This window comes from Rousettus aegyptiacus, unplaced genomic scaffold (genome assembly GCF_014176215.1).
Source record: "Rousettus aegyptiacus isolate mRouAeg1 unplaced genomic scaffold, mRouAeg1.p scaffold_m13_p_5, whole genome shotgun sequence".
NCBI classification, from domain to species: Eukaryota; Metazoa; Chordata; class Mammalia; order Chiroptera; family Pteropodidae; genus Rousettus; species Rousettus aegyptiacus.
In genome coordinates this window covers 65,919,508-66,123,396 of record NW_023416308.1, presented here as the reverse complement: position 1 = coordinate 66,123,396, position 203,889 = coordinate 65,919,508, and the positions used below count along the sequence as shown (strand labels likewise).

The 203,889-nt window shown below is 32.9% G+C and overlaps 1 protein-coding gene and 1 pseudogene across 2 annotated transcripts; both read left to right on the top strand.

The window, feature by feature from the left end:
* The first annotated feature begins 10,820 nt into the window (after positions 1-10,820).
* On the top strand, positions 10,821-201,629 carry TMEM135 (transmembrane protein 135). 2 transcript variants are annotated; one of them, XM_016160292.2, is made up of 15 exons: positions 10,822-11,141; positions 30,260-30,387; positions 32,049-32,141; positions 39,094-39,127; positions 73,810-73,875; positions 123,581-123,627; positions 175,294-175,335; positions 183,664-183,807; positions 186,344-186,413; positions 189,566-189,733; positions 192,972-193,035; positions 194,033-194,109; positions 196,207-196,305; positions 197,117-197,184; positions 198,964-201,629. In XM_016160292.2, exons 1-15 carry the CDS (start codon positions 11,001-11,003, stop codon positions 199,094-199,096), a joined length of 1,374 nt encoding a protein of 457 aa, XP_016015778.1. In that variant the 5' UTR covers positions 10,822-11,000; the 3' UTR covers positions 199,097-201,629. The 2 variants fall into 2 exon arrangements, with proteins under 2 accessions (XP_016015779.1, XP_016015778.1); XM_016160293.2 differs by lacking the exon at positions 73,810-73,875 and having other exon boundaries at positions 10,821-11,141.
* LOC118603707 lies at positions 29,302-29,417 on the top strand (annotated as a pseudogene).
* Positions 201,630-203,889: the final 2,260 nt, after the last annotated feature.

Sequence of the window (203,889 nt, the reverse complement as noted above, 5' to 3'; positions counted from 1 at the left end):
TTTATAATTTAAAACAGCTGGCCAGTGCTCGCATTTATTTCCATTTTTATATTGGCTACTAGCCCAAACAATAAAAATGGGTTTTTGCAAATCATAAAGTTAAAAATCATCAATGGAGAATGGCATTTTTTAATTTATAAAACACAAATGGATATACAGTATGCTGAAAGGCGCTGTAGAGAACTTTCCATGTTTTTCTTTCGACTTCAGCTCCAGTCATTCAAGTATTTCTTGCCTACTACGTGCCAGGCACGATACTAGGTCTCAAAGTTTCCCTCCTGATTGGGGGATGGAGGTGAGCGGGGTGGCAGGAAACACTGTTAACTAAAATATTAAAATGAAAAGCCTGTTCTCAGATGATAATGGAGGTGTGAATCGTACAATGTGGAAGCACAGAGAAGAGCAACAGACTATCTGGAAGGCTTCACAGAGAAGGTACATTTGAGTCATATCTTGAAAGGTGAGTAGAAAAGTTCACCAAAAGGAGAGACGAGGAATCCAATAACTTATATCAGAGTATGAGTATACAAAATGCAGTATTTTGAGAGGAGATCTTCAATCAGGAGAATAGACACAAAATGGAGAAAATTTGGTTGTGAATTTTTTTTAAAAAAGAGACAGAAAATAAGCATTACTTTGGGTGCATATGACAGATACCTTTGTCCTTCAAACCATGTGGAAAATGCTTTTCCAAAACTGATCACAAAAAGATTTAGTAAGGACAAAATTCTTCAACTATTCAGTTAGGTCTTATTAAGAGCAGACCATCAAACACGTTCTTGCAAATAATTTTATCTTTCATAAATTAATCTTAATGAGGAAAACCTCTGCCTTTGATTTGTACTGTGAAAGTGAAAAGATCCTTGATAGAAAGTATCTGTGTCATCTTAGAATTTTTAATATTTATAATATGTTAAGAATGTAATTGCCGGACAGGTTTAGACATGTACTTAAGACTCTGAGAAAACAAATATTGAAACGTTTAGAGAGGAAAAGAAATAAATGGCCTATTACTTGAATCTTCAAATTAAAATGTAACTATAGACTACCAATAATAGAAGTTTAACTAAAAAGGTATACTTTAAATTGTATTTTACTAATTCAGCAAATAGTTGAGTGTGCTTATGTAGTAGATCCTCGGTTAGGCACTAAAGATACTGCATCTATTTTGGAGGAAATTGCAGTTTTGAAGAACTTAATGCATTTGACGTATATTGATTCTCTAAATTACTTTAAGCAAAAGTGAATCTCCATTTTTCAGATGGATGTTATCAATTGCAGAGAGAAAAGCAATAGCATTTTTTTTTCAAGATTATACTGACAACCTTCTAGAGCATCATTTGACACATAAAGAAATACAAGAGATGGTGTCTGCCTTGTAAGCACTTATAGTTGTTTTAAGAACAAGAATTTCAAAAAGTATTGTTAAAAAGCATAGTAGAACCTTCACAAAGAGAAATAAAATGCTGGTACCTCATATCATGTATAGATTTTCAAAGGACTTGTGAAAAGAATGATAAAAGGGCACCTCATCAAGGAAGGACACATAAGAAATAGCAACACAAATTCTGTGGATGTAGCTACATCCCTGAATGAACAATTGTTCGAGTCTCAATATGGTCTACAAATAGGACATTGTAGCTATGTTTGGCTCAGATAAGGGATGGAGTAGGCCTTATGCTTGGGGACAAATAATGTACTCTAAATGGATGATAAGAAGAATACAAAGTGATGAACTCTCTTGCTTTTATATTTTCTATTAAAAATAATGACCATTTATTAGAAAAAAATAAAATTAAGGATAATCAAAGCCCAAGGTGTGAGAATACAATAAGGATTTGGCTATTTTTCATGAATTCAAGTGTCTATCCTCAAGTAAATTATATAAATGGCATATCATAGAACTATAATAAGTTGTATATATTACAGAATTGTGGAGCTTATGAATAGTTTTGCATACTTACAAATAGTTTGAGATGATAAGAAGCTTGAGCTCAGGCTAATATATATAAATATATATTAATATGTATATATTAGTGTAAAAGGCCATTTCTAAAAACCATAGACTGGGGTGATAAACCAAAAATTCTATACGAGAGTCAATTATTTGTCCCTTCAAAACATTGTGGTTTCACCCTAGTGTTCTAGGTGCTGAGGGAAAATATAAAAATGACCAATAGAGTATATTCTCCTTCTAAGAAACTGAGAGTTTAATAGGGAGTTAGGGAAGTAAATCAAAAACAGGCAAATAAATAAGAAAGAAGTTCTAAATATTTTTGTCTTGCTTTCTTCTTAAAGGAGAAGATACAATGCTTTAAAATTTCTCTCCCACCAAGTTTTTCATTTCTTTATTTATTTACTATTTTATTAAAATTGTTCTATGTGTAAGGCACTGTGTTATGTGGTATAGAAAATAACAGAACAATCGGCAATAGATTTTGCCTTCAAGGAGCTTACAATGAGATGGAGTTTTACTAAACATTTAAATGTGTCTTAGTCTGTTTGGGCTGTTACAAAAAAAAATGCCATAGACTGGGGTGGCTTAAACAAGAATTTATTTTTCACAGTTCTGGAGGCTGGGAAGTCCAAGATGAAGGCACCAGCTGATTCCACATCTGGTGAGGCCTCGCTTCCTGGCTTCCTGGTTCATAGCCTGTCACTTTTGGCTGTATTCTCACGAGGGGGAGGGGTCAAGAGAGCTCTTTGGAGTCTCTTTTATAAAGGCACTAATCTCTTTCATGGGGACTCCATGTCTGATCTAATCGCCTTCTAAAGGCCCCACCTCCAAATATCATCACATTAGAAGTTAGAATTTCGACATATGAATTTTGAGGGGGACACAAACTTTCAGTCCATTACAGTAAGTGATGTTGACCAGCTTGCGCTAATTCATTTAAAACAGGATGTACAGTTGCACATATATTCAGTTGAAAAGGAAGGGTCATGAAGTTTCAGAAGGATGAAAAACGGAGATTAGTCAGTCGTCTCCCAGGTGGCCTGACCCTTGGGTTGGTCTTTTTGGCAGAGACAGTGATAGCTATGTAACAAATCTCATTGAATCTTTTTTTTTTTTTTTTCCTTCTGGTCTCATATGAAGACTACGTTGTCCATTTTCCCTTGAAGTTAGGTGGGCACATATAACTACGGTTCTGGACATAGGATATAAGCAGAAGTAATGTAAACCACTTCAAGTCCTGACCCTTAAAAATAAGAATAACTAATCAGCATCTACTAAGCTAAACATAAGCTTTCCCTATGACCTAGCAACTCCACTCTTGTGTATGTCTAAGAGAAATGAAAACATATACCTACAAAAAGACAAGTGAAAGAATGGTCAGAGTAGCTTTAGTCATAATAGCCCCAAACTTAGAACAACCCAAATGTCCTGCAATGGAAAAATTGTGCTGTATTTATACAATAGAATATTACACAATGATAAAAATGAATGAACTATAGTTATACATACTAACATGCACAAACTCTTGAGTGAGAGAAGCCAGACACCAAAATATATTAATGTATGCCTCCATCAATGTCAATTTGAGACAAAGGCAAGTGAAGCTATTGTGATAGGAATCAGAATAGTGGCTGTCTCTGTTCACAGGTGTATTAACTGGGAAGGGGCACAAGAGAGCCTTCTGGTAGGATGGAAAACCTCTTTTTCTGGATAGTTGTCTCAGGAGTGTGAAGGCAAATGTAAAAATCCATCAAGCTGTATACTTAAAATTCTTGTGCATTACTATGCACAAAAACTAAAAATTATGCACAAAAAATCAAATAAGAAAAGCAACTATTGAAGACCCAATAAAAATGGAGAAACCTTATTTAACCTTGAATCACTGCTTGAAGGAAAGTTGCCCTGAAGAGATGATCAACTTGGTTTGGACTTTGTGTGAGCACAAAATAAACTTTTCTTATTTTAAGCCCCTGAGATTTAGGGGTGTATGTGGTATGACAGCACAGCTAACTTTCTTGGCTAATACTCACAAACTGTCAAGGTCAAAAACTGGTTTTGTCAGCACACCAAGGGAGACTCTGTCTCTCATAGGCTAAGTGACACAAAATGAGCTTATAAATGAATGTATAAGTCAAAATTCCAATTTGTTAAGTGATAAGGGGGGGGGATGGGAAATCCTCTCATACAAACTAGGATATCCGTGTTACCACAATCAAGCCCTATTTCTCACTTAAGACAGGCCTGGATGGGAAACCATAATAATAAAAAGTTTGTTTGGTGTACCCGTTCTCAAAAAAAGGGCATTAGATATATCATATGTTTAATGACATCATTCCGATAGAGCTTGTGAATCCATGCCATGGTATAGTTTTGTCAGTGCCTCCAGAATACCCACAATTCCAATCTGCACTGCAGTTTCCACTCCCCTAAGCATATGACCGAATTGCCTCAGTGGCTCTCTCTTTTACAGCTTCCATTCCTATCACCTTTTCTTTTTAGGCATGTTATTACATTTAGTCTAAATTTTTAGACAGATGTGACTGGCCTTGGAGGTATACTTTTTATGTATTTACTCCTATTGATTACATGTAGATTTTGTATTTTTTTCTCTCTCAAATCTTTTACTTTCAAACTCTGTGGTGGGAGCAGTTTGAGTTTGAAGTGGAGGAGGTTGGTGTCCTTAGCTGTAGTCTACAAGTACTGATAACATCATCGAAAAAATATAGACACTGGAAATTCCGAGGACGGTGTACTTGAATATTTTGTAAGGTTATTCAAGAGAATTTTGTGGAATTCTTGAAGGCTTGAAGGACAATGAGAAAATTCTTACCAGAGGGTGGAGAAAAAGAAATCCTTGTTATGTAAGAGGAAATTTTGGCAACAGTGTTGCCAAAAAATTATGGAAAATAGAAAGTATCTCTAATAAGCTGATGCATTTGATTAAGGAAAATTTCAGACAGAATGTTGAAACTATCAATCGATTTAAAAAAGCTATGTGTGGTAAGACAAAGATGAGATGAAAAGAACTATTTAATTTTAAAGCAGAATTTAGAGGAAATGTAAAGAACCTAGGAACTTTGGTTAAAAAATAAAGTTGTTTTTCATTTCCAGCCTCTCTAGATGGCAAAAAAAAAATTCTGAAAGTAAGGTATTGCTTTAAGGTAAAGGTTAGATCGAGGGAGCAGCTTTAAGACTCTTCTCCTTACACCCTCTCAGCTTGATAAGAGGGCTTCTAAACATTTTAAGGGAATTTTCCAACAGGTTCCTCACTCTCAGCTTGAGATGGAAAGTGTGCCTCAAAGAGATTGTGAGTGTGGCTTTTAAAAAATGGAGTGGTTATTATTTGATATATAAGAATCTCCCCCAATTTTAAAGAGAATTATATTGGCAGAAGCACTACCTTCTTGGACTGAGAGTATAAATGTTTGTTTATATGGCAAAAATTTATATTTACACTTTAAAAATGCAATATAATATCTTAAAATAATGTAAAGAAAAATGTGAAGTCACGTTGCAACCAAAATTGGTAGAAAATCAGAATCATACGTAGCTATTTTGAAAAAGCTTGCCTAGTATCAACAAAGGGAATATGTATCTGAATGCTGCTGGAATTAAGAGGCACCACATTGTCATACTTAGTCTGAGCCATGCTTTGTCATTGTGCTTATGCCTGATATACATTTCTACAGTGACTATATGTAAAGCTAAACAATTTAGTGTTGTTAAATCCTCTGCATGAGATCTTAAGAGTTCTTCCTTTCTTTTCCATTGACATCTTCAAAGCCAGAATCTTGTAAGAGCAACAATTTTCAGCTTGGCATGTCTTCAAAGCCTTTGAATTCAGCCACAAATTGCCAGATTATTTTCCTTCATTCACTATGTATCTTCTTTGAAGAAGCTCTTTGCTGCACCTTGTTGATGAACCCCAAAGCCATTTTTTTTTTTCTTTATGGAAAAGAAGTAACAATGAAGGCCCAAGAGAGTATCCAGTCAAGCTACGGGTCACTGGCAGACTAAAAGAATAAATGGCCCATGCAGATACAGTGTGTAACATTACGCTTAAACTTAACAGAAGCATGATGAGAAGCCTTTCTTTCAAAGAACAGCACAATATGTCTTATAATATCATATAAAGGAATTTACAAATGTAAACTACTGGTTAACTACAAACTGCTTCATTTTGCAATTTTTTATTTTTTCAATCCTAAAGCACAGATCATCCTCTGAGAATTTATCAATGCCTTCCTGTTCTGGAGCCTCTACAGCAGCACCAGGAAAAACAGAGATTACCCTTTCCATTCTTTTGTATCTGAGAGTTTGCTTGAAATTGACCCTTTGCTATCTAACACATAAGCACTGTTATCTTTGGCACCTGTGACAACAACAATTGTTCTTCCCTTCTCACATATCTTTAAATTTCACGTCTTCATTTAACAGTAAAAAGAAACTGACTGCTTTTAATCGTAACTTTAAAATTTCCTTAGTTATTGGTGTGTATTTGCTGCACCACATGGTAAATATGCTCATCATTATGCATGCAAACTACAAGAGCTATTACTTTCAAGAGCGACCGATAGCAACTGTATTGTTTGGTGATTAAAATGCTAATCTTTTTTAAAAAAAATTAATTAATCAATTTTTTTATGGTGACATTGGTTAACGAAATTCAGTAAGTTTCATCTGCAGGCTTTAACAGTAAGGCATATATATATATATATATATATATATATATATATTTACACTGTGTTCCCCTCCCATTGTTAGATTTCTTTCTGTCACCACATACTTGATCCCCTTTACTCCATCTACCTCTTCCTCCTCCCCACCCCCTACCCTCTGGTAACCACTAGTCTATAGTCCATGTCCATGAGTCTCTGTCTGTTTGTCCTGTTTATTTATTGCTTTTAGGTTTATATCTCACATATAAGTGGTATCATGTGATTTTCAACCTTTTCTGTCTGGCTTATTTCACTTAGCATGATTATCTCTAGGTCCATCCATGCTGTCGCAAATGGCAGTATTTCATCTCTTCTTATGGCTGAGTAATATTGCATTGTATATATGTACCACAGCTTCTTTATCCAATCACCTATTGTAGGACACTTTGGTTGCTTCCATGTCCTGGCCACCGTGAATAATGCTGCTATGAACATTGGGGTGCAAATATCTACTTGGATATGAGTTTCTAAGTCTTTGGGGTAAATACCCAGTAGAGGGATTGACGGATCATATGGTAGTTCAATTCTTAGTTTTTTGAGGAGCCTCCATACTGTTTTCCATAGTGGCTGTACCAATTTGTAGTCCCACCAGCAGTGTATGACAGTTCTTTTTTCTCTGCATCCTCTCTAACATTCATTATTACTTGTCCTGTTGATTATAGCTATTCTAACAGGTGTGAGATGGTATCTCATTGTGGTTTTGATGTGCATTTCCCTAACAGCTAGCGATGTTGAGCATCTTTTCAAATATTTGTTGGACATTTGTATGTCCTCTAGGGAGAAGTGTCTGTTAAGATCCTCTGCCCATTTTTTTATAAAATGCTATTCTTGAAGTATTGTACACTTTAACATGATAGTCTGTTACTTCTACATGGCATTCTACTTTATTTTAAATACATGATAGAAATTTGGGTGTTGATATGTAACACATTTTATTTTTCCCTATTTAAAAATAGGCTCCTACATAGCATTATCTTGCAGAACATCAGATTTTCAGGTGTGAGTTATTGAAATTAAAGGATAAACCTACTTATTAAAGGATAAGCCTAACTCTGCTATTTCTGTAATTTCTGTGGGGAAGTTTATGCTGTTTCTTATTCTCTAATTGATTTAAAAAAATATTATCTGTTCCTATCCTACCATTGTATATTGGGTATGTTAAGAGAGGAAATAATTTGAACATAAGACTTGCATTTGGTCATGAAGAAGATGCTGGAATTTGAGCAAGATGGGTTATCTGCTTAGGGCTTTAGGTTGTCTCCCTTGGGAAAGGGAGGGTATATTTATCTTTATCTGGAAGAGAGATTTGCCCAGATATTTGAGTAGCCAGAGGCATAGAAATATGGCAGATGTTGCAGGTTGCCCTCAGTATCTGTCCTTTTTATTTTGCTCAGTAATAAAACCCAAAAAGTTAGCTAGGCATTTGTCAACCAATAAAAAAAGATTACATTTCCCAGTCTCTCCTGGAACTAAGTGTGACCATGTGACTAACCTCAAACCAATGGGATATAAGGAGAAGTAGTTTGCATAGATGTTCTGGAAAGTTTTCTTAAAGAGAGGAAGTATATCCTCTCTTCCTCTTTCACTGGTTTTCCTGGCTAGCATGTGGTTGTCATGGCTCAAGGTGAAGCAACCATCTTATAAGTCAGGGTAGAAATCTCAGGTAATAGTTTGCAGAGTAGCCTGTCAGAAGGAATCTGGATCCCTGAAGGTTATGGAGCCACTATTTTAGCCGAAGACTGTTTATGTTTACCTGGGAGAGAGAAACTTTTATCTCTTTGCTACTGTTATTTTGGACTTTTCATCAGTGAGTACTCTTATTTTCTTCAAACAACTGTCTTATATTATCTCCATTAATACTATCTTATATTATTATTTTATCTATCTTATTATCTTGTTTAGTATTTTATTTATTTATTTTCCATCTTCCCTCTCTAGAATGTAGTTTAAGGGCATTCAATTAGCTTACCCTTTGCAGTACTGTAAGCTATTCACATTGACAATCACATTCATTGTAATGTTTGTTGCAAGGGAGGCATATAATCAGTTGTTTCAACTAAAATGCAACAGTTAAGTTCTACATAAAGGTAACAGTGTTAAACATCTAATGCTAATCACTGATAGGCTGCTTAAATGAATATTTCATTCATTCACTATTTTGGATGGGCCCATTGGGAAGGGGGAAAAACAAAATAAAACCTAATGTAATGCCAACTGACTGAGCTGAAGAAGTAGAATTCCATTTGACTGTCATTTTATAAGGGTTTTCCTTCAAGTAAAACTACTACACAGCTTCCCCAAGTTACAAGCCTCCTTAATATTATCCAAGCCATATATTTTTCTCCTGTTTAAATGGCATCTTTAGAGCTAGCATAAATCATCATGCTTTTTAAAAACGTACTTTCAGGAGCCCAGAATATAAATACTAGGTCTTCTTTCTTAGACTCTTTTGATTTGTATGGCGTATCATACAAAGCAAATTGGCAGTCATTAAGAGCAGTGACTTCATAAAAGATTGTGTAAGGTTATTCTACAGTGTCACCAGCGTCATCCACCAAGATCTGCTTTGCTTCCTCTACAATTCTTTGTCTTTTGTCAGCATTTAAACAGAACTTCTTTCTTTCTGTTTTTGATCTCTTGTGTAGTTTTCCTTACTTTTATATCATTAAAAACTTGGTGACTTCATCACTCACTGTAAATCCAGAAGCCACAGTATAGAGCCTGTGGCTGTAGCAACAGCTCAGGCTCTGGTCTGTAGAACTGATGGCAGAAACCATGACTCTTTTATTCACATCTGAATCTACAGAACTTAGAACAGTGCCTGGAAAATAGTATGTGTTTAGTAAATATTTGTAGAATGAATGAATGAACACTAGATTAGAATATGGTTCCTCTAAAGATAATAGGCTCCTGCTTTGAGAAACTGTAGGATTTTGAATCCCAAAGTACTTAGAAGGATTTTATAGGTGAGGAAAGTGACATTTAGAGCAGTTATATGACTCATAGATCACACAGGTCCCTTGTCATGCCAACTGTTGGCCAACCTCTCTAATACAGGAAAGAGGCATAAAAACCACACAAACTGACTAAATATTAAACCAGGTTGTATTCAGAACCTGCTACGTGCTACTAGACACAGGGACTTGGCTGATTAGCATATGGCCAGACCACAGGGACCTACAGGAAGATTCCTGCTGAGATTACTAACAACTACTTCTTCATGCCTTATATGTTGCATATTCATATCTGGAAAGGAAAATAATATAAACCAAATTCCTTGAACATTCAGGGGTCTCATTCTCTGGCTTTGAGAGGAGACAACATCTCTGCCGGTGGAGTGTAACTCCTCTAATAAACTTTCTTTTTGTCTCTAATTGGGGCTCTAGCTTGAATTCTTTCCTGTGTAGAGTCAAGGACAGTTTCCTGGCAGGTATGGGGCTTGAGAACCCATTCCGAGGCCCTGTCCTGTATCATCTCTAGTCAGGCATGAGTTCCATGACCACTGCTGCCTTTACCTCGTTTACTATTTGGCCGATGAACACTTGCCATGGATACTGTAGGGTGGACTGCTCAGTGTCCCTAGGTTTTGTACAGAATGATCTAGTGCCCTTTCTCCAGAATATCTGAACACAGCTAACAGATTTTTCAAGCCTTCTCAAAGCTAAGAAAGCCCAGCATTTGGTAGCAGTACATTTGCAACCGGCAGGTTCCCTTAGCTATTTATTTATTACCCGGCACTCCAGAGAAGGGAAGCTGGCAGTTCTGAGGATAGTTATCCATCTTCCTCCACCAGCTCCCAGTAAAGACATTTAATCCTTTTTTGACACTGTCCTCAGTTCTACATAGCCGAGCTTGCAGAGGACAGAAACTGGAGTACAGCGGGACACAGGTCTCCTGTCATTGCACCCTCGCCCAAGCGCTCGCGCTACAAGGCCGGCCCAGCGTGCTGAGTGAGCAAGCAGGCGCGTCGCTGAGCACTGCTCTCACGCCTTGCGCTCTGCGCGCCGCTCTGCGCTCGCAGCAGGGCGGGGGGTGGTGCGCGCCCCCGCCGGAGACCGGCTTGGGGAGCGCGCACGCTCCGCCTCTCCACGCCTCCCGGTGCGCGCCCCGCCCCTTCAAGCTGCGATACGTCGAGCGTTCAACATCCGAGGACGTCGGCCCAGAGTAACCCCGCTCGCGTGACCCTTTCCCTCTGCTGCGCACCCCGCCCCGTGTCCCGCCCCGCGAGCTCGTGTCGCTTGGACGTGAGCACCGGCCCCTCCTTCCTACCTCCCTTCCGAACTTCGGCTCGACCCGCTGGCGTCTCCTCCGCTCAACTCCTCGTCATGGCGGCTTTCAGCAAGTCCATCCCTCATAACTGCTACGAGATCGGCCACACTTGGCACCCTTCCTGCGGGGTCTCCTTCTTGCATATCACCGGGTGCGCCCTGGAGGAGTCCCTGAAGATCTATGTCCCCCTGTACTTGGTGAGACTCGTCAGGGGCGAGTTTAGTGAGGAGAGTGGAGCGGGGGTACAGTCTTGCTCCAGAGAGGCCTGGGGACGCGCCCTATGTCTGTTTCTCATTTGGAGAGGTCAGGATGTTTTTTTGGGGGTGGGGCGGGGGAGTAGGGGACGAGAGTAGCTGGGATGGAGGAGGTTGCAAGGGGCGGATATCCCAAATCCCACACGGGACGGGAGAAGGGGAGGGGAGTTAGAGGTTGAGCTGTCATCTCAATGCCTGTTGGGAAGAGAATTGACTCCTAACTCTGGGATTACGTTCAGGGCACTTAAAATTATAACTACAGGGACCTGCGTTGTTTTGCCTTTCTCTTGCCTTGAGATGAAGAGGTCAGAGAGGCGATAAGAAATATCCTTTTCTCATATAAATTCTCTTGTCCCCTCAAAGCCATTTTTTTTTTATAGGACATATTTGATAGCATGCCTCAGATTTGATCTGTTTGGAATGACAGGATTGTGGTTTGAGGGCTTTTTAAGTGTTTTTGAAAGTTCACAAAGTAGACACCTTGTTGAGATTTTGCGGTGATTTAAAGGGTGATTGATTCCAGTCAGAGTCAGCGAAGGTGATTAGGAAATCTGACTTTATGTCACATAGATATACATATAGGGCTATCTTAGTTTGGAATTTTTAATAGAGAATATTTGGAAATATGTGTTCGTATCACTGAGGAAGTTAAGGAAGTTAAGGAAGTTTGTTCTTAAATACTGTCACCAGCATCTTTTTTTTTTCCTGATAGCCTTGTCCTTGGTGTGAAAGATTACTTTGGTTATTGAAGTTCAGTCTCTCATTTTCTTGCCCAATAGAACTTTGTCTTAAGAAGGCAGAGGTCATGTTTTTTGTATGTTTCTTGAAAGTTTCACTCAGTATTCAGTAGATGGTCTTCTCACTGAGTAATACTTTGGGTTATGTATACCCTATTATGCCTGGAAGCAGGCCATAGCCATATCTGTAGTATTTCTCGAAAAGTTTATTTGTTGCAGAGATAACAAAGGAGAAAATGGTAACTTTCTTTGAGCTTGCAGAAGCCAGTTTTATTTTTATTATATAGACGGATGTTTTTCAAACTTAAATGTATGTTAGGAATCCCCTTAGGGCGATGGTCCCAACCTTTTTGGTACCAGGGACTGGTGGTCCTATGAAAATCTAATGCCTGATGATCTGAGATGGAGCTGAGGTGGTGATGCTAGTTCTGGGGAGTGGCTCCAAATACAGATGAAGATTCTTTGCTCACCTGCTGCTCACCTCCTGCTGTGTGGCATCATTCCTAACAAGCCACACACCAGTACAGGTCCATGGCTGGGGGAACTAGGGACTCCTGCCTTAAGGGATCATGTTAAAATTGAGGTTCCAATTCAGTAGGTCTGGGTGTGACCTGACGTTCTGCATTTCTCACTAACTCCCACGTAATATCGATGCAGCTGAACTCAGAGCCATACCTTGAGTACTAAGGATTGAAAGTGAAGGCTGATTATAAACTTATTATTAGAGCTGAAAATTTTTCCCTTGATTTTCTTTGGCAAAGATCCCTGTTTATCTGCTTTTCCACATGAATTGTGGCCAGTTTGTAGCTCTTTTTTTTTTTTTTTTTTAAATAGAACATCTACGAACATTACTGAACTCTTGATACAAAGTGATTGTCCCTGCCCTCATAGGATTATGACATGGGTGGGGAGAGAGTGTATGTAATTTCTCCTTTGAAAATCCATAGCACTTTTATGGTGTCTCATTCATTTAACAGCTGTTTGTTGAGTGTCTGACAGTTGTCATCTCTACAAACTAGACAGTTTGTTGGTATGTTTTATGATTGTCAAGTTCAGGAGAGCAACAGGTACATTAGTTTTTCTATTCCAGCAGTTGAGAAGGGGGCAGGGTGTCAAAGGTTTGTGTTTTGCTGTTATGTCTCCAATAGAGTAAATACTTTTTGAGGATAAATTCTCCATCTTATTTGTCCTGTATCCCTTAGAACTGTGTATTTCAAACTTTGGATTGGTACTTATAAGTAGTTGTGAAATAAAATTAGTGGGAACTAAGCAGTATTTTATTTTAACTGACAAGGAAGAGAATAGAAAAAATTAGAGACCATTGCAGATACCAAGGATAAGTATTAATTCATGATAGTTTTGTTTCAATTATATTTGTGTGTGTGGCTGGGGCTACTTAGGGCTCATAGCAACACAGCTCTTTGTCAGTGTTGGCAATTATTGTTTAAATGCGTAACCCCAGGTGCCGAGATACAAGGTGGTATGGGAAGAGGTGGGCTTTTAAAAGGGGTTAGGGACATGTGAATTTAAATCTTGGCTTCATCAGTTAATAGATATTTTACTTTTTGCGTGTTACTTTGTCTTTCTCTGTGAGAGTTGAGTGAAATAATTAATTGGAAACGTATCGCATATCTTCTAGTTCATAACACGTCTTGAATAATTGGGCATTTTTTTCTCATCTTTTAGGGCTTTTGTAAGGACTTAAATGGGATTATAGTATGTAGGAATAGCAGCTATTACATAGTAGGGACCTAATACAATGTTGCAATTATTAAAATTGTACATTCATTATAGTTGATGTTTCTATCTTCTGTTAGAATGGTGGTATGTATTTAGCACTAGCACAAAACTTCAGTAAGTGCTTACTAAGTCTGAATGAGTGCAAGTATAAATGAATGAACTCATTAATAGTTCAGGAATAAGAAGATTTTGGGAGGTCTAAGGTAGTGCCAGAAAGAATGAAAGGACAGTTTTAGAAGCATTTGACAAGAGGCATTTCACAGAAAGAATAAGTAAGACTTAGAGACGGACAGTATTGGGGACAGTGTGAGGATTTGTTTACGCTTCTAGGATTTCAAGCCATATTGATGCTGTTGCCACCATTGATAGAAAAGGAGAAGTTTCGAGGGGAAGCTGATATGGGGGAAAATTTTAATCAAATGTTTTCAGGATCCTATTAAATGAGTCTTTTTAATTGAAGTATTACCATGTGTAATACTTTTGTACTAAACCAATTGCTTTTGTCCTTTCATGTTTCCTCTCTTGTTCACCATATCTGCTGTCATGGTTCCTTTTCATTTTGGTGTCTACAACTGTTCTTGGTCAGTATTTACCTTACAATACTTAAACCCCGTTGAAATGTAGATGGACTAATCCTTTTAATAGTGAATCTTTGTGTTTTCACAATTTGTAAAAAACATCATCAGTTCTCCTTATCAATTCACTTCCTGTAGTTTTTTTGAAGAATCCTACATATGTTATAATATATGCTAACAATTTATGCATGTACCAAAAATGTATTTCAGGAACTTATATTTTGTTTCTTGAATGTTAGTTATTGCCTACCCCTCACCACACACATACACATGAAATAGTTGTTAAACTGTTTAAATCCTAGACTACCATTAAAATTAATGAAAACATGGTGCCCTCAATAATTTCTGGCAAATTTAGGATACCCAATAGTCCACTTAGGGAGATGGATTCCATGCTGTTCAAGTTTACTTCTCACAAATGGTTCTAAGATCTAGGTGACGTTCTTCAGGACCTCCTGACTAGGTATGGTGGCATTTACCCTTAGCTGACTCCAAAGTAGAACCTTTCTCACTTATGGGAAGGAATTATTTAAAAACCTACGTTTTCATTGACCTTTAGTTGTTTATATCCTTCTTCAGAGTATGAACATGTTTACTTAATATATACTCCCTTTGAACCTTTTAATCTAACAGATTTCTTAGATTATAAAGGGTCAATTAATCTCCTTTAAACTCTAAACAAACACTTAAGCAAGAGTTAGAATTCTTAGGAATAAAAAAAAAGTTGTGGACAGTCTTTAGTTAATGACTAAAGACTCAAAAACCATTGACTGTGAAGAAATTAGTTCAGTGATATGAACTGAGTTGTTTTTTTAAAATGTTCTTACCTAGTTTTATTTTATGGAAAAAATGGTAATTCCACAAAGCTCCCAAAGCTTAATTGTACTTACATGACGCTGTTCAGATTTCTGTATTACAGCACAGCTTAGGTGGTGGGATCTTGGATTCTGGGATCAAATTGCCTATGTTAGAATTCTAGCTTACTACTTAGTACTAGCAGGGTGACCACAGACAAATTTCATAACCACTCTAAGCCTCAAGTTCCATGTCTGTAGTATTGGAGAAATGGTAAATTTCACTTCATAGGTACTTGCGAAGGTTCAATGAGGCATAGCATAATATGTCAAGTACTTCTGGCACATACTGCAAACTGTGTTTTTAAAGGCAGTGGTTAGCAGATTTTCTAGAGAATGTGAGACTACCAATGAGACTTTTCTAAGTTTCTGGTAATAGGCCATTTGCTTTTGCTTTTTACTGGGAGAGCGAGAGAGAATTTTTTTTTAATGAGCAATTAAACAATAAATTTTCCTATTCCTTAATATGATACTTGAGTTAGTTGAACTTATTTTTATATGTGTCTTCTCGTTATTCTTTGCCTGATCTCTGCTGAGTACAGATTACAGTTCTAGCACATCACTCATAGTTGTTAGTCGAAGATTTACTAATGCACTAAATACTCTCTCAACTCACGCTTTTCTGTAGCAACTGTTTCTGAATATAGCTGGCCAAATCTGGTTTACTTTTGTTTGACCATTTAGTTATCATAGATCATAGAAAAAAGATAATAAATATTGGAATATAGTATTTAAATAATTATGATCCATTACCGTTCATGTTTCTGAGTCAGTAGATTCTTATTAAAACATATTTGGTTGATAAAAAAAAATTTAAAAAGCCTTCAAATTCTGGATAGGTAATTTTTCAATGCCAGCATTTTTACCTCTTGCTTGGTCACTAGAAAATTTTCTTCAAATCAAAATGAATTGAAAAATCTCTTCTATCTGGGAAAGTTTATTTTCTTCAATAAAATAGTACATTTTGGTACAGAGAGAAACCCACCTGGAGGAGTGAGGGAGTCACGTCCACACCGGTATTCCCTGTCGTAACAGACTTTCCATAAGATTGTCTTTGTACCCAACTCTCTAGTTGATTCCTTGTGATACAGATTATTTTGGGTAACCAGATCTCTTATTTACTATTTAGAAAAATATTTTTTTTTTATGAATTTTTGACTCTTTGAAACATATTTTTGATTATTTGCTCACAAATATTGGTGCAAAAATATACAATAATGGAAGGGGACTGAGATTTGATGATTAGGTTTAGTAATATCTGAAGTAATATTAGCATTGGAATATTTGTTCCCTATTCACTGTATCAGTAATTCATTATGTTTCCATGGTGCTGTGTATAGTATAGCTGCTATGTGCTGTGTGATATAGTGGAGAATAAGAAAATGAATGGGATAGACTTCTTATATTGAGACTTTATTGTCCAGGAGGGAAGATTAGGCATGTATCGTCCTATAACAAAAATTCATTGAGATAGAGACTGGGCAAAATGGCACAGAAGATAGACGCTTCATTCATCCCCTCTTTGAGATCACATCAAAGTTGTGACAGAAACACGTAGGAAACAGCAAGCAGAGTCACCTAGGATCTAGATGAACAGAAGCACTACAACAAGAGAGAGAAATAATTAATCAGTCTACAATGGTAGATGGTAGGAGGGGGTGAAGACGCGAGACTGCCTGGTCCCCAGCAGTTGAGTGAGACAGGGGCTGCTGCAGCTGCAGCTGGCAGGTGTAGATGCCTCTTAAAGGGGCCTTGTCTGCAAGTGGACTTTCGTAGTGATGGACTTGCTCACTCTGAGCACCAACACTGGATGGGCTGCTTTGTGGGCACCAGGGACTTCCAGGGAGACACTGAGTTGTTGGAGCGAGGGCTGGAGGCAAGGCTTTGTCCTGGGCAGAAGAGCTGGTAGTATCCATTGTTCTTCTGTTAAGTCCCCCACCCTGCAGTGTGCAAATGTAGAACCACAATAGCTGAGCTATCATCAAATTAGTTAACAGAGGTCCTCCACTCAGAGGATTCCCTGAAACTCGGACTTCTTAAACTCATGGCCCCACCCAAGCCACATCCAGGTGTGTCCTCGGTTAGTTCTGTGCTACTTGCTGAGCAGCTCCAAGACTCACACTGGTGGCAGCTGACCTTGGTTTCGGGCATGGCTTTCTGAGGCCACTGTAAGCACAGCATCTGTGGATTGCTTGCTGAATCTTAACAAGGGGCCCCAGAGGGACACAGGCTGGGGGTAAAATTGTGCTGCAGCTGAACCCCTCTCAGGACTGTGCCACTGGACACCTACTACACAAAGCCACGCTAATAAGACTGGGAGACTTAGGAGATTTTCTTAGTATATAGAAACAGACAAAGAAAGGCAGCCAAATGGGAAGACAAGGAAGCAGAAACCATACGAGGAAATAGAACAGAGATCCAGGAATAATGGAGTAAAGCAATCTAACAGATGCAGAGTTCAAAACACTGGTTATAAAACTGCTCAATGAACTTAGAGAAAGTGTAGATGAACTCAGTGAGAACTTTAACAAAGATAAAAGACATAAAAAATGGAAATGGAAATTATAAAAGAGAACCAGTCAGAAATGAAGAATACATTATCTGAGATGAAGAGTATATTAAAGGGAATCCATAGAGTGGATGAAGAAGAGGATCAAACCACCGATAGGGAGGAAGCCAAGGACATCCAATCAGAATGGCAAGAAAAAAATAACCAAGAATATAATAATAATTTAAAGAGCCTAAAGGGCAAAATTAAGGGTAACAACATCCGTGTCATAAGGATACTGAAGAGGGAGAACAAGAAGTTGAAATATATTTGAAGAAATAATGATGGGAAAGTTTCCTAACTGGTAAAGGAAATAGACATACAGTTCCAGGAAACTCAGTCCCCCAAAAAGTGAACCCAAAGAGACCCACACCAAGACATATCATAATTGAAATGCCAAAGGTTAAATACAAAGAGAATCTTAAAAGCAGCAAGAGAAAAGTAATTAGTTTCCTACAAGGGAGCACATAAGACTGGCAGCTGATGTCTTAAGAGAAACTTGGCAGGCCAGAGGGCTTGGCACAAAATATTCAAAGTGATTAAAACCCAGGATCTACAACCAAGAATACTTTATCCAGTAAAGCTATCATTTAGAATTGAAGGACAGATAAAAACAAAAGTTAGCTAAAGGAATTCATCAACACCAAGCCAGTATTACAGGAATTGTTGGAGGGACTTCTTTAAGAAGAAAAAACATGTATAAAGAATTGTAATACTACATACCTATCAATAAGTACCTCAAATGGAAAAGAATTAAGTGTTCCAACCAAAAGAGAGGGAGGCTGAATGGATAAGAAAACGAGATCCCCACATATACTACCTGCAGGAGACTCATTTTAGATTAAAACACACAGACTAAAAGGAAGGGGATGGAAAATAATATTGCCTTAATGGACCTAGAGAGTATTGTGCTAAATGAAGTAAGTCAGATAGAGAAAGATAAATACCACATGATTTCAAAATAAAAAAATAACCACAACAAAAATGGAAATCAACTTATAGATACAGAGAATATTTTGAGGGCTACTAGATGGGAGGGGTTGTGAGGGAAGTTGAAAAAGTACAAGAATTAAGAAGTGCAAATGGATAGGTACAATATACAACATGGAGATATAAAATGTAACATAAGGAAGACAGTCAACAATGTTGTAAAAAATATGTAAGGGGTAAGAGGAGTACTAGATTTAGTTGACCACTTTGTGAGTTATATAGATCTCTGATCGCTGCTGTACAACTGAAACTAATATATTATTGTTTGCCAACTATAATTGAGAAAAATTGAATTGTACAATGTAAATGTGAGCAACTAATTTTATATTTTAGTAAAGCTGGGAAAAATTTCATTGAGATAAATATATGGTAGAGTTAAGATGGTTTGAAAGATAGAGGTAGATCACATGATTGAGAAATAAGGGGAAACTTAATGGGAGAGGTGGCAATTTAGTAGCCGTGAAGGAAAAGTAAGATTTGGAAAGCTAGAATTGGTGGTAGATAAGGGAGAAGAATGATATGAAAAAAGACATGCGGGTAGAATAGGATATGGTATGCTTTGAAAAATGACAGATGGAATTTGGACTTTATTTGATGTAGTAGACAATCAGTAAAGGTTGCCAACAGGGGTAGTATGCTTGAAGTTATTTCATAAAGCTTAATCTGGCAGTGATATATAGACCTGTTAGATTTAGTGGCCCAGATATAAAGTAGGGGAAGTAATCAAATGAAACTATATGATTTTAAGCCTTCTTGATTGGAATGCATGGAAGTGCTTTTGAAAAAAATATTTTCAGGGATATGTGCTGGATTGCTTGGGGCATATTAAGTTTGAACAACTAGTACAATATATGAATAGAGAGGGACCAGGAGGCATTGAGAAATGTAGAGCTGCTGTTCTAGAGAGATGGTGGGGCCAGAGATTTAGGTTTAGATTTCATAAGAATAGAAGTGAAAGTTGGAGCTATGGAAGGTCAACAATGAAGAGACGTCCTTAGTCAACAAGGGAGAATGTTTAGAAAGATGACAACCTGAGAAATGTTCATTTTAGGAGTAGAGAAAAAAGAAGCAGTAAGAAAGATAATAAGAGGTTGACAGGAGAGTGTTGCAGAGAAGTCTTGAGCAGAGAGTTTTGGGGGTTATTTTAAGAGTTGGAAAGAGCATGGGTTTGAATGTCTTAGTTCCCCCACTTATTAGCTTTGTGTCCTTGAACAGGGTTCTTAACATATGTGAACCTCAATGTTCTCATCTATAAAATGAATAAAATACCTATCACATAGCCTTAAAATATAAATCAGTATTTGTTCTTCTGCTCAGAACTCTGTGACTTTCCCTCTCAATAAAATGTGAAATCTTTACCATGGCCTACAGACCCTCATGTGATCTGATTGTTGCTTGTTTGATTGCATTTCATACCATTTTCCCCTTTGCTTATTCACCTCCAAGAGATATAATTACACTACTTATTTTATATTTTCGAGTCTAGTTTTGTTATTTAGAACAGAGAGCTCTTGATTCTGGGGAATATCTTAAATTGGACAACAAATTATTAAAAAATGAACATTTCTAAGGAGTGAATGACTATAAGGTAGCTTTTTTTTATGAGTTATGACTTTGAGGAGAAACTCTTGTCTCATATTTGTGCATAAGCAATATACATATAAGTAATTGCTTTTATTGATTATGATAGTTTATTGATTACAAAAGGCTGAAGCACAAACTTTATTTTCTATAAATCTCTGTATGAGCTTTGATTCCGATAAAAATAATAAGACTTTGCTTATAGATTTATAACTTATTTATCAACTATTTAATGAATATCTACCAGGCACTATGCTAGGTAATAATTAGGGAAGGGAAGTTAATTGAAATGATTACTTAACTAAGAGCTAAATAAAAGTTTTTGGAAAGTCTTCAAAATGTGTTGGTCACTAATCTTAGCTTGCTTTCTACTAACCGATTTCCTATAAAAGAGTGTTGTTATTTGAGATTTTTTTTTGTGTGTGTTTTTTTTCCCTTTGTGTTTAACATGAGATGAATCTGTTTCATCTTGGGAAACCAGGAGTATGGTTAATAAGTATTTGTTAATGAGCCTGATTTATTAGTTAATCAAATTAGTATTGTAAATTGATATTACAGATTGTGTATGAGGCTCTGTCTTCATACTTATACTTGAGGAGAATGACTAATTGAAGTAACTCGAATACAAATTTTAAGTTATTTTGTTTTCTGCAGCATTGAGACATATTCAGTAAAATGGATTTGTGTGAAAAAAGTATGAAAAGAAGAATACTAGATCAAGTATCATCAGATTGGAGTTGGTTCCTAATAAGAATGGTGAATTTTTACAGTTTTTTCAACTTACTACAATTTATTTGATATAGTCTTTTGACTCATTACATGTGTCAGGTCCTTTGGTTTCTAGATTACTACTAGATCTTTGGGGTTTAGATTGTGATTTGTCCAGTTTGGCAGTTATTTTGAAGAAATCTGTATCTACTGACAGTGATGAAGAGAGGGTTGTTTTGATCATTCTTGCTTTCTAAACCTTGAAAAAAGTAGACATGGAATCCTTATTTTCAGACCTCTATCTCAGGAATTCTGAAGCCCAGATGACACTGAATAAAATAGGATCAGACCGAATTACAGAGTGTGCTCACAGTTCCATTTGGAGCACATGTAGTGTTACTGTAACTGTATTTACTCTGAATCTTCATTTCCTCTCCCTACAGATTGCCTACAATGTGTCAGGAATACAGGGATAGGGAACAAAATGTATATGGACATTACAGCTAAGGGAGAAGGTAAACTTAAAATAATATAGAAGAAATTGTTTAAACTGTGATAAGTGTTACTAAGAAGTACAGGATGTTTACCACAGTGTTACAAGAGGACCCTTTCTAAGTGTGGTGGGTTTGGGAAGGCTTTCCCAACAAAGTAACAGTGACATAGTGTGTATATGAACATATATCAAGTGAATATGTTAGACTTAGCATTTGTGACATAAAACCCAAATTTTAATGTGAGGTAATTGAGAAAAATAAGAAAGAATTACTTTATAGAAAGAGATTATTTGATGATTTCTTAAATGTAATACCCAGGTCAAGAACTTGGTTTCTTTCATTTTGACTTTGACTTTTACTTAGGTTTGAAAGCCAAAGGTAGTAATAAAACATCTCAGACCATACAAATACCTTGATTAACAGGTTCTCTGAAATTGAAGCTCCCTTCTAATTAAAATCTATAATTAAAATTAAGATAGTCAGAAAGTTTCAAATATAAATGTTAGAAAACTTTTAACTTCTATTTGTCTTCATCTACTTAAAGGTAAATCACGATTGTTTTAGACAAAATTTTGAGGTCTGGGAGGGTAAGCATCTTTTTAAAGCTTTTTTTTTTTTTTTTTTTTTTCACTTAACAATGGTTAAATTTCTTTTCTGGTTCAGGTAGATGGTCAGGGTTATCCCCATCAGAAAATAGTGAATTTTATGTCTATCAAGTACTTGATAGACTAATTTTTAAACTTCAGTGTGAGTTTTAGCAAATGTTTGAGTACAAGTGCAGTTTAAACCTTTTGAGAATGGCTTTGTCTTCTGTTAATGGAACTTTATATACCAACAGATGGTGAGGCAGTTTTGTGTGTCTTAGTTAGCATAGTCCCCTGATATCTGTAATTTCTTCTTGTGATCAAATTATCCCTACTTCTCTGTTTTTAATTCTTAGTTTGCTTGAGTTCAGTTTTAAGGATTCAGTTCAGTATTCCCAATGTTTTTATTTGGAGAGACTGGAATATTTGTGCATACCTTTTATTTTTAATATGAATAAAGTTCTCCAAAAAGAATTATTATTAGTGTTATTAGAATTTTTCTTTATTAATTAAGGTATTTCTTATTAGCGCTCATGATATTTGTATTTAAGTATGTAGAAGATGATTTCATAAATGCGATATTGTTTTCTTAAGTATGGCCCTCAGTTTCCTATCTATACATAGATGATAATTCTCCTTTAAGATGATTTCTTAAATGAAAAAAATGTTTTAGTTTAAGGTTATAGTATTTCATAGTGAGTTATATCAGTTAGTTGAAGTAACAGTTGTGTGAATTCAAGACTGTCCCTACATTACCAAAAAATATTGGATCACGGTTATAATGTACACAGGGCTCAATCAGAGTTTTGTTCTTGATTATATTTTATCTGAATATTATATCTACAGTATATTTTCATTATAGGGCGGCTTTATAGTAAGTAGCTAAGGAATACTTTTTAAAGATTTGCTTATATTCTCTAGCATATATTATTAACAAAGTTGCCCTAGTTTTTTGTTTGTTTTGTTTAATAAGCTGTTTCTCTGTACATGATAAGGCAGCATAAAGTAGGTGCATTGGAAATAAGTTATAAGATCTGAGTTTTTGTTTTATTCTAAAGTTTGTGGTAGGACCCTCAGTTTCCTCATCTGTGTATAGATGATAATTCTGCTTTAACTACTTCATAATTTTCTGTGGGAATCATATGAGATAGTGCATATGTAAAAGCTTTGAAAACTATGAAAATATATGCAAATTTTAGCCACATTAGCTTGCGATACTTGGTTTCTTGTCTCCTTTTTTTTTTTTTAGGTGTTTAAATTTGGCCTCTAGTTTACAGTTTTAACCTTAAAAATGTTAGAAGCAATTTAAATGCAATGAATTAGGGTTCTCCAGGGACACAGAACCAAAAGGGGGTGTGTGTGTCATACCTACCATATATAGATATAAACCATATTTTTGTTTTTCATAGCTGAGGGTATGCTACTAGCATTTACAGAGTAGAAGCCAGAGATGCTGCTAAACATCCCTGCAGGCGATAGCCCTCCACAACAGTGAATTAATTACCTGGTCCAAAATGAGGTTGAGAAACTCTGCTTTAATGAAATAAATCATTTTTTGTTAGTGATTATGTTAAGAAAGATTAAATAAATAAAACATAAAATCAACTGTTTCTTATTGTGAACTGTTTTATACTCTGAAGTTAATAAGATTTGTCAGACTTTGTAGGAATAGTTTTCTGGGACAGTTAATGATCAAGTTCTGTGGATAACAAAGACTGCTGCCTTAAGTTTTGGTACTAATAAGGCTAAGATCATGAGGTCAATCCTTTCGAGGTCCAGTTAGCTTTGTTCTGTTCCATGGCCATACACTGCAATCCCAATACTAGTCAACCATCTCTGGGGCAAATGTGCTGCATTAATCACACGGGAAACAGACCAAAGGATATAAATGAATAAGATGAAATGTATGTGGGCCTGATAGATGTTTAATCATGATATTTTTGTAAAGAAACTCCTAAGTTGGGGGCCTGTTGTTATAGTTTTACGTCACTCTTCAGTCTTTATAGCCTTTGTATTAGATTGGTCTCCATATCTGCCCTGTGCTGAAATGCTTCTGTCTTGACTTATAACTGGAATGTTCATGAAAATATCTGCCTGTGTTTTTTTCTTTATTGTTTATACTTTTCAATTTTAAATCTATGATTTATCTCAAATTAATTTCTGTGTATAGCATGAGGCAGGGGTCAAAGTTAATTTTTGTTCTACATAGTTAACCTATCTTTCCAGTATTACTTATTTTTAAAAATTATGTAGTTTTAGAAGTGGAGAAAAATATCTTTTTTTTTTCAGTGTCGACTTTTTTATTTTTCAACATGATTTGAGCTATGTATTATTTTTCAACAAGATGATTTTCATATGCATATAGTGAAATAATTACTACAACCAAGCTAATTAACATATCATCTCCTCCTATAGTGACATTTTTTTTTAGGTGATGAGAGCACCTAAAATCTACTCTCCTTGCATATTTTTATCATTCAATATAGTGTTAACTGTAGTCATCATGCTGTACATTAGATCTGTAGACTTATTTCTTCTACATAACTGCAACTTTGTACTACCCTTTGACCGATATCTCTCTGTTTTCCCCACCACCACAGGCTCTGGTAACCATCAATCTCCTCTACTTTTATGGATTTGACATTCTTATATTCCATATTTATGTGAGATCATGCAATATTTGACTTTCTGTGTCTAGCTTATTTCACTTAGCGTAATGTCTTTTGGGTGCATTGATGTCGTAGCAAATGACAAGCTTTCCTTCTTTGTAAAAACGGAATAATATTCCATTGTATACATATACTGCATTTTCTTTATATTCATTCATCTGTCGGTGGACACTTAGGTTGATTCCATATTTTATATTTTTAAAAAAACAACTCTTAGGTTCATTGATCTTTTGTATTTTTTTTAGTCTCTATTTAATTTATTTCTGCTCTGATTTTATTTTCTTCTTTATATTAACTTTTGGTTTAGTTTATTCTTTTTCTTGAGATGGAAAGTTAAGTTATTTGAGAATTTTCTTTTTTCTAAATGTAGGCATTTATTGCTATAAACTTCCCTCTTAGAACTGCTTTTGCTACATCTCAAGAGTTTTGATATGTTTTATTCCCTTTTTCATTTGTCTCAAGATATTTTTTATTTTCCTTTTGATTTTTCTTTGACCCATTGTTTTTTTTCATGAATGTTTAATTTCCACATATTTATTAATTGGCCAGTTTTGCTCGTTATTGATTTCTAGTTTCATATCATTGTGGTTAGAAAAGATACTTGATATACTTGATATAATTTCAACCTTAAAAAAATTTTTAAGACTCATTTAGTGGCCTAATATATGATCTGTCTTTGAGAATGCCTTATGTGGCTTGAAAGGAATGTATTGATGGATGGAATGTTCTGTATATGTCTGTTAGGTCTATAGTGTTATTTGATTCCAAATCTTCTTTATTGATTTTCTGTCTGAATGATCTATACATTGTTGAAAGTGTAGTATTAAAGTCCCCTACTTTGATTGTATTGCTGTCCCCTTTCACCAGGCTGGTCTGTTGCTTGGAGGCAGGCCTAGAACCTGGATTCACTGGCGTTTGGGTCCTTGTGTTTGGGTCCATGGGGGCAGGTCTGGTATCTGGGACTTCAGTGTTTGTCGTGAAGCCTGAATTACTGGGGGAAGCCTAGAGCCTGGTTTCGTGGAGGTTGACCTGTTGCTAAGATGGGTCTGTAGCCTGAATCTTCTTGGACACTCCTGTATTCTGGGTTTGTGTGGTGCCTGGTTTCACTTGACAGGCTTGGTTCTGGGGTTTGTGATGAAGTTAGGTACTCACTTCACTCTTCTTCCTGCATTGGATGGGTATCTTTCTTCACACTGTGTTGCCTGGGGTTGGGGGCTGGGTAACATGGGAAATGTGAGATTGTCTTTGCTACACTCTTCAGTGCATCTTTTCTTATTTCTGTGCTTGACCAAGAAGCTGTACTCTCTCACCTGGAACCCTTAGCTCTTGTGAAGGTATTTTTGCACATGTATAGTTATTCTTTCTATGAGGGCATGAGTGCTGGAAACTTTTATTCTGCCATCTTGCTGATGTCACTCCTATGTCATTTAACTCAATCTCTTTTTTTAATAAATGAGGAAAATGAAATCTAAAGAGCGTCTAAACAAGGATCCTTCATAGAAATAACTAAGATTAAGTCATATCATTTATTTTTTATTCCATCATGCTATTTCTATTATTTAGATTTTTTCTATAATAACACTTTCTCATATGTGTTTTTTCCCTTCCAATTTTAAAAATGTAACATGTTTATTGTAGAATGTCTGGAAAGTTCCCCAGAACAAAAAAGGAGATTAAAATAATCTGTTATCATTCAGAGATAACTAGTGCATAATGTTCTAGCATTTGTTTCACATGTTCATTAGAAATTGTTTTGTTGCAATCTGTCTTCACTTTATATATTTTGATTCATTTTTCTCTGGTCATGAAATAGTCTTTTAAAAACTGGGTTATAAAAATATAAATAAATAAATACAGATATATATTTTAATTACAGTACTATTATATACTGGTGTTTAGCTGAATGTTTTCATGCATATTTGGAAAATTCATAAGGAATTAACGTGGAATTACTTGATCAAAGCATATGAACCTTGCAGCATTTTTGCTATAAAATATGATATTTGCGAAGGTGTCTGATGATGTCTGATAATAATTTTAGATGCATCTGGACAAGGTCTTAAAATTACTACATGGCTAATGCAATTGGTCTTACATTATTTGGGTAGGTCAGTGTTTCCTAACCTTTTTTCACACTGTAGCATGCTGTGGTGTACATATAAAATGACAATAATTGGGCGGTATGCCAGGGAAAACTGACATGGTTATTGCCCTACTGTTACCCTAGGCCTGGCCTAGTTACCCGGACTGTTGAGAGGATCAGTATTTCAGTCATTTATAAAACCCTGGTTGGAAGCTCTAGGTTAGAGCACAGTGATGATAAGTTCCCAGCTTATTTTCCATGTATTATGTCAGATTTTCCCTGCATCTTACAGTGTACCAATATTGGAAATATGTACAATTTATCCACTCTACCATTAATGGATATTTAGGTGTTTTACAGTATTTGTAATTATAGATAGTGCTATAAAAATATAACTTTTGCTGGAAATAAGCACTTATTTTTCTTGGGTATATGCCTAGGTGTGGAATTGCTGGGTCATAGATTAAGTATACATTTAATTTCATTAGATAATAACAGCTTTCCAAAATAATTGTGCAGGTTTATAGTCCCACCAGCAATGTGTGAAGTTCCAGTTACTTTATTTCAGGTAGTACTTTGCATTATCAGTTCTTTTATTTTAGTTATGCTGGTGTGCATATACTGGTATTTCATTGTGCAGTACTCTGATTAATGATGCTGAGCATGTTTCATATGACCACTAGCTATGTGGATGACTGCTTTTTTTTTAATTGAACATTTTATTTTGAGATAATTATACATTCTTATGCAATTGTAAGATATAATAGAGAAACAATAGAGATTGGGTTTCTCCCAATGGTATCATATTGCAAAGTGGTAGTAAGATATTGCAACCAAAATATTGCCATTGATATAGTCAGTTGGATATATTTGTGTGGGTCTGTTTCTATGTTCTTTATTCTATTTCATTAATCTACTTGGCTTTCTCCCAATATCACAAAGCTTGATTGCTGTAGCTATATAATAAATCTTGAAATCTGGTAGACTGAATCTTTCCACTTTTTTCTGTTTTTCAAAATTGTTTTAGCTCTTATAGTTCCTTTGCTTTTCTATGTAAAGTTCAGGATAATCTTGTCTATATTTACAAAATGCTTTCTCAGATTGTGATAGAAATTTTGTTAAACCTGTATATCACTTTGGGGAGAATTGACATCTTTACCATATTGAGTTTTCTAATCCATGAACATTTATTTACATAATCTTTGATTCTTTCATTAGACTTGTGTAGTTTTTAGCATATAAGAGCTATATAAGTGTTGTAGATATTTCTCTAAATATTTCGTTTTTTTTGAGGAGTTATAAATATTGTTGTATTTTTAATTTCAGTGTCCACGTGTTCATTGCTTTTATATAGAAATACAGATAATTTTTGTATTTTTGTCTTGTAACCTATGCTTTTGCCAAACTGCTTTATTAGTTCTAGGAGGGTTTTTTTTTTCTTTTTTTCTTTTTTATTGTTTTGGGATTTTCTGTGTACACAGACATTTATGTTATCTGCGAATAGGGACAGTTTTATTTCTTCCTTCTCAGGAACAGAGAGGATATTTTTCCCCCTTGTAACTGCTTGAATATTATAATAGATACCAGATTCTGCCCATTGTTAAGTCTGAAATGAAGGAGACACTACATTCCAAACCTGAAGATACTGGAGGAACAACCATTAGAACTGATGAGATAGTTGAAGATCAAAGAGTAATTGAAAATGACACCAACATTTTGTTTCTAAGTAATCAGGTGGGCTTAGGTAATTAGGATAGGAAACTCAGAAGTAAAAGCATTTTGGGGAAATAAAACGAGTTCTACTTTGGCCATGCTGGTTTTTTGAGGCCTGTGGCACATCCTTGTTGACATGTCCAATAGACATTTGAAGTATGGATTAAAAATTTAGGTGAGAGGTTAGAGTCGTAATAGGAATTTCTCCTTTGAGATAATAGGTGATACGTTGAGAGAGAGCATATGTAGAATGAGTAGAGATCTGAGGAAGAAATACTAACAAAGAAATAACATTTGGAGATTTAGTGGGAGAATGAAAAGGATGCACTGTAACAGAAACAGTAGAAACTAGTCTTGTCAAAATTCTACCTGTCAAGATCCATCTTAGAAAGTTTAGTGAAATTTTCCAGACATCACCACCCGCCCAGACCTGTCGTCTCCTTTTAGTCGTTCCCTAGCATGTGTTTTTATAGCAGTTTCTATTTTTTGTAGTGTACCATTACTACACTGCCATATTTTAGTGTATTTTTAATGTATTTCTTTTAATCTATTTCTTTATAAGATTTTATGTTCCTTGGAGACAAGGATTAGATCTTATTCATCACTTTTTGTGTGTATGTGTATATGGCATAATTCTTAATAACAATTTGTTTAATTGAATAAAGTTCTAGATGGTAAAGTTCTAGATGAATAAAATTCTAGAGGCTTCATGAGGATATCATTATTAAATTATCTCAGGGGGCATGGCTCCATAGTGTAGTGGTTAGCATGTCTGCTTTACATGCAGAAGGTCCTGGGTTCCCGCCCCAGTGGAGCCACAATCCATGGTCTACCGCCATGCCACCCTGAATAAACCCAATGTCTGATATTGGAAGCTAAGCAGGGTTGGGCCTGGTTAGTACTTGGATGGGAGACCACCTAGGAAGACCAGGTGCTGTAAGCATAAATAATAATAATAATAATAATAATAATAATAATAATAATAAAGTAAATTATCTCAGGGCTTTTTTGTTTTAATCTTGAAACCTATCTTTTAAAGTCAAAGTTCATACACAAAATACCTTAAAAACAAATATGTTTTTAACCTAAATTCAAAAGATAAGTCATGAAGACTCATAGGTAAATATTCCTTATAAAATATTTCTGGGATAAACTTCTGCAGTTCTATATACAGGAACTTGTTCCTGTTTCTGTGTTCTGGTAGCACATGGTACCTACCTACATTAAGCTAGATTCTTGATATTTGTTTTTCGGACCTTTATTTTTTTGGATCAGCTTCATTAGGCCATAAATCATTCATTTTATTTTTTACTTTTTTTATTCCCAGCATGAGTTTCATCACACAGTAGTCATGTTTGAGTAACTGAATGAATTTCTCTGATTTCTCTTATTGAGGTTCTCTAATATCCAGGCTGATAACATCCATAATGCAATTTTGTTTTAGCATTCAATTTCTGTTGAATTATGCTTCTTTTCCTCTATTTAAAAAATATATTTTACTTTTCAGTTTAAGACTTTAAAGGCATTATAAATATTTACCTGGACATTTGTTATTCATTATATGACCCATGACGTAATTTCTAGTGTATATTTTACCCATTATACCTTCAATAAACTAAAATATCTTCTGTCCTAGAAATTATATTTTTATAGAGGAACCTGAATAATACCAGAGTTTCTACTTTAATTTAAAAATATATGCTGTTATTCAGTAGCTTACAAGTAAGAGTTAATTTAAGTGGGTAAAGTTGGTTGGATTAAACAAAAAAGTCTTTCTCTTTTCAGATTGCAGCAATTCTCCGGAAACGAAAATTAGATTATTATTTATACAAACTACTCCCTGAGATCCTACAATCTGCTTCATTTTTGACTGCTAATGGGGCCTTGTATATGGCTTTCTTTTGCATTTTAAGGTTGGTACTTATAATCACCTTTGGAGGTCAATACAAATTCCTTTGTTGAAAAAGAAACAAACACATGTTTATATAAATGTTGTGTAGATCACTGCTTGTATATATTTTTTCTATCTGTGAAATAACATTTATTTGTCCCAAAGAAACCTTATAAAACCAGGAGTTGTAGGCTTCATCGCCTAAAGATATAATATAAACTTCAAGTTATTGCTGTGATTATATAGCAAAAATGCTTTAAAAGGGCTACTATATTTACCAACTTGTTGATGAAAATTTCTCAACTTTTCAATTTCGTAGATCAGGAATTCAAAGCAATTGTCCACGATATAGGTTAAGTCCACCTGCAGTGAACAGACTTCAAAGGGATTATAAAATGCTCGTGTTTGTATATAAAACAGTAAGTTAACTTCCAGCACATCCTACTGATGAAACTTTTGATTCTTATTTAGACCTATATACATTACCTGTGTGATGTGCTTCATTCAATATAGGCAGTTAGAATTCAGTTTCATTAAATATTTTACTTTTTATCTTTTTCCTCACTGATTGTTGAAAACCCAAACTAGTATTTTTTAAAATCTGTCAAGTTTAAAATAATAACTTCACCTTATCATCACATTAGTGTTATCCCATTAGTGTTGCCCAGAGTTCTGTAGGTATAGTTTAACCGCAATTAAAAATACAATTTCCAAATGTCTTTTACAGATTTTTTCCCCTAAAATATTGATATTTATGAACTTTTACATTGTGTAGAAAATAATTGATAAGGTTTATATTATTGAGTGAATCACGCCTTTAAGTTGACTTGAAAATCTAAGAAACTGATGATTCATGTGGTCTCTGGAAAGTTTCTAATGTATTAAAACTCTAGTCATGAGATAATTAGGTTTTAAAAAAACTATGTAGACATGTAATTTAAAACTGTCAAATACTTTATTAAGTACTGTAAGAAGTTATCAAGGGTTGTAGAAGCAAAGAGGGAGAGACTTTGTTGATTATTATGTGTTAAAAATAGTAATAACGGTAATAATTAAAATAACAGTTAACATTTTCTCAGTGTTTTCTATGTGCTGTGCATGCTGCTGAGAAATATCTCATGTAGTCCTCACAACAGCTATGTGAGATAGGTAATATTATTCCCATTTGATAGATAGGGAGACTGAGAACATAAAGTGCTTTTGTATAGTGAGCAATGTTGAATTCAGGGAATGTCTGAATGAATATAACTAACTAAATTATTGGGAGGAGAACTACCTATTAGTTTGCTGCTCTAGTAGCCTGAATGAGAGATGGGGAGGGACTAAACTAAGACTGGGGACAGTATGTTGGAGAGGAATTTGAGAGATTAATTACATATGGAAAAATTTAGGGGAGTGATTTAATACGTGGGGTAAGGGAGGAGAAGAAGCCAAGGATGTCTCCAAGTGTCACACATGGGTGGATAGGTAGTTGTTGATGCCACTAACCTAGGAAAATAGAGGGTAGAGGATAAGTTCATGAGGATAGGGGACAGAAATAATGAGTCTGGTTTTGGACATGTTTAATTGGGGTGCTGTGGGATATTTAGATAAGAAAGTGGTCTGAGAAAAGGAATTTCTATTCGTAATAACTGAAATGACCAACTAGAAGTTTCATACAAACATTCCAAATTTGAATTTCAGGAAGATACTTGGAAAATTCTACTTTTGGAGTCCTGGCTTTGGTGCCGCTCTGCCAGCATCTTATGTGGCCATTCTAGTTGAAAGAAAAAGCAGGTAAATTTTTACTTATCTGTATATTTAAAAGAACTAATTTACTGCCTGCCATGCCAACTAGGAAAAAATTGTTTTTAACTTACTGTTTATTGTCCAGATATGAGAAATATTTCAACACATGTTTTTAGTCTTACAGATATTTGATGGAAAATTTAATTTTGTACTAGTATTATTTTTACGCTTATGAAACTTAAAAATATAAAGATTGACATTATAGAGCAATAAAATTCGTTAGTCTTTGTTTACTAAAAAATTAGAGAGTTCTTTGATGTGCCTAACTAAAATATGACACATATAAACTCTAGTTAAAGATCTTCATAACCACAGTACCATTATCACACCTAAGGAAATTAACAATAGTTTTTTCTTTTAATCTTTTTAAGTTTACTAGGGTGACATTGGGTAATAAAATGATATAGGTTTCAAGTGTACAACTCTGTAATATATCATCTATAAATTGCATTATATGTTCACTGCCCAAAGTCAAACCTGACAGTAGTTTTTCTGTTATCATCTGGATCTATAATTTGCTTCAGGTTCATTGAGTGACCTTTGTTAAATCAATTATTATTTTTAAGGCATCCTCTTGTTCAAAAAAGTATTTTCATTTTTATTCAACCTGAAAATGTTCCATGTGAAATATGAAATAATAAGATTTCTATAAAATGCTACAAAATATTATGTAAAATTTTTAGTCAGGTAAATAGTTGAAGTTAAAGCTTCCATTTAAAATAATTTTTGCCATCTCATTAATAATAATTATTGCTGACAATTGCTTTGATTCCTTCTTTATCCCCGATAATCAAGATGGGGTCATGTATTGATCAAGTTAAGGTCATCTTTCAGTTTATAAAGATGTTTTTTATAATCAGTGATTCCTTTGTAAAACTATAGATCTTACCAGGTAACCAAATATTTACTTAAATCACTTGAAGCCACTTTTAATGTATTCTTATAAATGTAATTTAAATTTTCATGGTTCTATGATTATATCATAATTCTTTTGGATTATTAAAATTCTAAAATTGAAGGACTGGTAGATATGACCACAGCATAATCAAGTCAGCATTGCTAGAAACATAAGTTACCCCACTTGAGAGGACAGTACAGATTAGTGGTTAAGAGTATGGATTCTGGAGGTATACTACTGGCTTAGGACACTGGCTCTGCCACTTACTGTGTGGCTTATTCCTTACCTAAAAAATGGAGAGTGATAATCTATTCATATAGTCATTCAGAGGATTCAATGAGTCACTACATGTAAAATTACTTAGAACAGTGCCTGACGCATAGTGTTAAATGTTAGGTATTCTTATTATTCTTTGCCTGTAAGTCATGAAAAGTTCTTCTGGGGATTATAACTTACTGACTATTTTAAAAATATGAATATTGGTTTCAAATATGTGATTTCAAAATGTTACTCATGTGTGAAACTTTAAGAATGCTTTAAACCAAGTTTGCAATGATTTATTTATTTTTAGCACTTGAATAAGATAGTATTTTTGATGTTACTTGCTTTTTGAAGTTATATTCTTTTTGGTTGATGTATTAGTCTAGATCTTATTTTTAAAATGTCAGTTTTAAAAATATCAAACTTTTCTTTGAAGATCAACATTTGTTTAAACAGTATTATCGATGTTAAACACAATATTGTGTTATTGATGTTAACCACAATATTAATATTAAAATATACAGTATGGGTATACACACATATACACACATATGCAAAGATATGATGGAAATATATAAACACACACTTAAGTGAAGCTCTCTGTTCATAAATATGTCTTTATATTCGTTTAACTTTCTTTTCTATTTTTTCTCCCTCTCTTCAAGTTATCCATTTATTTAGCCTTCAATCCATCCATCCATCCATCCATCCATCCATCCATCCATCCATCCATCCATCCATCCATCCATATCCATCTATCTATCCATCTTTCTCAGTCTCCCTTCCTCCCCTTAGAGAATTAAGCAAGCTTTACCAGCTATCTCCTGACACCTTGTAAGACTACAGTTTACTTAAATCTTAATCTCATCACTGTGGGGTTCTGAGAAAGCTTTGAAGTTGTTTCCAAGGTTGCTTAAAAAAATTTGTGCCACAAAGAACCCTGATCACAGTAACTCAGCAGGAAGCATTGGTAACATCTAGTTGATCCCTAGGTGGGCTGTTAAGAACTAGTCTTCTCTTTCTTTTTTTAGGAAGTGCTTTGTTTGTGGTTCAGAAAGAAGTTGTTCTGATGGATTTTGTTTTGTAGAATTGCCATGGAATTTGCTTTGATTTTTAGTATTTAGATAAATTACAACCGCAGGGTGCTCAAACATGGACATGTATTAAAATATCAAAAATTGCACATGTATTCTAAACAAACTCATGGATTGAGTTGTTAAATGTAGTTTTAGTTATGAAACTCCTAAACAAATATGACTAAAATGAATGAACTATATATGAATAAAAGAATACCATGAATTTTGTTTATAAATTCTTGTCATCTTCAAGTTTAAGTGTCATGTTACTGCACAGGCAGAAAATTAAATTATCTTGCAGTCTTCTGTATTATCCACTATATATAATAGATTAGGATCTTGCTGTGGACTGCAAGTTTATCTTATCCATTCCTATACCTGAATGAAGTATTTTTATACTCCTGTAAAACATTCTGACAGATGAAAATATATTACACCTTGAAAAACTTTCTAAGATGATTAAATAATGCCTCTTAGTAAAACATTTAGGAATGTTTACTTTGTTTTTTTTTTTTTCAATCTCTAATTTCTCATCTGTAGAATACACACACACACACACACGTAATTAGAATTTAGGAGTCACACTATTCCTTCTGTATGTCTTAGTGACCTTAGTCATGATGTATGTTACATACAGTACCCTTCAAAAGTTTGAGGTTACCGAAAAGAATATATATACTAAAGTTTCCAGAAAAAAAGCATATTGCTCATCTAATTAGATATACTAATGACATAAAAGATAATAATACTTGGAATTTCATCAGAATATGAAGAAACTTTTTAATCTACTTAGATGTTAGGAAAATTTAATTATTTTAATATTTTTCCCATAGGAATGAGACTCTGAGTACCAGAATTAGTTCCTACAGCTGTGGTTCTTGATACTTTTTTTAGGTAGTACCCCTTGATGTGCATTAAATTTTTTATGCAAACTTAAGAGATTCACCTCCTTCCCCCACCAAAAAAACAAAAGAAAACCAAAAAAACGAAGGAATGTTATCTGTGGTTTAAAGACGTATTTGATCAACTTTAGAATGTTTATTCACTGAGCTTCACTAGTCTTTTTTAACCTAGTAATTTTCAGCAGTATGGGAGTATTTGTATCTCAGAATCTTTTGTGAAATTTAGAAAATTATTGTCCTTCTTGGCCCTAGACCTGCCTCCTCTTTACACCTAGGCTATCTTTTGTTCTAATTGGCATTTTCCCCTTCCCCATCACTATTGTAGTAATGTTTTAACATGTAATTTGGTTTCTAGAGCGAATTTACTTACTAGGAAGGAAGTGACCTGTTTGTCTTTAGACTGAGTCTAGATATAGTCAGTTGTTAAATAATAAGATAGCATTTAATTACCATATCAGTTTCTCATGATATTGAACATCTCAGGAGAAGTGATAAAACAAATCACTGTTTTGATATTCTACCCATACCAAATTGCCATTGGAATGAAGGTGAAGACACTGCACCAGGGAAATATACTTTAAAGTTTGTCTATGTAATCCAACATGTTGTGCCCTTCACAGATATTGTTCTCTCATTCTTGGGGCTATTAGTTCTGGGTTGGAATTCAGATAAAGCTAGGAAGGAAGTAACCTTTCTTGTTATTTGGGAATGATAAATTGAAACTTGAGATCAGAATAGGACATAGTTTAATAACAGTACATCCTCTAGTAGTAAGAGTATTTCAAGGCTTTATTCATCCTTAGCTCTTAAGCATAGAAGCCTATTAGAACACCATATTAAATTAGTCAGTGAATTGCAGAATTTAAAGGAAATTCAGTAAAGATTTTCTGCTGTAGAAGTAGTGCATTAGAAAGAACACGAAACTGGAGATGAACTGATTCCTAATTCCAATTCGTCTTTTTGCTACTTTTGTATTTTGAAGGAAACCACTCTCTGATTCTTGATTTTTCACAGAGTGAGGATATTATTGTCCGCGTTATACTTTATAGGACTATTGAGAGAATAAAATTTGATTTTACAGTGTAATTGAGTGAAAGCTTGAAATGCTTGCTACAGCATAGCCAGTAAGTTGAGTGACAAGGAGTTGGACAAGGAAAGCAGCTTTATTCTGAAAGCCAGTAAGCACAGAGGGTAGTGGACTATTGTCCTAAAGAATTCTGTTGAGAAAGTACAGAATTCAGGTTTCTTTTATTTCAGGGGAAAGAGGAAAATGGGAGGAGTTTGAGGTCAGGAGATGATTAATGTTGCAGACATCTGCAAGTCAGCAAGGGTCCGAGGGGGATGGTGAAACTTCTTTGTTTCTGGTCAAGAAACTCTGGTTGCTGTAGTCTCAATCACGAGGTTCCTATAAATCTTTTGATAAGCAAAAATAATCATTTTTGTACATACCTTACTTATCTCCTTGGGGAGGTAGTTTTGAGCACGGAAATTATTTCAGTAATTCCTAGACTCCGAGTTAGATTCCTTTAATAATTAGCGTATCTGCTTGCAGGACTAAGCAAAAGTTGCTAATTCTCATGCTATGGGAACTGGGCAGGTTCAGGCAAGATGGAGTCAGAAAGACTATTTTATTCTATTACAAAAGTATTGATTTTACCTTATAAATTGTTAAATTTTATGCAAATGTAAGAGAATCTCATCACATCTTTATTTCCTAATATATTGGTATCATTAATTGACCCTCCCTCCCTCTAGTTGCTCTCTTTTGTGGTTTGATTTCTATAATATATTCCTTTTTAAAAGGCTAGGCTCCTAGTAACACAATTCTGTGATTTGTTTAATGTCAATTAGATGCCAGGTACTATTGAAGGTTTGTGAAATGCAAAGATAAACAAGATAATATATACCCAGTAGTTAAAGATAAAATGTTATGTTATCAGACAGATGGAAGCTAGCGATGAAACTGTTGCTATTGAATACTAGAGATTGCCGTTGGATATTAGAGAAAGAGTTAGAGAAGTGGAACAAATATTTTTAAAGATAGCATCATATATTAGTTCACATCAGAATGAAATGTATTATCAGGCATTACCACCGAAATTACAGAAATATTTTGGTTTTATAATTAAGAATATTTTTTTTTCATTATATGTAATCAGCTTTTGGTAAGACTAGGTATCACTGGAGGAGGATTTAACTTTTTTCTGCAGTGTGACTCTTCGATGTTGATTTTACCCTAATTTTTTTTTTTACATAATTTATTTAAAATAAGTACTATTAGAACATCTTTGATTTAGAATTTGGTAGGAATTGATAAGATTGGTAAAGATTAGTAAGACCAATTTCAATTCACATGTACAAATCCTAGAAGAACTAAAAGGGACCTTGCAGATCATCTTATTAATGATTTTTAAATTCTTTTTTAGAGGAGCAATAGAATTCTTTTGTTCTGCGGAGGTGTATTAGGTCCTGCTGAGGAGGGACATTGCCTGGGTGGGAGAGGTGTGGCTCAGTTGCTTTGTCTAGACCTCCTTCTCCTTTGAACCAGAGTAGGTCCAATATTATGTTTTATATATTGGTGATAAATGGAAATTTTTTTTCTTTAAATAGTTTTTATATTTAAAAATGTAAGTTAGATAACTAGTCTTGTTCCTTATTTTAATGACATAATTATAGAGTACCAGAAAATTAACCGGAACCCTAGTTTTGTAACTTCACTTCAGTGTTATTCAGTTAAATCATACTGCCTTTGTGTGGTCTTAGTAATGTTAAAACCTTATTAAGCTGTTTTACATGATGAACAATCCAGACTGTGTATGACTCAATCTGACATCAAGAATTCATTGGCGATGTTAATTTCAAGACCTGGAAAATTAATATTTGTTTTATATACAAAGTACTTTTTTTAATGACTACTAAAAATGTTTATAATTGAAACTCACATAAGTTTTTATAATTTTCAGAGTTTGTTATTTGAACTCTGTCTGCCCTTAAACTCTTAAACCGTTAAAACAGTTCTTTCCTAGAGGATAGGATGTGCTTCATTCATAAGTTAAAGTATTTAAAGGCATAAAATCATCCTTATCTTGGAGTTTCTACCTGAATTCTCTTTAGATAAATCTGGTTAATTATGCAATTTTTATGTAAGGCGAGTGTTTATAGAACTTTTGTTTGTCCTTTGGCATTAGAAAGTTTACTTACTGCCTGATTTCTTAACAATGAAGGTAAAACCAGGGTGATTTAGTATGCTTTGTAACGACATCTAATTAACAGTTGCATTGTGTGTGAAACAAATAGAAGACCTGGTTTTGTAGTGAATAAATTTACATTTAGTTAGAATTGTTCTGTCCTTGACTTTTTGGCAAGATGAATTCATTAGGATTCTTTATTAAATTTACAATTCTTAAAATAAGCAGACTAATAGCAAATTTTACCACTCTTCCTATTAATAAATTATAATAAAACTAGTAATATTTAAAATTGTGATATAATTGACATGTAGTGTTAATTTCAGGAGTACAACATAATGATTTGATATTGCCATATATTGTGAAATGATCACCATAATCAGTCTAGTTAACAATTACTAGGCAATGGTAATTTTAAATGACCAGTAAACAGGGTAACTTATAGAATCTGTTTATATCCAACTATTAAGGTACTGAAAACTTAGTTTAGCATAATCTATCCCTTTTTCTCAACTCCTGATATTTATTTGGATAGATTTCTCAAAAATGATAAAGCAACTATTACGTCAAATTGATGCTTAATCTCACTCTATCTCTTTTAAAAATTATTTTCAGGAGAGGGCTTCTCACAATTTATATGGCTAACTTGGTAAGTAAATTTTTTTTTTAACTTTTGAGATTTTTTCATGTGTTTTTTAATCTTTTTTTTTTAAGTCAGATTTCCTTAAAAAGGAAAGGAAAGCTACTTAAATTTGATAGTAATTTGTGCCTGTGTTTTAAAGGATAGACTTTAATGTTTAGAAGAGCCTTGATATCATCTTGTTTGTTCCTGTCATGTATGACTGAATTTCACTTAGTTCGGGGGGAAGGTGATTCATTTCTCTGTGCCCTTTATGATTTTTTTTTTTTTTTAAAGCGTGGATGTTCATCTTTGGTAGAATCTGTTTCTATCTACAGTTTATTTAATAATGTAATTAGCTAGGATCCTAAATTTCTAAGTCTACATACAGAAGTGAAATTAATGTTCATTAGTCTGATATTCTTTATAGTAAATGTATAACTAACATAATTTTCATTGCTAAGTTCACATTTTAAGAACATTAAAATCTTTCAAAGTTATTTAGAATTGAAAAGCAACACTGAAAAATTCACTTAAAAGATAATTATTTATCTAAGGATAAGTTCTTGAGTTCTGTAACAAGGGAATATAGTGCAGAGTTATATTTACCAACTTATTTCAGTTGTAAACTATTTAATTTTGCTCCATACTTACCATGTATTGGTTACTGTGCAATATGCTGGTAGGTGGCATAGAGACAGTCCTTGTATTTATGGAGTTGCTGTCTAATGGAGAAGTCACAATAGATATAATATTTGAAAAGAATGGAAATATGTATTTTAGGTTCCTGTGGGAACCATAACAGTAGTACCAAACTGTTCTGGGTGCTGTTCTTCTTTCTTAATTTTTTAAAAAATTTAAATATATTGTACTTACATATTAGAATGGATTTGAGTTTTAATGTGTCTTTTATCTTTTAGCTATGCACATGCTTTTCTATACTACCATGTTATGTACTTTAATACCTAAATACTGTGTATCTCTCTACACATACCTTTACATTCTAAGTAAACTTTCACAGACTTTTTTTTGGTGTTGTCTGGTTTAGATTATAAATTCCTGGAGAGGAGATCTTTAACTTTGGTATAATCAATGGCCTTAAAATTCCATGTTTTTTTTAGATAAAACTTTTTATTTTGGAGTAATTATAGATTTATATGCAGTTGTAAGAAATAATCGACAGATCTCATGTTTTCTACACCCAGTTTTTCCCATTAGTCATATTTTCAAACTACAGTAGTATCAAAATTGGGATATTTATATTGCTATTTACTGTAGTCAAGGTAGAGAACATTTCCTTCACCACTGGGATCCCTTGTGCTGCCCTTTTCTAACTACATCCACTTCTCTCTTCCCCTTACCACCTCTCTCCCCACTTAACCTCTGGCAACCACTCTTCTATTCTTTATTCCTATAATTCTGTAATTTCTGTAGTCATTTTAAGAATGGTGTATAAGTAGAATCATATAGTATATATTTGTGGTTAGCTGTTTTTTACTCAGCATATTTCTAAAGCTGTTGCACATATCACTAGTTCTTTCCTTTTTATTACTGAGTAATGTTTATTTTTATCAACTTGTTTAGCTGTTTACCCATTGAAGGACATCTGGCTTGTTTCCAGTTTTTGGTTGTTACAAATAAAGCTGCTATAGGATAAATGCCCAAGAGTGCAATTGCTAGGTCATATGGTAGTTGCTGTTCAGTTTTTAAAGAAACTGTATAACTATTTTCCAGAGTGGCTGTACTATGCTGTTTTGATAGTGTTTCCAGTCTAGAATATTGCTTTGAATATCTAGTTCTTTCTAAGTGGGAAACATTTTTGGCGGGGGTGGGGGGGTGGGGGGGATGGGGGGGTGGGGATGTGGGGGGGGGTTGAGGTGGGGTGAGGCATGTCTATTAAGTAGATTTGTGCTTTCTGTCCAGATGACTAAATTTCAATATTAGAAAAGTTTTTCATAAAATGCAAAATATAATTTTTTAAAAATCCTTTGTAAGCCAGTTATAAAGGATCTGTAATTCAGAAATTTAATGAGATCAAAGGCTTTACAGATAGATTTTCTTTGTCTGAAGGAAAGTGAATCTGTTATTCTGGATACTAATGATAATCTAATAAGCTTCATCTTCCCTTTATCTAAATAAAGCCTTTTATTTATACTATTACTATATAACTATTACTGTAGTAACAGGGTGTTGGTTCAGACTAAGTATAAACTTAAATATTTTCGGAGAGACTGAATTTAGCCTTAATGAAGTAACTCGGTTCAATAACTTTATTATATTGCTTACTAGACTAAATTGAAATTGTTGGTTTATAGCAACAACAAAATTTCTAAATGTTGGGAGGTTTTATTTTTTTAAAAATATTTGTTTTTAGTGATGTGTTTCTGATTTGGAACGTATAGAAAAGCATAAAGAAGAAAGTGAAAATCTTCTGTAATTTTACCATGTAGTAATTACTAACATTTTAGTATTTATTTTTTTATTCCCTTCCTTCTCTTCCAGTGTACCCTACATAAATACACAAACATAAATGTACATTCACATTACACACTGTATACTCAGTTAAAAAAAATTGGGGCATGTTGTTTTGTGACATCTTTTGTTATATGCCATATAGTTTTTTATTGCTCACGATAATTATTTTCTGGAGGGTCTACTCCTTCCTTTTCTCTTACATCTTGGTTATGTCTTCATTACAAATTAGTTTTATACATATATACATTTATTTAGCTCCATTCAAAATGTTGGAGGGTAGTGAAATAATAACTGTTAGGTTAATAATAATATAGTTTTGTTAGCTTTGGCTGTGATAGTTACCCATTTATTACATTGCTTTGCTTTTGAATGAATACATGATAGAGGAATATACAGAACTGGCTCTATATTATTTTTATCATCTTTGTCTCTGTTTTTATCAGTAAACATTTATTGAGTACAAAACACTTTGCTAGGTATTGGGCACAAGTATAAACCATAATTTGTGCTTGAAATTAGTTGAGAAACAATATATTATCTAGATCTGGATTTAAAATGAAAAAGTAGTTAATAGTCCAAGAGAGTATATTTATGTCAAACATGTGGTTAAACAGTATAGTCACTAGAACTTTAGAAAAGAGTTAGCTTTTGAATGGGGCAGTTAGGGAAGGTTTTTTGAATTACATGGGACTTGAACCTTGAAGAAAGGAGAGGAATTGGAGACATCTTAGAGATGTGTTATTGGTGACTACAGGAAAAAATTATTGCCTTTCTAAGAACTGGCAAGCTGTGACGAAGGTTTAGAAACAAAAAAAGATAAATATTTATTGAGCACCTACTCAATAAACACTGTAGGTGAATTTTGAGTTATCAAAATAAACAAAGGATCGTCTGCTTCTGAGGACTACAGACTTTATTGGGGGAGAGAACTGTGTAAACCAATGGGAGTAAACCTCGTCTCTGTTTTTTTTTTTTTTTAGCATTGATACTGGTCTCAAAACAAAACAGTACAGTGTTTGTATTATATAATTGTGAATATAAATTTTGCTAGTTGAGTTTATGTTAGTGTTGTAGGAAGCAAGTGAAGAACTATATCCCCTAAATAACAGACATGTCTGTTAATGCTTTTGTTATTTTAAAAAGATCTTCCCTTAGGCTACCTTATAGTTACACTTATTTTTTATGACTGTCTTTCAGTAAGTCCTGTTTAAGTATCAGTTATTAGACCAATGGTTTATAGCCTTAATGATTAACTAGCAGCTTTAAAAATTACACACTAATGCAGTTGAATTTAATACTCATCTGAATTTTTTTTTTGTTACATGTTAGCATATTTTAGAAGGAAAAGTGTACAGTTTTGAAACTAGTATGGTTTTTCAGTTTTTTTTTGGATTGATAGAGAATAAATTGCTGAGGGGCAAAATATGTAAAAGGTATATAGAAATATATGAAATAAAGAATTAAATATTTTCTCTGTCTTCTGCCCAGGGTATGGCTATAAAATGATGGAAATGTTTTCCTGGGACTAATATGCCAGAAACAATGACTCACAAGAATACCAGCTGCTAGGATTCAACTTTGACACAGTATAATTTAAAAGAGAGCACATAAAAGTTTGTGTTGTGTGATTTCCCTTTATTATGTTGGTTATGACAATGACCGAGGATTCCAGTCTTTCAAAATTCATCATATGATGCTAACAGTTATTTAAATGTGATATGAGGTGTAGTTCATTTATGTTTAGTTTAATTATAATTTATGACATTTAAAAGTCTTTCTATGTAAGTCCTTTTGAAAACTTATTTCTACAGTTTCATTTATGCCATCAAGCGTTCAACAACGCGTGTGTTTTAAAATTTGTAAACATATCTAGTAGGTTTGTCTCTAGCTTTCGTTTTGTCATTGTAAACACACACTGTCTTTGATTAAAACATCTGTATTTAATTTTTCAAACATAAAGTTTGAAAATGTTGATTCATATGTGTTCTTGTAGGGCTACTTCATTTTAATTAGATTCAGCAGGCATTTATTAAATCAGTGCGGTGCTAGGCACATGAAGTTACAGAAGAACTACAAAACGGGTTGTAAACTAGTTGGAGAAATTTGACAGAAATTCAAAACAATTATAAACACTCTCTCAAGTTGCTCCTCTCTGCCTTCCCTGCGCAGCAAATGGCATCAACAATTTATCCAGTTGCTCAGGCCAGGAACTTAGGAGTTTTAACTCTTTTCTTCTCTTTATACTCCTACTCCAATTTATTGGGAAATCATATTTTACTTCTAAAATATAGTCTGGGTCTTACAGTGACTGACCGTCTCCATGGTTATAACCAGAGTCTGAATTCTTAACATCTCTTGTCTGAGCTATCTTAGTAACCTAACTCATTTATATCTTCCCAGTCTTGTCTTCCTATAGTCTGTCTTCTGCATAGTAGTCAGTCATTGGAAATAGAAATGAGAGCATGTCAATCTTCTGTTTAAAACTCAGAAAAACCTTCCCTTCCCACTGCATCCCAAATAAAATTTAAATGCCTCACCGTATGATAGCTGCTACTTCTGTGTGATAGCTGCTACCTCTCTGATTTATTTACCTTCTCATTTTTTACTCTGACTTTCTATCTGTTGAACCCTTGAAACTTGTTACTACAGCCTTAGTGCTTACTTTTATTTTATGCTTGGAAATTTATTTTCCTAGATTTTTCGTGGTTAGCATCTTATCTTTATATAGTTTTCAACCCAGTGTCACCTCCTGAGAGCTTTTTACTATCATAGTTAAGGCAGCTTCCCTCCACCTCTCTACTCTCTAACTCATAATCTTGTCTTTTTCACAGCACTTATTTCATGGCACTGAAATTTTCTTTGTTTTTTAAATTGTCTTTCTTTCCTCACTATGTATAAACTGCTTAAAGGCAAGGGCTCTTGCTTATTCACTGACATATCACTAGAACCTGCGAACAGTGCTTAGCATATAACATAGGCTTTATAAATAATTTTCAAATAAAGATAGATTGGGAGCAAATACTCCTGAAAATGACAAAAATGAGAGTGAACGATCCTTCTAAGTTTGTGACCATAATATGGATTCTCCTCTTCCCCTTCCATTAGCTCCAAGACCCATGTTCTTTAAGCCAAATGACCTTGTTTTCCTGCATGAAGGTAGTAAACAAAGGAGGGAATCTGTCCTCAGCTGAATTCCTTTGTTGGAAGCTTTCTTAGAAGTATCAGAATTAGGGATGATGTTTCTCCTTCTGTTCTTACTCTGATTTTTTCAGTCACATTGAACAATGTGTTTCCTGTACCCATTATAACATTAGGCAATATTGAGTTCTCATCTTTGCTTAGTAGGAGGTGAAATATTTGCTCTCCAAGGAGAACAGGATTCTTAAAGTTGCCATCATTATCTTGATCAAAAAGGCAGATGTAGAGGTGGATTTTCCCAGAGATGACAGCCAAGCCTGTGAGCTTGAAAAGGGGAATTATTAGAGACTCCCTTTTATTTTATTTTATTGGATAATTTAATACTATGTTTTCAAGATATATCCCTATTTTATTTACTTTGAACTTGACACCATGTTTTCAAGACCTATGTGTGTTACTTTATGTGCTTCCAGTACATTACTTCTGATTGCCACATAGTGTGGCAGATTATCTACCTCCTATACATATGCTTTATAATATTTTTATTGAGGTATAAATCATAAACCATAAAATTTACCCCTTAAAGTTTATAATCCGGTGGTTTTTAGTATAGTATATTCACAAAGTTGTGTACCTGTTACCACTAATTTTAGACTCTTTCATCCACTAAAATTTACTGTTCATTCTTCCAGTGATAGGTATCCAAATTGTTTCCAACTCCTCAATATCACAATGTGGTGATTAACATCTTTATAGATGACCATTTTATGAATTTTTCTGGCTGTATATGGATAAAGACTAAGATGGATTTTTAGATCATGTACTTTCTGGTAAAAGGGCAGAGTGTCTTGGAATGTCTTGGAATGTGAGGAAATATCATTAGTAGTTTATTTGGAGGTATATTTGTTATTTTAGTAGAGTATTTTGTCTTCTTTGACTTGTATTTCTATTTGAATAATTTGATTATTCATTCTAGGGATTTTAGTGTTGGAGGTTGTACTTGGAAATTAATAGGGACTCTAATTTAAATTGCTTGAAGGACTGTTACAGGGTCAATGAGACCAAAGGGAAAAAAGGGTATAATTTTGGGGGGGGCATGGGTTATCATCATAACTAATGTTTGTGTACCTTTATTTTCTATTTGCTTTATAAAGCTAATATAAAATATATGTTAAAAAATTGAGAGATACAAATATAAAGGAAAATCATTAAAAATAAACATAAAAGAAGCAGATATGAATAAAGAGAATTTCACAAAGGAATATAAATAAAAGAGACATAGGAAAGCAGTATTTAAGAGAGGAAAATGCAAAATAGAAAACCAACCCATATAATAAGCATTTGGCTCTCAAATGCTAAAAGGCTGTGTGTGGCTTCTCTTTACTGCTGTGTAGGAGTGGTCTTTACTGATAACCCCTGGTTGAGGAGTAAGAGAGCAGAGCCCTAGTTATTAGCTGGTGGGTATGAAATTCTCAGCTCTCACCTTGGTCTTCTCTGAATCCTTTTTATACGGGGTGTTAAGGTGTCTTGTTACAGCCTTGTGAAGGCGGAAGTCTAACCTCTCTACTTGGTCATTGCTGGTGGGGGTTGGGCCACACTTTTTTTTCCCTGTGGTGTTTGGTTGGAGTATAGTAGTTATTGTCAGAAAGTTTTTGTTTTGACAGGTTGCCTTTTTCCTGGTCCTTTAGCAAGACAGAGCAGGTTTTTGTCTGTGCTGGTTATCATTTTTGGTTTGCAGGTTTCTTCGGCTCCAAGTCTGGGATATATAAAGTAAAAAGAAAACTTAGGTACTCACCACCATGTCATTTTTTGGATCTCAAAATTTCTAGGTGGTCTGCCTTCTTCTACTTTTCTGTCTTTTAATGTTTGTTTTATATATAATGTCTAGGATTTTTAGTTCTTATCAGTGGGAGGAATAGGGAAAATATGTATAACTGATCTTCCTAGAAGCAGAAGATCTTCTTCATATATAATTTTTATATCAGAAATAAACCTATAAAGAAACAAGACACTAATCAAGATCTGGTAGTAAAAACAACGTATAAGAGAAACAGACCTGCTGAGACTACATGTATTAGAATTATCTGAAAATGTATTAAAACAAGGGTGTTTATTAGGTTTAAAATAAAAGATGACTTCTGATTCAGGCCAAAATGGAGTAATGGGGAACAACAAAAAAACTTGAGAAAATGAAACAGCAGTTTTCAAGACATTGTACACTAAGCAACAAGAGACTGTGATTTTTGGAAGATTTGAAACTAGTGAGATTAGCCCTGTGATTGCTTTGGCTTACTACCTGGACAACATTTCTAGGCTATGCAGCAGGTATGTAGAACTGAGGCAGAGCCTGGCTATATCCCATGGTGATGAGACATAGCTAGGAGTCCGAGGAGACAAGGTGGCTACAGTTTGCAGGCAGGAGAGGAGAGAGGTAGAGAGTTCCAGATATGTGCAGAGGTCTCCAATGAATACTCAGCTGAATTATGGTCAGTGCATGCATATGAGGAAAATACCTGAGGCTGGGGAAAGAACCAGCCAAATGCATTGCAGGGAAAAGCCCTCTGAGCTCACGCAGGGCTAGGAATAGTTGTTGTTTCCATCGCTGAGAATAGAAAATCTCATAATTCATGGGGCATTTGGAAGAGAATACTTAGAAGGATTTTAACTCACTGTGGGACAAAACTAGCTATAGACTAAACACTACTTTGGCCCCAACTTAAAAAAAAAAAAGAAAGAAAAACCCTAAAAGGCTTTGTTTCCAAATAAGTTCATCCAAAACCAAATCTAAAGAAAATTTTTGGGAATACAGAAATATACAACACTCATCAGTTAAAATTCACAATGTCTGGCATGCAGTAAAAAATTACCAGACATGAAAAGAATAAAGAAAAAATGACCCATAATGACAAGAAATATCGAACATTTGTAGCCAACTCTAAAATGATACTTATGATAGAATTAGTAGACAAGAACATCAAAAGAATAGTTTTATTGTATTCCATATATTCAAGAAGCTAGTGGAAATATATACTGTGATAGCAGAGATATGGAAGATATAAAAAAAGGACATAAACTTCTAGAGATGGAAGCTATAATCTGAGTTGAAAGGTACACAGGATAGGATTAATTGCATATCAAACCCTGCAGAAGATAGGATTAGTGAACCTTAAACCATAGCAATAGAAACTATCCACAAAGAAACACCAAGAGAAAATAAAAAATATATGAACAGAATATTAGCACTATAACAAGGTGACTTGATTGATATGCTCAATATGCATACAACTGTAGTCTCTAAAAGAAAGAGAGAGGGAGGGTTTGAAATAATGGCTGAAAATGTCTGAAACTTGATAAAAAAAACTCTCTCATATCCAAGAAGCTTAATGAACCTCAAGCCCAAGGAAAATGGAAGAATTCTGTTATGTCATAGTCAGTTTTACTACTGACAGAGAAAATCTTAAAAGCAGCCAGGGAAAAGAGAAACATTTTATAAAAAGGAACAAAGACTAAGATGACAGCACATTCTTTGTTGGGAATAGTACAAAACAGAAGACAGGTAAGCAGTATTTTAAAGTACTTGAGAAAAAGAACTGTCAACCTAGAATTGTATACTCAGCAAATATCTATAAGAAACAAGGCAAAATGAAAACTTTTTCATCAATGTCCTCCAAGAATACTTTACCCAGCAAAATTATTCTTCAGAAATGAAGGAGATACAGAATGTCCCAAAACAAAGAAAGCTTTGGGAGTTCATTACCACTAGACTTGCCTTACAAAAAATGTGAAAGGAATTCTTCATGCTGAAAAGAAAGGACACTAATTAGTAATGTAAAAACATATGAAAATATACAGCATAATGGTAAAGGTAAGTAGTCAAATTCAGAATACTGTAATATAATATGGTGTGTCAACAGCTTTAGCATAAAGGTTAAATGACAAAGATATTAAAAATACCTAGGGCTACAAATAGTTGTTAATGGATATACAAAATAAAAAGCTGTAAATTGTGACATCAAGAACAATATGTGTGGGAGGAGTAAAAGGGTAGAGTTTTTGTATGCAATAGAAGTTATTATTAGTGTAAAACAGACTGTTATACATACAAAATCTTTTATGTATGTGTCATGGTAACCACAAAGCAAAAACCTGCAGTTGATACACAAAAGATAAACAGAAGGAAATCAAAGCAAAACAGTGTAGAAAATCATTAATTCAGAAAGGAAGACAGTAAGAGAGGAAGAAAGGAACTAGGAAACTGCAAAAAGCCAGAGAACGACTAATAAGATGGCATTAGTAAGTTTTTAACCTATCAATAATTCTATTAAATGTAAATGTGTTAAGTTCTTCAATAAAAAGACATGGGTTGGTTGAACAGATTAAAAATCAAGACCTAACTGTATGCTGCCTAAAAGAGACTCACTTTAACTTTAAAGACACATTTGCTCAAAGTGAATGGATAGAAAAAGATATGTCATCCTAATGGGAATCAAAGAAAGCAAGTGTAGCTATACTTATATTGGACAAAATAAAATAAACTTTAGTCAAAAGCTATAATAAGAGACAAAGAAGGTCCTTAGATAATGATAAAGAGATCAATTCATTGAGATATAATAATCATAAATATTTATGTACTCTAACATTGAGCATATAAATAATATTAAGCAAATACTAACAGACTAAAATGAGAAATAGACAACAATACAATAATAGTATGAGACTTCAGTATCTTCTGCAATGGATAGATCATCCAGACAGAAAATCAATAAGGATTTGTTGGACCGTAGGCAAAATGGATGTACCACAGTAGACAAAATGGACTTGACAGACATCTTTAGAACATTCCATCCAACAGCAGCAGAATACACATTCTTCTCAAGCATTGCTTGGAACATTTTCCAAGAAAATGTTATGTCACAAAACAAGTCTTAGCAAATTTAAAAAAATTGAAATCACATGAAATATATTTAATGACTGCAATGGTCTGAAACTTGTAATCAATAATAGGAAAAATGAAAAATTTATAAATATAAATATATGGAAAAATTAAACAATGTACTCCTGAAAAACCAGTGGATCAAAGAACAAATGAAGAGGGAAATTAAAAAATATCTTATGACAGATAAAAATAGAAACATGACATGCTACAGCATATGTAGCAGAAAGTGTTCTAAGATGGAAGTTTATAGAAATAAACACCTACATTAAGAAAAAAGAGCTCAAACAACTTACCTTTGCAACTCAAGAAACTAGATAACAAAGTAAGGCCAGACTTAGCAGAGTGAAGGAAGTAGAATGGAAATAGAGACAGAAGAACAATAGAAATGATCAATGAAAGGAAGAGCTGGTTTTTGGAAAGATAAACAAAACCAACAAACCTTGAGCTAGAATAAGAAAACATACAGAGGACTCGAACGAATAAAATCAGTAAAAAATTGGATAACCTAGAAGAAATGGATAAATTCCTGGAAATATACAACTTACCAAGACTAAATCATGAAGAAATAGAAAATCTGAAGGCACCAAAAACAAGTAAGGAGGTTGAATCAGTAATCAAAAACCTCCCAACAAAGAGAAACCCAGGAACAGATGATGTCACAGATTGGTGAATTCTGCCAAACATGTAAAGAAATATTAATATCAGTCCTTTTCATACTCTTTCAAAATATTGAAGAGAACACTCCCAAACTTATTTTATAAGGCTGGCATTACCCTAATACCCAAGCCAGGTAAGGGACACTACAAGAAAAGAAAACCACAGTCCACTATCTCTGATAAATACAGATGCAAAAATTCTCAACAAGATACTAGCAAACCAAATTCAACAGCACAGGAAAAGAATTATACATTGTAATCGAGTGAGATTTATCCCTGGGTTGCAAGGATAATTCATTACATGCAAATAAATAAATATGATACATCACATTTATAGAATGAAAGATAAAAATCATATGATCATCTCAATAGACACAAAAATTATTTGTTAAAATTTAACATTCTTTCATGATAAAAACTGTTAACAAACTAGATGTCAGAGGAACGTACCTCACCATAATAGGGGGCATATATGAGAAGCACATAGGTAGCGTCATAGTCAATGGTGAAAAGCTGAAAGCTTTTACTCTAAGATCAGGAATAAGACAAGGTCACCCACTCTCACCACTTCTATTCAACATAGTATTGCTTGTCCTACCTAGAGTAATTAGGCAAGATAAAAGACATCTATATTGGAAAAGAGATGTAAGATGGTCTCTGTTTGCAGGTGATATGGTCTTATTTATAGAAAATCCTAAAGACTGCACCAAAAAACTGTTAGAATAAATGAATTCAATAAAGTTGCAGAATCCAAAATCCGTATACAAAGGTCAGTTGCATTTCTATACACTAACAATGAAATATTTGAAAAAAGAAACAATCTCATTTACAGTAGAATCAGAACAATAAAAACTTAGGAACAAATTTAATCAAGGTAGTGTACAAAGGTTTGTACAGTAAAAACTCTAAGACTTTGATGAAAGAATTGGAAGGAGACGCAAATAAATAGAAACATAACCTCATGTTCATACATTGGAAGACTTAATATTGTAAAATATTTATAAATGCAATGCCATCTGTGGATTCATTGCAATCCTTATCAAAATTTCAATGGCATTTTTCACAGAAATAGAAAAACAACTCTAAAATTAGTATGGAACCGCAAAAGATTTCCTATGGTATAGCAATCCTGAGAAGTAATAACAAAGCTGGAAGCATCATATTTCCTGATTTACAACTGTATTACAAAGCCTTAGTAATCAAAACAGTGTAGTACTGGGATAAAAATAGAGAAATGGACCAAAGGAACACATCGAGAGCCCCGAAATAATAATATTGGACAAATGAGTCAACACTACCCAATAAGGGAAAGGAGTCTCTTCAATAAATGGTGTTGGAAAAAGTGGATAATCACATTCAGAAGAATGAAACTGGGCCCCTATTTTATACCATTCCAAATGGATCAGTCTTAAATATAAAACCTGAAACTATAAAACTCCCAGAAGAAAACATAGGGGAAAAGCTCCTTGACATTGGTCTTGGCAGTGATTTTAGATATGACACCCAAACTACAAGCAACAAAAGCAAAATCTAACTAGTGACTACATTAAACTAAAAAGGCTTCACACAGCAAAAGAAACAATAAAATGAAAAAGCAACCAAAGAGTGGGAGGAAATATCTGCAAAGCATACATCTGATAACATTGGGTTTATATCCAAAATATATAAGGAACTCATAAATCAATAGCGAAAAAATATTGTGATTCAAAATGGGCAGAGGATTTTTCCAAGGAAGGCATACAACTGGCCAACAAGTACATGAAACAATGCTCAACATCTCTAATCAGAGAAATGCAAATGAAAACCACAATTAGATATCGCCTTACACCTGTTAGAATGGCTGTTATCAAGAGAACAAGAGATAGTAAGTGTTGAGGATGATAAGGAGAAAAGGGAAGCCTTTTGTACTGTCAGTGAAAATGCAAATTAGAACAGCCAGTACAAAAAATGATATGAATGTTCCTCAAAAAATTAAAATAGTATTGGTTGGAACCACGATGTTATCCAGTAATCACACTTCTGAGTATATATCTGAAAAAAATTATATCACTATCTCAAAGAGATAGCTGTACTCCCATGCTCAATACAGCATTATTCACAGTAGTCAAGACAGTTAAGAACCTGTTTCTCTTGATGGAAGGATGAATAAAGAAAATGTGAGACACACACATAGTGGAGTGTAATTGTACAGATTAGTCAGCCAACAATGTAGTATTTGTAATGGCGTGTTACTTTTACAACAGAGGCTTTGGCAAACTAGCTAGTCCTGCAAATAGCTAGAAGCAGGTCTGTAACAGACTACAGACACATTCCAGTATATTCACACAGTTACCTTTGTTATCTTTGAACCCAAACAACAGTAGCATATGTGAAGAATTTTGGAGTAATCTTAGATGTTGAGCTCTGTAAGAGAAGCCCTGGTAATTAATAGTCAAAGATAGGGACTGATTAAGCACTTAACGGTGTAATTTATACTATAGTTTAAAAACGTATTAAAGACATTTGTTTTGTTTTAAGAAATTTTTGGAAGCCAAATCTTAAGGAATATTTGTGTAGTGACTATATTCTCTTTTAAAAAAGCCTAAAACTGATCAAGGCCTAATGACATTTTAATACCTTCTTAATAATTAAACTTAAATTCTAAATCATTTTGGTTTATAATTATTTTTCTCTACATTGGAAATGACTTCAGTTAACTTTATTCTTTAAAGATTCTGTCTCCGTATTTCAAGTGGAACCTTTTCAAAGGTAGAATAAAGGTATTTTATTTGTCTTGAGAGCTATGGTTTTATCCCTACCCTCCTCAGCACAGTTCTTCTTTATTTCAGTAAACACTCTAATAGTCACATTCACTTTTATACTTCCACAATTGAACTGTATTTATATTAATTGACTACCTTTGAGGGCCACAAATTATGTAATTTAGTGGTTTAGATGGCATGACTTTTCTGTTATTTTTTTTACATCTAGCTGATATTATTAGGTAGATTGTTAAATTTAGAAATATTTACTCTTGAGTAGAATATTCATGAATCAGCTTTTTTTGGGAATACTGTTTATAAGAGAAGTTTTCTTATAACTTCAAAATTTCCCTTTTTAAAACAAAAAGTTTTATATGTATAGAAATTTGAGTTTAATGTCACAAATGAAAAAGAAAGAGTGGGGCTCCTAATATTTAAATTCATTACTGGTCTGGTCATTTTTGAAATTTGTCTAAGAAGATGTTTGGGAAACTTGTAACATAGTCTTAGAAATTTATTAAACATTAAATTGATTTATGTAGAATTTGGTTTATTTAATATATCAGCAAAATTAAAAAAATCAATATTTACTTTTTATTATCTAAGAATAGAAATTAAAGATCATTTTAGTTTAGCAAATCTAAAGATTAAAAATAGTTTTGCAAAATCACTTTTCAATCTTTACTCTTGAAGAAAATTAATTAAGAATAATTAATTAATTCTGTTATTGTTTTATAGTTTTTACCCCCCTTTGGCCATTGATATATATATATATGTGTGTGTGTATGTCTACATCTATATATATACTGATAGTAGCTATTACTTGATGTGCCACAACTGAATGTATTGCATAGTTTACAATAAAAAATTCCACATTTTCTAGATTTAGAATTGACAGAATTCATCTGGGTAGCCATTAGTCTTTATAAACATACTTTTATTGTGCTTAAAGTCCGAAAACAGTGACATTTGAAAACCTATGTTTTTCTAACATATGGTTTCAATTTGCATTTTAATCAGAATATGGAAGTCATTACTCTGACATCTGAAACTGAGGTGGCAATAAAAAGTTATCACTAACAGGACAGCAGACACAATTTATTTTGTGTTTATTACTGGGTGGCCTTCTTGATACTTTCCTGAACTTAATTGATTCCAGATATTAGAAAATTACAGTTAAATTATGACATTTCTTTTGGATGCATTTAAGTTGAACTGTCTTAATAGGATTTATATAAATGATTAATATCTATTAAGACATAGAACATTTGTGTATAAATACATACATAGGCACATACATTCGTATGTGTATATATGACTGTATACATGAAGGACCAAAAAGATTCATTTGAAAATGCTAAATGGCTTAATTATAGTTAATATCTCTGAAACGGGAATGTTGGCGAAAAGAGAATTTTAGGTTTTATTCTAAATATTATTTCGAGTGGTATAGTAGTATATATTCCATAATAAAATAATTTATAAAATGGAATGAAATGTTATCTCAAAATTTTACTTGAACTAAAATACATAATTACAATTGTTTAAAGTACTGCTCAATAAAATTTATTAAAACAAATTAACTTCTAATGAAAATAAATGTATATCATTCTACAATCTATAATTTTGTTGTCTTAAGTTTCCAAAATAATGTTAATTTATGCACTCAGCAAATATATTTTGACTCCTCACGTGTTCTATACATTTTGCTAAGTGTTGGGTAAAACAATGATGAATAAAATGTTCTAGTCCTTGAGAAATTCAAGTTTAATGAAATGTAGTTACCAGCGAATATAGATGCATTACAATGTGATATGGTAAATATTATTTTAGTGATGTGGAAGGACAGAACAATTTGCCAGGTAATGTAAGGAGGCCACATTTGAAGGATAAGAATTTTCCAGGTAAATTAACACAGCAAAGGGAATTCTCAGCAGAGAGACCATTATATGCAAAAAAAAAAAAAAAAAAAAAACCCACACAAAGCAAAAACAAACAAAAAAAACTGGGTCTTATGTTGCCCTGGCATATTTAGTCATTTGTTGTCCATTTCTTCATTCTTTATTCACTGACATTTATTGTGCACCTATGGACCAGACACTGTGTTGAGTGCTGTGAATGTCTTCATGAACCTCAACAGACATTTTCCCATCATGAATTCAGTTTAGCGTGGAAGAATAAACAAGTAATTAATCATGATGGGTGTTACAAAGAGGAAGTATAGGGTATTTTAGGTGTTTGTTTAAATATAAATACAGGAAAAGCTCCTGGAATATTGCAGAGTGATACGAAATGTGACTGGTTAGGGGCTTGGGGCCTGATTGTGAAGGGTATTATATACTGAGTATAGGAGTTTAATATCTTACTAAAAAATTAACTATGGAAATTCCATTGTGTAATCAAACTTTCTATTTTAGAACAATCATTCTGAAATTACTAGACGGTATGTTATAGTAGAGATAGGTTTATAATATACCAATTGGGAAGCTTTTGTAATGTTTAGTCAATAAAAAGTTTTAATTGCTTAGAATTGGCATTTAGACTACAAAGAAAAGATTAGGGAGTGTCACTCTATGTCTGAATTTTTAAATCATGTTTTCAATTCCATTTGGTACTATTTTCAGGAGACCTCTACTGGACATATTCTGCCTATCTTAAGCAATACATAAAAAAGGAAATTAATAGTCTTATTCCACATCCTTCCTTTGCACCCGGCTTCTCCATAGTGAGTAATGTGATCCAACTTATTTCACAAAATATGACATGTCAGACTATTTTTGATTAGCACTTTTGTGTTTGCTAGGCTTTTGCCAAATCCTGATTTATTTTAAAACTTTAAACTATTTTCCCATAATAAAAATCTGTAGGTTTTTTGTTTGTTTATTTAGGTTTTCATCTATCTATCCATTTTAGAACTCAGCTATTTGTTTCTCAGGCATTAATGTTTAAGGTCAAGGATTGGCAAACTTTTTCTGTATAGAGCCAGATAGTAAATATTTATAGCTTGGTGGGTCATGTCGTCTTTGTGGTAACTATCTAACTTTGCCAGTATGGGACAAAATGGCCATACACAATATGTAAACAAATGAATGTGGCTGTTCTTCAATAAAACTTATGGACACCGAAATTTGAATTTTATATGATTTTTACTTGTTAGGAAAGACTATTTTTTTGACTAAAAAAGAAAAAACAAAACTATTTGTATTAGTTGCCTAGGGCTGCCGCAGCAAATTACCACAAACTGGGTAACTTAAGAAAATAAATATATTTTCACACAGTTCTGGAGACTAGAAATGTGAAATTAAGGTATTAACAGGGCCATGCTCCCTCTGAAGTCTCTAGAAAAGCATCCTTTTTCACTTCTTTCAACTTCAGGTGGTTCTTGGCAGTCCTTCTTTCCTTGGTTTTAAGCTTCATTGTTCCAGTTTCTGCCTCCATTGTCACATGGCCTTCTTCTCCTTTATCCGAATCTCCCTTTCCTTTCTCTTCAAGACTACCAGTCATTGAAGTTAGGGCTCTCCCTAATCCAATATGACTTTACCTTGCTTCTATATGCAAAGGCCCTCTTTCAAAATAAGGTCATGTTTACAGATTCTGGGGATTATTATTTCAGCACATCTTTATGGGGACAGTATTCACCATACAACTCTATTTAAAAGTGTAAAAACCATTCTTAGCTGGCAGCCATACAAAACAGGAAGTGGGATGGATTTGAGCCTTGGCTGTGTTTGCTAACTCCTGCTTTATGCAGAGTTGGTTTTTCATTTATTCTCTGGTTAAACATCTTATCCTTATTGAGAAACAATGTGAGAATTAACATTTATTGAACCCCTACTATCTTCTAGGCATTTTGGTGAGTGTTTTGACCTTTTTTATTACATCTTAAAACAACCCTATAAGGCAGATTTTGTCATCAACAGCTTAGGAAACAGACTGAGAACATTGTTAAATACTTGTTCAGGCTCATATCGCATAGATAGCAAGTAGTGAATCTAGGATTTGAATCTGCACCTGAAAGTGAGTGAGTGTTTTTCTCTCCCTACAATGTTACTGTATGTATGTAGTGACTTCACACTGCTCCTCAGAATAGATCCTTAATCTTTGCTTTAGCTCTTCACTACCATGATTGCACAGTGTTTCATGTATCTATCACAGTTGCTTTGGTTTTATGTAAGGGACATCAATTCGATTAGCTTAAGACAAAAATAGAGATGAAGGGAAGGACATTGAAATGATTCATAGAATTGAAGGAAGTGCTAAACAATGAAGTCTCCGGAAAGACTGGAATCAGGGCAGCTATAGGGAATTTAGCAATAGGTCCTTTTAAATGATTTAATATTTTTTATGATACTACCATTAAATTGACTTGGCTCTGGCATTCCTACTCCACCTACCATCCCCTTGCCTTTACCCTCACATTTCAAATCCTTTGGAGGGAGAATCTCATTGGTCTAGTTTGGGTATAGTGTATCTGATCCTGGATCAGACAGACATATCAGGACCAGGAAAGCAAGGGAAGAGGGCAAAGCCCAAATTTACCGCCAGAGTCTTCTTCACGAATTAAAGAGCATCTTGAATTTTGTCAATGGCACCTTTTGTATCATAGACATTCATGGGGCTCCTGTGTGATATAGAGGACCAAATGGAATAATCCCCATTTAATATATGGTATATGTCTTTGTTATTTTCTAGTCATGTACCTAATAAAATGACAAATCTGAATTTATAAATCTTTCCTTTAGAATAGGTTTTCTGTTCTCTGTTCTTTCATGGCACTTAGTTTGTGAATTGATCTAATTAAATTTTATAGTTTAAGTGCAGATAAATTTTGGTTAGCTTCTAAAATTTGTACTAATTTGTTTTACTCTTTGATTAAAGAAAAATTTGCAGTTAGTGTATGGAACATAAATCTCACTCGGTGCCACTCCTTGCCCCCGTCTCTTGTATCAGTTTTTTTCAACAATAGTTTGAGTAATCAGTATTGTATTGAGATCTGCTATGAGGCATGCTCCAGTACATTTTTACTTGTATTAGTGAAAATATAGGTATCTCTTTAATAATATACCATTCTTTTCCTGAATTGTATCCTGATATTTCTTGAGTGGGAGACAAGAGGTGAATTATAGCTAGCATAATATTAATTACCGATAATCTTAGGAATACCATGGGAGTGTTAAGTCAGTCATTTTAGGGGTCATGATGCAAAAGAGGTTGAAACTCCTATTCCAGATGAAAGATAAGCATTTATTTATTTATTAACCATTTTATTTTTATTATAGTTAGTATTTATCTTTGAAATTAGAACATTTATATAAAAGGAATTTGTTAATTTTAAATTGCTTTACAAATATAGAGTATTTTAATTCATAGGATCAATATAAATATTGATCACTTTGAAAAATAATTATATTTTATATCTTTATCAGTAGGTTTTTAAAACAATTTTTGTGGCCCTGTCTTTTATAAGTCTGGATTGTTGTGCCGATGTATATAAATGTATATTTTTACATATATAGTAGCATCAGTAATTTTTATCTTAATTTTATTTCACTTTTGTCAAATATTTTAAAATATTTTACTTAACAATTATTGATAATTAATAATCCTTTGGATAAGTGACCATAATAAAACAATTACATTATTTAACTTTCTAGCAAAAAGCTTAGTATACTATATTTTTTTGTTGTTTTTTTCCAGAAGGAAATTTAGTCCGTGCTAACAGTGTATAGACTTAGAAGTACTCTGGGTCTGTCTTTCTCTTTCTCTCTCTTAATCTCTCTCTCTCCCTTCCTTCCTTCCTTCCTTCCTTCCTTCCTTCCTTCCTTCCTTCCTTCCTTCCTTCCTTCCTTCCTTCCTTTTCTCTCTCTCTCTCTTTCTTTCTTTCTTTTCTCTCTCTCTCTTTTTCTTTCTTTCTTTCTTTCTTTCTTTCTTTCTTTCTTTCTTTCTTTCTTTCTTTCTTTCTTTCTTTCTTTCTTTTGTCATGTAACACACTGTATACACACACTTGTAAGAGAAAGGGATTCATTGATTGTACCATTAAGAACTTAATGTTTTTTAAAAGACATGTTTTCCATTTTTGGTGTTAAAAATTGCTAATAAAATAAAGTTCTTCTGAAGTACAAACTGCATATTTGGAAGTATAAGAAAGGAAGCATTACATTTAAAGAAAGCTGGTTTTTGTTACCGAATAGGCATATATACTGTATATGTTTATAAAATTTATGTTTGGATTCTGAATTCTTATTAGAGTAATTTATGATGGAAATAAAAGTCAACAGCAGAGGCAAACTAGTACAGAAAATGGTGAGAAATTGTGGAATTAAGAGAAATGATTAAGAATTGGGATCTGTTACATTCTTTTTAAGAACACACATTCAAATGTAGATAAGAAAAAGCTTAAGTTTATTTATAATATATTTATTAACAACTTGAGCCCGGTAGAAAGTAACATTGAGCAGTTTTGGATTTTTTCCAATTCTTGTTTACTTTGTTAAAACCATAACAAGGTAATCTGGTTCCTTTTGACTTAAATAAAACAAAGAATTCAATACTGAAGCTCTGTTTATAGGTTGTTAAATATTTTAGTTTGGTGTCTGAGGATAATGTTTAGCATTGTGTTTAATTAGTGTGAACTAACTACTTGAAGTGTCAGATTCTTAAAAGTCTTACTTCAATTAATATGAAATACTAAGGGGTCCATTCATTCCAAGTTACTTGCTCCATGGGTGCCAGCCACACAGTCTCCATAAGCTGATTTTTCTGGGGAATAATCAAGACTCTTGACCTCCAGGTTTGTGGCACTGGCATTTTAGTATTTGACACGTCACTTTTTATTTTTATGATCCTCTCTGTTTTCATCCCTAATTCTTTTTTTTTTTAAAGTTACATATGGAATTGAATGTGTATCATATGCCAATGTAGTTAGAAATGAATGTAATTTCATAAAGCATTTTGGAAAGGTCTAACAATAAATAAATAAACACAAAACTATGCTATTAGGATATTGGTCTTTAGATGAAATATAACAGGCGGTGAGCACACAATGGAGTTTACAGATGTCATATTATAAAGTTGTACACCTGAAATTTATATAATGTTATTAACCAATATTACCCCAATAAGCTGAATTTAAAAATTAAAGAAAAGGAACAGAAGAGAAAAGACAGACAGACAGACAGACAGACAAATAGCCCTATATCTATTAAAAAAAAATAAAAAGAGTAGTTAAGCATCTTTCCACGAAGAAAATTCCCAGTTTTTGTTATCAGGAATAGATGATGTCATATGTGTTTTCCATATCTATAGAGATGATCCTGTGGTTTCCTTTTCTGGTTTGGTAGGGAGAATCACATTGTTTGATGCTTGAATGTTAAATTAATCTTATATCCTGGACTAAACCCCACTTGATGTATTATTCTTTTTATATGTTGTTGGATTTAACCTGCTCAGATTTTAAGCATATTCGTATCCATGTTCATGGAAGATATTGGCCTGTAGTTTTCTTGTAATGTTTTTTGTCTGGTTTTGCTTTTAGGGTAACACTGCCCTCGTAGAATAAGTCAAGAAACATTCCCTTCTCAAATTTCTTGAAGAGTATATTTAGAATTAGAATTATTTCTTCCTTAAATATTTGTAAGAATTCACCAGTGAAGCCATCTGGACTGGGAATTTTCTTTGTGGAAAGATGCTTAACTACTCTATTTTTTTTAATAGACATAGGGCTATTTAGTCTGTCTGTCTGTCTGTCTGTCTTTTCTCTTCTGTTCCTTTTCTTTAATTTTTAAATTCAGCTTATTGGGGTAATATTGGTTAATAACATTATATAAATTTCAGGTGTACAACTTTATAATATGACATCTGTATACTACATTGTGTGCTCACCGCCTGTTATATTTCTTTTTGTGTAAGCTTTGATAGTTTATGTCTTCCCAAAAATTTGTTCATTTCATTTAAGTTATCAAATTAATTGGCATCAAATTGTTCATATATTTCCTGATTATCCTTTTATTTTCTGAAGAATTTTTAGTGAGATTACCTCATTCCTCATAACGGTAATTTGTGCCTTCTCTTTCTCTCTCTTTTTTTTTTTTTCCAGATTATAGTCTCTCTTGAGAAATGTTTTATATGCAACTGAAAACAGTGTTTATTCTGCTTTTGTTTAATGTAGTGCTCTAAAACATCAGTTAGGTTAGGTTAAGTTGATTGATAGTGTTCTTCCAGGCTTATGTCTTTATTGGTTTTCTCTGTACTTTTCCATCAGTTATTGTAGAGAGGTAGTGAAGTCTCTGACTATAGTTGTGGATTTGTCTTATTTGTCCATGTAGTTGTATCAATTTTTGACTCATGTGATTTGAATCTCTGTTTTTAGATTCATAAACATTTAAGTTTGTTATGTCCTCCTGATGAATTAACCCTTTTATTGTTATGAAATGGCCTCCTTTATTTCTGGTATCATCATCCAATATCTAAAAAAGTCACTGGCAAAAGGAATGGGATTAACATTATTTAGATAAACTGATAGATAACCTTATAAAAGAAGGTGGATTACCTAAACAAAATCAGCATTTTGTTAGAATATTTTATATACTAATTAAATAAAAGGTTAAATTTAGGTATAATTGTTTATTCATCTTTCAAATTCGAAGTTAAACAGACTCTCAATTATTATAATATTTGATATTTTACCACTTAATGGTTGAGAAAACTCAGCTGAAAGGTAGAGTGAGTCAACTGTTATTTTGAAACAGAATTGAAGCATAACTCTAAATTTCAACTTTTGTGTTTCTTAAGTTTTTACATTCAAGGAGGAAAAGCAGAACATAGCAGTACGTTATTTCATCCTGTCACGTTGGATAGAACATCACAGAACATATATTTACAAAAGTTCTCTTCTTTAGAGCCAGATGACTGCCTTCAATTCGGAAATAAGCCATCTGCTTATTGTTTAAACTGCTTGATAACTTACCAACCCACATCTGTAAACAGAATTAACATTCTTCATAGCCTTAAAACCACTCTAAGGTCCATTGTTTCCATATATAATGTATTTTCCTGTGTACTTAATGAAAACAGATTTTGACATTTATGATGTTTAAAAGAATCAAGTTGATTTCATTAACATGAATTATACTTTCAGCATTAGAAAATGTTATAATACATTTGGGACATTTTTGTTCACACCTTGGAAAAGCATATACCCCAAAACTATCAATAAATAAGCATTTAGTTGACATATTCCAAATAACTACTTATTCATTAGCTCTTAATTCTTACATTCAATCAACATTTATTATTTCTCAGGTGTTAAAAGCTAGGAGTATGATGGTGAGTGAAATACAACCTACAATCTAGTGAGAATTTTAGATGAATAAGTAATTACTATAATAAGTATTATAATAAGTATAATACTATAATAAGTTATTACTTATAGTAAGTATTATATATTGTTGAGAGGAAAGATGACTGATTTCTGATTGGGCAGATGGGTGGATGGAAACACAGGTATAAGAACTGTGTACAAGATAATTGATTAGTTTTTATATATAGTACTTCTTTTTCTTAATTATCAAGTTACGTGTATATGAAAGCAATGGTTTTTAAATGGTGACATCTGTAGAATTTTGTATGGAATGCAGAGTTTTCATCACAGTTTACTCTTCCTGGATCCCTGAGTCTTCCTATGAGTATGATATACAGACTCTATTTGTCTATCTGTCCTAGATTATCTCTTGGATTTATTATTGGCTTTAGTATTCTTCTGCTTTGGTCAACCTCTACTTCTGCCCCCAGTTAATATGAATTTAAGATGAAATATAAATATGAATGTCTTTTCTAAAAAAATTTTCATTAGGGTAGTACCCAGGTTTTGCCCTAATGATTGGTGGGAATTAAATTACCAGTTAGTTGAGAACTACTTTGGGGGAGAGGGACAGGTGTACATTCTTTTTCAAAAACAGCTTTATTTATATTTAATGAATATCACCTGTTTTAAGTACAGTTTGATAAGTTTTGACAGTTGTTTATAGTCATGTGACTGTAACCTCAATCAAAATATAGAATATTTTTCTCTTTCCTAAAATAGTCTCTGTTTTCCTCCTTTGCAGTTAGTTTTTTCCCCCCATATTACAGGCCCCAATTACTAATCTACTGTCTGTCACTATAATTTTGGCTTTTCTACAATTTATGTAAATGAACATATGTTTTCATTTCCTTTGGATAGATAGATACCTAGGGATAGAATTGCTTGGTCTTATGGTAAGTGTATGTTTAACTTTGTAGGAAACTACCCAATTCTTTTCCAGAGTGACTATACGATTTTATATTCTCACCAGAAATATGAGAGTTCCAGTAGTTCTATATTCCCATTTTCACTTGGTATTGTCATTTTTTTTTTTTTTTTTTTTTAGCCATTCTGGTACATGTGTAATGGTATCTCATTATGGTTTAAATTTGCATTTTCCTAAAGATTAATTATGTTGAACATTTTTTCCTTGACTTTTTCCCATTTATATATGTGTATATATGTGTATATATGTATATATATCTATATGTATATATCTTTTTCTTTTTGATGAAATGTCTGTTGAAATCTTTTGCTCATTTTTTAGTTGTATGTCTTATTTTTGAGTTGTAAGAGTTATTAACATATTCTCATTACAAGTGCTTTGTTAGATATTTGCAGATATTGTCTGTGAGTCTGGTTTGCTTTTGGATTTTCTCAGAGAATGCAAAGAGCAAAAGCCTTTTAATTTTGATGAAGCACTTTTTATCTATGTATAGTTATCTGATGCTGCATAAGAAAACACTCAAATTGGTGGCTCAAAATATCAATATGAATCTAAAGTCTGGGAAGGGCTTGCCCAAAATAGACCATGGTTGCTTTACTTGATATTGGCTGGTACAGCTTGGAAACTAAGGGCTGGAATCATTTGAAGACTCACTCAAATGAATGGCATCTGGGTTTGGAGTACTTGAATAGATGTATGTTGGAATAGCTGGGGTACCTCTCTCTATTTCTATGTAGTTTCTCTAGCATGTTGGTTTCAAGATAGTTGTACTTACTACGTGGTGGCTCAGGGTTCCAAAGGCACGTATTTATAGAAAGAGAAAAGCAGACAGAAGCCATTTTGCCTTTTATGATTTAGCCTTAAAATCAGCATAACTTCGGCCTTATTAGGTTTTAAGTTATAGTTACAAAGGATGTTTCAAATGTTCCAGGTTCAAGAGGGAACATATGACATTTGAAGGAGAGTCAGTGTTACATTTTAAGAAGGACATGTGCAATAGGATATATATTGGTGTGGCCATCTTTGGTTTGCTGTAGTTTTTTTCTTGTGTTGTTTTTTTCTTAAGTGTTTTGTTTTGTTTTCTCCCTATATAAAATATCTTTGCCTAAATAAATTTTATAAAGTATTTCTAGTGTTTTCTTCTAGCAGTTTTGTGGTTTGAGCTTCAACATTTAATTCTGAGTTCCATTTTGAGTTAGTTTTTCTGTAAGGAGTAGGGATGGGTTGAGGTTTATATGTTTCTGTTTGAAAATTCAGTTGTTTCAGCTCCATTAGTTGAAAAGACCGTTCTTTCCCCAGTATCTTGGTACTTTGTAGAAAATCAGTTGAACAGACAGTGTGGATCTATTTCTGGATTGTTACTTTATGCTAATATCACAGTATATTGATTGCTGAAGGCTTATAGTCTTCAAATTACATAGGATAGGTCTGCCAACATTGTTCTTTTTTTAACATTGCTTTGGCTATGGTGTGTGTATGTGTGTGTCTGCATTTCTATATCAATTTTATAATCAGATTCTCAATCTCTAAATAATGCCAGGATTTGGCCTACAGGCCATATTTTGACGATGTCTGGTCTAAAGAAATTCATTCCTTTTATGATGAATGTTTGGCAATGTAAATTGCTATTTCTTAGCATGTAGGATTAATCCGAGTGTCAATTTTTCTTTTGTAATTAGGAAAGTGTTACCTTCAACCTCTAGTTTGAAATAAACAATGGAATTCAGTCTATCTAACCCTAGTATTTTTTCTGTCCAAAAAACTGTCTTTAAATCACACATTCTACCAGGCGTCATGTAGTGTCTCTATAATAGATGATATCATAGTTTGAAAACTAATGTATAAGCATAACATAGATGGAGATGCATTAAATTTATTATGTATTTTTGAGTTTTATACTAGATTATAAATATATGTTGAGGACAGTGGGACTTTATTTTTTTTAGAAAGTAGATCACTAATGTGCTGATCCACTATATAATGCACTACATATCTTATTTGCTATGAGAAAAAGGTATGTTATTAGAAAGCAAAAAAATTTAAACGCATTTTAATAACTATTATTTCAAGGGTCTTTTTTGGAGAGTTTATATGAGTCCCCCCCCCCCTTTAATTTAATTTTCACCTCGAACGATTAGTCTACTGAAGAAATGTATGCCCATGTCATCTAACAGGCAAAGTATTTATTGAGATCACTGGAATATGAATGCAAATAAAACTTTTTCTCTGTTTCAAAAAATAAATGTGGTACAGAAAAAAGTACACTTATAATGTATACTGCTGTAAAAATGTTTATATTTAGGAGAGACATTTATTCTTTACCTTGAAGGGACAATAAAGGGATTCTGAATTCAATCCTGAAGTTATATTTTTTAATATAATGTAACAGTCTTTGGCTTTTAATTGATATGTTTATATCAGGAATCAGCAAATAGCTTGCTGTCTGTTTTTTGTAAGTAAAGTTTTATTGGAGTCATGTCCATTCATTGATGTATTGTCTATGGTTGCTTTCATGCTACATTGGCAAAGCTGAGTAGTTGTAACAGACACTGTATAGCTTGAAAAGCTTATTTAATTTGACCCCTTGCTGTAAAGTATGCTGACAGGTGGTTTAGATAATTTATATTTAATGTAATTACTTATATTGTTTGAAATAGGTGTACTACCTTATTTGTTTTCTGTTTGTCATCTTTTTTGCTTCTTTGTTCCTCTTTTGCTTTCTTGGATTATGAATTTTTTTTTTTTTGCCATCCCATTTAAATTTATCTGCTAGCTTTTTAGCTATATCTGTATGCATTTTTTTTAGCAGTTGCTTTAGCGATTATAATATACATTCTTAATCTTTCACAGTCTACTTAGAATTGATATTTTACCACTTCTAGTGAAATGTAAAAGAGTTATAACCATAAAGACCTCTTTAATTTCTTCTTTTATAGTTCTCATATATCTACCTATGTTGAAAACTTCATTAGACAATGTTATAATTGTCTAATCACACATATTTTAAAGATCTTAAAAGAAGAGATATAATCTTGGTCGTTTACTCAAATCTTTACCATTTTTTTTTTTGCTTTTCTTTCATTCCTGAAGTTTCACATTTCCCTTTAGGATTATTTCTTTTAAGTCTATAGAAGTGTCTTTATCATTTCCTTTAGAGCAGTTCTGCTGCTGGTGATAGATTCTCTTATTCTCTTTCACATGAGAATGTCTTTGTTTTGCCTTCATTCGTGAAGGATATTTTTGTTGGATATAGAATTCTGGGTTTATAATTTTTTGCTTCAAAACTTTAAAAGATGTTCTCGTTTTCATGATTTCTGATGGTAAATCCATAATCGTTCTAATAGTTGTTATACTATATGTAATATTTATTTTTTTGGCTACTTTCAGTATTTTTTCCTTTATACTTGGTTAGCATTTTGTTCTTGATGTATCTAGGCATGGTTTTCTTTTAGCATGTCTTACTTGAGCTTTACTAAACTTCTTGAATCTGAAAAATATATGTCTTTCACCAGATTTTGGAAGTCTTCAGTTATTATTTCTTCAAATATTTTCTCTATATCAATCTTTTTTCTTCTCTTTCCAGATATCTGGTAATACAAATGCTAGATCATTTGCTGTGTGTTCCCACACTAGTCTGTGGGGCTCTGTTCATTTTTTTTTTCAACCTTTTTTCTATCTGTTCTGTAGAATTGATAATTTCTATTGACTTGCCTTCAAGTTCACTGATTCTTGCCTCTTTTATCACCATTTTGATGTTGAGCCCCAATCCACTGAATTTCTTATATTGGATTTTGTATTTTCAATTCCAAAATTTCCATTTTTTTTATGGTTTTTATTTCTCTACTGAGAACTTCTCTTTTCATTAATGGTAGTGTTTAACTTTATCCTGGAACACAGTTATAATAACCGCTATACAGATTTTGTCTGGTAATTTTAACATCTGAAAGCATTTGTTTTGAGAAATGGTCACAATTTTTTTGTTCTTTGCAAGCAGAATAATTTTGGAATGATCTGGGATGTTTTGAATATCATGTTGTGAAACTTTGGATCCTGATAAAGTCCTCTGGAGTGTGTTGATTTTTTTCCCCACAAAGAGTAGTAGTAAGCAGTCACCCTGTTAGATTCAGGCCGTAATATCCATCTCATCTTCAGTGGGCAGTATTTGCAGTGTCAGTTCTGTGGTCCGTACCTTCCCTGTGCTACTTTGGGTCTGTCCCATCTGTATGCCACTCATGGGCTGTTTTAGGATTGAGTGGTAGTTTTACCTGTAGTTTTGCTCTAAATACCTTTGCTTTGCTGCTGGGGTCTGTTCTGCGTCTATGCTGATTAGGGACGAGCCCTGTACTTGCGCCAGTTCAAACTCAGATTTGGTTAGGATATCTCCTTTTCTAGCTCATCTTTTTTGGAGTTACACCTACACTCTCTGGTTCACTGGGCATCCTTTTCCTGGTCCTCTGGCCTGAAAGATTGGGTTTCTCTTGGAGTTTTAGTTGCCTGTACTGCTGTCATAATTGCAGACACTGAAAAGAGCCTTCCATTGGGACAAAGCAGCTTGAGAAGAGAGACTGAAAAAAATAATGGGGATTCTTCCTTTCTTCTTTGGGCTATTGAGTTTTCCTTTCCATATATCTTTGGGCCAGAAATAACAGAATTTTTTCCCCAGTTTTAACTGCCTACCTGCACTGCTGCTACTTCATTTTATAACTGGGGCCTATCCTTGAGGCAGAGTCAAGAGAGAAAAAAAGAAAGCCTTCCCAACAACCTGGGATTAATTCCCTGTATATGCTCTGGCCTACTTGGTCCCCTTTTCTCTGTTTTCTGGCTAGAAAGAGTTTTCTCTCAGAGGTTTGCTCCTTGTGCTTCAGCTGCTGCAGTTCATGGACTCCAAAGTTATGAGTTAAATTAGTGAGTTAGAAAGGGGTTGGGCTACAGGCAGCTGTTTAGAGAAAAGGGAGTGATAATGACTTGGAGATAACACAAAGGTCTTGGTTGCTCTGCTAATGCATTTGAGTATTTCGAAGGTATATTATTAGATTTGGATTATGCACTGATTCTTTTGTGAGAAGCAGATAGCTAATGCTCAGTTTCCTAGTTTTTATTTTTTATTTTTATCATCATAAGGAAGGAAAACAGCTGGTGCTTAAAAGCCTCACTATTTAAATTTTTCTGCTATGGCCAGGATAAACAGCTGGGGAATGAATTTTGCAATGATTTCTGAAGACATTTGTTAAATTAATCTTGAAATAATGTAAGTTTTTAATTTTTCTGATCGACTTGTCAAGAATTTTAGCATAACTAAATGGCCATATAGCACAATGTGCTAATTGTAGTTAACTTCTGTATAGTATATTTTAATTGCCACCTATTACAATTTAATTTGCATTTTTAATTGTAAACTGATGACTAATTTTAAAGTAGAATTAGAATTCTGCATTTTCTTTGAGATAACAATAGTTATAAAATTATCATTTTTTTTTAGTACTTACAGTTTCCCTTAAGTTATATACTGTTATGCTTATTTTGCTAATGATGAAGCTGAACTCAAAGAAGTGAAGTTGCTTGGCTGAGATCACACATCTTGCAAATGGCAAAGCTAGAATTTGGACTTAGTAGTCTGTTTCTAAAACCTGTTCTCTTAATCTTTATGCTATATTGTTGTACATTATGCAAGGTCTGGGAATACACAAAGAAAAGATTCAGTTCATTCCCTCCAGGACCTTACTGTTTAGCCAGTGAACCAGAAGAGAGTTATAGAACAGTGGTAAAGTGCTGTGACTCCTTGACATAGATTTTTGTTTTTCATATTCACAACTGTGATTAAGGCTCATTCATTTTTGGTCTTTCATTAGTCCATTCCTTACTTTTACATTTGAAAAATCAAAATTAATATTTCTCAAACATTTTTCATCTCAAGAAGTTCTGCCCTAAACTAAACTTTGGATTCATTATTTTACATTTATCTAGCTCTTTACAGAGGTTTCCACATATTTTAACACCTCTATTCACTATCACAAGAAGGCAGGTTATTAGCTGTCACCTTTTTAAGAGGAGATCAGAACTTAGAGAGTTTAAATAACCTGACTAAGATTGTAGTAGTGGAAATAAGATAACTAGAAATCTATTACTTGACTAATTGGAAACAAATATATGCTAAATACAAATAACAACTTTTGTATTTATATTTATAAACTGCATGTCTTTCTATAATATGCTTTAAAGTTGTTATAATCATACTGCTTTTCAAGGTAAAAGGATATTAAGTATACATTTCTTGTTAATTTTACTTATTTTGTGTTGGTTTAATTTAAAAAGCATTAGACTATAAGAATATGAGTCTCTTGAATTTGGATTATTTTCACTCAGGGAGCTTACTCAGTATAGAACTGCTTGTACTATAACATTTTACATTGTTGCAAAATTCTGTTTTAAACCTGTTTTACCTTTCAGTATAACAAAAATTATTACTTTTATTTTTTACTTTTTATTTTTATTATTACCACATAGTACATGTGAATGGTAGAACATTAGAAAATAAAAAGAAAAACACCCAGAGATTACTATTGTTATTAACTTGTATTTAATTCTGGATCTTTTTTGATTCACACACATACACAGACACAAGGATCTAGTCCAGAACTTTGCATTTGTTACAGCTAGATTTCATGTCTCCTGTCTCTTTTATATAACATTCTTTTTAAAATAGCCTCTTTTGAGAACTTCTTTTTAAACAAAAACCTGTAGGTGCCCCCACATCCCCCACCATCCTGCCACTGACAGAAAATGTTTAATGAATGTTTTTAGTATTAATCATTTTTAATTGTTACCAAAACTCAAGGAGAGGGAAATTTCAATTGAGAATTTGCTGGTGGTAAGTTTACAAATGCTGAGAATTAGCCCTGTATCTCATTGTTTTGACACTTGTTAGTCGTTGTTTGGGTACAAGTAAATTAAAAGCATTCCCTGTAGCAGAGGTCAAAAGAATGTTGTACACTCCAGTGCTTCCCTATAGAATCAAAGGAATCTGAGTTGAATTGACTGAGTGCTATTAGAATGAGATATCCTTAAACATGTTGATGGGAATAGCTGAAGAAATAAATCAATTTAGTTGGAAACTAAGGATTGAATTCGGTATTCTACTGAAGAGAGTGCAGGGAAAGAATTAGATTTTCAAACTGGGAGTTTGAGACACAAAAAAAGTAAGATCTGGTTAAATTGTTGCATACTTTATCCCAAGTGCTGCTGCCTCTGCTTTTACCCTTTTGCCCCTCATATATATAGTAACTAACCTGACTTAGATGAGTATTGTTAACAGTCACATCACTAGATCAAATAAGATTTAAAAAGAACCAGGAAGATGGAAGATGAAATTTAATATATCATTAAGAATAGAAAAAAAAAAAAGTACATCATTGGTGAGATATCATTTTCCTTTAATAAAAATTTCTATAACTTTCAACACCTAGTTTTACATGCCTTAGTAAAAATATGTCATAGCAAAGCCATTCATTTATGATTTGATTTTTGTTTAGGTATGCGAATGACCCTTCCCATCCCCAGTAAGGGCCTGCTTTAACGCTTTCTGAATAAATTATGGATTGGAATTATATTCATATTGTGCTACAGTCACAAAATTTAGCAAAAGTTTTTTTTTTAGTTTTCTAACTTGTCATTTAGACATTAGTTCCCCACCACCTGTGTGTAAGAATGTTGTAAAGATTGCCATCTCTCCTTTAAAAATGTTAGAAAAATTTTATGTTGTAATTTCTAAACCACGGATATCTCTAGCTTTCTGATCCTATAACTGTATGGATTGGCAAAAACAAAAGTTTATGATTTTCAACCTTAGCTGGCCTTTTAGTATTGCTTAGCAATTCTGTATTCCATTCTCTTATGTTTTCCTTTTACATGTATTACTTGCTCTCACCCTATCCTTAAGTTAGTAACTTTGTCATTCTCAGAACATTATGCTGTCTCCTAATTCAGAGAGGGAGAGGGAGAAAAGAGAGGGATAAGAGGAGAAGGAGGGGTAGAGAGAGAGAGAAGGACAAGGAGAACATTTACTTATATTTGCCCCTTCTCCCTTTTAACATAGCTAACAGATTGCTGTGTGTACTCATGTTCCTATCTTTTACAGGAATCTTCCTCAGTCAGTATCCATTTTCCTTCTTGTGTCTGTAACTTTGGCCACCTTACTGAAAACTTCTACTTAGCCATTAAAAACTTGTTTAAATCTCTTCTATCCTAAAAATATCTTGTTATCAATTGTCTCTGAACTCTACTCTTTCTAGCAACAATTCCATCACATTCCTTACTTTCATTATAAAACTTTTTGAGAGTTTACTTATACTGTTTGACTTTATATTCTCTTATTCAGCCCTTAACTGTATTCTTATACACATCACTCTTTGCAAAATTAGACACTGCTGATTCCTTTAATAGTTAAAAAAGTTTTGATCAACAACTTAACATGTAGTTTAAATAGTCAAATAGTATGCAGCAAAGCTAGTAGAAAAAGAGTAGTGCTTTTCTTCACCTTTTCCAATGCCTCATTTCCACAACCCAGAGGCAACTACTTGGAACCCTTTTTATTTCTTCTGTTATGTACTTTCTTATATCTAAATGAACATGTACAGTTCTATTTATATCCCACTGAGTACACTGATTTTATAGGCATATAACAGTTTCCTCCAGTTTTCTATCTCTCCTGCTCTTTGGATTTCTTTAGATGTGCATTCAGTTTTTAAATTTAAATTCTCTTTTATTTGTTCATAATTCTTAAAATTTATATTTAGTAGAGTATCCTTTGAATTATATTTTTACTTATGAAGGTTGGTAATATATTTCTCTTATGCCAGGTTAAAAAATAAAAGCGCCTATAGAGCAGATGAACTTGTATCTTCTCTTTTCCAACTATACTCTCAGGCAGTCTTTTTCTTTCAGTTTCACTGGCCATCTTACTTGTCCTTGAATGTGCCAAGAATGATCTTACCTACTGTGCCAAGAATGATCTTACCTAAGGCCTTTGTCTTCTTATCACTTCTGACTGGAACTCCCCTGTTATGGACCAAATGTTTGTGTTCCTCCTGAATTCATTTCAAAACTTACCCCAAAGTGATGCTATTGGAGCTAGGCCTTTGGGAGGTAATTAGAATTAGCATGGGATTTAGTGCTCTTATAGGAGTCAGAGAGAGCTTGCTCCTCTTTGCTCTTTGCCACGTGAGGGAGAATACAAGAAGATAGCCATCTAGGAACCAGGAAGCACATCCTTACCAGACACTGAATCATAAAGTCTTTCCCTTATGTTTTCTTCTAAGAGTTTTATGGTTTTAGATCTTTACATTTAGGTCTTTCAACCTTTTGAAATAATTTTTGTATATGGTATCAGGTAAAGATCCAACTTTACTCTTTTGCTAATGGATATCTAGTTTTCCCGGCACCATTTGTTAATAAGACTGCTGCCCCCCTTTTCCTATTGAAAGGGTTTGGTACCCTTATCGAATACAATCGAACCATATATATAACTGTTTGTTTTTGGGCTCTCTATCCTATTCATTGGCTTATATATATGTCTTTATAACAGTACCACACTGATTACTGTAGCTTTGTAGTAAGTTTTGAAATTAGGAAGTATGACTCTTCCAACATTGTTCCTCTGTTTCAAAATCGTTTTAGCATTTTGAGGTCTTTTGGGTTCCATGTGAATTTTAGGGTGGGTTTTGTATTTCCGGGAAAAGGTCATTGGTATTTTGATAGGAATCACATTGAATCTTTATATCATTTTGGGTAATGTTGACATCTTAGCAATGTCGTCTTCCAGTTAATTAACACAAGATGTCTTGCCATTTATTTATGTGTTTTTTACTCTTTTTCAGCAGTGTATTATAGTTTTCAGTGAACAGTCTTTTGCTTCTTTAGTCGTTTATTCCTGTGGGGTTTTTTTATTATTATTATTTTATGCTGTTGTAAATAGAATTCTTAATTTCTTTTTTGGATAATTCATTGTTAGTGTATAGAAAGCAATTACTCTTTTTGGGTGTCATTTAATATATTACATCACTGAATTACTTCACCTTCTGTCAGTATTTCAGTGATAGTCAAGTGACTTGAACTGAATTCAAATGGAATCTAAAAATCAGAACAAATGATAATTTCAGAATTGAGTCTAAGGCCTAAATTTTTACTTGATCTTTGTTAATCATGCTAAGGTTTAAACTTATCAAATATGCTAGTTTAAAATGATAGATCTGGAAAAATACTAGAAATCAAAGTAACCTTTGAAACAATTTAGTTTGAGCTCTTGATAACATTTAAAAGTTCTGGAAATTATATTTTTGGGTCGAATTTGAAGCTTGTAACTCTTATTATGCTTTTTTGATGCTTCTCTAGATGTCACTAGAATGTTTTTTTACATTCTGGAGGTGGGATATACAGTTGAATACACATTATAGATGATATCTTTTTGCTTTTTTTTAATTCACAGGCGACAGAAACACTATTTAGAATGGGTGTAGCAAGAGGAAACATCACAGCGTTAAGAAATGGAGAAGTAAGATGAGAATTTTGATATAATTATTAGTTCTTAATTCATAGTATGCCATTTTTAAAACATAAAATGTGAATTTTATGATGTTTTATATAACAGATTGAGAAATACCTGATGTTTACAATATTGAGTGAATCTGACCTAAAAATCCATTTTAGTTCAGTCATAATGGAACCAGATCTTGAGTTGAAAATGAATTGCTGAGCCTTTTAATATTTGGTTACCAGTTGTTTTTATTCCTAAAGGAAATGGCATTTTATTTATAATAACTTCTGCAAATATGTATTTTCTTTCTTTCCTATTTTACGTTCTACAAATGTGATACTTCTTTCTTAGGATAAAATAATTTGAAATAACATTTATTAGAGAGAGAAGATGCTAGAGAGAGAACTATGTGGGGCGGGGAAAGATGAAGGAGAATGGGGGAGACGGAGAAATGGGATTTAGTCTGCTCTTGTTGTTGGGGTCCAATTAAGATACAGATTTTAAGTTTTGACTTTTGTAAAATTCCTACCAGTTGTTAAAAAAAGTTTTACCCTCTTAAATAAATTTTATTCCAAAATTATTACTGGCCTGATTACTACTCTACTTTATAAAATTTATTGTTTGATATATCTGCTTATAAGGCAAAAATGTACAATCATTTGGAGATCATAAACTCTTAAATTTTTACTTGTGTATCGGCAAATCACTTTGGTATTACTTTGTAATATATATTTTATGTATGAAAAAGTCTTAATTAATCCCTTTGTATTCTCAACAAACTGCAATATATGGTGCCATTTTAAGAAAAGAAAACATTCCCATTCATAAAGTCAGACGTATTTATCAGTCTAGAATGTGTCAAAGTGAAATTTGGATTTTAGTAATTGTTATGTATTTCCAAATGAAGGGGGCAATGAAGTTTTGAACTCTTCTAAGAAGGTTGGCAAAATGTATGCAAGAAAGTTTTATAAGTAATGGATATGTACGTATTTTACTTAATGCAGAGGAAGTGAAGTACCTGCTTTTGATCCATTTTTCCCCAGATTGCTACAGATGACTAAACTGGTTAACAGATATATTAATGTTAGAGTTTTCAAGCACTCTCTGTTCTTCAGTTTCTAAAACAAGGATGAAACTGTAAGATGTACGTTTTTTCCTTACATTTTAAAATCTTTAAAAATACAAAGGGTCTTCTAATCAGTGACACCTCATAATCACATTTTCACAGTTTAACACGTCTTAAATTGTGAGATTTCTTATGTCTATGATATTTCAGAGTTGATAATATATGGCAATGCTTTGTAATTTAAAAAAATGCAGTGATATTCAGTAAAAGTTAGAATAGGCCATGAATTAGTTTTAATTTAATTATATGACTTTGGGAGATGGAGAATTAAAACAAAACAAAGATGTTATTGAATATGTGTGTAAACAAATGGCATAGATTTTTAGAGATGATAGTAGGCTAAGTGCTATGTAAGTAGATGACATAGTATGGTGCCTGTCTTTATAGGAGCTTTCTTCCTGGTGGAGGAAACAATAACATCGGTACTTGAAAAAAAATCTGGGAGAGAATAGAAATGCTTAGTTTAGGTTGACTCTCTAACTAGAGTCCAGATTCCGCTTGGAATGTGCTAAATTTAAGTAACAAGGCAATAATAGAGAATTCATTTAGAAGTAGGAGATAAACTAAAAGGTTAGCAATTGAGTGGATTATCTAAAACAGAAGATGAAATCACCATATTTATCATTTTGGAAAATCTTTGATATAGTAAGAGAGGAGAGTAGCAAGCAGAGTTTGCTTGCCCTAGAGCATTTAAAAAATCATTGTAGCCCATTACTGTAAAAAAATGTCTGTTAAACAGGGATTTTAATAAGTAACCCCATAACAGTGATAGAAGGTAGAGAGAATAAAGACTGGTATATCCAAATAACAAAAATATCAGTCTTTGAGTAAATTTGTTATATGGATGCATGATGAGAATGAACTTTGCTTGTCTAACCTTATCTGTGTTCTGTCACTAAGCCTACATTTTGCCTATCTAATTAAACGTTTCTATTTGGGTGTTTTAAGAAATGTTGAGACCGGAAAACGTGGTTCATCTCTTTAAAGTAATAAGATAGTTTGTGAAAGAATTGGATGCTTACTTTATAAGCTATAATGATAGCTTTAAGCAAAGAAGTTACATTATCTTTTAAAGTCCTCATCACAATTCTGCAAGGGAGAAATTATTATGCCTATCTCATAGGTAAACTGAGGCTCAGAGAAGATAAACATTTTGCCTATGATCAAACAGCAAAACCCATTCATTCCATTGTACAATGTAATCTCCCTCAATGTACTTTACTTAGACTAGAGTTTTCTAATTGTTCAATTATCCTGAGGTTTGACAATTGAAATATAGCATAATAGCTAAGACTCAGATTATATATTCAGCCTGATTTTTTTATGCATTTTGATTATCACTATTATCATTTCATATGTGTAAAGAAATGTATGACTTAAAATGAATAGAAAAAATACTGACCCTTCACAGTTCTGTTTTGTGACTACCTAATCACGTTTATTTGTTCTCTGTACAGCTCTGTATATGGGCTAGCTGGCTTTTTGTATCTTGATCAAATTACATAAGCTAGAACACAGATAATTTTTCTGGGTAGAAATTTTTTAAATATGTTTATTTTGGGGGTAACTTATAAAATTATAACTGTCAATAAATAGTTATTGAATGTGCTTGTCTCAAAAATTACTCTTGTGTAGTTTTTTCAAGAAAGGTATGATTCTATTTTCAGCTCGCAGGTATTTATATATAGAGTGAAACAAGTACTTTTTGTTAAAAGATAGTTACTTTCCTAAAATTATGTATTTTAAAAATTATCTGTTCTTTTACATAACTTGAGATGCAAGTAAGGCAGAAATTGGTATTTTTTTTATTAGATTCTTCTTAATTTTAAAGTTTTGAAAGAGAACAAAGACAGCAATTTTTTACTACAGGAAGGTAGGATTTCAAACTCTAGGACTTAATTAAATCCTTTGCCTTCTTATTTGCTGACACCATGTACCCGGTTCTGATAGTAATAGTAAGGAATCAGAGTGTAATGATGAAGCTGAATGACTTTCTGTAGCCAGTGAGTTGATTTGTCTATTGTAGCTCTATTAATTATTTAAATTTTATGAATTTCTAAAATATCAGGTATATCTGTTTTCATTTATTAAAAAATTTTTAATTTTGACAATTAAGTTTCTAGCATTACATTTGAAATTTTGGAGAGATTTATAAGTGGAAGTAGAAATAATCCTTGCTTGTATTTAGTGAGCACTGTCTATTTTTCTGGCATTGTTTTTAGGTACCTGTGATGTATCAGTAAGCAAAACAGACCAATATTCTTGCCTTTCGGGAACTTAGCACATTAATAACTTACTTTCTAATTATGGAATAAAATTAAAATGTACAAAGCGACTAGTAGTTATTACTATTACAAAATTTCAAAGGAAAGTGTAAGCAAATATGTGGTTTAAAAGTACAAGTAATTTAAGTAATGAATGAAAAAACAAGTAATTAGAATAGGGTTATTTCAGAAGATTTCTTAGGAGGCACATCTTAAACTGGGCCCTAAAAAATTTATGAATGTAATTGAGGGAGAAGAGATCACAAGGCATTGCCAAATAGGAGAAACTATATAAAAGGGAGCATAGTTGAGAGTTATAGTGATATATTTTCATCAAAAAGGAAAGGAGGGGAGGTGTTGAAAGGAAGTAATATTCGTTGAGTACTTTTTGCAGATACTTTATTATTATTCAGCTCATTTATATATCAACACAACTTTCCATTTTAGATTCTTTTATCGCCATTCTTTTCAAGGGAAATATTTAAGGTTTAAGAAAGAGTAGTGTTGTTGTTTTTTTTTAATATTGCATTTCCCTGATAATTTGAATACTTATGATTTTGATTAAACTTGTGGTAGAATCAAGAATTAATACTTTATTTTCCTCCCAATTGGAGCAGCCAGTCTTGTGTGGCAGAAAGGGCACTAGTCTGCATGCCAAGGGACCTGGGTTTTCTTCCTGGCTTTCCTAGATATGTGGTCTTGGACAATTTACTTAACTTCTTACAGTTTCAATTCATACTTTAGAAAATGAGTTGATAAGATCAGGGGTCCCTAATCCCGAGGCCATGGACCAATACCAGTCCGGTGGCCTGTTAGGAGCCAAGCAGCACAGCAGGAGGTGAGCGACAGGCTTGTGAGTGAAACTTTATCTGTATTTGCAGCTGTTCCCCAGCACTAGCATCACCACCTCAGCTCCACTTCAGATGATCGGGCATTAGATTCTCATAGGAGCACCGGTCCCTGGTGCCAGAAAGGTTGGGGACTGCTGGATTAGATGATCTTTGAGGTCCTGTACGTATTTAACATTTTCTACTTCTGGCAGCTTCGTATGCCCTTCCTTCTTTCAATGTGGTTCTTAACATTGACTGTGCATCAGAATTGCACACGGAGCTCTGTAAAAGTGTATGTTTGTGGGCTCCATCTCCAAAATATTTGTTCATTTGGTCGAGCTTCGGGCTTCAGTATCAGTATTTGTTAAAACATCCACTGATTTTAATGTTTAGCTATGGTTGTAAAGTACCATTTTTTTGAGAAGTATTTTTCAATCTAATGTCTTTTTTGAACTCAAGGAATGTACAGTTTGAGTGAGACAAAGCATATAAAGAAATAGCAAGTAAATTTAAAGTTTATTTAAAGATTTTTATATATAAAGTAGAACACAGTAGCATGGATTGTTGCTGTTTTAGAAAGATGGATATAGGATGTGACCCAATATCTACTTTTGTTTTATTTTACTGCATGGTATTAGGTATTCTGCAGCTTTTGTTAGAAGGGAAACTTTTTTTGCCTCCTGGAGCATGCTGTAAATAAGTGATATAGACTATTTAGATTTGGTGTGATTGCTTCAGTGAGGGTAGGCTCTCTGTTATGGATTTCTGTTTCTTCAGGTTTAGCACTTGCCTAGTATATAATAGTGATCTTAGTAAGTATATGTCTAATGGACAAGTAATAGATTTATTTAGTAAGTACTTATATGGCAAATATTACTTTGATTTAATCAACTCTCAGTTTAAGGTAAATATAACCATAAATATCTTTATAGATTTATATGTATTATAGATTTATAGATTTATACATGTACATATAAATACTAGGGCTATATTATTTCAAAATTATGAAATTTATAATACAATGATGATATATTTTTTCACATTAGTTTTTTTCATGAATTAAGGGACATTTGGAGACTGAAATTTACATATTTGATATTCCCTCTTATTTACAAAGTTAATTATTCAGATGCTAATATATACTTCTAATGTTGAAATTATATTAAAATTATATTTAATGGAATACTTAAACTAAATATTTTTAATGTGAATTTTTATATAAGGAAAGCTAAAAATAAACTGTCTTATATTTATATATTTTAAGAGGCATCTATTTTTTCTCAGTTATTATTATTATTTCTCTTTTAATATCACCTCAGGAAATATAAGTCTTTAATAAGCACAGTGTTAGTATTTCAAACAGTGAAGTCTGAGACCTGGTTGTTAGTCGAATGACACTAACTAGTGGCTTGCAAATTCTAATCAAGTGAGCAAATATTTAGTGAGAGCATCTTAAAGGCAGATGTGACACATGGAATTAGAATCAGATGTAGTGTCCTTTCTCTTTTTTTCCTTCCCTAAATATTAACTGAGTGTCAGGCACTATACTAGGGGCTGGGTTTTAACTCTAAATAAAACTAATTTAGTTCCTGCTCTCAGGAAACTTTATAATCCATAACTTGCCACTTGAACCTTCCATTCAGTGTCTTCTGTAAATGAGATAAAAGCATTCACTTCTTACTTTGTGGGAAATAAATTAGATAATATATATAATGAAGCTAGCCGAATGTCTGTCACAAAGTAAAGACTTTTAGAATTTGGCCTATACTAAATGCTAATTATTTTTTATTTAATTACGCTGATCATGATTTTGTTTCTATATATAGGATAAATATAGCAGGGAGAAGTGCAATGGTAGAAAACCTGACACATACAAACATAAGAACCCTATTAAAAAACATGGTAAAGTCATTACATAGTGAAAACTTAGTTCTTTTGATAATTGCAAGTCTTAGTTGGGCAAGTTTCACAGAGAAAGATGAGACACTGACCTCCCAGAAATGTAGATGAAGGCTCAGTTGATCCTGTCAAGAAAAACTAGATTATCTCTTCAGCAATAAGACCTCTGATTTATGTATTGTGTTTTAATAGAAAGAAAATGTTAAGATACTTTACACATGTCCATTGCCATTGAAATATACTCTTTGTTAACTTGATTAGCTTCCTCTCATATACTCATATAATCTAAGAAAAATAATAAAGAATTCTGACCACTCTGGAATGTTCCCAAATAACTTTTTCAAGTCTCTCTCTCTCTCTCTCTCTCTCTTTTTTCTTTGAATGATTTCCAAATTATTGATAAGGTATATAAAAATTTAGCCTAGAAAAGTTATTATAATGTTTTTTCCTCCCAAGCAGCAGGTAGAATATAGCTTGGAAAAAAGCTACATAAAGGAAGGTGGATAGTATCCTGAGAAGGACAGAATAACTATGGAAATGATCTAGAAAGAAAGATTAAGGCTTAGAGAGTTTTTATAATAACAAGGTATAGACAAGTCACAAACCTCTCTCTAATAAAGTGGGAAGAAATGAGTTTTGATTGCAGAACAGAAAGTTTGAAATAACTGGAGCCACGGGTCATTACTTCAGGTGATGAAACATTAAAAGAGTCTTCAAAGAAGTTGTGGGATTGCTATCTTGGTGATTTCAAAAAAAGTTTCTTAATGGCCATCAATTTGGCAAAGATATTGAACTGCCAGAAGCATGAAGACTGGTCTAAGTAATGTCTTGATTTTTTTTTTTTCTTCCAGTTTTCCAGTTCCATGAATTAAAACATGTTATGTTTTGGCAGGTGCTTAGAAATTTAGAACCCATGCCAGAATTGCATCATTAAATATTTGAGCTTCAGAACTTATATTTTGTTCTTGCCGAATAGTTTATCTTTGTCACTAAATATGCTTTAAATAGCTCATCGTATTATATGTGTGGGATTATTTCATATTCTTGGTGAACAGAGTTTATTTGAAAAATTTTGGTGCAGACAAAGAAGGCCGAGCCAAACTGAGGTTTTAAAAATATCAGATCACAATGTTAATCTTGGTGGTCTTGTCTATACCAACTCTGTATGTACTTTTCTATACTGAGATAACTATTTTTTGAAAGGCCCTTATTTTCTGGACAATATCTGGCGAACTATGGAATACTTAGGTTTTGTTTTTCAAAAATTCGAAGGGTTCTTAAGATAACATCAATTTGTTTTGATCCTAATAGGAAGAGCTTTAGGCTAGGAAAGCAATTATTTCCACATGGATAAGGCCAATCCCAACTACTTCCCCTCCACCGACTGCTCACTGACCTTCAACTTGCTTACCTCGGCTATATAGCTAAATGTGGTCGAATGTGTTAGAAAATGCAGGCTCTATTTAAAAATAAAGTCTTTGGATATATAGAAAATGTTTCTTTGTATAAAACATACTAAAAACATTTTGCATTTCTGAGTGAGTATAGCAGAAAGTAATTTAAACTTTCTGAATTACCAAATAAATTTTATATTATATACACATATGTATATTTATTGCCATTTTGTTAGTATTGTTTTCTTTGTTGACTCTTGACTCAATAGGTGAGTTTGCTGTGTAGAGACAAGTGTTGTTTATGATGATTGAGTAGGGATATGGCAGATCAGAAAACAGAGGATTCGCATTTAGTGATGTGATTGATCTTTCTGGTGATCAGCTCTGATCCTAAAGCTAACATCATGAATCATCCATTAGCATAACAGACACTACTATCACTTAGGAAATTCCAAGGATTTTCTAGACTGTATACTAGGAACTGGGAACAAAGACCAGATATATTCTTTATTATAACACAATCTGTAGATTGGCTGTTTCTGAAAAGTTTATATATATGGCATTATATACTATGTGCTCTTTTGAGTCTGACTTCTTTCACTTAACATGGTTTTGAGGTTCATTCATATCATTTTTTTTTCTTTTTCATAACTAAATAGTATTCCACCGAATGGGCATTTATTTATCTATTAACTAGTTAATGAATATTTGTATTGTTTTTAGTTTTTGGCTATTATGAATAATACTTCTGTGAGCATTTGCATAGAAGTCTTCGTGTTGAGATATGTTTTAATATCTCTTGGGTTGATAACTAGAGAGTGGAATTACTAAGGTCATATGAGTAATAAGAAAAAGTGGCTGTACTATTTTACATTCACTGTGTCAATGGACAAGGGGCCCAGTTTGTCAATATCTTTGCCAACATTTGGTATTATTGATCTTTTTGATTATATCCATTCTAGAGGTATGTAGTGGTATCTCATTGTGGTTGTTATTTGAACTTCCCTAATGACTAATGATGTTGGGCATCTTTTCATGTACTTATTAGTTATTTGTATATCTTGATGACATGTTTGTTGAAATCTTTTGGACATTTTTTGTTGTTGTTGTTGGGTTTGTTTCTCATTATTGAGTTGCAGGAAGTAATTTAAAAGAAGAATTCTGGATAAAAATCTTTTATTAAACATGATTTGAAAATACTACCCCTGCCCCCAGTCTGTGGCCTGTCTTTTAATTTTCTAAATAGTATTTTTTGAAATAAAATGTTCTAAAGTTTGATGAAGTTCAGTTCATTGTTTTTGTTCATTTGTTTTTTATTTGTTTTTTACTTTGGTATCATCTCCTCTAAGAAATATTTCCCTAGCTAGGGTCACAAAGATTTACTTTTATGTTTTCTTCTGGAAGTTTTATAATTTTTCGTTTTACATTTAGATCTGTTCCATTTTTAGTTGACTTTTGCATATAATGTAAGGCAAAATTCATCTATTTATTTTGCTTATGCATATCCAATTGTCCCAGCAGCATTTTTTGGAAAAAAAGAAAACTTCTTTGCCTATTGAATTACCTTTGTCAAAAATCAGTTGACCACAAATGTTAGAATTTATTTCTGGAAATTTTGTGGTTCCGGTTTTGCTAAGATGGCGGAAGCACAGTCTGTCTATTTCTCACACTAATTACAACTAAAACCCTGAATAGAATATATAAAGCAGCTCTCTGAGATCCTGAAAGAGTAAGTAATAGCAGAAGGTTGGAGAAAGAAGAAAAAGAATGTGACTGATACAAGTGAGTTTCCTGTTCCCTCTCACCCACCATCTTTATCTCCTAGCTTGGATTTCTGGGTATCCCCTATTCTTGATCTGCACGATGGATCCAGACAGAAAAATCTCTAAGAGAAACTCCCTTTTCCTCTGATTAGGGTCAGAGAACTGGGCCCCCACGTGAAGGAGACTGTACAGACAATTACCACTTTCTTTTGTGTTTTGTATTTTGGTTTTATTCTTCTGGTAGGACTGCAGGCCCGCCCAGTCAGGAGGCTGTCCTCCAGCAGCAGTGGCAGTGGCAGCAATGCAGCCATTTCAAACACTGAAAGATAATCTTTCTCTTTGACTAGAGAAACTGAAAAAGGGATTCCTATAGTCCAAAGAATGTGGGGAAAATAGCTATTATTTTTTCCTCTTTTCTTTCTCACCATTCCTGAGGCAGATGTAGTCGCAGGAAATGTACAGTGGTATGGAAAGCTAAAAAAACCAGTGTAGACAGAGGATCAAGAAAAGGGGCCTGGGACACAGAATGTGGGGGAAAATCACGGAGAGGTAGGAGGTTGAGAAAGAAATGACCTAAATCTTTGTGTGAAGTCTGAAACTCACCCCTGAGAGCTGAGCATGTGTAAAACTTCTTTTCGGAAGCATAATAAAGGCTTTGAGAACTGAACTGTAGTATAGACCACTGCCCTTAAGTGGCACATATGGGGATATACAGAATAGCACTGAAAAGACTTGGGAAACTGAAAATGATATTGAAAACACAGTCCATAGAACTTGTGTTTGGAACCTAACAGGACTGATTGCCTACAGCAGCACCACCACTAACAACAACAAAAACAGCAACAAAACAACAACAAATCAATTTTCCAGGGGACTGAGCGTCTTTAAAATAACCAAGAGTGTAATAATACAAGTCTCTAGAGTACATTCTAAAAGTATTTAACATACCGAGAACCAGGGAAATTATAACTAATTGTAAGGAAAACAATAATCAACAGATGCCAACCCTGAGATGACCTCAGTATTGGAATTATAATAAAAAATACTCAGTGCAGTTATTATAATCTTGTGCAAACACTTTTGACATGAATGGTAAAATTGAAGTTCTCAGCAAAGAAAAAAGAAAATAAAAAGAACCAAATTCAATTTTTTTGATAAAATTAAAATAATATTAATATTAAAACAACTAAAAATTCATTAGGTGACTTCAATAGCAGAGAGGAGAAGACAGAGGAAAGAAAAGTGAAGATGAACAAAACTCAAAAGTACAATACGAACAATAAAGAGAAAAGACTTAAAAAAAAATGATTCTGCTATTTTAAGAGCTGTCTTTAGCTTTGGTTTGCATGGGTTTTATCAAGGCTACTTTGGCAGTAATAGTAATTTTTTTAAAAGAACCATTGCATTATATTTTACCTAAATGTTAAGTATAAGAAAACCATTGAAAAGAAAGTGAAGTTATACACCAGTTTACAGACTTTTCTATAGTTTTCTTAAGCATGATTTATTATTAAGGCACAGATATAAATTAGTATTTTAAATAAATCAAATTTACCAAATACTGTAAGACCAGTTGCTCCCAAAGAAGTATGGTAAAACCATATGAAGTTTTCCTTTGCAACCTGGGTTGTGCAACAGTATGGGGAGGCAAAAAACCTTCTTTGCAGCTTATGACTACCTCTTCTATAACCACTGCTGCTGAAGAAAAAAGGAATCGACATGTTTGCTTACCTCACAGAATGCTAAAAAGCAGATAGATGGTAATAGCTAGCTGTACCATACCAAAAGATAATGAAAGATTTAAAAGCAGGTAAATCTTTGTTGAAAACAAACTACAACTCTTTTCCCCTTTTTTCCACTTTTCCTATTCAAATCATGCTCATTCCTCATGTGATACCCATCTCAATCATTACCTCCTTTGTGAAGCATGCTTTGAATCATTTTTCCTTTCTCTGAAATAGCACAGTATTGTACTCTAAAAAATTTCAATATTTCCTGTATTTACATTTGTTAGTTACTTGCCTATGTTTGTTGCTAGATTTTAAGCTCTAAGGACAGTTTTTGTGTCTGAGTTTTCTTTGCATTCTGGATAGCACTTGGTATGCAATCTCAGTTTATGTTCAGTGAGTTAATGGAAGACAAAATGACAACAAATTTAAGAGAAAACTAAAAATGAAAGTCCTTTCTTGTATGCTTGTTTAAGTTAGTTTCTTGTTCACTTATTGGCCTTGTGTTATTGAGTGGAAGGTTAAATACTTTTAGAATGTACCCTAGAGACTTGTATTATTACACTCTTGGTTATCTTAAAGACGCTCAGTCCTCTGGAAAATTGATTTGTTGTTGTTTTGTTGCTGTTTTTGTTGTTGTTAGTGGTGGTGCTGCTGTAGGCAATCAATCCTGTTAGGTTCCAAACACAAGTTATTCAGTACAGGCATGCCTTAGAGATATTGCAGGTTTGGTTCCAGATCACCGCAATAATGCTAGTTTTGCAATAAAATGAGTCATAATCTTTTTGGTTGAGAGACAGTCTTGCCTTCAATTTGTAAAAAACAATATCTGTGAAGCAATAAAGTGGAATGCAATAAAATGAGGTATGCTTGGTAGCCTGTATTTTTGTGTTATATAAGGGGCATTACATTTAATGAAGTTATCACCTTTATTCTGCATATATAGCTTTCTATATTGAATGCCTGTAGCTTCTAGCCCAACATCTACTTACAAGAATATTTAACATCAATAAAAGGTTGATGTTAAATATTCTTGTAAGTAGATGTTGATTTATAAGATTTAAAAATACCCAAGAAAGAAGTATTAAGGCACATTGGTTTACTCTCTCTTTGAAGACTCAGTAGGCAAACGTCCTCTTTTCTAAATTAAAAAATTGGGATATCATTTATTGCATTACAAAAGGCTTTTTTGATAAAACTTTTTTTATTATGGAAAATTTCAAATGTACATGAAAAGAGTAGCCATCACCAGCTCTTATAATTTTATACTGATTGCCAGTATATTTTATCCATATCCCCAAACGCTATTCTATTACCTTTCAAAAATTTTGAAACATTTCAGACATCATGTCGTCTGTAAAGATTTTAATATGTATTACTAAAAGACAAGGATACCCCCTTTAAAAAATATAAACACGGAGTCATTTATCTCACTTAAAATTTTCCTTGTTCACCCATACTTTTAATCAGTGTTCATATTTTTACAGTCATCTCTTTCATTTGTTAAAGTGAGAGTGCAAATAACATTTCAATTTGTTAATAAATCTTAAATCTGTTTTAACTGGTTGCTTCCCCCTTTTCCATCTCTCTTGTTTCGTAGAAACCAGCTCCAAAAATGAGTAATGAGGTTTTTAAATTTATTATTATAAAGTCTTAGACTTAAACATATTTTATGTGCTTCAGTCCATTGTGGTAATTCCTCTTGATGATCAGATTGTACCTTCCTTGGAACAGGAGAAACCTGTACAAGTTGGCTCCTGAATTGTTTTGCTATGACCCTAGTAGTAGTGTTGTGGTAACATATGATGTTCATGTTGCACATTTGCTTGCCCCAGCTAGAACCAGCCAATTCACCCAGGAGTCATGGATAATTTTTGGAAGGATTTTAACTTAAGACTTTTAAAGATTTTCTCTCTTTAAAAGTAACGCCTCCCTCATGAATTAAAATTTTGATTTGACTTAGATTTTATAGGATGTATGAGTGGATCATTTTTTAAAGATTTGTTCACTGTGTCATATTATGATCTTACCTGCCATGGATCCTAAAACCACCCTCTCTTTGGGGTCTGTTGTAACGACTGTAGTGTGATGACCTGAATGCTTTGTATGTGTGTGTTTCTATGTGCACTTGCGTGTGCATGTAGTACCATTTGATTTGCTTTATGCTTATAATACTTTGACTATTGAGAAAATTGACTTTTGAGGTCTTTTACAACTTTAGATTTCAAAGATTGGAGCATTTTTCAACCAAACTGTAAATCTGTAAAGAAAATGTCTTGTCACCATGCTGCTTCAACAACTTTTTATTGTTTGTGGTACTATAAACAAAGTCAGATTCCTTTACCATTCGTTCCTCTGGCACAAAGCATTACTTAAGCATGGTTAGAAGCTATATATTTGCCATCTTTCAAAATTAAACCTTCTTAGACTTCATTATACTTTGAGACTTAGTTAATGTCTATATATGATTTTGTTTAGAAAGAACACTTTGTGTTTATGCTGCATGATATTTTGCTAAATAAAGTTATTTATTCAGAATTTCCAGCTGTGAATTCAGAGTTGAACAAACTTCTTTTTGTTATGATGGTGAAATTTAGCTCATACCTACCTGCACGATGTTCAAGTGCCTGTTTCTTGAGTGTTATAGAGAGGGAGCTGATGCAGTTTGCATGGTCATCTTTTTGTTCATTCCACGCCCAATCTCATGCAGAGGGTTTTATGGAGAAAAAAAAGTTATGGAATTTCTTTAAATTAATCGAACTGAGCTAATTTGAACTGAAATCTGAAAAAAGTTATAGCCTAGCATTCGTTTTTGTTTCATTTTTAAATTACTCTTTGTTTCTTATCCTGTCTTTTAATATTTACATTGGATTTAATAAAAAATTATAAAAGTAATTTATACTATTTGACAATTTCACGTATGTAGAAATGTATAAAGTAAAAAAATGAATGTTTCCTGTTTTTACTCTTTTTCATTCTCACCCTCTGGATTAACTACTGTTAATAGTTTGTTTTGTGTTTATCTATGTATATATTGTATTTATCCACATATTTTTGACTTTTGTATTTATCCCTATATAAATAAGCACACATATGAGCATAGAAAGACTATATATGTATTATATATCCGTTTTAATAATAACACATTCTGCATATTACTTTTTTTACACGAAAGCAGATTATGAACATGCTTCCAATTGGTACATATGTCAGTACAACTTATTCTTTTCAACTGTTGTATAATTATTATATAGTACAGATACACCCTCACTTATTTACTCATTCTCTTATTGTTGAACATTTAGGTTGTTTTTGGTATTTTAGTTCTTTAACGGTAAAGCGAACATCCTTGAGCATATACTCCTAAGTGCTTTTGTTTATTCTTGTGTTGGATAGGTATCTGAAGGAAATTCTGGGTCAGAGGGTGTGTACATTTAATATATTGATCAACGTGGCCAAATTGCCTTCCCAAAAACTAGGACTAGTTTATAACACAGCACACATGAAGACAATGTTCTTTCCTCACTTCTCTTCATGCTTGTTATGTTCGTACTGGATCACCCAAGTGATAACACTTTTGTTGACATTCATATTTTTATAATTTATACCAAGTTTCAGGTTTTAGAAGATTAATGATGAAAATTAAGATACTATGATAGCACATCTTCAAAACTCATAAGTTGATGAAATTTAATAGATTCTTTAAAACAAATTTTTCGTCTTATTATTTTTTTTAAACAAGGGTATAGTAAACTCTCTAGGATAGGTTCTAAAGATACTTATGTGTATTCCTCCGTAGAATTTTCCATACACCTTAGTAAGGATTTGTTGATTTAGGTTGACTTACAATACAGTCCAGTATTGACCAGTGAACATTGATTAAATTCATGAAGGGAAAGTATTTATTGAAAAAGTTTCAAAATTTCCAACTTGAAGAGGTCAGTCTTAATGATAATTTTTTCCAAACAGTTATCTTGCCTGCCTGGGAAGATGAACTGTCAATTTTGTGGAACATTTTTATGGCCAGTTTTGAGTCCTGGTTAACTGTGACCCTCTGCTATTTACCATCTTTAAAATATTTTCCTGTGATACTATTTTCTGATACCTCCTGTAGAGTGCCCAGTTGATTCAAACTGATCTTATGAACATACTATGAAGACTGTACTATGAATATAAATTTGCTGCAGAAGTCATCACAACATAAATTCTAATACAAATGCAGTTTAAAATTATATGCACATATATTTTATATGCCTTCTAGCTTAAGTTTTAACTTTTTTATATATATTTCCTTCTAAGTATTCTATTCCATACTAGTCACTTTTCCCTGATTTTTTATTGTTCTTTAATTGTTCTCTGTATATTATCTCGTTGCTTTATAAGTTCCCAAGGGCAAAGACTATCTTTGTCATTCTTTGAATTTTAGAAAAATTTACATTTTTCCAATGCAATATATTCTTCCTTTGATTGTATAAAGTAGAAAGTTTCTTTCTTTCTTTTTTTTTTTTTAAGTCTTATTATTAGATGGTGTCATGCTTTTTAAAGGCTTAACTAATCCCATGCATGGGATTATTACCTATAATATACCAGCTGTACTCATGACCTTTTTCACACTTCTAGGAATCCCTGGCATTCTCAGCTGCATAGTAATTATTTTAAGCATGTTAAGAGTTTGTGTAGTGATGAGCATGACAGATAGAACATCTCAATGTGCAGCGTCCATCCCTCTAGTAACTTTTGTTTACAAAAATATTTATAGGACTGGGAAGAATGCATTCTGAAACTGCGTTTAAAATAGGATTTTAAAAAATCATTTCGAAAGGCCAAAGATAGAGCAGCAGATCTAGATTTTCTTTTTAATTCAATCATGTAGAACAGAGAACTGCTATTTTAATACTTTTGAATCTCCTGTTTCTTGAGAGTTGTCTTACAAAAATCCTATTCCCTTTAACTCATAACCTTGTCAGATAAGGCCAAAATTGATCTACACCTCAGATTCTTTCTTGCTTGTTTACAGATATTCTCTAGACTTCAAAGCTCTTAACGTCTCTCCCGATAAACATAATCACCATCTTTCTGAAGTACTGTCACTGCCTAATTCCAGTTTATCTTTGACTGCTGTCTCTGAGAATTATTATAGATAATGCCATGGAAAATAGAAAACCATTTGGTTAAGGAAGAACTAATGGCAGTAATGATATTGGATGAAAGAGAGAGTGGGGTTGAGGTGGGGGGAATGTGTGTTTTTAACAAGGATCAAGCAGACTTTTTCTTAGCTTTTTCTTTTTCTTTTTGGTACTATTTTAGTCATTGGAAAACTTGAAACAAACTTTTAGGCAGTTACAACCAAATACTTAGAAATCTTTTGGAATTTCAAAGAATTCCAAAAAAAAAAAAAAAAAAAAAAAAACAGCAAAGTACCCTAACACTCCCCAGAGTAAGTGTTCCAAGAGAAAGCAAGGAGGAAGCCACAGTGTATTTTTTGTCCTAATTTCATAAGTCATACACCATCACTTCTGCCGCACTCTGCTCGTTAGAACTGAATTACTAAGTATAGGCAACACTTAAGAGGAGGGGAAATAGGTTCCACGCTTTGAAAGAAAGACTATAAGGAATTTGTACAATGTGTTTTAAAACCAGTACAGTCAAGATATATGATTTTTTAAAACAAACTTGCCATTAGAGTGTATTATTTGGGATTTTTGCAGTAATGTTAATAAATGACATGTGCTATAATTTGTTTTTGATGAAATTGTTTTGAGCTTTGCAATCAGGATTAATACCCTCCTTACAGAAATAACTTGGAAGTTTTCTTATGTTTTTATGTTTTTGGAATAGTGTCACGTATCATTGGGTATTCATAGTTTTTTAAAGTGTGCTAGAATTCTGAGAAGCCATCTGAGACTGGAGCTTTTTTGTTGGGAGTTGTGTAACCACTTTTTCTATTTCTTTCATAATATTTGATTTATGTAGAGTTTCTGTCTCTCTTAGTCATTTCTGATACCAATTTCAGTATATTTTTAAGATAAATTTTGAAAGCAAGTTTATATACTTAGAAGACCATGTCTTTTGTTTTTGCACTATAAGCCAATAAGAATAAAAGTGAATTTACATACTTACATATTTTATGTATAAGCGAACATCAGAAATATTTCTTTAAAGATAAGTATACGTTTCTTATTCTTACTTGTTTTTTAACCTGCAGATGAAAGCATCGCTAATGAGGTACATATGAATGAGTATATGAGTTTTCAAAGAAACATGTATTTACTTTTTTTGTAGTGACCGTCCTATTTGAAGACATTAGTTGTCATACTATAAATGAGCTAGATAAGCTTTATCTCATGTAATTTGACAAAGTGATTTGATTTGTTGTTTTTAGATCTAGACACACAATCTTGCTTGAGTTTCTTTATAAAATCAGTTTACATATTGGTAAGAATGTGATTGCATGTGCGAATGAGCCACATGATAATGCTTTTAATAAATATTTTGATTGTCAGATTTCCATTATTTATTCCTTTGTCATCAAATATTATAGTCCATCGTTAAGTTCAGGTTGGGTAATACACGACAGTGGAGATAATATAGTACCTGCTTTTATGGAGTTTGTGTCTAGTAGATTCTAAACTAGGAGAGTGGCAGTAAAATCTCATTTGAAAAATATTTAGGAGATGTCTGGAAATTGTAAGAGAAATTTATAAAATCACCTTGTTTACAGTTTTTCTTGACATTAAGATATGGATCATTAATTAGCCTGTGTTAATTTTTATCCATTTTCCTTGTGATTTGTACAAACTTTTCAGTTTTTTCAATTTTGTTTTCTCATTTATTTTTCTATAGAAGTAAATGTTAATGAGACTCCAGATACTAAAATTATTTTAGTTTGGTGCTAATAATTGGAAATGAACCCTTTTTTGGGGGAAAGGGGAATAATAATTAATTGTTACTAAATACCACGGGAATAACTAAGGTTTTAATTTTGTAAATGTAACATTAAGAGTATGTGAATTCTTTTTTCATTATATAATCAGAAAAAGAAATAAGAATTGAATTAGTTCCTTTTGTTTTAGTTGATTCACATTCATATTTTAAGTGTTCATTAATGAGGAGAATTATATTTGTTTTGAATTTTTATTAGGCCTACATCATGTTAGGCTATGTATATCCCCAATCAGTTTCTTTTTGTGTATAGTGAAGTATTGCTGCGGAAGACAAAACCTTTTTGTAGTAAGATGTATGTAGTCTTGTTACTTTTGCTTCTTTTACTTATTGGCAGGGAAGGGTTAATGTAGTAAAGCTCAAATTAGGATAGTCATGCTTATTCTTTAGAATCTAAATAAAAAGTCTGTTTTGAATCAGTGAAATGTTTAGAAGAGTATGCTCATGTGAATTTTCATGGTTTTTGCTTCCATCGATTGCATTTAATGAAAAAGTAACCTTTTTTGGCTTCGCTTAAAAGGCAACAGTTTCCCTACTGAAGTTAACACCGTTAATCTGGCCAAATAGATGCCATTCTGCAAATACTTAAAAGGAATCAAATCATTTATTAGACAGAGTCTTAAAAAATTCTTTTGTATTATAATATTTACTTGCTATTTTTGTTTCCTCTGCATTTTATAGTTTTACTTTCCTGAAGAATAATAATACTAATACTAATAATATCAATACCTATACTAATAAATAATAACATTAATGACTAATAATAGCAACACATTTATATAGTGGAAAATTTGATTGTCATAAAATATACAAATTAAGCAACCATAAAACTCTAGTTGGAATGATTGCCTTTTATTCCTAATCTACTACGTTGAGCAAAATTTTTGTTGTCTTTCACAGCCTGTTAACCCTTCAGAATTCTCTTTAAAATCATTGGTCGCTGTAAAGTATACAAGTAAAGAAAGAAGGGAAAACCTAACCGAGTGTACTTGTTGCTCTCATTGAAGTCGATGACAGTTGACTTTGAACAAATGTGTCTGTCTTTTGACATTGAAGTATCTCTAAGTTATACCAAATCACATGTGATGTACTATTGTTTTTAGGAAATTATTAGACATCTTGCTAATTTCCTGATGCTGTGTCATAATTTTAGCTTTTCTGTACCATCATAAGTAGATGAATTACATCTTCTTACTAAAGTGGTACATTCATATGCCATTTAATGTAAGTCATATGCTATTTTCCTAAACTTTAAAACTGTATTATACATTCTAATTTTTAAAAAATATGCCTTTTTATTACAGTGTGAAACATACATTAAAAATTATCTTAGTTGTATGTTATTTGGAGCAAGTTTGTTAAAATCTGAATATTCTTTGCAAGATCCCAAATGCAAATTTAACTAACCAAACTTAGGTAATTTTTTTTTTTTTTATTGGGGCATGTCTGTCTTTCCTTCCTCCTCCGCCCCTTCTTTTCTATTGAATGATGTTGCCAAGAATGATAAATTTTATTCAGTGTTAAGAAGTTATTTGTCTACTGTACACAAGTGAAAATTATTTTTGCATATCTGTTGTTTTCAGCTTGCAGTCATTCTGCCTCCTAGTGTTAATGTTCCATGTTAATAACAAGTAAAATTTGAGACATTTTAAAAATATGGCTTTTGCTTGGTATTATAGTAGCATTTTAAAACAACTTTCAGTATCTGGGCCAGACTGTTTTATGGCAGTTATACACATTATATGGAATGATACCAGTCTGTTGGCTAGAATTAATAAAGATTTCAGCCCATTTTAAAAATCTCTTTTCATAATTTCATTAGGGAGAAAAAAATTATGTAAAAATAATATTTGTGACAGTTTTATTGGGAAATATTTTAAGATTTTGCCCTAAAAAGTGACAAATAACATTCATCACCCTATGCAATGGTGAAATATTAAAAAATTAAAGTTAAATATTGGATTAATTATTTATAAATTTTATATACTTAAAATCAAAGTGAGGGTTATTAAAATTACATTAACTATCATTTAATAGACTTTTCACTATAGTCGACTTAGTTAACTTGACAAAATACTGAGGAAATAAAATGAACGATTAAATTAAAAGTCACAAATATTTACTATATGTTTGCTTATTTTAAGATATGCCAGTCAGTCTTTCTAGCCTAAAAATTGTTCTAATTTGACCATATCAGATTTAGGTATCTGGCTGTTAGAATGTTTTCTTTTTCTTTTGTCACATTTGGGATCATTATTTTTATGGAGTTTAGTGCAAGGAACCCGAAATTGAGGCTTAGTTTTATAGGAAGATCTTTTCAGTATTGTCAGGAAGTAGAATCTAAATTTAATTGTGCGCAATTTGCCACTTATTTATTATTTCTTGACTTTCTGATAAGATAAAGCCCAGGTAGAGTGAAATTTTCAGTGAAACTTGAACTTTTAGAAATGCATAATCCTACAAGTGGGGTAATATAGTAGTATATGCTTTTAGTAGACTTTAAAGAAATATTAAGAATTCTTTTTGAAAATTAATCCAAAAAGGAATTAAAATTCCTTTATAAATATATATTTTCAGAACACATGTTATCTAATATTAAATAGTGTGTTTATAAATTAAAGATTTGGAGCATAGTTACATTTCTCCAAGTTAAAACAAAACATGAACTGAACTTATTTATGGTACCAAAATAAAGGAAATAAATTATTTTTCAGTTTTAGGCTATTTTTTCTTCAGACAAACAGAATTGAATATTTTTATTTTTTAGAAATTTCTTGGTATCAGCTTTAATGATAAAACTAAGCCAACTCTCTGATACAGAGTATTGTTAATAGTATAATGGGGAAAATACACTAAATTCCGTCGTGTTGTCACATAAAAATCACTTTTTTAAAAAAAATTAAGTTTATTGGGGTAACATTGGTTAATATAGTCATATAATTTTCAGATGTACGTTATAATTTGGCATCTATATATTCTATTGTGTGATTACCACCCAAAGTCTAGTTTCCTTCAGCTACCGTATACTTGATCCCCTTTACCCACTTCACCCTCCCCTTACCCCCTATATTTTACCCCCTTACCCTGGTTACCTCTCCCCTCCTCCCTCACTCCTTACCCTCTGATAACCACTAGTCCATTGTCCATGTACCTGAGTCTCTGTTTGTCCTGTTCCTTTGTTGCTTTTAGGTTCATATCCCACATCTAAGTGATATCATGTGATTTTCTACTTTTTCAGTATGGCTTATTTCACTTAGCATGATTACCTTGAGGTCCATTCATCTTGTCACAAATGACAGTATTTCATTTCTTATCATGACTGAATAATATTCCATTTTATATATGTGCCGTAGCTTCTTTAGCCAGTTATCTATCATAGGACGCTTCAGTTGCTTCCATGTCCTGGCTACTGTAAATAATGCTGCTATGAACATCAATGTGCAAATATCTTTTTTGATATGGGGTTTCAAGTGTTTGGGGTAAATACCCATTAGTGGGATTGCTGGATCATTTGGTAGATCAATTCTTAGTTTAAGGAACCTCTGTACTGTTTTCCATAGTAGCTGTACCAATTTGCAGTCCCACCAGCAGTGTATGAGGGTTCCTTTTTCTCTGCATCCTCTGTAACATTCGTTATGACTTGTCCTGTTGATAACAGCTATTCTAACAGGTGCGAGATGGTATCTCATTGTGGTTTTGATTTGCATTTCCGTAACAGCTAGTGATGTTGAGCATCTTTTCATATGTTTGTAGGCCTTTTGTATGTCCTCTGGGGAGAAGTGTCTGTTGAAGTCCTCTGCCCATTTTTTGATTGGATCGTTTGTTTTTTGTTGTTGTTATTGAGTCATATGAGTTCTTTGTATATTTTGAATATTAGGCTCTTATCGGAGGCATTGCTTGCAAATATATTTTCCCATTGAGATTGGTTGTCTCTTCACCTTGTTGACAATTTCTTTTGCTGAGCAGAAGCAAAAAAACACTCTTTAAATAAGTGAATCAAGTAAGGAGAAGCTAACCTGTGATTTGACATTAGATTCAGATCTCTTTCTGAGTTAGAAAGTAAAATTTATTAAGTTTGTGCTATCTGTAGGATAGACATTTATGATGGTTCTTAATAATATTGCTGAAATTAGTAGTTTTTCCTTATTTGATGGTTTATTTGTGGCTGCTGTTGTTTTATGTGTGACTTAGCAAATAAGTGTCACTTAGGTTGATTGAGTAATGAGCTTAAATTTAATTTTTATACTTATTTAAAGTTTTTTTTTTTTTTTTTGCAAATCTATTAGGGGTGTCATAAATACAATGCTAATTAGAATGAAAAAAGTTACAATATGTGTTTTTTTATTTGTATGTTATCAGAGAAGAAAGTCGACATTTTATTTCTTTGGAAAACAGTTAAAGCACAAATTAATTCCATCTCAGAGTCCGTTTTTGTTTTGTTTCGTTATATATTTTTATTAGGACACCTCTTTTTGATCTAAATTTACTTAGGAGGTGGCGTACTAGAGTGAGAGCCTTGGCAGCCCTTGAAAACCATTAGAGTATAGAGAAAAACAAAACAGAACAAAACAAAAACAACAAAACTAGTTAATGTGGACTTTCCAAGTTCAAAACATCTAATGCATGAGTTTGATTAGTTGGTCTGTCCTTCCTTTCGTTCCTTCTCTTTATCCCTTCTTTTCCTCCTTCTCACTCTTCTGTCTTTTTCTTTCCTCTCTTCCTTCCTTTTTTTTTTTTTTTTTTCAATGAATGAGTAAATGACTGAACACCTGCCATATTTAGCCACTATTGTAGGTGGTGGGGATAAGTAAAAGTAATGGGAATGTTTCAAAAGGTGCTTAGAAATTAAGAACATTTGACTGAGGGCTCAGTTTTGTAACTTCATTTAATAAATTTTGACTCTTTTATGCTTTGCTGGACACTAGGGATTTTCTTACTCACAAGAGCCTTGTAAATATATTTGGTATTGGAAATAAATAATGGAAGTATGCACGAAATGCCATGGGAGTATAGGGAAGGGAGCATCTTAGTCAGCCTTCAGAAAAGATTCTTTGTGCTCTGATTTGGAAGCCTAATTCAGGTACCTCATGGGTAAATAACATTTATCTAGTTAATAGCAGAATTTAAGAATTTCAACCCTACATTTTTACAGGCCCAGCCATAATACCACTGCGGAATCTTTGGAGTTATGGATGAGTGGCAGTGGGAAAACATAATCTGTTAATAGAGATAGGGAAAGATACATTTCAGAAAATGAAATGTTCAATTTTTAGTATATACCATCGGATGGCTTTCACTGCGCTCAGAACATAAGCTTTCTTGGAGCTGCTCTCACATTAACTTCTTGCCAGGTTGCTCTGTTAAAAATATGTGTGGTCCTCAGTTCATCACTTCTAACCACAGTACTTTTACCCTAGTAAAACTCTTTTGAAAGTTTTTTGATTCTAAGGCTTGTTCTCAAATGTTTATATTAGATCTAACATGTAGTAAGAGTATTGATAATTTTCAGAAACCAACAGAAAAGCTTTTAAACGAAAGCCTATATATAAATAAAGGGGTTCTTGGAATGGATTGCAGTGTATGTTCTTGAGTTTTGATCAATATCTTATTATTTCCGACCAAACTAATGTGTAAAAAGTTTTTTATATGTCAGTGGATATAAGTAGCTAAAAAATAAAAATTAAAAAAAAAACAGTTTTAAAGATGATTAACCACTTAACATTTTTATGCTTTTTCAACATGTTTATAATCGTCAGAATAACATCAAAGATAGTATATCAAAGATGGGTTTTTAAGCTGAAATTATTTAAATATTTTATTTATTTATTTTATTTTATTTTATTTTTTAGGTGAGGCAACCCTTGGTTGACCTTACAGATTGCAAGGACCTTGTCAGCTTACAGTTCCTTATTTTTTACACCTACAACACCTGGTCTTCCTACTTGGTCTCCCATCCAAGTACTAATAACCAGGCCCAATCCTGCTTAGCTTTCGAGATCAGACTGGATCAGTGTAGCATGGCCGTAGATTGAAATTATTTAAATATTTTAAAACCAAAACACATTTAGACTTTCATCTAGTCCTTCCAGGTTTTACATTTGCTAATGCACCAAAGTATATATTATTCTGTATTAAGTTCTGTACACACTAAATCAAAAGACATGGTTTCTGGCTTCAGGATATTTACTGAATTAACCTCTAGAGTGCCTACAATCAGTATTCCAAAATTACTTATATTACTATTGTTTAATGTAGCCTTCTCTATCTTACAAACCAAGCATTTGCCTGCCTTCTCTCTTATCCTTCCTTCCCTTTGAGAGTGAACAATGGATTTAAAAACAGCCCGTTTCATCTGGCTGACAATTTTGACTGTTAATATGATAATGGACATAATTATCTTAGTGACTTCAATATATAAAAATTATTTGTCCATATGCTCCATAATGTAATATGTCAATATAAAGTATTAAGTTACTATTATTGTATTGATCATTGTAGAAAAAATACTGACTAATTCATAGGGCCTACAAAGATTGGTAAATCATTGTCCCTTGGCTCCTAGGACCTCAGTTTTAGTTTGAAGACATAGTGTTTAAGAGATTCTAATATAAGGCCAAACTTAATTAGTATAATAATAGTGTCTAGGTTTTGGGATAGAGTGATAAATTTAATTCTTTTTAATACTAAAGTTCATGCTTTCCCCTATATTTTGAAGGAATTTGGAATAGCATAAGAATAAAAGACATTTGGGAACTTTAGTAAATCTGTTTTAATGGCATGTAATAGAAGGTAAGGTTTAAAAATTGAGATCAGAATTTGGAAAGGTCTTAAATTGCCCTAGAATATATAAGCTTAAATCATTATCAATAATTTCTTGTAGATTTACATATAGACTTCTGGAGATTCAGCTTTAATGCTTTGTCAGAACTTTTTCATTCCATACTCATTTTTAAACATAATTTTCTTTAGGATCAATCATAAGAATATTTAAATGCATGATATGAATAGTCAATACTAAGAAAATAAGTAAGTGCTTCAATTAAAGACATGTTATTGGGACTGGAAATAGAAATAAATCCTAGACAAGCATGCTGATTATTTTACAACAGAATCACATCTCGAAAATATTTTACTTTACCAACTTTTATCTTTCTTTAGCTGTCATTTCTGTTTTCCTTGACGAAAGGTTTACAATTTGGGAAGAAAATTCAAATGAAGACTTGGACTTCCTTTTCTGGGAGGTAGTGAAGATGCATTGTGTTTTAGAAATTCCATTTTTATTAAGTATATTTAATTTGTCTTCAGCTGTCTTTATAAATGGAATTTATAATGCTTGAGGACAGAAAAAATAAAAGATTTAAGTGGTGACAGTATGTTGTAAGAAATATTTTGATATGCTAAGCTTTTTGGTTATTATGTAATAAATCAGATTAGAAAAAAATAATAAACTCTTAGGGTAGCCACGTGAATTGTAATTCCTTGTTTTACCTTATAAGAGTGTTTTGCCTGATGGTGTTGTACCTAGAATTAAAATAGTCATAAAAGACACTGTTGTTCAACCAGAGTTAAACTTGATGTATTCTATACCACTTTAGATTAGTATGTCTCTTATTAGCTTAAGTTAGATTCTGTTCATTGGCTGCAAACGAAAATTGTTCAACAGGTCTTCAGGATATAAATGTTTCTTTTGAGATTCCCAGTAATGGCAGTTCCAAAGAATTTTATTTTATTGGCTAGATTTTGAGCAGTAGCTATATGTTATCTTCTAAACAAATTTGTTTATGGTAGTGATTTTTTTTTTTACCCATAACTCCACATCCCAAAACTTCATAAGAATGTTAGAAGTTCTTATAACTACGTCACTTTATTAGTCCAAGAACATTGGTTTACAGTCGTTATAATCTATCAAGTCTATGGTAGTGTTCCTCCCTAGCTGATTAAGTTTCTACTAAAAGCGAACATCAGCGTAATGGAAGGCATGTGGAAATTTTTACAGGTACTGAACTGAGGGCACTCAGCAAGGACACTGCAAATTGATAAGGATCACATAAGCTATGCATATTTGACAATACAAATGGTAACTTGCGTGTGAAATCATTATTATTTTCTTTGTAAAAATAAAGTTGTGTTTCTTTTCATTAGGTGTTTCTTAACTGTAGAAGTGTTTTCGAGTTATTGCTCCTTAATCATGGAAACAGGCTTTTCTCTGCAGTTGGACATATCTTACCTACCAGTGTGCAGTTGCAGCATTTTACAAACAGGCTAATTTTATGAGAGGAATATACTATAGAATGTATCTTTTTCTCTCTGTGAATTGCCTTCGTGTGTGTATGTATGTGTGTGTGTGTGTGTGTGTGTGTGTACTTGTGTGTATAGCTATATATATATATGAATATATAATTTTTTACATTTTTTCCCATTTTAACTTACTCTGTAGTGTGATACTTTTCCATGAACATTTTTGTTTGATAAAAACATCAGTTTACACAAACCATGGTATTAAAAAAATATATGTGTGTCTATATATGTATTTGCTTGAACTGTATATGTTCTTTTTTCCTATATTTGGAAAAAGTTGTGAAATACTATAGGAGCTACCATTTGGGAAAATTAATTCATTCAGTACTTGAATGACTTTCATATTTGTGTATCACTTTTCTTATATTCATCTATGTCTTTGTTTTATTAACATAATTGTTGGTATGAATGACCTTTTAACATAATTTTTATTTTAGTGAAGATAAATTACTGATTTTTATTTTGAAGGAGAAGAATTTAACCTCAAATACTAGCTTTGCAATAACTATTCTTATTTTTTCAACTGTTTTTGCTAAAATGATATGACATCACTGGAAATTTGGACTGTTGCTTGATAATGAACTTTCGTTTTTTCAGAAAGTATTCAGAAAGAGGAAGATGTGTTCAGACTACCTTTTGCAGTGTAAAGAAGGCATCACTGACAATAGAGATCTCACTTAGAATCTATACACTAGGAACTCCTTGTACAATGCTGTTACAAGCAGTTTAATGTTTCTGAATAGCGTAGGTTAGAGGGGATGTCAGGAGGATGGAAACCTCCTTATATTGACCTCTCTGAGACAGTGCATTCATGTTAAAAACTAATCAAGTGCAGCCGCAAGATTAATTGTGTGGGGAAGCTATAAACATAGAAAGCTGTGACCTCTACTCAGAGCTGTTTTATGTACAAGCATTCACTTTGGAACTACTATGAACTTGAATGAACAGTAATTTACTCAATTGAGCATACAGTAGTAGTATTTAATCATTACTGAGGCTTGTAGCATGAGATGGACACTTAGAGATTTCTAGTTGAGGCATTTGAGGAAATTAGAGTAGACCTGAGTAAAGGAGAAGAGGGTAAAAAAGAACTTGGGTTTTTTCTCATGAGAAATTTTCTATTATTAACCTTTGAATCTTTTTTTTTTTTGAGCACGTTTATTTAAGATGGAATTTCACTTTAATCTTCAATATATCTTGCTTCTTCTCTTATTAATAATTGTTAAAAATCAGTAAAATATGTAATTATAATTCTTGACTTGATAATTAGCGTATAGAAGTGAAATGATGTTTTTAAATTATGAGATAATAGTTAATTTTTATTTCTAATAGGAAATAGCTTATCCACCTAAGTATTTTTAATTAATATGGACATTCCCAGGGTGTTAGGCTTTGTCAACATACATCCAAAAATTTTATTTGGAAAGTAACCTAACTGGATATTTGAATTATCTTGTTAGGATTTTGGTAATCGTGGAAATCAAGATCGTCAAAGTTACCTAATTTATGTTTATAATATATGTTATTTTATAATTTATTTTAGCTTTTTTTTTAAAAAAAAAAACATTAATAGACTTTTTTAGAGCGGTTTTAGGTTGAGTAGAAAGTATGGAGAATTTCCATATTATTTCCCCCCGTCTCCCAGACTCCCTTATCAGCATCCCCTCCAGAGTGGTAAGTTTGTTATAATTGAAGAGTCTACGTGGACACATCATTATCAACCCAAAGGCATAGTTTACTTACCCTAGGGTTTACTCTTGGTGGTGTTCCTTCTGTAGGTTATGACAAATCTGTAATGACATGTATCCATTATTAAAGTACCATGCAAAGTAGTTTCACTACTCTAAAAATTGCTCTGTTCTACCTGTTCGTCCTTTCTTCCCCACAAATTGCTGGCAACCACTGATCTTTTCACAGTCTCTTTGCCTTTTACAGAATGTCATATAAATAGGATCCATATGTAGCCTTTTCTCATTAACTTCTTTCACTTAGTAATAAACATTTAATGTTTTACCATATCTTACTGTACTTGATAACGCATCTCTTTTAGTGCTGAATAATATTTCATTGTATTCTTTTAGCTTTAAGGAAGGGAAAAAAACTTACATATATTAGTGCTGTTGTTTTTAAAGTATTTTCCTTTTCCTTTTCATTCTTGCTAAGTAAAGTACAGTTATTCCTACTTGCACCTGAGGAAACTGAGGTACAGAGAATTTCTATCACTTTTCCAAAATTACATTGGTAGGAATTATAAAGCCAGGAATTGAATCTTAGACTTCGTTCCTGCTACATCTTTCTGTCTTGGAGAAGGAATATGTAATATATAAATAATCTTATTTGTCGTAATTTTAAGTGTAACTTAATTTTTATAAAAATAACTGTCCTTTTACATCTTTCATGTTCTAATAACTTTTTTTTTTATAGAAAATAAACTACTTCTGGAAAAGAAAATATTACAAGTCTGTATAGTATATATTGTCATTTTGTTGAGGTTTTAACTAGGGTCTTAGTAGATGCAGTTTAAGTTCCATTGAATTTTAAGATTTCATGTAGTACAAAGTGTTCCTTGGCTTTCATCCTTCTGTATAATCTTGTGAGTATGTATTTTTTCTGATGCACTTAATGAATATAGCATGGTAATTGTTGAGGTCATTGTTAGGAGGCCTACTGCTTGATTGATATTGAATTTATATTAAGCCATCCAGGAACTGTAATATGTTAAAAAAGGGTATTACATGCATAATACTGTTAATAGAATCTGTTGTATGATTACATTTTTTTAGACATAGGAGATTTGAAAACATACCCGCACATCTATATACAGACGTACTTCCAGTTTTTATTTTAAAGACAATTCCGTAAAAGTATTTCTGTCATTACCATTTCGTAGTTTGGGATTTTATTAATCTGTATAACTGTTAAGGGGCAAGTGGCAGAACATATTTGTATGTATATACAATGTACTTTTATATTACACGTGTGTATGTAATACATTTTATATCAATAATAATGATAGATATTAGTTGTCAAGCACTGTACTAATTATATAGATTTTCTCATTTAGTTTAATATTGATAACCTGTGTTGTAGGTGCTATTCTTATTTTCATTTTACAGAAAACTGTGGCTTGAAATTAATTAAATTCCACATGATCACACTCTTAATAAATGAGACATTGTCAAGAACTGTAAGGAGATTTTACTCTATCTGTGGGGTAGCAAGTTATCTTGCCATAGTTTCATGGATGTTGACAGAAAACATGAGATTTCTGGTCAGAGACAAAAGACTTTATTATAGCAATAATATTAGACAGAATATTATCTTTTTCTTGTTATGGTTCCAGTTCTCTTAGGGTGAAATGAAGAGGGCTAGGTGACCTCTGCAAACATAGTGGATTACATAACAGCAGAACTCTGACCCAGGGGAACCCGAATCTTTTATGATGGGCAATAATCATGACTTTTCGCTCCAGAGCAAAAACCTCTCTTTTAAAGTTGTTCACTGTATACAGACATCCTGGAAAGCTAGCTTGGAACAAAAGATGGGTGTCTCCCATGTAAGACATGTAGAAAAATGAAAAACTTATGCAGAATCCACACTCTCTTCCAAAATCATATGTTGGTAGAATCACTTCAGAGTGAATCTCCTAAATACTTATTGTTACACTATCTGAGTAAATTATCTTTGCCTTTATATTTTTCTTTTCCTTTTTTCCTTGGTGTAGTCTTTTCTAGGTTTTCCTCAGTCGTTCAAATAATTTTTAGAATTATCCTTTTCTCTCCAGCTTGAGTGCCATTACCCATTTCTGGACCCTATCCTCTTTTGAAACAGTTACTGCAGATAATCTGGGAGGTCTTCCCCTGCTTTTTTTCTATCTCATTTATTTTGTTTAAGGCTAAGATGCATCTTTCTAAAAGTCTGTTATGAATCTATAATAGGTTTACTTATCTAATCTTTGTTCAGTGAATGAATGGATTGAATATTCATACAAATGATCCATCAAGTCCAGGCCTTTTGGCCTAGTATTTAAGGCCATTTATAATTTATTTCTTATCTATTCAAATTTTCTTCCTGCTGCTTTTCTACAGGGTATGATATAATACTTGTTTTTATAGCTATTTTTTCTTCATATTTTTTTTTGTATCTGAAATGCCCTTTGTATTTCTTTTCTGAATTCTACCTGTTATATTCTACCTTCTCCATGAAACTCAGACAAGCCTGAATGTGCATTCTGTGCTCTTACTGTGTTTTTAATCTGTATTTATTGTTTAACACTAATTATTTTTGAGTTAAAGTCATTTTTGTGAGTTTTGTCTATGGCAAAAATCAGAGACTTGTCGTCTATGTTCTTTGCTTATATGCTGCTGAAAGAAGGGGTAACTGAACTTCAGAAGGACAAATAAGAGATAACATAGATGGAAAAAATAGAAGTGTGGAGATAGTAGTAAGGAAGACATGGGAGCATGGTTGAAACATAGGGTTGTTTTAAGGAGTACTGTGAGGTGAGATGGGATAAGTACATATTGTTTGATGGAGATGTGGCTGTGGATTCTCAGTAGGCAGTAGAGACCTGCTGTGGATATTTGAGTAAGAAAGGTATGATGCAAATGATGCATTAGCAAGACATGTCTGTCAGTTTACATGGATTAGGAGAACTGAATGTTAAGAAACCGGCTAGAAGATGTTTGTAGTTATCTAGATAATGGATAGCATAGATACTATAGTGGAGGGATCAGAGGCTGGAGTAGGACGGAGATATTGCCATTTCTATAGGGAGACATAATTAAATACCACAGTTTGTGGGAAACTTTGATATTCTTTGAAAGTTTGATACAGCAAGCTATGTATAGTTAGATTTTTTAAAAACAATCAGTTATTTAACATTTGTAATGGTAAAGTCCTAGGCCCTAGAGATAGATGAATAAAATACAATCTCTTATTCTTCAAATCTAAGATAAAAGTTGGCTGAGCATAGTAATTTAAGTTAGATTTTGTTCTTGCTCTGTACCCTTCCTTGTCTGGAGTCTCCATCACATGCTCTGCCCCTCACTGTTTCTCAACATGCTGTTGGTTGAAGGATAAGGAATGAGGCAATGAAGAGAAATAGTGTCTTGATGACTCTTTGTCTCCCTGAGGTCACAAAGATAATCTCTTTGGCAGATATGCTTGAAAGGATGAATATGGGGATTCACTTTCTTACTAATTGTAATACATTTTTATTGTCCTTTTATCATTAGCTGGTCACTTATATGCACAGGTGGTTGTGAACTACTGTTTTAGTCATTTAAAATGTGATTCATTTTGTAATACTTTTATTGAAACATAATTTTAGTAACATTTCATAAAGTGAGGAAATGATGTGCATCTGGTTTGAAAAGTCCATACTCTGTTCCAGATTGTTGGCAAAACTTCAGATATTGCATCTGAGAGTAACATGTGGTAATTTGTGAAATGCTGTGATTTAGAGTTCAGTAAGGCTAGTAGTACATGTCTGTATGTAGCAGATAAAAATTGAGGATTGTGAAAATTTGTTATAATTACTAATCCCAAATTACTCCAGGACTATAGGAAGGCAAATGATGGTACATTTAACTCACTCAGGAATTTTTAAATGTTATACTCCACAGCCACAACTCCATGGTAGAGATTACTGTCATAACTGTTCAGAGCTAAAGATTTATTAAATGAAATGGTACAAAAAAAATCTCACAACAAAGACAAATTTCTTTAAAATATCCATAATGTAACCTGTGGTAGTGTTTCTAAGAGGCTAATTAGAATCATTTGTTAGGAATATTCACATTTAATGTAAATTAAGAATATTTATTGCATATTCGTAGTATACCTAACTAGAATAAAAAAGCTTAGTCTACACAAGTTTAATATTTCAAGGTATTTTGGCAAGATACTAATAGTTTAAAACTTTATAGCAGGAATCATTATTTTGGCTTCAGTGTTGTTTTGAGTCTTAATTTCTTAATCCCCAAGTGCGCTGAGAACACGAAATGATTGAGAACCATTTTTTTTTTAGCTAGACTGTGGTGAATCCTCAATATAATGGAGTCCTGCCAGGGACCCATGTGGCCGCCAGGTGATCTCCAGTTACTTTGCCAGTGAAAGCTAGCATGTTTTCAGACTTCTATGTACTTAGTAGGATTGGTGGTAGGTATGCTAAAATCTTATTCACAGAAGACCTGTATTGGGGGGCTACTTCTTTTTAGGTTATGATACAGATTATCATGTGAAGGAGAGTTTTCTTTAAGGAAAACATGCTACCTATGTAGGTCAGACTGCGTAATGTTTTTTTTCCCCCCCTTTTGGCTGTAGCACCAGGTTATGAGGCAGAAAATATATACACTATAGTAATTATGGTGTTTGGTTAATTAAATGGTCTTATTTCAAGTATTTAAAACATTTTCCCCTATGTTATATAACCACAGAATGTTATGTGAAGGAAAGACTGACGCTATGATTCTCTTATATAATTTCTGCTGTTATAACAACTGGTTACAGTGTTTAGCCAATGTTTTGAATAAGGAATTGGATAAAGATGTTTTAGCAGCCAAAATATACATTTTTACTAAGTAATTAAAAAGTATATTCTAGGCTTAATATATCTACAATTCACTTCCTATTTAATAGTAATGGCATATATAAGAAAATGTTGGTGCTAAAGAATTTTATTCTATTACTTATTATAATTTCAATTATGTATCTAAAACCAATAGATAAATAGATAAATAACAATAATTCATTGTTATTTAATAATATAAAACCCAAGTTTTGTCATTAAAATTTTTTTTAAAATTTTAGATTAATTGTTTCTAAAAGATATCATGTATATCTCTTTCTTAATTAGAACATATTAAACAAATTACATCATTATTTATATTGTTAATATGAAGTATTCTATAATACTATAAAATTTATACATTTAGGACTTATAAAATTGGGTAGGTCTCTTTAGTCTATGCTAAATGGTCTCTAGATGACTATTAAATTTGAGTTTAGCTTATTTTTATTATCTGTTGCTGTGTAATGAATCACCCAAAAACTTAGTGGCTTTAAAACACAATGGTTTTATTTGCTTATGGTTTTGTGCATCAGTGGTTTAGTCTGGTTTTAGCCAGGTAGTTCTGCTGGTTTCTCTCGGGATCACTCTGCAACTCTAGTCTTCGGGTGCTTGACTGGGGCTTCATGGTCTTAGATGTTGTGGAGCTAGTTGTTCACCCTCTCTCTTCCTGGTCTCTCATCTTCAAGTTGGCTAGTTTGGACTTCTTTATGAAGTGGTCTCAAGGTTCCAAGAAATGAGAGTGGAGCCTAGGCTTGGAAGTAGCTTAGTGTCACTTTTGCCACACTGTTTGTCTAAGCAAATTATATAGGGCTTACCCAGGTAGGGTGGGGAACTAATCTCTGTCTCTAATTTTAATAAGCAGAGAAGCAAAGTCATAGGCATTCTGGAATGGGAGAAGTTGTGGCCAACTTCGCACACAATATATATCAGTCTTAACAAATTTTTTCTTCTGCTTTCAACTTTTTACTATTATTTTTATGTCTTCCTCCATCATCTCCTTTCTTTCCTTTTCCTTCTGTGCTAACTTTGCTTTGTTTTTGAAAACCACTTAAGCCACATCACTAGAATGATATGTAAACTAAGAACAGACTTTGAGAGAATTGGGATATTCTTCTGCAAATCAAGTGTATGGTTGTTGTGACATCTCTTTTACCAGTCTCTGATTTTTTTTTTTTTCTTTTTGGACAGATAGTATTTAGGAGGAAGGGTACAGTGACTTCCCTCTTCTCCCGACCCCTCCCCTCTTTTGTACTATGTGCCAAGAGAGTGTTTTCTAAGATACTCTTTACGCATGTGCAGGGTTTCGCAGAGCCTCCCAGGAACTGTTGTGTAGTGTGGTGTGAGAGACAAAGCAGTAAGTACCTCAGGTAGAACACGTCTAAATCCATTCATTTTATAGCTTTTTTTTTTTTTTTAAGATCTGATTTTATTTCAACAAAGAATTTCTTTGCTTAAAAAACAAAACCACCATTTTAGGTTCTTAGACTAGTTGGCTAGCTGAGTTTCGGATGTGTGAGGTTAATTGAATGGTTAAAACACAAATGATTTAAGGTCTTATAAAAATATTTTTGCCTTAAGCTATTTCTAAAATTTATTTTCTAAATGGGGAATTTATAAGCTTTCATTTTATCAGATACTTTAAAAACGTATTTCAGAATTTAGCAACCCTGAATTCAGAGCATCAATTACACATACACACAAAAATATTATATAAGATTAAGGGCTAACTTATATCTAAGAAATCAATGGATATAGAAAAACAGCCAAATGAAAAGTCTTTCAGTATATCGAAGGAGGTATATCATTTAGTCTACAAATGAGGGAATAGATTCTTTTTTTTAAAAAAAAAAAAATCGAAAACTTTGTCAGAAATTGACTGCCTGTTTAAATGTAAAGAAAATAATTAGAAAAGAAAAAAAACTATTCTATAAGTTATAAGTGTGTATTTTTGAAGATATAAAAGTTTAAATGAAAAACAAAAGAGTTTATGGGTGTTATTGTAAGTCCAAATATGATACAGGGCTGGACCTGTCTGGGTTATAGTTCAATTTCTCTCCATCCACATGGGATGGCTTAGGTGGCTCCTTGACCCTTGAGTACTTAAATGTTGATTGAAATTGTTTGTTTTTCTTGTAGTTCTGACCTACAAAGAGGTCAAGGTATAGAGGTTTTCATCTTATATTTGAAGGACTGTTTTTGTGGAGGAAAGATTTATTTTTTATGAAACTAGGCATTACAGGTATAATTTAGAGAAAGGCAGATTTCACTGCAATAATGAGGAAGAATTTTCAAATAGAACTGTCTAAAAAATAGATTTTGTTGCCTAATAAAGTTGATAATTTTTCATTATAGGAATTTTAAGCAAAAGCTATATAGTGATCTTTTATGGTTGTTACAAAAGGGAATAATATAGCAGAAAAGGGGTTAGATTATTCTCAGGGTTTTATCAGTGCATGAGATTCTATGAATGGTCCAAGTAAAGAATCTCTAGGCTTCCTCTAGATCAGTGGTGCCAGCTGGGGGCAATTTTGTACATTCTTCAAAGAGATACTTGCCAATGTTTGGAGACATTTTTGGTTGTCCTCTCTGGTGGTAAGGGGTGCTATTGTTATCCAGTGTATAAAGGCCAGAGATGCTGCTAAACATCTACAATGCACAAGACAGCCTTCTACCTCCTTACCTTCAACAACAAAGAATTATCCACCTTCAAATGTCACTTGTGCCAAGCGTGAGAAATTCTGGGATTTGGCTCTAAGGGGTTTGGCTGAGTGACTTAAATAGTAGTCCATTTGATCTTTGAGACTAGGTCTCTGGGCCTGAAGTGATTAGGCCAGCTAATAATGGCCTTAGGCAAAGGAATGAAGTAGGAAACACTTATTTTCAACAACTTCTTGCCATGCCCTTCCCGTGATCAATTAATTCCATTTCTCTTGAGTTTTGTAAGGTCTGTCTGTATCAATCACCCTTTTGACCTATCAGCTCTGTAATGACTCTTGATCTCATCAGATTTAGCATCCTTGGGCCCATTTCTTCAACATCTGTCCTCTATTACCTAGGTAATCTGAAAAGTGAATATACCTACAGATAGTGATTTAATACTCTTTCCTTAATTTGTGATAATGCCTCAATCTTTCTTTTCCCCTCAGTGATCCATAGTGATTCTGCAGAAGCTTTCCAATGTTATCTAAGCACAGGACTATAAAATTGGAAAATTTGCAAGTTGTCATTTATACATATTGTATGTCAATACTTTATTAAAGCAAGATAATGTGATTGGTGTCTAACACTATTCAGAATTATTTAGATAAAAATTCAAACAAGACATTAGAAATATTTACCTGCATTTATATAAAGCTAATTAGAGCTAGCAACTCAGAGGTATACGAAAATATCAACATAAGCAATTTGAGCACTGGAAATTATTAGTTCTTAGAATGGCCTACAATCACTTAAGTAGAGATCACTTAACTTGCAAGTTAACTATCAGTTTTATTTACACATGTATGCATAAAGGAAATAATCAGGCAATAGTTTTATTTTGAAATTTAGTTGCTGTAAATAAGCAGTTCTGATTTGTAGTTTGGTGGCATAACAATCCAAAATTTGATTATCACCATATTGTTATAGATAATGAGAAGAGTTTTTTCCTGGTCATTCATACTATCTTTACTACTAAGTACTAATTATATTTAACTGTAGAATTTATGTTTTGCTCAAGTAAGTCTCCAGATATATAAAAGTCTAGTTATAATGAAATTTTGAGGCAGAGTAATTTTCAATATTTTAATGTTTAGTTTTCATTAAAAACTGGTCATTTTACCCTTTTTCCTTTTTATAAATATGAAATTATGCTTCCACAAATACCCTTTATACTTTGGCTCCTGGCTTGATTAGTATGAAGAAATGTATACTTAGGGTAGCTTAGACACTGAGACTGTGTGTACCAGGAACCACCTGCTTTCCCTAGGGGCCTTTTCTATTAAAATATTAATCAGACCACTTGTTGTTATAGACATAATTTCCATGTGAAAATTTTGGCTCACATACGTACATGCCTCATTTTTGCTGTGCCCTATATTTAATGTACTAAGAAAATTACATTTAGAAATGCTCATCAGAATTTTGCAGCTTCCACCCCATATTAGTCTGGTTTATTGTTACTAATTAAATTTTGAAGACTGAGAAGGCCAAGTCATATCAGTTTCAAAGTTCTCTGGCTGTTGTAAGAACTTATATTTAAGAGTGTTACTCTATTTCACTCTTAATTATCTTCCCAGCATGACAGTATTGAATTGTTCTGCTGATATTACCGCTTGTTCATCTCATTCTAACTTTGCAGGTGGAGACAGCAATGAGATTTAGATATGGTGCTTTAGAAATATCCCAGGGAGGCCTTTGTGTGTACTGTAATTTTAGAAAGTTTTTTCCGGAAGACTCTAACTTTCTAAACTGTACGATACCTTTAAAAATAGCCACTTGAAAAAATCTGAGGTGGATGAGAGAAATAACTAAGTATGTAATTTAAATGAATGAAGAAAACGAGTGTTTCTTTTGTTCTTACTTATGAAATCATGTTCTATATGTCTATGTCCAATAACCTGCATTTTCAAAGGACTGCTTTGGAATATAACGTAGAGTAAGTATACATTCATGTTATTAGTAACTTTTAATAAAAATTAATATGGGTGTGTACACAAAATAATACTGGAGAAGTAAGCTAAAACTCTGCAACTATGCTAATTGCTGGCAAAAAAGACTGAGTGAACATTAAGAATGCTATTGTGAGAAAGCTTCAGAAAACCTTTGTTCAATTCTTCTGATGCCTTTTAATAACACGGAGAAAATAAAATTGAGATTTAAACTTATTTTTCCTTTCATGACAATTTCTATAGGAGTAGATGATTATCAGGTTGTGAACTTAATTGAGGGATTGAAATACCATATGGGGATCACATTCTTCGTTTGGAAACCTCCCAGTTCACTTAGCTGCAGGCATTATGAAAAAGCAAGTAAGATGGAGAGGAAAAAAACAAGATGGCGGTTTCTTCAAGTACAAATTGTACTTCTATTTGCAGGTACATTATTATGAGTTTATTTAGGAAGTTAGGGACTATTATCCTTTGGTAAGAGGATTCTGAAGAGGTATTGTGGATATAAATCCATCCATCCATCTATCCATCCACACATGCATACATATAATACATAATATTGTCATTAGTAATATAAGAATAAGGTACTTTTAACGGGTAAGAGTTTGTACATACATTTCCAGATATTAGTGCCTAAAATTATGATTTTGACTTTCAGACAGACAAAGACTGCCTCCTTCATTTTAGGTCATATGGTAGATTTTTCATCCTTGAACCTGGCTATATACACATTTCCTAGAAGGTCTTGACCATATGCAACTAGAATAAAGCTTCTGCTTTCTATGATAGAGGTAACCTCGGTCTATTAATCTCTTCTCTTTAATCATTTTGGAATTCATAACTAATAGCTAATACTGCATAAAACTTGATTTTACAGTTGCACTAGATTTTTATCTCTGTTTATTCTTATTTCATTTTTACAGTTGGAACAAGACTAGATAAGCATCTAAATTTCCTCTCATTGCTGTAGATACATTAGATAATGAGCAAAGTTGACTTTGGATTTTAAAAAATTTCGGTAGTGATTTTTTATTCTTTTATCACACTCTCGTCTGTGAACTGTGAATATACTTTTGTTGGTATTTTGAAAACCTGCGTATTTTAATATCACTATGTCCCTTACTGATAAACTAGATACTGAACCTGTCTTGCTGATTGGCGGCGGGGGGGACAGGGAATAAAGCACAGAAAAAAGGTTACTGAACATAGATAAGAGGACTTGATCTATTGTTTCCCTGGTGTAATAGTCATGGAGTGATCAAAAGGAAAAATTGTCTGTGTATTAAGTTTAGAAGAAGTGATTGAAAAGTCTTCCATAGTTCATCGATTCAGAATTGAAGCACATGCTACTCCCTTCCCAATCCCTTTTTTGTAGAGGTAATGTTCATTTTAATTGTACTCCAAAACTTTTCAAGTGTTCGTTAGGAAAAAAAAAAAAACCATTAATTCCGGACCTTTCTTTTCTGAAGAAATGGTAGGCAGTGGAAACAGTATGTAGAGAGGAATCTGCAGCTGGATAGAAATAGTGAGAACCAGGACAGATGTGAGCAATGCCATGCCTAATCAAGGAAAGGTTTTTTTTTCAAATGAATTCTGGAATGAACATATGCCCAAAGAACTGGCAGATGGCTTCATCGTGGACACAAGGAACACCATTTGAGAGAATTAAGTGACATTCCATTATACCAGTACATGAGTAAAGTATCCGTATGCTGTGTTTAAAACAAAAGTAAGGCTAGTATATATTTTTCTGTTTCTTGTTGATGGCTATTTTGGGGAGTATTATGTATTAGGATTGAGTTGGTTCTCAGTGGACACTTAAAAATATGAAACTCAGCTAGAGGGGAGCTGTTGGCCCTTTGTCTACAGCGTGGTGTAATTTAGTGAAGTAGCGAGTACTGTCCTCCTGATCTCCTTTGTTAGAATGAAAATAACCCTCCCTCTTATGGTATTTCTAACCTTTATCAAATGATAAAGATCTGAATTGCCACAGTGCCATGTGTTGTGGTCCTGCTGTGACCTCTCTATTAAGTAATCTGGAAGCTCTTATTTATTTATTTTTGTAATGCCTCTGAGAGAAAAACATAATATCACTCTAAGCCTGGTTCTTATTTGAGGTTAATGGGAATATCACCCTTTGGATGAAAATAACTAACTTACTACAAATTGTCTACTTATAATAATGAGGTTTCATGTAGCTGACCCGTCTACTTTGCCCTGGTGAAAACACAATATTTTTTCAGCTTTAACTTTGCTCTGGGTCCATATAAAAACTTTCTCTCCTCCTCCATGTGCTGAATGACATGAGATTTGTTTTGTTTTGTTTTCTGAATTGAAAAAGTAACATGTTTGGTAGCATTATGGTAAAGAATGGTGGTCTCTTACATTGTTCTGTAAACATATTGGAAAACTGGCTTATGCAACTTTTTTGTCATCTCACTTTATATGTAAACATGTAAAGTTTTTAGTTTATGATTGTAATATTTAGATTACTTATTTAGAAATTTAAAAAGTACATTTCTTAAATATGTTTTTTTTATTAGAATATTTTATAGAAGCTTTGAGGATTATGGAATTTTCTTTTTCACCTTTACTTTTCTTAAGTCCGGTTTATAATGTAAACAATGAGTTTGTTGACAGAGACTATTTCCTAACTTACTTTTTTATCTGCTGTGCATGAAAATAAGAGATGTTTTAAAATTAAGTTGAATAAAATTTATAAAAGCTGTAATTATTTAATGGAAGTTTTAAAAGAAATCTTTGAAATCCATCATAGCTTGGGTTTTGGAATCACATCTGCTTCCCCAAACTGGCTGTCCCATAGATAGTTAGGGACTGAGTCTAACTATTTCTCTTAACCTTTTCTCTGAAATTAGTATAATAGTCCCTACGTTGTAGGGCTATTTTGAGGATTGTGTAAAGTGAAGTAAGTCAAGACTTAATACAGCGTGTGACACAGAGGAGCATTTAGTAATACCAGTAATTGATGTTGTTGTTAACACTGTTATTTTAATTATTGTAATACTGAACTTTGAAAGAACTTTATCCTTATTCCTCCCCTCCTTTTTAAAAAGATGACAGACATTGATTAAAAAAGTTGGACTCATTCTGGAAATTATTCCTACCTTGGAAGTACAGTAGCCACTAAATTAACATTAATAAGAATAAAATATTTTCTAGAGGCAGAGGGATATAATTGAAAACCTGAAATTGAAATCAGGTAGTCCTAGCTTTGAGTCTTAATTCAGCTACTTAAATATTTTGTGATTTTAGGTGAGTAACTTATCTTCTGAGTCTATCTTCGGGTCATCTTTAAAATGGGACTAATAAAAACCTATCTTGAAGAGCTATTGTTAGTAGAAATAATATTTTAAAAATATCTTATACAGTGCTTGGTACTATTAATCAATAGTAGTTTATTATCTATTTTATTTCTCTACTTCCCTATTTCTCTATGCTCTCTGCTCCTTTTTTATTTTCTTGATTTACCTTTGCTAACTTTCTATCTTTAAATTCTCCTATGGTTTCTTTTGGCTCCTTTCTCTTTCTTTTCATATTTGTTTCTTTTCCTATTTGTTTTGAGTTGCATTTTTAATGATTGTTAATTATCAGTTAATTGACCATAGAGAAATGGATGGGGAAGAAAAGAGACAGCTGACTGTCTTGATAATTTTTAAATGTCATTAACAACTTTTACTTCCAAAAAACTGCATTTTCTTTACCTGATAAAGTAGAGATGTAAATGAAGTGCTTGCTGGGTGATGATAAAGTCTAATTGGTTTTTTAGTTCCAGTTCTGAGAATATACTTTCAATGGGTATTTGTTTCGTAAATGAATTTGTATCTTGGTTTTTAAGTTTTTAAAAAAGATCGAATTTCTCCAAATATAAGTCTCTATCTGTAAACTTTTTTAAATAATGAGTTGTTTTAAAGCCGTTTATATGTTTTAAAAAATATGCCAGCAGAATTAGAATTTTGTCGTATTAAGGAATGCAACTTTTGGATTGTATTAGTTATTACGTATTGAAATTTTCAATAGTTACATACTTTGTTGTGTGTGTGTGTGTGCACGCATGCACGTGCACATATGTGTTTTAATAGCAGACAAAATAGACAAAAAGCAGCTTACCTACTTACCATAAAAGGACAGGATATCATATAGTCTGTACTTTCCAGCCTTTTATCTAACATAGCTGTTTCTATAACTGGAAAATTTCAAGCTTAATATCTTGTCAGACTCTGTTTGCTTACCTTGATGTATAAATCAAGAATGATGAGCAGTGCAAGGAAGAGACTAGGCCCAAGTTTTTGGCATATGTAATGTAATTTCCCTCAGTTACATTCAGTTCAGTCAGACAAATACTTTCACTTGCTTAGTACATACATATATTGTGAGATTTGTCTCTTTATATGTTAGTGATATTTTGCTTGGAAATAATTTGGTTGTATACTGGAAAATAAATGACTGTAGATTCTTAGAATTTTGTGGTTCAGAAGGATCCTACAGATTAATCTAATTTCTTTTAAAGATGAAAAAGTTAAGACTTGAACTAATTTGATCAAGTTTATAGACATAAATTTGGAGACCCGAGATTCCTTTCTTAATTCTAGTCTGGCGTATATGGCCCTAGTTTCCCATTAAGTTTTTTGTCCTTTTCCTGTATTTGTTTTGTCAAGGAAAGAAAACTTTAAAAAAATCAACAAATATAGCTGCTAATCTGAAACAAAGGGACAGATTAAAAAGATGGACTGTATATTATGTGAGAATTGAATCGTATAAGGATTTTTTAAAGTTATAAAGCAATACATAGCTATTTAACTTAGAATGGTGCTGCTTAAAATTATGTGTTAGCTGAAGCGAATCAATATTATGATACTACTATATTGTGTGTCAAAGTCAAAATATATACTTTGCAAATTATAATAATACTTATTCATCCAATAAGAGTGGTTTCCCCGAGAGGACATGCAATAATCTGTGTTTTCAGAAAAGCTGAAAATATTTAGTGGAGTCTAAAATTTAGTCTTTTAAAAAGTATATGAATGGGAGTACTATTTAGTTGTTTTGAAAGATGGTTGCTATAAATAAAAATTAACATCATTTTCAAAAGCCTTATATAATATATCAAGAATCCATGTATAGAATTAGGTAAAGAGTCTGCCCTTTGGAACTTTATGGTCTAAGTTCTGATAGAAAATAAAAGTATACAGATACCCCAGAAAGCATTGCCTAAATATACTGAATAATTAAGAAAATAATACAATGGGATGTTTTGGTGATTACCTTTTGTAGTTTGAAGTGTAAATATTCTGTCCTAATACTGGTATTGGAATGATTTGTTAATACACCTGCATTTCCACTAGACTGACCTCTTAAGGGCAACAGGAATCAAGTATTACATAGTTCTGTTTCCCTGGTATGCTGATAGTATAGCAAGTACTGAATAAATACATAAATGATGGTGAGAACTTGTAGTTCCTTGTCTGTTCTATTTCACTCAAAGATCGTGTGGGCTTCTGGTAGTCTGGGGCTTACCTTTGTATCTTTCTCTCTTTGACTTGCTAAGTTGCAAAGTATTAGCAACACATAGACACCAAATCAATTTTTGGGAATTGGTGGGCGGATACATGCTAAAATATGAATGACATATTCATAGGGCAAGGGGAAATTTATTGCCCTTTTTCCTGAAAACAGGGATGAGATTTCAGTATTTATTTGAATAATGGAAGAAAGAGGGCTCAATGAAGACAAAGGGAAATGGACTTGATGAGTAATGAAGGTCAGACAGCAAAAAGCATCATTGTCTTTGGACATCCTTAAGGAGTGGTTAAAAGCACTGTGATCAGGGGTAAAGAACATTTAATTATGTTAAAGAAAAGCAGAAGAGTTCTGTGGTAGGAAGTAGTTAAATGTACCATCTGTTTAGGTTTCTAGAAGACTTTAAAGTGTCTTCAAGATACATGCCTTAACCATTTTGAGAATTAAATGGTAAAAACAGCGTTCTTTACCAGGCCATACTCACATAGGGCTATATTTACATTTGTCATATTTCTGGTTATTTTTAGGATTTTGAAGTATTTCATTATTGTGATATTGTTTCTTCGTTAGATCCTTGAGAAAGAATAGTTTTCATATAATTCTACATGACATAGTAATGACAGCAATAGTACAGTTTTTTTTTTTCTGAAAGTTTTTAAAGTTCTATAACCAAGAAGCCATGTATTGTAAATCTGTCACTTCCTGAAAAGTCATTCCAGAGAAAACAATATTTTCTAGTTGAGTGAACTTTACTTTTACATTATTCGTTATACTTTCCTTACACTCTTGGCTTAAACGTCTTTTGGCATAATGCATTATGAGATTTTTTTTATGTAATTACTTTTATTTAACCACCCATATCCTTAGTACAAATAATTAATAATGACATTATTTCTAGATTTTTATATTAGTATATTCTGTTTCAAAAAGCAAAAATGGTTTCTAAAAGATAATAATCTTAAAATAAGCAAGTGGTATGAAAAGCGGGTAAATAAACTGATCAAGAACAAACAAAAAGGTTTATAAACCTGAGAGACTCAGTTTCACTCATAAGAAGAATGCAGCCATAATATATTATTTCTTTCACCCACCATTTTGGTAAAGATAAAAATAGTTTGATAAAACACAGCTTTTGTGAGAATAGGGAAATAGCCAGTCTAAGGAAATAGCTACTTTTCATATACATTTGATGGGCCTGCATCAAAATTAAAAATGCACCTATCCCTTGATGGAGTGAATTTACCTCCTGGTATATAAGTGGACATGTTCACATAGTATCCTTTGGTATTCAGTATTTATTGCATCCACTCTAAATATCTATTCATAGACCGTTAGGTAAACTTCAGCCTTTCTGTGTGTGTGTGTTTGTGTAGGTGTATGTGTGTAAAATCCAAAAGGTATAAAACAATGTTTTTATATAATACATATTTATACACACAAAATTATACATAGACAGGATACCAGAGATCTGGAATAGAGGGTACTTTCTTTTCATTGTATTTTTGTTCAATTTAAATTTAGTGTTTATTGTGTGCATGTGTTACTTTGTAAAAAAAATCAGCCTCAATAGCATTTCGAGATGTAATTTATATGCTCTAAAATTTACCAGTTTGAGTTGTCAATTCCATGCATTTTTAGTGTATTTGCCGAGTTGTCCACCTGTCCATACAATCTAATTTTAGAAATGTTTTATTGCCTCCAGAAGAAACCTTGTACCATTTGCAAACATTTCCAATCATCACTCACTCCCTTAGCTCTAGACATTCATTATCTGCTTTCTGTGAACAGCGTTGTCTATTCTGGAATTTCATATAAATGATATTATTATACAGCATGTGGTCATTTATAACTGGTTTCTTTCACTTAAAAAATGTTTTTGAGGCTGATCCATGTTGTAGCAGGCCCTAGATCACTTTTTGATTTTTAAGAAAATGTTAAAAACTGAAGAGAAAATAGCAATTTCAAAATTACTTATCCTGTTTAAGTATATTATGCAATGGTTGGGAAATGGAAAGGAATCACAGAGAAATTATTTCTTGTTATCGGTTATTGAGGAACTGTGATATACTAGTCACTCTGTTAGGCTTTTTGTATGTTATCTCATTTAATCCTTACAATATATGTAATAGATAGTATTATTTCCACAAATGAGTAAATGAAGTGATATGATTATTACTTTTATGTGTTAATTTAGACATAAAAGTGTAGAATATAAAAATAGATGTGTGCAGATGTATACTTTACAGCCAAAGTTAGAATATGTTAAGTGCTATAACATTACCACTATGTACAGTGAAAATATCATTTCCTAGCCAAACAAGTCTAATAGAACTTTTTGTAATTATAGAGATGTTCTTTTTCTGTTCTGTTCATTATAGTATCTACTACCACATGTAGCTTATTGATTACATGATATGGCTAGTGTGAATGAGAACCGAATTTTGATATTATTTAATTTAAATTAATTTAAATTTCAATAACCACATTCAGCTTCTGCCCATGACCTAACAGTTATGGGATAATCAGGGTAATCCTTATGCTTCTGATTGAAACAGTCAAAATGTTGGATAATCAAAACATCAGCAAAACAACTGAAACAATGATTTTAAGATTCTGGACATTAGGTACAGAAAGGCAGAGATCCTTGAGAATTTGGAAACAAATGAAATAACCCCTCTGATTATACTAGCTATGTCTTGAGAGAGTTTCTAAGCAATGGGTTAAAGAGGAAGCATTTGAAGTCTAGAGGACTTTCTGAGTTAAGGAAATAGAGTGGAGAGTGAGAGTAGACCATGCTGGATAGAGGTCACAGAAGACTAGATACTAGAGGAAAGTACTCAGCTGATTACTAATTAGGATGAACATGTAAGGGAAGAAATACCCCAGGCCAAGGAAAGTGCTACCTGAAAGGATTAGAGGTCCTTAATTGAGTGCTTGGCACTCAAATAGCAGCAGGAATAGATTCCTTACCAGCCACACTGGAACATCTCAAGATCCATTTTGCACTGAGTAAAATTCTCGGTTATGAGGGATTATTAGCCCTAAATTGAGCACTACTCTTCTCTCTCCTAAAATATCTTAAAACCAAGTCCTTAAAGAATTAAACTGTTTCCAATAACTGTGTCCCAGAATAAAACTCAAGAAGATTTATGGGAATACAAGAGTAGCCAGCACCCACCAAGGTAAACTTCACAATGTCTACTATCCAGTTAAAATTAAAAGATATGCAATAAAAACAGGAAAATTTGATCCATAATGTGGAGATAAATCAGTCAATACCAAACCCAAATTCATAAAGCTGTTAGCAGGCAAGAACATTAAAAAGAGTTATTATAACTGAATTCTGTAGTTTCAAAAAGTTAGAAATATGGAAAATAGGGGAAAAATCCAAACCAAATTCCTGGAAATAGTAATTACAATATGTAAGATAGAAAATTTCTGGATGGCATTAATGACATTCTGTATTACAGAACACAATATTAGTAAACTCGAAGACATCACAATGGAAATGATCCAGAATGAAACAGAGTAAAGGGAATTTTTTTACAAAATAAAGAACTTTTTTGAGTTAGGGGACAACTTAAGGTGACCTGCTGTGCATTAAATGGAGTTCTTAAAGAAGAAGAACAGGGGGAAGAAAAAAAATTGATATAATAATAATTGAAAAACTTTCAAGAAACATGAAGAAGACTACTCCAAAGCACATTATAATCAAATTGTAAGAAGATATTGGAGTGATGTTCATGGAGCAAACTACTGAAATAAAATGATCCATCAACCTAGAAATCTATATATAGTGAAAGCAACTTTCAAAAAAAGGTGAAATCTTTTTAGACATAGATTTTTGAATTGAAATAACCACACTTGGCTTCTGGCCATGACCTAATAATAGTTACAAGGAAAATTAGGATAATCTTTACCCTTCCAAATAGAAACAACCAAAATGTGAGCAATCATATGAAACAATGGTTTCAAGATCCTTGATTTTAGGCATTGAAAAATAGTTAAAACATAGTGGTTTTATAATGTAGATAAAGGTACAATGGGTGACAACAATTGCACAAAGATCATGAGGGGAAAAATGGAAGTATACTGTTGCAAGTTTCTATATGTAAGTGGTATAGTATCACTTGAATGGAGGCTGTATCAACGTAAAGATATATACTATAAACCCTAAAATAAACACTAATATAATCCAACAAAGGAAAGAAATTGGAGTAAAAAAAAAATAGTTAATCCAAAGAAGGCAGAAAAGAGGAAATTGGAAACAAATAAGAGAAAATAGAAAAATAAATAGCAAGATGATAGATTGAGTTCTGAATTACCAATAATCACATTCAGTGTAAACAATTTAAACATGTCCCTGAAGGAGTAGAGATTGTTTCAGGTAGGATAGAAAGCAAGAAACAATGATATGATGCCTATAAGCAATGAACTTCAAATATAAAGACCCAATCAGTTAAAAGTAAAAGAATGAAAAAACTAACAATAATCAGAAGACAGCTAGAGATATGTGATCAGATAATACATATTTCAGAGCAAAGAGTATTATCAGAGGTAAAGAAGGTAATTTATCATGATAAAGTAGACAGAATTCAAAATGTTTATGTCCCTAATAAGAGAGCTTCAAAATTCACCAAGGAAAAACAGATAAAACTGCAAGGAGAGATTGTGGTGACAACTCCACAATTACAGTAGGATATTTTGACACCTTGTCTCAATAACTGACTGAGCAAGTGAACAAAAAAATCAATAAAGATATGGAAGATTTGAACCAACAATGTCAACCATTTGACATAACTAACACTTATAGATCCTTCTGCCCAGCAACAGTAGAATGCCTGTTCTTTTAAAATGAGTATGAAATATTTATCAAACATAGAACATATTCTGGGACATAAACTAAATTTTGATAAATTTAGAAATAACAAGTCATATAAAGAAAGTGTTTTTTGACCATAATAGAGTAAAATAAGAAGTTAATAACAGAACAATTTCTGAAAATCCTCAAACATTTGGAAACTAAATAACACACTTCTAGATCGTGGATCATAGAAGTAAGCAAAAGCAAAATTAGAAAGTATTTTGAATGGAACAAAAGTACATACCCAACTTATCAAAATTAGTAGGATACATGTACAGCAGATCTTGGTAAATTTATAGCATTATACATCTAAATTAAAAAAGAAAAAAGAACTTAAATCAATGGCCTACATTTCTACCTTAAATCAATGGCCTACATTTCTACCTTGAAGAAACTAGGAAAACAAAACCAAATTAAATCCAAAGTGAATAGAAAGAAGGCATTAATAAAGATCAAATTGAAATGAAGTAAATCCGTCCAAGTAAACTTGAATATATAGTGGTAGAAATAATCCAAGTGAAAGAAACATGGAGAGTAAAGAGAAAAACTTTGTTGGCGATCTAAGCTTTTGGTCATGACATGGGTACTAGATTCTTTCCATGTACATCTTAGTATGTTGTATTTAGTATGGTGTATTTGAGGGGAGCTTCTTTAAACCAGATTTACTATGTGTTCTGATGCCTCCTTTTAGAGAAAAATTTTTAAGTGGACATTTGTTTTTATTGAAAACTTGACATTCATTCCCCCTTTTTTTTATTTGTTTGTTTTTTTGATGATGACATTGGTTAATAAAATCCAATAAGTTTCAGCTGTACACTTTAACAGTAAGGCATATATGTATTTACACTGTGTATTCACTTCCCATAGTTAAGGGGGTCAAATATGTGGTGACAGAGGAATTTTTTTAATAGTTTATATCCCACAAAGGATGATTATATTTTTAGGAGCTTTTCTTATTGATTGTAATTGGTCGACAATAAAATCTGGTCATCTTAGTAGTAATAAGCATTATGATTTATTTGCTGATTTCATTATATAAAAGCCATTGTCTTTGTTCTTAACGTTCTTCTTCAGACATTCTTTTAAAAATTCAATTACACTTGACATACAATATTATATTAATTTCAGGTGTACAACATACTGATTAGACATTTATATAACTTACAAAGTGATCACCTCATAAGTTTATCACCCCCACCTGACACCATACATAGTTATTACAATATTATTACTATATTTCCTATGCTGTGCTTTACATCCCTGTGACTATAACTGCCAATTTGTACCTCATAATCCCTTCACATTTTTTTACCCAACCCCCCAGATTTTCTCTCATCTGGCAACCCTCAGTTTGTTCTCTGTATCTATGAGTTTGTTTCTGTTTTGTTTGTTCATTTTTTTTTTTTTTAGATTCCACATATAAATGAAATCATACGCTATTTGTCTTTCTCTATTTCACATAGCATAATAACTTCTAGGTTCATTCTTGTTGCAAATGGCAAGATTCACTCTTTTTAATGGCATTCTTAGAAATAATTTAAAAAACTGGTTCTTTTTTTGAATTCTATTATCCTTCTACCCAGTCTTTATACACATGTACATATTGTAATTTGTGTACATATTTTATAAGGTATATAATTTTATTTCTATACATATATCTGTGTGTATAGTCATTATTGTCTTAATATGGCTTATTTGAAAGGTAGAGAATATGATAGATGAATGACCACTTTTGCACATCTTTAAATTGTTTCAGATACAAGATTTAATAGTAGGTATTTTGTTTTTATAAGACATACCAATGACGATCTCAGAGTTTTCTTTTTGCAAATAATGTATTTTCTCCTTGTTATAGGTCCTTTTGTTCTGCATCACCGCTGCCATGTACATGTTCTTTTTCAGGTATGTTCTATTTTACCTATTTATTTTAATAGAAAAAAATAGCGTTTCTTTGTAATTTTTTATCAAGCATGTAACTAAAATGTTCCCCAAATAATTATCACCTACAAGTGGCATGAGTTTTGTTTTGTTCTTCTTTTTCTAAAGAGGTAAGAGATAAATGATTCCTCATTAGTAAATAGAGAAGAGAGATAAGGGAGATTTCTTTTTTCACATTTTACTTATAGGTTTATTTGTAAAGCTGAATATATAAATTTATAGCCCTTAAATCCTGATAGGTGTTTTTCATGGGCTTGATTTTAGTTATTCTTCACTCTTCTTATATAACAATTGATATTTTAAATTTAAATGAGAAAAAGTGACTGTAAGGTTTAATATAAGCCTTCTGTGAAGGTAACTTAGCACATTAATCATATGTAATAGTAAATAATTGTAAAATATTAAATTAGTCCATAATGTCGAAGTTCTACTTTTCATTGACATTAAGACTTTGAAAAATGTGAGTGAGTGTTAAGATGGCTCAAGATTTCAGTGCCAATAAAAAGGATGTCTGTTATTGTTACATAACCATAGTAGTATGGGAATAGGATTATTGTTTGGGAAGAGCCTGATCTTCATAGTATTCATTTTCAGTGATAACCAGTAATTCCCATTTATTTCCCTCTTATTGCACTCATTTGAATAGATTTTTTCTTGATATTTCTGAATATAGGCAGAATTCAATCAGCAGGAAGGACTAGGCCTTTAAAATTAAAATTTATACTTAATTGACAAAGGCAGTAATGGATTTTAATAAGATATATTTGATATATTTATCTTTTTTAACCTAAATAATGTAATTAAATTGTACCAGAATTTTCGAACAACTAATTTCCTGCCAGAACATTTTAATAAATACTTGATAAGCACAATGATAGAATTTTAATTTATTTCGACTTTATCAAATGTGTTATATGCAACTATAAAATGATGATGTTGCTATAATTCTTGTAAAGAGACAGCTAGTCTGTTAGAAGGGGGGAAAAATGAATAGTTTCAAGGTAGGGAGGACTTGATCTGCAAAGAATTGATAATGGGATGTGTTGTATTTCCTGTCAGTTATTAGTGACTGAAAAATCATTGCAGCTCTCTGGTGCTCTTTGTAAAATTGTTTGACCTGCTATTTTAATATATAGCTTCATACACGCTCTACAATGTCTGTGGTCTCTTATATTTTAATAATAGGGTTAGGGTAGAGGAGTTAAGAACAATGACTACTTCATTTTATCGGTTTCAAAAAACTTCATCATTGTATTCAGACACATTATTAGGAAGTATTGCAAAAAGCTTACATGGTTTATCTTTATGTTCTGTCTAGTTCGAAGAGATAAAGCATACCAATGTAAAAAAGATAAAAACTTAGAAACATATCTTTTGTTGATATACACAGGAAGAGTGTACAATATCAAGTAAATCTTTTTGTGAAAATTCCTAACAGAACAGGCAATTAAATGAAACAGTCCTTCTCAATAAGGCACTTAAAGACAGGATATTTGATCAACATTTAGCACTTCTTATTCATCAGAAGTTTTTGAGGTTTAAAAACATTGTGTATTGAATATAGCGATAATGCTCAATTTTTAGCATGGTTCTTTGAAAACTGCTACCATAACCTAGTATTTTTGGTGTAGAAAGAAAATCAACCCTATAAATATGTATTTTGGTGCAGAGCTACAGAGCCTTTTCCTGTTTCAGTCACAAAGTCTAGGTTAAAAACAACAATTTAAAATACTTTCCAGAAGGCTCAATACAAGGTTTTAGTGCCAAGATAAACATTTTTAATTTTCTGAGGAAAGGAGTTGTTTTTCTCCTAAAAGAAGCACTATCACCAAATTCCTAGTGTTCTTGGCAGAAGTTAGTGTGAATAACTCAAAAAAAGAGGTTTGGTAAATGGTTAAGAAAAACTATTTATAAAGTACTACAACCAAATAAAACAACGTTATATGTTTGTTTGAATTCTAGCATGTGTTTAGAATGAACAAACAATATGTTGTACATAGCAGTTAACAGAGCCAATTGCATTAGAAAATTTTATTCATAAGATTCAATTTTATTATAAATAAAGAAACCTGAGGAAACGTTTATTACATTTATTAACAATTATTTTAGTTCTAATTGTATAAAACTGAATAAGAAAATATCAAATTATATCATCCTCAGGACTCCATTTATGGTAACTTCCTTTGAGAAGAGAATAAGGGAAACATCTTACATTAGAAATGAGTCAACATATGTTTTTATCCTAAGTCATAACTGGGAAAAAGGGAAATAAGACCCCGTTTCACTAGAGAGAAAATGTGCCAATTTTTTTTAAACGAGAAATTTAAGGAAATAGTTCCATAAGTATTTTCTAAAAGTGATATGATGTGATGATTATAGTATGAATTTACCTAAGAAGCAACACAATGTTCTTAGTACTCAAATTATGGTTATCAAAGTATATAGAGAAAATATCATTCTTTTGCATAGCATTTAATAGTTTTTTTTTTTTACAGTTTTTTTCACACATATTATTTCATACATGGTGATCTTGATTTTCAGTTTGTAAACCAAAAATAAACCTTACATTCAGATGGAATCTTGGGAACACTTCTGAGGCTTGGGATGAGGAATGATAATATGTGAAGAGAGAGTTCTAGTTTTTTCTAGTTCTTAACCAGCTGGCCATTCAGCCATCCAGCTGTCTATTAATACCAGCACGTACTATGGATTCTGTTAGGAATTGCAGTACAATATATTGAAGATGTTTTGAAAGAAATCTTTCTATACAACCCCAGTGAGCGTTCTTCATAATGGTTCTACCTCTTTCATTCATTTTATTATTTTTTATGTTACTATCATAGCTTCACCTTAGAGCATTATCTGTCGCTATCAATTTAGGTCAAACAAATTAAAATTGAAAGTTTTATAAAATATTTTTGTCTCATGCATCCCTTTAAAATATTTCTTTACTTTCAAATATGTATTTATGGGTAAAGCAACCCATGTTTTTTACAAGCCAAAGAATTAATCATAGTTGTTGATTCTGGTTTGACTAGGATCATCCCAGCAGTCATATAGAGAAAAGAAATGAGTTTCCTTTGAACTGCCAGTTCTCTTTTGTTTTACTTGAGAAGCAAAGGAAAGAATCAACAACACAAACATCATTTCAAAACTATTACACTTAAACTTGCTCATAAAAAAGTAATGAAACATGCAGCACTTTAAAAAATTATAAGTTTTATTTTTGACATTAGGTATCTGTGTATGAAGAACACTTAATATTTTTTAAAAAGAAATAATTCAGCTTTACTTTTCTTTAAATGATTTGATTTAACACAGTATTATAAAGCATATTATGACAGTTTCGATCCCATCCTAGTGAATAGCTAGCTAGAAATCCTTCCCTCCTGCCTTTGCAAAGGCAGCCACAGATCCGAATTTGTTATGTAGATATAAAGGCTCAGATTTGTTGTCATAGCACAGACTCTACAGCCTGTATGATGATTCATAATAGACATATCTCAATCGGATATAAACATTGAAAAGCATCACATTTTTAGTTAGAAACCAGTGCAAATTCAAGTTTATTGTGTTTTAAACAGATTTAGAAACAGTATTGATACCTGCCATTTGATGAATTCTGGTCAGTTCAACTCTGAAGGCACAAATAATAAAGCATTTCATTAGTTTCAAGACAAAGACGTAGTGTGCGTATTTAAGAAAACGGCACTATTTATTGGTTGCACAACCTGCAGTTCTTATGTGAAAGACATTTATGATTGTTCTGCAATCTGTTTAGATAAACTTAATATCTCTGAAATAACTTTAACAGTAAGTAATGAACTTTTGATCTGGGTCTTTTAGCCATTTCATAATTTTAATGATAGTCCTTTCAATATTAACTAGGTTCTATTTTTTAAAGTGTTGCCTAGATACACATAGAAATCTAGTCTAGAAAATTACATATGGCATTCAGAGTATAAAAGTTTTACTTTAGGGTTAAGAGTGTTTGCCTTAAATAATTAGATTTTTATTTTGAAGAGGTTATTTCTAGTAATGTAAAGAGTGAATTAGGGTTTTGGAGGGGGTATAATGACAAATAATGAGAGGGTACCATTGTAGTTATCCAGGAGACAAATGATGAGGACATGACCGAGCATTATGGTAATGATGTGGTGAAGAGTGGATTTATCTAGGATATGAGGATTGCTGCTTGGATATAGAAAAACAAAACCCTGGAAGCTGAGGAAACTAGAAAATGTGTAGAAATTGAGTACAGCTTTTGCAAATACTGAGGTTGACATGCTTTTAGACATTCATATAGAAATACATGGACATAATTGGGTATTTGGAGTTCAGGAGATAAAATAGAGGCTTTTATTGACTCACATTAGCTGCTTAACTTTAGACAGATTACATAAATTCTGTGTATACCTGTTTCTTTATTAAAAAGTATTAAATATTATATAGACCTAGCGGGTTTTGGGAATTAAATAAGACATTATGTCCTTTAAACTTTTTGGATGTGATCTAAAATAAGACCTACTTTTCATATTGTGAATATATGCACACACAAATTTCCCAGAATTATATTTAACTTTACTACATTTAATACATTTGGATATTTTCTGTTCTAATTTATTTATTTAAAAAGCTGGTTGACCTCATGGGTAGCTAATACTGAAAATACTGAGCTAATACGTGAGTACCTGGCACAGTGATTGGTACTTTAGAAAAAGTAGAGTTAAAAGTAGTGATTGTTGTTTTTTAAACTAGGAAAAAAAGTTAATTAAGATAGAGAATTTCAGAAAGGAGGACATTATCTTTAGTAGTATTGCTGTAGATATATCCAGTAAAGTATGTGTTAAAAAGTGTTCATTTGCTCTAGCAATCTGGTGGTCATTGGTCACATGCTAGAGAAATTTCTGTAGTTCAGTAAGAAATAAATGTGACATGTTGCACACTTTAAATATATGCAATTATATTTGTCAATACAGTTAGGAAAATTAAAATATAAAAAAATGTGAGATGAGGAAGTAAAATGAGTATAGTAAATGCAAGAAGTTTGAGAATAGAACGGTAGGGCAAGTTGTTACAGGATTAAGCGTTTTTCTTTTGTATTTTTCTTATTATTGTATAAGAAGGAGAGAGTGACAGGTTGGGGAATGGGAAAGAGAAGAGAGAGTCTACAGTGTGGTTCAGAATGTCAGTATATATGGGTGGATTATTAAATCTGCTTGTCTGGGAGTGATCATAATAAGTGATTAGGAAGAAATTGAAACTGAAAGCTTTGGACACATGGTTTAAATGAAAGAGGACTGATGTGTAGAAGAGGTAGGAAATGGAAAATCTAATGTTTTTGGTTTCCTAAATTCATTGTCATTCTTAAAAGGTAAATTAAGTTGTTATATAAACACATGGGCTTTTGAAACCATCTATGCTTAGAAGATACGGGTGAAACAGGCAGTTCTGTAATTGGCAACTAAGCCAGTGAGCTTGCCAAAGAATGCCAAATTTGCCCAATGAAAAGAAGGAACATATAGAGATCATTAGGACTTGCTTTTCTCAAAGCAAATGGAAAAAGTGAGAAAAACATTGGTTCATAAATGTAAATCATTTTCTCTGAGAATGCAAAGCTTGTTATCCTGTCATTCTGACTTTCTTTTTTGGTGGGAGGAAGTTTAGTCTGTCCATTTGGTTAACAATGTACTCCACTATAGATGAAAGTTGAGGCAAATCGATTTTCACTTTTTGCTTATCAGCCTTTGAGATGCTTGTGCCTAGATAAAGAAATTGCTCAAACATCTTATAATTAATATAAATGTTTTTTTTTTTTCAGTAGAGACAAAGGGAAATACGGTAAGAGAAATAGGATGCACTTAAAGTGCAACTCCTAAAGGAAGGACTTAATGGAATCATGTCATTAGTGGCTTGTTGCTTTTCAAAATTTGCTGCAGATTTATTTTCATGAATATAAATGGCATTTTAAGTTAGTTTTTAAAATGTAAAGTGGATGATTTCCATATATTGTTAACTCAGTGAAAAGTTTATACCATTAACATACTATTATCATTCATTGCCAATATTCTAGTCCTACAGTAGTTCTGAAGTTCTCCTGAGTATAGGAGCCTCTTTTTGAATCAAGAGGATGGTCTGCAGTTAAAATAAAGGATGAGCCATAATTATAGTTTATTTATTTTTAATAGTAATAGCCTGGTGTACACTTTTGAGCCATTACAATTTTAACCTCTGTTAGTATTGTTGAGCTATTTCAAATTGGTACTTACAGTCTTATTACAGTCTTATTACAGTCTTATTAAGCTACAATTTAGTTAGAATTCAATAGTAGCAATATTATCATGAAGAAGTAATTTGTTTCAAGTTCTACAAATTGTATTTATATTATTGACAGAAGAATAGTTCTTCCTGTAAATTCAGTTTACTCTTTAGTAGTTATGAAAAATGAAAATATTTCTTTTTTGAAAATGACAATTCACAGAAGATTTTGACAAAGCATTTTTCAATAAGGCATTTCTGTTTTGAGCAATGAGAAAATTCCCTTTTATATAAAAATCCATTACCTTTCCAGAAGTCTCATCAAATCAAATATTATAGGTAAGAGAAATAACAAATCATGATAAATTTCAAACAACAGTGATAAATCCTTGAAATAATTTAAATATATTTGTTTCTAATGATTTCAGTAATAGTTTATTAGCATTGGTGATTATTTTTAGGGAATTTGGGGTAAATAAGTACCCAGTAAATATTTGAATGTATGATACTAACTTTAAAACATTTAATGATTAGAAAGAAAATTTTTAGCTTTTCAGAATTTTCATTGACTTAATGAAAAACATAGATGTATTTTAGGAGGTTTCATGGTGTAATAGAAATTTTTACAGTCTTCAGTGCCACAAAGAACAGATCTCTCTTTAGGTTTTAGCTCTACTGTTTACTAATTCTGTGGTCTTCAAGTTACTTGGCTTCTTTCATTTTAAAGTTTTCATTCATAAAATTATCCCTATGGCTATGAGAACTTAGAACAGATACTCTGACAAGAAAATGTTTTTTGAAAATTGCATTTATGTTTCCAAGCCAATCCTTAAAAGTTAGTTAACCAATAAATGAATCCATAAAATGTATATGGGGTATAGAGCCAGTGGTACTATAAAACAAATAATATTTATGATACTATATCTTTGGGGAAATAGATTTATGTCGAATATGTTGTTAGAGCTAAAGTGGAAGGATGGTGATTATCTAGTTCCTGAGCTACTCCACAGAGTCCCATGTTTGAAGTTAGAGTTTAGAAAGTGAGGGGATAGAAGAAGAGAATTGGAGAGAATGATTAAAAACAAAATAAAACTTAGGGAAAGAATGGTTAAAAACAGAATAAAATGAAACAGACTAATATTACAAACTAAAGTGCCAAGGGATAGGGACTGTGGTTTAAACTGAGGCTTTCCTTTCACTATTTTTTCTTCTTCTCCATCTCTTCCTCACTCTGATGCTATTTTGTCTAGAAGAGTATTGGGGCAGCACAGTAAGTAGGACTACAAAGAGGTCTTGAAGCTATAAAGTGGATGGGCACTGACGGGGCTTAGGTGTGGGTAGATGGGTGGGGATGAGAGTGGAGTGAGAGGGAAGAAATATCTTGGCCTAAATTCCCTGCACAGCAAGATTTGGCTGGCTGTCTCTCTGTTGTCAGCCTTACTCTTAACTAGTTGCTAGTCTAGTCATTGAAAACTGGATAAAAAAGTCTAAAAATGTTAGAATGTATAAAAAATGGAACCAAACAAGTATCCTTTTCCCTTCATGTTCCATATTATATCATATTCTGTCATAATGCAACTTAATAAAGCCACGGGTAATTCTTAAAAATATTTTTTTTCTTTTCATATCCAGACAGCTGCCATGCAGTTGACTGTTTTACCTCTTGCCTATGGGAGAGGGAGCAGTCGTAAAGAGAGATAAGGAGGAAACGGTTGCTAGAAGCAGTGGGGTAATCAGAGGCCTTAGTTATATTTGCCAAGAGTGGCCATTTGTATTTAAAGAATCTACGTTCTTTTTTGTGTATATTCAGTGTAGTTATAGGGCAGTATTTTTTCTGAAGTTGCTGATTTATCTTCTTTTTGGTAAATTATAAAACTCAATGCTATGTTCTGATTGTTTGTGACCTCCCCAAATTGAAATCCTAACTTCCAAAATGATGATATTAAATGCTGGGGACTTTGGGAGTTGATTAGATCAGCTCTACTCTCATGAATGGGATTAGTGTCCTTATTAAAGAGGCCTGAAACAGCTCCCTCACAATACTCAGAATCTGCTGATGCCTTCATCTTAGACTTCCTGGCCTTCAGAACTGTGAGAAATAAATTTCCATTGTTTATAAGTCACCTACTCTGTGGTATTTTTTAAATAACAGCTTGAACTGACTATGACAACTCAGAAAGACTTTTCACCTTTCTAATGAAATTCATGTTTGAGGTGTCTATTATAAAAATTAACCTGAAGATCTGCTTGCTACCCTAAGGTGTAGGCCAACTACTGTCTTCATATAAATAAGCTTCCTTTCTCTTAAAGGAAGTCTGTTAAGGAGAGTCTTTTAAATGAAGTCTGAAATTATCGTTGAATCACATTTATTGTTCATGGTTATCCCACATGTCACATTATGACTAAATATTATTAGATTACCTAATTATATTAGCCAAAATCAGAGATTCCTCCTAAGTTGACTTACAAACCCATGCACCTTAGTCATAATTGTAACTTATTTCATCTTATTTAGGCTTGGGATATAGTCTCTTTTTGAAAATATGAAATTAAAATTAATTGGAATTGAGCATAATTTATAAATGATAAATAGAGAAGTTAAAAGCTGTTTGGCTATGAAAAGATGATGAAGTGGTTGCAGATACTTCCAAGAATCATGTTTTAGCTTTATTTAGTTGAGTTATGATATAATCCCTAGAGAGACTTTTAATTTGGGAGTTTATGACAAATATAAGAGAATGATAAAACTTATTTTATAATGAGACATAGTATCATATAAGTTAGAAAAACAACCAGTGTTTTCTGGTATATGTTAGAGGACAAATGGCCTCAAATTAAAATTAAAGCGATTTTTTGTAAAAAAAAAATTTTTTTTTGCTCATTGTAGAAAAATACCACTAAGCAAAATCATTGCCATCAACACCCATAATCTCTTCTTTTAAAGACGAACAGCTACCACCTTTGTTTATATTCTTATAAGCCATCTGCTATGTCTTTGTCTAACTTTCCTCCTCACCTACCCTCCCTACCTTCCTTACTCTTTTTTCTTCCTCCTTCACTTCTTTCCTCTCACCCTTCACATATATATGTTCTCTCTCCAGCTTCTCTAATGAGATCATATGATGGAGGCCGTATGATGAAATAGCTTTTCCGGGCACATCTGCATTAGTAAAGACGAAACTTTCTGTGATTAGTACTAAGTACCATGAAGTAGGAAGCAGGCAATCCAACACAGATAGACTGAAACACAAAGCCTCCTATTTAGTTTACTCACACACACACTCAAACCAATACCCACTGGCACACACAGCAAGTTATTAGAAGTCATAGAAAGGATTCTGTTACCAGTCTTCGATTCTTTAGTAAGAAACTGGTGATAACTCTTAACAGTGTGAATGTGACTAAAATAATGTTTCCAGGAATCTATTATTTTAAGTTTTGGGAATCTTCTTCTGTGTGCTAAGATACCTGCTTCTTGTTTAAGAAGCATTCTTACTAATCACAGAAAGGTCTTCGACTAGACTTTGGTGATACAGATGCTCAAATTTGAAGCAGTTAAGTTTGTTTTCTTGCTATCCCAGTTAGTAATGCTATAATTCACTATGTTTTTTTACAATCTTATCTTTTTGTTTCTTTTATTTTCTTCTGCTTAAGTTCTCTTAGAGGTAATCAAGGGGCACTACTGTGTAGCAGAGTTGGTTAAGAGCATGAACTTGAAGCCATACTGTGTAGATTCACATTTCTGTACCATCTAACTTGTTTCGTGATTTTGGGATAAGGTATTTAGCCTTTCTGTGCTTCATGTTTCTCATCTTAAAATGGGCATGATAATAGTACGTACTTACTTCATGGGCTTATTGTGTGCATTAAATGACTGCCACATTGTAAACATTCAATAAATATTAGCTGTTTTTATTATTTAAATCTGAGTTGTGTAGATCACATATTGTATGATTCCATTTATATGAAATATTCAGAATAGGCAAATCTATAGAGATAGAAAGTAGATTTGTATTGTGTATGGCTAGGGGACTCTATGGGGAGAGACTACTAATGGTTAAGGTTTTTTTTTAAATGTTGATGAAAATGTTCTAAAAGTAATTATAATGATGGTTGCACAAGTCTGAATATAATAAAAATCATTGAATGACATACTTTAAACAGAGAATTGGTTAGTATGTGAATTATATCAATTAAGCTCTTATAGAAAATTCTGATTTGGAAACAGATCTTTATTGCACAGTTACATGGTGTTTCTTGTGTTATTGCCATTAATCATCCCTCTGGTTGCCACATCTCATGGATGTTACTGTTTTTGTGGGCACATAGGTAAACAATGAAAGAGAACATCAGGAAAGTTCTCTTTTTCTCAGGGGAATTTGAAGGCGTGTTCCCTTAGAGAATGACAGAATGGAGAGTATGCAAGTGTACTGCAAGGCTTGTCAGCTCTCTTTTCAGAATTATCAGAACTGCAGTTTAGAATATGCATACTTTTAGTTCTGAAACACTATACTTTATAATTAGAAGGGAAGTAATAGAAGTAACAATTATATATGAGGTTGTTGTTATGACGTCCTAATAAGACTGAAAAAAATTTGATACTTAACAATTTAGGATAGTTTTTACTTGGTAGTGACATTTGAAAAGTATAGTTTTAGAAAAGTTTTATAGGATTGCAAACAAAGACTAATTTCAGAAATATATGCAGGTATGGTATGATGTCAAAGGTATTTATTAATTGAAGGAAAATAAAATAGCAGAATTGAGATAAATTTATTGATATGAATCCTTTAGGCTTTTAGCAAATATATTCTCAAATATGAGTCTGATGTATTCCTGCTGTTCAAAATGAAAAGTAATAGATTACCATTTAAAAACTGTTATCATGAAAAGGCACTTTCAATATCTATTAAATCCATTGCTAAGACATTCCAACTTAGTTTGAATGGAAATTAAATATTAGTCTTTGGAAATATAAATTATCAGTTCATAAATTGATTATATTTTGATTATGTATTTCATAGATTATATTTGTGTCAAAATTATATTTTGAAGAAGAATTTTACTGTATTTTCTGTTTATTTTAGGAAAGATGTTTTAAAATCCTCTTGCAATAGGAAATTATTAAAACGAATAGAAGAGCATAGAAGGAAATTATATTAATATTTATATTATATATCATATCATATTTTTTCTTCTTCCATGATCTATTCTAGACATTTTCCAAAAAATCACAGATAGCAAAAATTGGAAAAATTTGGCATTATTCTAGTCTGTATCCTTTCAAATAAATTATCCATGTATGGAAGCTTATTTTTCATGCCATATATGTTCAGTGACAGGGCTTACTGGGAGAGGAAGTACTTCACTGATAGCTGTGCTGAACTGAAGTTCACAGTAAAACATTTTTTCATCATTATCAATTTTCAGGCCAGATTCTGTTTCTAATTTGTGACTGAGTCACTGAACCAGGAAGGTGTTCGTTCACCTGCAAGGTGAGCTGGTTAAAATAGAAGCTTTTAAGTTCTAAAATATCTGAGAGTCTTCCAAGAGGAAGGAAAAAGTGGATCTCCCCTCTTTTTATACTCTCTTGTCAATCACAAAGCCTTTGTGTTGGTGGAACCTTGATGGTGACTGAGTGCTGGCTGTTTATTATGTTCCTGTCATACTAAAATGTAACAGTAAAAGGAGGAGAAGAGCATACCGTTAGCTTCTCTGGCCTTAGAGGATAAGATCCTTGTGGCAGCCTCTGAATTCAAGCTGTTCTGGAATGCATGCATGCTTGCTTTCCTCACTCCTTCCCTCTCTCTCTCCCCTCCCCACCTCCCTCTTTCTCTTTCTTTAATTCCTTTTTTTTTTTTAATTAACAACTCAATAATAATGGAATATGGAAAGCTTTAAGTGATTCATTCACTGAAATGGAGTATGTAATTCTTAAGGTTTTGAGCTCCTTGGGTGTGTTCAGAACAAGAGTGAAATTTAAAATCAGATGATAGAAAGCAGTTAAACTTATGAGATTTGATTTCTTCTATCACAAAAACATCAAGCTCAAATATTGGAGGCACAATTGCTATCTTCTGTTTCTTGCTAACGAATGTGCAAAATAAATTGAGATAGAACACAGATGCTCACCGATACAGTCTAAGCTATGACGGCTTAATGCTGAGATGCTGAGTGTAGTTCTTGGGGAAGGAACTTGACAGTGAGGTGCCATTCTTCCTGCTCTGGTGTATACTGCCTCTAAAATGGCTGGCTGCAAAACAAACACTGCTATCTTTACTTTTTACTTTTCTTTGTAAATGTGAAAATTCTCCTGGATTTCTTCTGGTTAGCGAAAACAGGTACTAATGTAGGTCTTTCTCAAAAATGAAGTGGTGAAACACAAACTTTTGAAAAGTGGGAGATAAACAGTTATAAATTTCTGATGTAAAGGCTATAAGGGAATTTTGAAATTTTAACATGCATACAAATCATTTAGAACTCTTATTAAAATATGATTATGTTTCAATAGGTCCAGGTCTGAGCTCGTGCATTTCCAATAAGCTCCCAGGTGATATCAGTTGCTGCTGGTCCTGGGATCAAACTGAGTAGCAAAGCTATAAGTCACCTCAAGAAATAAATGACAAATTTTCCTTAAAATCTGTTCAAAAAAAAAAATCCAGAGAATATAATTCCACTGCCTCTATTGGCAACCTTTTCCAGTAGTTCACACATGTAGAGTCAAGACATTTTCCCCCCAAATATCTTAAATCTCTGTAATAAAAAGGAATGGACTTACTCTAAAGTTCTTCACTCAGTTGAAACAAGACACAGTCATTTATATAATTGGTTTAGATGCTCAAAGATTATTAAGTCAACTTTTGTCCTTCTTCTCAACATCAACTTTCTTTAGCATTTCAGTATATGTTTTACTTTATTACCCCACTTTGAACTGTAAATTGTCTCTGTAGGGTAGAAATCGATGACTCTTTTATTCAATAGGTAAATTGATGAGAGACATTTATCATTAATCTATGGAACAAAAAGACTAGTAGAACCAAGTCTCTTTTTAAAAAATAATGTTAATTGTACAAGTAATACTTAACTAAAGTCTTTTGAAAATGTAAAATAATGTAAAAGTATATAGAGTAAAATGTGAAAGTTCTTCTGCCCTTAATCCAGCTCCCTCCTCTTGTTTCTCTTTTTTTCATTTGAAACCATATTCAGTTTGATATATGTTCTTTCAGAATTCTTTCTATACATACCTGTGTACCTATGTCAGTATTTATTTTGAAAAATAGGATTACAAATTAAATATTTTTCTGCTGGTTTTTTGTTTAATAGTATATATTTAAGGTTCTATCTATATATTAGGACATACAGAGCTACTGCATTGTTTTTGCAGGCTTCAAAAAAAATCTATAATTTTTAAGCCCTCTTAACAGATATTTATACTGTTTGCAGTTTTTCAATATTACAAATTATACACGTATGAACTTTTTTTAAAAATGTGTTTGTGGACATGTTCCAGTGTTTCCATAGACTAGTTACCAACAAATGGATTCTCTGCATCAAATACGCTAGACATATTTAATTTTAATAGATATTGCCAGATTATCATCCCTAAAAGGCAGTACTAACCTAATTTCCCTTCAAGAGTTCTTGTTGGTTCCCAAACCTATTTCATGTCAGTAATTTTTACCTTCATCAATGAAATGAGCTAAAACATAATGCCTCATTTTTGCCTTACTTTATACTTCCCTGATAACTAGTGTAGTAGAACATCTTTTTATAGATAGGTTTATTAGCTGTTTGATTTCACATACTCTACCCATTATTTTTAATTTATCGTGCTGATTTGTAGGAGCTCTTTATGTGCTGTTAATATTTATTTTGTTCTGTTATATTGTCGTATAATGAGCTATTATGTAAGCAACAACCATAAAATCTTAGTGGCATATACCAAGCAAGTTGACTGGGCTATATCTATGTCACGCCGCAAGTCTGTCTGTTGGTCAGTTAGGGCAGGTCTGCTCCTCTGTATTTATCTGAGGCCCAAGCTGAGGGGACAGAAGCTGTTCAGGGGAAGCTGACCTCATGACAGTGGCATGGGGTTTGTTTTTACTAACATCATCTCCAAAATGTCAATATAGATATATCTTAAGTGCTTTATTTGAACCTTACACACATAAATATTTGCTCATTTACCAAAGCATTTCCTTTGTTTATGAGTTTCCTAGCTGAGCTAGTTATGAGTTTTTGTTGTATAAACCATATTTATTAGGTACTGTCTTCCAAAGCATTCAGATCAGTTTCCATGGAAAAAAAAACTTTTTGCCTTTTTGGTTTATGTAATATGTAGATCAGTTACATAATTGCATTAATAAATAAATACGAATGAGGGAAACGTATTTGGGGAGAAACATCTGACTCTTGGTAAGCTTATAACAACCGATATGAATAGACACATATGTGATATTTGGGAGTGGTATTTTTATCTTTGAGCAATCAATGTGAACATTAGAATGTTTTACAGAGAGAAAGTAGGAACCTAAGATAAATTTGCCATATGTATAGTCTCTTATATGGAGATTAGATTAGAGAATTTTTACTACAAAGAGCACATTTAAAATATTACTACTGATTCTATGTGTTTGGTCTCTCTCTGTACTACCATCATCACTGTCCTTTTTTTCATTCTTTTAGGATTTCTTCCATGCCTTAAAAGCTTTTTAACATTTGGCTCCTACTTTTGTTGTTGCTGTTATTTATTGTAGTAGAGCCATACTTCAAAGTCATACTTTTACTTAGGAACCAACCACTTTATGTATTTGACATGTATCTCGATACTTATTGTAGCCTAAAAGTAACTGAAGTTCAAGGATCCAGGAACTATGTGCTGATTGTGTTATTTTAAATTATTTTGATATCTGCTAAATCCCCAAAACAGAAGTATTTCCTTTAAAGTGAAAAATTCAATGTTTAATGTTTCAGAGGATTATATGTTTTAGAGTAGGAAGCAAATCAGAGATTATATAATACAGCATTGTTACTGTTCTGATAAGGAAACAGTCTCTGAGAAATTTTGCAACTTGTCTTATTAACTCACATAGCAGTTAGGGAGAGAGGTAGAAATAGAATAATTTACTTTAAAATACTACAAATTATTTCAAAACAATTGAATTTTTGAAAGAGGAATATAGCAAAAGAGTATACTTTAATACTCTTACATACTACAATGTGAAGGAGAGCCTTTTTGGGAGAAAAGATGAAATTAAATAGAAAGATCTAGAAATTAAGGAAGATAGAAGTTTGGTTAAAATTTTTTCAATGCATATTTTGGGTTTTGAGCATAAAATACTTTTAGCTTTTATCAGAAATACTGTCACATTGAGGTTATTAATCTTTCTATTTGAAATAATAAATATTTCTGATTATTGCCATTAGAAATCTTTGGAATTCCTTTCTCCTGACTAGATTTTAAACCAGAAGGGAGGATAAAAGCTACATTGTAGTCAGTTGGCTATGCTTTCTGTCTTGTGTTTCAATCTTTCTCTCTTTCCCTCTTTTCTTCTTCTCGCTACTCTGTTTCTTTTCTAATCTTTTATTTTGTTTTGTTTTCTGATTTTTTTCTTTAATATATAATATCAAGGAAGTAACTATTAGTGCACAATGGCATTTAACATTAAACATCTATCACATCATTTAAAGTATGACAAATGTGTGACATTTTAGAACAAAATTAAATTTATGTTACTACTTCCTTATACATTCTTAATACTTTCTTAAGAAAAACTTTACATTAGCATATATTTATAATCATTCAGATCTTTTATCATGAATTGATCACTGTTTTCTTTATGAGGTGTAAACAGATATGTATTGAAGATTTACTTACACAGAATTTGTACATTTTAAAGATTTTAGTTGTTTTAATTTCTGCAGTGTAGTTCCAGCCTTAAGTTAGTCGTCACTTAAATGCAACCTTCTAATTTAAGGTATAAGAATTTCTTCTAGGAAATCAGAAATGTCTTCAACTTTTTTCTGTGCTTATCATTTTTGAGGACATTTTATTTCTAGTATTAATCATCATTTTGTTGAAAAATAATTGACTAAATCTCCAAAGAGATTTATAAATAAATAGAGATTGCTGTTTTTAAAGCTATGAACTACTTGAAAGTTTATGAGTCTGAGACTATGTTTTAGAATATAGGTTTTACACTTTTTTTCCGATCAGATTTGCCACAGTAATAATAAGCTACAATTGAAATACGACACTTTGACATAAAGCAGAACTTGGAATGTTACCAACAGCTGTTGTCATAAAAGAGCTTGACTAGAATTTTACTATGTCTAAAACATTATCTTCTCACAAGTCTCCTTTTTTAGCTTACCGAGTTTAAATTCTAATTCTGCTCTGCTTAATCTCACTTCAGCAAGCAAATGTTTCATTCATGAATTAAATAGATATTAAGCTGATCACATCTACCTTGTATAATAAGCCTTTTCTGTTTTCTAAATGTATTCTTTCCAAACCATAATTCTTTTGTCTTTAACTGTTTTTACTGGTTAGTAACATTCAGATCAACTCCAGATCTTGACCTATTGCCCTATTTCTAACCCTACAAATTAACTAGATTCCCTATTCTTGAGTGTTGAACTTTTGGTTTAAATTCAGCATATTTCTTCTTTTCAGAATTTCCTTCCTATTTTTTTTTTTTGTCGTTGTTGTTACCTGTCAGTTTTTCTCCATAAGTGGTATTTTACAAGGTGAGAATAATTATACATGCCACATTTTGGGCACAACATACTTTCTTTCAGTGCCCAATTTTATTTGGAGTATAAAATAATTTTAAATCGCATAATGTACCTTAGGTAAACCCGTCTGGATTCTCACATATTTGTAACATTTTTCTATTGGAAATAGTGCAGAAAGTTATATTTCTGGGTATGCAACCTAAGTGAAAGAAGTTTCAAATTCTTATGGGAGGAGCTAACAATAGACTAGTCAGAGACGAATGTAATGAATCTGCGGAACAGATATTTATCTAAATTTTATCAACATTGATGGAGTCATATATTAATAGGAATTTTACATGTAAATAGCATATAAGCACATATGACTTATTAAATACACCATTCCAGTCTGTTTCTCCCAGACCTTCAGAGTCAGTTTATCCTTTTCTTCCAACAGGAAAGGCCTGTGGCTGCTGAGGCTTTGAAGAAAAAGGGAATAATTATAGCTAAGTAATATTTATTGAGTGCTTATTTTGTTCCAGACACTGTACTAAGGGCTTTATAACCAGTATTAGGTTAATCCTTACCGCTACCTGCTACCCATTAGAGTAAGCACTGATATTTTTTCCATTCACATGTTAAGAAACTGAGGTATTGGGAGGTTAAGTAACTTGCCAAGAACTGTATAACTAGAAATAAACAGAGTTTGGATCTGAATTTAGGTCTTTCTAATCTCAGAGCCTGTTCTCTATATTTCTCAGTCTGCCTTACTACACCAGTACTTCCTAGTCTTTCCCACATTGTGTCATGCATAGAAAATGTTAGTGTGTTTTTTTATAGCATTGTGGGCAAAGTGGCTGAGGCTGCTTATAGTTGGAAGCAACTGACCCGGAGCTTCTAGGCACCCCAGAGGTCTCCCCCTAAACCTCCACCAGTCAAATCAAAAGGAAGGAGGGATTAGTACCTGGTTGTACTGAATTACCATTTGTGGCAGATACACCTATTGGGAAGCTCTGTTCTATACTACAGTGTCTCAAGAAAATGGGAGATGAGAGGTAAATGCCCTTTTTTGTAATGTCACAGTGCCTCCAGCTTCCTTCATCATCACAGACCAGGTAGTAGGAGTTTGGATTAGTGATGTGTTCTCAGTTCTCTTATGTTCCCCCCCTACCCCTTTTTCTCTTTCTCTTCTAGTAAGAACAACACGTAATTGATGGTCGAGTTTTGTTCATTCAGGAAATATTTATTGAGTATGTACTATATGCAGTGGTATGTGTTTTGGTAGTTAAAAAACTTCACAGTTTGCCAGAGGAAATAATATTTTTTTGCTACGGTCTGGATGTTTGTGTCTCCCACCCCCAGTTCATATGTTGAAATCCTAACCTCCAAGGTGATGGTATTAGGAGGTGGGGCCAGGGAAGGTGAATAGGTTATGAGGGCCTGAACTTTCATGAATGGGATTAGTGTCCTTATAAAAGAAGCCCAAGAGAGAGCCTTTGTTCCTTCTTCCACAAGAAACAACAAAAAGGCTCAATCTATGAACCAGGAAATAGTCCCTCAACAGACATGGAATCTGTTGGTGCCTTGATCTTGGACTTCTCAGCTGCCAGAAAGAACTTTGAGAAATAAATTGCTGTTTTTTATAAACTACCCATTGTACGGGATTTTGTTAAAGCACCTCAAATGGACTAAGACATTCGTACATAAATTAATATGGCATGCTAAGTGTCATAGTGGCATGAACAAAGTGCAACTAACAGGAAAGGTACTGTGATTAGTTCAACTAAGAAGTACAGTGACTATTTTACTAAAAAGTAGCATCTTATCCAACCCTTGAAATATTAATAAAATTTAAAGACGAGATCAGGAGGTTCATGATGAAGACAGTAATGCAGGTAGAGTTGATAGCATCAAGAAAGACTTAGAGGTTAGAATGCTTATAACTATGTTTATATGTTAAAAGAAAGAAACGGAGGGAGAGAGATAGGGAAGAAGAAAATAACCCTTTGTTGCCCCATTATTCTTTCCAGTTACTACCATATTTCTTTAAGTCTCTTTACAGCCAAATTTCTCCTGTCAGGTGTTCACATTTGCTGTTTGGCTTTCTTATGTTTCACTCTAATCTGATTTCTACCACATCATGCCTCTGATATTGATCTCACTGAGATCACCAAAGACACCCTGTAGCTAAATCTACTGAACACTTTTATGTTCTTATTTTACAAGGTCTCTCTCAACTGCTTGACTTTGGGCCCGCTTCTCATGCTCTCTCTTGACACTTTTTCATCTAGTCACTTCCCTTCATCCTCTTTGTTCTTCTTTTTCCTGTAGCACCCCTTAAGTGTTCATGTATTTAATATTCTTTTCTAGGACCTCAACATTTATCACTCTTTATACTCTCTGTGAATAATCTTACACATTTCTGTCCTCAATTACCAGTTTATATACTAACGACCCTTCTCATCTATATCTGTAGCTCAGATCTCTCCAGAACTTCAGGTTCATATATTCAACTGCTCACTTAATTGTCTCACTATCCTTCAAAGTAAATTTTTCCAAAAATGAACTTATTGTCTCTGCCTCAACCCTTCTCCTAACCTCTTCTCCCTCAAGCTATTTTTCTTTGAGTGTTCACTTCAGTGAATCAAAATGCTACTTACCCAATTGGAAATTTGGGCATCGTCCCCAAGTTTTTCCTTTTCAATTACTTGAATATTCAGTCAGCAAGAATTATCTATTTTATCTCCTTACTATATCTCAAATCCCTGAGACTCTCTCTGTGCCCACAGCTGCTATTCTATAATCAAGCCCTCCATTGCCCTGATTACCACAACTCATAGGTCTCCATACATCTCTCTGTCCTGTCCAGTTAATTTCCCAACCAACAGAGAGCATTCCAATCTTTTGCTTCCAAGTTAATCCCACTTAATGATAAACTCTTTAAAGTAGTTTTATAAGTCCTTTATAAAGACCTAGTTTCATCTAGGGGAGTGGGAATGCAGGAATTGGAGTCTGTTGCTTGGGCTTGAATACCACATACTAACTTGTGTGATCTTGGACAAGTTGCTTATCTTTCCTTTGCCTTATTTCTTTGCTGTGTTGAAATGGGGCTAAAAATAAGGTTTAGGATTATTGCTAGGATTGAATGACTTGTTAGAACAGTGTCTGGTACATAGTAATTAGTCAGTAACTGTTAACTCTTATTATTGTAATTGTTACCTTACCCAAACACGTTATTTTAAAAAATTTAATATTACAGCATTACTTACACATGCTTATTCAGTGGTTAAAGCAAAGTAATTTCTGTGACTTCAGCATAAGTGGAGAGAATATGGTAATCCGTGTTCTTTGTAGACAAATGCTAGCAAAAAAAAAAATAGTCTGAACACCATAGGAGTTCAAAAGAAGAAGAAATTTTGTGAAAATTTGATCTGTTTTTAAAAGGGTAATCAATACAGTGGCATCTGCAGCAGCTAACATTTATTGAGCCCATACTATGTGCTAGGCACTGGTTAACACTTTATGTGTATTATTTTTCTTAAAGCAACTTTAAGAAATATTATTTATAGCCCTATTTTACTGGGAAACGAGCTGAAAAGATTAGGCATCCCTATCAAATGTTAAGCGAGAATTCAAATCCAGATAGATGACAAAGACATTCTCTCATTTTCCATGCTTTAAAATATTTTTCCTTATCTGTCATATATCTTTCAAGGCAATGCAACATACACACTACTCTTCCTGTCATCTGTCTGTCTGTCTAATGGTGTTTAAAAACAATGTAATGTTATTTTAAATGTACATAAAATATAATGTATTTATGCTAATTTTCTCATGTGTAAAATATATTGTACAAGTAAATTATAATTGCAGTGTGTAGAAAGAAAATGCCTCGCATCAGCCTTGTAACATGAAAGATTTAGGAAGAATGTGATAGCCAATGTTCAGTTGCCAAAAAAAAAAAAAAAAGTGAGTATTTTACAGGTTGTATTGTTTTAGGCTTTTTAAGTGACACATTCCAAATTATGTTTAGAGGAAGTTTTGGGTGAATATGTCTGTTTCTTTGGTGGCCTTTGGAATTTTGCAAATGTAGAGAAGAACTAATATCCTATTGATAATTTAGAAGTTGTGTTCGGGCTTGATTTAATAGACTCCATAGGCTTAGTACGTTTCATTGTAAGTAGAGTATTTGGAATAGAACTTTTGTTTGAAGATCTGGGATGTTTATGTTGAGTTTTTATTTTATTTATGACAGACTTTAAATGGTGTTATATCAAGTGCTATATTTTCAAACACCAAACAGGCTAGATTTTCTTTTGTGAGGATAGATTGATTGACTTTGGTTACAATGTATATGGTAATATCTTTTTTATGTTATTTTATTGGAAAAGATTATCTAACAGTTATTCATCTCAAATTTAATTTGGTATCATGCATACCTATTGCACAGTTTACTTTTTGTTCTTTCTTTAAAGCATCTTTAAAAGTTAATTTTGATGACTTTTTTTTTTTTGATAGCCTTCCCTAGCAGGCCAAAACTATGAAAAATTTTCAATTTTGTATAGTCTTTCGTAGGGGCTTTTTTTATGGACTATACAGAATCTACAGTCTTTTGATAGAGAGATTACAAACTATGTGTTTAACTGTCAAGATGTAGACAACCCAATTCACAAATTAATTGAGCTCTTATAAGGAGAATATGACTATGCCTCTCACTAATACCAGATAAAAGAAGGCTTTTTTCTTTGATGGTTTTTCTTACAGGCATATTAATTTGTATTAGTTAGTACTTCATTTGTATTCCAGGTGACTGATTTTTTTCTCCCATTTAATAACATCTTAGAAATGAGGTATTGGGGATTGGTATCTCTTTTTCACTATATCAGTATCTTTAGATCATTATACTGATATTTTAGTCTGATTTAAGAGTGGAGAAAATATAATGTTAAACTCTTTTTCTTTTACTGTATCTTGAACATAGAGCTAGCAATTTCATGAAGTTTAGAATTAGACTAATCTGGATTCATTTTCCACTTTCACCAATACTAGTTCTGCAACCTTGAACATTTTAATATCTCGTATCCTTTTTCATCATTCATAAAATATCAATAATTTCTCCTTTGCTGATTGTGTTCAGGATTGGAGACAATGATGATAAGGCCCCTTTCAATACTCAATAAACTGTGGAGATTGTGCCACTTTTGCTGAGGAAGATATTTTATCTCAGTTGTGAGATCTATGGTTGTCATTAGTGCTAATCATCAAATATTTCCAGATTGCTCTCTCCAACCTTGGGTTGCATGGTTAGAAGTGTACTTCACTGACACTTGAAGCTAACTAAGTGTGACCATGTGACTATCTTTGGCCAAAGGAATGTGAATGAATGCAATGTATGTCACTTCTGGGCAGAAGCTTTAAAAGCCCATGTATCAGTTGCTATATCCCCTATCGCTGTCTTGCTGATTGAGGAAATAGGTGTCAAGATGGGACATCAATTAGCCTGGATTCCTGAGTGACTACAATGAACAGAGCCCCGCTGCTGAACTAGCACTTTGAGGTAAAAATAAACTTTCACTGTATTCTGCTGAGATTTGGGGCCCGTTCCTTTCTGCTGCAAAGCTGAATCTTCAGTGATACAGAACTACTTAAAAATTGTGTGCAAGATTAATGTGAATAAAGCAAAATCTTTACCTGTTGTGAATGAAGATTTTACCTTTAGAAAACAAAAATTACTCATGATAGTTCTTTAACTCAAAATTAATCTTGAATACTCTGGAATATATTTTATGAGAAAGTGGTACTTAGAAGGCATGTTGGAATCTAGAAGATAAATTTTTAACAAGTATATTTATAGAGTAACATTCGGGGTGGGCATTGTTAGGTAGTAAAACCTTTGGGCTTCATAGAGCACCCCAGGCCTCATAATAGCAAGAGTAGCTGTTTAACACTGCTGAATAGTATAGGTCCTGAGAGAAAGATCAAATAAAGTTAGAAACTGTAGATTAAGATTACCAGTATTTCATAATAGACAGCTAATCGTTGCCTCTTACATTGCTACTATGATTGCCTAGATGAGCATTTGCTTTTCATGTTTTGTAGTTTGGGAGTGAAAGCAGCTCAGTTGATGGGAACAGTTTGCCTACAGAGTTGTGAAAATGGGTACTACTTACTAGCTGCTTAATCTTGAGCAAGTTCTTTATTCCTTTTGACTTTATTTTATTACCCATGAAATGGGCAGGATAATGCCTACTGATGATGTAAAGATACGAGATCATGTATTGGGATGACATATTAAATGCTTAGCTCTGTGACTATAATTTACAAGATGCTAAAAATATCAGAGTTAACTGCATTTGTAGACAAAAGTGGTATAGATGCATTATCAATGCCTTTTTCTATATGATTTTAGAAAGAAATGACACTATTCCTTTTCTTATGAATAGTATTCTTTATTAAATGCCTTTATTTTCCTTAATATGACATAAAACTCATGAGACTTCTAATTTCTTGCATGGTATGAGCACTTCTTTTTAAATTCCAAAGGCTTACTGAAGTACCCTGTCAAAAAAAGGTCCTCATATCTTTCTATGGTACAGCCCTCAATAAATAGTAGATTAAATTAAATTTCTTCTCTAGTTCAGCGATATAATTCTCATGTTCATAGTTAGGTATATAAACTCTGCATATTTAATATTATAGAGATATTACTTTTTGCACATAGTGACTTATCTATATGTATAGATATTAGATTATACATTTTTTACTTCATTAAGTTATCAGGATAATGTTTGCCTCATGAGCATCTGATAATAAAAAGTTGTTTTTGAAGCAGCTTTCTCATATTGAATCCTATTTTGTCCATTGTCTGACATTTGAAAGATTCTTGTTTCTTTGTTTAGGGCTCCTTGAATACTTTTGACATGCGAGAGAAGAGGCAGTATTCAGCTGAAATTGTAGCAAAGGTTAAAAAAATATCCCACAATTGCAGATTTACCCTAGTCTATGTAAGGAGACTTTGTATATGTTATCGATTCTGTAGAAGTGACAAAATTGATAGATTTAGTAATACATACTTGAAACGTCTTTGGTGACAAATGTCAACATAAAAAAGTTTAAAACAAACTTTAGTCTTAGAAGTAGTCTTGCTTTATGTTGGAGTAGGCTTATGTTGTTTTTATGAATTTCACGCCATATAAGAACTAGATTTCATACTGTGAGTGAGATAGCCTTATAATCAGAATGTTGAGTTTTTGGTAATTAATGCCACCCTTGATTAGCATATAAAATGACTAGATTATACAGAATTTAATGCTATATTTTGTATACCAAGATTTCATGTAATAATAAACAGGAGAGTATGAGTGACATAAGTATTAAAGAATACCAACCTTTAAGAAATTCATAATAAAAAGCATATGCTTTTCCAGAGTGGACAAATTCAAGGGTTGATGAGATATTTATTTTCTAAAGCAATCACTCATGTTTAGATAATAACTTAAAAGTTTATGACATGTATGTGAAAGGTTTCTGTAATGTACGCTCATGGCTTCTGTTAAGGGAAGAAAATGTTCTTTTTTTCAAATTGTAACTAGAATAACTGAAATGATAGCATGCGTTCTTTATTTTTCATTATTTTTTTAAATTGTATTTTTTTCTTAAAATGTGCATTTTCTTTGCCTCTAACACATTGGATTTCTATTTATTTAGACTTAATGCATTCATTAGTAGTAGCATAATTATGAATTCAAATTCAAGCTACATTTTATTTTTCTCAGTATTAATAATGCATAGCTTTTTTAAAACCCATTTTATCCCAATATAATAAATATTTTTACAGTTACAAGATGGCTATGGTATTCATCACAAATTCCTAGTTGTTAGAAAAATTACAGTACTAAGAGTCTAAGGTAAAATTTTCTGTCATTTAGATAATAAAATAAAATAAAAAGTATGATATTAATTGTATAGGGAAAAAAGTGTTTTTGGTATTCAACCACTGCAGTTCTGAGAATGGAATTATGTAGGAGTTGAGTGAACATCTGAGTCCATCTGTAGTATCTGGAAAACAGCCAGTTGCAGCTGAAACATTTTCTCATGATGTTCATTAACTTTCCATAGAGAAAGTGTTTCACACTTAGATCAGCTCTTTTAGAAAGAGAAAATTTAGAGCTAGAACAAATAATATTTAATGCTGATTTTATAGACCAATAGTGAGAAACCCAGTTAGAAGCCAAGATTTTTAGTCCTGCACATCTGGTCATGATGATGTTGGAATCTTTACACTCTGATGATATGTCTTTGTTATGACTTTAGAATATTTTCTGGCCAACTCATTAAGCAGGTATGGAAACAAATCCTGAGTCAGACTGAGTTCCTATCATGCATAAAGAATACTGGCTCTTTTGATCCTGAAAGAGAAAAACAATTCTTTGGATGATTTCATGGAGCCATTTGCCATATTGTACATAAACAGAGTGTATTACTCCTTGATGTTTTCTCCTCATCTTCCAGAAAAAGAAAATCTGTTTCACTTCCCTTGAATACTACTTTTCCTTAACTTAGACCAAATTTTCATAAGGATCTGAAGACTTCTTGAAAATAATTGGTATGCATTGTTTATAAAATATTCAATTATAATCTTACGGACCTATTAACTAATTAGCTCTCATTTTGACATAATATTAAAAGAAAATGAAAGACATTCAACTTTAAAATAGTTTTTTTTTTAGGTGATTTGTATAGTTTGCCAAACAGTCAGTAATAAATTATCTCTGAGATAAAAATAGGAGCATAGGGTATTTTATAGTTTATTTCATCCTTTGGGTCATAGCTGTTATTAAACACCATGCAAAAGATATCGGTGATCACTGTGTGCATAGAGAGGATTTACTTCTCATTAAGCATGTTCCCAGTTTACTCAGAACATTTCTTGAGATACTGAGAAAATTATTTAAGACCTTTTTCTATGCATTAATGAGAAGTAATATCCTGAACTATCTATTGAATATATATAGACTTAAAGCTAAAAGGTTTTACTGAAAATCTTTGTTTCTGAACAAAGATTGAATCTTTTCCATGACTCAGAATAATGAAAAAGGAAATATTTATTTTGAAGATAATCCAATTTATATATTATTGGACATAATACAGACCACCCAGGCCTGAAGCCTACTGTTTATAGTTAGGGATCTTAAGTCTACATATGCTCTTGATGAGCAAGACCTATCTTTGTTCCAACTAGAAAGTTTTATGTCTACAAAGGGTAATAATTTCATGTTTCTCCTCCAACCCTTGGCTAGTAAAATTCTATCAAGTAGATTATTTTATTTCCACAGGGGAAAAGATTTCTTTGGACTTTAGTAATAATAACATTGCTAAATTTCATCTATCAAAGGACTAATGTTTAATATTGTTGGAACACACTAGAGTTATCTTTGTCTTCCAAACCAGTTTCTTGTATAAATATATGTACGTGTATGTGAATCTATATGCACACACATAAAATGTAGCTGAAATGTGTGAATGCGCACGCACGTGCACACACACACAATGTAACTGGCTTGTTTTCAGTACAAAATTTGTGATTTAACTTAAAGCTTTATTCTCTTCTAGTCAGTCATCAATTTTTAGAATCCTTTAAAACTTGATTCTAGGCTCTCTTCTCGTCTCTCTCTTTATTCTGATTGTAAACACCCCATGTTCATAGATTTAACTACTATCTTCTGTAATTGGAGAGAAGAAAAAGAAAATGGTACAAAGCAGAAGCTATCAGGCATGAATCTTCTTAGCTTCCTATTGGAAAGTCATGTGTGTTAGCATTTATATTTTCCAATAAAGTAGAAGGTAGCATCTTTGATGAAACTAAAGCTAGTGAGTCAATGGCCTGAACAGAATTCAGAGGATTTGAAATACTTGTTTTGATAAATCAGAGTAAAATGGTAGGATGGCTGTGTGCAGGATCCATTTGAGCATGGTGATCATATTTTGTTGTGTAATTTTCCCTAGCAACATATACTTGCTTCATTATAGATATGGAGAAACTAGTTAATATCATTCAGGGTTTCAGTTTTGCCAGTGGAAGTGATGCAAGGACTGATTGAGAAGGGAGTTTAGGGTAATAAAGTATTTTCTAGGGTTATGGAATTTAAGCTGTGGATAAGAAGGATAGTGAAGAAAGAAAGCATTGATAGATGGGAAAGGAGGTCTCTTAAGAGGCCAGAGAACCTTCATGGTGGGAATAGTTCATCAAGAGAATTAGAAGAGGAGAATGATTTTAAGGTGAGCTACTTGAATACATGATTCAAGAGCAGTTAGGATAACAAGATTCTGATAGTAACTGTGGAAGCAGATAGTTGAAGTGAAAAGTGGAGTTACTGACATTGAGAAGGCCGCAATACTAAATGGATCACACATCTAGATGTTGAAGTCACCCAGAACAATGGAAGGATTTGGAATTGAGAGAAAGACTGTGAATTAAGTTTCAAAGCCTCGAATAGATAAGAGAGAATGACAGAGAGGTTGATTAGTACATGCAACAGCGATGAGGAGGCAAAGAGAGTGGTATGACTGAATGGCATGAGCCTTAAATGATCAGGATTTTTACTAAAGAATTGGAGATAATGGTATAAAGCTAGAAATAGGAAGCAAGTAAGAATGTGGTACAATCAACATTAGTTTGAGATGGCTGCAGGGTATATGTATCTCTAAGGGACCGCTAGTTTTTACTAGAGGTAAAGAAGCACAACACCAAACAAACAAAAGCAAAAACAAACAAAAACACCAAAACTTTTTCCAGATAGGGTCGAGATAATAGGACAAGGTAAAACAGAATGTACTCAATAAATATGATTTATTTATTGAGCAACAATAAAAAGTTGATTGCAACACTACTATTATGTCCACAATTTGGTTTTCATGTATGTTGGTGTTTGGAGTATACATATTGCATTTGGAGTTTAATACCCTCCAATGGGATGAGTTCAAAGAGTACTAGGAATGATGGGGGAAATAGTCAGAACTATGGGTGAAATCAGTGCATAATTTGTAAGTCAAACAAAACATTTACTGTCTAAGGATGGTATAATTCTATTTGTAAATATGATAGATCAATTACATGTTGGAATTAAATTTGCTAAATGTCTGGTATTGCTTAAAATGCTTCAAAGTTTTATATTCTTTGAGTTGATAATTTGATCACATTTATAAATTATCTAAATTTATAAATATAACAATAACAATTTCTATTTATAATAATGATTTATTTAATCTATTAAGTAATAAAACTAAATAAAAATTATTTTCTTATTGAATGAAGTCATTAGCCTTTCTTGGAAATATTTTCTAAAATTTCCTAGTGAAGTAAATTGACTCATTAAACAGATATATTTGGTTGTACCCATATTCCAATGTTGGACTCTGTGAATGTTTGAGAAAATCTCTTTGTGTTCAGCAATTTCTTTAAATCTAGTTGGTATTGAAATGTAAATACGTAATGAAGGCTATTTATTATTATTATTAGAATTATCAGTTATAATCATGGTAGCTAACTTACATGTAACACTTACATTGTGGCAAGCACTGTTTAAGTACTTAGCATATGTTAATTAATCCTTAAAACAACCCAATGAGGGTAGTAGGTACCATTCTTATTATCCCATTTTTACAGATGGGTAAACCGAGGTAAACCTCTCTAGGTTTAGCTAACTTGCTATAAGTGGCAGAGCCAGCTGTGTGGATCCAAAGTCTGTACTCTTAACCATTATGTTAAACTACTGAATGTGATGTGTGGAAGAATGTGACCCATAAAAAATAAAACTTTTCCTTTCCTACATTGTCTCATTTTCTTATCCTCTGTGGATTACTTAAGATTGGCTTTAGTATTTAAGATTGAAAAATCCAAAATACAGTAGTTTAAACATGAAATTTATTTTTTATATAAAAGCGGACTCAAAGTGGGCAATCCAGGGCTGATATAGTAACTCCACAGTCATTGTGTTCTTAACCTACTATCAGTTTCACCACCTTGTGAATAAATTTTATTCTTGAGTTCACTTCCTGTACTAAGATGGCTGCTGAAACTCCAGCCATACTATCTGTTTTATAAGCCAGAAGGAAGGTGAATGGCGAAAAATGAAAAGGGGCTGCCGCCTATTGAAATCAGCTTCCTTTAGATAAAGACTCCCCACCCCCCGCCCCGCCCCGCCCCGCCCCGCCCCGCCCACCGCCACCCGCCACTCACCCCACCTCCCCCACCACACACACTCCTGTTCTCATCTAGTTATTTAGAACATAGTTATATGGCCATACAAGCTGGGAACTGTGGGTTTATATTCTAGAGAGCAACATGCCTAACTAGATTCTGTTACTAAAGTAGAAAGGGAGAGTGAGTATTGGGTAAGTATCTAGCAGTTTGTGAAACACCATCCTTGGTATCCACATCTTTTCAAATTGGTCTTTTATATTAATTTTATCAGCACATTTTGAACTAAGAATTTAACTGATGGGTGAAGGCAAGAATTGTGAAAGAGTAGAATGGGATATTTTGTCTCTCATGGCATATAACGAGGGTAATACAAAAAACAAATTGGAAGGGTCATAAGTCATAATTGCTGTAGTTTTCAATAAGAGTAAACTCTTCTATAAAATGTCTAATTATACAGTTCCATAAAATATATTATATTTTTAACAGGTTAATAAAAAGCAGTATTTTTAAATTGGACTTCTAGTTTCCTGTGTGCAGAAGGGGTAGATGAAAAAATTCTCATCTATTTCTTTAAGTTTATAGGGAAAAAATGATTATTGAACACTCTTGTCTACCCTCTTTTAGAAAATTGTAGACATGCTGTATCTGATTTCTTAGGGCTGTGGGGATTTTATTATATAAAAAAAGAAAAAAAGTATTTTGAAGGAAAAATATTTTTCTGGAAAATGTACCCCATCGCCCCCAATACACTGAACATAATTGTAAACTTCCAATAGTTACATAGCTTTTTTCTTGTTTTAGTCACAGCTTGGATTTCATGATTGCTTTTGGTGATACATGAAAATTTTTCACAAATTAAGGAATTTTATGCATGATATGCATTTCAAAAAATAATATACGAAACTAAATAGTACATGAAACTAAATGTTATGATCAGTATTCTTATTTCCCTATAAGACAATGTGCTGTGGAATATAGGATTGCTAGGTAAATTCTTGTTTACTTTCCAGGGAGATTGAGTACCTACTCTTTTTAAAAGATAGTTTAAATATGAATATTTATATGACTTGTTTATTATACACTATCAACGGTTACATTTTAGATGACTTAAGTTTCTAGTAAATGATTTAAGGATTTAAACTAGAATGAGAACACCTATATCCATATTACAAGAGTGTATTAGGAACAAAATGCTGACTTTAAGGGTCAAAGATACTGAATGGATGATCATGGATTTCACAATACTCTTCTGTCTCTTTGCTATTGTATTTTTACTTTTGCCACACCATTAGTAAAACCAGTTGACTAATGTCATTAATGTTCTTTATTTGTTTTGTTGTTTTGTTGCTTGTGGAAACTCATGATTAAACCTTTTGAGAGTGACTTTCAGTCAGAAGTGATTTATTTTGTGTTTCTAATCCGGATTCCAACTGTTTGAGATTTTTCTCTTAGAAGTCTAGGTTTCAGATAGCGTCTAGATCACAAAGACAATTCTGGTTAAAATGCCTGTCCTAGTCTTTCTTAAGCAGTTTAAATTATTTTTTCTTCTACATTTCTAAGAATTTTGCTTAGATATTCATGTTAAAATGCTACTTATGCTTGAATTTATTATGTTAATAGGATTATGGATTCTGAAATTAGCCAAATCAATAGAATTCAGTAGGCTGTCTCTAACTGAGACAGTATATAACAAAAAAATATTTCCTTAGGGCTTCTAATTCAGAAGTTACAACGTCTATTGTGAAGATACAGACTCCTTTTTTATTTTATTCACCAAAATGTAAGCAGTTTCACATATAGTTTTGACTTATACTACTTGTCAAGCTCTTATGTTTATTGTTAAAATTTAGTTTCATAGCTTTATTCATAAGGTCATAAATGAAATAATATTTTCTGGAAAGTTATCAGCCATCATTATTCTCACAAGTTTTTTTTTTTCCTTCTGAGAAACTTTGTTTTTCTCATATTCAAATCATGTATACCTAAAGGAATATCTATAAAAATCTCAATTCTGTTTCTCTTACATGAACCCTCAGTTATAAAGTACTTTTCATGAAACTTGCTGTATCAGGTTACCTATCAGTTTACTTTTGGAAAGGTCAATTGTGATTGCTTCCTTCTTGACTATAATCCTTAGAAGAAAAGCCCCTTCAAAAATTTTACACCAGCACTAAAAAAAAGAAAGAGAGAGAGAGAGAGAGAGAGAGAGAGAGAGAGAGAGAGAGAGAGAGAGAGAGAGAGAGAGAGAAAAGCATCTGTAATCATAGTCTTACTGGGTTCAGTTGATCCATAACCAGATCCTTACTATAGATTTATATTAAGTTTTGGATTATCAATGAAGAGCAGAAAGTTATATAACACATTCTACTAACTACCCTTTTAATTTTAATCTTTAGAAAGTGACAACATATGCAGGCTCTAGTTGCTTTTGTGGTTGTCTAGAACTGCATTGTTCAGTATGGAAGCCACTGGCTACATATATCTAGCTATTGAGAACTTGAAATGTGGCTAGTTCAAATTTAGTGTATTGTAAACATAAAGCACACACCAGATTTCGAACACTTGGTACAGAAAAAAGATGTAAATATTTCATTAAAATTATTTTATGTTGATCATTTGTTGACATGATAATATCTTGGACATGGTTAAGTGAAATATATTATTAAAATTAATTTCACATCTTTTTACTTTTAAAAATATGGCTACTAGCTAATTTAAAATTACATATATAGCTTGCATTATGTTTCTGTTGGACACTGCTGCTTTAATAGATACAGTACTGGAAATGATCTCTGAATTTTTTTCTGGTCTCAGCATTGTGATAATTCTGATTGATTCTCTGATTGATTTGGAAACCATTGTTTTATATTTGATTGTTATGATGTTGAGGTTTTAGTTGAGGATTTTTACAGTGTGCTCTTTTGGAATGTAAGGCTCTTGGAAAATCCTTTATGTTTATTAGGGCATGACCCAGACTACGTTTGCTTTAAAAGAATTTAGCCTTTAAATTTTTCATTATGCTAAGGTCTTCTCATTTCTAAAGCTGAACCTTTCTACTAGTACCCTGTCTTTTATTCTTGCATTTAAAACCTCTAATTTATTTTATCTTAACGATTCCATTTTTTTCTAAAACTTTCAACTTTATATTGTGAGTTCTATCTTCACTAGGTATAGAATGGTGCAGTAGAAAGAATATAGGATTTACAGTCAAAAGTCTTTGATTCTAACTTTGTTTCCTCTAATAATTTATTAACTGAACAATCTTGGGCAAGACACTTTCTTCCTAAACCTCCATATTTTTATCTGTAAAATGGATGTTGTGAGGATCAAATAAAATACCATATGAATATTATTACCGACCCATGTTCTTATTCAGAGGTCCTTTCAACCCTTTTTTTTTGTTGTCGTTAGTATTCGACTTCAATAGTACTCTCTTTTTCTAGTATCCTTTATTTCTTGCTCTTTACTTTTATTACCAACTTAGGTCTTCTTCCTCATCCATTGATATTTGTGGGACTATTAGTCCTTAGTCCATCTAACAGACTACGGTTATAAAGAAAAATAGAACAAATATATTTCTCAGAAAATGGAAATCATCACTTTGAATTTGCATGTAGACATTTATAAGCTGAGATCATAGATTCAGCAAAAAGTTCCAAAAACCAAGTGGAGGAGGAGTGAGAATACCACAAATTGTAGAAAACAAGACCCAAGGGAAAGGGAAAAAGGAACATAACGTGTTTTGAATACCTGTCATGTCCCAGGCACTGCTCTTGATAGATGGTTGTATGTTACCTCATTTTTTTTCATGTTCACCACAATCTTTTAAGGGACAGTTTTTGGGTTTTTTTTCCTCTCTCATTGTTTAGAGGAAGAAACTGAGGACCAGACTTATTAAGTACTTTGTTTTTAGGTTATTTAGGTTCCTCCTCATTGTTTATCTGCATTTTCCCTCAAGACCATTGTTGGGTAAATACTGTTTACTTTGAGCATTTGAGTTCTGTGCTAATGATGTAGATAGAGTTGGTTTCCAGTATACTAGCAAAAGAAAATGAAACTTGAGTGTTTTTAAACAAAGACACCAGATATGAGATTTACAAAATGTGTTTTGTACTTTTTTAGGAAACATAGGTCTCTAGACCAGATTCAGAGTGGGTGGAAGGGGTATTAGCAGTAATTCAGGAAGCCTTTCCTTCCCAAGCTAGAAATGTCAACAGAACTTTGGGTCTGAATGCTGCTGAACACTAAAAATGAAACCCTTCTTAATGTCTAATTTTCTTTCCCACATTCCCTTATAGGGCCCAATTCTTGCGATTCTGCCAGCTACTCCCTTTACTGGTAGGCAAAGCTAAAATGATAATTGTAAATTTGTGAATTATGCCGTGACTTTCACAGCTAAACCCAGACTTATTTGAAATGTCTTCACAAGTTTGACTTATAACAATCTCTGCCCGTTTTCCTCAAAGTTTTCCTCCCTGTCTATACTTTCTACTTAATAGCTCCCTTGCATGCTCATACATGTTTTTCTCAGGTTCCACCAGTACATTCCTACCTTCTGACTTTCTGACTTAGTTTTTTAGAAAGGCCAAAATAAGCTAAATACCTTGTTGTGCTTTAGAGATCTTATGGCAAGTATTCTATACTGACTGAAGTATAGGATTAGTAGTAGGAGTGAATGAACTCTTGAGAAATAAATACCATATTTTCAACTCCATGTCTTTATATTAAAGAAGGCTAGGCAAGACATTTACAAAATATGATTTGTAAGTGCACTGGTTTCAAGGAACCTTTTTCTCTCTAAGGAGTTCTAAGAGGCATCTGTTGTATCTTTAGAGCAAAAATAACCTCTAACCTCTTCTTCATGCTTTGTTTTATTTAAATGAATGAATATTTGAGAAGCCCTTGTCTCCATGTTTAGGCCTCTACAATTTTTCTATTAAAAATTTAATTTATTTTAAATTTATTTTTATTATAATTACATTGGTTAATGAAATTCAGTGTTTCAGGTGTACAATTCAACAGTAAGACATACACACACACACACACACGCACGCATATGTATATATACACACACATAACGTTATATGTTCACCTCCCATAGTTAGATTTCTTTCTGTCAACACATATTTGATCCTTAAAATTTTTTTTGTATGAAGTGTTACTATTACATTGGGTAATTATATTACAAACTAAATACAAGAATGTTATTTTCTTCTACTCTGTTATATGGTTGTCTTTTGTGTTTTTACGACTCTCCCTTCTTTTTTAGCCTCTTGAAAGTTTTCCTCTGAAGCTTCAATTCCCTTTCCTTTTTTTCTACAAAAATGATATGAAGAACAAGGCATAGCTTGAAGTCAAAAGTAAATTCATATATTTAAACACTAGCAATCATTACAGGTTTCCTGAGGTCAAAGCCTACCTATGAGCCACTTGGCTGTTGAGTGACCTTACGTTAGGCACTGGACTAACTCTAAGAATGTTAAGTTTTAATACACTGTTGCCAAAAAAATAAATAAATAAAATAGCTCTGTGTAGTATTTGACAGGATACTGAAAACATAAAATATAAACTTGTTGGAAGACAAAATACATTTTTCACCAAGTTAGAGTTTCAGAGTGAGAAAAGCCAAGCTATTTTGGATTTTAAAGTTTTCCACCCACTTTTCTCTACTGCCCAGCTCTACAGGGACCCCTAATCATGTAGCACTGAAAAGAAAATTAGTTTTTGTATTTCTAAATAATAATATTGGTTTTGACTTAGCAGCATTTTAATTTACATATGCAAAGGAATATATAAAATTACAAGGACTGGACACCCGGCTAGGACAGTATTTGAGGAAATTAAGATACAAATAGGATAACCTAGAATTATTTTTTGCCCCTCTTTAAAAAAGAACAGATAATCCTAAAAAAAATATGTTTGTATGTATATGTAAATATGTGTATATGTGTATATATGCATATCATTAGCTCTTTTTATATATTTTTAAACAGTTCTTAATGTAGGCTTGTTAAATGTTCTAGGACATTTTCTTGTTAAGTATTAGATCATATATACCTTAAATATTCTAAGATATTTTTCTGTAAAAAACTACATGTGTATGTTCCAGCTTTCTAACCTAATAAAGCAAGAGCATGTTGCAGAAAGTCAGCTTATAACAGATATGAATGGTACTATAAACATACTCTTTAAATATACTCTGATTATTTGCTATCCTTAATTTAACAGAACTCAGATAACTTCCACATATAGAATTATTATAGACTAATAGAAGTAGATAAGCTACTGTCAAGGTAAAATATAATCTTGAACATTTGATTATTTAGTGTTTATTTGTATTAGAAATTCTTTTACTTTGGGTAGAATGTTAATTATACAGTAATTAACATTTTTTCTTCTTCGAACATATAAGGGGATATATCTTCAGTGTTCTCTAGAGTTGAATGTTCTAGTCCATCTCATACAAATTTAGGATTTTAATTGAGACCTAGAATCAGTTTGGGACTATATCAAGTTTGATAAGATCATACAAAATTGTGGGTAATATTTTGTATCAAAATCTTTAAGTTGTGAGGAATATTAAGTACCATTCAATTCAATCCTTTCGTTTTATATTTAGAACACTAAGGATTAGAAATGGAAGTTTCTTTTTGAGGTTTTGTAATTATATCTGTTGACCTGTTTGTAGGTGAGCCGATCATTTCTGTTGAAATTCATGATAACTTCAAGATATTCTAAGTCATTAATGTTGTTGGCTCTGATAAAAGTAGTTGAAACATTGCTCAAGTAAGAGTAGCTGTCTTTTCTTTCTCTTGCATTTTGAAATTATCAATGCCATATAATTGATACCTAAGAAATACCTTCTACGTGACTTTAGTTTACTGAACTCTCTGTTTTCCACACTAATGGCTGTCTTTGAAAGAATATGGGCCTTATAGGTTCAGATGATCTTTAATATCTCCGTTTCTCATTTAAGCTGGTCATATAGGGTTTTCTTTGTTTTTGTTTTGAAGGAAGCATGACTGTTTGCATATAAATTTATTTTCCGTTTTATGTCTATATTCAAAAAAACTTAGTTTTCCCAAATAGTCTGATAAATTAAAACCTTTTCATTCTAGTTTTCTACCTGTTGTAGAATTTTACTTTTAATAAAGCTTTGAGAGAAAAATAACACAACTTTTTCTAAAGTTTTCAAAATATATCAGAGTATTCCTGTAACTAGTCCCCTATTCTTCCCTACCCTGCCCAATTCTCCCAAAAAACATTTGCGAAAGTAGTGTTGTAAGGTTGGTAAGGGTCATAAAATTTCTATAGAAGGAACAAGGACTTCAGGAAACCGTTTTCCTCCATATTGTCCCCTCACTGAATCTTTTTTGGTGTTCTTTTGTATTTGTCTTTATCACTTATTCCCTCCCTGAGGCTGAGTTGCCAATTTTGTCATCGTAAAAGTATAATCCAGAGGGTTATACATTTAATGCTCATTGAGTAGTTTTGAGATTTTTGTAACCCTTTCATTACAAACATTCTGTGATCATGTGGTTAGCTAGCCCTTTGTTAGGGTGGTCAAACCCTCCCTGTACTTTTACCCTCTCCTCACAAAAGAAAACTAACCCAACCCTAAGGCAGCAGCAACCTACTGGGCACCTTCTCTCTTTCAGACTATGTTTATCTTTTAACTTCCATAACAGTCCTCTTGTGGCAAACAGTATTATTCAATTTTACATTTGGGGAAACTGAAGCTCTGTGAGATCAAGTAATTTAATCATTATTCCTAAAAGTTCTCTTGTGTTCTTTTGCAATCAGTTCCTGTCTCCATCCCTATCCCTGGTACCAAGTACTAATCTGCTTTCTATCACTATAGATTAGATTTCCTTTTTTTTTTTTTTTTTTTTTTTTTAGAATTTTATGTAAATGGAATCACACAGTATGCACTTTGTGTCTGGCTTCTTCTGAGCATGTTTTGGAGGTTCATCCATTTTGTTGAGTATCTCAGCAGTTTTTTTTTTATTGCTGAGCAGTATTCCCCTGTAGCTGCAGTTAGCTTACGCATTCAAATGTTGATGGACTCATTTCCAGTTCAGGTCAGTTTTTTTTTTTTTTTTTTTTTTAATTTGAAAGTTTATGTTGCATGTACTGTTGTTTTTGATTTGTAAATAATTATGCGCTAATATGATTGTATCTATTTGTATATTTGGAGGGAGGGCTGTAATGTTGGACCTTTTTAGATAATGGTGTTAATTTCATGGTAGGTACTGTCTGTACTTCCTCTTGCTGTGTGTGGCTCACTGTTTCACCTCAGGGTTTAAGCCTATGGACTTGATATGGGTAGAGACTATTACATATTCTCTATAGTCTCAATGCCGAAGACGATAACTGCCATACCTTTATCTTTGTAGCTATGCTTGTAGCAGTAGCAGAGGCGATAGTCATAGGTGACATTTATTGAGCACTTAGTGTAATATTCACATGAAGTTAGTGCAATTATTTGCATTTTATAGATGGACATACACAGAATTTAAATGACTTGTCTGATTCCATAGCCCTTTCTTTTAACTCTGCTGCCTCAGTGGTTAATAACTGTGGAACAAATGAATAAATGTGTAAATGAACAGCCATTGCTTCATAGTTCTCTAGATATAGTGTTAGTAACACAAAAGTGTATAGCTATTGCATTTGATATGACTCATTGATAGTCTTGGTTTTCATTATCCTTCCCTATTCCCACAATAAATAAATGATGTGCTTTATTAATTATATACACACACAGCAACATGTAGAACTACCATTATGGTTGCTGGAAATTAGGTTACTCTCTATAGCAGAAATGGCCTAGAGGAATTCTTTATTGGATAGTGATAAGCAAGAAATAGATTTTTATTATGTTAAAGCACTGAGATTTTTTTGGCTTGTTTATTATAACAGCTAGTATTAATTATTTGAATTTAATAGTGTCAGGTTTGATACTTTTTCTTTAGTTATGGTTTGGAAAAGAGTTACTATTTTAAACAAATTTATATATCAAAAGGTCTTAAAGTTGATGTGTAGTTTAATTTATTATCTCAAAATGAATATAATTTTTTAGATGGCTTTAATATCTGTTGCTTTCAACAGAATTCAGTTTGTAAGCTGACATTTTAAAAATTTAAATATTTCTAAATGAGATTATAGTTTAAATAATGAAATGGGATTCAATAGTAGGTCATGAAAGGTATGCTTGTAATATCTGTTATACACAATTCTAGTCATGTTATTCTTCAAGTAATGTCATTCTTTTGCCTTTTACGTAAAGTTCAAACTCATTTTTGGCATAGTATGGCTTGTGCCAGTCTTTCTTCACTCTGCTTTTTTTTTTTTTTTTTAAATCTCCATGCTCCAGTCACCTTAAACCTCTTTAGTTCCTCTTTTTTCTAAGTCTTATATATTGTCTCCTCTCCTCCCTTCCAACTTTCTTCTTCTGCTTCTTCCTTTATGTATCTCCTTAAATATCTTTTTTTTCCCCCTCTGGATAGCCTTACATGACCAAGCCAAAGTTAGGCATCTCTCCTTTGTATTCCTGTGGCACTGCGTAGTTTCTATTAAAGTGGTTTGTATACTGTACTAGCGCTTTACTTGCCTGTATATCCTACTGCATTGTTAAATCCCTAAAGAACACAAACAATGACTATCCTCAGCACTTGGCAACCTGCCTGGCACATAGTTGACTTGTAGTAAATATATGTGAAATATTTAACTGCTTGAATGCATGAATAAATGATGAATGAATGTGAATAATGCCCCTACCTACAAACTTTATGCTCTCAACTCATTTACTCAATTACAATTCCTACTAAAGTGACAAGCATGCCTACAGCAGCATCCCCAATACTGCCTTTTGGATTTGATAGTTTTATTTTATAATCATTGTCATATTTCATTTGGGGTATTAAAAAAAAGCTTCTCATTAATAAAAGAGACTTCTATTTAGACTCCTATTTATTTATATTTATGTCTAAGGATAAATTCATACCAAATAATCAGTGTAAAAATTCAATAGAAAATTCTATTAAGATGATCACTGGCCTGGGATCCCCTTCCCTTCCAGGATCCCCAAGGTAGATGTTCCCCTTTCACACTGCCAGGGACCCAGCTGGCCTGGCATGAGCCCCTGTCTGGGACCCTGGCTTGGCCCCTAGGTTGGAGTTGCCCAGAGCCTACCCTAGGAGCCACAGCCTAGCAGCAGTGGTAGTTGTAGTCAGGAGGGTCCATGCTTATGATTCTCAGTGGAGAGTGAAAACAGAGATTCATAATGAAAACTAGCCCCTGTTGGCCACTGATTCTCCAAAGATGGACGCTGCCCCTTCTTGTTCAGAATGCCCCAGGCGAAACATCAGAAAGAGGAGCCTTAGAGGCACCCTGCCCAGCGTTCAAATGCAGGCTCAAGGAGGTGGCAGAGTCCAACTTTTGCAAGTTTTTAGCTGGGAACAAGATTATTAACTACCTCACCATTATTATCCACAACACCAAGGTGGTGGCCATCCCCAATGATTCCAATAGCCACAGCATCATCACAGCATTGACTGCCAAAGGAGAAGAGTGGCAGCAGTGGACCCAGCAAATTCATCCTTATCAGCTGTAGGGGAACCCCCACTTTCTCTCCTCAACCTCAAGCCTGAACCAGCAATGATCCCAAGAGGACAGAAGTGATTACCAAGACCCTGCAGTGGGCTCAAGTCTCCAGCCTGGTGTGTCTCTGAAATGCTCGTGATTAAATGAAGGAAGAGGAGGGAGATGAACCCATCTCAAAGGAAGTAGCACCTACATCCTCCCTGTGTGGATTAGCCTGAGCTGCTCTTCTCAGAAGGCCCCGTGACTTCACGATGAGCCATAGAGCTTTCTCTCCCCTCAGAGTCCTCTGTGCCTGCCTCCCAGCTTGGCTCCTCCCAGGGAAGGGAGGATCTTTTAAGACACCCATTTAGGAGATGCTGCTCCTCTCCTTCGCCCTGAGCAAATCTGCCCTTTTCTTGACCTCCGAATCCTGGAGGTCACACCCAGCCCAAGTTGGTGAGCTAGATTTCAGCCCAGTATGAAGCCCTCAGGATCCCTTTGGCCCCCTGCCTGACTCTCTGGGGCTGATAGATCTCAGTACCACTCTGAAAAGTATCCTGTTCTTTGACTCTCCCCAAGAGTGCCTCAATTCTGAGCCCTTTGACCTCCCCTGTGGCTGTTACATTTCAGATATTTATGTCCCCAAGCCAGTCTACCCCAAGTCAGGCTCCCCTGAGCCACTGGTTGCTGGCCTTTGAGCCAACCATTCCCTGACAGAAGGCCTGGTTTTGGATACAATGAATGATAGCCTGAGCAAGATCCTGTTGGACATCAGCTTCCCTGGCCTAGAGGAGGACCTGCTAGGCCCTGACACCATCAATTAGGTTGAGTTCATTCCTGAGCTGTGGTAGAGGCCTGACCTTATCCTTGCCGCTCAAGCTGTCCATTCTTCTGGGCACTTGTATGGTTGGGCTGTCCAAAGCCTCTGAATAAGGACAACAGGCAGGAACTGTCTACCCCTTTAGCTCCACCTTGCCTGGTTATGCCAGAGCAGATGTCACACGATAGGTGCCTTCTGCACTGGACCCTTTGCATGCAACAAGACCCTGGTGACTGGTCTCTTTGCCTTCCTGTACTCCCCAAGAGAATCTGATTCCTCACTCTCGCTCTTAGAGCTGAATGGTGAGCATAGAAAAATCAAGGGGGAAAAGAAGTTAGAACTCCCCAAACTGTTTGCATTCTGTGCCCAGGAGTCTCTCACCTTCCCTGCTTCTCCTGCAAGGTGGCCCTTGTTGATAGTGTATGTTTTCCAGATTATCCTCCAATTAGAAATATCAGCTTATTTCCTTAGATCATTATCTAGAAACTGCCAGAAGATGGGTAGGGTGACAGAGGTTTCATTTTGCTTCTGTTCCTTGCTTTTAGTTCCTCAAAATGGGAGGACCTGTAGTGCATGGTTTCTTCAAAGTTTACAGTACCTGCCTCAAGGATTCCTTACTGTAGACACCCAGACAAATGGATCTGCTTGCTGGAGTCCCTCTTATTCCTGCACCTCGCCCCCTGCACCCCACCCCCCGCCCGCCACATGTTTCCAAGTCAGCTTTCCTGCAAGAAAAGTTCTGGTGGAAAGGTCTCCTGTAATAATAAGTCAGGTGTTGAACTGAGGGCGGAGGATGATGCATCTGAAGGAAAGAGTGTAGGTGCCCATATATGCACCCATGAGATGTTTCTCTGTTAATGTTCCTAATCATGCCAGAGAGATTGGATTGATGAGGACTTGGCCCAAGGCTTGAAAAGGCTGAAAGGGCCCTGACCTACCTGGCTTCCTTAGCTTGTACCTTGCAGAGACCACCCCAGGCTCCAGCTGACCACATGCATGTGAGCCAGCTCAAGAACAGTACTCAGTAAAATCCAAGGTGGAAAAAAAAGGATGATCACTGGAAATTGTTAATAAGTATTGAGGTAGCTGATTAAAAAATAAATTTCTTTAGAAAAAGAATATTAAAAAACAAACAAACAAACCTAGAATTGCTGTTAAAAAAATGAATTCAAGAAACTTGGCACCCAGTTGAAAATATAATTGCTATAAAATGGTGTTTTCAGTTACTACACAGATAAAAAATTATTTCTTTCAACATGTTTATGGAATGACTTATGTGCTATGCACTGATGTAGGCACTTGGGATACATAATTGAACAATGTGAAATTCCTGAATGCTTTAGTAATTAGGAAAAACTCAGACTATACACACACATGTTTTTGCATATATGTAAAATATTAATATGTTGTAGGACAAGCCTATTTCTGAAGCCAGTACTAGAAAAGTTTTTAATTATCATACTTAAAGTGAAATATTGAAGTTATTATGAAAAAGACTAAATGATGGTAAGATTTAGGAGGAAAAAGGAAATTATGCCTTGAATTTCCTTAAATATAATAAACAAATGCGATTGATTTTCAACAATAATATGCTTGGCCCGTATGGTAGACTGTGTTATTGTTCAGAAACCTTTGCTTCCCCTCTCTGGGGAAGTATTATACTTCCTTGCCCTATTGACATCACGCCTGGCCTTAGATTTGCTTTGGCTAATGAAATGAGTGGAAATGATTTATGTTTACTTTTGAGTAGAAGCTTTGAGTCATAACCTAGTGTCCCATATTTTCATTTTCTCTCTGCTCTCACAATCAACAGATCTGAATAGACACTTCTCCATAACCCTAAGGTCCAAAATAAAGACATGTAGTTGAGCCATAGCCAACCCTTGTTTGATGTATAGCGTGAGCAAGGAATAAAGTTTTATTACTGAAGGCCCCTGAAATTTTATTACTGCAGCATAACCTAGCCCAGTTCTCAAACTTGAGCATTTATTGGAATCAGATGGAGATTTTGTTAAAACGTAGATTGTATAAATAGTTGAGACCCACTCTTAGAGTTTTTGAATTTAGCAGGTCTAGGGTAGGGACCAAGAATTTGTATTTTGAACAAGTTGTCTATCATCTAATGTTGATGCTGCTCCAGGGACTACACTTGGAAAATCAATCACTAGCCTAGTCTTTCCAGATGGATACAGCCTGTTAATTTATATTCCTGGATGCCTTAATTATTTAATGAATGGTATAACAATAAAATGCAGAATATTTCCAACCTCATTATTAAAGAAGTAAACTTTGTAAATTGCTCCTTCGATTTCTGGAACATGAAACACAAAACAGCATAAGAAACCCTAAATTTGATGGAGTAGATTAGATAACTATGGAAATCACTATCATATTAACCAGAGTCATATCACCCCCCTACCCTGCCCCAAATCTACAAAGAACAAAGAGTTTGAGAAAGAAACAGTAACATCTAATTGTGGAAGAAATTGCCATTCCTGATAGACTAGGTAGGGAATCTCTCAAAAAAGAAAGGCAGTTAAAGAGGGCATTGCATATGGAAGGACCAGGATGACCAAAATGAGAGAGTTGAGAAAGTGTTAAATGTGTCTGAAAGTAACTAATGATTCAGTTTACTACTGAGAGATAAGAGGGAAATGATCTTATAAATTTCTTTCAGAAGTCCAATTTTTTACCTGGTGTATAATAGGGACAACAATGAAACTTCAGTTCAGCACTGTTTTTTATATTCACACATGCAATTGAGATGCTTTTGGAATTTATATTGCTAAAGGTGGCAAATTAACATCATGGGTGGGCCTTATGATTGTCCAGGAAATTGTGGAGAGACCTATGTGAAAAAGTAGCTGTTGCGAAGAGGCGGTGGATAAGAAAAACCAGCAAGGGTTCCTGACCAAAGTACACTTTCAGGCAAATCCTGTTTAGATAGGAGGACATATGGAAGTGAGAAACTGGAAATTGGTTCCTTTAAAACTATCTATGCTCTTATGTCCTTTGTAAAGTCTTTGCATAATATCTGTTGGAAGAGCATTGCTCTCTCTCTTCATTCTGGTGATTTGTGGTTTCTCTTCTACAGTCCAAGATCCCCTTACTTCTCTGTAGTATTTCTTCTTCACAGTGAGACCTCAGCAGTCTCAGAGTGAGACGATTAGGATATAAAATGATTTTACTGTTGTGAGAAGATATGTGAGACCAAAGTCTGTTTTTCCGTAGATCACTTAACCTCCCTGGGCCTTGATTCCTCAATCTGTAAAATATAATAATCTCAGGTTTACTTTAGCTCCAATATTCCATTTTTCTAATACCACCTATAGTCTAGCAAGATTCCAATATGTGTTAACTTGCCAATTGTATTGTACATACCACAAGTTAAGTTCATCATCTTTGAGGTGAATGAAGTAATGAAGTTTTTGAAATGAATGTTTTCCTTTTAGAGTTAGGATACTTTGTAGTCCTCAGTTAATCAGAAATCAATAGTTTTCCAAAAGCTTCCAAAATATTGTTTTTGCTCCATTACCTGGAGATGAATATTTTATTTATTTTAGATTTAACCTTTGATATTAAATAAGCATCAATTTATGAAGACGTATAGCCTGATGTTATAGTTTCAAATAGCTACTTGTTTTGTTCAATATGAAAGCCAATTGCCATATTATTTTAATGATATATAGATACCAACATGCATTTGAACATAAATTAATGTTGATTCAAGGATTCTATATAATTGAAAACATTTGTTTTAATCTTTTTCACAACTACTATAGGAGGGGAAAAAATGAAAATATATACTAGTCTTGAGGTCTTTAAAAATATGCTAGTTCAGTATTGTGGTTATAATTTTAATATACATAATATTTGTTCATAGCAATGCATGACCTTAAAAAGTTGCTAAGTTTTTTCTTGGATTTATATAAAACACCATTTTGATCTTAAATTTTTTTTTTGTTTTGTTTTTTGTTTGTTTGTTTGTTTTGTTTTTTACCTATAGTTAATTTGTCAAGTTTAAACACATATGACATTTCCTCAGGAACTGCAAATGAGCCTTTCAGTTTAGGTCCAATAGAACTAAGATCTTCTTTTACAGGTATTTAAAAGTTTGACTAATATTGGTATTACCAGTTCTTTTTGAGAGGGATATTCATTCTAATTAACATTTCTCTTAGAAACAATTCGAATGTGATTCTTGTTTCCTTAGCAATTGGAGACAGCTAGGAGAATGACCTTCTAGTTTGTATTTTAAAGCAAAAACAGTTGCCAGCCTGTCTAAATTTAAGGAGAAACCTGATTTTGTTGGAGTTGTTACTGTAAGTTTGAATCAAAATGTTTCCAATTTATATTTAGGACACACCAGAAAAAAGTACACAATAATCATCTGGGGGCTTAACAATCAGACTTCATTACTCATAACTGCGCCTGCTTCAGCAACTTTTCTTTAGGTTCTTGAAAGCCGTGTTCTGTTTTGTATGAAAAAAATTATTGTAAAATATTCATCAGAATCAAAAGTAGTATTTTTAATGCACTGGGAGAAGTCAATATTTAAAGGAATCCAATTGAAATTTATTTTGAAGCTGTATAATGTATTCCCGAAGCTAACAAAATAATCTTTCCCAAATATCTTCAGATTTTTGTATTTTCTTAAAATAGGAATGTAACATTAGTTATTTTGTTTTCTCATGTTGAGTGCCATATGCCAGCTGAAACTGAACTCTTTAAGTTTATTATTCAAACAACAGTCATCTTAAGAGGAAAACATGTTGTATGTATGTAAACAATGTAATTTATTTTCTTTACACACCTCAAGTTCTGAATAGTAAATTGAAATGATTGAGTTAACCTATTGGAGTATACATATGTGATGAGGATATTGAAGATTTTTTAAAAACAAAACAAAAATGTCCGAAATTAATTTCATGTCAATCTTTTTTTATATCTTATGATAAACAAGTATCAATCAAAATCTAGCTAATATTGATCAAGTTTTAATTACTAAACTGTAACTGAGTATTAAAGTGAGCTTCTGCACTTGAAAATGGGTTAGGAAAAGTGGTTTATTATTTTATGTGGGTTTTTATAAATAAGAAAAGAAAAAATTAACGTAAGAAGAAACTGCATAACGTTGCACAAGTTTTCTTTAAAATGAAGACAAACTGTGAGTTAAAATTTGAGTCATTCTCGTTCTTTTAACTTTAAACTTAAAATTTTTGTGTTCACACCACATATTTAGGTTTTAATACCAATGATAATTAGATAATCAAACAAATCAAACTTTCGAAGATTTATTTTTATCTGTAGCTATAATAAATATATAATTAAGTTTATGTATCATTCTTTTCTTACCCTCAGTATACTTGAACTTTAAGATATTTTGTTTTAAAGAGTTTTGTTCACATAAGAATGCAACTTTTATTTTTGATATTGAGTTACTTAGATGATTGATATAATCAATAGAATAGAATATTTTAATAATTATCATTGTGCGCTTTTAAATCCATCTTTATTTTTTTGGTAGCCTTTTAGCATCTTTAATTGTGACTTTGCATCTACTACCTTTCTCTAATCATTTGGGTAGATACCGGACTAAAGAAATTTGAAGTGCAGAGTAATCAAGCTCCTAGAAAGCACTACTAATACCAGAAATTGTTGCTAGAACTTCTAGATAAGGTTATTTTCATTTATTTGACATACAGATAGCTTTGCAGAGATCTTGTATATTTTTTATGGTCCGATATGGTATATAATTTATCTTTGCATTCCTCAAGTGATTGGCACAACAGTGTCTTCTGTACATTAGGTGCTCAATAAATGACTATTGAGTGAAGAAAGATAGATGACGAAACATTTAACCAATATTTGAGTTTCCTTCTAACCAATTCAGTGAGCAAAAAAATACAAAAGATTTCTGAAATTGATATTAATGAATTTTTTAAATGATTGTAGTCACCTAATTATCCATGTTCATTGGGATCATAGTTTCAGAAAATTTTAGCCTAAGCTATTTATTTTAGTTAGCAATTTTATGTCTTCTGTTGCAACTTTATAGCAGTATTAATTAGTAAATTTGCCTTGTTTGAGTTTAACATTCTCTGCCATTATGTTGGTGAAATAGAGATGAATACCTTTTATACTGTTTAATCTGTTCCTAAATGTTCTATTGATGTTTTTAATTAAACTATACAAATAATATATAAATGTATACTTGTAAAAATTTTAAAGTGATATATAAATATAGAGAATAAAAAGTTATATTCTTTTTTCATGCCTCTTCACCCATTTTACTTCAGTAGATAGCTTACTAACAACTGAGTTACGTCTTTTGACCACTTTCTATAACCGTATGATTTTAACTTGTATGTGGAATATAAATCAAAAAGTAACAAAGGAACTAACAAAAACAAACTCATAGACAGAGATAACAGAATGATGGTTACCAGAGAGGAAGCAGAGTGGGGAGGAGGGTGAATTGGGTAAAGGGGGTCAAATATATGGTAACAGAAAGAAACTAGATTTTTGATGATGAGCACACAGTAGAATATACAGATACAAAATTTAATGTTGTACATCTGATATTTATATAATGTTATTAATCAATGCTACCTTAATTAAAATAAAAAAGAAGAAAAAGAAAAAACAACCAATTGACCAAAAGGTATTCTTGTGGAATTCTGACCTCTTACAGAACAGGAAATCACCTATTAATAAAAGTCTAATATTACTGTAATTACATTGGGGAAGTTAATGCAATTTGATTAAAATTAGCAGCAGTTCGAATGCCTATAAATATATCTTTAAGAGAAAACATGCAACAAAATATTCGATACAGCAATCACATCAAAGAGCTCAGATTCTTCCAAAAATGGTTTACTAGTGACATCTGCTGGTGTAATGTAGTAGAGATGAAAGTGTCTCATTGAAGTAATTTCATAGAAATTAAGCATGAGATAAAGAATCTTTGTGGGCAAAATTGTTTCTTTTACTATTATTACACTTCTACTTGAATTTTTTTTGTCTTTGTGAGTTCCCCACATTGACATCTGACCAAGAATAATATTCTAGTAATAACGTTAAACTTTCTACTTTCTTGTACATAGTCTTAAATTCCAACTGGAATTTGGAATTTCGAAGTTGTATATCTGCTGTTTTTATATACTTGATCTTAGCCAAAAGGCTGAGAAGCGATTAAAGTTTTTGGTATAATGCTATAAATTCTTTTTTCTCTTTGTCTCCCCTGGCTTTGTTTTATATCGTACATAGCATATAATCTTGCAAATGTGGAAAGATTCAATAACTATAGATTGAATTATACTAGTTATTTTTGTCATTTGCATAGACTAACTTTAATAGCAAAGTTTATGTATACATGAGTTAAATGCGTTATCTTTATGCATACTCTAAAAATGAGACAGTATTAGAAGGCGATTTTATTAGGAGGAGAAATGAATTTTTCTACTATAGAATATTCTATTCTATTGATTATATCAATCATCTAAGTAACTCAATATCAGAAATAAAACATATTCAGTTTTTGGATATTTTTTTTGTCTCAGCACTTATTGCCTAGGTGATTGTATCTAGTCCCATGGCTTTAGGTACTATTTTATATGAATCAGACTTCTTTTTTGAATTTAAACCAGTATAGCCAGCTGCTTGCTTCCTTAACAGTTCTATACATAACATGCATCTCAAACTTAACATGTCCAAAACAGAACTTTGATTTTCTCCTGAAACCCGAAGTCTTCCTCACTTCAGTAAATGGACATTTTATCTTTCCATTTGCTAAACAACAATATTTCAACAATATGTAAATTCTCGTTTTTGCTCGTACTACACATTCAGACCATCAAGGAATTTAGCCAACTCTGTTTTTGAAATTTTTTAGAATCTTACCACTTCTTTCCACCTCTACCACTATGATCTAGTCAAGGCACAATCATCTTTCCCTTTGAATTAGCCTCCATGCTTCTAACTGTGCCTTCCTGTAGTCCATTTTCCAACTAGCAGTCAAAGTGATTACCTTAAAATTTAAAACCTGTCTTGTCATTCCTTTGCTGAGAACCTTCCAAAGTCTTTACCATGGCTAAAGGGCTCTATAGGAATTGTGGACCACTGTCTCCCGCCATACTGTGACCTCATTTCCTACCACCATTTCCCTTCCCTATTCTCTTCCACATGTAGTAATCTAGTTGGCTGTCCTCCTTACAAGCTATGCAGACACCCCATCATGGGCTATGTACTTGCTCTTTCTTCAAACTGAAATGCTCTTTCCTCAAGTCACTAATGTTTCCGATCAAATTACCAAATTTCATCTTCTCAGAGAGGCCCTTCCTGAACACACTATGTAAAATGATAAAGTCTGGCTTCATCACCGTTTCTCCCCTTATTCTGCTTTGTTTTTCATTATAGCAGTTATTATCAATGACATGTTTCCTTTCCTTTCTTTTCCTTTCCTTTCCTTTCCTTTCCTTTCCTTTCCTTTCCTTTCCTTTCCTTTCCTTTCCTTTCCTTTCCTTTCCTTTCCTTTCCTTTCCTTTCCTTTCCTTTCCTTTCCTTTCCTTTCCTTTCCTTTCCTTTCCTTTCCTTTCCTTTCCTTTCCTTTCCTTTCCTGTCCTGTCCTGTCCTGTCCTGTCCTGTCCTGTCCTGTCCTGTCCTGTCCTGTCCTGTCTGTCTGTTTGTTTATTTGTTATATCTCTCCCCAACCTAAAATGTCAGTTGCATGAAAGCAGGGACTCTGTTGTTCACTGTTACATTCTTAGAACCTAAATCAGTGCATACACATATTAGGCACTCAGTCAATATTTGTTGAGTAAATCAGTGAGCCTTAATACATGAATAGAGAATGTGATTTAATTTACATTATAACAGGATCCATGGAATAGTGAGGTATCTTCTAATGGGGTCTCCTTGTATAAACTTTATTTTTATCTCATACTTTTTTATATTTAACACAGATTACAGTAGTGTTTCATAGTTGGGTTAAGGCTCAGACAGTACTCTTGGTGTCAAAATGCAGGGCACTATTACTATTTTAAAGATTCTTTTTATGGGAATAATTCCTTTTTGTTCTTTTGACATAGGCATCTGACCCTCAATTACATTAACAGTCCTTATACACATGAATGGAAGAAAGAATAGCCCCTTTTGAATCCATGCTAAGACTTTATCAATATGAAGTGCTTCCCACAGGGTTCTGCTGAAAGACCCAAACTTCCATCATAATGAAATTGCAAAATCATTTGTATATGCCCTTTTATATTTGAAAGCTACTTTTTGATGTTTGGTCTGCAATTAGATTTATTGTTTAAGGTCACAAATATGCAATCCCAACTAGACCAAGTTGTCAGAATCTTTTATCTATTCAGCATTGTACAAAGATAAATAGCTATCTTTTGACAATTACATATTGAAGCCAAAATTTGTTCCCAGTTGCATATAATCTTTTAATCAATCTGTTGCTTTCTGTTTTCTAGTCAATAGACTCCTACTCCCTCGCCACACCTATCTAGAAATTACCCAATTATGAGTTTTAAATTACTGAGAAACATTTTCTTCAAATGAAAAAGATAAGTTTAATAATTTTTATGCTAGAATTTTCCCATGCACATTTTTAGCTTAACATATGAATTATTTTCTCTTTACCCTTATTCTTCTGAGAGTAGATAATTATGTACTATGTTAGCTGAATTCTCTGGTTACATTTCTCATTATTAACATGACCACAAAGGAGATCATGTTACTAATTGAAATTAATTCTTAAGTGTTTTAAAATATCTCTGTGTACTTGGACTAAATTCTTTTCTGAGATTTTATGTGTTCTCCAATAAAAATATATATATTTGAAATTAAGATAGATTTTCTGTATTTTTGTGCATTTTTTGTGACACTTTATATAAAAGGTATTTAGAAAAAAATGCCCAATTAGACTTGAGGCTGTGCTTTTTATTCAAGAATATCCCATGTCTAATATTAACATAAATAAGAGCATTATTATATCACCTTTTTATATTTTCTCCAAGAGATTTCGATACTAGATACCTAAAGGATTCTTTAGTACCTTGATCATACCTATACAGCAAGCCGTTAAGACCAGTAATGTCTGTCTTCGTTTTAAAATATTGTTAAAATAGTTTTTATAGATCTGAAAATCTTTTTTTTTTTTTGATTGCCATGTATTTTGAGCCTTTCCTCATTAAAAAGAATATATCTTTTAGGAAGAGGTATAAGAGAAAACCACAACTTCTAAATCAGCTGAACTTTTTTCCCCTGAATTCTGATTGCTATTTATTTTATGACATCATGGGAAGTTGCTGCATTTGGGGGCCCTCAGCACAACTGTGGAATAGAGAAATACCTGTTCAGAGAATTGTGATATAATTAATTGAGACAACACATATAAAGCCCCCAAACAATGCCCAGCAATAAGCACTCAGATATTATTTGGGATCCCTTTTCTTTGTTCTTACCTTACTCCTACCCTATTCCCCATGCTATGTTGTCTGATTGGGCTTACTCAGAAGTTAAAACTGTTGAACTAAACTTAAAGCCTTCATTTTGCCTGCCAACTCAATATTGCTCTTCATTCACTGAATTAATAAATAGGGGGAAGTCAGGACCCTGAATTGACCTATACATAATACCCAGCAGGTGTATGTGGCCTTTTCCTTCGCAACAAATTGCTTCCCCTTGATTTTAGTAGAATGAAGAATACTCCACTCTCAGCCTTCATTTTAAGTCTTGGACCCCTGAGAAGATGTCTTAAATCTCTCTTCAACCTGCAAATCTGAGAGTTGAGCCTTAAATTATGTTGATATGTCATAAGAAAACATTATTATGTTAATCATTTTGTGTAAGATAGCTTGCTTCATTGTTTGTTGTTTGTTCGGCCATTCGTACTGCTCTGATCATTGTCCTAAAAGAGTTTCACCTGTGAAAAATAATCGTTTTCAGAAAAATTTTAATAGCTATTTAATATACTACTAATACTACTTTATATCTCAAACATATTATTTAATTATTGTAAATTTTTATTTCGTTTTAGGTGTAAAGATGGTTTGAAAGGATTTACATTCTCCGCACTTAGGTAAGTAGCATATTTTATTTACCTTTATGTTAACAGAATTTGTGAGTTAACTTTTTCTTAAAAAGTATCATTATGCATAATTATAACAGGTATTTATTGACTCAGTTTTTTAGCTGAAAGTAATTTTAGAAGTAACAAAAGTGACTTTCTGACTATTTCATTACAAGAATAAATTGTTAGATTTCACCCCCCTAAAAATCAGTCAACAACTAATTTTGAGGCCTATGATGTGCCTTATACCACGGAATATTAGAAAACAATTGCCAGAACACTCTGTTCAGGGAGCTTTGAAAGACAAAGCTACACATGAACAATTACTGGAAAATTGCTTAATGGTGTGATACCTGATTGTTACTGGCCTTCAATGTTTGAGTTCCCCCAAATAGAAATTTATAGGAAATCCCAGAAAAATTCCCAGACAGATTTTATTAAGTATATGCTCTAGCACAGAGGTCTCCAACCTTTTTGGCACCAGGGACCAGTGCTCCTATGAGAATCTAATGCCTGATGATCTGAGGGGGAGCTGAGGTGGTGATGCTCGTGCTGGGGAGCGGCCGATAATACAGATGAAGCTTTGCCCACTTGCTTGCCACTCACCTCCTGCTATGCAGGTGGTTCCTAACAGGCCATGGACTGGTACCGATCCACGGTTGAGGAGTTGGGGACCTCTGCTCTAGCACAAGGGAGGCAGTGCAGAGGAAAGGAAGTTCCTCCCAACTGGCTCAGTTTGGCTTTCTTTGGCTGCTTTTATAAGCTGGGGACAAATGAGTTTGCCCGAAAAGGTGAGCTTTTTGAAAGTGTAGGGCTTTCTTTGTCTTTACATTGTCTGATAACCATGTTCACACCAGTGCTGTGGGACAGCATGGTAGACTGCTCATTATTGCCACCCTGGAAGGTTGTATAGTAGTTAAACCATTATCAATTCTGGATGTGGAATAGTGGTTTCGACATCTGTGTGTGAGAGTAAATGGTTAGAAGAGAGATAATAGTCAGCTGTTTCTGGGGTGGTGGCATTCTTGTGGTTAGCTAATCTGGAGTTCCTCCTGGCCATCCGGCATTCCCTCAGCCCTGGTCCTATGTCTTTGTGCGGTCATTGTGGGCTTCCTTACAGCAGGACTTTGTGCAATGTCAAACACATTTTGGATTATAAGCATCACTGGAGTAACTAGAGTCTTCTCTATACCTCAGAGCCCATCTCTTATCACCGTAATTGCTGCATGATAGATGTATAGATATGTTGGTTAGCACTGTATTTTTGTAGTTCACCAAGTAGTTTCACGTAGTTTAGAAAACTAAATTTTCACAAGTACGTGGGATGGATGTTTTTATGCTCATGTGACATGCTGAAGAATCTGAGGCTTAGAATGTTTGATAATTTAACATCACGAAATGACTATATGTACTTACTCCAAACCCCATGGTCTTCCAGGTTGTGTCATAAAGGTTACTTATTTCTGCTCGAAAGTACATACACTATATGCTTAGCAAAGATTAGTAGTGTGATATTTACTGCAAATATAGAAGAGAAAATTAGGATGGGCTTTAGTGCCAGGAGAAGGTTTTATATGATTGTCTTATAAGATTATTTTGAGGGTCAAATGAGTTAATGCATAAACAGTCTTTAGAACTATACTTGGTACGTACGGCTGAAGAACTGTTGACTATTATTGTTGTTATTTTTTAATTAAAAATTAGTTTCAGATGTACAACATAGTGATTAGATATTTAAATAACTTAATGAAGTGATCACCCTGATAGGTCTAGTATGCATCTGACACTATATATAGTTATTACAATATTATCGACTATATTCCCTATGCTGTACTTTACCTCCCCATGACTGTTTTTATAACTGGCGATTTTGACTTCCTAATCCCTTCACCTTTTTCACCTCCCACCCCCAACCCCATTTCCACCTGGCATCCATCAATTCGTTCGCTGTATCTATGAGTTTTATTTGTTTATTTATTTTGTTTTTTAGTTCCACATACAAGTGAAATCATATGGTATTTGTCTTTCTCTGTCTGACTTATTTCACTTAGCATGATAGCCTCTAGGTCCATCCATGTTGTTGCAAATGGCAAGATTTCATTCTTTTTTAAGGCTGAGTAATAGTACATTGTATGTATGTACTATCTCTTCTTTATCCATTCATGTTAGGTTGCTTCCATACCTTGGCTATTGTAAATAATGCTGCAGTGAACAGAGGGGTACATATATCTTTTCGAATTAGCGTTTTGGATTTTTTTGGATAAATACCCGGAATTGGAATTGCTGAGTCAAAAGGTAATTTTATTTTTAATTTTTTCAGGAACCTCCAAACTTTTCCATAGTTGCTGTACCAATTTGCAATCCACCAACAGTGCATAAGGGTTTCCTTTTCTTCACATCCTTGCCAACACTTGTTTGTTGATTTATTGATAATAGCCATTCTGACAGGCGTGAGGTCATATCTTTTTGTGGTTTTAATTGGCATTTACCTGATGATTAGTGACAATGAGCATCTTTTCATATGTCTGTTGGCCAGAGATGTCTACATCTTCTTTGGAGAAATGTCTGTTCAGGTCCTCTTGCCCATTTTTTAGTCAGATTGTGTTTTTGGTGTTGTATGAGTTCCTTATATATTTTAGATGTGAACCCTTTATCAGGTGTATCATTGACAAATATCTTCTCCCATTTAGTCAGTTATGTTTTTCATTTTGCTGATTGTTTCCTTCACTGTGCAAAACTCTTTAGTTTGATGTAGTCCCATTTTCGATTTTTTTCTTTTGTTTCCCTTGCCCAAGGAGACATATCCAAAAAAATATTGTTAAGAACAATGTCAAAGATTTTACTGCCTGTTTTCTTCTAGTTTTATGGTTTCAGATCTTACATTTAAGTGTTTAAACCATTTGAGTTTATTTCTGTATATGGTTTAAGAAGGTGATCCAGTTTCATTCTTTTGCATGTATCTGTTTAATTTTCCCAGCACTATTTATTGAATAGACTGTCTTTACTCCATTATGTGTTCTTTCCTCCTTTGTCATAGATTAATTGACCATATAGGTGTGGGTTTATTTCTGGACTCTATATTCTGTTTCATTGATCCATGTGTCTGTTTTTATGCCATGCTGTTTTGATACTATAGTCTTGCAGTATAGTTTTATATCAAGTGGTATTATACTTCCAACTTTTTTTTGTTTGTTTTTTGTTTTTTGTTTTCTCCCACAAGATTGCTTTGGCTATCAGGGCCTTCTGTAGTTCCATACAAATTTTAGGATTGTTTGTTCTAGTTCTGTGAAAAATACCATTGGTATTTTGATGGGGATCGCATTGAAGCTGTAGATTGCTTTGACTAGGATGAACATTTTAATGATGTTAATTTTTCCTATCCATGAGCATGGTATATCCTTCCATTTATTTGCATCTTCAGTTTCTTTCTTTAGTGTCTTGTAGTTTTCCGAGTACAGATCACTTACTTCCTTGGTTAAATTTATGCCTAGGTATTTTATTCTTTTTCATGTAAATGGGATTGTTTTCTAAATTTCTCTTTCTAATAGTTCATTATTGGTTTATAAAAATGCAAACAATCTGTGAATATTAGTTTTCTGTCTTGCTAACTTACTGAATTCATTTATTCTAATAGTTTTTTGGTCGACTGTTTAGAGTTCTCTATGTATAATATGTCTTCTGAAAATAATGACGGTTTTACTTCTTCCTTTTCAATTCAGATGCCTTTTATTTTTTCTTCTCTGATTGCTGTTCCTAGGACTTCCTTTAAAAATGGTGAAAGCGAACATCCTGTCTTGTTCCTGATCTTAAAGAAAAAGCTTTTAGCTTTCCCCTATTAAGTATAATGTTAGCCGTGGGTTAGCTGTGCTGTGGTGTGTTCTCCCTACCTCTACTTTACTTTTTATCATAAATGAATGTTGGAAATTTGTCAACTGCTTTTTTTTGCATCTATTGATATGATGTATGATTTTTTTATCTTTCATTTTTTTTACGTGGTGTATCATGTTAACTTACTTGAGGATATTGAATCAGTCTTGCGTATCAGGAATAAATCTCACTTGATCATTGTGTGTGATCTTTTTAATGTATTGATAAATTTGGTTTGCTAATATTTGTTGAGGATTTTTGCATCTGTGTTTATCAGGGATATTGGCCTTTTTTTTTTTTTTTTTTTTTTGTAGTGCCTTTGTCTGGTTTTGGTATTAAGGTAATACTGGCCTTATAAAATGAGTTTGGGAGCCTTCTTTCCTCTTCAGTTTTCTAAAATAGCTTGAGAAGGGCAGGTATTAATTCTTCTTTGAATGTTTGGTAAAATTCACCTTTGAAGCCATCTGTTTTAGGGCTTTTGTTTGATGGAAGTTCTTTGATTACTGATCTGATTTCGTTAATAGTTCAGATTTTCTATCTTCCTGATTCAGCCTTGGAAAATTGTATGTTTCTAGGAATTTATCCACGTCTTCCAGAGTTGTCCAATTTGTTGGCATAAAATTGTTCCTAGTAATTCCTGATGATTTTTTGTATTTCTGTGGTGTCAGTTGAAACTTCTTTTTCATTTTGATTTTACTTATTTTAGTCCTCTCTTTTTTTTTATGACACGTGTGGCTACAGGTTATTAACTTTCCTTATCTTTTAAAAGAACCGGCTCTTGGTTTCATTGATTTTTTCTATTTTTTAAAAATATATTATTTTTTCTGCTTTGATCTTTGTTATTTCCTTCCTTCTACTCACTTTGGGCTTTGTTTGTTCTTCTTTTACTAGTTCCTGTAAGTTTAAGTTAGATTGTTTCAGGATTTTTTTTGCTTCTTGATGTAGGTCTGTATTGCTATGAATTTCCCTCTTAGAACTACTTTTGCTGTGTCCTATATATTTGTGTTTTCATTTTTGTTTGTGTCAAGGTATCTTTTGATTTCTTCCTTTATCTTGTTGTTTACCCATTCATTATTTAGTAGCATGTTATTTAGCCTCCACATATTTCTGTGTTTTTCTGTGTTTTTTTTTTTTTAATTTTTCCTTATAATTGATTTCTAGTTTTATACCAATGTGACTGGAGCTGCGTGCTATGATTTCAGTCTTCTTAAATTTATTGATACTTGTTTCGTGGCCTAACATGTGTCTTATCTTGGAAAATGTTTCATGTGCACTTGAAAAGTATATATATTCTACTACTTTGGACCATAATGTCCTAAAAATATCAATTAAGGCCATTTATTCTAATGTGTCATTTAAGGCAGCTATTTTCTTGTTGATTTTCTGTCTGGATCATCTATCCATTGATGCCACTGGGGTGTTCAAATCTCCTATTATAACAGTATTACTGTCAGTATCTCCCTTTATGTTCATCAATATTTCCTTTATATATTTGGATGCTCCTATGTTGGGTATGCAGATGTTTATGAGAATTATATCCTTTCATTTGGATTGACCCTTTGATCATTATCATTTGGATTGACCCTTTGATCATTATTATATCCTTTCATTTGGATTGACCCTTTGATCATTATCATTTGGATTGACCCTTTGATCATTATCATTTGGATTGACCCTTTGATCATTATTATCATTGTGAAGTGCCCTTCCTTATCTTGTTACAGCTCTTGTTTTAAAGTCTATTTTGTCTGGTATAAGTATTGCTCCCCCAGCTCTTTATTTTCATTTGCATTTGCATGTACTATCTTTTTCATCCATTTACTTTCAATCTCGGTGTTTTTTCAATCTCAAGTGGGTCTCTTGTAGGCAGCATGGGTATGGGTCTTCTTTCTTTCATCCATTTAACCACTCTATTTGTTTTGATTGGCGCATTTAGTTCCTTTACAGTTAAAGTAATTATTGCCATTGTATTAATTTTTTTTCTGATTGCTTTCTAATTCTTCTCTCTTCCTCTCTTATTCTCATGCTCTCCTTTTGTATGTTGCTTTCTCTGGTGTCATGTTTGGATTTCTTTCTTGTATATCTCTTGTAGTAGGCTTTTGGTTCATGGTTATTATGGGCTTCATATATAGCAAGCTATGTTTACAGCAGTCTACTTTAAGTTGATGGGACTTAAGTTCAAACACATTCTAAAGTCACTCCAATTTTTGCTCATTTCTTCCACATTTATGTTTTGTTTTTCCTTTTTACTTCGTGTGTGTGCATACATGTGTGTATCCCTTAATTTATCGTTGTCATTACACATGATCTTTCTACTTTGACCTTTTAACCTTCGTATAAGCTTTATAGTTGGTTTATTTACTGCTTTCACTGAATATTTGGCTTCATCAGTGAGAATTTTTTCTCATATTTTCTTAGTCATATTTTTGATGTTTTCTTTTGTACTTAAAGAATCCCTTTAACATTTCTTGAAATACTAGTTTAAAGGTTACAGACTCCTTTAGCTTTTTATTGTTTGGGAAATTCTTTACCTCTCCTTCAATTCTAAATGATAGCCTTGCTGGGTAGAGTGATCTTGGTTGTAGGTCTTTGTGTCTCTTTTTCAAATACACTTATAAAGGGTTGATTTGGATGATTTACACTTATATTTTCCTTTGTATTATAGGAAAATAATATGGAAAAAATGGCTATCAATTTTTGCTAATTCTGTACAGATAATAGTAGAAGTTAAGGGAATAGATAGAGTCAAGGACAAAACCATGGGAAAAGAGCCATTGTGAGTGTCTGAAGGTATACCAAGCCTGCTTCATCATAGTTTAAAACTATAATTGAAGGGTGCATAACTTGGTCATTAAGTACCCAAGCTTTAGAGTCAGACAGTTCTGGGTCCAAATAATTACTGATATTATTGGCTGTGGATGAGATGCTTTTTCATGCTAACTCTCATGGAAATTACATAAAAGGCTCAGTACTGTGCCTGTCAGTAAATTCTCATAAAATGCTAGTTATTACTCTATTTATTCTATGTTTATTAACTAAATGTTAACTATTTGCCAGACCCTATGCTAAGCATCAGGATATAACAGCAAAGAAGATATGCATAGTCTCATAGACCTTACCATTTAGTGGAATGTAAACTACTAAAAAAGTGCTTCGGTACTGGAAGTTCATTGAGCTATGAGAATACAACAGGATTGTTAACTCATTTTAATTTGAGGCAGGGACAGCTTCTCCATGGAAGTGACCTCTAATCTGATATGGTCATTCTGGTCAAAATAGCAACAGTGTTACAAAACATGTGAGAGCTATTTTATTTGTTCTTGCATAGTTTTATCTTGTTTGTAAAGAGCAGAGTACAGATCTTGAACTCTCCAAACACACCAATGATTAAGAACCAGATTCTTTTTGATTATATTTACATCAAGGATGCACAGCTGCCACCTGGTGACAATCTCATTGCACACAATTTTGTAAGTTAGATATTTTACCAGGTTTGTCCAAGTGGATGCGTTGTACTTGCTGATAGTAACAGCCTTTTTTTCCTCTCTTTTACGAATGTTCAAATTGTCTTTTTCTGTTTGTCAGAGGTCCCATTTTCCAGAATTTTAATATAGTATTATTTAAATTTTATGATATTTTCTGAAAATTGAGCAAGTAGAGTTCCCTGAGGAAAGCTTAGTTATTCTTTATAAGAGCAACAACTTTTATAGTGAAGGTACAAATATCAAAAATTATTAAGGATACTGATTGAGTGATATCTAATGGTGGTAACATTTTCTTTGTATTGTCTTTGGAAAAATATAGTTGTGTTTTGATGAGATAGGTATCTTCTTCTGGGTATTGGGTTTTTTCCAAAAATAAATAAGTAGATTGGAATAGCATAGAATTTAAGATTTTCTGATGACATAATGTGAAGATACATGGAATTAACCATTTTTCTGATTCTCATTCTTTATTTCCTCATGTATACTAGATGGCCTTGTATTGCACTGCAGCTGTTTCAAGTGACATTAAATGTAAATTTAGAGTAAAAAAATTGACAAACTCATTCAATTATAATTATTTGCAGATTTTAGAGAAAAATTGAGTTTTGTCATTAACTAGTAGATCTGAGTTAATAGTTCATCAACTTCTTTGTTTGAAAAAACTTTAAGATGTCTAATAACTTAACAAAGTGATGACCTAAGTTAAAAAGTGCTTTATAAAAGTGCCCTGCTATATTTTACTTAGTTAATTTAATTTTAAAATACTTACATTGTCAAGCAAATGACCATTAACATTTTCTGAGTATTCGGATTTTAAAAGCCTATTTTTAAAAGGATGATTGGATTTTTATATAAATTGTGAAAAATAATTCAAATGATGAGGTACTTTCCAAAGTTTATTTATATATAAACAAAATTAGATATTTCTCATTGATTTTTTTAATTGAAAAGTGAAAAATGCCTCACATTGTGCTCTTTTCTTTAGGTTCATTGTAGGGAAGGAAGAAATCCCCACACATTCTTATTCACCAGAGACAGCATATACAAAAGTGGAACAAAAGACAGAGAAACAGGAAAAACCAAGAAGAATGAATATGATTTCTCTAGTCAGGAAACTTGTGGATTCAATGTGAGTTCTTTATCTTTATCTTTTAGCATACTTTCTCATCGGTTTATATTATATTCGTGCCATGCTAAGGTGTTATTGTTTTTTTTTTCAGATAATAATATTTTTTTTTTACCAGAAATTATGCAGAGTTTTATAAAAGGCACATGATAGCAAATGAATATTATTTTTTATTTTTGGCAGGACTATATACCATAATTGCCTTTGAAAAATTTTACGTGAAATTGAAATACTTTTCTGTTTCAAACTGGGGAGAGTTGCAGGAAGCTAGAAAGGGGAAACTTCAGGAAACAGATTAATATGTGCTAATTGAATGTTCTAAGTACGGAAATATGTGCTAATTGAATGTTCTAAGTACGGAAAGGAGGATAAAAAGCTCTGAGAGATTCAAGAAGATGCAGAAATGATAAGGAGCAAACCTTAAGTAAAGGATATTTTGCAATAGTGGAAATTTTTAGGGCTTTGGAAATAGAATAAATCTTTATTTGTATATTACACAAAGAAGTCTATATTTTATATAAATAAATCTTCATTTGTATTTCAAATGTAGATATTTAAGAAAATTTAATGGCTTAACATTAAATCAGCAAAAATAATCTTGGTAGTGATATTTTAGAAAGTATGGCATGGGTAGGCAATATAAAAAGTTAGGGGATCAATTATGGGTAGTCGAGGCCCTTTTAGAAATCAGAAGATTTATGTTCTATTCTCATTTTGCCCCTGCTGGGCTGTGTGCCTTTGGGTAAGTGATTTAACTACCTGAATCCCCAAGTCCTCATCAGTGAACTGAGTATAATAATCTCTCTTAAGGAGTGTTGTATGCATTAAATGAAATAACATATGAGTTGCCTCATAAACATTAGCACAGAGTAGGTGCTCAGAATTTTTACTGAATTTAAAGACTTTGTCTTCATTTTGGCATACACTGTGCACAGAAGCTAAGAGGGAAGGAAAGGAATAGTAGGTGGCAGGAGTCATTGTGGTAGTGAACTTATTAAGCAAGTTCAAAATAGTTATGAGTTACTTTATTGGGGAGAAGGGAGAAGGGATCCCTCTTAATGGAAATCATATCAACAAGAATCATAGGGTCACACAGAGAATGTATTATGTGTGTGAATGATGCCTCAGATATCAGAACCGATTAGGCTCTGGCAGAATTTGTCAGTGTAGCCTCAAGTCCACTGGTGTGAAAGCAGGCACAGGATAATACAGAAGGAAAGTGGATCATACAGGAGATGGGCAGTCCAGGACTTGGGAAGCCATTTTAACGAAAAAGTAAGGAAAGATTAAATGACAGTATAGTCGATATCAGAATTTAGCTTCACTAGCCAAGGGAATTTGCCAATTTCTGAGTAGTTCTGGTAGCAATGGCTGAAAAATGTCTTTGAAGAGGACACTTAGAAGTATGAAGAGTGATGGTTTACATAAGGCAGTTCTTTTCGGATTCACCTCTTTTCAGGCCTCCAGCTTTAATCATTCAGCAGCTTCACATGATGAGATATGTCCTATCATCCTAAAGATATAAGCGTTATGGTCAGTATAAACTATTGCTGTCACCCTTCTGTAGGAAAGGCTGCCTCTATGCCAGCTGCACTGCAGAATTAGATTTCAGAAAAGGTCTTGCTAATCAATTTGCAAATGAAATTGGATGTGGAGCCAGGATATCACTCTATAAGTTATTGTTATAAACAGGAAAGAGTTAATGTGTTCCAACCATGAAGATAATTAATTAACTGCAGTCTGAAAGAGTTATAAAGACTACTTATTTTGGGAACATGAACTCTTCAAAGAGAAAAAGGGAGAGCCAAACCCATGTTAGATATTTTACTTATTTTTTTATGCCTAGAGTGAATAAATGGTGCTGGAGTCAGCATACCGAATAATTAAAATAAGTGTGTCTATAACAGTAGTCCTCCCAGCAGAAATGTTTATTAAACACTAGAGGACTAAGTGGTTTCCAGTTAAATTACAAATAACCTACTTTTGAATTCCCACATAATCTAAATCTGTATTTATTTTAAAAACTGAAATTTGAATTCTAATACAATATCATGTTTCTTTTCCAGATGTTTTCTCTCATATATAATTAAGTATAAATTCCTGTAACCTGAGCACATTCTCATTATGATTTTTGCTCAAATACCAACTTTATGGATGATTTATGGCTGTTATACTCTAAAATAAGTGATTTAAAGCTCCCAAAAGATTTGTCATAGTAAAAGATAATATCTACTTATTTTTCATATTTAGTCACAAATATTTACCAATATGATTTTTCTGTTCCACATTCAAGTATTTTGACTACAGTCATGTATTTTTATATAATGTGTCAAAATGATGATCAGCAAAGAAAAAGAAATCTGTTATCTTTGCTTCTGTATGTCCTACAAAACCAAAAAATGCACACATTTAGAAACTAGTAGGTAATATTTTCACCTGTTTTGGTTAGAGAGATTATAGCAGATTTACTCACACATGCATGTGCATGCATGCACACACACATATTTTCACTTTGATTAAGTTTTTGATTTAATTTCAGATGTAAGCATGGACCAAGGCATAGATGTTGCAAACACTATGAAGATAATTGCATCTCTTATTGTATTAAAGTAAGTATATAAAAGTATTTTCTTTATTAACCATGGGGAATATGTATAGAAATGTTTATTAAAACATAATTTCAAAGTAAATGGAAAATTCAACAATAATTGCTATCATTTTTTTGCATTTGACTTGAAAAATAAGATATTTGTGTGAATAGATAACAATTTAGCTTACTGTTTATTTACCAGATTCAGTTAAATAATTTAAAAGTTTGCTTATCTAAAAATCAGTGTAAAACTTAAACAGAGAAGAGAAGATGAAACAACAACAAAAAAGAAAAAGTCATTAAAATTTGTACATTGTATGTATCTTCATTAGAACAAAGCCCCTGGACTGTATTGTGTGCTGTGGATCAGCAGTCACACATGTACACTGTGCATAATCTGATTCAGTGGCATTTGGGTTTGGACCTGTAAAGCTGTTATATTTTTTAAGGCATGGAGGTAACTGGAGCATATTCACAGTTGCTCTACATTAAGAGTTAGCTATGCCCATTGGCATAAATTCCTCACTCCCTAATACATTAGTGTATTAGTGTGTCTCTCCCTACTCACTCCCACCCCATACTTTCCATCCCTTTATCCCTCATCACCACCAACTCTGGGAAGGAACTTATTTTCATTTCAGTTGGTCTGGCACAGATGGCACCACCTGCTACAAATTCTTCAGTTTTGGATGGTACTCTAACAATTCTGATGCTTTAAAAAGTTTATATTCTTACAACATTAGATCCCCACTCAGTCGATGATAAGAGCAGAGTTGTAAAGCACCCCAAAAGACAGCCTCCTGGCAGTCATTATGGAAAGGGGTGACTGTATCACATTACAAGTTCTGAATGTGAACACCTACAGACAAGTGTTAACGGTGGCATTTGATCAAGCCAATACTTTACTTTCGGAGTCTCCAAAGATCTGAATGGGAGTAAAAGCAGTAGAGTATTTTTTCAGTTGTACAGTGGTTTCTGCTAACACTTCTTTCAAATCTGATTTCCAGTCCTACTTTTAAAGTGGCAAAAAACAAAACAAAACAAAACAAACCCAAAAAACCATCATTGCTGGCACTCTCAGAGTCTGCAAGTTCCCAGAGAGTTATTATTCCATCTAACTGGATGTAATTCTAGTTCAAGGGGAGACTTCAGGAGGGGAACTGATTAAATCAGAAATATTTGAGAAATTCGGGGAAGAGAGTAGATGGTATTTAAAAAATTATATGAGAAAGTTAGTGAGAATTACTAAGCAATGAAAAAAATCTAGTCATTCTTTCAAATGTGTACCAGTACTATAAAATTGGTAATTTATGTAAATATTTGAATATTTTGTCTATGAATGTAGAATTTGGAGACGTGGTAGTGAAGAATTTATACCACAAATATAGTATTTTGATAGTGCACCTTATTATTCCATGGACTCAGTTACACCACATGTTAAATCATATTCCTGAGTAAAGAATCATATGAATTACATTCCCCTTTGCTCACCGTATTCTATTCACACTAACTTTTTGTTGGTTCTTCATACCTGTCATTCTCATTTCTGGCTTTGTGCTTTCTGTCCAAGCTATCTGAAATGTTTTCTTCATGCTAACTCTTTTTCTTTTGTGTCTATTTAAATGTCACATCCTCAACAGCCTTCCCTTACCACTAAATCTAAGTTGCCCTGTTAATTTCTCTCCTAATACCCTATTTCCTTCATAACACTTATTGTAATCTGTAATCATTTTATGTTTTTATGCTTTTTTATTTTCTCTTCCTCTAATGAGTATGAAAGCTCCACGAAGGCAAGAACTTTGTGTCCTCGTCATCTCTATCCCCAGCATCTAGTGTAATGCTTGGCACGTAAGAGGCATCTAGGAAATATTTCCTGAATAGATGACAGAGTGAATGGATGGAGGAATGCATGGGCCTCTTGAAAACAGCATGAAAAAGATTGAACATGAGTGTGAGCCTTGAATCCTTAGATTAATATAACATTATCAATGGAAAGATGAAATTATGAACATTCCATGCATTAAACAAATATTTGGCTATTTCAGTTCAGCAAATACATGATATACTAATATGAATTCATAAATTCATACTAATTTATTATAGAATTTAATTTTCATGTTTTAACCAGGTATTGATAGTTTCAGGTAAATTAAGGAATGTTTCTTCATAGTGATTCAATTTTTTTTCTAAAAAAGAAGACTGCTATCTGGAAGATACAAACCTGACCTTTGGAACTTAGGCAAGCACTGCTAAGAATGTAGACATTTTCCTATCCCAGCAGGGTGAGAGAGGAGGAGGATGGGAGATCAGTATCACAATGTATTGGTTGAATCATGTATAATATATACTGTTATTTTGATAACATTTTATTTTGTGCTAATTGGAATTTTTCAGTCTCCCAGTATTAAGTGACATCTAAACTTCATTTTCCTAAATGCTGCAATGAAATTGACCAATACTAGTCATCCTCTCTGTTTCCTTTTGCACTATAAATAGTTGCAGGTAAGATGGAGAAATGTTGACGGCAGCAAATATGTATCTGTAGTAGATTTGCTTTCTCAAGTTTTGTTAAGTATAGTTTAAAGCTACCATTCTCTAGTGATGTTTTAGCCTGACACATTTGAGTATAGAAATAAAAACCTAGATGTACTTAGGATGTAAGCTAATCTTATAATATTAATCTGTTCCTGTGAAAGCCTGTCAGCCTGGTTATTTAAAAAGTTGCTACTGAAGATCTAAGCAAATAAAATTATTTTTTCGTCAAAATAATTCATACTCATACTGATGAGTAAGAGGAGTTTTCCATTAAAATTTACAAAAGGATTTGGTTTTCTTAACTTGTTTGTTTTTTTTTTTTTTTTTTTTAATTTCAGTGCTTTTGTTTCTAAAACTTCAGATTTAGTTTAGGAATTATAAATCCTGCTATTGTCAACAAAATGTCAAGAAATGCAGTTTGGTATATAGACAAGCTTGGCCAGTACTTAATGAAACTCTCAAGTTTTTGTAAATCAAAGAAAATGTATTCATCACACAATTTCACCCTTATTTTAAAAATTGAGGTCTTAAGATTTAATTTTGAAAATGGCTGTAATATAAACTTGTATTAATATTTGTTATGATTTACAATCAAATTCAGAAGTCTGATTAGAATTTCTTCCCAATTTTCTCTAGGGTTTCATCAGAATGTTTAGCGTGGGATACTTAATTCAGTGCTGCCTCCGAATTCCCTCTGCATTTAGGCATCTGTTTACACAGCCATCCCGGCTGCTTTCCCTCTTCTACAATAAAGAAAACTTCCAGCTTGGAGCTTTTCTGGGCTCTTTTGTTAGTATATACAAGGTAAGGCTTTCAGAAGAGGAAAGAAAAATGAGAAATAAATGACACTGCTATTGTTAAAATGAGATAGGGCCTTAAGTCATCTATAATTTTTTTAAATGCTTCTTTCTTTAGTATTCATAAATATCTTAACATTACTAAATATGCACAATATCTTGGGGATTGAGGTTGGGGAAATTTCTTTTAAAATTTTATTTAATATGCTTGAAGGTACAGACATACTTGGATTTACACACAATATTAAAGATGTTCAGAATTTTTTTTATAAAGTAATCACTGAGAAAAATATGAACTCTCTGACATTTCTGACATCAAAAGTGATATTAACGTGCCTGGTCTATATGTTTTTCTTAATCATATTTATCCCCGGTTTTAATTTAAACATATTTCAGACTACTCTAGCTGATGTCAGCACTTGATAGAATTAGTAAGGATTTTGTTATAATTTACATAATCAGTAACTAATTTTACCTCTTTCACTCACTATTTCTGCTACACTCTCTCAAATAACTATTGTGAACATTCTTCTACCTCTTTCTGTGTGTTCCTGTAAAATGTACCCACACATATATAAGCATACACCTAAACTTATTTGTAAGGATCATTCATGACATAATACTCTGTAGCTTTAAATAATGGCCCTTGATTAATGGGCATCAGTAATAAATAAATCATACTACTGACATATTTTATTAAACATCTAAAATTTAGATTCTCAATCTAAATATAGATTCTTTTGTGTGTGTTTTTATTTATTTTTTAAATTTATTTTTGTGATGCTGACATTAGTTAATGAAATCCAGTAAGTTTCAGGTGTACAGTTCAACAGTAAGACATCTATATACTGCATTGTGCTCACCTCCCATAGTTAGATTTCTTTCTGTCATCACATATTTGACCCCTTTTACCCCATAGATTCTAAACGGCAAAATGTGTTAACTAAGGTTGACTTGTAAGCATTGGTACACGCATGCACACGCACACATACTGTTGTTAAACTCAAAATTAATGTTAGAAAAATTGAATTCTGGCATTATTTTGGGTAAGATGGGTATGTGTCATTTTATGTACAAGTTCATTCATAAAATGTAGTTATGGAGAAAGTATTTTGAAATGGAAAGGCGAACAAGAGCGACAAACTACAGATAAACTATACTTAATCACTTCTTACAAAATATTTTAATATTGAAAACAGTTTCGAAATGGTTTGACTAGGAAGCATTACTATTATCTCTGAATGTACAAGAGTTAATAGGTTAGAATATTGATAATTGTATATTTATATTCTCATTCTTTTTCATTTCTCATGCCATAGTGTTTGTATTTATTCTTAGCGTAAACTCTTAAATGTTTATGTGTAGATTATCGCCAACATTTTTAGCCCAGGTTGGTTATTCTTTATCATATCTCAGAGCATGTTTGTTTGTTTGTTTTTCTGTTACTATTTATTTGCTTAGGTAGTACAAACTAATGTATTAAACTAAGGAAAATATAACTGTGTCAGAAAAATCTCTTATAGAAAATATTCATATAATGTGTTCCAAAGGCATATGTAATTTTTAAAACAATTTCCAATGCCATCATAAGATTGTAATTAAGAGGACAGACAGACAAACCTTATTTGTTCTGTGTCTTGGTGAACCGACCCTTTTTTCATTTTGTACTATTCCTCTTTATCCCCGATAATAGTCCTTGTTCTGAAGTACACTGTGTCTGATAGTAATATAACTATTCTAGCTTTATTTTGATTATATTTGATAGTATATTGTTTCCATCCTTTTACTTTAATTTTTCTATGTCTTCAGTATAAAGGTTGGTTTCTTTTAGACCTCACATAGTTGGTTTTTCCTTTTTTATTGTTTGATAATCTGTCTTTAATTGATATGTTTAGATTATTTACATTTAATGTACTTATTGATATAGTTGAGTTAAATTTACCTTCTTGCTAGTCGTTTTGTATTTGTTCCATTTTTTTTCTTTGTTCCTCTTTCTTTTTTCTTTTTCTGCCTCCTGTATTCTTCAAAATATATTTTTAAATTTTTTTTTGGAATTTTTGTTTTTTTTTTATATTCTGTCTTTAGTATTGTTTTTTTTATATCTTTTTAAAAATTTAGTGATTGTGTTAACATTATAAACATTTTTAATTTATCAATGTATTTAAATAATATATCACTTTATTGTAGTGTAAGAATCTCACAACACTATACTTCTTATTTCTTCTTCCCATTCTTTGTGCTGTACATTTATCTTTTCATATGTTATAAGCCCCACAGTATGTTGTTACCTTTTTTGTTTTGGACCAAGAGTCAGAAATCTTTTTCTGTAAAGTGCCAGATAGTAAATATTTTAAGTTTGTGGTCTCTGTCATAGCTGCTCAGCTGTGCTGTTACAGTGTGAAAGCAGCCACAGACAATATATGAATGAATGAGCATGGTTATGTTCCAATAAAACTTTATCATACTGTAATTAGAATTTTATATAATTTTCATATGACAAAATATTATTGTTTTGTTTATTTTTATCAATTTAGAGGTGTAAAAAACATTCTTAGCTTATGAGTCATATAAGAACAGGTGGCAGGCCAGATTTGGCTTGTGGGCCATAGTTTTAGGACCATTGCTTTAGACAGCAAATTCATTTTTACAGCAGCTAAAATAAGAAAAGCATGTCTTATAAATTTACCTTCATTTAACCATTTCCAGAGCTCTTCCTTTTTTTTTTTTTTTACAAATCTAAATTTTTATCTGGTATCATATTCCTTCTGCCTGCAGAACTCTTTTAATATTTTTGGTAGTACAGGTCTACAGGTGAAGAATTATCTCAGTTTTTGTCTCTCTGAGAAAGTCTTTATTTTACCTTTATATTGAAAAAATATTATCTCTGGGTATAGAATTCTGGCTTGACAGATTTGTAGTTTATCCAGCTTTTTCTCCTTGTTAGAGTAGGAGTGATACTTTTCCCAGTATTCTACATGTAGACGAAAGAAGAATCTGTGGATTCACTTTTAAAAATCATTACAATAAAAATATGGATAATTTCTTAATAGTGTCTATCCAAAAGAGAAACTTTATAACAGATTATTATTTATAAATTTCCCCATCATGCATTCATTTAGATTTAGATAAGATCACCAGTTTGCCTCTATGGTCAGCTATTACTTACTCATTACAGATGTTACATGCGTTTTCGTCCCCCTAGAAATGAAACAACTGAAGTCATTGTTATTTTCTTCTTGATACAGGGTACTAGTTGCTTCCTGCGCTGGGTCAGAAACCTGGATGATGAGCTGCATGCTATAATAGCTGGTAAAGCAATGATTAAAAAAAAGAATTATTATTATTATTGCATCAATCAGTGGCAGAAATGAATCAGAAATCATTTCCAGATTCATCTGATTTCTGTGTATCTTACTTTCTCTGTAATAGAATCCCTACCAAGGCACTAGTCCAAACATTTTGTATTTGTGAAGTTTAACATATCAAGGCACTCTTGCCATCTGGTGTTTTGAGTTGGTAATAATAATGACTTGGGTATCTGCCCTGCTACAGGCCAGAAATCCTAGAGAATGTGTCACAAAGGAACATGAAGTCTTAAAATATTATCTAGTCACTTAGTGCCAAGTGACTAGATAATAGTTTAAGTACAACTATATCAGATTTCTTAAACAATTCTGTTTTTACCACTGGCAGGTGATATATATTTTCATATATATTTTTTTTAATTTTGGGGGAACCTGAACAATTTTATAAAAATAAAAACTAAAGAACATTTTTTATAAGTGCAATATGTGTACTAAATAGACAATTTTCAGCTATTAGTAATTTTTCTACTATTAGTATTTCAGGCCTCCTCCCACCTTGGTTTTCCATTTATAGAATGAAGGTAGTACTGTGGAAAGAAGTGTGATGATAGCACTATAATAATTTGAGCTGTTAGAACAGATAAATATTTCTACTTAAAATTAAAGATGATACCAATAGCCTTTAAAAAATTATTTTTGAAACTCATTATATTTGGCGAGATCAAATTTTTAAGGTTAAATTTAGAATGTAAAGTTTCTTGTAATAACTATCAGAACTGTGTGTTCCTAACTCTGAAGGTCATTTTTTAAAATTTAAAAATATATGATAAGAACTCACTCCATTTTAATGTTGTTAACTATATTACTGTCCTCAAATTTGATGTAACAAAAGGCAGTGCTACAAATCAGTTATTTTCTACTTAAGTGAGTTAACATTTCCAAATGACTTAATAACAAACAAATACTTTGAGATCTGATGAGTTTTGCATTCTTTGTTTTAGGATTTTTGGCAGGAGTATCAATGATGTTTTATAAAAGCACAACAATATCCATGTATTTGGCTTCCAAATTGGTGGAGGTAAGCAAACATTTTTATCTATGTACAGTTCCCAAGGATATAGAGCTTTTAAAGCTTTAGCAACAAATATATATATCCTAATTTTAAAAAAGCAGATTCTAATCCTATAAAAGTAATGACAAAGTCAGTTCCCCTATTTTGTCTTCTTTGTGTTATTTTCAAATATACACAGCTATAGAAAGAATAATGAAATTAGCTGTCATGTACCTATCATACAGCTTCAACAGTTGACAGCATTAGGCCAGTCTCATTTCATCTGTACTTCCCTGGCCTCCCAAGTACTGAATTAATTTAGGGTAAATCCCAGACATCATAAAACTTCATCCATAAACAACTTGGGATAAAGACTCCTTAAAGAATAAAGCTAAAGGATAAAGACACCTTAAAAACAAACAAATCAACAATACCACTAAAGTATAAGCACAATGCCATTATCATACATTAAGGAAAACCTAGTAGTTGTTTAATATTATCATATATCCAATTAGAGCTTACATTTTCATTGATTGTCTCAAAAATGTCTTTTTGCAATGCTTTTGTTTTAATCAAGATCCCAAGTCTCTTTTAGTTTATAATAGTTATCCCCTCTACCCCTTTCTTTTTCTTCTCTGCCCTTCCTTTTTTTCCCTGCCATTTCATTTATTTGTTGAAGATCTAGGTCATTACTTCTATGGAATTTTACACATTTTGGATTTTGTTGATTTCATCTCACTGGTGGTATTAACATGTTTCTTTAACTCACATATTTCTTACAAACTGTTATTTGGTCTAAAGGCTTAAACAAATTCAGATTCAATTTGGGGTGAGCGATATTACAGAAATACTTAATAGTTACTGTGTGGGAATTCTCGTTGCGTTGCATTAAGAGGCACAAAAATGTCTGCTCGTCTCTCTTTTTGTGATGCTTAGATTGATCGGTTGGCTCAGGTTGATAAAGCCAACATAAAGTTCCCCATTAGTCTTTTACCTAATTGTTTTAGCAGCCATTAATGATCCTTAACAGCAGTTATTTCATTGAGGGTTGCAAAATGGTAATAATTCAATATTATTGTTTCTTCTGCATTTATTAGTGGGAATTTTTCTGAAAAGAACTTTCCCTTTTCAACTGTATGGTTACTGTGAAGTAGTTTGTTCACAAAGTCATAAAATGCTTGAGAGCTTCCCTTCATTTATCAGTGTTCAGACTAAATTAGTCCCTAACATCCTGCAAAGTTGGTCTTTATTTTCCTTTTTTCTTTATGAGTCTTTATTTTCAATTACCATATGAAGTCATGGATTTTAACGTATTTGATTTGTTTCAACCCATTGCCGTCTTTTTACTCAAATTGCCCCATCTTTGGCCAAGAAAGCCTCTCCAAGTTGACTTTTCCCAGTTTCCAGTCTTGCCTCTAATCTATTCTCTATATAGTAGCCAGAATGTTCTTAAAATATGAATTAAATCATATTGTTTCTATGTTTTAAAGCTATATAATGGCTTCTAATTGCACTGAGAAAAACATTTCTCTCTTTCTGTCTCTCTCATACACATACACATCTAATGAGGCTTTAAGATCGATCTATCTATCTATCTATCTATCTATCTATCTATCTATCTATCTGTAGGTAGGTAGATATCTCATAGCCTCTTTAGACTGCATTAGTTATTTGTTGTGCACTAACCATTTTTATTCATTTTCAAATCCCTAGCTCCTAGCATAGTACTCAGCATATAGTTAATTTAACATGATTAAATGTTTAATGAATGAATGAATGGACGAACGAAGAGCTATGATAAGGAAGGGAGGACCTGAACATTGTACAAAAAAGCATTGAAGAATAAATGACATAAAAAAGGTAGAAATAAAGTGCTATTGAATTTTATAAAAAGTATTATTACTGGCATCTGGGGTTTGGGGTGAGGGCAAGAAGGAAAGGGAAGGACTGACACTTAATGCTATTGTGGAAAATGTTCCCTATGATTTGAGCTCTGAAAGGATTGTTAAGATTTTGAAAGGTAGAAAAAATAATTGTAGATAGGGAGCATATTGCTCAACTATATTAATGCTATTTAAAGTTTTTTTTTTTTTTAATAAATCTTGCATTATGCTTGTTTTGCAGACTATGTATTTCAAAGGCATTGAAGCAGGAAAGGTTCCCTATTTTCCCCATGCAGATACTATTATCTATTCCATCTCTACAGCAATTTGCTTCCAGGCAGTAAGTATAACTTTTTGAAATAATTGATTTACTTATGTTTCTAATGTGCATTAAACCATTGGGGGAAAAATAAAGGCCTGGGAACATTTCTATTTACCACATTTTATGTTTTTTTTTTTTTTTTTTTAAAGCCAGCTAGCTTGCAAGTTTCAAATCATTAAACATGTTAACTTAATGGGCCAGTTCATGTTTTACGAACACAACAATGTTTAGTTTTAATAGAGTGCAGTTTTTATTAGTAAATTATTACTCTAGTATCTTGGCTAGAATAGCCCAATTTAATTATATTTCTTTTAGAAAAAAGATACTGTGGACGTAAATAAGAATAATATTACTCAGGCAGTGAGGACAGGGGTAAAATCTAGTTTAATAGAGGTATTGTTCAATCTCTTTAAATTCTTTAATCATCATTGATGTTAATGGGTTTAGGTCAGAGGTTTTTTTTTAGGTCAAAGTTTTGGGGACAGCTTTTATTTGTACTTTCTTACAGTAATGCTGCCAGGTTGATAAATACTTAACTAGTGAAGGGCCAGCTATGTAACAAGTATTCAGCAAATGCTTCTGAAGAATAATGATTCGATTAACTCAATTATCATTTCATAAGCAATATTCTTATTTGAAGGCATATTTACAAAGATTCTTGATAGTTATCACCTAAAACATAAATACATGTTTTTGTTACTCTCATTACTGTCATTTAAAAAATACAATGAGCAATAAAAATAGAGATAAAACTACTCTGTTGCCTAAGACTGCTGATAATATTTGCTTTTTACTGAAAGAAATCTCAAACTGAATACTTTCATCTTAGGCTGTCATGGAAGTTCAGACCTTACGACCATCTTACTGGAAGTTCCTTTTAAGGCTCACCAAGGGCAAGTAAGTGACTGAGATACTTTAACTTGTCATAGAAAAAAAGTAATTTCCATTAAAAAGATTTTGAATCTTTTTGTCTCCTTGAAGGAAGTCTTTTATTAGTAAAGTAGATATCTAGATATAAATCAAGTATATCCAACTTAATAAGAATTAATTACAAAGGGCATACTTTTAGTGAGCATTATTTTGATTTTTTTCCCTATATTATTTTAGAGATTTTAAGTGTTTTAGATTAATACCATGTTGATTTGCAACTTGCTAATTAGTTGCTACATAACATACTTAAATCTCACTTTTAAAATCTTTGATCTCTTCTTTTTGATTAAAAATATTAAACATATTCATTAGAGATCATGCCCCCAAATTAACTGATTTTCCTTTTGGAAGGATAATCTTATTCTTTTCCCTGATGTTATAAGCATACTCTCCTTTGCTTTATTGTCATGCTGTTTATTGTTGTTAGCAATTCTTGATCCTAATCTAATTCTTTAGGGGGGCAATGCGACTTAATACGTAGACCATGGAGTCTTTGGCTCAGAGGCTTTGGAGAAGGACAGACCTAGATTTGACTTCAGCTTTGATACCTTCGGCTGTGTCACTAGCCTTACAAGCTTCTCTACCATGAAATAGTAATACATACTTTGTCTGATTGTGGGAAAATCGAGATATTTCTAGTAGTACTTAGCAGTTAGTACTGAAATTCAATAAATTGTATCTGCTATTAATATCACTATCATTAATAGTAGTGTATAGTGCTTACTATGTCCCATATGTTTAAACCCTATGTGGTTTAAGATAACACACACATATATACACACACAACACCTATATGTATACATATGTGTTTAATCCTTAAAATAACTTATGAGATAGGTAATGTTAACGTCCCAATTTTGCATATGAGGAATCTGAGCTGCACAGAGATGTTAGCTAGCTTTCTAGATTCACACAGCTAGTCAACAATGGGGCTGGGATATGAGCCAGGCAGTCTGGCTTCAGAATTCTTCTTAGCCATTACACTATGTATCCTTTGTATTATATTTATTTTTTTTGTCATTTAGTTTTTTGCACATTAATAAGTTTAATCCATTGATTATTTTTGAGAGGAACTCACTTTGGAAAGGAACTAAAAAGGCTCTTGGTATAATGATACTGGTCAATGACGCAAACCTAATTTCACTGTTGTCTTCTCCAGAGAGGGAATGCTTGTGATCAGGCACAGAAATACAGAAGGTCCATCCTGCACATTAGCTAAATATGTGTCTTTTTAAAATTTTATATCTCCTAGGTTAGGTGATGGAGAAAATGAGGGTGTGTTTTTACACTGTTGTATCTATTAGAAATTTGAAAACCTGTAGGCCTTTTGATCTTTAAATATTTGTGTTTTCTGTTGATTGTAAATTGTCAATTTAAATGTCAATTTAATACCTTTGCCTCATTGGTAAATGTTAGCTCATTTCATTATTTAGTTTCTTATGATTTCATTCGTCAGAAAAATCGTGACGAAAGTATTTTTCTATTTGGCACTTTTGGAAAGAGTTTAAAATAATGATGATCATCTCTGAGTTTTCAGGTCAAGGGATTACTATCTCTTTAAAGAAAATATGAGATATTGAATCTTGAGGAAGAGTCTCAAAGTGAATTTGAATCTGCCATTGAGTCTTTTTTGCCATGTCAGTCTTTTCTGTTTTCCTATCCCATGAAAGATAAGTCAAATAGAGTGAGTCACCGTATTTTATAAACTTCATTAAATACATGTTCACTGTGTCCTCTGTTTTACAGATTTGCTGCCATAAACCGAAAAGCCCTTGATGTTTTTGGTACTGATGCATCTAAACACTTTCAGGATTTTATCCCTAGGTTGGATCCAAGATATACGACTGTAACACCAGAGTTACCCATCGAGTTTTCTTGAAGATTACTGTAATTTATTAATGTGTCTTAAGGTTTCTTTATTTTATCCTGAAGAGTTTAATTATGTTGAACACGAAGAAGGGGGCCCGAGCTTGAGCTTCAGTGTTATTTCAATGAGAGATGCTCTTTTTTTGTTTGTTTTTCTTACCAATCAGAACTATAGAAGCTTTTTAGGAAGGTGTTGCTTAATAATTAAGCTCCCTTTGTAGCCAGAATCTGATTCTAGATCACCATAGTGGTTGATATTATGATATATTATTGATTAAATTATGTCCACAAGCAATATTAAATAATCTATGTAAAAAATAAGAATATACTTAACATTACTTTAAAAGATGTTTTTAATTCATTCCAATGTAATTCTTGGTTAAAACTAAGAATATTTCTACATTTTAGGATATGAAGGATCACGAGTACATGGATTTGGTCTTTTTTTTTTTTTAACTTTTGAATTGGTAACCTGGATAGTAAAATGTTATGGATATGAAGTAACTGCACAGACAATGCTGCTTTAGTATAGAACAAAGTGGCCATTCTTACTTCAGGGATGTGAAAACGGGTCTCAGACTGTTTGGATAAATGCCGTGGTATCCATGCTCTTCTTCCACTGACACCTTCACCTCTCTCCATGATTATCTGGGCTATTTATTTGACAGCACAGTGAATCTATGTACTAATGGCAGGTTAGGTACAATTTGAAATTGGCATATCTGATAAAATTGAAATGTATGTTTTAATCTTTTACAGAAGCATATTACACTTGAATATTTAAAAGCAAATGAAGTTACTTGTAAACCTTCTGTAGGTTTATTATGTTTGTTTTCATTTATAAGGACTGAATTTTTCATAGCTAAGTTTGTATGCCATTATTAATTTAGAAGGGATCAAAATTCTATGGAACAAAAGTAGTTTTGTCAGGTTTGGCAGGTCTGGCAGTTTGTTCGCTCTCAACTGTTTCACCTGTACAATGGATGCTTTACAACAGAAGCAGTATAAAAATCCAGTAGTTGTTAAAAAAGTCCATTATGTCATGAAATGGAGCCAGGTTCTCTAGCCTCTTTTCAAAAAAAATTATTGTCACTACTTCTGTCCCCGTTAGAATAAAGTAGTGACAAAATATAGTCACTACTGATTATAAGTTAATTCAGGACAGCTGTGATTGCAATATGATCATTCTTTAGAGTTTTTCAGGGAAAAGTTATGCTTTTCTAAGTTAATCAAAGGCTTACGTGGTTGTGATTTCTACAGTTATGGTTACAAATAGGGATGATGGTATATTTTTTAAATATAATTTTGTTGCTAAAAGCTTTAGGGCATTGTAAATTAATTATGCAGTAGAACTTGTGTTGCAGCAAGAATTATAACCCAGATTTTGAAAATGCTTCCATATTTGATTTCATCAAGCCTTTTTATACTTCTGTTTACATGTAATCCTATCTTTGGTTGTTATAGCAAATTGAAACCCAACAAAAATATGGACTCTGGTACCATAGTAACAGAGAGAGAACCACCCTAATTTGGTCAAAATTTTACATTGCGTTTTTTTAGAATTGTCTAGTCTATTAGGCAATACTGTTAAAGGATCGTTTTGGTTTCAGACTTCAAAATTGATTAATAAATTAAGTTTTAAGTATTCACTTACTGAAATCAATGATGATTTGTACTGTTTTTATTTTTAAAAATGAAGTGTAGAAAGCACTACCACCTGCACCTCATTTTCTCTATTTAGAAATTATGTTTATAATATTTCCCTGTCGGACTAAAAGAAAAACATTTTAATTCATAAGTTATTGTTTTCATTGGCATTAAATGACTATGATATGGAAAGACAAATTCTACTGAAATTTGATGAGATTGTTTAGTAAAATTTTACTTGTCAAAAGGTACATTTCTATGATTTACCTTTTTATTTTTATTTTCTTTTTAACAAACTACAGTCGTCTTTTATATAACACGAAAAATCATTGTCATGAAGCAGAATACAGTAATGAATGTATAGCTTGAATGAATAGATAAGTAATTTGCTGTGGTGAATTGAGAAGTCCAGTTTTGTATCATTGGGACAGACTGCAAAGTATACTTGTTCAAGCAAACACAAAGAAACTGTTTGCATTCCTGAAGACAATCAGAATGAATATGTCTCTACCTCTAACTAATCAGTTATTTATTGATAACTTGGCATCATAAATAAAGTCAAATAGAATGTCTCCATTCCAAAACATGTTTTTAGTCCATTTATACGCTGAAGAAATCCTGCCTATGGTAAGTTTCCACCAGAACTGATTGTGTTAAACATTAATATGCCCCCTGGTATGTCTTAATCTTTATGTAGACTGAAAAACAGTGCAGTATAATGGTTGTTTCATTGCTATTTTCTGTATTAATAAAATCTTAGAGTTAGTACAACCAAGGAAAGACTGAGGTTGCAGTATAACTAATTGTCTCAAATCTATTGCGTTCGTATCAGTTTTTTTATCAGAGCATTTTAGTCTATTTTATTCCTCGTTTCTGAAATAAAACCTTTGGTTAAGTTATCTTTTTCTTAAATTCTGTGGTTACTGCTGTAACTTTTTTCTTGATCTGTAAATATTTTTGTTACTCAGTTGATACCTAGTTTATTTTTTGCCGTCATTTGCTATTTAGTCACTTGTTATTTAATTTAGAATTTTATCCTTTTATTCTTTGCTCTCAGATTTTATAATTTACTTTTTTTCTAGAATGAACATGTCTTTTGCGATGAAATCCAAATCTGTCAATTGTCACACAGTATTTATGTATTGAACTTGAGTATTCATCTCCTTGTGGATAATTTTAGGCTAATCTTTTATTTAGTTATGAATAGTGACAGAATTGCTTTTGGTTATATTTTATCATATCCTTGAGTTTCTAAGTTCTCTGCCAATGCATAGTTAATGAAAATCAATTTTCTTTACTCTCAACGAGCTTCATCTTTTTGCTTATGCTTGTTCATGTCACATCCTCCTTGAGGTGGTAGTCAAGAAGCCTCTCGGTAGGGCCAAAGGGTCCATGCCCACTGGGAACGGTGAACGGTGCCCTGGTGTTCTTGCTGCCTTTGAATTCTCTCTGTGATTGGTTTTTATTTGTGCAAGTAGAAAATAGTTTGACAGAGCAACAGAATCATTTTTATACAGATAGTGTTTTATTCCACAAAGGCAAAAACATTCATTTCTGAATTGTGACCTTGCTAAGATATCTGATAAACTTTATCTCCCCTAACACCATGACCTGTTGCTGCTTATCTACCCAATATCATTTTTCAGATAGAGAATTGTGATAACTGAAAATGACTGACCAAGAAAAAAATTTTTTAAAATGAATAAGAAATGAATACTTTTTGTAGGGCTGGGCAGAAATCATAATGAGTAGAAAGGTCAGCCCAGGAGACTGTTCTTATAATTGCCTTGACCCCGTGCCTTCCTTTTTATAGCCTTTTCCTGTTAGTGCTTTAGTTAGCTCTGCAAATCCTTCTTGTGGAATTAGCAAGGAAAGAAGTGTCAGGGACTGAGGCGACCCTGAGATCAGAGGGGTGGACTTGGATCCTGGGGCTATGTGGTACCTCCCTCAAGCTAGGATATGGAGACCTCAGTGTTGAGGCTGTGATTCTGTTTTAAGCTGTATCCTCAGCTCACTTTGTAATAGTTGTGCAGTATGAAAAGGGTAACTACAAAGAAACAAGACTGACAGTAAACGGTGTGTGACTTCTGGAAGCAGATGCTGTAACTTGGCCATGATATAGCACATGTCTTAGGACTGTAGCAAGAGCAGTGCCTGGCCTTAAAGTTACAGCTATGGTGAATAAGAATATGTATTATTTACATTGAAAGAAAAACAAGTGACTTTTAATTGGAGGAAAGAATATTTGGTAACCATTTTCTTGCTCTTTAGTGACCTCTCACTCTCCTTCACCTCTGTGTCTCTGCTCTCTCTCCGTTCTCCTCCTTTTCAGCCTTGGAATCTTTTTGTCTGACCGCCCCTCCCCACTCTTCATCACTGTTCCTCTTGCCTTTCTTCTGCTGCCTGGTGTCATATTCTGCTCACTATGCTCCTTGATTGTGAACACTCCATCACATTGGTGACTGCTGGGCAGGTGGGGAGCTGTGAAGGAAGCATCTTCAGGTTCAGTGACTTTGATATAACTCTGAATTTCTTAGGCAGGAAAGTATGGAGGATAATCGTATCGATGTGGGAACAGGTGTTTCTCTGTACATGGGGCCTTTACATCCAGGACAGTTGATCTTTTCTTAACAACCGAGTAAAATCACTTGACTCTTGTGGCTACAGGGAAGGGGCAGAACTCATTATCTATGTCCTATTGCCTTCTCCATTTTCTTCCCACCTCTCCCCTCCTTTAAATATGCCCTAAGTGAAATAATATATTGGGTTTTATCCTTTGCCCTTGTAGACCTGATAGTCCCAGTAATCACATGCATGCGCGCGCGCGCGCGCACACACACACACACACACACACACACACACGGCTGGTTCATAGCCAGAGGCATCGGGCCTAATGAATTTGTACTTTTTCTCTAGTACACAAGTTACTGCAGCTTGCTTGTTCATTTTTGTTGTTGTTGTTCAGTTTGTTGCTCCCTACTCCCCAAAGCATCCAAAACGTAACATTCCGGTGTTGTCAGAAGACTCCAGGCTGTGGGCAACAAGATGTTCCCTGCTCTTGTCACATAACATGCCAACCTCCCCATGGCCGGGGGGACCCAGGCTTCTGCAGGTGGACCTGTGGACCTGTATTGGCTGAAGTTGCCCAGCAGTGTTACT

Excerpts from the sequence above, each read along its gene's own strand:
- TMEM135 (XM_016160292.2), top strand. The coding sequence starts at position 11,001 with ATGGCGGCTTTCAGCAAGTCCATCCCTCATAACTGCTACGAGATCGGC. Across the intron at positions 123,628-175,293 it reads ATGTACATGTTCTTTTTCAG|GTGTAAAGATGGTTTGAAAG; the intron begins GTATGTTCTATT and ends ATTTCGTTTTAG. Across the intron at positions 197,185-198,963 it reads TTAAGGCTCACCAAGGGCAA|ATTTGCTGCCATAAACCGAA; the intron begins GTAAGTGACTGA and ends TCTGTTTTACAG.